The sequence below is a fragment of the Macaca mulatta genome, chromosome 14, assembly GCF_049350105.2.
Source record: "Macaca mulatta isolate MMU2019108-1 chromosome 14, T2T-MMU8v2.0, whole genome shotgun sequence".
Taxonomy (NCBI): Eukaryota; Metazoa; Chordata; class Mammalia; order Primates; family Cercopithecidae; genus Macaca; species Macaca mulatta.
The window spans coordinates 51,654,694-51,928,746 of record NC_133419.1 but is presented as its reverse complement, the minus strand read 5'-3'; the positions used below and the strand labels follow the sequence as shown (position 1 = coordinate 51,928,746).

General features: G+C 39.1%; 1 protein-coding gene, 1 long non-coding RNA gene, 1 other non-coding gene and 1 pseudogene across 6 annotated transcripts; 2 read left to right on the top strand and 2 right to left on the bottom strand.

Annotated features, from left to right (window-relative positions):
• Positions 1–113,520: 113,520 nt before the first annotated feature.
• LOC144334577 (non-histone chromosomal protein HMG-17 pseudogene) lies at positions 113,521–113,832 on the bottom strand (annotated as a pseudogene).
• Positions 113,833–117,046: 3,214 nt separating this feature from the next.
• On the top strand, positions 117,047–174,173 carry LOC144334283 (uncharacterized). The gene is made up of 3 exons (XR_013403985.1): positions 117,047–117,136; positions 134,364–134,482; positions 173,754–174,173. It is a non-coding gene; the product is annotated as an uncharacterized LOC144334283 (long non-coding RNA).
• A 1,153-nt stretch (positions 174,174–175,326) lies between these two features.
• Positions 175,327–239,415, top strand: FAR1 (fatty acyl-CoA reductase 1). Of its 4 annotated transcripts, none has more exons than XM_001093916.5 (12): positions 175,327–175,419; positions 201,461–201,656; positions 207,313–207,488; positions 215,037–215,216; positions 217,841–218,018; positions 218,908–218,952; positions 219,068–219,186; positions 220,162–220,229; positions 221,700–221,871; positions 228,909–229,038; positions 234,750–234,877; positions 236,527–239,415. In XM_001093916.5, the coding sequence occupies exons 2-12, from the start codon at positions 201,468–201,470 to the stop codon at positions 236,687–236,689; spliced, it is 1,548 nt and encodes a 515-aa protein (XP_001093916.2). In that variant the 5' UTR covers positions 175,327–175,419; positions 201,461–201,467; the 3' UTR covers positions 236,690–239,415. The 4 variants fall into 4 exon arrangements, with proteins under 4 accessions (XP_001093916.2, XP_014970301.1, XP_077819400.1 ...); XM_015114815.3 differs by having other exon boundaries at positions 219,068–219,195; XM_077963274.1 differs by lacking the exon at positions 175,327–175,419 and adding an exon at positions 194,241–196,035.
• On the bottom strand, positions 214,676–214,782 carry LOC114672461 (U6 spliceosomal RNA). Its single transcript, XR_003722877.1, has one exon. It is a non-coding gene; the product is annotated as a U6 spliceosomal RNA (small nuclear RNA).
• Positions 239,416–274,053: the final 34,638 nt, after the last annotated feature.

The window sequence follows — 274,053 nt, the reverse complement described above, 5'->3', positions numbered from 1 at the left end:
CATCTGAAATCACAGCAAAAACTCATTGCAGCATTTTCCCCCAGGAGTTAAGTCTTTATTCTCATGTTCCCTAAGGGATGATGAGAGCCTGCTCCAAAACCTAATGGGGCATGATGCTGCTACATGTCTGACTTCAAATATTGCTCCAGCAATAATTGCCTGGTCCACCTATCAAAACACGTTGAATGTCTTTGATATATCTAGGACTCCTTTAGACAGCTTTGCTTTCCCACCAAAGATCCGGTTACAGAGTGGGATCTGCTCTCTCAGCTCTGGTCCCATTCTGGCTTCATGTCATCCTTTTCCTACTAGCCATTGTCAAGGTTTGACTCTACCTTAGGTAAGAGCCGGTACAAATTTGAATAGTAACCATATGGAGTTTATAATGAGAGATATATACTAGTCCTTCCCTAGGAAATTCTCTGCTCTGGGTAAACCTCACTTAGAGTGTTGCTCCAGGCTCCATTTTAGAAGTAGTAGAGACAAATGGGAACATATATTGAGGATATCAATCAGTTTGGTGAAAATGTTGAAAACTATAACATGAGAAGTAGTTGAATGAAATTAGAAAAGTCTGAGGAAAGAAAGATGGGATGACTTTATAGCTGTGTTTAGTTATAGGGTTACCATAAGGAAGGAGTATTCTCTGTGGTTTAAGAAGGAAGGGCTGGGTTCATAGGGCTTAAACTGGACATTATAATTGTCAAAATAAGGAATCAAGTACCTTCTCAAATAATGATTTCTCCATCACTGAGAATATTCAAGTAGAAGGTAGATAAGCATTTATCAGGTGTCCTATGGAGATTCATACATAGATGAAGGTTGAACTAGATAACCAAGAGGTCTCTTTTAACTGTAAAAATCTGTTGTCTTGATCTTTTTAAAGACCTCTTCTGATGTAAACTCTACATGTGATGTTTGTGTATCATTTTTCTGTTATACTCTGTTGAGAAGAAGAATTGGAAATACAAATGGTTTTTCTTTTTTCTTTGAGATGGGGTCTTACTCTATCTCTCAGACTGGAGTGGTGCAGTGGCATGGACATGGCAGCCTCAACTTTCTGGGCTCAAGCAATCCTTCCACCTCAGCCTCCTGAGTAATTGGGGCTATAGGCACACAGCACCGCAACCAGCTAATTTTTAAATTTTTTCTAGAGGCAGGGTCTAGCTAAATTGCCCAGGCTGTCCTTGGCTCAAGCAGTCCTCCCACCTCTCACTCCCAAAGTGCTGGGATTACAGGCATGAGCCACCATACCCAACCACAAATGGATTTTTATTTTCTAACTTTTAAGTTCGGAGGTACATGTACAGGCCTGTTATATAGGTAAACTCATGTTGTGTAGGTTTGTTATACTAATTATATCATGACCCAGGTATTAAGCTTAGTGCCCATTAGTTATTTTTCCTGATCCTCCCCCTCCTTCCACTCTCCATCCTTCAGTAAGCCCCAGTGTCTGTGGTTCCCTTCTTTGTGTCCGTGCGTTCTCATCTTTTAGCTCCCAATTATGAGTGAGACCATGAGATACTTGGTTTTCTGTTCCTATGTTGGTTTGCTAAGGATAGTGGCCTCTAGCTCCATCTTGTTCTTTTTTATGGCTGCCTAGTATTCCATAGTATATGTGCACCACATACTCTTTATCCAGTCTACTACTGTTGGGCATTTAGGTTGATTGCATGTCTTTGCTATTGTGAATAGTGCTGCAGTGAACATACACATGCATATGTCTTTATTATAGAATGATTTATATTCATTTGAGTATATACCCAGTAATGGGATTGCTGGATCAAATTTTAGTTCTGTTTTTAGTCTTTGAGGAACCACCACACTGTTTTCCACAATTGTTGAACTAATTTACACACCCACTAACAGTGTATAAGTGTTCCTTTTTCTCCACAACCTCACCCACACCTGTTATTTTTTGGCTTTTTCATAACAGTGATTCTGACTGGTGTGAGATGGTATCTCATTACGGTTTTGATTTGCGTTTCTCTGATGAGCAGTGATGTTGAGCTTTTTTCCATATGCTTGTTGGCCACATGTATGTCTTCTTTTGAAAAATGTCTGTTCATGTCCTTTACCCACTTTTTAATGGGGTTGCTTGGTTCTTGTAAATTTGTTTACATTCCTTATAGATGCTGGATATTAGGCCTTTCTCAGATGCATAGTTTGCAAAAATTTTCTCTCATTCTGTAGGTTGTCTGTTTACTCTGTTGATAGTTTCTTTTGCTGTGCAGAAGCTCTTTAGTTTAAGTAGATCTCATTTGTTAATTTTTGCTTTTGTTGTCATTGCTTTTAGTGTCTTCATCATGAAACCTTTGCTCATTCCTATGTCTATAATGGTATTGCCAATGGAGTCTTGTAGGGTTTTTGTAGTTTGGGTCTTTAATCCACCTTGAGTTAATTTTTGTATATAGTGTAAGGAAGGGGTCCAGTTTCAATCTTCTGCATACACAAATGGTTTTATAAACACATTTTGCATTGTTATTATAAAGCCATGCTAAATATTCTGATTTGGAGATTTTTCCCACTTTGGGTAAGTTTGATGTAATTGACAGCCTTCTAGGAGTAATGCAATTACCACTTTCTTGTTCTTCTTCCTCTTACACTTATTTATAGAATAAATTGTCATACCAAGGCAACTACATTATTAAACCAGTTTTACAGAAAAATAAAGCAAACAGTTTAGACAGTGGTTGCTCAAAAAATGTCTATTACCTTAATTGTGGTGATGGCATCACAGGTATAACATGTATGTCCAAACTCATCAAATTCTATACATTAAATATGAACAGTTCTTTGTATATCAATCGAAACTCAATAAATCTGGTTTTTTTGTTCACTCAAAAAATGCATTGAATACTATCTGCCAGGGGCTGTATTAATCATTGGATAATTGAGACATAATCAATGCCTTGAAATTTAATGCATAATTACAGTATAATATGATAGGTATTATAATAGGGTATGAACAAAGACTTATAAAAGCACAGAAGAGGAAGTGACAATTTCCCTAAAGTTGTTGGAAGCTGTTTTACTGAAAAGCTGAACTGTCCTGAAAGGTGATTGTGTTTTCCATCAGAGAAGGTAAGAAAGGACAGAGGGAACTGCGTGTGCACAGGCATGCACTCAATGAAGACTGAATAGGCGCAGTGGCTCACACTTGTAATCTCAGCACTTTGGGAGGCTGAGGTGAGGGGATTGCTTGAGCTCAGGAGATTGAGACCAGCTTGGGCAACATAGCAAGACCTCATCTCTCCTAAAAGTTAAAAAAAAATCAGCAGGATGTGGTGGTGCACACCTGTAGTCTCAGATACTCAGGAGGTTGAGGTGGGAGGATCACTTGAACCTGGAAGAAGGAGGCTGCAGTGAACTGTGATCATGCCACTGTACTCTAGCCTGGGCAACAGAGTGAGACCCTGTCTCAAAAAAAAAAAAAAAAAAAAAAAGACTGAATATTGAGTATGTGCCTGTGGATGGAGAAGGGAAATGGGGAAATGGATGATGAATCCAAAGAAGTAAGATTTGGGTAAATTTTGGAAGGTTATTGTGTGAATGCCAAGGAATTTTGTCTTGCAGTCCTCTCTAAACTCTAAACATGTGCATTAGTTATATTGTTGTGTCCTTCAGATTTTTCAAAGGACTACTTGACCTTCTCACAAAGCAGTAATATAGCTACCAAGACTTAACATATAGTTTATCTGAACCATCAGGCTCTGGACCTGCAGATATTAGATAGAAGGAAATCACTTAGGAGGACAAGGCTAGGGGATATGTGGGCACAAGAGACTGATGACACCGTGACCGAGAAGAGCTGAGCACAGCTTTTTGCTTTGAAAAGGTCAGCCTTTCTTAGCATTCTAAAGTACTGAAGCTAGAGTCAAATAATCTAATGTATTCCTCACATTTGGGAAGGATAAAATGCCGTGTGTTGTGCCCTCTTCCCTTATGGAAGGTTTAAGTTAAGACGGATACTTTTTCCTTCTGTTTGCTCAATAGGAATTAGTATGGCTTTGGGAACTTGACATCAACAAGCTTCCAGGGCTGAAAAATCCAGCTACATCTCTCTAATTCCATGTTTTGTGAACAGATTGGATAATTTCAACCCCCCCTTTTTTTGAAAAAAAAAAAAAACAGATTTATTGAGTTTCGATTGATATACAAAGAACTGTTCATATTTAATGTATACAATTTGATGAGTTTGGACATACATGTTATACCTGTGATGCCATCACCACAATTAAGGTAATAGACAGAGGCAGCACTTCTCAAAGTTTCCTTGTTGTTTAGAACATAACATGAGACCTACCTTCTTAAATTTTGAAGTTCACAATGCAGTATTCTTAACTATAAACACTACATTGTATAGCAGATCTCTAGAACTTATTCGGAATAGTGTCTATCTTAATGGTTGAGTCACCCTTTTGCTTCAAGCCACTCTGTGCAATGAGTTACTGAGCTCATTATTATTATTATTATTATTATTATTATCATTAATTTTTTTGAGACAAGGTCTCAATCTGTCACCCAGGCTGGAGTGCAGTGGTGTGATCTCAGCTCACTGCAACCTCTGCCTCCAAGGCTCAAGGAAGTCTGAGTAGCTGGGACCACAGAAGCATGCCACCATGCCAAGCTAATTTTTGTATTTTTGGTAGAGACGGAGTTTCACCACATTGCCCAGGCTGGTCTCTACCTCCTGGGGTCAAGTGATCCATTCGCCTCGGCCTCCTAAAGTGCTGGGATTACAGATGTGAGCCACTGCACTCAGCCAACCAAGCTCCTTTTGATCTATCAGAAAAAACTTTCTTCTCTGCTTCCTTTCACCAGCCCCTAAACATGCTTGTAGTTGGAGGCAATGAATGAATGCTTAAAGTGACTTAGCACATAATAAATGATTAATATTCCAAGTATTTATGATAGTATTCTGTTCCTTATTTTTCTTTCTCTAGAATTTTTATTGATGGACGCTGTGATTTTGATTCGCTAATAGGCAGCATTTAGAAGGCCGCTGATCTTTGTATATTCATGTTATAAACTCTGGGATCCATTATATCTAAGTAGCTCCTTGAAGTTAAAATGTGCAGCCACATTCACAAATACAATATTACTTGTTGTTTTTTGTGTGCTCTATTAGTGAACATCTAACTCTGCGTGAGTTTTCAGCTTTCTACATGTTTATATGGATTGGAGGAGTGTTAAGATGATATGCAATGTTTCCACGATCAGAAAGAGGCATCTCTAGAGGAAGGGACTGAAGGAAATAGTCAGTTACTGGATGCCTGGGATAAGGTTGTCTTTCTAAATACAGTAAGGAATGTCTCTGTCTTGTCACAGAGCAAACCTAGAGTGTCACTTATGGACTTAATGGAACCTTTAGATCTTTATTTGATTGAAAAGGTTTTAGTTGCCTGTGCAAAGTTCTCTGTTTCTTAAAAAAAGAGAGCGAAAGAAGTAAACACAATTGAGTCATCACTTTTTGAATCATAAGAAAGCCATAGCAATTTAATTGAGAAGTGAAGTCTCAGATTTTCTGTGGCCCTTTCCAGTGAAGTAACCAGACGACTAATGTTATTATTATTAATTTTTCATCCAAGCTAGACTGCAGGGGCATGAGCATTAGCTCACTGTAACCTCAAACTTCTGGACTTAAGCAATCCTCCCACCTTAACCTCCTAAGTCCAAGTAGCTAGCCTCGTAGCTACTAGTAAGCCTCCTAGCTACTCCTAAGCCTCCTAGTAGCTATGCTTGTGCTATCACATCCAGCTAATTTATTTTTTCTTTTTTTGTAAATACAGGGTCTCCCCATGTCGCCTGGGCTGGTCTTGAACTCCTGGCCTCAAGTGATCCTCCTGCCTTGGCCTACTAAAGTGCTTGGATTGCAGGTGTAAGTCACTGCACCTGGCCCAACACTCTTGATTCTAAATACTCTCTTTTATTGTCCCATAAATGTAGTTATACTGTTTAGACCAAGTGTTTCAATTCAGGGTTCATATCCTATTAGTTCCTGCCAGAAAAAAAAATAATATAAAAAAAATTTTGAAGTTTAGATAATGTGGTCTCCTCAGTTAATGCGGGTCTTACTCTGGATTACATAGATAGCTTTCTGCTCTACTCTTCCTTTGTCTTTGATAGAATATCATGATGATGCAATTTATGATACAACAACAAAACAAGAAAATAAAATGTCTTTTATGTCCCTTATCCAGTGTTCAACTGGAGCAAATAGGCTATGTACTTGATTCTTCCCTTTATGTTTTTGAAATGGTGTGGGAAAGTAGCATGGTTTCCCATTAGTGAAGCTCTAAGTCAAATGATCTGGGTTCTCAGACTCCAGGAATGCCAACACTGCAATTTACATTATGGTTTTCATCTAATATGGTAAAGTTTTATTGAGCCCTTACAGTCAACCAGGCAAGGTTTCCCTGCTCATAATCTTTGTGAATTTTGTTTTTATGTGATTTTTAAAAAAAATTATGACGTCTTAACCTTTCGTAGTTTAAAATTCAACATCTCAAAATAGAATACTGCCTTCCCTCATTTGATGAGCTTTCAGATATGAACTATCATATGTGAAAATGCTTTACATATAATTGGCATTCAAAAAATGCTTGTTGAATCTAAATCTGAAAGAAAAGTGTCCCTTACCCATCCCGTCAGGTGGGTCCGTCTCACTCTGGGAGTTCCTAGTAATAAGCATAGAGAGTGCTGAGCAACTTGGCCCAATCTGGTCTCTGCCTCCCAGATTTGTGAGTCCAGCTCCCTGAAGTGCAAAGAATTCTGAGGCAGTAGGCAGTTATGATGTTCATAAAAAGCCATGTTGAGTTTGCTAATTACAGAAGGAGTTGTTGTAAAACTTAAACTAAAGCTAAGTGTATCTTTCTTCTTCTGGTAGCAATATGTACTAAGTGTGATTAGAGAGTGGACTCTTATTCAAGTTAACAAAGCAACAAGCAGCCCCAGAAGCTGTGTTCTTCTTACATCCACTTGGCAGCACTGTGCAGTGGAAACACTCAGGATGTGGATGCAGACATTGTGGGTAGCTTGTAGCTCTGATACTTATCAGCTGCACAACTCAAGATATGCCATTTTACATAGCAGAACTTCAATTCCCACAGAAAAATAGGTATAAACTACCCCCCTAGACTTTGTGAGGATCATGTAAAATAATGTATATGCAAGTACTTTGTCAACAGTATCAATGGTACTGATTAGAATCACAATAATAATAACAGTCTATGTGAATCCTGTTAAGATGATGTAATTCAAATTTGTAGCTTTCTGTGTCTCTGTTGCTGATTGCATGACATTTGACATTTCAAATAACATTTCAGAGCTGTACTAAAAGCTGATGCTAGAATGCTACTGACTTTATCTTTCAAAAATGAAAAGAATCTTCAGCATGGCCTAACTCAATACATTGTTCAGAAGAATGCTCTAATGGATGCGAAGAGAGGCATGAAGATAAGATTCTCTATTTTCTCTCCAGGGACAGTTTTCTAATGTTTAGGGCAACAATGAAGTATGTAAAAGTAGCTGTAAAATTTAATTCAAACACACTTATGCAGTTGGTTATTTTATGTAATCAATTGGAGGGAAGGTCATAGTGGAAAGAGCACTAGATTTAGAATCAGAAGACCTGAATTCAGATCCTGACATTACAAGAGTTGCTGGATTTAGCAAATAAAAGCACAAGACACCCAGTTAAATTTGAATTATTTCTAATTTCCTAAGCATATGTACACTGAGATAAAAAAAATTGCATGAGACCTACTTATACTAAAAATATTTGTTTATCTGAAATAAATTATAAGTATCTAAATTACATGCTTCTCTTTTACATTATTTTTTCCTGATGATTTGGCTCTTCTTAACAGTTCCTATTTTGCAGAATTTGCTTTCAAGATTTCTTGCAGTTGTAGTTTATGTTCCAGTTATATCATAACATAGCTTTTATAGTGGTCACATCCAACTTACTCCACTCTTTGGGGCATTGAATTATCACTAGTAAGAAAACGTGTTCAACATTATCATTATAAGTTGAGCTCCTGAACAGGTACTGGTATAAAATTAGCAACTCAGAATTGCACCTTGAAATGGATTTGTGAAAGCACATAATACCATCTTTCATGGCATTAACTGCTTTTATATTGTTCAGGATTACATTTTATCTCTTGATCAATGACTTTTAAAATTGTTATCTACTGACAATAAGGAACGTTGTCATCAATTTTGATTTTCTTCTTCAGCATGATGTGATGATTTCACTTGTTTCCATACTGGATAAGTATTTAGGAATATTCATGTAAAATAATGAGATTCTTTGAGGGATGAAATCTATTTGAAAAGATAGTCATGGCAAGTGCTATAGCAATTGTCCACATCAAGTTGGAATTACTTTCCTATCCATAAGTGATATTGTCTATTTTAAGAACAGCCTTGACACTTAAAGGCAGATGTTTTTTATTAATTCTTTCTTTAGCATACTCAACAAGTTTCTTTAGGCAAAGAAAAACTTTAAGGCCTGGCTCCGTGGCTCACACCTGTAATCCCAGAGCTTTGGGAGGCATAGGTGGGAGAATCGCTTGAAGCCAGAAGGTTGAGCAATGGAGCACTTTAATAACAGTTTACTCTTCTTTGTATTTGCATACTCTTATTGCTAAAAAGATATTGAAAACTGTGAAAAAGGAATAAGTAGGCTTCATTCAATAGAGTATTTTAAAAGTCAGTAATAATTTTGGGGATCTTTTGAGAAAGTATTATTTCAATGCATCATATATATGTATCAATGATTTCAATCCTTAGAAACTAACAATTCTCTAACTGCATTTGGCAGGGTCAACTGGTTTTTGAATGTGAGATAACTGAGCAATACTGAATGCCAACAAATCACAACAATCCTTTTATTGCTCATTTTGAATAGCATAAATATTGCAGGTTAGATACCCATCTCCCAATCAGGGTCCTGTGGCCCACTGTCCACTTAGCTGGGACTGTGGGTGGAGGCAACTTTTCTTAAAATGAGCTCTGGGCAAGGCAGGAAATTGTACACACACACACACACACACACACACACACACACACACACAGAATTTAACATGGTATCATGCATCAAGTGTTTGTTTTTAAAAAATGTTTAGGATGAGAACATAACTCTCCATGCCTTAAATGTAGGCTGTGCATAGTGGCTTCTTCCAGAGAGTGCAACATGGAAAGGGGGAAAAAAGAGTAACTTTATAGTGGAGATACTTGACAAAGCCTAATTCATCCAGGTGATCAAATCAACATCAACAGTGATAAATAGTGTTGATAGAATGCATCCTTGATACTATGTGATGAAAATGGCACTTTATCTCTGCAATTTTCCTCCCCAAGGCAAATTAGAATCTGCCATATTTTTCTCATGACTAGTCCAGGATAATCATGAGAAATATAAGTCCCTATTAGACTTATATCCCTGGTCTAATCATGAGAAAAACAAGGCAAATTCTCATTGAGGGGCATTCTACAATATCTTCAAAACTGTCAAGCTGCCAAAACCAAGGAAAGCCTGAGAAACTGTCACAGTCAAGAGGAGCCTAAGACAACAAGACAACTAAGTGTAAAATAGCACTTTGCATGGGATCCTGGAACATAAAAAGACAATGGGAAAAAACGAAGGAAATCTGCACAAACTATGGTCTTTAGTTAATAAAAACTTATCAATGTTAGTAATAGTTAATAAAATCAATAAAGTTAAATAATATTAATGAATTACCAATAAATTAATAAAGTTTGTATCAATGTTATAATAAAAAATATTCATTGGTTTATTATGACAAATGTACCATTCTAGTGTAAGATTTTTTTTTATTTTTTATTTTTTATTTTTTTGAGACAGAGTCTTGCTCTGTCACCTAGGCTGGAGTGCAGTGGCACAGTCTCAGCTCACTGCAATCTCTGCCTCCCAGGTTCAGGCAGTTCTCCTGCCTCAGCCTCCCGAGTAGCTGGGATTACAGGTGTGCACCACCACGCCCAACTAATTTTTGTATTTTCGGTAGAGATGCAGTTTCACCATGTTGGCCAGGCTGGTCTTGAACTCCTGACCTCATGTAATCCGCCCATCTCAGCCTCCCAAAGTGCTGGGATTACAGGCATGAGCCACCACACCTGGGCATTAGATGTTAATAATAGGGGAAACTATCTGTAGGGAGGTGATGGTGTGGGCATATGGGAACTCTCTGTACTATCTGCTCAGATACTCTGCAAATCTAATATCCTTCTGGAAAATAAAGTCTATTCATTTAAGAAAAGTTGTGGAGATGTAGCAGACAAAAAGAAATAAATAAGTGAAGCTCTCAGCAAAAAGAAAAAGTTTAGGAATTTAATTGAGAAGTAGAGGATTTGATACAGCAAAATTTAGAGTCAAGTAAGATTGTTTTGGTCATCTACTGGCAATTTCCACAACACTTCATATTATACTTTGTCTTACCTGGTTCTCACCAGGTATCTTTGAGGTAAATATTATTTCTATCTTATAAATATGGGGCTTAAACTTGGACTTCTGAAGTTATTGGTTCAAGTTTACTCAACTAGTAAGGGGCAAGGCCAAATTTAAATTTATGCCTCTGGACTTACATCTTTTTCTGTAATATCATACTACAAAGAGTAAAGGTCAATAGAAAGGAAGCAGAGAATTCAATCCGGGTCATATTTGCTGAGGTTTCAAGGCCCTGTTTTGAGAGGTATGGGATTATAGAGAAGGTTAGGCATAGACTGTGACCTGGAGGAATGTATGTTCTAGTGGTGTGGACAGACAAGTATGATTTATAATAATGCCAGATCCATTGGAGTGGGGAGGTGGAACAGATGTGGTACAAGCTTATGGTGGTACCATAACGATGATGCTCTCACAAGCTTTTGGCTGTCGGTGGTAAGAAGTTGCAAGGTCAGATCCCTACACCTATGTGCGATCTCTGCAGATTAGAAGATTACTTCTTTATGCCTGAGAGAGTATTGAAGGATAGGCATCTCAATTTCTTTTCAGGTGTAAGTAAGATGACACGTATGAATGATAAAGCTGACAATCTTTTATCTAGTATAAAGGTCTCTATCTATAGTTTTCAACTGTAAATGCTTTCCTTGCCACTAAGTAGTTTAGTTGACAATCTGATATTAAGTTTGGATTCAGCAAAAGACCCATATCTTTCATTAACCAAAGTACAATTATATAGTAATAGTCATACTCACAGAGCTCTTGCTATATGCTAGAAACTGTTCTAAGTGCTTTATAAATGTTATCTCTTTAATCTTTACAGCAACCCTGAGGTAGGTCTATTTTAACCCTTGTTTTACAACTGAGGAAACTGAAGCATAAATAAGTTAAACACATGTCCAGGGTTATCCAACTAGTAAGTGGTAGAGACCTGATTTGAACAGAGGCAGTGTGACTCCAGAACCCATGCTTATGATAATTATGGAATACTATCCACACATGTACCCCCATAGACACACACTGGAACAGTATATTAAAGTATGTTTACTTATACCATAACTTAGATTTGAGAAAATATAGTTTCTCTAAACTGTAAAATTTTTTATATCTTCTCAAGCTTCCCAAATGCTAGTTAGCAGCGGAATAAGAAGTTCTATATTTGGTTTAATTTAAAAAATGAGTTCAATTATACACCATTACTGTATTAGTTCATTCTTGCACTTCTAATAAAGAAATACCTGAGACTGGGTAATTTATATATAAAAAAAGAGTTAATTGGCTCACAGTTCTGCAGGCTGTACAGGAGGCACAGCAGCTTTTGCTTTTTGAGAGGCCTTGGGAATCTTCCAATCGTGGTGGCAGGCAAAGGAAAAACAAGGCAGGAGCAGTAGCAAGAGAGAGGTTGGGGGGGAATGCTACACACTTTAAAACAACCAACTGTCTTGAGGACTCATTCACTATCACAAGGACAACACCAAGGGAAGATGATGATAAACCATTCATGAAAACTCTGCCCCCATGATGTAGTCATCTCCCACCAGGCCCCACCTCCAACATTGGGGATCACAATTCAACATGAGATTTGGGTGTGGACACACATTCAAACCATATCAATCACCAAGTGGGATTTATTGCTGGAATGCAAGGAGAGTTCAACATACAAAAATCAATTACTGTAATACCCAACATTAACAGAATGAGGGGAAAAAAGTTACATTATCATCTCAATTGATGCAGAGAAAACATTTGACAAAGTTCAATGCCCTTTCATGATAAAAACACTCAAACTAGAATTAGAATAAAACTGCATCAACATAAAGACCATATATGAAAAACCTACAGCTAACATTATTTTTTAAGACAAAATTTCTTCTCTAATGTCAGGAACAAAACAAGGATACCCACTTTTCACCACTTCTATTCAACATAGTACTGGAAATCCTAACCAGATTAATTAGGCAAGAAAAAAAATTAAAGGCATCCAAGTTGAAAAAAAAATGAGATTATCTCACTTCTCAGATGACATGATCTTATAGTTTAAAAACCCTGAAGGTTCTACACACACAAAAATAGGACTAATAAACAAATTCAACAAGTTTACAGCATGCAAAATCAACACAAACAGTTGTACTTCTTTACGTCAATAATGAATACTCTGAAAAAGAAATTAAGAAAACAATCCCATTAACAAAAACATTAAAAGAAATAAATGCTATTGAACTTACAGTGATAACGACAAGCAATGAATTTACAGTGACAAATACAAAACATGACTGAAAGAAATTAAATACATCAATATGTGGAAAGATATTCTATGTGCATGAATTCAAAGACTTAATACTAATATTACAAAGTCAATACTACCCAAAGCAATCTGCAGATTAAATGCAACATCTGTCAAAATATCAATGATTTTCTTGGCAGAAATAGAAAAATTTATCCTAAAATGTATATAAAATCTCTGGGACCCTGAATATCCAATAAAATTTTTTCCTTATTTTATTTTATTTTAGGTTTGGGGCTACATGTGCAAGTTTATTACAAGGGTATATTGTGTGATGCTGAGGTTTGGGCTTCTATTGATCCCATCACCCACATGATTAACACAGTACTCAACAAGTAGTTTTTCAGCCCTTGCCTCCATCTCTCCCAGCTTTTGAAGTCCCCAATGTCTATTGTCCCCATCCTTATGTCTGTATGTACCCAATATTTAGCTTCCACTTATAAGTGAGAATAGGTAATATTTGATTTTCTGATTTCTGCATTAATTCACTTAGGATAATGGCCTGCAGTTACATCCATGTTCATGCAAAGGAAATTATTTCATTCTTTTTTATGGCTGTGTAGTATTTTATGATGTATATATGTATCACATTTTCAAAATACAATCCACCATTGATGGGCACCGAGGTTGTTTTCATTTCTTTGCTATTGTGAATAGTACTGCGATAAATATATGAGTGAAAGTGTCTTTTTGGTAGAACAATTTATTTTTCCTTTGGGTATATATCCAGTAATGGGATTGCTGGGTCATGTGGTTGTTCTGTTTTTAGCTCTTTGAGAAATCTCCAAATTGCTTTCCACAGTGGCTGAACTAATTTACATTCCCACAGTGTATAAGCATTCCCTTTTCTCCACAGCCTCACTAACATCTGTTATTTTTTAAATTTTGCTAATACCCATTCTGATTGGTGTGAGATGGTGTCTCATTATGGTTTTGATTTGCATTTCTCTAATGATTAGTGGTGTTGAGCATTTTTCATATGTTTGTTGTATATCTTCTTTTGAGAAGTGTCTGTTCATGTTCTTTGTCCACTTTTTAATGTTTTTTTTCTCTTGTTGATTTGTTTAAATTCTTTATAGATGTTGGATATTAAACTTTTGTCAGATTCATAGTTTGCAAAAACATTCTTCCACTCTATAAGTAGTCTGTTTACTCTGTTGATAATTTCTTTTGCTGTGCTGAAGCTCTTTAGTTGAATTAGGCCTCCATTGTCAATTTTTGTTTTTGTTGCATTTGCTTTTGAGGACTTAGTCATAAATTCCTCGCCTATGCTGATGTCCAGAAGAGTATTTCCTAGGTCTTCTTCCAGGATTTTTATAGTTTGAGGTCCTACATTTAAGTCTTTAATCCATCTCGAGTTAATTTTTGGAAGCTATAGGGGTTAATTTCAGTCCTCTGCATATGGTTAGCCAGTTTTCCCAGCACCATTTATTGATAGGGAATTTTTTTTGCCCGTTATTTATTTTTGTTGACTTTGTTGAAGATCAGTTGGTTGTACGTGTGCAGCTTTATTTCTAGATTATTTATTCTGTTCCAATTGTTTTTACACTAGCACCTTTCTGTTTTGTTTACTGTAAGCCTTGTAGTATAGTTTTAAGTCAGATAATATGATGCTGCAGGCTTTATTCTTTTTGCTTAGGATTGCTTTGGCTATTCAGGCTCTTTTTTATTTTCATGTGAATTTTAGAATACTTTTTTTTTTCTAATTCTGTGAAAAATTCTATTGGGAATTTAATAGGAACAGCATCAAATCTGTAGATTGCTTTGGGTAGTATGGGCATTTTAATGACATTGATTCTTCGAATCCATGAGCATGGAATGCTTTTTCCATTTGTTTGTGTCATCTGTGATTTCCTTCAGCAGTGTTTTGTAGTTCTCTTTGTAGAGATCTTTCACCTTCTTGGTTAGATATATTCCTAGGTATTTTATCCTTTTTGTGGCTATTGTAAATGAAATTGTATTATTGATTTGGCTCTCAGCTTGAGTTTCCTTGGTGTTAATTTTCGTATATTGATTTTGTACTCTGAAACTTTACTGAAGTTTTTAACAGGTCTATGTGTCTTTTGGTGACGTCTTTAGGATTTTCTGGGTATATAATTATATATTGTCAGTAAAGAGAGAAAATTTGACCTCTGCTTTTCCTATTTGGATGCCTTTTATGATTTTTCCTTGTCTGATTGCTCTTGCTAGGACCTCCAGTTCTATGTTTAATAAGAATGATGAGAGTAGGCATCTTTGTCTTATTCCAGTTCTTAGGGGGAATGCTTCCAGCTTTTGCCCATTCAGTATGATATTGGCGTGAGTTTTTCATAAATGGCTCTTATTATTTTCATGTACATTCCTTCAATGCCTAGTTTATTGAGGATTTTTATAATGAAAGAATGTTGGATTTTATTGAATGCTTTTTCTGTGTCTATTGAGATGATCATGTGGTTTTGTTTTTAATTCTGTTTATGTGTGAATCACATTTATTGATTTGTGTATGTTGAACCTATCTTGCAACCCAGGAATAAAGCCCACTTGATCATGGTAAATTAACTTTTTGATGTGCTGCTGGACTCAGTTTGCTAGTATTTTATTGAGTATTTTCACGTCTATGCTCATTGGGGATATTGGCCTACAGTTTTCTTTTTTGTTTTGTTTTCTCTGCCAGATTTTTGTATCAGGATGATGTTGGCTTAGTGGAATGAATTAGGGAAGAGTTCTTCCTCCTTGATTTTTTGGAATAGTTCCAGTAGGATTGGTATCAGTTCTTTGTATGTCTGATAGGATTCAACTATGAATCCATCTAGTCCAGGCCTTTTTTGTTGTTGGTAGATTTTTTATTACCAAAACAATCTTGAAAAAGAAGAATGAAGTTGGAATTCACAACTTACTTTGGAGCCGTAGTAAATATTAACACAGTATGGTACTGGCATAAAGAAAGACATACAGATCAATGGAATAGAATAGAGACCCCAGAAATAAACCCTTTCATATGTGGTCAAATGATTTTTGACGGTGATGCAAGACCATTCTATGGGGAAAAGATAATCTTTTCACCAGTGTTGAGAAAATAGAATAACCACATGTAAACAACAACAATAAGACAGAGCCTAGTCTCTGTTCTGAGGCTTGGGTTTCTCCCTTGGCCACTTGTCTAATACCTGCTCATTTCCAAGATCTGGCCTAAATGTAACATCTTCTGTGATGCCTGCCAAAGTATTGACCACTGGGATATTCCCAAGACACTTTATACTCATCTCTTACCAAAGCTCTGAAAGTAGCAGCCAAGAATGGAATCCAACCCAGGGCTCTTTCCATCACCCCAGTACCTCTCACATTCCCTTTTAAGTTATGGCACTAGCAGGCTGACTCACCAGTGAAACTCAAAACAGGGAACTAATGGAGGCTTGGAGATTGACTTTTCAGGAAGGCACAGAGCTATATGATAGTGGTTTTGAGTGCTGTGGCCATCTCTATACAGACTTGAAGAACTCCCTTCCATCAGCCTTTACATTATCTGAAATGCAGAAGAGGGATTGACTATTTAAGTGTTTAGGAGCTATGGGATATAAGCAGCAATGAACGATATCATGTTTCTCATAGAACCAGGTACTATGCAGATTTCTCTTGGGTCTTCCATAGCAAATTCCATTCATCTACCAATTGCTCTCTGTTCCCACCAAACTCCAAGCCATTACTTTTAGGACCAATGAAAAGCACTTCAGATCTCTTTCACATTAACCTCCTACTGTATACATACATATACATTCAGTTTTGCACTATTAAGTGTAGAAGTAATATATTAATTGAGCAGTACTGAAGAAACCTCCTCAAAAGGTTTGAGATATGAGTACAGTTTTCTTCAAAGATATCATTCTCACAATATCTCTTCTTCTGTACAACTTTATAGTATAGAAGTGGATAAGAAGGTTCAAGAGTCATGAAATGGATTTTCTCATTTCCTTTGTAAATTCTGTCCATGAAGATTTGTTTTGCACAAATTTTGATGCCTGTACTTAGCACCTTGGTGCAAACTGAGACAAGAGGAACCCTATCTAATATGATGTTATACTGTATGTTTTAGTTATCTAATGCTGCATTATAAATTACCCCAAAACTTGATGGCTTAAAACAGTAACAACTATTTATTAATTTTTATGGTTTCTCTGGTCAGGAATTCAATGGTGGCTTGAAAAGTTAGTTTTGTCTTAGGCCTCTTATGTAGTTGCAGTCAAAATGTTGGCTTGGCTATAGTCATCTGAAGTCTCAACTGGGGTTGGAGGATCCACTTCCAAAGTGATTCACTCACAAACCTGGCAAGTGGATGCCAGCTATTGATGAAGGGTGTCAGTTCCTCTCTACGTGGGTCTCTCCTCATGAGGCATGGGCTTTTTCATAATATGGTGAGCTGAGTGGTGTCCAAAGACAAGTAACCTGAAAAAGAATTGCCAAGTGAAAACCATACCATTTCTTTTTTAAAACAGCTATATTAATAGGTAATTTATAATTCATCAATTTGAAGTACACAGTGAAATGTTTCTTAGTATATTCATGGAGTTGTGCAACCACTACCACAATCTAATTTTAGAACACTTTAATTGTCTCCTAAAAAAAGTCTCCATACCTATTAGTTGTCACACCCCATACTTTCCCCACGCTCTTCCTTAAGCCCTAGGCAATCACTAATCTACTTTCTGTCTCTATGGATTTGCCTACTTTGGATATTTTAAATGGAATTATACAATATGTGGTCTTTGGTGAATGGCTTCTTTCACTTAGCATAGTATTTCCATGTTATAGGAGGTATTGATATTTAATTTCCTTTTAATGCCAACTAATATTCCATTGTATGGCTATACCACATTTTATTTATCCGTTCATCAGTTGATGAATGTTTGAATTATTTCTACTTTTTTGCTATTATGAATATGCTGATATGAACATTCATGTACAAGTTCTTGGGTGGAAATATGTTTTCAAATCTCTTTGGTATATACCTGGGGGAGTGGAATTTTGAGAAGCTCTCAAACTGTTTTCCAAAGCAGCTGTAACATTTACATTCACACCAACAATGTATGAGGGTCTAATTTTTCCACCTCTTCACCAACACTTATTATTGTCTATCTTTCTGATTACCACCATTCTAGTGGGTATGAAGTGGTTTTAATCTGTATGTCTCTGATGACTAATGACCTTGAGCCTCTTTCATATCCTTATTGCTCACTTGTATATCTTCTTTAGAAAAATTCCTATTTGAATCGTTTACCTATTTTAAAAACTTGGATTGTCTATTTCTTTATGTATTTATCTATCTATTTATTTATTTTAGATGGAGTCTCACTCTGTCACCCAGGCTGGAGTGCAGTGGTGCCATCTCGACTCACTGCAACCTCCGCTTCCTGGGTTCAAGTTATTCTCTTGCCTCGGCCTCCCGAGTAGCTTGGATTACAGGCATGCACCACCACACCCAGCTAATTTTTGTATTTTTAGTAGAGACGGGGTTTCACCATTTTGGCCAGGCTGGTCTCAAACTTCAGACTTCAGGTGATCCGTGTGACTTGGCCTCCCAAAGTGCTGGGATTACAGGTGTGAGCCACCGTGCCCGGCATTATTTTTGAATTATAAGAATTCTTAATATATTCTGGATACAGGTCCCTTATTGAGGCATAGTTTACAAAAACTGTCTTCCATTCTGTGGGTTGTTACTTTACTTTCTTGATGGTTTTGTTTGCAACACAAGTTTTAAGTTTTAATGTAATCCAATTTGTTCATTTTTTAAAAATTGCTTGTGTTTTTGATGTCTTATCAAAGAAATCATTGCCTAACCTATAAATATTTACTTTTATATTTTCTTCTAAGAGTTTTATAGTTTTAGCTCTTACAGTTAGACCTTTGACCCATGTTGAGTTAATTTTTGTGTATGGCGTTAGACAGTGAAACTGTGTCCTTTTTATGTCCTAGCTTTGAGAACCACATAGTATCATTTCCACTCTGATCCATTGGTTGAACAAGTCCCTGCCCAAGTTTAAGTGGAGGAAACATAGAGCCCGCCTCTTGTGGGGAGAATATCATTCAAGGGTAAGCAAGATGGATAAAGATACAGATGTGTCTGTCTTTGGAAAGTATAATCTGTAGCACTACTAATACAGTCATTTATGTTTCTTAATATTTAGAGATATTTTAAGTGAAATGTCCAAAGACTTTTGTTTGAGTTCTGACTCTTCTCCTCACAATTTGTCATTAACTCAAGAAATACCAAGTTAGGATAATAATGCCTATCTTTTAGAGTTGCAGTTATGACCAAATTAAGACAATATGTGAAAATCCCTAGTACGGTGTCAGTTACAGAGATAGCAATGGACAAGGTATTTTGATATGATTTGGCTGTGTCCCCACTCAAATATCATCTTGAACTGTAGTTTCCATAATCTCCACATGTCATGGGAGGGACCCAGTGGGAGGTAATTGAATCATGGGGGCAGTTACCCTTATGCTGTTCTCAGGGTAGTGAGTGAGTTCTCATGAGATCTGATGGTTTTATAAGGGTCTTTCCTCGCTTTGATCAGCAATTCTCCTTCCTGCCTCCATGTGTGAAGAAGAATGTATTTGCTTCCCCTTCCACCATGATTCTAATTTTCCTGAGGCCTCCCAACCCTTTGGAACTATGAGTCAATTAAACCTCTTTTCTTTATAAATTACCCAGTCTTGGATATGTCTTTATAGCAACCTGAGAAAAGACTGATACATATATAAACCAGCAGTTCACAGAAGATGAAAATTAAATGGCTCTTGAAGCATATGAAAAGATGCTCAACCTCACTCATAGTAAGATAAATTTAAACTAAAATTACACTGAAATACTACTTCTCACCTATTGGCAAAAATTTAAGAGGTTGACAACACAGTCTATTGGCAAGACTCTGAAAGGACAAGGTCTTTTATACATGACTGGCGGGAATTGCTGGTACACTTGCTATGGAAGGGAATAATGCAAAATTACATTTACATTTACCTTTTGACCCATCCATCCCACTTCTAAGAATATATCTTATATGGTTTGACTGTGTACCCACCCACATCTCATCCTGAATTGTAGCTCCCACAATTCTCCCATGTTGTGTGAGAGACCCTGTGGGAGGTAACTGAATCATGGAGGTGGGTCTTTCCCATGTTGTTCTTGTGATAGTTAATAAGTCTCACAAGATCTCATGGTTTTTATAAAGGGGAGTTTCCCTGCCCAAGTTTCTCTTCTCTTGTCTGCCACCATGTGAGATGTGCCTTTTGCCTTCCACCATGACTGTGAGGCCTTCCCAGCCAGGTGGAACTGTAAGTCCATTAAACTTCTCTTCTTTGTAAATTGCCCAGTTTCAGGTATGTCTTTATCAGCACCATGAAAACAGACTAATACACTCTCCAAAAGATACACTGGTAAAAACCACAAACCCACATATGTATATTATTATATGTATGTACTACTATGCAGTATTATTCATACTATTAATAGCGCAAGATTGAAAACACCCAAAATGTACATGAATGGGAGACTAGCTGAATAAACCATGACATACTATGGAACAAGGAAGATTCCCTATACATGGATCTGGAAAGAGATCCAGAATATAGTGCCAAGTGAAAAAAAAGATGCAGAACAATATATTCTAACTTTGTGTGAGGAAGTAAAAGAAATAAGAATGCACATGCATATTTAATTATATTTTCTAAAAAACATAAGGATAAAGCAGGCATTTAAAAAATAAAGGTTACACACAAAAAACTGAAACTGGACCCCTTCCTTACACCTTATACAAAAATTAACTCAAGATGGATTAAAGACTTAAATGTAAAACCCAAAACCATAAAAACCCTACAAGAAAACCTAGGCAATGCCATTCAGGACATAGGCATGGGCAAAGACTTCATGATGAAAACACCAAAAGTAATGGCAACAAAAGCCAAAGTTGACAAATGGGATCTAGTTAAACTAAAGGGCTTCTGCACAGCAAAAGAAACTATCATCAGATGAACAAGCAACCTACAGAATGGGAGAACATTTTTGCAATCTACCCCCTTGACAAAGGTCTAATATCCAGAATTTACAAGGAACTTAAACAAATTTACAGGAAAAAAACAAACAACCTATCAAAAAGTGGGCAGAGGATATGAAAAGAGACTTCTCAAAAGAAAACATTTACGTGGCCAACAAACATATGAAAAGAAGCTCAATATCACTGATCATTAAAGAAATGAAAATCAAAACTACAATGCAATACCATCTCATGCCAGTTGGTATGGCAAGTATTAAAAAGTCAAGAAATGATAGACGCTGGTGAGGTTGTGGAGAAATAAGAACACTTTTACTCGTGGGAATGTAAATTAGTTCAACCATTGTGGAAGACAGTATGGAGATTCCTCAAGGATCTAGAACCAGAAATACCATTTGATCCAGCAAGCCCATTACTGGGTTTATACCCAAAGGATTATAAATCAGGCTGCTATAAAGACACATGCACACGTATGTTTATTGCAACACTACTTACAATAGCAAAGTCATGGAATCAACCCAAATGCCCATTAATGATAGACTGAATAAAGAAAATGTGGTACATATGCACCATGGAATACCACACAGCCGCCGGGCGCGGTGGCTCAAGCCTGTAATCCCAGCACTTTGGGAGGCCGAGACGGGTGGATCACGAGGTTAGGAGATCGAGGCCATCCTGGCTAACACGGTGAAACCCCGTCTCTACTTAAAAAATACAAAAAAATTAGCCGGGCGTTCTGGCGGGCGCCTGTGGTCCCAGCTACTCGGGAGGCTGAGGCAGGAGAATCGCGTGAACCCGGGAGGCGGAGCTTGCAGTGAGCCAAGATTGCGCCACTGCACTCCAACCTGGGCGACAGAGTGAGACTCCTTCTAAAAAAAAAAAAAACACCACACAGCCATAAAAAGGAATGAGATCATGTCCTTTGCAGGGATATGGATGAAGCTGAAAGCCATCATCCTTAGCAAACTAAACAGAAACAGAAAGCCAACACTGCATGTTGTCACTCATAAGTGGGAGCTGAACTATGAGAACACATGGACACAGGGAGTAGAGCAACACACACCAGGGCCTGTTGGGGTGGGAAGTAAGGGGAGGGAACTTAGAGGATGAGTCATGAGGTGCAACAAACCACCATGGCACATATATACCTATATAACAAATCTACACATTCTGCACATGTATCCCAGAACTTACAGTAAAATAAAATAAAAATAAAGGTTGCTTACTAAGAAAAGAGAAAAAAGGGGTAGAAGGGAAAGTGATGGAAAGTGAACTCTGAATATATTTTGTTATAATGACATCATTGTTATGTAAGAAAATGTCCTTAGTTTTTGGAGATGGATAATGAAGTATAGAGGGGAAAACTGACAGGAGGTTTAGAGTTGTTATTTCCCCAGAAAAAGGGGGTGGGGTGGGATGGGCAGGATGGACTGATGCAAGTGTGGCAGAATATTGATAATTATCTGGATACTATTTATATCGAGCTCCATATACTACTCTCTCAAGTTTTACATAAGTTGAAAATTTTTAATATTTCATTTAAAAACAATCTGTGATATAATTTTAAAATGCTGAAAAACTTATTTAAAACCTTCTGACAGTTTTTACCTGCATACAGCCCAAGCCTATATCAATCTGAATGCAAAACATTCTATTGGTTCTGTTTCTCTGGAGAACCCTGCCTAATACAAGGATTACCATCTGCCCTTGAAGATGTGCTGCTATTACCCCTTTGTCATGGGGCAGTGAGTGAAGAAAACAAACTCTTTCCTTAGTTGGTGATGGGCAGAAAGGAGAATAGAGAAAATAATATATACTTGCTGCTAAATGTTGCTACTCAGCATCTTTAGACCCAGCCTCAGATCCATGCCATCAGGGTCCTAGAAGGATGCCACCTGCCTAGCTACTGCTTCACCACTTTCTGAGTGGTACCACCTTATCGCTTACAAAAGAAAACATCTTGAGCACTTCACCTGTCTTGAATTTTAAATTGCACCCCCAATGAAGCATGTTGCATGCCTATTGCTCTAGTCCTTATTTTCTCTTCCAGGATCAGCATCTTTCCAGGCTGACTGGACAAGCAAGAGAACAAATATCCACTACATTCAGGAGAAACTCCTATTGTCCGCAGGGGGGTTATCATAAAGAATGGCCCATGAAAGTACAATCTCATCAGATCAATATTTCAGCATCAGCACAATTGAGTTATTCATTCAGATCATCTGTAGACATCAACAGTTTAGTTCCAGGTAAAGTTTAGGACCTTATATTTTGGTACGTTTTTCAGATTTCTGGATCTCTTGGAGTAAAGACACACTCTCATATTTCCATAAGAACAAAAAATAAAACTGTTTAAATTCAATCAAAGAAAAGAAGAATTTTCCCTAAAGAAGCAAAAATTCTGCAGATAAGCACTCCCAAAACAAACATCAAGTTTACATAATCAGACAGAAAACTGAGGTACTTCATGCAAAACATTTACTTTCAGATTGTTTCCATTTTCTCCAAGAACAATGGATGGGTATTGGACATACATTGATATAGATACAGATGTTTATTTATAATAAAAATCTTCAAGTGGTTTTCTCAAAATCAAATAAGATCTTCCTCAAAGACAACACAAGTCTTCATATTTTATTTTAAAAAACTGCTTTAAGTTAGAAAAGTACACATATTTGACTTCTATTCATGAAAGTTTTAAAAAAAACTCTTGGGGATTAAAATATTCTTGAGTAAATGAATGGCTGAACTGAATTGATTAACTGAAGTCTTACTGAATATCAGTTATATGCAAGGCATAGAACCAGGTGATTGGTACACTAATGGAAAAAGAAAAACAAATATGCTACTTGCCTTCCTGGAACAGCAGCCTAGTGGAGAATATAGGCAACAAACAGATGAACACTTAAATGCAAATTGTGATAAACAAAATGGATGAACTGAACTTGATGGTAAGATAGAGAATGAAGATATATGGGGAGGGGATGATATCTTCTTTAAATAAGGTGTCAGGGAGGGCCTTGCTAAGGTCATGCCTTTTAAACCAAGATTGATAATTGAGATGGAGACAGATATGTTGAGCTGGGGCAGGCACGTGTGTGGAGGCCCTCCCCCTCCAGTGTGCATAAAACTGAAGGAAGGTGTTTAAAGATGAGAGGAGAGAAGCTGGATTAACTCATGTAGGACACTATAAAGGGTTTAGATTTTAAATTGAGTGCAATAGGGGAGCCAGACAGGATTTTAAATAGGGCAGAGATGAGGGTTGGAAGATATGATTAAATTTAAAATTTCAAAAAATTACTCTGCCTACTGTGTGGAGCATGGATAGGAAGGACACAATGGATAGAGTCCAGGAGACCAGTTAGGAGGTTCTCTTAGGTGAGAGATGAGGGTCAGTTCATGTGAGAAGTGAAGGTGGTTTGGCCTAGGATGGTGGTATGGAGAGTTGATCTGTAGGTGGAACTAGATGTGAAAGGTAAGAAAAAGATAAAAATCAAGGGCTGTTTGTTGCTCCTATCTTCAGGGCACTGATGTCAAGGCTTCTGTCTCTGAAGTTGTGTCCTCTTGGCCTTAGATTCAATGACATTCACATAATATGATCAAGTGCATATTTTAAAATCTGCAATTCCCCTAGAAGCTAACCAGAAAATGCACTTGCTTTCCTTAACCATTATACATCATAACATTTATCCACACTAGGCAGTAGTCTTAAATCTTGCTTGCTGGCACTAAGGTCTATTCATTTTTATAGTTTGAAACACTTGGCCTTCTATGAGAACAAGGTTGATGACCAATATGTTGAATTAAATAAGAGAAATTAAATATTCTCGAAGTCGGCAAGTCAACCCTTTGATAATGGTTTCAGAATTTGGGAATAGCCAAAAAGTCATTAAGAGCCAGATATAATAGTAATTCTACTTAAACGCATGATATGGCCATAAATTAGTAAGTGATTTTCTTTCATGGCTCATAAACTGACTGAAAAGGCAATTCCTAGAGAGGGTTACTGCCTCCTTAGACTCTTGAATCCACACATCAAGCTGAATGTGCTCATTTATTGATCACTTACAATACTTATGGTACTACCTGAGCACTGAAGATATAAAGCTGGAAAAATATGGCCCTTGAGAAGAGTAAGATGACTCCTCCTATATGATTCTTTCGTGGCAATCTATACTTTCTCTTTAAAGCATATATCTGACTTTATTATAGTTTCTTGTTGGTCTGCCTTGCATTAAACAAGACTGGTGTGTTCCGTGAAAGCAGAGACGTGTATTTCTTGTTCCTCATTGTATCCCTTGCCTCTAGCAGTGCCTGGTATGTGGTAGGTTGAGTGGACATTTGCCTTTGTCTACCCATCCTTCCTCCCACTTCTTTGCTAAAACAGCCCTCTTTCCAGTGAAGCACCCACTCAATATGATTTGATTGGCTCTGATTCAATCTTTCTTTCAAAACAATTGCTCACATCAGTGTTCTCCCTGGAACAGTATAGTCAGAGCTTTAAGGGGAGAGGTCTTTCCTTTGGGGTTACCCAAGATTCATATGAATGGGCTACTGGCAGCCATCATACCACATGGATGCTATTGGTGCCTTACCCAGAGCTCCTTCACCAAGATTAGCACAATACTCCCCCATTCCATAGCACTGAGCGCTTGACTGATAGGAAGCAGGTTCAAAAGGCAGAACCCTTTGCCTCAATGTAGGATAAACTCTGTGTATAGTTTATTCTCCAGATCTCCCCATGGGAAAAGGCTGTAAGTAGTCTCCAGATGAGACAGCATCATTGCTTAGCTTTCTTTCCCTGTCCTATCAGTTTCCATCATGCACCTTTTCCTGAAAGTGTTCCTTCAATAAATCATTGTCATAAGAATCCCTGTCTCAGGCTCTATTTCTAGGGAACTTAACCTAATCAGCCTGAGATTTCATTATGTTTTTCCTTGTGCTTTTTAGTTAGGTGAATGAGTTTGTTTAAGCTACTTGAATTTTAGTTTCTGTTATTTGCATCTTAGAGTCCCGACATTAAGCAAAATTCTATAAACATTTGTTGAGTAAGTACATTAATTTATAAATAAAGTGGAAAAATTGGTGAGATCAAAAACATGGTGAACTAGTTTGTTTAATCTATTTGGATTGGGTTTCCGTCATTTGCATCTTAAAGAGTTCTGACATTCAGCAGGCATTCTATAAATGTTTGCTGAATAAGTATATTGAATTATAAATAGAGTGAGATGAAAATATAGATGAGGATGTAATGAATTCCATCTAGTGTTTTAAGGAGAAATGATAATTTACATTTGTTTGAGCCCATACTTACTCATAAGTATAAATAGCAGATCAGCAGGAGGATGAGTAGTGGGGGCATTCTAGGCCAAAGGAATCTTTGTAAGAGCAAAGGTTTGGCAATGTTAAAGTACATGGTGTTTGATAAAAAATTGAGTTGTTCTACATCGGTAGAGTGAAGAGGTTAAAAAAAGAAGAAGAAAGAAAGAAAAAGAAAAGCTATTTTGTTGAATCAGCAAGTCTATGTGATTGTATAGAACAGAAAGTAAACCATCACTGGCATGTCTAACCAAGGTCGTGAACTAATGCTGACAGGTGGGCTCTTAAAGAAGGTACAAGATGTACAGATAACACTGATGTATTTGAGATGCAATGGCAAAGAGATTGCAGCCATTGTAATCAAGCTGTGGCTGTTAGTCATGGTCACAGGCAATCAGGGTAAAGATCTGCTGAGGCTTATTGATTCTGAAGGGTGTTGCACGTGTTCTACAACACATGGGAGCTCAGTGTACACACATCAGTCTCCTCTTTTTTTTTTTTTTTTTTTTTTTGAGATGTAGTCTGGCTCTGTCATCCAGGCTAGAGTGCAGTGGTGTGTGATCTTGGCTCACTGCAACCTCTGCTCCCGGATTCAAGTGATTCTCGTGCCTCAGCCTCCAAAGTAGCTGGAATTACAGGTGTATGCCACTGCACCCAGCTAATTTTTGTATTTTCAGTAGAGATGGGGTTTCACCGTGTTGGCCAAGCTGGTCTCAAACTCCTGACCTTAAGTGATCCACCCGTCTCAGCCTCCCAAAGTACTGGGATTACAGGTGTGTGCCATGGTGCCCGGCCTCTCATCAGTCTCCTTTATATCACTTTGTCCTGATCTGGTTCACCTGGGTGATGCAGGAGCTGGCCTATCTAGGATAAACTAAATCTGTTAACATAACCCATCACCAAAGTCATTGGTTATTTGTAGAAAGCAATATTTATCCCGTATTACTCATACTGATTTCTCATAATAATGCCTACTCCCACAATGTATAATATTAACCTATATTTATATAGCCAGATGCTTTCATGTGAATTATTGCATTTAGTTTTCACAACCATACAACAAAGATCAAAGAAGTTTAAACTTTGCCAAAGTAACCAGGCTTTGAACCATGTCTTCTCTCTTCAAGTTCATGCCTCCTTCTACTACCTGGGGAGTAGTCTTCTGGTGGTCCCTATGGCCACTCAAAAAATATTTGCTAAGATGAGCTGAAACAGCAACATTAGTTGTTGGTTCTTGTATCTCTGTGCTCCTCAAAATAATGGCCTCCTTCATCAGACACTTGCCTCACACCCAAGGAACCAAGTTTTCCTTGACAGTAAGCCCTCTTTCTCAACTGCTTCTCTTGCTGGAAGACCCTGACCTTTATCCTAAATGCCTATTGATATTGCCATTTGGATATTTTCTAGGCATTTCAAACTTAACATGTCTAAATAGAGTGCTTGATTTTTTTTTTTTACCTATATATTCTCATCTTCTCTGACTCTTCATGATTTCAGCAAATGGTGCTACTATCCAGTGAGTTATTAAAGCTGGAAACTTGAATGTAAACCAGTTAATTCACTTCCAAAGTGTATAGAGAGTCTGTTCACATCTATTTATTTATTTTTCTTTCTTTTTTCTTTTTCTTTTTAAAATGGAGATAGGGTCTCACTATGTTGCCAAGGCTGGTCTCAAACTCCTGTGTTCAAGTGATCTTCCCACTTCAGCCTCCCAGTAACTGAGACTACAGGCATGTGCCACTATGCCTGGCTTTCTCCATTTGTTTCCACTAGTGCCATTGTAGTCAAAGACACCCTTCTTTCATTTTGGCAGCTGGAGTAACCTCCTAACTAGACTTCCTGATTCTACTTTTATTTGCCCTATATGCTAAATCCATTCTGCACACATTGGCCAGAGTTTTAAAAATGTAAATAGATTACAACAGTCTTTAGTTTAAAATTATTTAAAGGTTTTCTACTGGACTTTGGGTAAATCAGCTGTTGAGTAACCCTGTGACACATTGACTGCTTACCTGTCCTTAGTATTAGCTGGTCACATTAGCTTTCTATCAGTTCCTAGGGTACACTTAGCTCTGTCTTACCTCAGGGGTTTTGCTGTTGTACATTCTCTACTTGGAATGCTCTTGATAGGGCAAATTCTCCCTTATTCTTCATGACTTGACACAATTTTAACTCTTCAAAGAGGCTTTTTGTGAAACCCCTGTCTCAAGTGGTTGTTTCTGGTCTTCTGAATTATGGCACATTTTGCTTTTCTTTATAGCAATCTGTGATTATTTTCAATAATTATTTTATTATTTAGGAAATTCCTTATGCTATGTCTCTAATAAAAGAAAGTGAACTTCACGAAGGCAGTGGCATTGTCTGGTGTTGAGTATATCATTAATTCTTCTCATGCAGTAGGCCCTTAAGAAACATTCTTTAAATGAATAAATAATTGAATGATCTACCATCTAATGGAGAATGCTGTAAGATCCAGTATTTATCCTTGCTCTCATGCCATTAAGGTGGCCACTCACCTAGCCCAAGTCAGATAGAAAGTGTAGCAGAAGGTGGAGGACTACAGAAAAGGAACCACCTGTCAGTCTTGTTGTAGTGGAAACACTACAGGACTTAGAGTTAAAAGAACTGCATTCTGATTCACCTGGGCTGCTTGGAAGAGCCTCTAACCTTTCTGAGCCTCAGTTCCCTCATGTGTGAGAACAGGGATCATGAAGGCCAGGTGTGGTGGCTCACACCTGTAATCCCAGCAGTCTGGGAGGCTGAGGCAGGTGGGTTGCTTGAGCTCTGGAATTTGAGACCAGCCTGGGCAACATAGGGAGACCCCCCCTTTCTACGACAAATAAAAAATTAGCTGGGCGTGGTGGCATGTGCCTGTAGTCCCAGCTACTTGGGAGGCTGAGATGGGAGGATCACCTGAGTGATCACCTGAGTGATGTTTCATCTTAGCATTCCTAGCTTCTGTATCTGCAATGCCTGGCACATAAGAGATACTAAAACTATGAACTAATAACATTCTAATAGTAACTTATTATTATATAACATTATTATATAACAATATTATTATTAATAACATTCTAATAGTAACTTTTTTGTGATGATTAATTGATATATGTGTATCAATTAGATATATGTATATACACATCAGTTTCAGATACATGCTAAATCTCCTTAAATGCCTACATCATAGAAGTTAAAGTCGAATAAATTTAAAGAACATTGCCCATTCAAAGCAACTCTGAAGAAGAACAAAGTTAGCGGACTCATTCTTTGTGATTTCAAAACTTATGGCAAAGCTGTAATAAGCAAGACAGTGTGATACTGCCATAAGACTACACATATAGATCAACCCGTCATCTACATTAGGTACTTCTCCTAATGCGGCCCTTCTCCTTGTCCCCCACCTGCCTGGCAGGCCCCAGTGTGTAATGTTCCCCTCCCTGTGTTCATGTGTTCTCATTTTTCAACTCCTACTTATAAGTGAGAACGTATGGTGCTTGGTTTTCTGTTCCTGTGTTAGTTTGCTGAGAATGATGGTTTCCAGCTTCATTCATTCCCTCCAAAGGACATGAACTTATTCTTTTTTATTGCTGCATAGTATTTCATGGTGTATGTGTGCCACATTTTTTTTTATCCAGTCTGTCATTGATGGACATTTGGGTTGATTCCAAGTCTTTGCTATAGTGAATAGTGCTGCAATAAACATACATGTGCGTGTGTCTCTATAGTAGACTGATTTATATTCATTTAGGTATATACCCAGTAATGGGATTGCTGGGTCAAATGGTATTTCTGGTTCTCGATCCTTGAGGAATCACCACACTGTCTTCCACAATGGTTGAACTAATTTACAGTCCTACCAACAGTGTGAAAGCGTTCCTATTTCTCCACATCCTCTCCAGCATCTGTTGTTTCCTGACTTTAATGATGGTATGAGATGGTATCTCATTGTGGATTTGATTTGCATTTCTCTAATGACGAATGATGATGAGCTTTTTTTCATATGTTTGTTGGCCACATAAATGTCCTCTTTTGAGGAGTGTCTGTTCATATCCTTCGTGCACTTTTTGATGGGGTTGTTTGTTTTGTTTGTTCCTTGTAGATTCTGGATATTAGCCCTTTGTCAGACGGATAGATTGCAAAATTTTCTCCCATTCTGTAGGTTGCCTGTTTGCTCTGATGATAGTTTCTTTTGCTGTGCAGAAGCCCTTTAGTTTAACTAGATCCCATTTGTCAATTTTGGCTTTTGTTGCAATTGCTTTTGGTGTCTTAGTCATGAAGTCTTTGCCCATGCCTATGTCCTGAATGGTATTGTCTAGGTTTTCTTCTAGGGTTTTTATGGTTTTAGGTCTTATGTTTAAGTCATTAATCCATCTTGGGTTAATTTTTGGATAAGATGTAAGGAAAGGGTCTAGCTTCAGTTTTCTGCATATGGCTAGCCAGTTTTCCCAACACTATTTATTAAATATGTAATTCTTTTCCCATTGCTTGTTTTTGTCAGGTTTGTCAAAGATCAGATGGTTGTAGATGTGTGGTGTTATTTCTGAGGCCTCTGTTCTGTTCCATTGGTCTATATATTTGTTTTGGTACTAGTACGATACTGTTTTGGTTACTGTAGCCTTATAGTATAGTTTGAAGTCAGGTAACATGATACCTCCAGCTTAGTACTTTTTGCTTAGGATTATCTTGGCTATATGGGCTCTTTTTTGGTTCCATATGAAATTTAAAGTAGTTTTTCCTAATTCTGTGAAGAGAGTCAGTGGTAGCTTGATGGGAATAGCATTGAATCTGTTAATGCTATTCCCATCTACTTTCAGCAGCATGGCCATTTTCACAATATTGATTCTTCCTATCCATGAGCATGAAAGGTTTTTCTGGTTGTTTGTGTCCTCTATTACATCCTTGTGCAGTAGTTTGTAGTTCTCCTTGAAGAGGTCCTTCACATCTTTTGTAAGTTGTATACCTAGGTATTTTATTCTGTTTGTAGCAATTGTGAATGGGAATTCACTAATGATTTGGCTCTCTGTTTGTCTACTATTAGTGCATAGGAATGCTTGTGATTTTTGCACATTGGTTTTGTATCTTGAGACTTTGCTGAAGTTGCTTATCAACTTAAGGAGTTTTTGGGCTGAGACAATGGGATTTTCTAAATATACAATCATGTCATCTGCAAACAGAGACAATTTGACTTCCTCTTTTCCTGTTTGAATACCATTTATTTCTTTCTCTTGCCTGATTGCCCTGGCCAGAACTTCCAATACTGTGTTGAATAGGAGTGGTGAGAGAGGGCATTCTTGCCTTCTGCCAGTTTTCAGATGGAATGCTTCCACCTTTTGCCTACTCAGTATGATATTGGCTGTGGGTTTGTCATAAATAGCTCTTATTATTTTGAGATATGTTCCATCAATGCCTACTTTATTGAGTGTTTTTAGCATGAAGAGTTGTTGAATTTTATCAAAGGTCTTTACTGCCTCTATTGAGATAATAATGTGGTTTTTGTCACTAGTACTGTTTATGTGATGCATTATGTTTATTGATTTGTGTATGTTGAACCAGCCTTGCATCTCAGGGATGAAGCCAACTTGATTGTAGTGGATAAACTTTTTGATGTGCTGCTGGATTCAGTTTGCCAGTATTTTATTGAGGATTTTCACATCAATGTTCATCAGGGATATTGGCCTGAAATTTTCTTTTCTTGGGTATCTCTGCCAGGTTTTGGTATCAGGATGATGCTGGCCTCATAAAATGAGTTAGGAAGGAGACCTTCTTTTTCTATTGTTTGGAGTAGTTTCAGAAGGAATTGTACCATTTCCTCTTTGTATCTCTGGTAGAATTTGGCTGTGAATCCACCAGGACCTGGGCTTTTTTTAGTTGATAGCCTATTAATTACTGCCTCAATTTCAGAACTTGTTATTGGTCTGTTCAGGGATTTGACTTTTTCCTGGTTTAGTCTTAGGAGGTTGTATGTGTCCAGGAATTTATCCATTTATTCTAGATTTTCTAGTTTATTTGCATAGAGGTATTTATAGTATTCTCTGATGGTAGTTTGTATTTGTGTGGGATCAGTGGTGATATCCCCTCTACTATTTTTTTGTGTCTATTTGAGTCTTCTCTCTTTTATTCTTTATTAGTCTAGCTAGCAGTCTATTTTGTTAATCTCTTCAAAAAATCAGCTCCTGGATTCATTGATTTTTTGGAGGGTTGTTCATGTCTCTATCTCCTTCAGTTCTGCTCTGGTCTTAGATCTTTCTTGTCTTCTGTTAGCTTTTGAAATTTTTTTCTCTTACTTCTCTAGTTATTTTAGTTGTGATGTCAGGGTATGGAAGTTAGATTTTTCCCATTTTCTTCTGGAGGCATTTAGTGCTATAAATTTCCCTCTAAACAATGCTTTAGCTGTGTCCCAGAGATTCTGGTACATTGTGTCTTTGTTCTCATTAGTTTCAAAGAACTTATTTATTTCTGCCTTAATTTCGTTATTTACTCAATAGTCATTCAGGAGCAGGTTGTTTAGTTTCTATGTAGTTGTGTGGTTTTGAGTGAGTTTCTTAATCCTGAGTTCTAATTTGATTGCACTGCGGTCTGAGAGACTGTTATGATTGCTGCTCTTTTACATTTGCTGAGGAGTGTTTTACTTCCAATTATGTGGTCAGTTTTAGAATAAGTGCTATGTGGTGCTGAAAAGAATGCATATTCTGTTGATTTTGGGGAGAGTGTTCAGCAGATGTCTATAAGGTCTGCTTGGCCCAGAGCTGAGATCAAGTCCTGAATATTCTTGTTAATTTTCTGTCTCATTGATCTGTCTAATATTGACAGTGGGGTGTTAAAGTCTCCCACTATTATTGTGTGGGAGTCTAAGTCTCTTTGTAGGTCTCTAAGAACTTGCTTTATGAACCTGGGTGTTCCTGTATTGGGTGCATATATATTTAGGATAGTTGGCTCTTCTTGTTGCATTGTTCTCTTTACCATTATGTAATGCCCTTGTCTTTTTTTATCTTTGTTGGTTTAAAGTGTGTTTTATTAGAGACCAGGATTGCAACTCCTGATTTTTTGGGGTTTCCATTTGCTTTGTAAATATTTTGATATTTACAAATATCCCTTTATTTTGAGCCTATGTGTGTCTTTGCATGTGAGATGAGTCTCCTGAATACAGCACACCGATGGGTCTTGACTCTTTATCCAATTTACCAGTCTGTGTCTTTTAATTGGGGCATTTGCATTTAAGGTTAATATTGTTATATGTTGATTTGATCCTGTCATCATGATGCTAGCTGTTTATTTTGCACATTAGTTGATGCAGTTTCTTCATAGTGTCATTTGCCTTTATATTTTGATATGTTTTTGCAGTGGCTGGTACCAGTTTTCCCTTTCCATATTTAGTGCTTCCCCAGGAGCTCTTGTAAGTCAGGTCTGATGGTGACAAAATCCCTCAATATTTGCGTGTCTGTAAAGGATTTTATTTCTCCTTCACTTATGAAAGCTTGGTTTGGCTGGATATGAAATTCTGGGTTGAAAATACTTTTCTTTAAGAATGTTGAATATTGGCCCCCACTCTCTTCTGGCTTGTAGGGTTTCTGCAGAGAGATCCACTGTTAGTCTACTGGGCTTCCCTTTGAGGGTAACCTGACCTCTCTCGCTGGCTGCCCTTAACATTTTTTCCTTTGTTTCAACCTTAGTGAATCTGATGATTATGTGTCTTGGGGTTGCTCTTCTCAAGGAGTATCTTAATGGTGTTCTCTGTATTTCCTGAATTTGAATGTTGGCCTGTCTTGCTAGGTTGGGGAAGTTCTCCTGGACAATATCCTGAAGAGTGTTTTCCAACTTGGTTCCATTCTCCCTGTCATTTTCAGATACACCAGTCATTCATAGGTTTGGTCTTTTCACATAGTCCCACATTTCTTGGAGGCTTCGTTCATTCCTTTGCATTCCTTTTTCTCTGATCTTTTCTTCATGCTTCATTTCATTAAATTGATCTTCAATCTCTTATATCCTTTCTTCTGCTTGATCAGTTTGGCTATTGATACTTGTGTATGCTTCATGAAGTTCTCATGCTGTGTTTTTCAGCTCTATCAGGTCATTTATGTTCTTCTCTAAACTGGTTATTCTAGTTAGCAGTTCCTGTAACCTTTTATCAAGGTTCTTAGCTTCCTTGCATTGTGTTAGAACATGCTCCTTTAGCTCGGAAGAGTTTGTTATTACCCACCTTCTGAAGCCTACTTATGTCAATTCGTCAAACTCATTCTCCATCCAGTTTTTTCCCTTGCTGGCGAGGAGCTGTGTTCCTTTGGAGGAGAAGAGGTATTCTGGTTTTTGGAATTTTCAGCATTTTTTGCACTGGTATTTCCTCATCTTCATGGATTTATCTTTGATGGATTACCTTTGATCTTTGATGCTGAGGACCTTTGACGGGGTTTTTGCATGGGCATCCTTTTAGTTGATGTTGATTTTGATATTATTGCTTTCTGTTTGATTGTTTTCCTTCTAACAGACAGGCCCCTCTGCTGCAGGTCTGCTGGTGTTTGCTGGAGGTCCACACCAGACCCTGTTTGCCTGGGTATCACCAGCAGAGGCTGCAGAACAGCAAAGATTGCTGCCTGCTCCTTCCTCTGGAAGCTTCGTCCCAGAGAGGCACCCACCAGATGCCAGCCAGAGTTTTCCTGTATGAGGTGTCTGTCGACCCCTGCTGGGAGGTGTCTCCCAGTCAGGAGGCATGGAGGTCAGGGACTCACTTGAGAAGGCAGTAGGTCCCTTAGCAAAGCTTGAGTGCTGTGCTGGGAGATCTGCTGCTCTTTCAGAACTGGCAGGCAGGAATGTTTAAGTCTGCTAAAGCTGTGCCCACAGCCACCCCTTCCCCCAGGTGTTCTGTCCCAGGGAGATGGAAGTTTTATCTATAAGCTCCTGACTGGTGCTGCTGCCTTTCTTTCAGAGATGCCCTTCCCAGAGAGGAGGAATATAGAGAGGCAGTCTGGCTACAGTGACTTTGCTGCGCTGTGGTGGGCTCCACCAAATGTGAACTTCTGGCAGCTTTGTTTACACTGTGAGGGTTAAACCACCTACTCAAACCTCAGTAATGGTGGATACCCCTCCCCTCACCAAGCTCTAGTGTCCAAGGTCGACTTTGGACTGCTGTGCTGGCAACGAGCATTTCAAGCCTGTTGATCTTAGCTTGTTGTGCTCCACGGGGGTGGGACACACTGAACAAGACCGCTTGGCTCCCTGACTTCAGCCCCCTTTCCAGAGGAGTGAACAGTTCTGTCTTCCTGGGGTTCGGAACTGGGATATGAAAAAAAAAGAAAACTTCTGCAGCTAGCTTGGTGTCTACTCAAAAAGCTGCCCAGTTTTGTGCTTGAAACCCAGGACCCTGGTGATGTAGGCATCCGAGGGAATCTCCTGGTCTGTGGGTTGCAAAAATTGCGGGAAAAGCATAGTATCTGGGCCAGATAGCACTGTCCCTCATGGTACAGTCCCTCACGGCTTCCCTTGGCTCAATGAGGGAGTTCCCCAACCCTTGCACTTCCTGGGTGAGTTGAGTCCCTACCCTGCTTTGGCTCTCCCTCCATGGGCTGCACCCACTGTCTAGCCAGTCCCAATGAGATGAACTGGGTACCTCAGTTGGAAATGCAGAAGTCACCCATCTTCTGTGTTGGTCTCACTGGGAGCTGCAGATTGAAGCTGTTCCTATTTGACCATCTTGCCTCTCCACCAGTAATAATAATTTTTAAAAGCCTAGAAACAACCCAAATGTTCATCAACCAGTGAATAGGTAATAGCACTACATACGTTTTCAGAACTCATTAAATTACACATAAGAGCTATTTACACAATTATAAGTAAATAATATATCATTAAAGCTGATGTGAAGAACCCCTTTCCCCCCCTAAAAAAAAACAGTCATTTAAAAGTGAAAAAATTGAGGTCTAAAGGTAGGTGATCACACAATTAGCAGAAGTTAGAAGTTCATCCAGCATTAGAACCAGTCCTTGACTCTTCATCTATGGTCTCTTGTATTATAGTTTGTAGCTGATTATCTTATAAAGGAAAACATCACATATACTTTCATTTGTTTACTCTCCCCACCCCCACCTCATATTTGCAAGCTCTTTTGGGGAACACAATAATGAAATGTTTGTCTTCTTGTGTTGTCCTCTATTGAGCTCAACCTGGGATGAAACCCGAGAATATATTATATGTTGAATTCCTCAGTTGAATGATGGTTTGTCTTTTAGTACCTGCATCTCGTAGTAGTAGAGGATTGGTAATTCCTTCTACTAGTTTAACAGGCTCAGAAAAGTTAAGAAAGTCTCAGACAGTGGTTTGACAAAAACAAATGATGTTGTTTCTAGGTTTGTGAATTCTTTTATGTTGTCTTGTTCCAAGAGAGCAAATAGTTTGGAGTATTTGGATTTCCTGTGAAGGCCACTTTGCAGACTTCATTTGGAAAATACAGGGGAGCCCCCTGGTGTAACTTCTTGTTATTGACTTGAGTTATGCCCCCATCAAGTGGAGCAAAGAGAACCTGGTAGTGGGGTGGGTGGTAGAATGGATGAAACCTGGAATAAAGGGTATTTTGACGTCTTGTTGATTCAAATGCTCCTTACACTTGTGTGATGAACTTTATATTTAAAAGTTCATCACACTTTAATTCTACAGGTGACTTTAGAATTAAAAGTTAAATGTTACAGTATGGTTTACAAAAGGCATTTATGTAAATTATTTGGTTCAATTTACTAATGGTTTTATGGAGTAAGTATTACAATTTAAATTTTACAAGTTAGGAAAGTGAAGCTTAGAGATGCAGAGAATGACTTGAAATAACTTTTTAGAAAGCACTTTAAAATTAAATAGCTTCTATTTTGTACCACAGCCTTGGCCAGGTTCCAGGGAAACAAGTTTAAGAACCTCACTGTTGGGTGTAGATGTGTACAGTAATTAGAACACACAGAAAATATAGTGGAGGAAAGCCCCAACTGTGATAGGGAGAATTGGGAAATATTTCCCAAGAGTAGTGATATGGTTTGACTGTGTCCCCACCCAAATCTCATCTTGAATTGTAGTTCCCATAATCCCCACATGTCATGGAACGGACCTGGTGGGAATAATTGAATCGTGGGGCTTGTTACCCCCATGCTGCTGTTTTCATGACAGTGAGTGAGTTCTCATGAAATCTGATGGTTTTATAAGGGGCTTTTCCCCCTTTTCTCAGCACTTCTCCTTCCTGCTGCCATGTTAAGAAGGACATGTTTTGCTTCTCCTTCCACCCATGATTGTAAGTTTCCTGAGGCCTCCCCAGCCCTGTGGAACTGTGAGTCAATTAAATACCTTTCCTTTATAAATTACCCAGTCTCGGGCAGTTCTTTATAGCAGCGTGAAAATGGACTAATACAGTAAATTCGTACTGGGTACTGGGGTACTGCTGTAAACATACCAGAAAATGTGGAAGACACTTTGGAACTTGGTAATGGGCAGAGGTTGGAACAGTTTGGAGGGCTCAGAAGAAGAAAGCGAAATGTAGGAAAGTTTGGAACTTCCTAGAAACTTGTTGAATGGCTTTGACCAATATGCCGATAGTGATTTAGACAATAAAGTCCAGGCTGAGGTGGTATCAGATGGAGATGAGGAACTTTTTGAGAACTGGAATAAAGGTGACTTTACTATGCAATAGCAAAGAGACTGGTGGCATTTTGCTCCTGCCCAAGAGATCTGTGGATTGTTGAACTTAAGAGAGATAATTTAGGGTATCTGGCAGAAGAAATTTCTAAGCAGCAAAGCATTCAAGATGTGACAGGGTGCTCTTAAAAGCATTCAGTTGGCTGGGTGTGGTGGCTCACGCCTGTAAACCCAGCACTTTGGGAGGTTGAGGCAGGTGGATCACAAGGTCAGGAGATCGAGACCATCCTGGCTAACATGGTGAAACCCCATCTCTACTAAAAATACAACAACAACAACAAAAAATTAGCCAGGAGTGGTGGCAGGTGCCTGTAGTCCCAGCTACTCAGGAGCCTGAGGCAGGAGAATGGCATGAACCCAGGAGGCAGAGCTTGCAGGGAGGCGAGATTGCATCACTACACTCCAGCCTGGGTGACAGAGCAAGACTCCGTCTCAAAAAAAAAAAAGAAAAAGAAAAAGGCATTCAGTTTTATGTATTCACAAAGGCATGGTTTGGAACTGGAACTTATGTTTAAAAGGGAAGCAGAGCATAAAAGTTTAGAAAATGTGCAGCCTGACAGTGCAATAGAAAAGGAAAAGTCATTTTCTGAGGATAAATTTAAACCAGTTGCAGAAATTTACGTAAGTAACAAGGAGCCAAATGTTAATCACCAAGACAATGGGGAAAATGTCTCCAGGACATTTCAAAGGTCTTCATGGCTGCCCCTCCCATCACAGGCCCAGAGGCCTAGGAGGAAAAAAATGGTTTCATGGGCCAGGCCCAGAGCCTTGCTGTTTTTTGAGACTTGCTGCCTTGTGTTCAGCTGTGGCTAAAAGAGGCCATCATACAGCTTAGTTCATTGTTTCAGAGGGTGCAAGCCCCAAGCCTTGGCAGCTTACATGTGGTGTTGGGCCTGTAGGTTCACAGAAGTTGAGAATTGAGGTTTTGGAACCTCCACCTAGATTTCAGAGGATGTATGGAAATGCCTTGATGTCCAGACAGAAGTTCACTGCAGGGGTGGAGCTCTTATGGAGAACCTCTGCTAGGGGAGTATGGAACAGAAATGTGGGGTCAGAGCCCCCATGGAGTCCCCACTGGAGCACTTCCTAGTGGAGCTGTAAGAAGACCACTGTCCTTCAAGCCCCAAAATGGTAGATCCATCTACAGCTTGCACTATGTGACTCAAAAAATCAGATACTCAAAGCTAGCCTATGAAAGCAGCTGAGAGCAGGGCGTGTACCCTATGGAGCCATGGGGCAGAGCTGCCCAAGGCCATGGGAACCCACCTCTTGCATCAGCATGACCTGGATGTGAGAGGTGAAGTCAAAGGAGATGATTTTGGAACTTTAAGGTTTATTTACTACTTATTGGATTTCAGACTTTCGTGGGGCCTGTAACCCTTTTGTTTTGGCCACTTTCTCCCATTTGGAACAGGTGTATTTGCCCAATGCCTGCACCCCCATTGTATCTAGGAAATGAATAACTCGCTTTTGATTTTGCAGGCTTATAGGTGGAAGGGACTTGCCTGTCTTAGATGAGACTTTGGACTTGGACTTTTGTGTTAATGCTGGAATGAGTTAAGACTTTGGAGGACTGTTGGAGGGGTGTGATTGTGTTTTGAAATGTGAGGACATAAAATTTGGAAGGGGCCAGGGTCAGAATGATATGGTTTGGCTGTGTCCCCACCCAGATCTCATCTTGAATTCCCATGTCCTATGGGAGGGACCCAGTGGGAAGTAACTGAATCATGGGAATGGGTCTTTCCTGGGCTTTTCTTATAATAGTGAATAAGTCTCATGAGATCTGATGGTTTTAAAAAGAAGAATTCCCCTGCATAAGCTCTGTCACTTTGCCTCCCACCATCCACATAAGATGTGATTTGCTCCTCCTTACCTTCCGCCGTGACTGGGAGGCTTCCTCAGCCATGTGGAACTGTAGTTCTCCATTAAACCTCTTTCCTTTGTCTTGGGTCTGTCTTTATCAGCAGCATGAAAATAGACTAATACAGTTTCCATAATTCCCATGTGTTGTGGGAGGAACCTGGCGGGAGGTAATTTAATCCTGGGTGTTGTTACCCCTATGCTGCTATTCTCGTGATAGTGAGTGAGTTCTCAAAAGATCTGATGGTTTTATAAGGGGATTTTCCCTCTTTACTCAGCACTTCTCCTTGCTGTCACCATGTGAAGAAGGATGTGTTTGCTTCCCCTTCCACCATGATTGTAAGTTTCCTGAGGCTTTCCCAACCCTGCAGAACTGTGAGTCAATTAAACTTCTTTCCTTTATAAATTACCCAGTCTTGGGTATGTCTTTATAACAATGTGAGAACAGACTAATACAAGCAGTGAGTTATATCTCAAAGGCTGTACATAATTTTGTCATGTGAAGTAGAAGGGGAAAAAACTTCCAGGCAGAGAAAACATCACAGGAAAAGATATGGGAGTACAGAAGATCCAGGCAGTGACAGAATGGTAAAAATTCCATTGACTAGGCATCAGGTACATGATGCGAAGTCATGGGAATTGAGCCTAAAAAATAAACTTTGACCAGGCTGTAAATGGCCTCTATGCCATTCTAAAGAGTTTGGATTTTTAAAATCTCTGTGTTTTCGCTGTGTAGAAAATAAGCAGAGTAATGTTTAAGATGACAAAAGCTGGTGAAAGCAATCTGGAGGTTAAAAAGACAAAAAGTAATGAGAACAATAATAATTTTCTTGACTTTCTTATAACTGGGAATTGGCCCCAGGCAATACTTGAAAAGAAAATATTGTTTGTCAAATGTCTATTTAAAGTTTTATTAGTGTCACTAATAAAAATTTTGCTCTGTATGTTGTATAGTCTAAATGACTGTTTATGTAGCAGCCACTGGACAATCACTGAGAGGATCTTATTCCTCAAGCATGAGGGAGGGAGGTAACTTGGCTCCTTATCACCTGCATGGTTCTTGGCAAGTCCTATGGCCCTTCCCTGTCTCCTGTGGAACTCTTTTACCTCACCTAGCACTAGTGCTGTCTTGCACTTTATGCCCTAGAAACATAAGATGGTTTATAACTAGGGCAGTTCAAAAAACTGTGCACTTTTCAAAAGTATTATTTCAATAGTTTTTGGGATACAGGTTGTTTTTTGTTACATGGATGTTTTTTAGTGGTGATTTCTGAGATTTTGGTGCACCCGTCACCCAAGCAGTGTACACTGTACACAATATGTTGTCTTTTGTCCCTCACCCCCTTCCCATCCTCCCTCCTGAGTCCCCAAAGTCCATTTTATCATTCCTATGCCTTTATATCTTCATAGCTTAACTGCCACTTATAAGTGAGAACGTACAATATTTGGTTTTCCATTTCTGAGTTACTTCACTTAGAATAATGGCCTCCAGCCAGACATTATTTTATTCATTTTTATGGCTGAGTAGTATTCCATGGTGTATACATACCAGATTTTCTTTATCCACTCATTAGTTTATGGACACTTAGGTTGGTTCCATATTTTTGCAATGGTGAATTGTACTGCTATAAACATGCGTGTGCATGTGTCTTTCTCATATGGCTTCTTTTCTTTTGGATAGATACTCAGTAGTGGGATTGCTGAGTTGAATCATAGTTCTACTTTTAGTTCTTTAAGGAATCTCCATACCGTTTTCCATAGTGATGATACTGGTTTACATTCCCACCAGCAGTGTAAAAATATTCCTTTTCATCACATACATGCCAACATATATGATTTTTTGGCTTTTTAATTATGGCCATCCTTGCAGTAAGATGATATCTCATTGTGGTTTTAATTTGCATTTCCCTGGTAATTAGTGATATTGAGCATTTTTTCATAGGTTTGTTGGCTGTTTGCATATCTGCTTTTGAGAATTGTCTGTGCATGTCCTTTGCCCACTTTTTGAGGGGATTATTTATTCTTTTCTTGCTGATTTGTTTGAGTTCCTTGTAGATTCTGGATATTAGTCCTTTGTCAGATGCTTAGTTTGTGAATATTTTCTCTCACACTGTGGGTTTTCTGTTTACTCTGCCGATTATTTCTTTTGCGGTGTAGAAGTTTTTTAGTTTAATTAGGTCCCATCTATTTATTTTTGTTTTTGTTGCATTTGCTTTTGGGGTTTTAGTCATGAAATCCTTGCCTAAGCCAATGTTTAGAAGAGCTTTTCCGATGTTATCTTCTAGAATTTTTATGGTTTCAGGTCTTAGATTTAAGTCTTCAATCAATCTTGAATTGATTTGTGTGTAAGATGAGAGATGAGGATCCAGTTACATTCTTCTACATGTGGCTTGTCAGTTTTCCCAGCACCGCTTTTTGAATAGGGTGCCCTTTCCCTAATTTATGTTTTTGTATGTTTTATTGAAGAACAGTTGGCTATCAGTATTTGGCTTTACTTCTGAGTTCTCTATTCTGTTCTATTGGCCTATGTGCTTATTTTTATAACAGTACCATGCTGTTTTGGAAATTGTAGCCTTGTAGTATACATTGAAGTCAAGTAATGTGATGCCTCTAGATTTGTTCTTTTTGCTTAGTCTTGCTTTGGCTATGTGGGATCTTTTTTGGTTCCATATGAATTTTAGGATTGTTTTTCTAGCTCAGTGAAGAATGGCCATGGTATTTTGATGGGAATTGCATTGAATTTATAGATCGCTTTTGGCAGTATGGTCATTTTTGCAATATTGATTCTACTGATCCATAAGCATGGGATGTGTTTTCATTTGTTTGTGTCATCTATGATTTCTTTTAGCAGTGTTTTGTAGTTTTCCTTGTAGAGATCTTTCACCTCATTTGTTAAGTATATTCCTAAGTATTTTATTTTATTTTTTGTAGCTGTTGTAAAAGGGATTGAGCTATTGATTTCATTCTCAGCTTGGTTGCTTTTGGCGTATAGCAGTGGTACTGATTTGTATACATTGATTTTTGTATCCTGTGACTTTACTGTATTTGTTTATCAGATCTAGGAACTTTTTGGATGAGTCTTTAGGGTTTTCTAGATATACAATCACATCATTGGTAAACAGCAACAGTTTGACTTCCTCTTTTCCAATTTTGATGCCCTTTCTTTCTTTCTTTTGTCTGATTGCTCTGGCCAGGACTTCCAGTACTGTGTTGAATAGAAGTGGTGAGACTGGGCATCCATGTCTTGTTCCAGTTCTCAGGGGGATTGCTTTCAACGTTTCTCCATCAGTATGATGTTGGCTGTGAGTTTGTCAAATATGGCTTTTGTTACTCCGAGGTATGTCCTTTCTATGCCTATTTTGTTGAGGGTTTTTATCATAAAATGGTGGATTTTATCAAATGCTGTATCTATATCTGTTGAGATGATCATATGATTTTTGTTTTTAATTCTCTTTATGTGATGTATCACATTTATTGACTTGCATATATTAAGCTATTCCTGATTTCCTGGTATGAAATCCACTTTGTCTTGATGTATTATCTTTTTGATATGCTATTAGCTTCAGTTAGCTAGTGTTTTGTTGAGGATTTTTGCATCTATGTTCATCAGGGATATTGGTCTGTAGTTTTCTTTTTCTTTTTCTTTTTTCTTTCTTTTTTTTTGTTATGTCCTTTCCTGGTTTTGGTATTAGGGTGATACTGGCCTCATACAATGATTTAGCAGAGATTCCATCTTTCTCTATCTTCTGGAAAAGTTTCAGTAAGATTGGTACCAATTCTTCTTTGAATGTCTGATAGAATTCAGCTGTGAATCCATCTTGTCCTGGACTGTTTTGTTGGAAATGTGTTTATTACTTGCTGCTTGTTATTGGTCTGTTCAGCATTTCTGTCTTCCTAATTTAATCTAGGAGGGTTGTATATTTTCATGAATTTATCCATCTCTTCTAGATTTCCTAGTTTGTTTGCATAAAGGTGTTCATAGTAGCCTTGAATGATCTTTTATATCTCTGTGGTAGTGGTTGTAATATCTCCAGTTTCCTTTCTAATTAAGCTTATTTGGATCTTCTCTCTTCTTGGTTAATCTTGCTACTGGTCTATCCATTTTGTTTATCTTTTCAAATAACCAGCTTTTTGTTTCATTTATCCTTTTTATTTGTTTTGTTTCAATTTCATTTAATTATTCTCTGATCTTTGTAACTGCTCCAAAATTTGGGTTTTGTTTGTTCTTTTTTCCCTAGTTCCTTGAGGTGTGACATTAGGTTGTCTATTTGTGCTCTTTCAGACTTTTTGATGTAGTCATTTAATGTTGTGAACTTTCCTCTTAGCATCGCTTTTGCTGTATCACAGAGGTTTTGATAAGTTGTGGCACTATTATCATTCATTTCAAAGAGTTTTAAGTTTCCATCTTGATTTCATTGTTAACCCAAAAATCGATCAAGAGAAGATTATTTAATTTCTGTATATTTTTATAGTTTTAAAGATTTCTTTTGGAGTTGATTTGTAGTTTTATTCCACTGTAGTCTGAGAAGATACTTGATATGATTTCAGTTTTCTTAAATTTATTGTGATTTGTTTTGTGGCTTATCATATGGTCTGTTTTGGAGAATGTAACATGTGCTGATGAGAAGAATGTGTAGTCTGCAGTTGTTGGGAAGAATGTCCTGTAAATAACTGTTAAATCCATTTGTTCTAGAGTGTAGTTTCATTGTTTCTTTGTTGACTTTCTGTTTTGATGATCTGTCTAGTGCCGTCAGTGGAGTATTGAAGTCCCCCACTATTATTGTGTTGCTGTCTATCTCATTTCTTAGGTCTAGTAGTTATTGTTTTATAAATTTGGGAACTCCAGTGTTAGTTGCATATAAATTTGGGATTGCAATATATTCCTGTTGGACTAATCCTTTTATCATTAAATAATGTTCTTCTTTGTCTTCTTTTTTTTTTTTTTTGTAACTGTTGTTGCTTTAAAGCCTGTTTTGTCTGATGTAAGAATAGCTACTCCTGGACTGGGTGTAGTGGCTCACACCTGTAAACTCAGCATTTTGGGAGGCCAAGGTGGGAGGATCGCTTTAGGTCAGGAGTTTGAGACCATCCTGGCCAAACACGGGAAAGCCCATCTTCACCAAAAAATACAAAAATTAGCTGGGTGTGGTGGCACGTGCCTGTAGCCCCAGCTACTTGGGGGGCTGAGGCAAGAGAATCACTTGAACCAGGGAGGCAGAGGTTGCAGTGAGCTGAGATCATGCCACTGCAGTCCAGCCTGAGTGACAGAGTGAGACCCTGTCTCAAAAAAAAAAAAAAAAGCAACCGTGTTCGCTTTTGATTTCCATTTGAGTGGAATATCTTTTTCCACCTCTTGACCTTAAGTTTATGTGAGTCTGTATGTGTCAGGTGAGTCTGTTAAAGGCAACGGATATTTGGTTGGTGAATTCTTATCCATTGTGCCATTTTGTATTTCTTAAGTGGAGAATTTAGGTCATTTACATTCAGTGTTATATCGAAATGTGAAGTACTGTTCTATTCATCATGTTAGTTGTTGCCTAGATACTTTATTTTTCATGGTGTTACTGTTTTATAAGCCCTGTGAGATTTATGCTTTAAGGAAGTTCTATTTTGGTGTATATCAAGGTTTGGTTTCAAGATTTAGAAACGCTTTTAGCATTTCTTGTAGGGTTGGTTTGGTAGTGGCAAGTTATCTCAGCATTTGTTTTTCTGAAAAAGGCTTTACCTCTTCTTCATTTATGAAGCTTCATTTTGCTGGATACAAAATACAAAACAATTATTTATTTATTTATTTATTTATTGAGATGGAGTCTCACTCTTTCACCCAGGCTGGAGCATAGTGGCATGATCACGGCTCACTGCAACCTCTGCCTCCTGAGTTCAAGTGATTCTCCCTGCGTCAGCCTCCCAAGTAGCTGGGATTACAGATGCCTGCCATCATGCCTGGCTAATTTTTATATTTTTAGTAGAGATGAGGTTTTGCCATATTGGCCAGGCCGGTCTCAAACTCCTGACCTCAGGTGATCCTCCCATCTCGGCCTCCCAAAGTGCTGGGATTATAGGCATGAATCACTGTGCCCAGCCATGACAATTATTTTGTTTAAGGAAGCTAAAGATAGGACCCTACGCCCCTCTGACTTGTGAAGTTTCATCTGAGAAATTTGCTGTTAATCTGATAGGTTTTCCTTTACAGGTTACCTGATACTTTTGCCTCACAGCTCTTAAGATTTTTTTCCTTTATCTTGATTTTAGATAGCCTGATGACTATATGCCTTGGTGATGATCTTTTTTGTGATGAATTTCCCAGGAGTTCTTTGAACTTTTTGTCTTTGAATGTTTTCTAGCAAGACTAGGGAAGTTTTCCACAATTATTACCTCAAATAAATTTTCCAAATGTTTAGACTTCTTTTCTCCCTCAGGAACACCAATTATTTCTGGGTTTGGCGATTTTACATGATCCCATATGGTATGTTTTGGCTGTGTCCCCACCCACAACTCATCTTGAATTGTAGCTTCCATAATTCCCCATGTATTGTGGGAGGGACCCAGTGGGAGATAATTGAATCATGGCAGTGGTTTTCCCCATACTGTTCTTGGGTAGTGAATACGTCTCATGAGAACTGATGATTTTATAAGGGGAAACCCCTTTCACTTGGTTCTCATTTTCTCTCTTGCCTGCTACCATGTAAGATGTGCCTTTTGCCTTCCACCATGATTGTGAGGCCTCCCTAGCCACATGGAACTGTGAGTCCATTAAACGTCTTTTTCTTTATATATTACCCAGTCTCAGGTATATCTGTATCTGCAGCATGAAAATGGACTAATACAGTAAATGGGTACCATGAGAGAGGGGAGCTGCTGTCAAGATACCCAAAAATGTAGGAGTGACTTTGGAACCGAGTAACAGGCAGAGGTTGGAACAGTTTGGAGGTTCAGAAAAAGACAGGGAAATGTGAGAGAGTTTGGAACTTCCTAGAGGCTTGTTGAACGGCTTTGACCAAAATGCTAATAATGATATAAACAATGAAATCCAGGCTGAGGTGTTCTCAGATGGAGGTGAAGAACTTGTTGGGAACTGGAGTAAAGGTAACTCTTGCTATATTTTAGCAAAGAGACTAGTGGCATTTTGCCCCTGCCCTAGAGATTCATGGAACTTTGAACTTGAGGGAGGTGATTTAGGGTATCTGGTGTAAGAAATCACTAAGCAGCAAAGTGTTCAAGAGATGAATTGGGTGCTGTTAAAGTCATTAAGTTTTAAAAGGGGGAAAGAGCATAAAAGTCTGGAAAATTTGCAGCCTGATGATGCAATAGAAAAGAAAAACCCATTTTCCAAGGAGAAATTTAAGCCAGCTGCAGAAATTGGCATACATAATGAGGATCCAAATGTTAACCACCAAGACGATGGGGAAAATGTATCCAGGGCTTGTAAGAGAACTCTGCGGCAACCCCTACCATCACAGGCTTGGAGGCCTAGAAGGAAAAAATATTTTCAAGGACCAGGCCCAGGGTCTCCCTGCTGTGTGCAGCCTAGGGACTGGGTGTCATGCGTCCCAGCTGCTGTAGCCATGGCTAACAGGGGCCAAGGTAAAGCTCGGACTGTGGCTTCAGAGAGTGTAAGCCCCAAGCCTTGGCAGCTTACACATGGTGTTGAGCCTGCAGGTACACAGAAGTCAAGAATTGAGGTTTGGAAACCTCCACCTAGATTTCAGAGGATGTATGGGAATGCCTGGTTGTCCAGACAGAAATTTGTTGCAGGGGTGGGGATGTCATGGAGAACCTCTGCCAGGGCAGTGTAGAAGGAAAATGTGGGGTTGAAGGTCCCACCCAGAGCCCCCACTGGGGCACTGCCTAGTGGAGCCGTGAGAAGAGGGGCCACTGTTCTCCAGATCCCAGAATGGTAGATCCACAAACAGCTTGCACTGTGTGCCTGGAAAAGCTGCAGACACTCAATGCCAGCCTGTGACAGCAGCCAGGAGGGAGGCTGTACCCTGCAAAACCACAGAGGTGGAGCTGTCCATGACCATGGGAAGCCACCTCTTGCATCAGCATGACCTGGATGTGAGATATGGAGTCAAAGGACATAATTTTGGAGCTTTAAGATTTGACTGCCCCGCTGGATTTCAGACTTCCATGGGACCTTTAGTCCCTTCATTTTGGCCAATTTCTCCCATTTGGAGTTGGTGTATTTATCTAATGCCTATACCCTCATTGTATCTAGGAAGTGACTAACTTGTTTTTGATTTTACAGGCTCATAGGCAGAATGGACTTGCCTTGTCTCAGTTGAGACTTTGGACTGTGGACTTTTGAGTTAATGATAGAATGAGTTAAGATTTTGGGGGACTGCTGGGAAGGCATGATTGGTTTTGAAATGTGAGGACATGAGATTTGGGAGGGACCAGGGGTGGAATTATATGGTTTGGCAGTGTCCCCACTCAAATCTCATCTTGAATTGTAGCTCCCACAATTCCCACAAGTTGTAGGAGGGACCCAGTGGGAGGTAATTGAATCATGGTGGCAGTTTCCCCCATACTATTTTCATTGTAAGGAATAAGTCCTACAAGAGCTGATTGTTTGATGGGGGAAGCCCCTTTCACTTGGTTTTCATTTTCTCTCTTGCCTGCCTTCATGTAAGACGTGCCTTTCACCTTCTACCATGATTGTGAAACCTCCCCAGCTACATGGAACTGTGAGTCCTTACATGTCTTTTTCTTTATAAATTATCCAGTCTCAGGTATGTCTTTATCAGCAGTGTGAAAATCGACTAATACACCATATTTCTTGGAGAGTTTGTTCATTTAAAAAAAAATTTTGTCTTTGCCTGATTCATGGGTTAATTCAAAAGCCATATCTTTTAACTCTGAAATTCTTTTTTCTACTTGTTCTAGTCTATTGTTGAAACTTTCACTGTATTTTGTATTTCCCTAAGTGTGTCTTTCATTTCCAGAAATTCTGAGTGTTTTTTCTCTATGGTTTCTTTTTCTCTGTAAGATTTTTTCATTCATATCCTGGATTTTTAAAAAAAATATTTAAGTTGGTTTTCCCCTTTCTCTGGTATCTGAAAAATACTAAGCTGCCTTGAGCAGCTTAATAATCAACCTTATGAATTCTTTATGTGGCATTTCAGAGACTTCTTTTTGGTTTGGATTTACTGCTGGGGAAGTAGTGTGATCTTTTGGGAGTGTTTATAGAGTTCTGTTTTGTCATATTACCAGAATTACTTTTCTGGTTCCTTCTCATTTGAGTAGACTATTTCTTGAAATTGCTCATGAATTTATTTTTGATTGGACTGTGGCTTTTTTATTTCTTTTTTCCCCCTCTTGAGGATCAGACTTTAATGTTTATACTTTATTTTTGCCTAATTTGATTATTGGTGCTTTTAGGGGTGAAGACTCTGTATTAGTTCCTTAGTTATGGAGTCTTCTTGCACTGTCTTTCTCAGATGCTGGTTGTAGTAGTTATATACCCATTGTGTGGGCAAGTTTACTGTCTCCTATGGGTTTGGAATGGCAGGGATCTCTTGAAGCTTATCTCATTATCTCATGGTGTACATTTTATTTATTTATGGAGTTGATGATTCAGGCTTCAGGCCAATAGGGGAGGTATCACTGAGTGGGCACTGGTTGTAGCTAAGGCAGATGGGTACATGTAATACCCAGTGGTGGGCAGAGATCCCAGCCTTGATGAAGGTGGCTGGGGGAGCTCTCAATTATATGTGCTGAGGTTTTATCAGGTTGAAGAGCGGGAGCTACCTCAGCTACTCTGCCAGGCCAGAAGGAAAGATATCCACCTCACAGCTTAGCTTCACTCCTGTCCCAGTGTTCTGGCTATTCAGTTCAGACAGGTGTCTTTTTTTCATCTGTAGGAATTTTGATGTTCCAACTAGGGTGGAACTGTGACTCTGCCTCTCACGCAGGCCTGAATATGGGAAGTACTCCTCCTGTGGTCTGTAATTACCCTGCATTGTTTCAGGAAGGCTGTCTATAGGTGCATCCATGCTGCTTTCCTGAGGGAAAAAGCTCCAGCTGTGTCTGCAGTGGTGTGCCTGAAGGAACAAGGATCCCTTCTCCAAGGCCCTTCATGATCACAGAGGTTACCTGCCTATTGGGGTAGAGTTGCAAACTTTCCTTACTGTACCCAGCACTGCAATTGTGAAAATCTCTGGGACTCAGGGCCTGCTGTTCAGAATCTTTTGTTCCATGGGGTTATCCCTTGATGTGGTGTTCTCCCCCTTCCCCTGGGAACGGGGCTTCCTGAGAGCCTGACTGCAGTGATTTTTATTGCTCCTCTGGGTCTAGCCACCCAGCAGGGCTACCAGTTTCTGGGCTGGTGCTGGAGAATGTCTGCAAAGGATCCAGTGATGTGACCTGTCTTCAAGTGTCCCAAAAGTGGATACCAGCACCTGCTCTGATGGAGGTTACAGGGGAGTGATACAGACTCTGTGAGACTACTTGGTTGTGGATAGGTTTAGTGTGCTGGCTTTCTCAAATGCTGGTTATGCTAGTAGTGAACTTGTCATGTGGACAGACTCAGGACCTCTGGTTAGCCAGGATGTTGCAGGCAGTGGTGTTAGCAGCTATTTTCCCTTTCCTGGGAGCAGTGTTAATCTGCCAATATGTGCTGTAATGACCTGAGTTGGTTGGCCTTCAGCCAGGAGGTGGCACTTGCAAGAGAGCACCAGCTATGGTAGTAGCAATGGGATTTGAGCTTGCCCTAAGTTGTACAGAGGAAGTATGCTGGTTTCTCAGGTGATGGGTGGGGCCATACAACTCCCAAAAGTTTGTCTTTTTGTTAGGCTCCCAGGGCAAGTAGAGGAATACCATCAGGTAGGCTCAGGGTTAGGAGGGTCTGAGATCAGACTCTCCTTGAGCTGGGCCAGCCACAGCCACTGTGGGGGACAAAGGGTGGTTCTCAGGCCTCTGGGATAATGCTCCAGAAGGGAGCATAACTGCCTCTGCTGTGCAGAAGAGTTCACAAGGGGAGTAGGGAATAGCTGACAGCAGAAGGCCTCACCCACCTCCCATGCAGTTGGCAAGGCCAGTCTTGCTCCTGCAATGCCCCACTAACAGCACTGGGTTTCGATCCAGGCAACCTGCACACAAAACTCAGACCTGCCCCAGGCCATAAGCTTCCCCACAGAGATAGCAAACATAGCTCTTAGTCCGTGTCCCCTCCCCATCTGCCAAGGCTGGGTGCCCAGCTTCTGTGCTCTTGTCTGCAGCACACTTCCTGCTCATCCCTGGATTGTGTTCAAGGGAGTTTGTCCCAACTTGAAATTATATCACAAAATTCAGTTGGTAGCTTCTTTCACCCTGTGACCTCTCCCTGAGTTCATTAGCTGACTTCCCAGAAGGCCTCTGTGAAATATAGTCAGGAGTGGTTTCCCTGGACTTGTGCTGGAGACTGGGAATGCCTACAAGGGACTTCCCACTGCTGCTTCCACTTTTATACTTCATGCTGCTCCCTAAATCCATTCCAGCTCTGAGAAGGGTTAAGGCTTTCTCCCATGATCTGGATTTTCAGATTCCCTGGTGGGGATGTATGTTTGGAAGTAGGCTCTCTCCCTTGCACACTCTGGAAACTTATAGTTTTTTTGCGTGCTCCATGGGATAGGCTGTAACCTGCCACTTCTTTCGAAGGATCTGTGGATTCTTTTGGTTTTCCTGGTAAGTTGTTGCAGTGGTTCTTGGAAAAAAAATTCACAGTGTTAATCCCTGGCCACTATTCTGTCCTTCCAAGTAGGAGAGACACACTAACACTGCCTCCTATCTGCCATCTAAAAAAGAAAAGAACTGTGCTCTTATGTGTTTAGTACTGGTGCTACATTCTTACCAAAAGATAAATCCAAGAAACAAAGTAAGAATTGTCATCCATGTAGCATCTGAGTTCTAGACACTTTTACCTAGATATTCTTTTCTGTATTCATCCCAAGTCAACCAACTGGGATTGAGACAGCGATGCTTTTTAGGGTCCAGATATGTTTGTTCCTCATTCTGATAACTAATTTAAGACAGGATTTCACACAAGACAGGCAGTTCTTGCAAGAGGCCTGTAGTGGTAAAAAGGATGTCAGGGTTGAGTCTAGAACACATAACACACCCCAACTTCCTCAAGAGGCAGTACAGTCAGTTGTGAAACCACAGAATGACTGACACCAGGCCGACTTGGTTTGCATCCTAGCTCTGCCATTCACTCATAGGGCCTTGAACAACTTCCTTAGCCTCTCTGTGCCTTTATGTCTTCCTTGTTAGAGAAAATAGTAGTATATACCTCATGGAGTTATAAAAATTAAATGAATTTGTCCATGCAAAGTTATCCAATGATTCTTAGCTCTCTCAGTTGTACTCATAGGATTTTAACTTATGGAAGTGATTGATGACCACAAGGAGAGGATAATGCCATTAAAGACAGATTTTAATTACTTATGTTTTCCTAGAGGACGAAGTATGCCATGCCATGCAAGGCCACCTTGGAAAGCATCAGTGTCAGTCAGGAGGCAGAAAGGAGGAAGAGGAGGCCTAGCCCAGAACCTTCCTGTATTTCCCACGAAAAAGGCAAGGCAGGGCAGAAGAAGCAAGTTAGGATTGGCTAGTTTGAATAATTCTGTTGGACTCTGGGTTATAGGGGGGTATCTAGTTGTCTAGCTGGCCCTGGGTGATTTAGGAAAGGGTAAATATTGGTGTGTGAGTTAGATAAAAGAGGGGGTTGGGAGTATGGACCTGGGATTGGTTGGTTTGCATATGAGATGCATGTGTGCAGGCCAGTTGTTTATTATCTCTAAAAATTAGTTATTCCTCTGTGGGGCAGTCTTTCACTGGGTGGCTGGGCTCCCCAACACATCAAAACATCATAAAATAGAAAATCTGTGATTAATACACTAGCCTATGGAAAGTGCTGTATAAGCGATAGCTACTTACATGCAAGAGATACTGAGCCCTGTTAGACATAAAAGACAAGGAGAGTTCAAATGGGGCTCAATGTAAAGAATTTAGTTGCTCTTGTTTTTACAGGTAATAACAGGCTTAGAAAAACTCCTGCCCAGAATTTGTGTATTGGTTTTTGTCCCCTCTGGTTCTGGAAAGCTCTATTTTAACTCCAATTTCTGAAACTGTCCTGTTGATTCAGTGTATGTGGTATTAAGAATTATACCTTTTTGTGCCTGTCCACCTGTTGGTTCACATGGAAACCAACCTAGGGATGTGCCTGACCACATTCTTGCTTTCACTATGTAACTAAAGCCTTTATGACACTAATCAACAACTTTTAAATGTGATAATCCTAAATTAGCACCACCAAGCCAGACTAACCAAATAGATAAAAGTACAGAGGTGTGTGTGAGCCAAATATACTAGTAGCATTAGGGTATCAGGGAGACATGGTGGGAACTTGCAGAAATACAATATGAGGTAGTAACTGTATTAGTTCTTCATGATATTATCTGAAAATTGCTCTCAACATTGATCAACAGCTCATTTTATCTGACACAGCTTTTAGGGCCCAACTTGCCTTCCAGGTTGGTGCATGTCTATCAGATTAGAGCTCTTACCACACTGCCCTTGGCCTCATGCACAAGAAGCTTTAAAAACAAGTGAAGGAGGGATAGAAGTGAAATAAAGATGAATAAGTTCGTTGAGAATTCTATCATAAAATATCTGCAGGAATTTATAGCAATCGAATACAGGGCTAAGCAAGGGGCAGATGCTGAAATCTAATGACCTTGGGAAATGGGTGTTACCACTAAGAAATAAATTTAAAAGGAAATTGGTTTGGAGTGTCAAGAGAGTCCACACTGGACATACTGTATTTGAGGTGAAGTGATGTCCCACTAGATATGTCCTGTAGGAAGGAAGAGGTGTGAGCCTGGGTGAGAAGATGAGGTCAGGGTGGGAATGGTTGTGAAACCTGTGAGCAAGGACTAGGGTAGCCTAGGGCATGTGCCTGGGGTGTGGTGGAGGGAGAGAAGAGAGTACTGGAGAAAACAGAGACCAGGTCAGAAGTAAAAGATTCAGGTGGCATGACCCCAGAGAAACTGTGGAGAAGCGTTCACAAAGTAAGGAGCAGGCAATTGTGTCTAATGAAGTGCAGAGGTTGCATGAGTCAAAGGAAAACTGATTGGCGACACAGGAGTCCTTGGCAAGGAACTGTCTGCATAGTGAAGTAAGGAAGCCACCTCCAACAATTAAAGAAACACTTTATCTGGGTCAGAAAGAAGTGACCAGTGTAGATAACTCAAGTTTCACAATGAAGAGATGGGCGGACATACCACAAAGGCTCAGTTTATCATTTCTACTTTAAAAGTGTTATATTTTATGGACTCACAGATATTCTCTTTTTCTTTTTGGAAAAAAATTTCTGAACTACTGTGAGACTTCTCCAGTTGAACTTTAAGATTAATGTCAAAGTGGCCAGGCACTGTGGCACATGCCTGTAATCGCAGCACTTTGAGAGGCCAAGGAGTTGGAGACCAGCCTGAGCAGCATGGGAAAACTCTGTCTCTATAAAAAATACAAAAAAATTAGCCTGGCATGGTGAGGCACACCATGCTACTTGGGAGGCTACTTGGCCTTAGCCTCCCAGTTACTTGGGAGGCTAAGGTGGGAGGATGTCTTGAGCCCAGGAGATGGAGGTTGCAGTGACTTGAGATTGCACCACTGCAGTCCAGCCTGAGCAACAGAGACACCCTGTCTCTAAAAGAAGAAAGGAGAAGAAGGAGAAGGAAAAGGAAAAGAAGAAGAAGAAAGATTAATCCTATTATTACTGTTCAGCACTGTGTTGTTAACCAAAAAAAGAAAAATCTCTCTGCCCTATGGCTAACATCCAACCTCCACCACAAAGTACTACATGGTACAACTGAAAAGAATAACAAAATATCTCATGTTGTGTTACACTTCATTGTATATTATTATGCATCATAAGGATAATGTTTTTTAAATAACGTAGATTTTTATAAACAAATAAAAATTTCTGTTATGGCTTTCAAATGTCAACCTCTAAGAGCAACTTCATAGAATTTCATAGCGCAGATTAACTATGATAATAAATATGACTCACAAGATTCATGTTCAAGTGTTATGTAATGGTCACATGTGAGATACATTCCAATTGACTTCTTTGCAGAAACTGGCAAGCTATTTCAAAAATTCATATGGAAATTCAAGGGACCCAGAATAGCCAATCAAAAACAATCTCTAAATAGAGGAATACATTTGAAGGGCTCAAGCTTTTCATGTCGAAACTTTCTACAAAGCTACCAGTAATCAAGACAGTGTGGTCTTGATGTACAGATCAATGAAGTAGAACTGTGAGTCCAGAAATAAACCCTCACATTTTATGGTCAGTATATTTCAACAAGAGCCCCAAGACAATTCACTTGGAAAAGAATAGGGTTTTCAACAAACGGTGCTGGGACAAATGGATATGCATATGGGAAAAAATGAATGTGAACTCTACCCCATATCATATACAAAAATTAACTAGAAGTGAATCAAAGACCTAAATGTATAAAATGCTTACAAGAAAAAATAGGTTATAGATCTTTATGAACCTAGATTAGTGTATTAGTCTGTTCTCACGCAGTTAATAAAGACATACCCAAGACTGTGTCATTTATACAGAAAAGAGGTTTAATTGAATCACAGTTCCACATGGCTGGGGAGGCCTCACAATCATAGTGGAAGGCAAAGGAGGAGCAAAGTCACATCTTTCATGGTGGCAGGCAAGGAGAGAGAGCATGTGCAGGGGAACTTCCCTTTATAAAACCATCAGATCTCATAAGACTTATTCACTGCTATGAGAAAGACCCACCCTCATAATTCAGTTACCTCCCACCAGATCCCTCCCATGACATGTGAGAATTATGGGAGCTACAATTCAAGATTTAGGTGGAGACACAGGCAAAGCATATCAATTAAGCAAAAGGTTTTTTACATGTGAAACTAAGAACACAACCAACTACAGAAAATATTTTAAAATTTCACTTCCTCTGAATTAAAAATGTTTATGATTCAGAAGACACCACTGAGAGGGTAAAAAAAACAACCCCCAAAGTAGGATAAAGCATTTGAAAAACATAAGTTGGTTAAGAGGCTAGAATCCAGACTATATAAAGGACACCTTCAACTCAGTCATAAAAAAGACAACTCAATGAAAATACCGGCAAAAATTTTGAATAGACGTTTCTTCTTCAGAACAGGAAAGATTCCAATAAAATACTAGACAATGAAAAGTGAATGAGAATGTATTACTGGATGAGAATCCTGGAATAAGCTCCAGGGGGCTGCCATATAACAGGAGGGAGAGGATCTGCCTGGCAACCTATAAAGGTTCTGGAGTCTGAGAGGGCAGACAGGACTGAGAGCAGGAGTGAGAACCTTGGCTGAGCAGAGGATTCAGTTAAGGTTAAAATGCATTTGTAAAGGCAGCAGGAAACGTCATACCTACCCTCCTCTGGAGAACCCTGCGGTGGAGGATAGGGGATGGGAAAATTCTTCTCTAAAAAGTTAAACATCTTCCATTAACTTTTCTGATAGTTTTTGAAGTATGTGCTTTTTATGCCCAGGCCACATGCCCTCAACCCAGTGTGGATTTTAGTAGCAGCTCTAGTGGGTACTTCCCATGCACAAATTCTCCCACCTGTCAATCTCCCTGTGCTTTGTTCAGCCTTAAAGCTTCTCCTGAGGAAAGGGGACATCAGTCATTCCCATTTAGGAGAGTCAAGAATCATTGCTGGGGGCAAACCTCAGAGGGAGATGGACATCCATGAAGAAATGCCCCAGACTCTCATCCTTCAGAGGGACAATGCTAAGGCTCATTTTGTATGGTTCTTTAGAGGCTCCCAGGAGAGACTGAACCTCACTCTCCCATGTAGTGACTAGCTGAAAAACACATCCCTTCTCAGCAATTTCCCTTTACCTGCTCATCCTCTTTATTTCTGGATCCTGGGATTCACTTCTGCCTACAAGTCTTTATTTCAGATTCTCCTTTGTGGAAAAGTGTATAGATCTCTCTCTCTTTCCCTCTCCCAACTGTGTGTATGTGGCTGTGTACGTCTATGAGCTACACACACACACACACACACACACACATACACACACACACACCTGTCCTAGAAAGTACAAGAGACAACTTTCACTACTCAGTAAACCAAATTAACTTTCACACATGTGATTGTGATTTGAGTACACACTTTGGTATTACTAGGGTATTAGAGCAGGGTAAGGAAGATGACTTTGTCTTCAAGCACTGATATGAAGATTCACCCAGGTTCCTTCCAGGGAGCTGGCCCCTTTATGCCTTTCCATTATCACAGCAGGTATCAGTAATACAGTATTCTTTTTGTTTTTTGTGTGTCAAGTTAAATATTACACCAATGGCAGTGATAAGCCTGATATCAGTCATTCTTCAGGACTCCCTTCTCTTTCTTTGGGCCTTAACAGGATTCTGGAGCTTCTTCAAGTTCTGCATGAATAAGGGAGAGTTCTCTGGCATTCAGTCTGTTGAGATCATTGCTGAAGATATGTTCAAGGCCCAACATCATTTAGTCCAGGAGTTTTGCCACAGTACAATGGCTCATGAGACCTCATTACACAGAAGGCAGATGGCTCAGTTGTGGCCACTCATCTCCAAGGACCTTTGCCACAGATCCCCAAACCTTGGCACTGAGGGTACTGCCCTGTTTCAAGGCAAGCACCTTTATCTTCTCAGTGCACTGCATTTGAGTGGTTCTGATTTCTACCACTTAAAGAAACCCACTTCCCTACTTCCCCACTGGCCAGCTCCCACTTTTTCCTAATCCACCTGTACAGGGATCTGGCTTTTCCTTCCTCCAACATGAGATAAACACTGTGGCTCCCTTTTCCTACTACTTCACCTCTTTCATAATGGACTTATTAGTTTGTTAAGATGCTCTAGATAAAACAATGAAGACCCTAACTTAACATCCTAAAAAAGTATATTCTGGGGATAACATTCTCCAGACTTTAAAAATTAATAGCCAGTATCCCAAACTAAGGAGAATGCTGCTTCTAAGTGGCAGAATGCAAATAATACTGTGGAGTATTTAGAGCCACATCTGTTTCTGTTTAATTCTCAATAACTCATCATCTTAACTTCTCTTGTTTGAAATTAGTTCTGGATCAGAGAAAAATGGCATGAAGACATAAGGTGCAAATTATGTAAGCATATTTGCAAACGATGCTCCTAGATACTTGAGAATTGAGAGACTCCTGGGCTGAGACCAGCTCTGTTGTGGAGACCGTAACCCAGTGGCGCTAGAGGATTTAAAGACACAGACGCACACACAGAGAAATATAGAGTGCAGACTGGGAATCAGGGGGCTGACAGCCTTCAGAGCTGAAAGCCACGAACAGAGTTTTACCCACATATTTATTGACAGCAAGCCAGTGATAAGCACTGTTTTTATAGATTATAGATTAACTAAAATGGGAAACAAAGGGATGGGCTGTGGCTAGTTATCTGCAGCAGGAACATGTCCTTAAGGCACAGATTGCTCATGCTATTGTTTGTGGTTCAGGAACGCCTTAAGCGGTTTTCCGCCCTGGGTGAGCCAGGTGTTCCTTGCCCTCATTCCGGTAAACCAACAACCTTCAGCGTGGGCGTCACAGCCATCATGAGCATGTCACAGTGCTGCAGAGATTTTGTTTACTGTCAGTTTTGGAGCCTGTCTATGGCCAGATTCCCAACACTCCTGGTGAAATAATCCAAGGAAAATTCTCTCATCCATATGACATTAAGTTGTTTTGGCAAGAGAAAATGGCTCATGTTGAGTAGAGTAGATGCTAAGGAAAGCCATGTGAGCCTGGCCCATGCCCTCAGCTCACATAGGAAGTCTAGTACAAGGAAAGGCTAAGCACAGCACAACATGGGCATATGGATAATGCTGGGCTGGCCTCTCCAGTCAAGCCTCAGCAGCAAATGTTAGGGTAAAACTACAGTTTTGCAGATGCTGGAGAGGATGTGGAGAAATAGGAATGCTTTTACACTGTTGGTGGGAGTGTAAATTAGTTCAACCATGGTGGAAGACAGTGTGGCGATTCCTCAAGGATCTAGAACTAGAGTTACCATTTGATCCAGCAATCCCATTACTGGTTGTATACCCAAAGGATTATAAATCATGCTACTATAAAGACACATGCACACATATGCTTATTGTGGCACTATTCACAATAGCAAAGACTTGGAACTAACCCAAATGTCCATCAATGATAGACTGGATGAAGAAAATGTGGCACATATACACCATGGAATACTATGCAGCCATAAAAAGGATGAGTTCATGTCCTTTGCAGGGACATGGATGAAGCTGGAAACCATCATTCTCAGCAAAGTATCACAAGGACAGAAAACCAAACACTGCATGTTCTCACTCATAGGTAGGAACTAAACAATGAGAACACTTGGACACAGGAAGGGGAACATTACACACTGGGGCCTGTCGGGGGGTGGGGGACTGGGGCAGGGATAGCATTAGGAGAAATACCTAAAGTAAATTATGAGTTGACGGGACCAGCAAACCAATATGTCACACGTATACCTATGTATCAAACCTGCACGTTGTGCATGTGTACCCTAGAACATAGAGTATAATTTTTAAAAAAGAAAAGTTAAAACTGGAAGAGAACAGTAAAAAAAAACCCAAAAAACAAAAAACTACGGTTTTGCTACAAGACCATATTCCATGACATAGTCCCTCTTAACACAGAGAGAGAGCTGGGATGTGAATGTCTTTGGGGTTAGCCTTAGGAGCTTCATTTCTTGAGAAGAGATGGTATCTTCCTTCTTTCCTCTCCTCTGCTACTAGCAGGTGAGAAGAAAGTGAGGATTAAACATGTCATTGGGATGCATCAACTTGATATAGCAGAAGAGCCAGGGAGAATGAAAAGATGGCTAAGGAGAAATGAGAGAACTGCAGTATGTGGGGGTGGCAGTGCTGGTGCTCACATGGGAGACTGTGACTGACACTGGGAGAGACACAGTTGTATCAACTTTGGCATCACAGAAGCAAAAGAGTGGGCAGTTTACTCAGGTGTTCAGTCATGGTGTAGCTGTGTAGAATTACCCCCAGGCATACTTGAACAGTGCAGATGTGAAGCTTTCAAGATGAGAACCACCCAGAAAAAGTCAGGTGAATTCAAATGGAAGCTGCTGAGCATTGATGCAGCTCTGTGTTGATAGTTCGTTTTGGAGAAAGTGGAGAGGACGATCTTCTTACCTTGTCCCCTGGGGCACACTCCTGAAAGAAACATGATGAGAGAAGATTTTCTCAAAGTCAGAACTTTCAGGAATAACCCTCCTATATCTTTGACCTCATCCTACAGAATGAGTTCCTTGCTACTGTTAATGTTATTGGTGTTTGTTTGTTTGTTTGTTTGTTCGAAGACAGGTCCTTGCTATGTTGCCCAGGCTGCAGTGCAATGGCGTAATCTCAGCTTACTGTAACCTCCTGGGTTCAAGTGATTCTCATCCCTGTCTCCCAAGTAGCGGGATTACAGATGTGAGCCACCATGAACAGCTAATTTTTGTATTTTTTGTAGAGATGGGGTTTTGCCATGTTGCCTAGGTTTGTCTTGAACTCCTGGCCTCAAATCTGCCCACCTCAGCCTCCCAGTGTTCTGGCCACCATGCACACCATGCACACCAGTGCATGGCACATCATTACGAGTATGAGCCACCATGCCCAGCCAATGTTATTGTAATTAACAATTTTACTTTTCTTACGTTTCACATTCATTGTCAAAAAAGAAGAAAATTATAGAAACACCTGCAATAGCTCCTTGAAGTCAACCACTGTTGGTTATATAGGGCCCACGGAGTTTTTGTATACAGACACAGACATGTTTTTCTGGGTAAGGTGGGGAAGAAACATGGGCTGAAACAGTCTGTGCTTTTGTGACTTGCTTTTCTGAACAATTGTTGAACAAAATGGTTTATTGTGTTTACCACAAAGACTCTGCAGTTATTTGAAATATGTCAGTGACCAACCTGGACTAGATTCCTCAAAGATGCCAAAGAATTGAGTTGGTCTGGAGCTTTGTAAGATGGGCTGTGAGACTGATATAGGAGGAAGGCAGGCCTCTCCTCTCTCTTCCCTGTAGCCCCCCAACCCCTAGATTTTGAGAGCTAAGTAATGAAGCTCAGAGCATTACTCCAGAATGACTGTGCCTCCCTCAAAGTTCCAGACCACAAGGCCAAGAATGATGGAGAAAGGCCTATTCTACCCTTTGGTTTTACCAAGATTTTATAGGGAAAACCTTCCTATCTTACATAACACTGCTCCTTTTTAGCCTATTTTGGTTTTTGTCATGTAACACTCTGATTCTATTGTTCCCTGCTATCTATTATTTTATTTTATTTTATTTTTCTGAGAGAGAGAGACTCACTTGGTCACCCAGGCTGGAGTGGAGTGGTGTGATCTCAACTCACTGCAACCTCCGCCTCCCAGGCTCTTGGGATCCTCCTGCCCCAGATACCCAAATAGCTGGGACAGGCACACATCATCACACCCAGCTAATTTTTTTGGAGATAGGGCTTCACTATGTTGCCAAGGCTTGTCTTGAACTCCTGGGCTCAAGCAGTCCACCTGCATTGGCCTCCCAAAGTGCTACGATTACAGGTGTGAGCCACTGCTCACAGCCTATCTCTTTAAATTTTTGTACAGTCCAAGACTACTCTCTTTGAGATTCTTTTTGAGGGATAATGGGAAGACTCCAAGGACTGCTACCAAGGAAAAGCTACATCATGCTTTAGGATTCCCAGGGTAGGCCCTAGATATAGTTTGGCAGGAAGCCATATGGTAGGGTGAGTAAGAGCATGACTCTGTGGCCAAGACTGCCTGAGCCTCCATCCTGGCTCTGCTGTTTACTAGCTTGTGACACAACTTGGGCAAGAAACTTTACCTCTCTTCATCTCAGTTTCTTCATTTGAAAAACAGGATTGCTTACCTTAGAACTTATGTCATTAGGTTGTTTGTGGAGTTTCAATGAATTTTTACACATGAAGTACTGAGAGGTGAACACTCAATTATAACTGTGAGCTATTAATATGACCTTAGGTGCCTTCAGCCTCCTATTTTCCCTCACTTACTGAGGGCCTGTCCCTCCAACATCCAATCTCCTCCTCCTCTCTTCTTCTGTCTCATTCACAGCTTTCCTTGGAAAGAGATGATGCATGTTTGTGCCCCATTGTAAAAGCTGAAGGGCATTTGAGATCTCATAGGCCTTAATCTGAAGTGATGAATCTGAAGTTGCAGGTGCTGCTGAAATTGGGAACATGCCTCCTGCAAAATCATTCTCAAAGCTAGCTGTCCCTGGACAGTAGAAAGATGGACCTTCATGGTTATAAATGCAATCTGATGGCTCTACAGTATTAAAATAATAAAATCACTAAAGATATTCCCTGAGGATCATGTTCCACTGCAGCCCAGTCAAGTGAAGGCAGCTTCTTCTCTCACAACCCTGTGTATTTCTCTGCATCAGGGACCAGAGGTTGGATCAGAATCCCTTCCCCTCTCTGTTCCTTAATGCTGGATTTTCACCATTCCTCTCCCAATGCCCATAGAAGCCTCTGCTTTGACACAGTTGGTGCCATTTGGCACATTACCTTCTATTCTTCCTTGTGTCTGTCATCTGTTGACATTCTGGGTGCCAACTCTCGTTTATCAAAGACTCAGCCACTCAGCTGGTCAATCTTTCTCTCTACTATTATCTGTCCATCAACACTGGCAGCCTTAGTATCTAGACAGGACTAATTATACAATACCCTGGCTTTTAGTTTTTTGATTATTTTATTTTCAGTGGCCTTCTCCACCCTTCTCACCTATCCACATACTCCCAAATTTACATCCTAGATCTTGTCTACACCTAGAACAATTCTGCCTACAAAATCACTAAATCAGACAACCCCTTCTCTACCACCATGTCCCATCATTTCTGCTGATTTTGTTTTCTGCCCCCATACACTTGTTTTTCAGGCTAACTTCTGAAGAAGTGGTACACATACTTTCTTAGAACCCTCTTGCCTCTTCTTGTCCTCATTTGCTTTCCATCCAGTTTTGAACCAGTCATTTCTGTCATTCCATGGACAGTAATCTCTGTTCCTTTTCCTTTTGTCCTACTGGCTTATTTTGGGGGAAATAACCTGTATCCTAAATATGTGAGTTCCTACATGAAAACTTGAGTCCCATCTGCCTTTGCCATATTTGCCTGTGGTCTTGTGAACATAACTGGATAAAATTCACTTAACCAGACTTATGGCTATTATTATAAATTTATGATCACCAAGCTCAGCTGAGTCTCCAGCCCTTCTGAAGAATCCTACTGGGAAAAGTCTCTTAAGTTGTGTTGTTCTTTTACTCTTTAGAGTGACTGTATTAAACTTCCCCCTCTGCCTGCAACTTCCCCTCTTCCCACCCCTACTTATCTTTCATTTATATGATCAACAGTTCCCTTTCCTCTAGGGCGTTCTCATCAGCCTTTAAGTATTCTCTAGTCTCTCACTTCTGAAAGATCCCTTCTTGCTGTGTGCAGTGCTACACATCTATAATTCCAGTTACTTGGATGGTTGAGGCAAGAGTATCACTTATATCCATGAGTTCAAGACCAGCCCGGGCAACATAGTGAAACACCATCTATAAATAAAATAAACAGATAAGAGATCTCTTCTTTTATCTCAAATGAATGTAGTAAAAGTATACTTTTTTGTTTTGAAAATGTTTACAATCTCTTATCTATGAAAGTATAATTTTTAATAGATGGAATTGAGACATCTGGTAGCTACCTAGAAAATGATAATGCTGTATCCATACTCAGATTATATTTTTAGAGGTCTGGGGTAAGGTCTGATAGTCTACATTTCCAATAGGCTCCAAGTAGATGCCAATGCTTCTGGTGCAAGGGCCACACTTTCAGTAGCCAGGGACTAGAGGCTCCAGTTCCCTAGCAGGTGGGAAATCCCTGACGTTCATGAATAAATAATGTTTCTTTTGGCTGAGTGTGGTCGAAGAGGGGGAACGGTTCATTCAATTTTTACAATGAGTATTTGAGCATATCCCTGAGATTAAGCACAGGTAGACTGAGCAACGGTAGTTTTTCCTTTAGGAATCCTGGATTTGGCATCCAGTGATGTAATTTCAAATCCTAGCATCACCACTTATAATCCTTTGTAGCCTTTGACAAATTACTAAAACTCTTCAATCCTCTCATAGGGTAGCATAAAGATGAAATCAGGTAATATAAATGCATTTGGCCCAGCTCCTGACTTATAGGTAGCATTTATTGTTGCTTAAATAAGAACTCTTTGGCAATTCTTGCTAACTCAATTCATCAAGTAACCATAAAGAACATAGAAGTCCAGATCTGAGTTTAAGCCCTTACTCTACCACTTTAGCTACACTAAGTAGCTGTACAATCATTAGACACTTGGGAGTCTGGTGTCTCTCATATGTCTAATAAGGGGATTGGGTTGGATGATGTCTAACAATCCTCACAGCCCTAAGGGTCCTCATATCCCTAATGGTCCATGTCATTCTTGAGCACCTTTTCTCTGTGAGGCAAAGGTAGGCAAACATTAAAAGAAACTGTCTAGAGTCAGAATGAGCTGAATTGGCATAGCAAACTGGAAGTTAGGGAAGAAAGAAAAAAAGAGAAAAACAAGAATCTGGCACATTCCTGCTCAGTTTTAGACCTGAAGATCTACTCTTTTCCCTGATCAAACTGTCTTGCTTAGTATTCTCTGCCAGGGACCTATCTCAGTCATCACTTAGGACTCCTTGGACTGAGAGGTGGAGAAACCAAGCACACAAAGCATTATACCTGAAGGACAAGCTCAGCCATAATCCAAGTGTTAGGATTTTAAAAGGAAGACTTTTGAGGGCCCCATCAGTCAAGCTACAGCCACCAGACAGGGAATAGATACCAAGTCTCCGGGAAGAGGGCATTAGCAAGAGTAAGGCTGTGTAGCCGGAGTTCAGGCTGAGAGGAGGGAACACCACAGCTCAGGGGCATCAAAATGGATCACTGGAATGTATTGTCTTTGGAGATTTGAGAGCAACCCAGAGACTCACTAAACTATATTAGGATTCCTGGATTGGGAACATAAATGTTACCAAATCCCTTCAGATATGTATATTTGATATGATTTCCTAATTCTTTGATCGTATAAAGTTTGGGAATGAAGGCAGAACAGATCTTGGGCCAGACCATATGCAGGAGACATCAGCAGAAGAACTGGGGAGGACAAAGGCAGGAGAAGCAACACCACTGTGCTACCTGCTGGGAAACAGAAGTCAAACGACATACCTTTTTTTTTTTTTTTAAATTTATTTATTATTATTATACTTTAAGTTGTAGGGTACATGTGCATAACGTGCAGGTTTGTTACATATGTATACTTGTGCCATGTTGCTGTGCTGCACCCATCAACTCGTCATTTACATCAGGTATAACTCCCAATGCAATCCCTCCCCCCTCTCCCCTCCCCATGATAGGCCCCGGTGTGTGATGTTCCCCTTCCTGAGTCCGAGTGATCTCATTGTTCAGTTCCCACCTATGAGTGAGAACATGCGGTGTTTGGTTTTCTGTTCTTGTGATAGTTTGCTAAGAATGATGGATTCCAGCTGCATCCAAGTCCCTACAAAGGACTCAAACTCATCCTTTTTTATGGCTGCATAGTATTCCATGGTGTATATGTGCCACATTTTCTTAATCCAATCTGTCACTGATGGACATTTGGGTTGATTCCAAGTCTTTGCTATTGTGAATAGTGCTGCAATAAACATATGTGTGCATGTGTCTTTATAGCAGCATGATTTATAATCCTTTGGGTATATACCCAGTAATGGGATGGCTGGGTCATATGGTACATCTAGTTCTAGATCCTTGAGGAATCGCCATACTGTTTTCCATAGTGGTTGAACTAGTTTACAATCCCACCAACAGTGTAAAAGTGTTCCTGTTTCTCCGCATCCTCTCCGGCACCTGTTGTTTCCTGACTTTTTAATGATTGCCATTCTAACTGGTGTGAGATGGTATCTCATTGTGGTTTTGATTTGCATTTCTCTGATGGCCAGTGATGATGAGCATTTTTTCATGTGTCTGTTGGCTGTATGAATGTCTTCTTTTGAGAAATGTCTGTTCATATCCTTTGCCCACTTTTTGATGGGGTTGTTTGTTTTTTTCTTGTAAATTTGTTTGAGTTCTTTGTAGGTTCTGGATATTAGCCCTTTGTCAGATGAGTAGATTGCAAAAATTTTCTCCCATTCTGTAGGTTGCCTGTTCACTCTGATGGTAGTTTCTTTTGCTGTGCAGAAGCTCTTTAGTTTAATGAGATCCCATTTGTCAATTTTGGCTTTTGCTGCCGTTGCTTTTGGTGTTTTAGACATGAAGTCTTTGCCCATGCCTATGTCCTGAATGGTACTACCTAGGTTTTCCTCTAGGATTTTTATGGTATTAGGTCTAACATTTAAGTCTCTAATCCATCTTGAATTAATTTTCGTATAAGGAGTAAGGAAAGGATCCAGTTTCAGCTTTCTACTTATGACTAGCCAATTTTCCCAGCACCATTTATTAAATAGGGAATCCTTTCCCCATTTCTTGTTTCTCTCAGGTTTGTCAAAGATCAAATGGCTGTAGATGTGTGGTCAAACGACATACCTTTTAGACTATAGAAGGCCCTAGACTTTCAGTCAGTTCCAGAAGAGTAGGAAACTCTACCAAGAGATCTTGAACCTTCTATTAATCTAGAGGATGCAGATAGCTATTTACTGGAAAAAAAACAAAAAACAAAAAACAGGCCGTCATTATATTTTTATGCTAATTTTTGGGGCAGTTTATACTGTACACATAATGGAATGCTGCAAAACAGAATTTTTTATTTTTATTTTTATTTTTTTTTGAGACAGAGTCTTGCTCTGTCCCCAGGCTGGAGTGCAGTGGCACGATCTCGGCTCACTGCAACCTCCGCCTCCTGGGTTCAAGCAATTCTCCTACCTCAGCCTGCTGAGTAGGTGGGACTACAGGTGCACACCACTACGCCTGGCTAATTTTTGTATTTTTAGTAGAGACAGGGTTTCACCATGTTGGCGGGGATGGTCTCGATCTCCCGACCTTGTGATCTGCCTACCTTGGCCTCCCAAAGTGGTAGGATTACAGGCGTGAGCCACCGCACCTGGCACAAAACAAATTTTTAAAATAAGGATACAGACATACATTTATACGTTTACTTTGTGGAAAGATCTCTACAACATACTGTTGAGGGGGAAAAAGCAAGTTATAAAGCAGCATATATAAAGCAGCATGATCCCATTTATATATAATGAGTCACAAGATCACTAATAAATATGTCCTCTTCATTAGGCTGCGTATAACATGAATTCAAATTTCCTTTACTGTTCAAATTGTAACACTACTTCTGTTCTACTCAGCTCAGCAGAAAATCTAGTTTTCCTTAATAGCATTTCTTTATGTCAATTTTGTTTCATTCTCTTTTCGTGAAACCAACTTTTGGTTTCTTTCTTTCTTTCTTTCTTTCTTTCTTTCTTTCTTTCTTTCTTTCTTTCTTTTTCTTTCTTTCTTTTCTTGAGACAGGTCTCACTCTGTCTCAAGGCTGGATTACAGTAGCATGACCATAGTTCACTGCAACCTTGATCTCTTGGGCCCAAGTGATACTTCCACCTCAGCCTCCCAAGTAGCTGGGACTGCAGGTGTATGCCACCATGCCCAGCTTATTTTTTCTTTTTAGTAGAGACAAGGTCTTGCTATGTTGCCCAGGCTGGTCTTGAACTCCCTGAGCTCAAGTGATCCTCCCAACTGGGCCTTTCAAAGTGCTCGGATTACAAGTGTGAGCCACCTCACCCAGCCTAATCTTTATTATTTTCTTCCTTCTGCTAGCTTTGGGTTTAGTTTGCTGGAAGGTGCAAAGTTAGATTATTCCTCGAATAACAGAACTCTTTTTTTTTTTTTTTTTGAGATGGAGTCACGCTCCAAATGACAGAACTCTTAAATGAGTTGTCTAAGTCAGAAGTCAGCGTGCTTTGTCATTGCTAGGAGAACTTGAGGGTTCAAATGTACCACTACTTTCCAAAGTAGGCCTTGATTTCCCAAATTATAGCACTTTAGGGGCGGATTCTTCCATTGTTCACATACACAACACTCACTAAATCGCAAGCTTTCCCTCATAAAAACTGAAATGGTGCAGAGGTTGATGTCCACTGCCCATAGATTCTAAATCTTCCTAACCCTAACTGCAGTGCAGAAGCCAGACCACCTGTTTTGCACCTAACCCTAACTGCAGTGCAGAAGCCAAAACCCACTCTGTTTTGAAGGTCATAACCACTGTTGTCTGAAAGACCAGTTGACTGCCACCCTAAATAAACGAACATCAAAGAAGGATATGAAACTCATCCCTCTTGTAGGCACCAATGGAGCTTACTGTAATTTTCCCCCGTGCTATAAATTTCAGATTTTGCACATCTCACATGTATGTAGAAATATGACTAGAAGGATTTTCACTAAAATGCTAACAATAGTCATGGAATAATTTTGAGGATTTATTTTTTTTTAAATTTGTTATATTGTTGTATTTTTAGAACAATTAAGATATATAATTTTTATAATCAGAAGGGTAATAAACAGCTAGCACTTATTAATCACTTATTATCCACAAACATTTTACATTTGATCCTTTATAGGACCTCTATAAGGTACATACTATTGCTATCCTCATTTACCAATAAAGAAACTGAGACAGAAACAGATCAAGTAATTTGCCTGAGTCACACAGTTGAGAAGTGGCAGAGCCAGGGTACAAACCTAGATAGTCTGTTTTCATTTTTTTTTTCCTTTTAGAGACAGAGTCTTATTCTATCACCCAGGCTGGAGTGTGGTGGTGCAATCACAGCTCGCTGCAGCCTCATCCTCCTGGGCTCAAGCGATCTTCCCATCTCAGTCTCCTGAGTAGCTGGAACTACAGGTGCGCACCACCATGCCCAGCTAATCTTTAAATTTTTTATAGAGATAGGGTCTCACTATGTTGCCCAGACTGGTCTCGAATCCCTGGGTTCAAGCGATCCTCCCATCTCAGTCTCCCAAAGTGCTGGGATTACAGGCATGAGCCACCATGCCTGGCCTGGTTTTACCTACTCTGTATGTTGTATAAAGATTTTTTATTTGAGGTAAGGAGAAGTAAACTAGTAAGAACACAAAGATGAATGTATAAAGTATATGCTCAATACATTAATGTTACATTTTGAGGGGGTTACATTCTGGTTGTGCCAAAGGGTGTATTTCAGGATCTTGCCACATTACCATCACTGATAAAAATCTACCAAGTATTTAAGTGCTACTGCAGCCCATTCTGAATCATGATCAAATGCATGAAGAAATGTTCTTTGCTATCCAAATTTATTTTGCTTGGGGCAAACCTAAAAATGATTATTAAGCAGACACTGCTAAATAATAGATCTACAAATAACATTCTAGCACAAAGCAAGTTGCAGCTTTGTTGAGATGCACCAGCTAGCCAGGCTAGTTTTAGAAATGATTAAGAAAACAGGTATGATTATATAGTCAGACATATTTTAAAGCAAATGTAGATGAGCAGGAAGGTGAGGTGAATAAGGGGCCAGCACAGTCCAGTGACTGAATGAGTAACACTAAGAGGTGGATCACTAACAGATGGTAATGGGTTTAGGTGGCCGGGGTACTTAACAGTATTGTTAGGCACAGAGAGTAAGCACCTCTGAACCAGAGCGAGTTGACTTCTCTACCTTCAAGCTCCAAACCTTCTGCTCATCGTACAGTAACATACTGTGTTTCATAGACTAGCAATGCCAACTGTTGTAGAAAAATATTGATGAAAGTAATTGAAAATTCTAACAAAACCAAATTCCAAATTCCATGTTATAGCTAAATTAATACATTAGCATAGTCTCCTCCTTGGTGTAGTGATTTCTCAAGAATATATTCCATTAAAGCCCTAGTATACTTATGCCACATTCTCTATGTCACTAATTCTCTGCTAGGTCTCTTTCAGCTTCCAGAAAAGCTGTTATGCACAGAAAACTTGGATGCACACAATTTCCAATCTGAGTTATATTAACATAATGGCATTAAGCAAACTCACATCCATTAGGATGGCTACTCTCAGGAAAAGAAAAAAACAAAAAACAAAGATAAAAAGTGTTGGCAAGGATGTGGTGAAATCAGAACTCTATGCCCTGTTGGTGGGATTGTAAAATGATACAACTGCTGTGGAAAACAGTGTGGCGGTTCCTGAAAAAATTAAAAATAGAACTACAATATGATCCAAGAGTCTTGAAAAGATATTTGTACACCCATGGTCATAAGCAACACAATTCACAATAGACAAGAGGTGGAAGCAACCCAAATGTCTCTCAACAGATGAATGCATAAATACAATGTGGTATATACATACAATGCAATATTATTTAGCCTTAAAGAGGTTGGAAATCCTGTCACATGCTATAACATGGATGAACCTGAAGGATATTATTTTAAGTGAGACAAGCCAGTCACAAGAACATAAATACCATATAATTCTACTTACATGAGATATCTGCATTATTCAAATTCATTGAGACAGAAAGTAGAATGGTGGTTACCAGGAGCTGGAGAGATGGGGAAGAGGTGGGTTGTTGTTTAATGAGTATATGGTTGCAGATTTGCAAGATAAAAAAGTTTTTGAAATCTGATTCACAACAGTGTGAGTATACTTAACACCACAGAACTTTACATTGAAAAATGGTTAAGATGGTAAATGTTACATTTTTTACCATAATGTTTTAAAAACTTCACACAAAAAATGTTAAACATAGAAGAAAATGGATTAATTAGACTTGATAAAATTAAAAATACATTGGTCCATACCAAGATGGCCACATAGGAACAGCTCCGGTCTGCAGCTCCCAGCATGATCAATGCAGAAGACGGGTGGTTTCTGTATTTCCAACTGAGGTACCCAGTTCATCTCACTGGGACTGATTGGACAGTGGGTGCAGCCCAGAGAGGGTGAGCTGAAGAAAGGTGGGGCATTGCCTCACCTGGGAAGTGCAAGGGGTCAGGGGATTTCTCTTTCTTAGCCAAGGGAAGCCATGATAGGGTGTACCTGGAAAAACAGAACACTCCCACCCAAATACTGCACTTTTCCCATGGTCTTAGCAACCGACAGACCAGGAGATTCTCTCCCATGCCTGGCTCAGCAGGTCCCACGCCTATGGAGCCTTGCTCACTGCAAGTGCAGCAGCCTGAGATCAACCTGCGAGGCTGCAGCCTGGTTTTGGGGAGGAGCGTCCACCATTGCTGAGGCTTGAGAGGGCAAACAAAGCTGCTGGAAAGCACAAACTGGGCAGAGCCCACCCACCGCAGCTCAGCAAGGCCTACTGCCTCTGTAGACTCTACCTCTGTGGGCAGGGCATAGCTGAACAAAAGGCAGCAGAAACATCTGCAGACTTAAACATCTCTGTCTGAGAACTCTGAAGAGAGCAATTGTTCTCCCAGCATGGCATTTGAGCTCCAAGAATGGATAGACTGCCTCATCAAGTGGGTCCCTTACCCCCATGTAGCCTGCCTGGGAGACACCTCCCAGTAGTGGCTGACAGACACCTCATACAGGTGGATGCCCCTCTGGGATGAAGTTTCCAGAGGAAGGACCAGGCAGCAATATTTGCTCTTCTGCAATATCTGCTGTTCTGCAGCCTCTGCCGGTGATACCCAGGCAAACAGGGTTTGGAGTGGAACTCCAGCAAACTCCAACAGAATTGCAGCTGAGGGATGTTACTGTTAGAAGGAACTAACAAACAGAAAGAAATAGTGTCAACATCAACAAAAAGGACATCCACACCAAAACCCCATCTATAGGTCACCAACATCAAAGACCAAAGGTAAATAAAACCACAAAGATGAGGAGAAACCAGAACAAAAAAGCTGAAAATTCTAAGAACCAGAGTGCCTTTTCTCCTTCAAAGTATTGTAGCTCCTTGCCAGCAACAGAACAAAGTTGGATGGAGAATGACTTTGACGAGTTGACAGAAGTAGGCTTCAGAAGGTCAATAATAACAAACTTCTCCAAGCTAAATGACCATATTCTAACCCATCGCAAGTAAGCTAATAACCTTGAAAAAATGATAGATGAATGGCTAACTGGAATAACCAGTGTAGAGAAGACCTTAAATGACCTGATGGAACTGAAAACCATGGCATGAGAAATTCGTGATGCATGCACAAGCTTCAATAGCGGATTCGATCAAGTGGAAGAAAGGGTATCAGTGATTGAAGATCAAATTAATGAAATAAAGCAAGAAGACAAGATTAGAGAAAAAAGAGTGAAAAGAAACAAACAAAGCCTCCAAAAAATATGGGACTATGTTCTACATTTGATTGGTGTACCTGAAAGTGACGGGGAGAATGGAACCAAGTTGGAAAACACTCTTCAGGATATTGTCCAGGAGAACTTCCCCATCCTAGCAAGGCAGGCCAACATTCAAATTCAGGAAATACAGAGAACACCATAAAGATACTACTAGAGAAGAGCAACCCCAAGACACATAATTGTCAGATTCACCAAGGTTGAAATGAAGGAAAAAATATTAAGGGCAGGCAGAGAAAGATTGGGCTACCCACAAAGGGAAGCCCATCAGACTAACAGCGGATCTTTCAGCAGAAACCCTACAAGCCAGAAGAGAGTGGGGGCTAATGTTTGACATTCTTAAAGAAAAGAATTTTCAACCCAGAATTTCATATCCAGCCAAACTAAGCTTCATAAGTGAAGGAGAAGAAAAATCCTTTACAGACAAGCAAATGCTGAGAGATTTTGTCACCACTGGGCTTGCCTTACAAGAACTCCCAAAGAAAGCACTAAACATGGAAAGGAACAACTGGTACCAGCCTCTGCAAAAACATGCCAAATTGTAAAGACCATCAATGCTGTGAAGAAACCGCATCAATTAATGGGTAAAATAACCAGCTAACATCATAATGACAGGATCAAATTCACACATAACAATATTAACTTTAAATGTAAATGGGCTAAATGCTCCAATTAAAAGACACAGACTGGCAAATTGGATAAAGACTCAAGACCCATCAGTGTGCTGTATTCAGGAGACCCATCTCACGTGCAGAGACACATACAGGCTCAAAATAAAGAGATGGAGGAAGATCTACCAAGCAAATGGAAAGCAAAAAAAAAGCAGGGGTTGCAATCCTAGTCTCTGATAAAACAGCTTAAACCAATAAAGATCAAAAGAGACAGAGAGGCCATTATATAATGGTAAAGGGATCAATTCAAAAAGGAGAGCTAACTATCCTAAATACATATGCACCCAATACAGTAGCACCCAGATTCATAAAGCAAGTCCTTAGAGATCCACAGAGACTCAGACTCCCACACAATGATAATGGGTGACTTTAACACCCCAGTGTCAATATTAGACAGATCAATGAGGCAGAAGGTTAACAAGGATATCCAGGACTTGAACTGAGCTCTGCACCAAGTGGACCTAATAGACATCTACAGAACTCTCCACCCCAAATCAACAGAATATACATTCTTTTCAGCACCACATCACACTTATTCTAAAATTGACCACATAATTGGAAGTAAAGCAGTCCTCAGCAAATGTAAAAGAACAGAAATCACAACAAACTGTCTCTCAGACCACAATGCAATCAAATTAGAACTCAGTATTAAGAAACTCACTCAAAACCACACAACTACATAGAAACTGTACCACCTGCTCCTGAATGACTACTGGGTAAATAAAGAAATGAAGGCAGAAATAAAGATGTTCTTTGAAACCAATGAGAACAAAGACACAATGTACCCAAATCTCTGGACATATTTAAAGCAGTGTGTAGAGGGAAATTTATAGTACTAAATGCCCACAAGAGAAAGCAGGAAAGATCTAAAATTGACACCCAAAAGAACTAGAGAAGCAAGAGCAAACAAATTCAAAAACTAGCAAAAGGCAAGAAATAGCTAAGATCAGAGCAGAACTGAAGGAGATAGAGACACAAAAAACCCTTCAAAAAATCAATGTATTCAGGAGCCAGTTTTTTGAAAAGATCAACAAAATTGATAGACCACTAGCAAGACTAATAAATAACAAAAGAGAGAAGAATCAAATAGATGCAATAAAAAACGGTAAAGGGGATATCCCCACTGATCCCACAGAAATACAAACTACTATCAGAGAATACTATAAACATCTCTACACAAATAAACTAGAAAATCTAGAAGAAATGGATGAATTCCTAGACACACACACCCTCCCAAGACTAAACCAGGAAGAAGTTGAATCTCTGAATACACCAATAACAAGCTCTGAAATTGAGGCAATAACTAATAGCCTACCAACCAAGAAAATCTGGGAGCAGGCGAATTCACAGCTGAATTCTACCAGAGGTACAAGGAGGAGCTGGTACCATTCCTTCTGAAACTATTCCAATCAATAAGAAAAGAAGGAATCCTTCCTAACTCATTTTCTGAAGCCAGCATCATCCTGATACCAAAGCCTGGCAGAGACACAACAAAAAAAAAGAAAATTTTAGACCATTTATCCCTGATGAACATCGATGTGAAAATCTTCGATAAAATACTGGCAAACCGAATCCACCAGCACATTAAAAAGCTTATCCACTATGATCAAGTCGGCTTCATCTCTGGGATGCAAGCCTGGTTCAACTTACACAAATCAATAAATGCAATCCATAACATAAACAGAACCAACAACAAAAAGCACATGATTATGTCAATAGATGCAGAAAAGGCCTTTGACAAAATTCAACAGCCCTTCATGCTAAAAACTCTCAATAAACTAGGTATTGATGGAAAGTATCTCAAAATTATAAGAGCTATTTATGACAAACCCACAGCCAATATCATACTGAATGGGCAAAAACTGGAAGCATTCCCTTTGGAAACCAGCACAGGACAAGGATGTCCTCTCTCACCACTTCTATTCAACATAGTATTGGAAGTTCTGACCAGGGCAATCAGTCAAGAGGAAGAAATAAAGGTATTCGATTAGGAAAAGAGGAAGTCAAATTGTCCCTGTTTGCAGATGACATGATTGTGTATTTAGAAAACCCCATTGTCTCAGCCCAAAATCTCCTTAAGCTGATAAGCAACTTCAGCAAAGTCTCAGGATACAAAATCAATGTGCAAAAATCACAAGCATTCCTATAAACCAAGAACAGACAAAACAGAGAGCCAAATCATGAGTGAATTGCCATTCATAATTGCTACAAAGAGAATAAAATACCTAGAAATCCAACTTACAAGGGATGTGAAGGACCTCTTAAAGAACTACAAATCACTGCTCAACAAAATAAAAGAGGACACAAGCAAATGGAAGAACATTCCATGCTCATAGATAGGAAGAATCAATATCGTGAAAATGGCCATACTGCCCAAGGTAATTTATAGATTCAATGCCATCCCCATTAAGCTACCAATGACTTTCTTCACAGAATTGGAAAAAACTACTTTAAAGTTCATATGGAACCAAAAAAGAGCCTGCATTGCCAACAGAATCCTAAGCCAAAAGAACAAAGCTGGAGGCATCACTCTACCTGACTTCAAACTGTACTACAAGTCTACAGTAACCAAAACAGCATGGTACTGGTACCAAAACAGATACACAGACCAATGGAGCAAAACAGAGCCCTCAGAAATAACACCACACATCTACAACCATCTAGTCTTTGACAAACCTGACAAAAACAAGAAATGGGGAAAGGATTCCCTATTTAATAAATGGTTCTGGGAAAACTGGCTAGCCATATGTAAAAAACTGAAACTGGATCCGTTCCTTACACCTTATACAAAAATTAATTCAAGATGGATTAAAGACTTAAATGTTAGACCTAAAACCATAAAAACCCTAGAAGAAAACCTAGGCAATACCATTGAAGACATAGGCATGGGCAAGGACTTCATGACTAAAACACCAAAAGCAATGGCAACAAAAGCCAAAATAGACAAATGAGATCTAATTAAACTAAAGAGCTTCTGCATGGCAAAAGAAACTACCGTCAGAGTCAACAGGCAACCTACAGAATGGGAAACAATTTTCGCAATCTACCCATTTGACAAAGGGCTAATATCCAGAACATACAAAGAACTTAAATTTACAATAAAAAAACAACCCATCAAAAAGTGGGCAAAGGATATGAACAGACACATCTCAAAAGAAGACATTTATGCAGCCAACAGACACATGCAAAAATGCTCATGATCACTGGTCATCAGAGAAATGCAAATTAAAACCATAATGAGATACCATCTCACATCAGTTAGAATGGCGATCACTAAAAAGTCAGGAAACAACACATGCTGGAGAGGATGTGGAGAAATAGGAACGAATGCTTTTACACTGTTGGTGGGAGTGGAAATTAGTTCAACCATGGTGGAAGACAGTGTGGAGATTCCTCAAGGATCTAGAACTAGAATTACCATTTGACCCAGCAATCCCATTACTGCCTATATGCCCAAAGGATTATAGGTCATGCTACTATAAAGACACATGCACACATATGTTTATTGTGGCACTATTTACAATAGCAAAGTCTTGGAACCATCCCAAATGTCCATCAATGATGGACTGGATAAAGAAAATATGGCACATATACACCATGGAATACTAAGAAGCCATAAAAAAGAATGAGTTCATGTCCTTTGTAGGGACATGGATGATGCTGGAAACCATCATACTCAGCAAAGTGTCACAAGGACAGAAAACCAAACACTGCATGTTCTCACTCATAGGTGGAAACTGAACAATGAGAACGCTTGCTTGGACAAAGGGTGAGGAACATCACACTCTGGGGCTTGTAGGGGGGTGGGGGGCTAGAGGAGGCATAGCATTAGGAGGAATACCTAATGTAAATGACGAGTTGATGGGTGCAGCAAACCAACATGGCACATATATACCTATGTAACAAATCTGCACGTTGTGCATATGTACCCTACAACTTAAAGTATAATTAAAAAAATAAAAATGATACTACAGATTCTAAGTACAATGTGAAGAAAAATAAAAGTAATTTACTTAAAAAACAATATGACTTTAAGTGTAATATTAACAACGTGATTTCTAACAACAATAAAAAAATTTAAAATATCCATTCATCAAGAGTTTGGAAAGAAAATGAAAAGGCAAATCACATAGTGGATGAAAATATTCACAATACATACATTTGTGGAGGTTGTGGTACTCTTTCCAGATTTCCCTTCCACATCTGCCAGAAGTTTTTTCTGAGAGAAGCTCAACAGCTGAGACTGCCTCTACATATTGCTCTTGGCCAGAGGGAGCCGCCAGGGAATGAATGCCTCAGTCCTGAAGGTTTTGAACATATAAACGTGAAGATAGGTGTTATCAATGGAATCTGTAGCTCTGTGTGAAATGTCTTAGATTTGGGCAAGGAGAGTTTTATAGCAGAGTGTTGGAGAAATTCAGTAGTTAATGTTTGGGTAAAGGAGGGAGACGATGAGAAGGTAATGGAGAAGAGAAAAAGAAAAGATAAGGGAATCCAGGGAGATGGGAGAGAAGCTAGAATTGTGTGGAAACATGGAAGTCACGGGAAGAGGATGCATGAGAAAGGAAGCAGCTTGTCAAATGTTGCAGAGATACTAGGCAACAGAAGGACTGAACAATCAATATTCATCACATTTAGAAATAAGGAAGTCACTGGGGACCTGACATGACAGAAATTTGGTTACGTAATGGGGCAGAAACCACATTGTAATGTGCTAACGAGGAGGTAAGATATTAGTAAGTGAAACAACGGAAAAATGTTGAATGTGAAGGGATAGAGAAAACTACATGAATATCTGAAACTGCTTCCTGGACTAGACAGCAAAATGCCTAAAAGTTTAATTTAATAATTTTTGAATAAGTAATATTAATACATTCATTTGGTTCAAAGGTCTAAAAGATTATACACTGAGAAGTCTTAACACTCACATATGTCCATCCAGCTCCTTATCCTCCATATCCCTCATGTATCCACTGTATGCAACCACTATTTACTAGTTTTATGGAATCCTCTCACTACTTTGTTAGGCAGCTATGAGCAAATACTAATATAAATACATATTCCTCCCCTCTTTCTTACACAAAGGCAGCATTATAACTTTGCTTTTTTCCCCGTAACAATAAATTTTTTATATCTGTCAAGATTAGCCCTGAGAGAGCAACTTAGGTTGTCTCTAACCACTTGCTACTATAAACAATGCTGCATTGAATAATCTTGTACAGATGAAAATTCATACATGCATAGGTGAATTTTCAGGCTACAAGTCCAGAAGTGTGGACTTTCTACATCAAAAGATAATTAATTTTAAATTTTGATGGGCATTGCCAAATTGCTATCTATAGGGTTTGTATAATTTTGTTCTCCCAGGAGGAATGTGGTGGTGCTTATTTCTCTAAGCCTCAGCAACAGAGAATGCTATCACACCTAAAAATTTTTTGTTATCTGATGAGTGACATTGGTGTTTAACATACTTTTATTTTTCCTTTATATTATCGTAACAAAGGTTGAAAATGGCTTTATCTGTTTAAGGGCAATGCATTTCTTTTATAGTGAACCTCGTTGCACAGAGTTTTACTGTCTTTGTCTATTTTCCCTTTGGGTTTCTGGCTATTCTCTTCTCAGTTTCTAGAAGCCCTTTGTATATTAGTGGCATTGGGTTATTTACTTGTGATATAAGTTGCAAATATTTTTATCCTAGTTATTTTGCTTATTGATTTTACTCATGTTGTTTTTTTGTTTTGTTATTTTATGTTTTTCCATGTAGAAGTTCTTTTTCTTTTAGTTTAGTTTACTGTATTAATATTTCTTTATGTGGCTTCTGTATATTGAATTCTGATTGGAAAGACCTTTCATACTCTAAAGATATAAAGGAATTTTCAATATATTCTTCTAGCAGTGTTATATTTTCCTTTCTTAATGGAAATCTTTAATCTACTACATCCTTATGAAGTGGGTATGATGATTTTTATGACAGAGAGTAGCAGAAACACAACTTTATTGTCTTCTACTTTCACAGTAAAGTAAGAGTCAGTTTCGTGTGCTAAGACTTGATGAGGAACGGAGGTAGGAAGAGAGGAAGTTGGAGGTGGAGAATAAAGCTTGATTCAATCACTATAAAGAAAAGAAGAACCATCCAACTTGAGAGACTTCTTGATAAGAGTGTTAGAAAGTACTGGAGGCTCAGTTGAGCTGGGTGATAATACATTTATTATAATAGCAATAAGTCTGGTTATGTGATTTTTGTCTAGTTATGCTCAGAAGAAGCCCACTGCAAGCATGGCAAATGCAGATAGGATTCAAGTTTTTAATCCAGAAAGTCACATATCCAGATTGCAGGCATTTCCCAAAAAATGAGCCAAAAGGACAACAAGGAAAAGGAATGTAGATTGCTTTCAAGAGAATGACAGAAATTATTGGTTCAAAATTGGATTGAGAGTGGGTGGAGCAAGATATCTGAATAGAAGCCTCCACTGATGATCACCCCCAGGCAAGAACACCAAATTTAACAACTATGTACACAAGAAAAGCATAAGAACCAAAAATCAGGTGAGCAATCACAGTATCTGTTTATAACTTCATATCACTGAAAGAGGAACTGAAGAGGGTAGAAAAGACAGTCTCGAATTGCTGACATAGCCCCTGCCCTATCCCCTGGCAGCAACCATGTGTCGCAGAGAGAGAATCTGTGCACTTGGGAGAGGGAGAGTGCAGGGATTGTGGGAAATCAGTACTGCAAACAGTGGCAGAACTCACCCAGTGCCCACAGAGGGAGCATTTAGACTAGCCCTATCCAGAAGGGAATTGCCTATTCCAGTGGTCAGAACTTGAGTTTCTCCTCAAGCCTCACCATCACTGGCTCAAGTGCTGTGGGGTTCTACATAAACTTGAAAGGCAGTCTAGCCCACAAGCTCTGCAACTCCTAGGCAAGTCTTATTGCTGTACTAGGCTTGGAGCCAGTGGACTTGGAGGGCATGTGATCTAGTGAGACACAAGCTAGGGTGGCCAAGGGAGTGCTTGTACCACCCCTCCCCCAGCTCCAGGGAGTGCAGTGTACAACAACAAAATTGATACATACCTTATGCTTCGGTTAAGGAGAGGGAAGAGTACAGAGGACTTTGTCTTGCAACTTGGATACCAACACAACCACAGTAGGATAGGGTGCTGGGCAGAGTTATGAGACCTATGTTCCAGGCCCTCGCTCTCAGATGACATTTCTAGACACACTGTGGGCCAGGAGGGAACCTGCTGCCTTAAAGGTAGGGACCTAGTCCTGAGAAGATTCATCACCTGCTGACTAAAGAGCCCCTAGGCCCTGAATAACCAGCAGCAATGCCCAGCTAGTATGCCATGAGCCTTCAGTGAGGCTCTGAGATGTGCTAGCTTCAGGTGAAACCCACCATATTTCCAGCCATGGTGGTTATGGTGAGTCTCCTTCTGCTTGAGGAAAGCAGGTGGAAAAGTAAAGGGGACTTTGTATTGCATTTTAGGTACCAGCTCAGCCACAGGGAGGCAGAGCACCAAGCAAACTCTTGGGGTCCCCAATTCCAGGTCTTGGCTCTTGGATGGCACTTCTGTACCTGTGCTGGGACAGAGGAGAGCCCATTGCCCTGAAGGTGATTCCCAGGCCTGACAGCATTCACCACAAGCTGACGGAAGAGTGGCTGGGCTTTAAGGGAACATTGGTGGTAGTCTGGCAGTGCTATCCATGGGGCCGTGCTGGTGGTGGCCATGAGGTGAGGCTTCTCTGCCTTGCAAAGGGGAGAGAAGAGTAGGAACAACTGCATCTCGTGGTTTGAGTGCCAGCTCAGCTGCACTGGTACAATATAACACCAGGTAGACTTCTAAGGTTTTTGACTCTAGTACCTGGATCCTGGACAGCACCTCTGGACCCACTCAGGACCTAGGGGAACTCACCACTCTAAAAGGAAGAACACAGGCATGGTCAGCTTTACCAACTGCTGATTGTAGAGCCCCAGGTTCTTGAGTGAACCTAGACTATAACCAGGGAGTGGTTACAGCAGGCCTTAGGTGTGACCCAGTGCTATGCTGGCTTCAGGTATGACCCGGCACAGTCCTAATGGTGGTGGACACTAGGGTGCTTGTGTCACTCCACTCCCAGCTCCAGGTGACTCTGAACAGACAGAGCGACTTCTTTCATTTGGGAGAAAGTAAGGAAAGAAAAGAATCTCTGCCTGCTAGTTCAGAGATTTCTTCTGTATCTTGTCCAAGACCGTTAAGGTGGTACCTCTATGAATCTGCAAGAACCACAGTATTACTTGGCTTAGGGTGTCCCCCTAAAGCAGATACAGCTTAGATCTCAACACTCAACTCCTTTGGAATATCTGGAAAACTTTCTAAAGAAGGATGAGTACAAAGAAGCCTGGATTGAGAAGACTACAATAAATACCTAACTCTTTAATGCCCAGACACAGAAGAGGATCTAGAAGTATCAAGACCATCCAGGAAAACATGACCTTATCACATGAACTAAATAAGGCACCAGGGATCAATCCTGGAGAAACAGAGATGTATGACCTTTCACACAGATATAATAATTCAAAGTAGCTGTTTTGAGGAAACTCAAAGAAATTCAAGATATCACAGAGAAGGAATTCAGAATTCCATCAGATAAATGTAACAAAGAGATTGAAATAATTAAGAAGAACCAAGCAGAAATTCTGGACCTGAAAAATGCAATTGGCATACTGAATAATACATCTGAGTCTTTTGATAGCAGAACTGATGAAGCAGGAGAAAGAATTAGTGAACTTGAAGACAGGCTATTTGAAAATAGATACTCAGAAGAGAAAAATGGAAAAAAAAATGAAGCACACCTACAGGATCTGGAAAATAGTCTCAAAAGTGAAAATCTAGGAGTTATTGGTCCTAAAAAGGAGATAGAGAAAGAGATAAGTTTATTCAAAGGGATAATAACAGAGAACTTCCAAAACCTAAAGAGACATTAATTTCCAAGAACAGGAAGTTTATAAACACCAAGCCACCAAGCAGATTTAACTCAAAGAAGACTGCCTCCAGGCATTTAATAATCAAACTCCTAAAGGTCAAAGATAAAGGATCCCAAAAGCAACAAGAGAAAAGAAACAACATACCATGAAGCTCCAATACATCTGGCCGTAGACTTTTCAGTGTAAACTTTATAGGCTAGGGGAGAGTGTCATGAATTATTGAGAGTGCTGAAGGCAAAAACCTTTACCCTAGAATCATATATCTGGTGAAAATATCCCTCAAACATGGAGAAACAAAGACTTTCCCAGACAAACAAAAGCTGAGGGATTTCATCAACTCAGACCTGTCCTGCAAGAAATGCTAAAAAGAATTCTTCAATCTGAAAGAGAAAGATGTTAATGAGCAATAAGAAAGCACTTGAAGGTTCAAAACTCACTGGTAATAGTAAGTACACAGAAAAACACAGAATATTATGATACTATAATTGTGGTATGCAAACTACTCTTATCTTAAGTAAAAGACTAAAAAAATGAACTAATCAAAAATAACAACTGCAACAACTTTTCAAGACATAGATAGTACAATAAGATATAAATAGACACAAGAAAAATTTAAAAAGTGGGGGAATGAAGTAAATGTATAAATTTCTTTTGTGTGCTTTGTGCTTGTTTGTTTATGCAATCAATGTTAAGTTGTCATCAGTTTAAAATAATGGGTTATAAGATAATATTTCTAAGCCTCTTGGAAACCTCAAATCAAAATACATATAGTGGCTACACAAAAAATAAAAAGCAAGAAATTAAAACATATTACCAGAGAAAATCACCTTCACTAAAAGGAAGACAGGAAGGAAGGAAAGAAAAAATACAAGACCACAAAACAACCAGAAAACAAGTAACAAAGTGGCAGACGTAGATCTTTACTTACCAATAATAACATGGAATGTAAATAGACTAAACTCTCCAACCAAAAAACATAGAGTGGAGTCTCAAGATGGCTGACTAGAAGCAATGACAGTAAGAAGCTCCCACCAAGAAAAACCAAAACAGTGTACTAATCCTGCACTGGCAACCAAGGTATCCAGGTTCTATCATCAGGACTGAGTAGGCAGTTGGTGTGACCCCTGGAGAGCAAGGAAAAGCAGGGTGGTGCATTAGCCCACCTGAGAGCCACATGGGGCAAGGAAAGACCATGCCCCCAGCCAAGGGAGGCGGTGAGTGAGCATGCTACCCAGCCTGGGAAACCATGCTTTTTCCACTGATCTGTGCAACCCACAGATTAGAAGATCTCACTCATGAGCTCACAACACCAGGGCTTTAGGTCCCAACTACGGAGCCGTGCAGAGTCTCCACAGCCACTCAGCTGGAATCTGCTTAAGACTACTGAGTTCCCCAGGGAAGGGGTGGCCATCATCACTGAGGTTGCCTGCTGTCTAAGCCGCCTGAGCTCCCTGAAGGAGGGGTGGCAGCCATCACTGTGGCTGCTGGCTGCCTAAGAAAACTGAGCTCCCTGGGGGAGGGACCACAGCCATCATTGTAGCCACTAGCTGCCTAAGACACTGAACTCCCAGGAGGGAAGTACAGCAGCCATCACTATAGCTCCAGGCCACACTTTTCTCCTGCTGGGAGACTGGACAGCCTGGGAGACTGGACAGCTTTGTCCCAAGAGGTATTCCCCACAGTGCAGCACACCAGCTGTGGCAGACCATGGCCAGACTGCCCCTTTAGGCTGTACCCTGACCCATCCCTCCTCACTGGATGGGGACTCCCTGCAGGAACTCCTGCCAGCCAGGGGCTTAGGGCCAGAGCTCTGATTGATCTTCCTGGGCCTGAGCCCCTGCGGGGAGGGTGGTCATCTTCTCTGCAGACCAACAAACTTAGTCTTTCTCGCTGTTACCTCTGAGGAATCCAGGCAGCCCAGATGAGTGGGTTTCCCCCTAGTGCAGCACATGCCCTCCACCAAGGGACAGCCAAAGTACACCATTAAATGGGTCCTGGTTCCTGTGCCTTCCAACTGGGTGACACCCCCAACAGGGGTCTCCAGACATCCTATACTAGAGCATTCCTGGTGGCATCAGGTCAGTGCTCCTTTAGGTCAGAGATCCCAGAGGAAGGAGCAGGCACTATCTTTGCTGTTCTCCGGCCTTCTCATTTGACATCTCCAGGTGCGGGAGGGACCCAGATGAATAGGGCTTGAAGCGAACCCCCAGCAAACAACAGCAGCCCTACAGAAGACAGACCTATTACAAACAAACAAACAGAAAGCAACAACAACAGCATCAACAAAGAAATCCCCACAAAAACCTCATCCAAAGGTCAGCAGCCTCAAAGACTGACACTAAACAAACTCCTGAAGATGAGAAAGAATCAATGAAAAAACACTGAAGACTTAAAAGGCCAGAGTTCCTCTTCTCCAAATGATCACAACATCTCTCCAGCAAGGGTGCAGAACTAGACAGAGGATGAGATGGACGAAATGACAGAAGTAGGCTTCAGAAGGTGGGTAATAACAAACTTCGCTCAGATAGAGGAGCATATTCTAACCCAAAGCAAAGAAGGTAAGAACCATGATAAAAGGTTACAGAAGTTCCTAACTAGAATAACCAGTTTAGAGAGGAACATAAATGACCTGATGGAGCTGAAAAACACAGCACAAGAACTTCATGATACAAACACAAGTATCAATAGCCAAATCAAACAAGTGGAAGAAAGAATATCAGAGCTTGAAGACTATCTTGCTGAAATAAGGCAGGCAGAAAAGATCAGAGAAAAAAATAATGAAAAGGTACAAACAACAAAACCTCTGAGAACTATGGGACTGTGTAAAAAGATCGAACCTAGGACTGACTGAAGTACCTGAAAGAGATAGGGAGAATGGAACCAAGTCGGAAAATGCACTTCAGGATATCATCCAGGAGAACTTGCCCAACCTGGAAAGGCAGGCCAACATTCAAGTTCAAGAAATACAGAAAACCCCAGCAAGATACTCCACGAGAAGATCAATCCCAAGACACATAATCTTCAGATACTTTAAGGTCAAAATGAAGGAAAAAATGTTAAGGGCAGCCAGAGAGAAAGGCCATGTTACCTACAAAGGGGAACCCATCAGACCTCCCAGTGGAAACCCTACAAGCCAGAAAAGAGTGGGTGTCAATATTCGACATTCTTAAAGAAAAGAATTTTCAACCCAGAATTTCATATCCAACCAAACTAAGTTTTGTAAGTGAAGGAGAAATAAAATCCTTATCAGACAAGCAAATCCTGAGTGAATTACTCACCACCAGGCCAGCCTTGCAAGAGCTCCTGAAGGAAGTACTAAATATGGAAAGGAAAAACCAATACCAGCCTCTGCAAAAACACACTGAAAAACAAAGACCAATGATGCCATGAAAAACTGCATCAACTAGTATGCAAAATAACCAGCTAGCATAATGACGACAGGATCAAATTCACATATAACAATATTAACCTTAAATGTACATGGGCTAAATGCCCCAATTAAAAGACACAGATGGGCAAATTGGATAAAGAGTCAAAACCCATTGGTGTACTGTATTCAAGAGACCCATCTCATGTGCAAAGACACATATAGGCTCAAAAAAAAGGGATGGAGGAAAATTTACCAAGCAAATGGAAAGCTGAAAGAAGCAGGGGTTGCAATACAAGTTTCTGACAAAACAGAACTTTGAACCAACAAAGATCAAAAAAGACAATTAAAGGCATTACAAAATGGTAAAAGGATCAATTCAACAAGAAGAGTTAACAATTCTAAATATATTTTCACCCAATACAGGAGCACCCAGATTCATAAAACAAATTCTTAGAGACCTTCAAAGAGACTTAGACTCCCACCCAGTAAGAGTGGGAGGCTTTAACACACCACTGTCAATATTAGACAGGTCATTGAGACAGAAAATTAACAAGGATATTTGGGACCCAAACTCAGGTCAGGATCAAGTGGGCCTGACAGATAGCTGCAGAACTCTCCACCCCAAATCAACAGGATATACATTCTTCTCAGCGCCATGTGGCACTTGCTCTAAAATCGATCCCATAATTAGAAGTAAAACACTCCTCAGCAAATGCAAAAGAACTGAAATCATAACAGTCTCTCAGACAACTGTGCAATCAAATTGGAACTCGAGATTAAGAAACACTCAAAACCCACACAACTACATGAAAATTGAACAATCTGCTCCTGAATGACTCCTGGGTAAATAATGAAATTAAGGCAGAAATCAGGAAGTTTTTTGAAACCAGTGAGAACAAAGAGACAACATACCAAAATCTCTAGGATGCAGCTAAAGCAGTGTTAAGAGGGAAATTTATAACACTAAATGCCCACATCAGAATGCTAGAAAGATCTCAAATCGACACCTTAACATCAGAACTAAAAGAACTAAAGAAGCAAGAGCAAACAAATCCAAAAACTATCAGAAGACAAGACATAACTAAGATCAGAACAGAACTGAAGGAGTTAGAGACATGAAAAATCCTTCAAAAAATCAATGAATCCAGGAGGTGGTTTTTTTCAAAAAATTAATAAAATACATAGACTTCTAGGTACACAAAGAAGAAAAGACAGAATAATCAAATAGACATAATAAAAAATGATAAATGTCATATCACCATGGTGCCACAGAAATACAAACAACCATCAGAGAATACTATTAACACCTCTATGCAAATAAAGTAGAAAATCTAGAAGAAATGGATAAATTCCTGGACACATAGACTCTCCCAAGACTAAACCAGGAAGAAGTTGAATCTGTGAATGGACCAATAACAGGTTCTGAAATTAAGGCATTAATAAATAGCCTACCAACCAAAACAAAGCCCAGGACCAGAGAGATTTACAGCCAAATTCTACCAGAGGTACAAAGAGGAGCTGGTATCATTTCTTCTGAAACTATTCCAAATGATTGAAAAGGAGGGACTTATCCCTAACTCATTTTATGAGGCCAGCATCATCCTGATACCAAAACCTGGCAGAGACACAACAAAACAACATGAACTTCAGGCTAATATCCCTGATGAACATCAGTGCAAAAATGCTCAATAAAATACTGGCAAACTGAATCCAGCAGCACATCAAAAATCTTATCCACCACCATCAAGTCAGCTTTATCCCTGGGATGCAAGGCTGCTTTAACATATGCAAATCAATAAATGTAATTCGTCACATAAATGACAAAAGCCACATGATTATCTCAATAGATGTAGAAAAGACCTTTGATAAAATTCAGTACCGCTTCAGGCTAAAACTCTCAGTAAACTAGGTATTGAGGAAACATATCTCAAAATAATAAGAGCTATTTATGACAAACCCATAACCAATATCATATTGAATGGGCAAAAGCTGGAAGCATTCCCTTTGGAAACCAGCACAAGACAAGGATGCCCTCTCTCACCACTCCTATTCAACATAGTATTGGAAGTTCTGGCCAGGGAAGTTGTACTCAAATAGGAAGAGAGAAGGTCAAATTGTCTCCGCTTGCAGACAAAATGATCCAATATCTAGAAAACCCCATTGTCTCAGTCCAAAAGCTCCTTATGTTCAGCAAAGTCTCAGGATGCAAAATCAATGTACAAAAATCACAAGCATTTCTATACACCAACAATAGACAAACAGAGAGCCAAATCATGAATGAACTCTCATTCACAATTGCCACAAAGAGAATAAAATACCTAGGAATACAGCTAACAAGGGATGTGAAGGATGTCTTCGAGGAGAACTACAAACCACTGCTCAAGGAAATGAGAGAGGACACAAACAGATGGAAAAAAATTCCATCCTCATGGATAGGAAGAATCAATATCATGAAAATGGCCATGCTGCCCAAAGTAATTTATAGATTCAATTCAGTGCTATTCCCATCAAACTACCGTTGACATTCTTCACAGTATTAGAAAAAAACTACTTTGAATTTTATGTGGAACCAAAACAGAGCCCATATAGCCAAGACAATTCTAATCACAAAGAACAAAGCTAGAGGCATCACACTACCTGACTTCAAACTATACTACAAGGCTACAGTAACCAAAACAGCATGGTACTGGTGCCCAAACAAACACATAAGCCAATGGAACAGAATAGAGATCTCAGAAATAAGACCACACATCCACAACCATCTGATCTTCAACAAACCCAACAAAAACAAGCAATGAGGAAAGGATTCCCTACTTAATAAACGATGCTGGGAAAACTGGTTAGCCATATGCAGAAAACTGAAACTGGACCCTTTGTTACACCTTATACACAAATTAACTCAACATGGATTAAAGACTTAAATATAAAACCAGCAACCATAAAAACCCTAGAAGAAAACCTAGGCGATATCATTCAGGGCATAGGCACGGGCAAAGATTTTATGATGAAATTACCAAAAGCAATCACAACAAAAGCCAAAATTGACAAATGAGATCTAACTAAACTAAAGAGCTTCTGCACAGCAAAAGAAACTATCATTGGAGTGAACAGGCAACCTACAGATTGGGAGAAAATTTTTGCAATCTACCCATGTGACAAAGGTCTAATATCCAGAATTTACGAGGAAATTAAACAAATGTAAAAGAAAAAAAAAATCCCAGCAAAAAATGGGCAAAGGATATGAACAGATAGTTTTCAAAAGAAGACATTTATGTGGCCAACAAACATATGAAAAAAAGCTCAACATCACTGATCATTAGAGAAATACAAATCAAAACTACAATGAGATACCATCTCACACCAGTCAGAATGGCGATTATTAAAAAGTCATGAAACAACGAATGCTGGCAAGGCTGTGGAGAAATAGGAACAAATGTTGGTGGGAATGTAAATTAGTTCAACCATTGTGGAAGACAATGTGGTGATTCCTCAAGGATCTAGAACCAGAAATACCATTTGATCCAGCAATCCCATTATTGATTATATAACCAAAGGAATATAAATTATTCTTTTATAAAGATACATGCACACCTATGTTTTTTTGCCATATAATAGACATGGAATCAACCCAAATGCCCATCAATCATAGACTGGATAAAGAAAATCTGGTACATATACACCATGGAATACTATGCAGCCATAATAAGGAATTAGGTCATGTCCTTTGCAGGGACATGGGTGAAGCTAGAAGCCATCATTCTCAGCGTACTAACACAGGAACAGAAAACCAAACACCACATATTCTCATTCACAAGTGGGAGCTGAACAATGAGATCACATGGACACAGGGAGGGGAACAACACACATAAGGGCTTGTTGGGAGGGTGTGGGGAAAGAGAGCCTCAGGATAAATAGCTAATGCATGCAGGGCTTAATCCCTAAATGATGGGCTGATAGATGCAGCAAACCACCATGGTACATGTGTGTAAAAAACCTGCACATTGTGCACATGTACCCCAGAACTTAAAATAAACTTTTTAAAGCCTGTAGAAATCTGCACAGAGAAATTTATTTTATGTTTAAATCAGAAATTCAAGTGTAGTAGAGTATCTTTTTAAATAGACTATTCTTGAAACAACTGAATTTGAAATACTTGCATTGTTTTTGAATATTTATGTGGCTCCTATTTGTATATGTTAAATCATTCTTAAGTTATAAAAAATGGTAAAAGTCCATGAATATACTTAAACCTCAGATAACAAATTTACTTCTGAAAGTTCTCTTTTCATTAACAAAAGCTGCAATAACTTTACTACTATCAAAGGAATATAACACCTATTTTATCATTTATACTTGGAATGCTACACTTGAATGATAAAAATAAAACTTAAAATATTTAAAAAAGACATAGAGTGGCTGAACAGAATTTTTTAAAAGAGACTGAATAATATATTGCTTGCAAGAAACACACTTCACCCATAATACACACATAGACTGATGGAAAAAAAGATATTCCATGCCATTTGAAACCAAAAAAGAGCAGAAATAGCTACAGTTGTATCAGAAAAAAATAGATTTCAAGACAAATCTATAAGAAGAGACAAAGAAGGTGGTTGTATAATGATAAAGGGGTCAATTTATAATGATAAAGGAGTCAATTCAGCAAGAGGATATAGCAAATGTAAATCTATGTATGCACTCAACACTGGAATGCAAATACACTTTGAGCTAAAGAGAGAGACAGACCCCAGTAAAATAATAGCTGGAGACTTTCACACCTCACTGTGAGCATTGGACAGATCTTCTAGGAAGAAAATCAACAATGAATGCATTCTTTTCCTCAGCACATGGATCATTCTTACAGATGGACCATATGTTAGGTCACGCACAAGTCTTAAAACACTGGAAAAAAATTGAAATAATATCAAGCATCTTTTCTGACCACAGTGGAATAAAACTAGAAATCAATAACAAGAGGAATTTTGGGAAACATACAAGTACATGAAAATTAAACAATATGCTCCTGAATGACAAGTGGATCAATAAGGAAATTAAAAGGGAAATTGAAAAATTTATTGAAACAAATGATAATGGAAATGCAGCATACCAATACCTATGAGATACAGTGAAAGCAGTACTAAGAGGGAAGTTTATAGCTATAACTACCTACATTTTTTAAGAGATAGAAAAACCTCAAATAGACAACCTAATGAAGCATCTTAAAGAACTAAAAAAGCAAGAGCAGGGTGGTGCCAAGATGGCCAAATAGGAACAGCTCCAGCCTCCAGCTCCCAGCATGAGTGACACAGAAGATGGGTGATTTCTGCATTTCCAACTGAGGTACCGGGTTCATCTCACTGGGGTGTGTCGGACAGTGGGTGCAGGACATTGGGTGCAGCCCAACAAGTGAGAGCTGAAACAGGGCGAGGCATCGCCTCACCCGGGAAGTGCAAGGGGGAAAGGAATTCCCTTTCCTAGCCAAGGGAAAGCATGACACAAAACACCTGGAAAATCAGGTCACTCCCACCCTAATAGTGCACTTTACCAAGGGTCTTATCAAATGGCACACCAGGAGATTATATCCCACACCTGGCTCAGAGGGTCCCACCCCCATGGAGCCTCCCTCGTTGCTAGCACAGCAGTCTGAGATTTAACTGGAAGGCAGCAGTGAGGCTGGGGGAGGGGTGCCTGCCACTGCTGAGGCTTAAGTGGGTAAACGAAGCTGCCAGGAAGCTCAAACTGGGTGGAGCCCACCGCAGCTCAAGGAGGCCTGCCTGCCTCTGTAGACTCCACCTCTGGGGACAGGGCATAGCTAAACAAAAAGCAGTGAAAACCTCTGCAGATGTAAATGTCCCTGTATGACAGCTTTCAAGAGAGTAGTGATTCTCCCAGCATGGAGTTTGAGATCTGAGAATGGATAGATTGTCTGCTCAAGTGGGTCCCTGACCCCCGAGTAGCCTACCTGGGAGACATCCCCTACCTGGGACCCACTAGGGGCAGACTGACACCTCACACCTCACATGGCCAGGTACACCTCTGAGACGAAGCTTCCAGAGGAACGATCAGACAGCAACATTTGCTGTTCAGCAATATTCACTCTTCTGCAGCCTCCGCTGCTGATACCCAAGCAAACAGGGTCTGGAGTGGACCTCAAGCAAACTCCAAAAGACTTGCAGCTGAGGGTCCTGACTGTTAGGAGGAAAACTAACAGACAAAAGGACATCCACACCAAAACCCCATCTGTATGTCACCATCATCAAAGACAAAAAGTAGATAAAACCACAAAGATGGGGAAAAAGCAGTGCAGAAAAGCTGAAAATTCTAAAAACCAGAGCACCTCTCCCCCTCCAAAGGAATGCAGCTCCTCGCCAGAAATGGAACAAAGCTGGATGGAGAATGACATTGACAAGTTGAGAGAAGAAGGCTTCAGACAATCAAACTTCTCAGAGCTAAAGGAGGAACTATGAACCCAGTGCAAAGAAACTAAAACCCTTGAAAAAAGATTTGACGAATGGATAACTAGAATAAGCAATGCAGAGAAGTCCATAAACGACCTGAGAGAGATGAAAACCATGACACGAGAACTATGTGACAAATGCATAAGTTTCATTAACTGACTCAATCAACTGGAAGAAAGAGTGTCAGTGATTGAAGATCAAATGAATGAAATTAAGCAAGAAGAGAAGTTTAGAGGAAAAAGAGTAAAAAGAAATGAACAAAGCCTCCAAGAAATATGGGATTATGTGAAAAGACCAAATCTACGTCTGATTGGTGTACCTGAAAGTGATGGGGAGAATGGAACCAGGTCGGAAAATACTCTGCAGGATATTATCCAGGAGAATTTCCCCAACCTAGTAGGGCAGGCCAACATTCAAATTCAGGAAATACAGAGAACGCCACAAAGATGCTCCTTGAGAAGAGCAACTCCAAGACACATAATTGTCAGATTCACCAAAGTTGAAATGAAGGAAAAAATGTTAAGGGCAGCTAAAGAGAAAGGTCAAGTTGCCCACAAAGGGAAGCCCATCAGGCTAACAGTGGATCTCTCGACAGAAACTCTACAAGCCAGGAGAGAGTGGGGGCCAATATTCAACACTCTTAAAGAAAGAATTTTCAACCCAGAATTGCATATCCAGCCAAACTAAGTTTCATAAGTGAAGGAGAAATAAAATCTTTACAGACAAACAAATGCTGAGAGATTTTGTCACCACCAGGCCTGCCCTACAAGAGCTCCTGAAGGAAGTACTAAACATAGAAAGGAACAACCGGTACCAGCCACTGCAAAAACATGACAAAATGTAAAGTCTATCGATGCTAGGAAGAAACTGCATCAACTAACGAGCAAAATAACCAGCTAACATCATAATGATAGGATCAAGTTCACACATAACAATATTAACCTTAAATGTAAATGGGCTAAATGGTCCAATTAAAAGACACAGACTGGCAAATTGGATAGAGTCAAGACCCATCAGTTTGCTGTATTCAGGAGACCCATATCACGTGCTGAGACACACATAGGCTCAAAATAAAGGGATGAAGGAAGATCTACCAAGCAAATGGAAAACAAAAAAAGGCAGGGGTTGCAATCCTAGTATCTGATAAAACAGACTTGAAACTATCAAAGATCAAAAGAGACAAAGAAGGCCATTACATAATGGTAAAGGGATCAATTAAACAAGAAGAGCTAAGTATCCTAAATATATATGCAGCCAATACAGTAGCACCCAGATTCATAAAGCAAGTCCTTAGAGACTTACAAAGAGACTTAGACTCCCACACAATAATAATGGGAGACTTTAACACCCCACTGTCAACATTAGACAGATCAGTGAGACAGAAAGTTAACAAAGATATCCAGGACTTGAACTCAACTCTGCACCAAGTGGACCTAATAAGCATCTACAGAACCCTCCACCCCAAATCAACAGAATATACATTCCCCTCAGCACCGCATCACACTTATTCCAAAATTGACCACATAGTTGGAAGTAAAGCACTCCTCAGCAAATGTACAAGAACAGAAATTATAACAGTCTCTCAGACCACAGTGCAATGAAACTAGAACTCAGGACTAAGAAGCTCAATCAAAACCACTCAACTACATGGAAACTGAACAACCTGTTCCTGAATGACTACTGAGTACATAACGAAATGAAGGCAGAAATAAAGATGTTCCTTGAAACCAGTGAGAACAAAGATACAACATACCAGAATCTCTGGGACACATTTAAAGCAGTGCATAGAGGGAAATTTACAGGACTATATACCCACAAGAGAAAGCAGGAAAGTTCTAAAATTGACACCCTAACATCACAATGAAAAGAACTAGAGAAGCAAGAGCAAACACATGCAAAAGCTAGCAGAAGGCAAGAAATAACTAAGATCAGAGCAGAACTGAAGGAGATAGAGAGACAAAAACCCTTCAAAAAATCAGTGAATCCAGGTGCTGGTTTTTTGAAAAGATCAATAAAATTGATAGACTGCTAGCAAGACTAATAAAGAAGAAAAGAGAGAAGAGTCAAATAGATGCAATAAAAAATGATAAAAGGGGATATCACCACCAACCCCACATAAATACAGACTATCATCAGAGAATGGCAACAAAAGCCAAAATTGACAAATGGGATCTAATTAAACTAAAGAGCTTCTTCTGCACAGCAAAAGAAACTACCATCAGAGTGAACAGGCAACCTACAGCTAGGCTACTCCCAGTTAGGCTCTCCCAGTTAGGCTACTCGGCAGTCAGGGACCCACTTGAGCAGGCAGTCTGTCCATTCTCAGATCCCAGCCTCCATGCTGGTAGAATCACTACTCTCTTCAAGGCTGTCAGACAGGGACATTTACATCTGCAGAGGTTTTCACTGCTTTTTGTTTAGCTATGCCCTGTCCCCAGAGGTGGAGTCTACAGAGGCAGGCAGGCCTCCTTGAGCTGCGGTGGGCTCCACCCAGTTTGAGCTTCCTGGCAGCTTTGTTTACCTACTTAAGCCTCAGCAATGGCAGGCACTGCTCTCCTAGCCTCACTGCTGCCTTCCAGTTAAATCTCAGACTGCTGTGCTAGCAACAAGGGAGGCTCCATGGGGGTGGGACCCTCGGAGCCAGGTGCAGAATAAAATCTCCTGGTGTGCCATTTGCCAAGACCCTTGGTAAAGCACAGTATTAGGGTGGGAGTGACCCGATTTTCCAGGTGTTGTGTGTCACGGTTTCCCTTGGCTAGGAAAGGGAATTCCCTTCCCCCTTGTACTTCCCGGGTGAGGCGATGCCTCGCCCTGCTTCAACTCTCGCTCGTTGGGCTGCACCCACTGTCCTGCACCCACTGTCTGACACACCCCAGTGAGATGAACCTGGTACCTCAGTTGGAAATGCAGAAATCACCCATCCTCTGTGTTGCTTACGTCTTCTGTGTTGCTCATGCTAGGAGCTAGAGGCTGTAGCTGTTCCTATTCGGCCATCTTGGCTCCCCCTCCTCAGTGGCATTTATATATGCCAACAGTGAACGAGTTGAAAAAGAAATCAAGAAAGTAATCCCATTTACAATAGACATAAATAAAATAAAATACCTAGAAATTTACTTAACCAAAGAAGTGAAATATCTCTACAGTGAAAACTATAAACATTGATTCAAGAAATTGAAGACACAACAAATAGAAAGATAATTCATGTTTATGGATTGGAAGAATCGATACTTTGTGTGTCCATACTACTCAAAGCAGTCTACAGATTCAATGCAATCCCTATCAAAATATCAATGACATTCTTCACAGAAAAAGAAAAAATCAATCCTAAGTTTTATATAAAACCACAAAATACCCAGAATTGCCAAAGCTATCCTAGGCAAAAAGAACAAAACTGAAGGAATCACATCACCAGACTTCAAGTTATACTACAGAGCAGTAGAAACCAAAGCAGCATGGTACTGATATAAAAACAGACACATAGAGCAATGGAACAGAATAGAGAATCCAGAAACAAATCCACACACCTACTCATTTTCAACAAAGGTGCCAAGAACATACATTGGGGAAAAGACTGTCTCTTCAATAAATGGTGCTGGGAAAACTGGATATCTATATGCATAAGAATAAAACTAGACCCCTATCTTTTGCCATATACAAAAGTCAAATCAAAATTGATTAAAGACTGAAATCTAAGACCTCAAATATGAAACTACCACCAAAAAAATAATTGGAGAAACTCTACAGGACATTGGAGTGGGCAAATACTTCTCTTGAGAAATACCTCACAAGCACAGGCAACTAAAGCAAAAATGGAAAAATGAGATCACATCAAGTTAAAAAGCTTCTGCACAGCAAACAGTCAATGAACTGAAGAGACAATCCACAGAATGAGAGAAAATATTTGCAAACTGCCTATCTGACAAGTGATTAATAATCAGAATATAGAAGGAGTTCAAATAACTCTATTGGGAAAATGTAATAATCCAATTAAATATGAGCAAGAGATCTGAATAGACATTTCTCAAAAGATATACAAATGGCAAACAAGGATATGAAAAAGTACTCAACATCATTAATCATCAGAGAAATGCAAATCAAACTCCAATGAGATATCATCTCACTCCAGTTAAAATGGCTTTTTTTCCAAAAGTTAGGCAATAATAAATGCTAATGAGGATATGGAGAAAAGGGAACCATTGTACACTGTGGGTAGGAATGCACATTAGTACAACCATTAGAGACAACAGTATGGCACTTCCTCAAAATACTAAAAATTGAGCTAGCATATGATCTGGCAATCCCACTACTAGGTACATGCCCAACAGAAAGGAAATCAGCACATCACAGAGATATTTGCACTCCCACATTTATTGCAGCACTATTCACAATAGCCAGGATTTGGAAGCAAGCTACGTGTCCCTCAACAGATGAATGGAGAAAGAAAATGTGGTTGGTACATATACACAATGGAGTACTATTCACCATACGAAAGAATGAGATTGTGTCATTTGCAACATGGATGAAACTAGAGATCATTAAGTGAAATAAGCAAGGCACAGAAAGAGAAACTTTGCATAGTCTCACTTGTTTGTGGGAGCCAAAAAGTAAAAGAATTGAATTCATGGAGATAGAGAGTAGATGGATGTTTACCAATGGTTGGGAAGGGTAGTGCGGGGAGGAGGTGGGAGAAAAGTGGGGCTGATTAAGGGGTACAATATAAGACAGAATAAGACATAGTATTTGATAGCACAACAGGGTGACTATAGTTAATAATAACTTAATTGTAGATTTAAAAATAACTAAAAGACTATAATTGAATTGTTTGTATCACAAAGAATAAATGCTTGAGGGGATGGATACCCCATTTGCCCTGATGTGATTATTGTGCATTACTTGCCTGTATCAAAATATCTCATGTGCTCTATGAATATATATACCTATATGTACTCCCAAAAATTAAAAATAACAACATTTAAAAAATTAGATTAAAAGTAAATAAGGACAAGAGGAGGCAAGAGGGTTCTAAGAAACTATGTGTTTAACTAGACCAGACATTAGTCTGAAAAACAAGTATATGGAGGGCAGAAAAGAAAATAAGCAGAAATTATGCTACATGGTGGTGGAGAATGGGCTGTCTGGTGATTTAGTGATTTTATAGGCAGAATTGTTCTAGGTGAAGGCAGGATCCAGGGTGTAACTTTGGGAGTATGTGGATAAGGTGAGAAGGGTGGAGAAGTCCACTGAAAATAAAATAATCAAAAACCTAAAAGCCAGGGTTTTGGATAATTAGTGCTGTCTAGATACTAAAGTTACCAACGTTAATGGGCAGATTAAGAGTAGAGAGAAGGATTGACCAGCTGAGTGACTGAGTCTTTGATGAATGAGAGCTGGCACCCAGGATGTCAACAGATGACAGACACAGGAAGAAGAGAAGGTAATGTGCCAAATGGCAGCAACTGTGTCAAAGCAGAGGCTTTCATAAGCATTAAAAGAGAAATGGTGAAAATCCAGCATTAAGAAACTGTGAGGAGAGAGGCTTCTGACCCCACCTCTGGTCCCTGATGCAGATAAGTACACAGGGTTGTGAAAGAAAATTCCGCCTTCATGTGACTGGGCTGCAGTGGACTCTGATCCTCAGGGAATATCTTTTAGGGACTTTATTATTTTAATACTGTAGAGACATCAGATTGATGACCATTATAACCATGAAGAATCCTCTTCCCAGCCAGCTTTGAGAATGATCTTGTAGGAGGCATGTTCCAAATGTCAGCAGCACCTGTAACTCCAGATTCATAATTTCAGGTTAAGGCCTATGAGATCTCAAATGCCCTTCAGCTTTTACATTGGGGCACAAACATGCATGCTCTCTTTCCAAGGAGAGGTGAGAATGGGACAGAGGAGGAGAGGAGAAGGAGATTAAACGTTTGAGGGAGAGATCCTCAGTGAATGAGGAGAAATGGGAGGCTGAGGACTCCTGAGGTCATATTAATAGCTCACAGTTATAACTGAGTGTTCACCTCTCAGTACTTTATGTCTAACAATTCACTGAAACTCCACAAACAACCTAGTGTTGTAAGTTCTAATATAAAACACTCTTGTTTTTCAAATGGGAAACTAAGATGCAGAGAGGTAAAGTTTCTTGCCCAAACTGAGTCATACACTGGTAAGCAGAAGAACCAGGATGGAGGCTCAGGCAATCTTGGCCCCATAGACCATGCTTTTACCCACCCTATCTTATGGCTTCCTGCCAAACTACATCCAGGGCCTGCCCTGGGAATCCTGAAGTATGACATAGATTTTCTTGGTTGTATTCCTTGAAGCTTTCCCATTATCCTTCAAATGGAATATCAAAGACAGTAGTCTTGGACTGTGCCAAAAATTAAAAGGAGATATAGCAGGGAACAATAGAATCAGAGTGTTACATGACAAAAAGCAAAAAAGGCTAAAATAGAGTAGAGCTCGCTCAGTAAGGTAGGAAGGTTTTCCCTGTAAAACCTAGGTAAAACCAAAGGCAGAATTGGCTTTTCTGTTGGTTCCTCCATTATCTCTCATTCTTTTGGCCTTGTGGTCTGGGACTTTGAGGGAGGCACAGTCATTTTGGAGTAATGCTCTGAGTTTCATTACTCAGCTCTTAAAATCTAGGGATTGGGGGGACTTCAGGGAAGAGAGAGGAGAGCCTCCCTTCCTCCTATATTAGTCTCAGTCCATCTTACAAAGCTCCAGACCAACTCAATTCTTTGGCATCTTTGAGGAATCCAGGCCAGGAGGGTCACTGACATATTTCAAATAATTGCAGAGTCCTTGTAATAACCACAATAAAACTTTTTTTTCACTAGTTGTTCAGAAAAGCAAGTCACAAAAGTATATACTGTTTCAGCCCATGTTTCTTGACCACCCTCCCAGAAAAACATGTCTGTATTGGTTTACAAAAATGCCATGTGGCCTATATAACCAACAGTGGTTGACTTCAAGGAGCTATTACAGGTGTTTCTATAATTTTCTTCTTCTTTTTTTTTATAATGAATGTGGAACTTAAGAAAAATAAAATAAAATAATTACAATAACATTGACTGGTCACAGTGGCTCACATTTGAAATCCTAGCACTTTGGGAGGCTGAGGTGGGTGGATCACCTGAGGCCAGGAGTTTGAGACCAGCTGGGGGACATGGCAAAACCTCAACTCTACAAAAATACAAAACTTAGCTGGGCATGTAAAGAATCGCTTGAACCTGGGAGGTTGAGGTTACAGTGAACCAAGATTGTGCCAGTGCTCTCCTGCCTGGGAGACACAGCAAGAGTCTGTCTTCAAACAAACGAAACAATAACATTAAGAGTAGGTAAGGAATTCATTCTGCAGGATGAGGTCAAAGACATGAAGGGTTATTCCTGAAAGTTCTGCCTTTGAGAATATCATCTTTCATCATGTTTCTTTCAGGAGTGTGCCCCAGAGGACAAGGTAAGAAGATCACCCTCTCTACTTTCTCCAAAGTGACCAATCAACACAGGGCCACATCAGTGCTCAGCACCTTCCATTTGACTTCACCTGACCCTCACTGGTTAGTTCCCATCTTGAAAGCTTCACATCTGCATTGTCAGCTATGCCTGGGTGTAATTCTGCACACCTACACCATGGCTGAACACCTGAGTAGACCATCCCATTTTTTGATGCTGTGATGCCAGAGCTGATACAACTGTGTATCTCCCAGTGTCAGTCGCAGTCTCCCATGTGAGCACCAACACTGCCACCCCCACATACTGCAGTTCTCTCATTTCTCCTCAGCCATCTTTTCATTCTCCCTGGCTTTTCTGCTATATCAAGTTGATGCATCCCAATGACATGTTTAATCCTCACTTTCCTCTTACCTGCTAGTAGCAGAGGAGAGGAAAGAAGGAAGATACCATCTCTTCTCAAAAAATGCAGCTCCTAAGGCTTACTCCAAAGACATTCATATCCCAGCTCTCTCTCTGTTAAGAGGGACTATGTCATGGAGTATGGTCCTGTGGCAAAACTGTAGTTTTACCCTAACATTTGCTGCTGAGGCCTGACTGGAGAGGCCAGCCCAGCATTATCTATATGCCTATGTTGTGCTGTGCTTAGCCCTTCCTTGTACTAGACTTCCTATGTGAGCTGAGGACATGGGCCAGGCTCACGCTTTCCTTAGCATCTACTCTACTCGACATGAGCCATTTTCTCTTGCCAAAACAACTTAATGTCATATGGATGAGAGAATTTTCCTTGGATTATTTCACTAGGAGTCTCTCAATTCTCAAGTATCTAGGAGCACCATTTGCAAATATGCTCATGTAATTTGCACATTATGTATTCATGCCATTTTTCTCTGATGCAGACCTAATTAGCCTCTAGATTAACCAGGAAACACTAAGAAGGCCATTTTAGCCAAGACAAGTGTAATATGATGAGTTACTTAGCATTAAGCAGAACCAGATGTTTACGTAAATACTCCACAGTATTATTTGCATTCGGCCACTTAGAAGCAGCATGCTGCTTAGTTAGGAATACCAGCTTTTAATTTTCTAAAGACTGGAAAGTGTTATCTCCAGAATATACTCTTGAGGATGTTAAGTTAGGGTACTCATTGTTTTATCTAGAGCATCTTCACAACCTAGTAAGTCCATTATGAAAGAGAGAAAATAGTGGGAAAAGAGAGCCAGGGTGTTTGTCTCATGTTGGAGGAGGGAAAAACCAGATCCCTGCAAAGTCAGATTAGGAAAAAGTGGGAGACAGCCAGTGAAGAAGTAGGGAAGTGGGTTTCTTTAAGTGACAGAAATCAGAACTACTCAAATGCAGTGCACTGAGAAGATAAAGGTACCTGCCTTGAAACAGGGCAGCACCCTCAGTGCCAGGGTTTGGGGATCTGTGGCAGAGGTCCTTGGAGTTGAGTGGGCACAACTAAGCCATCTGCCTTCTGTGTAATGAGGTCTCATGAGCTGTCGTCCTGTGGCAAAACTCCTGGACTAAATGATGTTGGGCCTTGAACATATCTTCAGCAATGATCTCGACAGACTGAATGCCAGAGAACTCTCCCTTATTCATCCAGAACCCGAAGAAGCTCCAGAATCCTGGTAAGGCCCAAAGAAAGAGAAGGGAGAGGCCAGGCGTGGTGGCTCGTGCCTGTAATCCTAGCACTTTGGGAGGCCAAGATGAGTGAATTGCCTGAGCTCGGGAGTTTGAGACCAACCTGTGCAACACAGTGAAACCCTGTCTCTACTAAGTACAAAAAATTAGCCGGGTGTGGCAGCGTGTGCCTGTAGTCCCAGCTACTCGGGTGTGGCAGCGTGTGCCTGTAGTCCCAGCTACTCGGGTGTGGCAGCGTGTGCCTGTAGTCCCAGCTACTCAGGAGGCTGAGGCAGGAGAATTGCTTGAACCCTGGAGGCAGAGGTTGCAGTGAGCCGAGATCGTGCCACTGCACTCCAACCTGGGTGATAGAGGGAGACTCCATCTCCAAAAAAAAAAAGAAAGAAAGGGAGTCCTGAAACATGACTGATATCAGGCTTATCACTGCTCTTGGCATAAGATTTAACTTGATACAAAAAAGAAAAAGAAATTAATGATACCTGCTCTGGTAATGGGAAGGCCTGGAGGGGCCAGTTCCCTGGAAGGAACCTGGGTGAATCTTTATATCAGTGTTTGAAGACAGAGTCAGCTTCCTTACCCCACTCTAATACCAAGGTCCCCAAAGCCTTTACATCATATCACAATCACATGTGTGAAAGTTAATTTGGTTTACTGAGTAGTGAAAGTTGTCTCTTGTACTTTCTAGGACAGATGTATATATTTGTGTGTGTGTGTGTGTGTGTGTGTGTGTGTGTGTGTGTGTGTGTGTACACACACACGGGGGTGGGGGAAGGAGAGAGAGGGACAGAAAGAGAGAGAGACAGAGAGAGAGAGAGAGAGAGATCTATACACTTTTAAACAAACATTTACATTTCCCACAAGGAAAGTCTGAAACAGACTTGGGTGCAGGAGCTCATCCCAGGAAGGAGGATTCTGGAAATAAAGACCATGAGCAGATAAATGGAAATTGCTGAGAAGAGATGTGTTTTTCAGCTAGTCACTACATGGAAAAGTGAGATTCAGTCTCTCCTGGGAGCCTCTGAAGAACCATATAAAATGAGCCTTAGCATTGTCCCTCTGCAGGATGAGTGTCTGGGGCATTTTTTTTCGTGGATTCCCATCTCCCACTGAGGTTTGCTCTCAGGAATATTTCCTGGCTACCCTGTGAGGGAATGACTGATGTCCCCTTGCCTCAGGAGAAGCTTTAAGGCTGAACAAAGCACAGTGAGACTGAGAGGTGGGAGAACTTGTGCATGGGAAGTACCCACTAGAGCTGCTACTAAAATCCTTGCTGGGCTGAGGGCACGTGGCTTGGACACAAAAGGCACATGCTTCAAAAACCCACATCAGGAAAGTTAATGGAAAATGTTTAACTTTTTAGAGAAGAATCTTCCTATCCCCCATCTTCCACCGCAGGGTTCTCCAGAGGAGGGTAGGTATGACATTTCCTGCTGCCTTTGCACATGCATTTTAACCTTAACTGAATTCTCTACTCAGTCAATTTCTCACTCCTGCTCTCAGTCCTGTCTGCCCTCTCAGACTTCAGAGCCTTTATAGGTTGCCAGGCAGATCTCTCCCTCCTAGTTATATGGCAGCCCCTTGGAGCTTATTCCAGGATTCTCATCCAGTAATACATTCTTATTCACTTTTCATCGTTTAGAATTTTATTGAAATCTTTCCTGTTCTGAAGAAGAAATGTCTATTCAAAGTTTTTGCTCATGTTTTCATTGAATTGTCTTTTTATGATTGAGTTGAAAGTCTCCTTTATACATTCTGGATTCTAGTCTCTTAGTAAACTTATGATTTTCATGTTTTATCCCCTTGTGGGGGTCGTTTTTTTACTCTCAGTGGTGACCTTTGAATCACAAACATTTTTAATTCAGAGGAAGAGAAATTTTAAAATATTTTCTGTAGTAGGTTGTGTTCTTAGTTTCATATATAAAAAATTTTTGCCTAATCTAAGGTCATGAAGATCTACAACCTATTTTTTCTTATAAGCATCTTATAAACTTATACATTTAGGTCTTTGATTCATTTCTAGTAAATTTTTGTGTAAGATATGAGGTAGAGGTCCACATGCATTCTTTCGCATTGGGATATTCATTTGTCCCAACACCATTTATTGAAAAGATTAGTCTTTTCCAAGTGAATTGTCTTGAGGCTCTTATTGAAATATACTGACCATAGAATGTGAGAGTTTATTTCTGGACTCATAGTTCTACTTCATTGATCTATACATCCAGATCACACTGTCTTGTTTGATGTAGCTTTGTCAAAAGTTTTGATATTAGGAAGCTTCAGCCCTCCAAATGTATTCCTCTGTTTAGAGATTGTTTTTGATTAGCTATTCTGAGTTCCTTGAATTTCCATACAAATTTTTGAATTAGCCTGTCAGTTTCTGCAAAGAAGTCAATTGGAGCATGTCTCACATATGACCATAACATTTGAACATGAATCTTGGGAGTTATAATTGTATTCATTATCATTGTTAATCTGCACTATGAAATTCTATGAAGTTACTCTTAGAAGGTGGCATTTGAAAGCCTAACAGAAACTTCTGTTTGTTTATGAAAATCTACTCTTTTTTAAAAAAATTATCTTTATAATGCACAATAATATACACAGAAGAGTAGCACAACATGAGATGTGTTGTTATTCTTTTCAGATGTACCATGTAATAATTTTGTTGTGGAGGATGGATATTACCATAGGGCAGACAGATTTTTCTTCTTTTTGTTAACACAGTGCTGAATAGTAACAATAGAATTAAACTTTCTTTTCCTTCCTCCTCCTCCTCCTCTTCCCACTTTTCTTCTTCTTCTTCTTCCTCTTCATTTTCTTCTTTCCTCTTTTTGACACAGTCTTGCTTTGTTGCTCAGGCTGGACTGCAGTAGCACAACCTTGAGTCACTGCAACCTCTGCCTCCTAGGCTCAAGTGATCCTCCCATCCCAGCTTCCTGAGTAGCTGGGACTATAGGTGTGCACTACCATGACAGGCTAATTTTTTTGTGGTAGAGACAGGGTTTTACCATGCTACCTAGGCTGATCTCGAACTCCTTGGCCTCCCAAAGTGTTGGAATTATAGGCATGAGCCACAGTGCTTGACCACTTTGGCATTAATCTTAAAGTTCAATTTTCAGTTGGAGAACTCTCACATTCTTTCCAAAAAGGAAAAAAGAATACCTGTGAGTCCATCAAATATAACACTGTTAAAGTAGAAATGATAAACTGAGCCCCTGTGGTATGTATGTCTACCCATCTCTTCTTTGTGAAACTTAAGTTATCTACGCTGGTCACTTCTTTCTAACCCAGATAAAGTGTTTCTTTAATTGTTGGAGGTGGCTTCCTTACCTCACTATACAGACAGTTCTTGCCAAGGACTCCTGTGTTGCCACATCCAATGATCAGTTTTCCTTTGACCCATGTAACCTCTGCACTTCATTAGACACAATTGCCTGCTCCTTACTTTGTGAACTCACCTCCACAGCTTCTCTGGGATCATGCCACCTGGATCTTCTACTTCTGACCACCTGGTCTCTGTTTTCTCCAGTACTCTCTTCTCTCCCTCCACCACACCCCAGGCACATGCCCTAGGCTACCCTAGTCCTTGCTCACAGGTTTCACAACCATTCCTACCCTGACCCCATCTTCTCACCCAGGCTCACACCTCCTCCTTCCTACAGGACAAATCTATTTGGACATCACTTCACCTCAAATACAGTATGTCCAGTATGGACTCTCTTGACACTCCAAACCAATTTTCTTTTAACTTCATTTCTCAGTGGTAACACCCATTTCCCAAGATCATTAGATTTCAGCATCTGCCCCCTGCTTATGCCCTGTATTCCAATCAATTGCCATAAAGTCCTGGTCAGTTGCAGTGGCTCATGCCTATAATGCCAGCACTTTGGGAGACCAAGGTCAGGAGTTCAAGACCAGCCTGGCCAACATAGTGAAACCTCGTCTCTATTAAAAATACAAAAAGTAGTAAGGCATGGTGGCACACACTTATAATCCCAGCTACTCAGGAAGCTGAGGCAGGAGGATCACCTGAGCCCAGGAGGTGGAGGTTGCAGTGAGCTGCCTTTGCGCCACTGCACTCCAGCCTGGGTGGGAGACAGAGGAAGACTCTGTCTCTAAATAAATAAATAAAGTCCCACAGATATTTTCTGACAGAACTCTCAAACCAATTTATTCATCTTCATTTCACTTCTACCACTTCTTCACTTGTTTATGAAACTTCTTGTGCGTGAGGTCAAGGGTAGCCTTGTAAGAGCTCTAATCTGACAGACATGTACCAACCTAGAAGGCAAGTTGGGCCCTAAAAACTAGGTCAGATAAAATAAGCTGTTGATCAATGTTGAGGGTCATTTTCAGATGATATCAGGAAGAACTGATGCAGCTGTTACCTCACGATTGTATTTCTACAAGTCCCCAACATGTCCCCATGATACTCTATGTTACTACCATGTTTGGCTCACACACACTTCTGTACTTTTATTTATTTGGTTAGTCTAGTTTAGTGGTACTAGTTTAGGATTATCACATTTAAAAGTGCTAATTAATGTAAAGGCTTTGGTGCCATGGTCAAAGGAAGAATGTGGTCAAGCCCATCCCTAAGTTGGCTTCCATGTGAACCAGCAGGTAGACAGGCACAAAAAGATATAATTTTTAAGACCACAGAGTCACCAAGATTGTTTCAGAAACTGGAGTTGACATGGAGTTTTCCAGAACCAGAGGGGACTAAAACCAACAGACAAATTTTGACAGGAGTTTTTCTAAACTTTCTGGCACCTGTAAAACAAGAGCAACTCAATTCTTTACACTGGTCAGTCCCATGTGAAATTTCCTTGTCTTTGATGTCTAACAGGACTCAGTATCCCCTGCATATGAGTAGCTATCACTTATACAGCAATTTCCATGGGTTAGTGTATTCATCACAGATTTCCCATTTTATGACATTTTGACTTTTTTGGGGGAGGCTAGCTTGGCAGAAAGAGACTGCCCCTCCCAGGGTCAGCTAACTTTTATACATGATAAACAACTGGCCTGCACATATATATCTCATTTGCAGGCCACCGATCCCAAGTCCATATCCCCAACCTCCTCTTTCATCTAATTCATATACCAAGCCAATACTTCCTGCCCCAAATCACCCAGGGCCAGGTACTAGACAGCTAGAGATCATCCTACAACCCACAGCCCACAAACATTATTCAAAGTAGCCTATTCTAACTTGTATCCTCTGCCTTGCCTTGTTTTCCCATTGAAAACCCAAGAAAGGCTCTGGGCCAGGCTTTCCCCTTGCTCTTTTCTGCCTCCTCACTGACACTGATGCTTCCCCATGTGGCCCTGCATGGTAGGGCATGCCCCCTCCTCTAGGAAGTAACTAAAATCCTCCTTCAATGAGATTATCTTTTGCTTGTGTTTACTCAATCACTTCCATAACTTAACATCCTGTAAGTATAACTGAGACAGCTAGGAACCATTCTAAATACCTTGGATAGATAAACTCGTTTAATTTTCAGAACAACTCTCTGAGGCATGTACTACTATATCCTTATTCTAACAAGGAGGACATGAACGTACAGAGAGGTTCAGGAAGTTGTTCAAGGCCCTATGAGTGAACGGAAGAGCTAGGATGCAAACCCATTTAGCCTGTTGTCAGCCAGTCTGTGATTTCACAACTGACTATACTGTCTCTTGAGGAAGCTGAGGTGTGTTATGAGCTCAAGATGCAAATCCCTAGCATTCTCCTCACCACTGCAGATCTCTTGCAAGAATCGCCCTTTTTGTTTGAAATTCTGCTTTAAATTAGTCATCAGAATGAGGAACAGACATATCTGAGGCTAAAAAGAATGATTGTTCCTATTCCAATTGGTTGGCTTGGGTTGAACAAAGAAAATAACATCTACATACAATTGCCTAGAAGACTATTGTCTTCTAGACAATCTTACTCTGTCCCTTGGATTTATCTTTTGATAAGAATGTAGTGCCAGTAATGAACACATAAGAGCACAGTTCTTTGAGCTGCCCTAGAAGTGAACCAAATACCATGTGTAAGCCAACTACAAGCCATCCAGTATTTCTAGGGCATAAAGTGCCAGAGAGCCCTGGTGCTAGATGAGGCCAGAGAGATCCACAGGACCCAGGCCAAGGATGGGCCACAGGACTTGCCAAGAGCCTCATACGGAATAGGGAGCCAAGTTCTCTCCCTTCCTCATGCTTGAGGAATGGGAGTCTCTTAGTTATTGCCCAGTGGCTACTACATAAACAGTCATTTGGATTACCCAACATATAGGGAAAAGTTTTTTATGATACTAATAAAACTTAATATCCGCATTTGACAGGCATTACTATTTTATTTTCAATTACTGCCTTGGGCCAATTCCCAGAATATGATTGAGTCAAAGAAAATTATTATTGATTGTACTCATTACTTTTAATCTTTTTAACTTCCAAATTGCTTTCACCAAGCCCATCATTGTACATAATATACAGAGACCTGCCAGCATTGTTATGCCATGTATATTTATGCTGTTACCCTACGTTCTCTGAAAATCATGTTCACCCTTCTCCATTTTCAAATCCTCAACATCCCCTTCCCTTTTCTTACTCTCAACTGATCATCTTGTAACTGCCCATCACAAATTTACCAAACCTCTAGCATTTACATTCATTTACTCCATTGTCCCTTGGATTACAATGAATGGGATTGCCATTCTTTTATCTATGGACAAATCCTTACTTGTGCATCCATCTCTTCTCCTCTGCTCAGAATTCTGCTCTCCTCTCTTTTCTGAATGTCCCACGACTTTAGTGAGCTTACAGGTCTCCTCTGAGCTTAAAGCTTGTCAAACAGGCATTTCAAATGTAGCATTTCCAGAGTAAGACTCTGTTTCCTCCATCTCCCAAATCTGCTTCTCCTCCAGACTTCCTCATCTCAGATAATGCCACAGTCATTTATTCAATTGTTCAGACCCCAGACTTGAAGTTATCCTTGATCCTTTCTTTTTAAAAATTTTTAAATTATTTTTTAAAATTTTTGTGGGTACATAGTAGATATATATATTTATGAGGTACATGAGATGTTTTGATACAGGCATGCAATGTGAAATAAACATGTCATGGAGAATGCGGTATCCATCCCCTCAAGTACTTATCTTTTAAATTATAAATAATCCAATTATATTCTTTAAGTTAGTTAAAAATATGCAATTAAGTTATTATTGACTATACTCACCCTATTGTGCTATCAAATAGTAGGCATTTTTTTGTACGCATTAACCATTCCCACCTTTCCCTCAACTATCCACGACCCTTCCCAGCCTCTGGTAACCATCCTTCTACTCTCTATCTCCGTGAGTTCAATTGATTTGATTTTTTATTACACAAATAAGTGAGAACATGCTGTTTGTGGTTTTGTGCCTGGCTTATTTCACTTAACATAATGATCTCCAGTTCTATCCATGTTGTTGCAAATGACTGGATCTCACTCTTTTATGGCTGAATAGTACTCCATTGTGTATATGTACCATATTTTCTTCATCCATTCATCTGTTGAGGGACACTTAGGTTGCTTCCAAATCTTAGCTGTTATAAACAGTGCTGCAACAAATATAGGAGTGCAGATATCTCTTTGATATACTGATTTCCTTTCCTTTGGGTATATACCCAGCAGTGGGAATGCTGGATCATATGGTAGCTCAATTTTTAGTTTTTCTGAGGAAACTCTGAACTGTTCTCCATAGTGGTTGTACTAATTAACATTCTCACCAAAAGTGTATGAGGGCTCCCTTTTCTCCATATCCTTGCCAGCATTTATAATTACCTATCTTTTGGATAAAAACTGTTTTAAAGTGGAGTAAGATGATATCTCATTGTAGTTTTGATTTGCACTTCTCTGATGATCAATAATGTTGACCACCTTTTCATATGCCTGTTTGTCATCTGTATGTTTTCTTTTGAGAAATGTCTATTCAAATATTTTGCCCATTTTTGATGAGATTATTAGATCAATTAGATTATCAGATTATTCCTGTAGAGTTATTTGAGCTCCTTATATATTCTGGCTATTAATCCCTTGTCAGAGGAATAGTTTGCAAATATGTTCTCCCATTCTGTCACTTGTGTCTTCACTTTGTTGATTGTGTCCTTTGCTGTGCAGAAGCTTTTTTTTTTTTTTTTTTTTTAATTATACTTTAAGTTCTAGGGTACATGTGCATAACGTGCAGCTTTGTTACATATGTATACTTGTGCCATGTTGGTGTGCTGCACCCATCAACTCGTCAGCACCCATCAACTCGTCATTTACATCAGGTATAACTCCCAATGCAATCCCTCCCCCCTCCCCCCTCCCCCCTCCCCATGATAGGCCCCGGTGTGTGATGTTCCCTTTCCCGAGTCCAAGTGATCTCATTGTTCAGTTCCCACCTATGAGTGAGAACATGTGATCCCGTTTGTTTGTTTGCTTTGGTTACCTATGCTTATGGGATGTTGCTCAAGAAGTCTTTGCCCAGAACAATGTCCTGGAGATTAGATTTCCCCCAAAGGTTCATAATTTGAGATTTTAGATTTAAACGTTTAATTCATTTTGATTTGACTTTTGTATATGGCAAAAGGTAGGGGTCTAGTTTTATTATTCTGCATATGGATATTCAGTTCTCCCAGCACCATTTGTTGATGAGACGGTTTTTTCCCCAATGTATGTTCTTGGCACATTTGTTGAAAATGAGTAGGTGTGTGGATTTGTTTCTGGATTCTCTATTCTGTTCCATCACTCTATGTGTCTGTTTTTATGCCAGTAGCATGCTGTTTTGGTTACTATAGCTCTGTAGTATAATTTGAAGTCAGGTATTGTGATTCCTCCAGTTTTGTTCTTTTGCTTAGGATAGCTTTGGCTATTCTGGGTCTTTTGTTGTTCCATATAAATTGTAGGATTGTTTTTTTCTCTGTTTCTATGAAGAAGTCATTTTTTAAAAAATTCTTTTATGCTCTCATGTCCTACATCTAATCTATGTGCAATTTCTGCTACCTGTAACATCAGAATATATTCCAAATCCAGGCATTCCTCACCTTCTCCCGCACTGTCTTCTCAGCCCTAGCCACCCTCATTCCACATCTGGCTGTTGCAATAACCACCTACCTAGTCTTTCTGCTTTCACCCTTACCTTCTATATAGTGGCCAAAGTATTTCATAATATAAATCAGATTATATCACTGCCCTTATCTTAGAGCTCAAATGACTTGCCATCTCCCTACATTATCTGCCCTCTGATTGCCTCTCCAGCCTTGCCTCCTCCTTCTCTTTCTCTGCTTACTCCATTCCAGCCACAGCATTCCTGCTGGTCTTCAATACATCAAGCTTGTTCCCATCTCACGGTATTTGTGCCTTTTGGGTTTCCTCTCCCAGAAATGCTTCCAGTTGGGTCACATGACCTGCTATCTCACTTCAGCAGAGTCTTCATTTATCACCTCCTTAGAATGACCTTCCCCGTCCATCTTACCTGACTAGCCTCTTGCCCCTCTCCGCTCTGCAATCGCTCACTCAGCAATATCTGTGTTTTTGCTTATTCATTTAGTTTCTGCACCCTTACCCCCACCTTCCAGACCCTAGAACATAAGTGCAATGAGAAAAGGGATTTAATTTGTTCACTTCTATAGCCAGTGCCAGGAACATAATATTTGTTGAGTTATGGGTAAATAATTTAATAAAAGGAATCAACAAGGTAGTTTGCATTTTTAAGAAATATAATAGGATGTATTGATAGAAATGCAATCTTGGAGAGTTCAGATTCTGTTCATGAGTGGCATTACCCTTCAGCCCATTTGCAAAAGGGGTGTGGCCAGATGAATTAGGATCGTTATCTTCCCACATATGTCTAGTTGTATCTGCAATTTAACAGAGGCATAAAGATATTGAAAGATGTCTGATGGACCAGAGTAGGCCTGACCAAAGTCTAAATAAAAGATAGGGGGACAATGCCTGTAAAAATATACTCCCCATGAGAATCAAATTTGTATGGATCAGTGGGTCAGCTTTCACATTCAGGCCAGAGGGGAGCACTCCTTACGGAGACTGTTTCTGCCTTCCCACACTGAAGCTGTGGGTTGTTAGGTGAAAAATTGTTTTTATGTGTGAATTGAAAGAGCTGTACCACTCAAGAAATGTACTATGTGGAACTCAGACTGTTTCTGTCACGGGAGATTGTGTCAGAGATTATTTGTCCCCAATAGCTCTTCTTTCTGTTTTTTTTAAAAAGCAAATCCAGCAAACTTTTTCTGTGAAGGGCCAGATAGTAATTATTTTTGGCTTTGAGGGTCATGTAATACATACACAATTGGGCAGGCTCTGTTCCAATAACTTCATTTACAAAAATAGGTGCTTGTGGAAGTTGGTCTCTAGCCACAGTATGGCAACCCTTGTTATATATAACAGTAAAATTTTTAGCTGAGTATATGGCTGCCTAGCTAAAGGCTATGTTTTATAGTCTGCCTTGTAGCTATCTGTAGCGAAGTGACTGCATTTAGCATGTATTTGAATCAGAGTTTCCTTTTTCTTTCTTTCTTTTCTTTTCTTTTCTTTTTTTTTTTTTTTTTTTTTTTTGAGAAAGAGTCTCACTCTGTCGCCCAGGCTAGAGTGCAGTGGTGCAATCTCACTGCAGCCTCAACTTCCTGGGCTCAAGTGATTCTCCCACCTCGGCCTCCCGAGTAGCTGGGACTACAGTCACATGCCAGTATCCATAACTAATTTTTATACTTTTTTTGTAGAGACAGGGTTTTGCCATGTTGCCCAGTCTGGTCTTGAACTCCTGAGATCAAGTGATTTGCCCACCTTAACCTCCCAAAGTGCTAGAATTATAGGCATGAGCCACTGAGCCTGGCCTAGACAGGATTTCTTAATTTTCAATACTATTGACATTTTAGGCCATATAATTCTTACTTATTTTTATTGATATATATTTATACTGTAAAAAATACACTGTTTTAAAGTCTACAATTCAGTGGCTTTTTAGTATGTTCACAAGTTTGTGTTCAAGAATCACTATTATCTATTTCAGTACATTTTTTTTTACCCCAAAAAGAAACCCTGTAACTATTAGCAGCCATTCCTCATTCCTATTCCCACCCACAAGCCCCTGGCAGCCACTTACTTACTCTCTGTCTCTATGGATTTGCCTATTCTGGACATTTCATATAAATGGAATCATAATATATGCCCTTTTGTGTCTGGCTTCTTTTACTTAGTGTAATGTTTTCAATGTTCATCCGTGTTGTAGCATGTATCAACAGTCCATTCTTTTTCCATGGATGAATAAATAATATACCATTGTATAAATATATTATATTTTGTTTACCCATGCATCAGCTGATGAACATTTGAGTTTTTTCCGCTTTTTGGCTGCTATGAAAAATACTTTCGTGAACATCATATACTATCTGGCCATATGGTAACTCTATGTTTAACCTTTGAAAAATTGCCACACTGTTTTCCAAAGCAGCTGCACCACTTTACATGCTCTCTAGCAATGCATGAGGGTTCCAGTTTCTTTACATCCTCACCAACACTTGTTTACATTTGCTTTTTGATTATAGCCATGCTAGTGGATATGAAATGGTATCTCATTGTAACTTCGATCTGGAAATACTGCAATTTATTTATCCATTCTACTACAATAGCTTTTGGGTGATAGTTGGTTTGAGCTATAATGAATACTGTTCTGTGAACATTCTGTTACATGTCTTCGGATATGCATATTCATTCATTTCCTATATCAAGGACTGAAATTAGTTGCATCATTATGCATTTCCACTAGCAGTGTTTTGAGAGATACCGTTGCTTCACAATTTCCCAGTAATGGCATTTTCACTGTTTTTTAGTTTTCGTTGTTCTGGTGAGTGCAAAGTAGTATTGCAGTGTGATTTTACTTTGTATTTCTCTAATAACTGTGCACCTTTTCAAATGTGTATTGGCCACTTGATATCCTCTTGTGAAGTGCCTGATCAACTCTCTTGCCCATTTCTAAAATTGAGTTTTCAATTTTTTCTTCTTGATGTATAGGCGTTCTTTATGGATTCCAGATACAAAGCTTTGATTAGATATAGTAATTTATGCATAGAAAGACACATATAATAATATCTTCTCAAAGCTTTTACTCTCTCTTTTTTTCTCAAGCCAAACTGTATCCAGCTTTATTAAAGATACTTTCTATAAACAATCAGGCAGGATATGGGCAGAAATTGTTAATAGTATACCACAACTTTCAAACTCCCTTCTTCAATGGATTATCAAAAATTAGAAAGCCACTGTGAAACAGAATAAAGTCTTCATCTGATGCTCTGAACGGGGGAAGTTTAGAGTGAGGGTTGACATTTCATATTCAGCATGTTGTTTAACAACTTTTCATGACCGACCCTGACTCTCAGGAACTGGAAAAACAATGGCAGAATTTATCTGAAGATCCACAGTCTAGAAACAGAACCACTGCTCTTTTGAAGGGCACCATCTCAGTGGCATCACTGGAAAGTCCAGATTGCCTGACACACTGGTAACCAATGACTGGGGGTCAGGTCCCAACAGGCGTCTGGATTTAAGGAAGTTAAGTCTATGTTGAAAGGTGGAAAGGGAGAAGATGACATAAAAAATGGATCTCTTTTTTCATACCACAAAATATTTGTGCCAAGGTGGCCATGTGTCTCAAAGTCATGGAATCCCTCCTCCTGGGAGCCAAAAGGAAATCTGTCAAATCTAGAATGGAAAGGTGTTTTCCCCACATCAATCCAACTTTGGAGACATTCTATAAGTGACATATGTCCCTTTCCTCAAAAACAAGTGTTCTGTGTGCTAACAGCATAACTTAAAAAAAAAGTAAAACAGAATTCTGCATTTTTGTAAAACATGATAAAAATAATATTTCAAACTGTACAGTCACCAGGAGTGCACAGTTATAAAAAATGCACATACTTCACTTGGCATCTCCAGTGCCTTCAGCTTTCTGTGCCTGGTCTGTTTTGGCCTCTCCATTTTCTGCACGGTTATTCCCCTCCTTGCCAGCATCACTTTTTTCCTTTTTCCCTTTGAGTACCTTCTCTCCATTCTTTGCAGGGCCCTTTTTAGGCTTGGACACTGGCTTTGGAGGAGCAGGTTTAGCAGTCAACCTCACAGATCTTCTCTGTGGTTTGTCTTTCACCTTGGCTTTAACTCCTTTAGCATCCCCTTTAGCCTTTCTTCTTGGGCATGGTGTCAGAGATGGTGGTGGGTGGTAGGCGCTGGGCATGGGTTGCAGTGGCCACAGGATGCAGTGGCTGTGGTTGGTCCGGGAGTCATTCTCACCTCTTCTTCACTCTAAAGCTTTTTCTCCTAATGGTGTCTTTTCATGAACTATATTTCTTAATTTTAACCTAATTCAATTTATCAAATAATTTTGTATATTCTAAAATCATGATAATATTCTCTGTAATACTGTAGAGGATTTATAGGTTACTAGCTTCCACGTTATACCTACAATTTACTTGGAATTTTTTTTGTGCTCTCTGTATGGTAGAGATCAAGGTATATCTACATATTATTTGTTGGCATTTAATTAACTTAGCACCATTTATTGATCTTCAGTAAAACCTTCATCATAAATCAAGTATCTAAATTCCTTGGGTCTATCTGGATCTTCTATTCTGTTCTTTGGTCTATTCATCTACTCTTTTGACAATTCCACAGTGTCTAAATTATTGTAACCTTATAAGAAGTTTTGCTGTTTTATAGAGTAAGAACTTTGTTCTTTTATAAGAGTATGATGCTACTCTTAGCTCTTTGTTTTTTCATATAAATTTTTAAGTTAGTTTGTCAGTTTCCACATATACAAAAGCACCTACTGGCATATTGATTAAAACGGCACTAAATCTAGGAATAATTTGGGGAAGAACTGATATTTTTTAATATTCAGTTTTATAATTTATGTGTAATTGTGTCTTTTTAACTTCTTTCAGTAGTGTTTTGTGATTTTCTTTTCTATTTCTTTTTTTTTTTTTTTTTTTTTTTGAGATGGAGTCTCCCTTTGTTGTCCAGGCTTGGCTCACTGCAACCTCCACCTCCTGGGTTCAAGCAATTCTCCTGCCTCAGCCTCCCTAAGTAGCTGGGACTACAGGCATGTACCACCACACCCAGCTAATTTTTTGTGTGTGTGTTTTTAGTATAGACAAGTTTTCACCATGTTGGCCAAGCTGGTCTAGAACTCTTGGCCTCAGGTGATATGCTCACCTCGGCCTCCCAAAGTGCTGGAATTATAGGTGTGAACCACAGCACCTAGACATGTTTTGTGATTTTCTATGTAGAAGTCTTGTGCATCTTTTTCTAGATTTATTCTTAAGTATTTACGGGTTTAAAATGTTTTTTAATTCTGAGAGAAACTATCCCATCTGAGGAGTTGTCCTATACTACTACTACTAGTAGTAATATCATAATAACTGACATTTATTGAGTGCTTACCATGTGCCAGGCACTGTGGTAGATGCTTTACACATACTAACTCACAACAAGCTTATGATATGGGCACATTTATTATCTCTATTTTACAGGTGAATATATGGAAGTTCAAAGGGAATACCATAGACACATGGTAGTAGCAGGACAAAATTTCAGCCTTTGCAGTCTGATTCCACAACCTATAATTTTAACCGAATGTGTCCGTGTTCTCTCTCTCTCTCTCTCTCTCTCTTTCTCTCTCTCTGTCTTTGAATCTGAACCCTAGTCATGGGTAGCCCCAATCCACAGACTGACTATAACCTATGACATTGTTTCCTGTGATGCTGTGAAAATATGAGCTTGGATAATCAGATTTCCACTCTCACATCTTTGAATCAACAAATAGTAAGAAATAGAAGCATATTATTAGTGGGAGCTAAAGGAGAAAGTTTTCGATATGGAGAGAATCTGTCAAAGCCATGCTAGGCCATGTGTAAAGTAAAGACAGAGAGATTAAAAAACTATGAATAAGCCAAAGTCATGAGGAACACAAAGAACACAATGAGAGTAGAAGAGGAGGAAGTCATCAGTAAAGAAATGGGCGTATGAAGAAAATAGCTGACTCATATTGATGACAGAGTATCAAAGTGAGGATCAATAAACTCCTGTGCTGAGGTCTGAAGGACCGCCTTGGTTCCAGTTTCTGCTCCTGGGAAGCTTGGCTATGCTACAGATCCTGCTTTTCTCATAGTCTGATTGACTCATCCTGGGTTCCCAAAGCACATGGAGGGTTAGTATAAATGTGCTTTGTCAATCATGATCCAGCTAATTAATTAAATGGGTTATGGAAGCACTGAGAAGTCAAATAGGGTATGATAAGTAAAATCAGAGATTAACAATAGCAGGGATCTACTACCATGTCTAGGGCCAGAGGACAAAGGAAAGAAGTGGAATTACAAGAGCCCAAAAATGTTGCCCAGAGGGAGCTGGGACCATAGAGAGAGGAGCTATCTATCAGGAATTGGAACCAGAGACATTGCTGGAGATAGAGCAAGACATGGAGAAAAATCTAAGTTTCCTCCCTCACCTTCTGAATTCCAATTTCTCCAAAGGCCTCCCATTGGCTGAACCTACCTGGAAGCCAGTTGTCAAAGAAACTTGAGACACAGAGCTCCCTACAATGCAAAGTAAGGAATAGATTGCAGTGTAAACAGCAAAAAAACAGTATACCCTCTATTATTTGAGGTAAACCAAGGCTCTTTCTTATCCCCAAGGAGTATAATTCACAAAATTTTATTATCCTAGTGATCTCTCTTCATAGATGAGGAATGTCTTGTTAGCTATTGTGTGCATTTTCTGGAGGCGTAAGATAAGCCCCACACCTTGGAAACCATAAACTGCTCTGTAGTGACTTTGCAATGGATAGACCAGGAATATAAGCATCAGGAGCTCCTATGAGACTAGGTCTGGAGAGGAAATCCAGATATCATTTAATAATTATATTATTATTATTCATTCTACATCCCTTCTTACCCACACCTTGGAGAATTATTATCATAAATTGTTTAAAACTGCTAGGAGTGCTGCATAGACTGAAGGACCCAAATATGTATATTGGGAAAGTCATCTTCTATTGGTGGTCTCCTAGAGTTGGATATAATTTTTTTTCTAACCTGAGGGCCTGGTTTTGTGAAAACATGAGCCTCTCTGAGTTGGTCTGCTAAATTGGGAATATGTGGGAGTTGGCACTGGGTCATTTTATCACCACATTAAGGACTGACAGTCTTAGAAGAACTGTTGCTTACAATGTTTCATTTTTCTAAAGAGGACAGTACTCTTTGTGGGAATAATTAAGAAACTAAAAAATGCCTACATACATTTATGTCTATAATGTCCCAGAGGAAATGAACCTCTGGCTGTAAGTAGGAATGTTTTATTTTATTTATTTACACATTAACCAATGTTTTGTAAACATCTACTACACGCTAGCCACTGAGAAGACTGGAGTGGTCAAGACTGTCTTCAGGGGGGCGGAGCAAGATGGCCGAATAGGAGCAGCTCCAGTCTCCAACTCCCAGCGTGAGCGACACAGAAGACCGGTGATTTCTGCATTTTCAACTGAGGTACTGGGTTCATCTCACTGGGGAGTGCCGGACGATCAGTGCTGGTCAGCTGCTGCAGCCCGACCAGCGAGAGCTGAAGCAGGGCGAGGCATTGCCTCACCTGGGAAGCGCAAGGGGGAAGGGAGTCCCTTTTCCTAGCCAGGGGAACTGAGACACACAACACCTGGAAAATCGGGTAACTCCCACCCCAATACTGCGCTTTAAGCAAACAGGCACACCAGGAGATCATATCCCACACCTGGCCGGGAGGGTCCCACACCCACGGAGCCTCCCTCATTGCTAGCGCAGCAGTCTGTGATCTACCGGCAAGGCAGCAGCGAGGCTGGGGGAGGGGCGCCCGCCATTGCTGAGGCTTAAGTAGGTAAACAAAGCTGCTGGGAAGCTCGAACTGGGTGGAGCTCACAGCAGCTCAAGGAAACCTGCCTGTCTCTGTAGACTCCACCTCTGGGGACAGGGCACAGTAAACTAAACAAACGCAGCAGACACCTCTGCAGACGCAAAGGACTCTGTCTGACAGCTTTGAAGAGAGCAGTGGATCTCCCAACACGGAGGTTGAGATCTGAGAAGGGACAGACTCCCTGCTCAAGTGGGTCCCTGACCCCTGAGTAGCCTAACTGGGAGACATCCCCCACTAGGGGCAGTCTGACACCCCACACCTCACAGGGAGGAGTACACCCCTGAGAGGAAGCTTCCAAAGCAAGAATCAGACAGGTACACTCGCTGTTCAGAAATATTCTATCTTCTGCAGCCTCTGCTGCTGATACCCAGGCAAACAGGGGCTGGAGTGGACCTCAAGCAATCTCCAACAGACCTACAGCTGAGGGTCCTGACTGTTAGAAGGAAAACTATCAAACAGGAAGGACACCTACACCAAAACCCCATCAGTACATCACCATCATCAAAGACCAGAGGCAGATAAAACCACAAAGATGGGGAAAAAGCAGGGCAGAAAAGCTGGAAATTCAAAAAATAAGAGCGCATCTCCCCCGGCAAAGGAGCACAGCTCATTGCCAGCAACGGATCAAAGCTGGACGGAGAATGACTTTGATGAGATGAGAGAAGAAGGCTTCAGTCCATCAAATTTCTCAGAGCTAAAGGAGGAATTACGTACCCAGTGCAAAGAAACTAAAAATCTTGAAAAAAAAGTGGAAGAATTGATGGCTAGAGTAATTAATGCAGAGAAGGTCCTAAACGAAATGAAAGAGATGAAAACCATGACACGAGAAATACGTGACAAATGCACAAGCTTCAGTAACTGACTCGATCAACTGGAAGAAAGAGTATCAGCGATTGAGGATCAAATGAATGAAATGAAGCGAGAAGAGAAACCAAAAGAAAAAAGAAGAAAAAGAAGTTAACAAAGCCTGCAAGAAGTATGGGATTATGTAAAAAGACCAAATCTACGTCTGATTGGGGTGCCTGAAAGTGAGGGGGAAAATGGAACCAAGTTGGAAAACACTCTTCAGGATATCATCCAGGAGAACTTCCCCAACCTAGTAGGGCAGGCCAACATTCAAATCCAGGAAATACAGAGAACGCCACAAAGATACTCCTCGAGAAGAGCAACTCCAAGACACATAATTGCCAGATTCACCAAAGTTGAAATGAAGGAAAAAATCTTAAGGGCAGCCAGAGAGAAAGGTCGGGTTACCCACAAAGGGAAGCCCATCAGACTAACAGCAGATTTCTCAGCAGAAACTCTACAAGCCAGAAGAGAGTGGGGGCCAATATTCAACGTTCTTAAAGAAAAGAATTTTAAACCCAGAATTTCATATCCAGCCAAACTAAGTTTCATAAGTGAAGGAGAAATAAAATCCTTTACAGATAAGCAAATGCTTAGAGATTTTGTCACCACTAGGCCTGCCTTACAAGAGACCCTGAAGGAAGCACTAAACATGGAAAGGAACAACCGGTACCAGCCATTGCAAAAACATGCCAAAATGTAAAGACCATCGAGGCTAGGAAGAAACTGCATCAACTAACGAGCAAAATAACCAGTTAATATCATAATGGCAGGATCAAGTTCACACATAACAATATTAACCTTAAATGTAAATGGACTAAATGCTCCAATTAAAAGACACAGACTGGCAAACTGGATAAAGAGTCAAGACCCATCAGTCTGCTGTATTCAGGAGACCCATCTCACACGCAGAGACATACATAGGCTCAAAATAAAGGGATGGAGGAAGATTTACCAAGCAAATGGAGAACAAAAAAAAGCAGGGGTTGCAATACTAGTCTCTGATAAAACAGACTTTAAACCATCAAAGATCAAAAGAGACAAAGAAGGCCATTACATAATGGTAAAGGGATCAATTCAACAGGAAGAGCTAACTGTCCTAAATATATATGCACCCAATACAAGAGCACCCAGATTCATAAAGCAAGTCCTTAGAGACTTACAAAGAGACTTAGACTCCCATACAATAATAATGGGAGACTTCAACACTCCACTGTCAACATTAGACAGATCAATGAGACAGAAAGTTAACAAGGATATCTAGGAATTGAACTCATCTCTGCAGCAAGCAGACCTAATAGACATCTACAGAACTCTCCACCCCAAATCAACAGAATATACATTCTTCTCAGCACCACATCATACTTACTCCAAAATTGACCACATAATTGGAAGTAAAGCACTCCTCAGCAAATGTACAAGAACAGAAATTATAACAAACTGTCTCTCAGACCACAGTGCAATCAAACTAGAACTCAGGACTAAGAAACTCAATCAAAACTACTCAACTACATGGAAACTGAACAACCTGCTCCTGAATGACTACTGGGTACATAACGAAATGAAGGCAGAAATAAAGATGTTCTTTGAAACCAATGAGAAGAAAGATACAACATACCAGAATCTCTGGGACACATTTAAAGCAGTGTGTAGAGGGAAATTTATAGCACTAAATGCCTACAAGAGAAAGCAGGAAAGATCTAAAATTGACACTCTAACATCGCAATTAAAAGAACTAGAGAAGCAAGAGCAAACACATTCGAAAGCTAGCAGAAGGCAAGAAATAACTAAGATCAGAGCAGAACTGAAGGAGATAGAGACACAAAAAACCCTCCAAAAAATCAATGAATCCAGGAGTTGGTTTTTTGAAAAGATCAACAAAATTGACAGCCCACTAGCCAGACTAATAAAGAAGAAAAGAGAGAAGAATCAAATAGATGCAATTAAAAATGATAAAGGGGATATCACCACCGACCCCACAGAAATACAAACTACCATCAGAGAATACTATAAACACCTCTACGCAAATAAACTGGAAAATCTAGAAGAAATGGATAATTTCCTGGACACTTACACTCTTCCAAGACTAAACCAGGAAGAAGTTGAATCCCTGAATAGACCAATAGCAGGCTCTGAAATTGAGGCAACAATTAATAGCCTACCAACCAAAAAAAGTCCAGGACCAGATGGATTCACAGCTGAATTCTACCAGAGGTACAAGGAGGAGTTGGTACCATTCCTTCTGAAACTATTCCAATCAATAGAAAAAGAGGGAATCCTCCCTAACTCATTTTATGAGGCCAACATCATCCTGATACCAAAGCCTGGCAGAGACACAACAAAAAAAGAGAATTTTAGACCAATATCCCTGATGAACATCGATGCAAAAATCCTCAATAAAATACTGGCAAACCGGATTCAGCAACACATCAAAAAGCTTATCCACCATGATCAAGTGGGCTTCATCCCTGGGATGCAAGGCTGGTTCAACATTTGCAAATCAATAAACATAATCCAGCATATAAACAGAACCAAAGACAAGAACCACATGATTATCTCAATTGATGCAGAAAAGGCTTTTGACAAAATTCAACAGCCCTTCATGCTAAAAACGCTCAATAAATTCGGTATTGATGGAATGTACCTCAAAATAATAAGAGCTATTTATGACAAACCCACAGCCAATATCATACTGAATGGGCAAAAACTGGAAAAATTCCCTTTGAAAACTGGCACAAGACAGGGATGCCCTCTCTCAGCACTCCTATTCAACATAGTGTTGGAAGTTCTGGCTAGGGCAATCAGGCAAGAGAAAGAAATAAAGGGTATTCAGTTAGGAAAAGAAGAAGTCAAATTGTCCCTGTTTGCAGATGACATGATTGTATATTTAGAAAACCCCATTGTCTCAGCCCAAAATCTCCTTAAGCTGATAAGCAACTTCAGCAAAGTCTCAGGATACAAAATTAATGTGCCAAAATCACAAGCATTCTTATACGCCAGTAACAGACAAACAGAGAGCCAAATCATGAATGAACTTCCATTCACAATTGCTACAAAGAGAATAAAATACCTAGGAATCCAACTTACAAGGGATGTAAAAGACCTCTTCAAGGAGAACTACAAACCACTGCTCAGTGAAATAAAAGAGGACACAAACAAATGGAAGAACATACCATGCTCATGGATAGGAAGAATCAATATCGTGAAAATGGCCATACTGCCCAAGGTAATTTATAGATTCAATGCCATCCCCATCAAGCTACCAATGACTTTCTTCACAGAATTGGAAAAAACTGCTTTAAAGTTCATATGGAACCAAAAAAGAGCCCGCATCTCCAAGACAATCCTAAGTCAAAAGAACAAAGCTGGAGGCATCACGCTACCTGACTTCAAACTATACTACAAGGCTACAGTAACCAAAACAGCATGGTACTGGTACCAAAACAGAGATATAGACCAATGGAACAGAACAGAGTCCTCAGAAATAATACCACAAATCTACAGCCATCTGATCTTTGACAAACCTGAGAGAAACAAGAAATGGGGAAAGGATTCCCTATTTAATAAATGGTGCTGGGAAAATTGGCTAGCCATAAGTAGAAAGCTGAAACTGGATCCTTTCCTTACTCCTTATACGAAAATTAATTCAAGATGGATTAGAGACTTAAATGTTAGACCTAATACCATAAAAATCCTAGAGGAAAACCTAGGTAGTACCATTCAGGACATAGGCATGGGCAAAGACTTCATGTCTAAAACACCAAAAGCAATGGCAGCAAAAGCCAAAATTGACAAATGGGATCTCATTAAACTAAAGAGCTTCTGCACAGCAAAAGAAACTACCATCAGAGTGAACAGGCAACCTACAGAATGGGAGAAAATTTTTGCAATCTACTCATCTGACAAAGGGCTAATATCCAGAACCTACAAAGAACTCAAACAAATTTACAAGAAAAAAACAAACAACCCCATCAAAAAGTGGGCAAAGGATATGAACAGACATTTCTCAAAAGAAGACATTCATACAGCCAACAGACACATGAAAAAATGCTCATCATCACTGGCCATCAGAGAAATGCAAATCAAAACCACAATGAGATACCATCTCACACCAGTTAGAATGGCAATCATTAAAAAGTCAGGAAACAACAGGTGCTGGAGAGGATGTGGAGAAACAGGAACACTTTTACACTGTTGGTGGGATTGTAAACTAGTTCAACCATTATGGAAAACAGTATGGCGATTCCTCAAGGATCTAGAACTAGATGTACCATATGACCCAGCCATCCCATTACTGGGTATATACCCAAAGGATTATAAATTATGCTGCTATAAAGACACATGCACACGTATGTTTATTGCGGCACTATTCACAATAGCAAAGACTTGGAATCAACCCAAATGTCCATCAGTGACAGACTGGATTAAGAAAATGTGGCACATATACACCATGGAATACTATGCAGCCATAAAAAAGGATGAGTTTGAGTCCTTTGTAGGGACTTGGATGCAGCTGGAATCCATCATTCTTAGCAAACTATCACAAGAACAGAAAACCAAACACCGCATGTTCTCATTCATAGGTGGGAACTGAACAATGAGATCACTCGGACTCAGGAAGGGGAACATCACACACCGGGGCCTATCATGGGGAGGGGGGAGGGGGGAGGGATTGCATTGGGAGTTATACCTGATGTAAATGACGAGTTGATGGGTGCAGCACAGCAACATGGCACAAGTATACATATGTAACAAACCTGCACGTTATGCACATGTACCCTACAACTTAAAGTATAATAATAATAAATTAATTAAAAAAAAAAAAGACTGTCATCATCCATTTCATTTTGCTATACACAATACCACAGCCTGAGTAATTTGTAAAGAAAAGATACTTATTTGGCCCACAGTTCTGGAGGTTGGGAAGTCCAAGAGCATCTGACAAGGACCTTCTTGCTGCTTCAGAACATGGCAGAAGGCATCACATGGTGAGAGGGCAAGAGCAAGAGAGCCAGAGAGAGCTCACTTTTATTATAAAACCATTCCTGTGATGATGAACCCACTCTGGTGATAGTGCCATTAATCCATTCATGAGAGAAGAACTCTCATTATTCATGAGAGCAGAGGGATTAGCTTTCCAACACATAACCTTGTAAGGGACACACTTAAACCATAACGAAGACCAATACAGTTTTTTCCTTCATGCTGTATATAGGAATTCAGGTCCTAATAATACAGCTATAATTGCAGTGGAAGAGACTTTTCCACATCCACCTCTGAGGACATGAAGCTCAGTATCAGTTTTAGGGTTTTTACCAAATACAACCAAGGACAAACAGGAAACATGTTCAGTGAATGAGGATAAGTTGCCTGGAATATATAGTCCATAAAAAGTTCTATTTGGACTGTCTCATAGTATCTGTCGCTCTTCAACATGTTTCACAGATCTGTTTGCAGGAAATACAGACAGGTGCCAAGTAATTTTTGAGGATGATCTTCATTGGTAAATTGTGTGATAAATTATATGATTTTTTAGGTTTTATGTTTTCAGAGATAACTTAATTTGTACCTTGGTTGATTCTTTGTGAATAATGCATTTACATGGACAACTGAACAAATGATGACATTATAGCCCATAATTTTTTTCTTTCCAACTTTTATTTTAGATTCAGGGAGTACATGTGCAGGTTTGTTACATGGGTAAATTGCATGTTACAGGGGTTTGGTATACAGATTATTTCATCACCCAGTTAATGAATGTAGTACCTGAGAGTTAGTTTTTTATTTTCACTCTCCTCCTACCCTCCAACCTCAAGTAGGCCCTGGTGTCTATTGTTTCTTTCTTTGCATCTGTATGTACTCAATGTTTAGCTCCCACTTATAAGTGAGAACATGCAAAGTTTGATTTTCTGTTCCTGCATTAATTTGCTTAGGATAATGGCCTGCAGCTACATCTATGTTCCTGCAAAGGACATAATTTCATTCTTTTTTTATGACTGTGTAGTATCCCATTGTGTGTATATATATATATCACATTTTATAAACACAATCCACCATTGATGGGCACCTAGGTTGTTTCCATGTTTTGCTATTGTGAATAGCACTGCAATAAACATATGAGTGAAGGTGTCTTTTTGGTAGAACAATTTATTTTCCTTTGGGTATATATCTAGTAATGGGATTGCTGGGACATGTGGTTGTTCTATTTTTAGTTCTTTGAGAAATATCCAAACTACTTTCCACAATGGCTGAACTAATTTACATTCCCAGCAGCAGTGTATAAAAATTCCCTTTTCTCTGTACCCTTACCAACACCTGGTTTTTTTTTTGTTTGTTTGTTTTGCTTTTTGTTTGTTGGTTGTTTTTTTTTTTTTTGACTTTTTAGTAATAACCATTCTGACTAATGTGAGATGGTATCTCATTGTGGTTTTGATTTGCATTTCTCTGATGGTTAGTGATGTAGAACATTTTTTATAAGCTTGTTTTATAAGCTTGTTGGCTGTGCATATGTCTTCTTTTGAGAAGTGTCTATTCATGTCCTTTGCCCATTTTTTAATGGGGTTGCTAGTTTTTTGCTTATTAATTTGTTTAAGTTCCTTATAGATTCTAGATATTAGACCTTTGTGAGGTGCATAGTTGGCAAATATTTTATCTGATTCTATAGGTTGTCTATTTACTCTATTGATAGTTTCTTTTGCTGTGCAGAAGCTCTTTATTTAATTAAGTCCCATTTGACAACTTTTGTTTTTGTTGCAATTGCTTTTGGAGTCTTCATCATGAAATCTTTGCCAAGTCTTATGTCCAAAATGATCTTTCCTAGGTTTTCTTCCTGGGTTTTTATAGTTTTAGGTTTTACGTTTAAGTCTTTAACCAATCCTCAGTTAATTTTTGTATATGGTGAAAGGAAGGAGTCCAGTTTCAATCTTCTGCGTATGCCTAGTCAGTTATCCCAGGACCATTTATTGAATAGACAATCCTTTCTCTATTACTTGTTTTTATTGACTTTGTCAGAGATCAGATGGTTGTAGGTGTGCAGCTTTATTTCTGGGTTTTCTAATTTGTTTCATTGTTCTATGTGTCTATTTTTGTACCAATACCATCTTGTTTTGGTTACTGTAGCCTTGTAGTATAAGTCTGGTCAGGTAGTGTTATGCTTCCAGCTTTGCTCTTTTTGCTCAGGATTGCTTTGGCTATTCAAGCTCTTGTTTTGGTTCTATATGAATTTTAGAATAGGTTTTTCCTAATTCTACAAAAAATGTCTGGCAGTTTGATAGAAATAGCACTGAATTTGTACATTGCCTTGAGCAATATGGCCATTTTAACAATATTGATTCTTCGAATTCATGAGCCTGGAATGTTTTTCCATTTATTTGTGTAGTCTGTGATTTCTTTCTGCAGTGTTTTGTAATTCTCTTTGCAGAGATATTTCACCTCCCTAGTTAACTGTATTCCTAGCTCTTTTATTTTGGTATGTGTGGCTATTGTGAATGGGGTTGCATTCCTGATTTGGCTCTGACCTTGGAAGTTATTCATGTATAGAAGTTTTATATTAATATTTGTAATTGATTTTGTATTCTGAAATTTTGCTGAAGTTGTTTACCAGCTCTAGGAGACTTTGGGCAGAGACTATGGAGCTTTCTAGGTACAAGATCATATTGTTTATGAAGAGAGATAGTTTGACTTCCTTTCTTCCTATTTGGATGGCTTTTATCTCTTTCTCTTGCCTAATTGCTCTGGCTAGGATTTCCAGTGTTATGTTGAATGGAAGTGGTGAGAATGGACATCCTTATCTTGTTCAAGTTCTCAAGGGGAATGCTTCCAGCTTACACATGTTCAGTATGATGTTGGCTGTGAGTTTGTCATAAATGGCGCTTATTATTTTGTGATATGTTCCTTCAATGCCTAGTTTGTTGAGGGGCTTTAACATGAAGGGATATTAAATTTTATTGTAAGTCTTTTCTGCATCTATTGAGATGATCACGTAATTTTTGTTTTTAGTTCTGTTTAAACAATGAATCACATTTCTTAATTGGCATAGGCTAAACCAACTTTGCATCCCAGCAGTAAAGCCTACTTGATCATGTGGATTAACTTTTTGGTGTGCTGCTGAAATCGATTTGCTTGCATTTTGTTGAGCAGTTTTACGTCTGTGTTCATCAGGGATATTGACCTGAGTTTTCTTTTTTCATTATATCTCTGCCAGGTTTTGATATCACAGTGATGCTGGTCTTATAGAATGAGTTAAGAAGAAGTCTCTCCTCCTCAATTTTTTGCAACAGTTTCAGTAGGATTAGTACCAGCTCTTCTTTGTGTGTGTAGTAGAATTTGACTGTGAATCAATCTGGTCAGGACTTTTTCTGGTTGGTAGATTTTTTTTATTATTTAATCAATTTTGAACCTTGTTATTGGTTTACTCAGGATTTCAGTTTCTTCCTGATTCAATTTTGGGAGACAATATATTTCCAGGAATTTTTTTTTTTTTTTTTTTTTTTTTTTTTTTTGAGACGGAGTCTCGCTCTGTCGCCCAGGCTGGAGTGCAGTGGCGCGATCTCGGCTCACTGCAAGCTCCGCCTCCCGCGTTCACGCCATTCTCCTGCCTCAGCCTCCCGAGTAGCTGGGACTACAGGCGCCCACAACCGCGCCCGGCTAATTTTTTGTATTTTTAGTAGAGACGGGGTTTCACCGTGGTCTCGATCTCCTGACCTTGTGATCCGCCCGCCTCGGCCTCCCAAAGTGCTGGGATTACAGGCGTGAGCCACCGCGCCCGGCCTATTTCCAGGAATTTGTCCACTTTTCTAGTTTGTGTGTATAGAGGTGTTTAAAGTAGCCTCTGAGGGTTTTATGGATTTCTACGGGGTTTGTGGTAATGTCCCCTTTGTCATTTCCAATTGGGTTTATTTGGATTCTCTTTTTCTCTTTATTAGTCTAGGTATGGATCTATCAATCTTATTTATTCCTTCAAACAACCAAATATTTTTTTCATTGGTCTTTTTTATGGTTTTTCATGTCTCAGTTTCATTCAGTTCAGCTCTGATTTTGGTTATTTATTTTCTTGTGCTAGTTTTGGGGTTAGTTTGCTCTTGATTTTCTAGTTCCTCTAGTTGTGATGTTAGGTTGTTAATTTAATATCTTTCCAACTTTTTGATCTGGGTATTTAGGGCTACAAAATTTCCTCTTAACACTATGTTAGCTGTGCCCCAGAGATTCTGGCATGTTATATCTTTGTTTTCATTACTTTCAAGGAATTTATTCATTTCTGCCTTAATTTCATTGTTTACCCAAAAGTCATTCAGAAGCATGTTGTTTAATTTCCATGTAATTGTATGGTTTTGCAAGATCTTAGTATTGATTTCTATTTTTATTGTGCTGTGTGGTCTGAGAATGTGGTTGGTATGATTTGGGGTTTTTTGAATTTGTTGAGAATTGCTTTACAGCTGAGTATGTGGTGGATTTTAGAGTATCTTCCATTTGCAAATGAAAAGAATGTATATCTGTTATTGTTGGGTGGAGTGTTCAATAGATATCTGTTAGGTCCATTTGATCAAGTGTTGAATTAGGTCCTGAATATTGTTTGTTTGTTTTCTGCCCCAGTGATCTGTCTAATACTGCCAGTGGGGGTGTTAAAGTCTATCATTTTTATTGTGTGTTTATCTAAGTCTCTTCTCAGGTCTCTAAGAACTTGTTTTATGAATCTAGGTGCTCCAGTGTTGAGTGCATATATATTTAGGATAGTTAAGTCTTCTCATTGAATTGAACCCCTTATCATTATGTAGTATCCTTCTTTGTTCTTTTTGATCATTGTTGGTTTAAAGTCTATTGTCCACTCTACAGACATACCACCCTGAATGCTCCCTATCTTGTCTGATCTTGGAAGCTAAGCAGGATTAGGCCTGTTACTACTTGGATGGGACAAACTCTATTTTGTCTGAAATTAGAACAGTAACTCTTGGCCTTTTTTTGTTTTCCCTTTGCTTGGTAGATTTTTCTCCATCCCTTTACTTTCAGCCTATGGGTGTCATTGCACGTGAAATGGGTCTCTTTAAGATACCATACAGTTGAGTCTTGCTTCTTTATCCAATTTGCCACTCTGGAACTTTTAAGTGGAGCATTTAGCCCATTTACATTCAAGGTTAATATCAACATCTGTAATTTCATCCTGTCATTGTGTTGTTAGCTGGTTGTTATGTAGACTTGATTGTATAGGTGTTTTATAGCGTCAATGGTCTGTGTACCTAAGTGTGTTTTTGTGGTGGCTGGTAACAGGTTTTCCTTTCCATATTTAGCACTTCCTTAAAAACCTCTTATAAGGCATGTCTGATGGTAATAAATTCCTTTAGCATTTGCTTGCCTGAAATGGATTTTATTTCTCCTTTGCTTGTGAACTTAGTTTGTCTAGATATGAAATTCTCAGTTGGACTTTCTTTTCTTTAAGAATGTTGAATATAGGCCTCCAATCTCTTCTAGCTTGTAGAATTTCTCCTGAAAGGTCCACTGTTAGTCTGATGGGGTTCCCTTTGTAGGTGACCTGCCCCTTCTCTCTGGTTGCCTTTAATATGCTCTCCTTCACATTGACTTTAGAGAATCTGGTGAGTAGGTCTCTTGGTGATAGTCATCTTGCATAGTGTGTCACTGGGGTTCTCTGAATTTCCTGAATTTGAATGTGACCTCACTAGCAAGGTTGGGGAAATTTTTGTGGACAGTATCTCCAAATATGTTTTCCAAGTTGCTTCCTCTCCCTGTCTTTCAGGGACACCAATGAGTTGTAAATTTGGTCTTTTTATCTAATCCCATATCTCTCAGAGGTGTCATCCATTCTTTTTCATTCTTTTTAAATTATTTTTGTCTGACTGAGTTGATTCAAAGAACTAGTCTTTGTGTTCTGTGATTCTTTCCTCAATTTGGTCTTTTCTCCTGTTAATACTTTTAATTATATTATGAAATTCCTGTAATGAGTTTTCTAGCTGTATCAAATCAGTTGGCAGTTTGGTTCTTTCTTAAAATGGCTATTTCATCTTTCATCACTTGTATCGTTTTATTGCATTCCTTAGATTCCTTGAATTGGAAAGTTTCAGTTTTCTCCCGAATCTTGATAATCTTCATTTCTATCCAGATTCTGAATTCTAAGTCTGTCATTTCGGCCTGATTAAGAACCATTGCTGGCTGGGCACGGTGGTTCATGCCTGTAATTCCAGCACTTTGGGAGGCCAAGGTGGGCGGATCACGAGGTCAGGAGTTCGAGACCAGCCTGACCAACATGGTGAAACCTCATCTTTACTAAAAATACAAAAATTAGCCAGGTGTGGTGGTGTGCACCTGTAATCCCAGCTACTCAGGAGGCTGGGGCAGGAGAATCACTTGGACCTGGGAGCTGGAGGTTGCAGTGAGCTGAGAATGTGCCATTGCACTCCAGCCTGGGCAGCAGAGCAAGACTCCATCCCCCCCAAAAAAAAACAAACAAAAACAAAAAAACAAAAAAACAAACAAAAAAAACACAAACCATTGCCGGGGAGCTAGGGCAATCGTTTGGAGATTTGGAGGTAGGAATACACTCTTGCTTTTGGAGTGCCAGTTCTCACACTGTTTCTTCTCATCTGTGTGGGCTGATGTTCCTTTAATCTTTGAAGTTGCTGCCTTCAACTGAGGGGCTCAGATCAGACTGGCCCCAACCCATGGACAAGATAGCCCTGTTCTGACCAGGTCTGACAGTCAACAAAAGCCAAATCTTTGAAGTTGCTGAATTTCCTTTGGGGAGGGGTTTTTACTTCAATATTCTTTGATGCCCTCGAGGGTTTGACTATGGTGTAATTTGGGTTCAGTTGACTGGCTTCATTTCTGAAGGACTTCAGGGTACCCAACCTCATCTCAGCACTCCCAGGCTATGTGCTCTAATCCCAGGGGCCTGGGACCAGGCCCACAGCTTTGTTCTCTGGCCCCCAAGGTTAAGCACCTGCTGTGCTAGAGAGGTCAAGATGCTTCCAGTCTGCTGGCAGCAACACTCTGATGGTGGGTGCCAGCTAAAGTGCTTCATCAGGACGCTGGCAACAAGATCTATGTTCATGTGCTGGCAGCAGCTTGGCAGTGGCATGGCAGGCTCTGCATGCACATGTGCCAATGGTGGCTGTGCAGCAGGGTCCATGTGCACCAGTAGCAACAGGGTGGCAACACAGTGAGGTCCACACACACGTCAGCAGCAGCAGGGCAGTGAGGTCCCTACACATAACACATACACACACATGGAAACCAATAGGGGTAGGCTGTGGCCAGGTACATGCAGGCAAAGTGGTAGGGGGAAGCTGCTGGTGGGTTCATATTGGTAGGGACCCGTCTGCTGAAGCTCTCCAATGTTATACAGGGTTTGCTGGTGAAGAAGCTATGGTGGCAGCCACCAGGAAGTGCCCTGGTTGGGCCTCCAAGGCTGAGCTGCAAGCCGGCATGGCTAAGGAGGGACCCCAGGAGAGACTGGTAGACAGGGGGATGCTCAGATCAGACTGGTCCCATCCCATGGACAAGATAGCCCTGTTCTGACCAGGCCTGACAGTCAACAAAGGCCAAAGCCATCTAAATAAGCACAGTGAACCGTGGGGAATGGGTGTCCCTGGCCATCCTCCACTTCAGCTGTTTCCATACCAAACCCTCTGGGCCCCACACAGGCTGGAGTCCCGTCCCTGCCACTTCTCCAAGCAGCTCTCCCTTCCAGCTCAAATGTCCCTGGGGAGTCACGGGGTCTCCTGCAGTTAGGATTCTGGAGGTTTGTGGTAATGGTGGGCCACTCTTTGCCTATTTAACTGACACTGTTTTCAGGAGCCATTAGGGGCCAGGAACAAGTCCTGGTACTTGGCAGCTCCATACAGTGTTCCCAGCTTCCTACCCCTTCAGCCTAGGGTCTGCATCCACTCTCAATGCCTTCCTTCTGAAGATCTGTTCAGAGTGTGCCAGTATTCTTCATGGTCTGGTCTCTCAGTTGGAGATACTCTTCCTGGCTCTATCTAGTCAACCATCTTGGCTCAACTTGCCCATAATTTTAAAATAATTAAATGTATGTCTTAGATTTAAGTAAGTGGGATTTTTTTTCCTCTTCTCACTCTTGCCTCTGGAATCAGAAAATGCAAACTCTTCTTTAATGGTGTTAATTTTAAATGTAATGATATTTTAACCTTGAAGAAGAAAGGGGCCTTAAAAAGGGAGAAAACAATCTCATGGTCTTTTGCTTATTAACATACAGTGCAGTGATATATATATATGTGTGTATATATATATATTTCTCACATTTAGTTTCTATGTGAGATATATAACATAGTAGTGTCTTTAAGAAAATATACTAATGTATTATATATTTTAATACATTAAAATAAAGACACTAACGTATGAATAAAGAGCTAACATTTATTGAGGGCTTAATATGTGCTAGATGCTGTTCTAAGAAATATTTATTTCCTTCTTTCACTGCCTAACAGTTTTACATATTGGGCACTTTTCTTAAGCCATTTTACTGAGGCAAGGAGAAATTAAGTAATTTTTCCAAGCCTCCATATTTGTTAAGGTGTGGAACTCACCTTTGAATCAAGGCAATCTCACCCAAGAATCCCCATCTTATTTACACTCTGCTACTGCATCACTTGAACACATAATTCTCAAAAACATCTGTTTTGGGTGTATGAGAGAGACTGATATATTTTAGTTATGTCAGTGAACCTGTGAGATAGGCATGGCTGTAGTGATATAAATGATTCAGCTGGTGATCGTAGAGCAGTTTTTCTGCAATGATCTGCAAAACATGGGCATAATCCTTGGCGATTACACTAATAGGCAAAATATAAAGAATAAAGCTGTACTGGCTTAAAATTAGTTTCTCTGGAACAAATCTGTCCCAAGTCTTTTGGCAGCTCTTCTCCTGAGGATTTTATGTTACTGAGTGGATCTCTTTCACACCTTTCTCTTTTGAATTCTTTTGATCTTGTTACTACTTTTCAGTTTATAATGCTTTTCTCAGCAATCCAGTGAGTTATGCAAGGCAAGTATCCTTATTCTCATTTTACATGTCAGTTAAGTGTTTTGCCTAGGTCACACAACTAGAAAGTGGCGGAGTCAAACTTAGCCTATGTTATTGACTCCAGATCCTGTGCTTTTCTCATTGTGTCATAATTAGCATTCTAAAACACTGCTGCCACCTCTCTTTTTTGCAATTACCCTTTTTTTTTTTTTTGCTTTTTAATTTGTTCCCCTCACCCCCTACCCATAGTTTATTGTACTAAATAATTATATGCAGCAACAACAGCCCTTCCATACATAGCATCTGTGTCTATATTATTAGGAAACCTTGATGACACAATTCAAGGATTTTTTTTTTTTTTTTTTTTTTTGAGATGGAATTTTGCTCTTATTGCCCAGGTTGGTGTGCAATGGTGTGATCTCGGCTCACTGCAACCTCTGCTACCCAGGTTCAAGTGATTGTCCTGCCTCAGCCTCCCTAGTAGCTGGGATTATAGGCGCCTGCCACCATGCCCAGCTAATTTTTATATTTTTAGTAGAGACAGGGTTTTACCACGTTGGCCAGGCCTGTCTCAAACTCCTGACCTCAGGTGATCTACCAGCCTCTGCCTCCCAAAGTGCTGGGATTATAGGCATAAGCCATTGCACCGGGCCCAATTCAAGGATTTTTGCAAGAGTATTCCTCCCTGATAATTTTTCAGGTTTTGGATGTTTGGAAAAACTTTTCTAATGAATTTTCAGTATAACTGAATAATTAATTCAAGTTTTTTTTTCTTTTTCTTTTTCTTTTCTTTTCTTTTTTTTTTTTTTTTTTTTTTTTGAGGCAGTCTCACTGTCACCCAGGCTGGAGTACAATGACATGATCTCAGCTCACTGCAACCTCTGCCTCCTGGATTCAAGCCATTCTGACGCCTCAGCCTCCCAAGTAGCTGGGACCACAGGTGCATGCCACCATAACCAGCTAATTTTTGTATTTTTTGGTAGAGATGGGGTTTCACCATCTTGGCCAGGCTGGTCTCAATCTCCTGACCTCAAGTGATCTGCCTGCTTCAGCCTCCCAAAGTGTTGGGATTATGGGCATGAGCCAGTGGGCCCAGCCATATGTTCACCACTTAAATCTTGGCTTTTGAATCTAATTTTTCTTTATTATTATCATCATCCCTTCATGTAAAATATATTTTAGATAAAGCTAAAATTCTCTTTGATTACCATCAATAATCTGGATCCTTCCCCTTTCACCATGAATAACTACTGACATTACTTAAATTTTTGACCTTCTAGACTTCTTTCTCTGCTTTTATATACATTCATCCATATATTTCCATGGGGAATAAATAATTTTGTAAGTTAGTTTAAATGTTATATAAATGAAGAATGTTCTGAAACATGCTTTTTCTCATTCAATATTATATGTTAGAGATATTTCCATATTAACATTATTTATTTTAAGATTATGTAGTATTTTATGGTGCGGCTTTACCACAATTTATTTCCCCATACTCTTTAGTCTACTTCTTATTTTTGCATACACAAACAATGCTGCAACGAACATCTTTGCATGTGCATCCTTGTGCACTTACATTGATATTTCTTTTGAGCAAATATGGGGAAGTAGAATTGCTGAATCACAGGGTGTGTATGTTTTAAACTTTTATTAGTTTACTGCAAAATTGTGGCAATTGGCAGCATATGAGATCGTCTTTTTCCCACCCTTAGCTACCCTTGATATTTTTAAACTCTTTCAGTTTTGCAGATCTACTACTATCTCATTGATAATTTGCATGTTCCTGTTTTCTGGTGAGATTCAGTCTCTTTTTGTATCTTTCTAGACTACTTCTATTTCTCTTATGAGTTGTCTTTATGTCACCTACCCTTTTTCTAGATGGGCCATCTTTTTCACATTGTTAGTGTCTTGTTACTGAAAAAAAAAATTTACAGGTTGATGAAGCAATTTATGACTTTTGATTTTTTTTTTTTTTTTTTTTTTTTTTTAAGACAGGGTCCTTCTCTCTCTCCCAGGCTGGAATGCAGGGGCATGATCTTGGCTCACTGCAGCCTCGACCTCCTGGGCTCAAGTAATCCTGCCTCAGCCTCCCCAGGAGCTGGGACTACAGGTGAGTCACCATGCCTTGCTAATTTTTGTATTTGTTTTAGAAACGGGGTTTTGCCATATTGCCCAAGCTGTTCTCAAGCTCCTGGGCTCAAACCATCCACCCACCTTGACCTCCCAAAGTGCTAGAATTATAGGCATGCACCACCACACTAAGCCAATTTTTAAAAATTGAGGTAAAATTTACATTAACAATTTTACCTTTGGAACCATTTAAAAAATATACAATTCAGTGATTGTAATATGTTCACAATGTTGTACAACCATCATCACTAATTCCAGAACATTCTCATCACCCAAATAAGAAAGCTCCTAGCCATTAGGGTTTCATTCCACATTCCACTCCAACCCTCGTCCTCAACCTCTGACAACCAGTAACCAGCTTGTGTCTCTATGGATTTTCCTGTGCTGGACATATCACACAAATGGAGTCAAACAATATGTGGCCTTTTGTGTCTGGCTTCTTTCACTTAGCATAATGTTTTCAAGGCTCATCCATATTGTAGTATGTATCAGTACTTCATTTCTTTTTATTGCTGAATAATATTTTATTATATGGATATACCACATTTTGTTTAATTCATTCATCAGTCATGAGCATTAAATTGTTTCTACCTCTTGGCTATTATGAATAATGCTGCTATGAATATTCCTATACAAATTTTTGTCTGAACAATTTGTTTGCAATTCTCTTGTGTATATACTTAGAAGTGGAATTGTTGGGTCTTATGGTAGTAAGTTTTGAAGTCTGGAATTATGAATCCTCCAACTTTTTAATTTTTTTCAAGATCATTTTGGCTATTGGGGGTCCCTGGCTCTTCTACATGAATTTTAGGAGCAGCTTGTCCATTTCCACAAAACAGGAAGTTGGAATTTTGATAAGGATTGCATTAAATCTGTAGATAAATTTGGGGAAGATTGCCATCTTAATAATAGTAAGTCTTCCACATGAATAGAGGAAGGTTCACTTATTCACAAGGTCTTCTATAAAGACAGTATTACAAACAACAGTTTGTAGTCTTTAGTGTACCAATTTTGCATGCCCTGAGTTAAATTTATTACTATTTTATTATTTTTGATGATATTATAAACAGAATTGCTTTCTGCCACAGCCTCTCAAGTAGCTGGGACTACAGGCATGTGTCACCATGCCCAGCTAATTTTTGTGTTTTTGGTAGAGACGGGGTTTCACCATGTTGGCCAGGCTGGTCTCAAACTCCTGACCTCAGGTGATTCACCCACCTCACCTTCTGAAAGTGCTGGGATAATAGATGTGAGCCCCCTCGCCCAGCCTTATTGTGATTTTTTTTTTGGTCTGACTTTGGTATTGGGTGATACCAGACTCATAGAATGAGTTATGAAGTTCTCATTTTCTCTTCTACTTTTTGGAACGGTTTGAGAAGAACTGGTGATAATTCTTTAAATGTTTGACAAAATTCTTAGTGAGCCATCTGATCCTGGGCTTTTCTTTTTTCAAAGTTTTAACATTGTCGCAGGAAGTCAGGGACCCCGATCGGAGGGACTGACTGAAGCCACGGTAGAAGAACATAAATTGTGATGATTTCATGGACATTTATTAGTTCCCCAAATTAATACTTTTATAATTTCTTACTCCTGTCTTTACTGCAGTCTCTGAACATAAATTGTGAAGATTTCATGGACACTTATCACTTCCCCAGTCAATACCTTTGCGATTTCCTATGCCTGTCTTTAATCTCTTAATCCTGTCATCTTCTTTGTAAGCTGAGGAAGATAAATGTCACCTCAGGACCCTGTGATGATTGCATTAACTGCACAGATTGTTTGTAGAGCATGTCTGTTTGAACAATATGAAATCTGGGCATCTTGAAAAAAGAACAGGATAACAGCATGTTCAGGGAACAAGAGAGATAAAACTTCTGGCTGCCAGTGAGCCGGACGGAACAGAGCCATATTTCTCTTCTTTCGAAAGCAAATAGGAGAAATACCGCTGAATTCTTTTTCTCAGCAAGGAACATCCCTGAGAAAGAGAAAGCGCCCTGAGGGTAGGTCTATAGACGGCCCCCTTGAGGCAGCCGCCTTTTACGGTCGAAGTTGAAGGGATGAAATAAGCCCCGGTCTCCTGTAGTGCTCCCAGGCTTATTAGGACAAGGAAATTTCCGCCTAATAAATTTTGGTCAGACAGGTTGTCTGCTCTCAAACCCTGTTTCCTGATAAGATGTTATCAATGACAATGCATGCCCAAAACTTCATTAGCAATTTTAATTTCACCCCATCCTGTGGTCCTGTGATCTCACCCTGCCTCCACTTGCTTTGTGATCTTCTATTACCTTGTGAAGTATGTGATCTCTGTAACCCACACCCTATTTGTGCACTCCCTCCCCTTTTGAAAATCGCTAATAAAAACTTGCTGGTTTTATGGCTCAGGGAGCATCATGGAACCTGCCAACATGTGATGTCTCCCCTGGACACCCAGCTTTAAAATTTCTCTCTCTTGTACTCTTTCCCTTTATTTCTCAAACCAGCTGAGATGCCTAGGAAATAGAAAAGAACCCATGATAAATATCAGGGGTGGGGTTTTCCCCCAATAAATATAACTGATTCAATCTCTTGACTTGTTATAATTATATTCAGATTTTTTATTTCTTCTTCCATCAGTTTTGGCAGCTTGTGTATATCTAGAAATTTATTCATTTCATTGAAGTTATCTAATTTGTTGGTGTATAACTGTTCATACTATTCTCTTATAAATCTTTTTTATTTATATAAGATCTGTAGTGAGATGATCTAGGGAGGGAAGATATATAGAGAAGGGAGCTGGGCATTGAGCCCTGGTGGACTCCAACACATGTTGAGGAGGAATCAACAATGGAGCCTCTGAAGGAGCAGATTATGAGGTAGAAGGAAAAAATCAAAAGCATGTAATGTCATGGAAGCCAAGTGAAGAAATATTTCAATGAACAGTAAGCGGTCAACTGTGTCAAACACAGCTGAAAGATTAATAAAATGAAACTGAGGAATAACCATTGGATTTGGAACATGCCACCCAAAATAGGCCCTTTTGGCAAATTCATTACTTTGAGCTGCAGATGTTTGTGAAACAGCAGATGCAGGAAGGGCTATCTGACTTCCCTTTTTCTACCTACAAGCAGATCATAAACTTTTCCATGAAAACAATGCCCTCCATGGACCAGGAAGATAACATTTTTATCATCAGAGAATGGAAGTCAATGCTGCAATGGATCTATACAAATAAACCTACCAAAATAACCTTTATCTTCCTTTAGCTTCTCTATATTTCCTAATCACTTTCTAGAAATTCCTTCACAATTTGCCACTCCTAGAAGTGGTAAATATCCTATTAATAGTAGAAATCCTATTCTGTCTTGCCACTTCTCTGCAAATTTATTGTTCTTTATTTTTAAACAAGTATATAAGCTCTCAGTCCTAACTGCTTCTTCAGGTCTTCATTTTTCCTGTGAAGGCTCCTATTAAATAAAATGCACACATTTTACTCCTGGTAATCTATTTTATACCAGTTTAATTCTCAGGTCCAGCCACAGAACCTAAGAGGGTAGAAGAAAGGTTTTCCTTCCCTAAGGCATCATGAGTGTGTTGAGGAGAATAACTGAAAGTTTGAGTGTACAGAAACAGTGAGCTAGAGAAAAGATAAAAGGTGAAGAAATTGATTGGTGATAGAGACACAGATTTGGAGAGCAGCAGTTAGGCAAAGAGTAGCTGACCATGGTCACACTGGAGCAATGGTTCTGAATTTCTCCTGCTGAGAACCGAGGGCTGCTTTGGATTCTGCATGACCATCCAGTCTCACTGGACCCAGTCCTACCAGAGTTCCTGCCATTCATGAATGAATCTTTTTGTGGCAAACCACAGAAAATGGCTCTAACTTAGGCAGAAGGGGATTTATGTAGAGGAATTAGGAATAGAACCAAATTGACAAGAGCCAGGAGAATCAGGCTCAGGAACTGGTGAGAACCAAGACAGCTCTGGAGACAATAGCCGTCTCATGGCAGGAATGGTTTAGTCAGGGTGCTGCTATGCAGACCGAGGGGAACCTTTAGTCTCTTTATCCCTGTGCCAGAGATTCACATTCCAGTGAGGACTTATACAGTTGCCCTAGCTTGGGTCACAGACCTGCTCCCAAACAATAACAAATCAAGTCCCAAACAATAACAAGTCAAGTCCCAAACAATAACTCTACTAATTAAAGTGGACAAGGCAATGGAAAAAAATGGAAATTGGGGTGCTGAGAAGGGGAAAAAGAGAAAAAGATGAATATTGGAAAGCCAAAGCTAGAACTGTCCACTGCCAAGCAACATGGCTTATTGTCCTTTCCTGATTTCCCACAGGCCTTCTCACATGATTGACATTTCTGTCTTTGTTCCTATAAGTATCTTACACCAGCTATCCCATAACTGTTATTTGATGATTCTCAATGTCTTGCAACAAAACAACTGAGTCAGACCACTGAGGAAAACGGTGCTGCTCTGTTTTTCTGTGTATATTTTCGACAGCAATGATTACAGCCTCTCAAAAAAGACTCCAACTTTCTTCTAGGAGTATTTGGTTCTGCTGGATTCTATCAACTTGTCTTTTCTATCAGCTTTCTCTTGGGGCATTTTCCATGTGGGAAAGGAAGGGGTCATAATATTATAGTTATTTCCTTTCTCAGTTAATGCTTTAGGCTAGTATGTCTCAGAAGACCAGCGCAAACAAGGGCAATACCAGGACTCTCACACTCCCTCATTCTTTTTTTTTTTTTAACTGAGATATAATTCACATGCCATAAAATTTACCCTTTTAAGGAATACATTTCAGTAGTTGTTAGTATATTCATAAACTTGTGCAAACATCACCACTGTATAATTCCAGAATGTTTCCATCAGTTACTCCCCATTCTCCCCTCACCCTAACTCTTGGCAACTACTAATCTAGTTTCTGTCTCCACGAATTTACTTATTCTGAACATTTCACATAAATTGAATCATATAATATGCAGCTCTTTGTGCCTGTCTTCTTCTACTTAGCATAATGTTTTTAAGGCTTATCCATGTTATAATGTGTGTCAGCACTTTATTTCTTTTAATGGCTAAATAATATTGTGTTGTATCATTATACCACAATATATTTATCCATTCATTGATATTTGGGTTATTCCCACTTTTGGCTACTGTGAACAATGATGCTACGAACATCATGTACAAGTTTTTGTGTAGACATGTTTTCAATTATTTTGGGTATATACCTAGGAGTGGAATTATGGTAATTCTATGTTGAACGTTTTGAGGAATTGCCAAACTGTTTTCTGTAGTGGCTGTACCATTTTACATTCTCGAAAGCAATGCACTGGGGGTTCCACTCCACATCATCAACACTTGTCTGTCTAAATTTTATACATACTTGTCTGAATGTTAACCATCCTAGGGGGTGTGAAATTGTATCTCATTGTGTTTTGATTTCCATTTCCCTAATGGCTAGTGATGTTGAGCATTTTTCTCATGTGCTTATTGGTCATTTGTGTAACTTCTCTGCAGAAATATCTATTCAAATTCTTTGCTCATATTTTAATTGGATTGTCTTTTCATGGTTTAGTTGAAAGGATGAAAGTATCTTTTATGTGTTCTGAATACTAGTCTTATCTGACAAATGATTTGCAAATATTTTCTTCTATTCTATGGTTTGTTAATTTTTTATTTCATTTTTGAGACAGAGTCTCTCTGTGTTGCCCAACTGGGAGGGCAATCATGGCTCACTGCAGCCTTGACCTCCTGGGCTGAAGCAATCTTCTCACCTCAGCCTCCTAAGCAGCTAGAACTACAGTCACATGCCACCACACTTAGCCCTCTATTCTCTGGTTTGTTATCTTACTTTTCTGACATGAAAGTACAAATATTTTTAATTTTAATGTTGTTCAATCTATTTTTTCTTTGGTTACTTGTGCTTTTGGTGGCATATCTAAGAAACCATTGCCTGATCCAAGATAACAAAAACCCACACCTGTTTTCTTCTGAAAGTTTTATAGTTTTAGTGCTTATATTTAGGTCTTTTCTTCATTTTATTTTATGTTGTGTGTGGTGTGAGGTAGGGGATCCAAATTCGCTCTTTCACATCTAGATATTCCATTGTCTCAGCATCATTTGTTGAAAAGATTTTTCTTTTTCCCATGAATTAATTGTCTGGCACCCTTGTTTAAAATCAAATGACTATAAATGTAAGCATTTATTTCTGGACTCTCAATTCAATTCTATTAATTCATATTTCTATCCTTATACTAGCACCATGCTGTCTTGGTTACTGGGCTTTGTAACTTGTTTTAAAATAAAAATGTTTATGTCCTCAGCCTTGAATCTTTTTCAAGATTATTTTTGCTATTCTGAGTCTCTTGCTGCTCCATGTGAATTTTAGGATTAGCTTGTTCAACTTCTGCAAAAGCAAAGCAGCTGGGATTTTGATAAGGATTACACTGAATATGTGGATTAATTTGGGGAGTACTACCATCTTAATAATATGTCTTCCAATCCATGAGCATAAGATGTCTTTGCATTTACTTAGATCTTCTTTAATTTCTTTCAAAATTGTAAATAAGTTTTGTTAAATTTCTTTCTAAGTGTTTAACTTTTGTTATGCCATTATAAATTGAATTTCCTTAATTTTATTTTCTGGCTGTTTATTGCTGCTGTATAGGAATACAATGCTTGTATATTGATCTAGTATCCTGCAAAACCTTGGCAAATTAATTCATTTGTTAATTTTAGTGGGTTTTAATGGATTCCCTAGGATATTCTATGTACAAGATTATGGCATTTGCAAGTAGAAGTAGTTTTACTTCTTCTTTTCTAATACAGATGCTTGTTAAATGTCTATTTTTTGCCTAATTGCCCTGACTATACTGTCCAGTACAATGTGAAATAGAAGTGGAGTGGCAGAATCAAACATCCTTGTCTTATTCCTGATCTTATGGAGACAGCTTTAAGTCTTTCATCATTAAGTATGATATTAGCTGTGACTTTTCGTATGTGCCCTTTATAAGATTGAGGAAGTTTCCTTCAATTCCTAGTTTGTTGAATGTTTTTATCAGAAATACTGAGATGATTATATAGCTTTTTACACATTTTATTCTATGAATATGGTTGATATTAAATCAACCTTGCATTCTTGGGATAAATCTCACTTGGTCATAATACATTCCTTTGTATATTCAGCTGAATTTGGTTTGCATATGCAAAACTATGCTCTTGTATTTTGCTGAGGATTTTTGTGACTATCTTGATAAGGAATATTGGTCTGTAGTTTCTTTTTCTTTATTTGTGACATCTTTGTCTGGTTTTGGTATCAGAGTAATACTGACCTCATAGAGTGAGTCAAAATGTGTTCCCTCCTTTTATTTTTCAAAGAGTCTGAGAAGACCTGTAGTTTCAACAACCAAAGGTCAAGAAAATGATAGATTCTGCTTTGTCTACTCTTCTGGGTTAAAAGAATACAAAAGTATTACAAAGATACTCTTGTGAACAAGGTACTAAACATGTAAAAGACAAAAATCTAATCATGTTGTATTCCAGAAAAAGTTTACCCCCTCCTAAATATTTCTAAAGATAATGTATTTAAACTATATCATAAATGTATTTTTATAATGATTGTATCTATGAAGATAGAAATATAGCATATTCTTGGATAAGCATTCAATCAACATAACGACATATTAATGAGAACATAAAAAAATCAAAGTCCTACTACCTAGTAATAATCATCAAAGGTATTTGGTAAATACCATTTCCAATGATGCTTTGTATCACAGCTGTTTAATTCTATATTAAATGTATTCGTTATTTACCACCAATCTTTTTTCTTAGTTTGTCTACACTCAAATCACATGGATATATGGATTTTATTGAAAGCAGTTTTGTTCTAGAATTTCTGGGTACTGTAGTTTCCGAGTTCTTGGATGCTTAGGAATGTAAATATTCTTTTATATGCAAACGACTAGGCTATGAAATATTCTCGTATCACGTTTTAACCTTCCAGATTTTGCTCTGTTATCTTCTGGCATTGATTGAATATTGCTAAGGAGGAGTAGAGGATAATTTGATTTTCCCCTCTTATTTTTCTGTACGGATGCCTGAAGAACATTCTTTAATCCTCAAAATTTAACTTAATTTGATGTGTCATCTCAGCTCAATCACTTTCTTTTCTGGAACAAGACGGCCCCTTTAATTTTCAGATTTTATTTTATTTTATTTTTTTTTTAACACATTTTTGTTCTGCTGCATGTTTTAGGCTTGCTCTTTCGGGGACAGTTATTAGTCTCATGCTCTATGTTTGTATTTTACATTGACTAACTTATCTCCAATTGATTTAACCTTGATTTGCTTTTCCTCCACCATTGTAGTGAGTAAGCAGGCTTGCTTTTGGGTTAGAAATCTCATTTCAGTTATGTCCATTCCATGTCATGTTAATTAATTAACTGACAGTTGTTGTTACTTTGATCCTTGAATTGTTTTCTTAACTCTGCTATTCCCTTTTCCATCTTCTGTTGTTGTTTTATCTGATATTTGAGTTCTTGCTTTATTAAATGGCTATTCTTATTAAATTTTCCTAGTGTAAAGCACTCATTTACATTTTCTCCTGTTTCTTAGTACTGAATATACACAGTATTTTAAGTTGTGTTTGTTTCTTTTTATTTTCTTTCTTTGTTTACTGTAATCCCATGACAGATTAACACTTTTTTTTCAAAGACAGAATTTTAATACTTTGCCCAGGATCGCCTGTAACTCCTAGGCTCAAGAGATTGTCCACCTCAGCCTCCTGAGTAGCAAGGACTACAGCTATAGGCATTCGCCACCACACCCAGCTTTGTTTCTTTTTAAATACCCCACATCTCTCTACACTTGTACGATTTAGGTATTTTTCAGAGAGTGGCAGAATTCTTAATATGGATCCCTAATCCTATTATGTTTTAACCCTATCTTTTAGGATGCTTTGGGCTGCAAATAACAGAATCTCTAACAGTTTAAACAATAAAGACACTCTCATATACCTAATATCTAAAGGTAGTCAGTTGCAAGGTTGATTCAGTAATCTAACTATGTCATTAAGGATCTGAGCTGTTCTTACCTTTCTGATCTGCCATACCTCAGAATCAGAAGATAGTGGCTACGCTTTATGAATTCAGTCCATCAGCGTCCAAGGCAGCAAGAAAGAAGAAGAGACTAAAAGGACTTTGTCTTTAATTTTTTTTCAGAAAGGAGCATCTTCCTCAGAATTCTTTTCCTTCCTCCCCCAGCCCCTGAACAGATTTTCTCTTTCATCTTGCCAGAACTGGATCATATGCCCTTCCCTATATAAGTGCCTTATGAAAGGTCAGGGGGGAACCAGTGAGATTCCCCACTTATTATTATTATTATTTTTTTTTGCCCTTGTGCCTCCTATGATGAAAGGACACAGCAACAAGGCACCTTCTAAGAGGGCATCTCTTAGAGGCAGAGAGCCCTCAGCAGACACCAAATCTACTGACAACTTGATCTGGAACTTCTCAGCCTCCAGAAATGTAAGAAATAAATTTCTATTATTTATAAATTACCCACTCTTAGATATTTTGCTATAGCAAAGCAAATGAACAAAAATAAGCACTAAGAGTTTTCACCATTTTTCATAGTGAGATAGGAACTAGACATTTCTGTGGGAATTCACTGTGTTTTTGTTACAGTTTGATGTATGCATTAGCCAGAGTTCCCTAGAGATCTCTAAACAGAACCAATAGGAGATTGTGTGTGTGTGTACATGTAGTTGTCCCTTGGTATACACAGTGGGTTGGTTCGAGGACTCCCCTCATTTACCAAAAGCCTCATGAGTTTTGGGGAATTGTTTCTAAATACAATTTTACTGTAAAAAGACACAGGAGATAGCCTGTAAGAATTCTCAATGGCCAAAGCTGGAACAATTTGAGCAACAGAATATTGATGGTATTCTGTTATAAACCAAAGAATAAAAAATACATACATGAGCCCATATTGCTATAAATAAATGATAAATATATAGGTAAGTGCAGGAAAAGCAGAAATTTTTCTGTACAGAAGAATTTTAAACTGTTTTTGTAGATATTTGTTTCTCCAGGAGGTAGGGCTTAATTTCCCCCACCTTAAGTGTGGACTGAACTGAGTGACTTTCTTCTAAAGAACAGAATATGGGAGAAAAAAACTGGCAGATATTTCATGAACCAAGTAGATAAGGTTAGCATCATCAGTGATAATTCATGTTGATAGCATGTCCTCCCTGATATGCTATGATGTAATGAAAAAGGCACTTCACCTTTGTGGTAATTTTCCCCAAAACTCATAACTTTAATATAATCATGAGAAAAACAGAAAAACCCAGACTGAAAGATATTCTACAAAGTATCTGACCAGAACTCCTCAAAACTGTCAAAGCCATGAAAAACAAGGAGAGATTGAGAAAACATCAAAGATTAGAAGGGATTAAAGAAACATATTGATTAAATGCATTGTAGGATTTTGAATTGGATCCTCAAACCGAAAAAGGACATTAGTGAAACAACTGACAAAATCTGAATGAAGTCCATAGTTACTTGTATTACAGCAATGTTAATTTCTTAGTTTTAACAACTACATCATGATTGTATAAGATGTAGACATTAGGGGAAGCTGGGTTAAGGGTATATGGAAACTTTATAGACTATCTTTACAACTTTTTAGTAAATCTAAAATTATTTAGAAAGTAATATTAAAATGTTTAAGCAAGTTCAGAAAAGCAAATTCCGGCAGTGTCTAGTATAAGTAAAGTATTATTTTGTAGGTCAGGAATATTTCCTCAGTCCTCTGCATGAGTTGTCTGAAAAATGCCTCAAGTCTAGATCTCTCCTTTGGCTAGAATTCCTTGTTTAACCAGCAAATTTTGGAATACAGCAAAATGGGACTGTGGTCCTGAGAAAAGGAATGCATCAAAGAGGGCACATGAGCATCCTGTCACTAGGAAGATATATCCTGTATTAGTCAGGGTTCTCTAGAGGGACAGAATAATAGGGTAGATACATATAAAAGGGAGTTTATTAAGTGTTAACTCACAGGATCGCACAATAGGTAGTCTGCTAGCTGAGAAGTAAGGAAAGCCAGCCTGAGTCCCAAAACTGAAGAACTTGGAGTCTGATGTTCAAGGGCAGGAAGCATCCAGAATAAGACAAAGATATAGGCTGCGAGGCAAGGCCAGTCTCTCTTTTCACATTTTTCTGCCTGCTTTATATTCTAGCTTCACTGGCAGCTGATTAGATGGTGCCCACTCAGATTAAGGGTGGGTCTGCCTTTCCCAGCCCACTGACTCAAATGTGAATCTCCTTTGGCAACATCCTCACAGACACACCCAGGATCAATACTTTGTATCCTTCAATCCAATCAAGCTGACACTCAGTATTAACCACCACATATCCTCAAATTGTAAATCAATTAACTAGCATTCAGGACAACTGCATCAGCCTCAGAAAATTTAGTTACTGAGTTTCTCTCATCCTAGGATCTAAAGTCTGCTTTCTGGACCACCAAGGCTCAAAATGAGGCCCTACAAACTGTTGGGCTACATTAGTCCGATCTCACATTGCTATAAAGAACTACCTGAGACTGGGTAATTTATAAAGAAAAAAGGTTTAATTGGCTCACAGTTTCACAGGCTGTACAGGAATCATGGTTGTGGAGGGCTCGGGAAACTTACAATCATGGTGGAAGGCAAAAAGGAAGGAGGCAGGTCTTTCATGGCTGGAGCAGAAAGAAGAGGGCAAAGGAGGAGGTGCTACACACTTTTAAACAACCAGATCTCATGCGAACTCACCATCATGAGAACAGCAACGGGGTCATCTGCCCTCATGATCCAATCACCTCCCACCAGGCCCCTCCTCCAACACTGGGGATTACAATTTGACATGAGATTTGGACGGGGACACAAATCCAAATCTTATCATGGGCTTCCCCTACACACACCCCTAGTCACCTCCCCGCTCTCTTACCCCTTCACTCTTTTGTCCTTATTGCTGTTCTAGCCCATTTGTCCTGGTAGCCAGCTCTTTCAGGAATAGCCCCAGCAACACCAAAGCTGCTACATACAATCAAGCCTATTTCTTATACTTTGACATTTCTTTTACTTTCTTAAATAATAAGAACACTAGTTTCTCCCATTTTCAAAAGTGTCATCCCTCTCTCCCTTGACATTTTTATTAATTAAAAGCTTTGGTCGTATTGTGGAAAATATAGAATAATAATCAATGGCCCTAGAATCCAGTCTCAACCAGGTTTTTACTGTGTTAAAAGAAAAAAACTTGATTCACTCCCTCTTGTGTAATGAATCTTTCTTTAATCTCTGTGTACTTTCCTTGTGCTTTTAATCATTATGTGTTCGAAGGCCCATGTAACCTGAATTGCCACTTTTCTTTTCAGAGATAAAGAGAAAAGTACACATTTCGTTTGTATGTCAAATGTTAGGTCCTTCCTCTTTCTCACTTTTTATGGCTTCTAAGACTTTGCCTTTAACTTCAAGTTCTTCTGACCAACATGACTGTAACCTGGTTGTCAATAATTTTTAATACTTACGGTAACTGAGGGCTTTTCTTCCCCACCCAAAGATCACCAAATGCTACGCTGTTTTGTCAACTAGAATGTGTCAGTGAGTCAAGCATAAGGCATGCAGGGTATCTTCTTAGGTAAGCCAGAATGAAAACCAAAGTTACTGAATATTTGTTTCCTCTTCATTGTTCAAACTTTATTTCACATAACTTATTTTGATGATTCCTCATTCCACAGTTGACAGGCCTATGCAAACCTACCCCTAAAAATTCAAGGAAGCAGAGAAGCTGAAGAAAAAGGCTGACATATTCAGTTTCTCAGAAAGAAACATTTAATAGAGACTTTCGAACAGAAACCATGTCTATGTCTCAGGTAGAGGTGAGGCAAGGTGGTGGCTCCATCAGTCCCCAGACCCAGGGCTTATATACCACAGGAAAGGAATATGTGGGACAACTATAGGGAAAGGCAAGAATGCTATAGGAATAGCATAAGGGCAGGATGTATGGTCAAGGTTGTTCTGATCTGAGAACAGGATCTAAAGTAAGTATGTGTTCTTACACAAGGAACAGTATGTAAAATAGAAATCTTAGAGCTATTCCTGGAACTAGGGTTAATCCAAAATCAAAATGGCAGATTAGTATTTAAGATGGAGTTGCTTTGGCCTCCACACTCCACCTCGCTAACCTGGCTTTTATAATCTCATGCACCTTCCTCTTCTGTGATGGTCCCTGAGCTTTTAGAGAGAGTGGTTAATATGGTACAGCTTTAGTAGCAGTGCACCGGCAATGGAAAACAGATCAGGCCCAGTGGGATTCCAAATAAGGGAGAATAACAGGCTCTATTGAATCATCTCTTGTCTTTGAAATACCATGGCTTCAGTTTTCTTTGAAAAAGTAAAACAATGAGATACAAAACATTAATAATTGGAATAGTAAAAATATGATGCACACAATGATTACGTCAAAAGAGAATTTGTGTGTCAGAACAATAACAAAAAGAACCTACTCTGTTAGAGAGCCACCACAGGAAGAAAGTTAAAACCCTATTCTCCTTTAGAGACTTCTTGTAGCCAGGAAGTAATTTGGGTATGAAATAATTTCAATATAGTATAATTTCAAGCTATAAATAGCTTAAGAGAAAAAGGTTTTCTTTTTTTTTTCTTTTTTTTTTTTTTGAGATGGAGTATTGCTCTCGTCGCCCAGGCTGGAGTGTAATGGCGTGATCTCCGCTCACTGCAACCTCTGCCTCCTGAGTTGAAGTGATTCTCCTGCCTCAGCCTCCAGAGTAGTTGGGATTACATGCATCTGCCACCATGCTTGGCTAATTTTTGTATTTTTAGTAAAGACGGAGTTTCACCATGTTGGCCAGGCTTGTCTCAAACTCCTGACCTCAGGTGATCTGCCCACCTCAGCCTCCCAATGTGCTGGGATTACAGGCGTAAGCCACCTTGCCTGGCCAAAAAAGGTTTTCTTGACTCTTCTTCAATCAGAGTAGCAGACTTCCAAACAAGATGTTGTTTTTTCACTTTACAGCTGCCATCCACAAACCACGCAGCTCTTTGTCAGTCCGGTAAGAGCTGTTTATCAGTCTCCCTAGAATCCAGCAGCTCCTCACACAGTTGCAGAGTTAGTCCCAGGGGAAAAAGAGGTTCCCTGCTCATGCATATCTCTGCATGCCTTAGGTAGCAAAACTCTATATAAACCATTTCAACTTTATCATGGAACTCTTTTGGGCACTGCTATCCCCATGAAAGTGATTCCCTGACATCACCCCGTGAGTCCAATAAATGTTCCACTAAGGGCCATTGGGTGGAGAATTTGTCCTTACCAGCACTCCAGCTTCTACTCTACACTGTGTGGGCTTGGGCAACCTCACTGGTTCCCATTTAGCATGCCCAATTAATACTGCTCAAAGAGCAGAATTACATGCTTCTTTTTTGAAGTACTAGGTAGGGAAAACATTCCCCAGTTAAACATAAGATTTACTTTCATAAAACATTTAGGTAAAAGATACACAACTACTCTACATGAAGCTTTTTTAAACTTTTCAACTTTCATAATGCTGTCAACCTTTACATTTTCTGTTCTGGTCCCAGAAACTTCATATTTCCACCTTCATGACATTTTACACTCTCTTGCGAAAAAGGATATGGGTTCCCAGCACAGGGTGGAGCCTTTTGGTCCATATTTGCTTCAAGTAACTCGCCTCAACATTGCCCCCGGCAATTGGTCAGCATTCTCATTGTAACCTTTGCCTTCCGATATTTTTTTTCGATCTGGAGTAAATATAGAAAACTCATTTGGGGCTCCCTTTGGTTCACTCAACTTTTGATAGTGTTGTATTAAAATCTTTGCTCTAACCTCATCAATTTCTATTTTACTCATTTCATTTCTTAATAACCATCTACAGATTTCTATCCTGTTGGAATGAGTCCCATGACTTTTTTTTCTTGTAGTTTCACCCCAATGTTTTCTTTCCTTTTTTTTCTTTTTTCTTTCTTTCTTTCTTTTTTTTTTTTTTTTTTTTTGGTGAGACAGAGTCTCGCTCTGTTGCTCAGACTGGAGTGCAGTGGCAGGATCTCGGCTAACTACAACCACTGCCTCCCAGGTTCAAGCGAACTCTTGGGCTCAAGTGATCCTCCTGACTTGGCCTCCCAGAGTGCTGGTATTACAGGTGTGGGCCATTGCATCCAATCCAATGTTTTCTTTATTCACCTTATTGCTTAGTAACTTTTCAAAAATTCTCACCTTCATGAGATGATTCTTTTGACTCTTCCCTCTACTCTTCACCATTTTCTTGTTAGTTAATTGAATGTTTTTATTACCATCTGTAAGACCCATGAGAGAAAGCCGTGATGGCACATTTGATAAGGTTCCTGGAACCAAACCATTATTGGATTTACAGAAGTAATGGCATCACATGGGATGCCCATGTAAAAGGAGTCTCCCAAGCCACAGTATTTATCATGACCTGGGTAATGGGCATTTTGAATGGCCCTGTGGTCATGAAGCCAGTCCCACATGGTTTGCATATGAAACGTATGAGCTGCTTCATCTGGTGATATGGTTTCAATTTGTGTCCCCACCCAAATCTCATATAGAATTGTAATTCCCGGTGTTGGAGGAGGGGCCTGGTGAGGCGATTGGGTCATGCGGGCAGACTTCCCCCCTTGCTGTTTTCGTGATAGTGAGTGAGTTCTCACGAGATCTGGTTGTTTAAAAGTGTGTAGCACCTCTCTCTTCACCCTCTTCCTCCTGCTCTGGACATGTAAGATATGCCTGTTTCCCCTGCGCCTTCTGCCATGATTGAATGTTTCCTGAAGCCTCCTTAACAGTACTTTCTGTACAGCCTGTGGAACCATAAGCCAATTAAACCTCTTTTCTTTATATATCACCCAGTCTCAAGTAGTTCTTTATAGCAATGCAAGAACAAATTAATACAGCTGGGGTAGTTCACTGGGCATTTATAGGGGCTGTTGGGCAGGCCCCCGTCTCCGGGTAAACATATCTTACAGTGGCTTTTATCTAGTCCACCAGACTGGCTGTTCCTTCAGGTATAACCCACAGCATATCTGGATCATGTATAGTCATCTGCTATACATTGTTCAATACTGAGCTGTGGGTCCTGCATCAACCCAAACATGCTCTTTCACTCTGCAGCATTTAAAACCAAGATACTGCCCCTAAATTAGTTATTCTCACAATCCACTTTAGTAAAGGCTACTCAGGGAGCTGATGATACCTGTCTATAAAATGGAACACTTTATGCACACTGTATCCTCTGGTTTCAATAATTAACTTGGTTTTTCCTTTCCCCCACATTGACTATCTTCTTGGTGACCACAGGTCTTAAAGGTACTTTCTGTTGCCCTGGCATAATTTTGCCCCTCATGGGTAGTTTTGAGGCTGGTGACCTGAGCTCAGACAGACCACATCTGAGCTTGGTCCAGCCTCAAGACCTGATCCAGCATTCTCTTTTACTTTCATTTTAGCTATCATAGATAACAATAACCAAGGGATTGAATATATTGCTTTTTCCTTATTAGTTTGCATTTCCTTATGCAGCCAGTGAACATTCCTGCAAGAGTGGAATCCATCTCTGAATTCCACTGGTAACTTTTACCTTTAGTAACTGAGTGCAGCACAGCTGCAGCTCTATACCACGAATGGTGACCACATGGCCACCTGGGAATGAAAAGTTCCTCATCCCCACCCTTTTATCCTTTCTCTCTGTCTTTCTCTCTCTTTATATAAACACACACACACACACGTATATATGTGTATATACATATGTGTATATAAGTATACAAGTGTGTATATATGTATACATGTGTATATATGTATGTATGTGTAATATGTATATGTGTGTAATATGTATTTGAATGTATATGTATTCATAAATGAACGTATATATTCATAATGTGTTCATTATATATACTATATACTCATATATACATTAACTCAAGACAGGGTCTCACTCTGCCACCCAAGCTGGAGTGCAGTGGCATGATCACAGCTCACTGTACCCTTGACCTACTGGGATCAAGTGATCCTCCCACCTCAGCCTCCTGCCTCAGCAACATGAGTGGCTGAGACTGCAGGGCTGGTCTCAGATTCCTGGTTTCAAATGACTCTTCTGCCTTGGCTTCCCAATGTTTTGGGATTATAGATATTTGCCACCACACCTGGCCTATCCTTTTTTTTCTGTTAAATTTTATCTATACCATCCTTCTCCTCCTCCTTGTCCTCCTCTTTCTCCTTCTCCTTCTTCTTGGTCTTCCCCTGAGCCCATGCTGGAGTGCAGTGGAGCCATCATATCTCCCTGCAACCTCAAACTCCTGGGCTCAAGCAATGCTCCCATCTCAGGCTCCTGAGTAGCAAGGAATACAGACATGTGTCACCTTGCCTGACTGATTTTGCTTATTTGTTTGTTTTGATAGAGATGGGGTCTTGCTTTGTTACCTAGACTAGTCTCAAACTCTGGGTCTCAAGTAATCCTCCTGCCTTGACCTCCCCAAAAGCTGAGATTACAGATGTGAGCCACCACACCCAGCCTTTTCCTGCATTTTGAAACAACCTTTAACTAACATCTAAACTAGACAAAAAACACTTCTTCTTTAGCAAAAACCACATCTTTATGTCATTTTTATAAACTTCCTTACCAAAAACACATCTTTCTTTGCATACTCTCCATATAGATTGTTTCTGTTATATATAGTAGTTTTAATTACACATACTAACTACTGTTTAAACTCTTAGTAACCCTAATTTCCAGTGAAAAATCTAGGATTACTTAATTTAACATAACATGACTTTAAAATTTTAAATTACTGAAGAAAATGTTGAAACAAGTTTTATTTGTCAAAGACCACTAAAGTCATGTGAACTAAAAGGCATTTGAGTCGGTTTTTATTTTTCTATAAGTGTGTGCTTTTTCTTTCTTTCTTTTTTTTTTTAATTATACCTTAAGCTCTAGGGTACATGTGCATAACGTGCAGGTTTGTTACATATGTATACATGTGCCATGTTGGTGTGCTGCACCCATCAACTCGTCAGCACCCATCAACTCATCATTTACATGAGGTATAACTCCCAGTGCAATCCCTCCCCCCTCCCCCCTCCCCGTGATAGGCCCCGGTGTGTGATGTTCCCCTTCCCGAGTCCAAGTGATCTCATTGTTCAGTTCCCACCTATGAATGAGAACATGTGGTGTTTGGTTTTCTGTTCTTGCGATAGTTTGCTGAGAATGATGGTTTCCAGCTACATCCATGTCCCTACAAAGGACACAAACTCATCCTTTTTTATGGCTGCATAGTATTCCATGGTGTATATGTGCCACATTTTCTTAATCCAGTCTGTCACTGATGGACATTTGGGTTGGTTCCAAGTCTTTGCTATTGTGAATAGTGCCGCAATAAACATACGTGTGCATGTGTCTTTATAGCAGCATGGTTTATAATCCTTTGGGTATATACCCAGTAATGGGATGGCTGGGTCATATGGTACTTCTAGTTCTAGATCCTTGAGGAATCGCCATACTGTTTTCCGTAGTGGTTGAACTAGTTTACAATCCCACCAACAGTGTACAAGTGTTCCTGTTTCTCCACATCCTCTCCAGCACCTGTTGTTTCCTGACTTTTTAATGATTGCCATTCTAACTGGTGTGAGATGGTATCTCATTGTGGTTTTGATTTGCATTTCTCTGATGGCCAGTGATGATGAGCATTTTTTGATGTGTCTGTTGGCTGTATGAATGTCCTCTTTTGAGAAATATCTATTCATATCCTTTGCCCACTTTTTGATGGGGTTGTTTGTTTTTTTCTTGTAAATTTGTTTGAGTTCTTTGTAGGTTCTGGATATTAGCCCTTTGTCTGATGAGTAGATTGCAAAAATTTTCTCCCTTTCTGTAGGTTGCCTGTTCACTCTGATGGTAGTTTCTTTTGCTGTGCGGAAGCTCTTTAGTTTAATTAGATCCCATTTGTCAATTTTGGTTTTTGTTGCCGTTGCTTTTGGTGTTTTAGACATGAAGTCCTTGCCCATGCCTATGTCCTGAATGGTATTACCTAGGTTTTCTTCTAGGGTTTTTATGGTATTAGGTCTAACATTTAAGTCTCTAATCCATCTTGAATTAATTTTCGTATAAGGAGTAAGGAAAGGATCCAGTTTCAGCTTTCTACTTATGGCTAGCCCATTATCCCAGCACCATTTATTAAATAGGGAATCCTTTCCCCATTTCTTGTTTTTCTCAGGTTTATCAAAGATCAGATGGCTGTAGATGTGTGGTATTATTTCTGAGGACTCTGTTCTGTTCCATTGGTCTATATCTCTGTTTTGGTACCAGTACCATGCTGTTTTGGTTACTGTAGCCTTGTAGTATAGTTTGAAGTCAGGTAGCGTGATGCCTCCAGCTTTGTTCTTTTGACTTAGGATTGTCTTGGAGATGCGGGCTCTTTTTTGGTTCCATATGAACTTTAAAGCAGTTTTTTTCCAATTCTGTGAAGAAACTCATTGGTAGCTTGATGGGGATGGCATTGAATCTATAAATAACCTTGGGCAGTATGGCCATTTTCACGATATTGATTCTTCCTATCCATGAGCATGGTATGTTCTTCCATTTGTTTATGTCCTCTTTTATTTCACTGAGCAGTGGTTTGTAGTTCTCCTTGAAGAGGTCCTTTACATCCCTTGTAAGTTGGATTCCTAGGTATTTTATTCTCTTTGTAGCAATTGTGAATGGAAGTTCATTCATGATTTGGCTCTCTGTTTGTCTGTTACTGGCGTATAAGAATGCTTGTGATATTTGCACATTAATTTTGTATCCTGAGACTTTGCTGAAGTTGCTTATCAGCTTAAGGAGATTTTGGGCTGAGACAATGGGGTTTTCTAAATATACAATCATGTCATCTGCAAACAGGGACAATTTGACTTCTTCTTTTCCTAACTGAATACCCTTGATTTCTTTCTCTTGCCTGATTGCCCTAGCCAGAACTTCCAACACTATGTTGAATAGGAGTGGTGAGAGAGGGCATCCCTGTCTTGTGCCAGTTTTCAAAGGGAATTTTTCCAGTTTTTGCCCATTCAGTATGATATTGGCTGTGGGTGTGTCATAAATAGCTCTTATTATTTTGAGATACGTTCCATCAATACCGAATTTATTGAGCGTTTTTAGCATGAAGGGCTGTTGAATTTTGTCAAAGGCCTTTTCTGCATCTATTGAGATAATCATGTTGTTTTTGTCTTTGGTTCTGTTTAAATGCTGGATTACGTATATTGATTTGCATATGTTGAACCAGCCTTGCATCCCAGGGATGAAGTCAACTTGATCTTGGTGGATAAGCTTTTTGATGTGCTGCTGGATTCAGTTTGCCAGTATTTTATTGAGGATTTTTGCATCGATGTTCATCAGGGATATTGGTCTAAAATTCTCTTTTTTTGTTGTGTCTCTGCCAGGCTTTGGTATCAGGATGATGTTGGCCTCATAAAATGAGTTAGGGAGGATTCCCTCTTTTTCTATTGATTGGAATAGTTTCAGAAGGAATGGTACCAGCTCCTCCTTGTACCTCTGGTAGAATTCAGCTGTGAATCCATCTGGTCCTGGACTTTTTTTGGTTGATAGGCTATTAATTATTGCCTCAATTTCAGAGCCTGCTATTGGTCTATTCAGGGATTCAGCTTCTTCCTGGTTTAGTCTTGGGATAGTGTAAGTGTCCAGGAAATTATCCATTTCTTCTAGAATTTCTAGTTTATTTGCATAGAGGTGTTTATAGTATTCTCTGATGGTAGTTTGTATTTCTGTGGGGTCAGTGGTGATATCCCCTTTATCATTTTTTATTGCATCTATTTGATTCTTCTCTCTTTTCTTCTTTATTAGTCTTGCTAGTGGTCTATCAATTTTGTGGATCTTTTCAAAAAACCAACTCCTGGATTCATTGATTTATTGGAGGGTTTTTTGTGTCTCTATCTCCTTCAGTTCTGCTCTGATCTTAGTTATTTCTTGCCTTCTGCTAGCTTTTGAATGTGTTTGCTCTTGCTTCTCTGGTTCTTTTAATTGTGATGTTAGAGTGTCAATTTTAGATCTTTCCTGCTTTCTCTTGTGGGCATTTAGTGCTAGAAATTTCCCTCTACACACTGCTTTAAATGTGTCCCAGAGATTCTGGTATGTTGTATCTTTGTTCTCATTGGTTTCAAGGAACATCTTTATTTCTGCCTTCATTTCATTGTGTACCCAGCAGTCATTCAGGAGCAGGTTATTCGGTTTCCATGTAGTTGAGCGGTTTTGATTGAGTTTCTTAGTCCTGAGTTCTAGTTTGATTGCACTGTGGTCTGAGAGACAGTTTGTTATAATTTCTGTTCTTGTACATTTGCTGAGGAGTGCTTTACTTCCAATTATGTGGTCAATTTTGGAATAAGTGTGATGTGGTGCTGAGAAGAATGTATATTCTGTTGATTTGGGGTGGAGAGTTCTGTAGATGTCTATTAGGTCTGCTTGCTGCAGAGATGAGTTCAATTCCTGGATATTCTTGTTAACTTTCTGTCTCGTTGATCTGTCTAATGTTGACAGTGGGGTGTTGAAGTCTCCCATTATTATTGTGTGGGAGTCTAAGTCTCTTTGTAAGTCTCTAAGGACTTGCTTTATGAATCTGGGTGCTCCTGTATTGGGTGCATATATATTTAAGATAGTTAGCTCTTCCTGTTGAATTGATCCCTTTACCATTATGTAATGGCCTTCTTTGTCTCTTTTGATCTTTGATGGTTTAAAGTCTGTTTTATCAGATACTAGTATTGCAACCCCTGCTTTTTTTTGTTCTCCATTTGCTTGGTAGATCTTCCTCCATCCCTTTATTTTGAGCCTATGTATGTCTCTGCATGTAAGATGGGTCTCCTGAATACAGCAGATGGATGGGTCTTGACTCTTTATCCAGTTTGCCAGTCTGTGTCTTTTAATTGGAGCATTTAGTCCATTTACATTTACGGTTAATAATGTTATGTGTGAACTTGATCCTGCCATTATGATATTAACTGGTTATTTTGCTCGTTAGTTGATGCAGTTTCTTCCTAGCCTCGATGGTCTTTACATTTTGGCATATTTTTGCAATGGCTGGTACCGGTTGTTCCTTTCCATGTTTAGTGCTTCCTTCAGGGTCTCTTGTAAGGCAGGCCTGGTGATGACAAAATCTCTAAGCATTTGCTTATCTGTAAAGGATTTTATTTCTCCTTCACTTATGAAACTTAGTTTGGCTGGATATGAAATTCTGGGTTTAAAATTCTTTTATTTAAGAATGTTGAATATTGGCCCCCACTCTCTTCTGGCTTGTAGAGTTTCTGCCGAGAGATCTGCTGTTAGTCTGATGGGCTTCCCTTTGTGGGTAACCCGACCTTTCTCTCTGGCTGCCCTTAAGATTTTTTCCTTCATTTCAACTTTGGTGAATCTGGCAATTATGTGTCTTGGAGTTGCTCTTCTCGAGGAGTATCTTTGTGGCGTTCTCTGTATTTCCTGGATTTGAATGTTGGCCTGCCCTACTAGGTTGGGGAAGTTCTCCTGGATGATATCCTGAAGAGTGTTTTCCAACTTGGTTCCATTTTCTCCCTCACTTTCAGGCACCCCAATCAGACATAGATTTGGTCTTTTTACATAATCCCATACTTCTTGCAGGCTTTGTTCATTTCTTTTTCTTCTTTTTTCTTTAGATTTCTCTTCTGGCTTCATTTCATTCGTTTGATCCTCAATCGCTGATACTCTGTCTTCCAGTTGATCGAGTCAGTTACTGAAGCTTGTGCATTTGTCACTTATTTCTCGTGTCATGGTTTTCATCTTTGTCCGTTCGTTTATGGCCTTCTCTGTGTTAATTATTCTGGTTATCAATTCTTCCACTCTTTTTCCAAGCTTCTTAGTTTCTTTGCGCTGGGTACGTAATTCCTCCTTTAGCTCTGAGAAGTTTGATGGACTGAAGCCTTCTTCTCTCATCTCGTCAAAGTCATTCTCCATCCAGCTTTGATCCGTTGCTGGCGATGAGCTGCGTTCCTCAGTTGATAATGCAGAAATCACCTGTCCTCTGTGTTGCTCGCGTTGGGAGCTGGAGACTGGAGCTGTTCCTATTCGGACATCTTGTTCTGCCCCAGGCGTGCTTTTTCTTTAAGCCAATCAATTAGAGTTCTCTCATATAAGTTGGTAGTAAATATCAAATACATGTGACACATATAAGACATACAGAGACACAGACAGAAGCTGATCTTATAGATTTATAACATTCTTCATTTGCCAGTTTTCAAATAGTTTCTTTACCCCTGTTGGAGACTATCAGTCATTTCCAGAGACATGACTTTTAGGTAAAAAAAAAATAGAAAAGTTTCATTTCAGGTTGCTTCCAAGATGCCTGAATAGGAACAGCTCCAGTCTACAGCTCCCAGCGAGATCGATGCACAAGACAGGTGTTTTCTGTATTTCCAACTGAGTTACCTGGTTCATCTCATTGGGACTGGTTGGACAGTGGGTGCAGCCCAGGAGGGTGAGCCGAAGCAGGGCAGGGTGTCGTCTCACCTGGGAAGTGCAAGGGGTTGGGGGATTTCCCTTTCTTAGCCAAGGGAAGCTGAGAGTGAATGTACCTGGAGGAATGGTACACTTCTGCCCAAATACTGTGGTTTTTCCCATGGTATTTGTGACTGGCAGACCAGGAGATTCCCTCCCATGCCTGGCTCGGCAAGTCCCACACCCATGGAGGCTTTCTCGCTACTAGCATGGCAGTCTGAGATTGACCTGGGATGGTAGGGCTTGGCTGGGGGAGTGGGGTCTGCCATTGCTGAGGCTTGAGTAAGTGGTTCTATGCTGACAGTGTAAACAAAGCAGCAGGGAACCTCAAACTGGGTGGAGCTCACCACAGCTCAGCAAGGCCTACTGCTGCTCTAGATTCTACCTCTGGGGGCAGGGCATATGTAAACGAAAGGCAGCAGACAACTTCTGGAGACTTAAAAGTCCCTGCCTGACAGCTCTGAAGAGAGCAGTGGTTCTCCCAGCACGGAGTTCAAGCTCTGATAATGGACAGACTGCCTACTTGAGTGGGTCCCTGACTCCTGTGTAGCCTGACTGGGAGACACCTCCCAGTAGAGACCAACAGACACTTCATACAGGTGGGTGCTCCTCTGGGATGAAGCTTCCAGAGGAAGGGTCAGACAGCAATATTTGCTGTTCTGCATCCTCCACTGGTGATACCCAGGCAAACAGGGTCTGGAGTGGACCTCTAGCAAACTGCAACAGAACTGCACCTGAGAGGCCTGTTAGAAGGAAAACTAACAAACAGAAAGGAATGGCATCAATATCAACAAAAAGGACATCCACACCAAAACCCCATCGGTAGGTCACCAACATCAAAGACCAAAGGTAGATAAAACCGGAAAGATGGGGAGAAACCAGAGCAGAAAGACTGAAAATTCCAAAAAGCAGAATTCCTCTTCTCCTCCAGAGGAACACAATGCCTCGCCAGCAAGGGAACAAAACTGGATGGAGAATGAGTTTGACGAGCTAACTTCTATTACCTTGTAATAGAAACCTTCTGAAGAAGGCTTCAGAAGGTCAGTAATCCCAAACTTCTCTGAGCTAAAAGAGTATGTTCTAACCCATTGCAAGGAAGCTAAAAACCTTGAAAAAAGGTTAGGTGAATGGCTACCTAGAATAATCAGTGTAGAGAAGACCTTAAATGACCTGATGGAGTTGAAAACCAGAGTACAAGAACTTCGTGAAGCATGCACAAGTTTCAATAGCCAATTTGATCAAGCAAAAGAAAGGATACCAGTGATTGAAGATCAAATTAATGAAATAAAGCAAGAAGACAAGATTAGAGAAAAAAGAGTGAAAAGAAACAAACAAAGCCTCCAAGAAATATGGGACTATTTGAAAAGACCAAATCTACATTGCATTGGTGTACTTGAAAGTGATGGAAAGAATGGAACCGAATTAGAAAACACTCTTCAGGATATTATCCAGGAGAACTTCCCCAACCTAGCAAGGCAGGCCAACATTCAAATTCAGGAAATACAGAGAACACCACAAAGATAATCCTCGAGAAGAGCAACCCCAAGACACATGATTGTCAGATTCACCAAGGTTGAAATGAAGGAAAAAATGTTAAGGACAGGCTGAGAGAAAGGTTGCGTTATCCACAAAGGGAAGCCCATCAGACTAACAGCAGATCTCTCAGCAGAAACCCTACAAGCCAGAAGAGAGTGCAGACAAATATTCAACATTCTTAAAGACCTTTCAACTTAGAATTTCATATCCAGCCAAATTAAGCTTCATAAGTGAAAAAATAAAATCCTTTACATACAAGCAGATGCCAAGAGTTTTGTTAACACCAGGCCTGTTTTACAAGAGCTCCTGAAGGAAGCAGTAAACATGGAAAGGAACAACCAGTACCAGCCACTGCAAAAACATGCCAAAGTGTAAAGACCATCGATGCTGTGAAGACACTGCATCAATTAACAAGCAAAATAACCAGGTAACATAATGCCGACAGGATCCAATTCACACATAACAATATTAACCTTAAATGTAAATGGGCTACATGCCCCCAATTAAATGACACAGACAGGCAAATTGGATAAAGAGTCAAGACCCATCAGTTTGCAGTTTTCAGGAGACCCATCTCACTTGCAGAGACACACATAGGTTCAAAATAAGGGGATGGAGGAAGATCTACCAAGCAAATGGAAAGCAAAAAAGGAGCAGTGATTATAATCCTGGTCTCTGATAAAACAGACTTTAAACCAACAAAGATCAAAAGAGGCAAAGAAGGCCATTACATAATAGTAAAGGGATCAATTAAACAAGAAGAGCTAACTATCCTAAATATATAGGCATCCAATACAGGAGCACCCAGATTCATAAAGCAAGTTCCTAGAGACAACCAAGGGACTTAGACTCCTGCACAAAAATAATGGGAGAATTTAACACCCCACTGTCAATATTATCAACAAAACAGGAAGATCAACAAGACAAAAAACTTAACAAGGATATCAAGGACTTGAACTCAGCACTGGACCAAGCAGACCTAATAGACATCTACAGAACTCTCCACCCCAAATCAACAGAATATACATTCTTCTCAGCACCACATCACACTTACTCTAAAACTGACCACATAATTGGCAGTAAAACACTCCTCAGCAAATGCAAAAGAAGAAAAATCACAACAAACAGTCTCTCAGACCACAGTGCAATCAAATTAGAACTCTGGATTAACAAACTCACTCAAAACCACCCAACTACATGGAAACTGAACAACCTGCTCCTGAATGACTACTGCATAACTAACGAAATGAAGGCAGAGATAAAAATGTTATTTGAAACCAATGAGAACAAAGACTCAATGCACCAGAATCTCTGGGACACATTTAAAACAGTATGTAGAGGGAAATTTATGGCACTAAATTCCCACAAGAGAAAGCAGGAGAGGTCTAAAATCGACATCCTAACATCACAATTAAAAGAACTAGAGAAGCAAGAGTGAACAAATTCAAAAGCTAGCAGAAGACAAGGAATGACTAAGATCAGAGCAGAACTGTAGGAGATAGAGACACAAAAAAACCCTTCAAAAAATCAATGAATCCAGGAGCTGGTTTTTTGAAAAGATCCACAAAATTGATAGACCGCTAGCAAGACTAACAAAGAAGAAAAGAGAGAAGAATCAAATAGACGCAATAAAAAATGAAAAGGGGATATCACCACTGATCCCACAGAAATACAAACTACCATCAGAGAATACTATAAACACTTCTACGCAAATAAACCAGAAAATCTAGAAGAAATGGATAAATTCCTGGACACATACACCCTTCCAAGACTAAACCAGGAAGAAGCTGAATCTCTGAATAGACCAATAACAGGTTCTGAAATTGAGGCAATAATTAATAGCCTATCAACCAAAAAATGTCCAGGACCAGATGGATTCACAGCTGAATTCTACCAGAGGTACAAAAAGAAGCTGGTACCATTCCTTCTGAAACTATTCCAATCAATCAAAAAAGAGGGAATCCTCCCTAACTCTTTTTATGCAGCATCATCCTGATACCAAAGCCTGGCAGAGACAAAACAGAAAAAGAGGATTTTAGGCCAATATCCCTGATGAACATCAGTGCAAAAATCCTCAATAAAATACTGGCAAACTGAATCCAGCAGCACATCGAAAAGCTGATCCACCACGATCAAGTTGACTTCATCCCTGGGATGCAAGGCTGGTTCAACATATGCAAATCAATAAATGTAATCCATAACATAAACAGAACCAACAACAAAAACCACATGATTATCTCAATAGATGCAGAAAAGGCCTTCGACAAAATTCAACAGCCTTTTATGCTAAAAACTCTCGATAAACTAGGTATTGATGCAACATATCTCAAAATAGTAAGAGCTATTTATGACAAACCCACAGCCAATATCATACTGAATGGGCGAAAACTGGAAGCATTCCCTTTGAAAACCAGCACAAGACAAGGATGCCCTCTCTCACCACTCCTATTCAATATAGTATTGGAAGTTCTGGCCAAGGCAATCAGGAAAGAGAAATAAATAAAGGGTATTCAGTTAGGAAAAGAGGAAGTCAAATTGTCTTTGTTTGCAGATGGCATGATTGTATATTTAGCAAATCCCATCGTCTCAGCCCCAAATCTCCTTAAGCTGATAAGAAACTTCAGCAAAGTCTCAAGATACAAAAATCAATGTGCAAAAATCACAAGCATTCCTATATACCAAGAACAGACAAACAGAGAGCCAAATCATGAGTGAACTCTCATTCACAATTGCTACAAAGAGAATAAAATACCTAGGAATCCAACGTACAAGGGATGTGAAGGACCTCTTCAAGGAGAACTACAAACCATTGCTCAATGAAATAAAAGAGGACACAAACAAATGAAGGGAAATTCCATGCTCATGGATAGGAAGAGTCAATATCATGAAAATGGCCATACTGCCCAAGGTAATTTATAGATTCAATGCCATCCCCATCAAGCTACCACTGACTTTCTTCACATAATTGGAAAAAACTACTTTATTTCATGTGGAATCAAAAAGGAGCCCACATAACCAAGACAATCCTAAGCAAAAAGAACAAAGCTGGAGGCATTACACTACTTGACTTCAAACTATACTACAAGTCTACAGTAACCAAAATGCATGGTACTGGTGCCAAAACAAACACATAAACCAATGAAACATAACAGAAGCCTCAGAAATAACACCACACATCTACAACCATCTAATCTTTGAGAAACCTGACAAAAACAAGAAATGGGGAAAGGGTTCCCTATTTAATAAATGGTGCTGGGAAAACTGGCTAGCCATATGTAGGAAGCTGAAACTAGATCACTTCCTTATACAAAAATTAACTCAAGATGGATTAAAGACTTAAATTTAAGACCTAAAACCATAAAAACTCTAGAAGAAAACCTAAGCAATACCATTCAGGACATAGGCATGGGCAAAGACTTCATGAGTGAAACACCAAAAGCAATGGCAACAAAAGCCAAAATAGACAAATGAGATCAAATTGAACTAAAGAGCTTCTGCACAGCAAAAGAGACTATCATCAGAATGAACAGGCAACATACAGAATGGGGGAAAATTTTTGTAATTTACCCATCTGACAAAGGGCTAATATCCAGAATCTAGAAAGAACTTAAACAAATTTGTAAGAGAAAAACAGACAGACCCATCAAAAAGTAGACAAAGCATATGAACAGACACTTCTCAAAGAAGACATTTATGCAGACAACAGACATATGAAAAAATGCTCATGATCACTGGTTATCAGAGAAATGCAAATCAAAACCACAGTGAGATACCATCTCAACAACAGATACTGAAGAGGATTTGGAGAAATAAGAATGCTTTCACACTGTTGGTGGGAGTGTAAATTAGTTCAAACATTGTGGAAGACAGTGTGGTGATTCCTCAAGGATCTAAAACTAGAAATACCATTTGACCCAGTAATCTCATTACTGGGTATATACCCAAAGGATTAGAAATCATGCTACTATAAAGACACATGCACATGCATGTTTATTGTGGCACTATTCACAGTAGAAAGATGTGGAACCAACCCAAATGTCTATCAATAATAGACTGGATAAAGAAAATGTGGCACATATGCTCCATGGAATATTATGCAGCCATAAAAATGGATGAGTTCATGTCCTTTGCAGGGACATGGATGAAGCTGGAAACCATCATTCTCAGCAAAATATCACAAGGGCAGAAAACCAAACACCACATATTCTCACTCATAAGTGGGAACTGAACAATGAGAGCACATGGACACAGGGAGAGGAACATCACAAACTGGGGGCTGTTGGGGAGTGGTGGGCTGGGGGAGGGATAGTATTAGGAGAAATACATAATGTAAATGATGAGTTGATGGGTGCAGTAAACCAACATGGCACATGTATACCTACGTAACAAACATGCATATTGTGCACATGTACCCTAGAACTTAAAGTATTAAAAAAAAAAAAAAAAGGAAAAGTTTAATTTCAAAGGCACAGAACTTAGACCTAAACATCATTATCTGAAGATAAGATTGACAGAAAGTATCTTCTTTTTAACTTAGCTTCTTAATTAGATTACCAGCTTCAGGGTGAAGCCCTTTGTATTAACCTGTTTTCATGCTGCTAATAAAGATACACCCAGGACTGGGTAATTTATACAGGAAAAGGGTTTAATGGACTTACAGTTCCATGTGGCTGGGGAGGCATCACATCATAGGGGAAGGCAAGGAGTATGGTGGGAGGCAAAGAGAGATTTGTGCAGGGAAACCCGTTTTTAAAACCATCAAATCTCGAGACTTATTCACTATCACGAGAACAGAACAGGAAAGACCCACGCTCATGATTCAGTTATCTCTCACTGGATCCTTCCCACAACACATGGGAATTATGGGAGCTACAAGACGAGATTTGTAGCTCAAATCTCGTGGGGACACAGAGCCAAACTATATGACCCTTCAATGAACAGAGGAAAGAAAGCATGCAGTTTTTAGGGCCTAATGTTTACTGAAAGGCAGAAGACTTAGATCCCACGAAATCAAGGATTCCATTTTATGCTGAATCCTGGGTCCTTAAAAAGAAAAACCATGACCTGGTTAATGCAATGCTACCACAGTGCACCTCCTGCAAGACCATTTCCCTGAGGCTGGTGGGCAACCCCACACCAATCAGCCAATTCAGTGATCAGCCCATCCCCCATGGAGTTTTATCTCTCAGTATCAAGAGTTTCTGTATCCTCTAGATACATAAACCAAAGAAACACAGGTAGTTCCTTGTGGAAATAACCATTTAGTGTAAGCAACTGTCATCAGTCACCTCTAACACTGTAGCTCTTGCCCATGACTTCCAGCCATTATACACACTGATGTCAAGTCCTCTCATAGTACAAAGTAACCTCTTATGTCCCCGCATACCTAAAATATACAAAAGATAAAACAATACAAAAGAGAGCAGTTTTAAACTTGAGTGGAATCTATCCATTTACAACTTTTAGGGTTCCATGAGGAAAAACAGAGATTCCTTCCCAAAAAAGGAGTCTTTGTCAGCTTTCCCTGTTTTTCCCAGAGATCTCAGGTGACATGGTTTGGATCTGTGTCGCTGCCCAAATGTCATGTTGAAATTTAATTCCCAGTGCTGGAGGTAGGGCCTGGTGGGAGGTGACTGGATCATGGGGGTGGTTTCTCATGAATGGTTTACTACCATCCACCTAGTGCTGTTCTCGTGATAGAGTTCTCACAAGATCTGATTATTTAAAAATGTGTGGCACTTCCCTCTATCTCTCTCCTTCTACTCCAACCATGGGAAGTGCTGGCTCCTCCTTCACCTTCTGCCATGATTGTAAGTTTCCTGAGACCTCCCTAGAAGCAGAAGCCACTGTACAGTCTTCCTGTACAGCCTGCAAAATCATGAACCAATTCAACCTTTTTTCTTATAAATTACCCAGTCTCAAGTATTACATTATAGAAGTGCAAGAATGAACTAATACAGAAAATTGGTACTGAGGAGTGATGCAGTGCTACAAAGAAATGTGGAAGTAGTTTTGGAAATGTGGAAGTACCTGGAAATGTGGAAGTAGTTTTGGAACCAAGTAATAGGCAGAGGTTGGAAGAGTTTGGAGGGCTCAGAAGAAGACAGAAAGATGAGGAAAAGTTAGGAGCTTCCTAGGGACTTGTTGAATGGTTGTGACCACAATGCAGATTGTGATATGGACAGTGAAGTCCAGGCTGATGAGGTCTCAGATGGAGATAAGGAACTTATTGGGAACTGGAGCATAGGTCACTTTTGTTACCTCTTGGCAAAGAAGCTGTCTGCACTATTGCCTGTGGCCCTGTGGATCGGCGAAAGAACTTTAGAGTGATAACATAGGGTATCTGATGGAAGAAATTTCTAAGCAGCCAAGTGTTCAAGATGTGGCCTGGCTGCTTCTAACAACCTATGCTCATATATGTGAACAAAGAAATTATGTAAAAATCAAACTTATATTTAAAAGGGAAGCAGAGTATAAAAGTTTGGAAAACTTGCAGCCTGACTATGTGTTAGAAAAGAAAAGCCCATTTTCTGGGGAGGAATTCAAACAGCTGCAGAAATTTGCATAACTAAAAGGAAGGCAAGTACTGATAGTCAAGACAATGGGGAAAATGCTTCGAAGGCACTTCAGAGACCCTCTGTGGCAGCCCTTCCCATCACAGGCCCAGAGCCCTAGGAAAACAATAGTTTTGTGAACCATACCCAGGGCCCTGCAGCACTGTGCAGCCTCAAGACAACTGATGCCTACATACCAGTCACTCCAGCTCCAGCCGTGCCTGAAAGGAACCCAGGTACAGCTTGGGACACCGCTTCAGAGGGTGCAAGCCATAAACCTTGGTGGCCTCTACATGGTGTTAAGGCTATGGGTGTGCAGAATGCAAGATTTGAGGTTTGAGAGCCTCTGCCTAGATTTCAGAGAATGAATGGAACAGCCTGGATGTCCAGGCAGAAACCTGCTGCAGGGGCAGAGCCCTCACGGAGAATTTCTATAAGGGCAGTGTGGAAGGGAAATGTGGGGTTGGAGCCCCCATACAGAATCACCACTGTGGCACTGCCTAGTGGATTTGTGGGAAGAGGGCCACTTTCCTCCAGACCCTAGAATGGTAGAGCCACAAACAGCTTACAACATGCACTTGGAAAGCCATAAGCACCCAATATCAGCCCATGAGAGCAGCCATGGGGGCAGAGTTGCCTGAGGCCTTGGGAGCCCACCCCTTGCACCAGGTGCATCCTGATTGTAAGACATGAAGCCAAAGAAGATTATTTTGGAGCTTTAAGATTTAATGGCTGCCCTGCTGTGTTTCAGTCTTGCTTGGTGGCTGTAGCACCTTTCTTTTGGCTGATGTCTCTTTTGGAACAGGAGTACTTACCCACTGCTTATACCCTCATTGTATCTTAGAAGTAAATAACTTGCTTTTTATTTTACAGGATCATAGGCATAAGGAATTTGCCTTGTCTCAGATGACACTTTGGACTTCTGAGTTAATGCTGAAATGAGTTAAGATTTGTGGGGACTGTTGGGAAAGCATGATTTTATGTTGCAATGTGAGAAGGACATGAGATTTGGGAGGGATGAGGAGCAGAATGATATAATTTGGATCCGTGTCCCCACCCAATTTCATGTTGAATTGTAATCCCCAATGCTGGAGGTGGGGCCTGGTGGGAGGTGATTGGATCATGGGGGTAGTTTCTCATGAATGGTTTAGCACCTTCCCCCTAGTGCTGTTCTCGAGATAGCGTTCTCATGAGATCTGGTTGTTTAAAAATGTGCGGCACTTCCCTGCCCCACTTATGCTCCAGCCATTGCAAAATGCTGGCTCCTGCTTTGTCTCCTGCAATGATTATAAATTTCCTGAGGCCTCACTAGAGGCAGAAGCGGATATGCTTCTAGTACAGCCTGCAGAACCTGAGCCAATTCAACCTATTTTCTTATAAATTACCCAGTCCCAGGTATTTTTTTATGGCAGTGTTAGAATGGACTAACACACCAAGCTATTTCAAATTCCCTTTTTCAGGTCCCTCATGTGATATCAAGGGCGTCAAGAGAAAGGAGGGACAGACAGATAGAAAAACAGAATTCAGTCAACTGAGAAGTTTTACAGATAGAACAGAGGTCTTAAAACAGTATACATGTACTTTTGACTATAGAGCTCTTTAAAAAACACTTTTTAAAAGTGTTTCCTCAAGCCATCTTACTTTGCTTCTGCTGTTAGCTGGGCTTCCACTGTCAAATGGACTACCCACAGAAGCAGCCAACTGACTGCATCAGCTACTCACTACTCTTCCTTACAGCAGTGTGATGTGTGACAGATGGCTCACAGTTAATGATCGCTCTAAATCCATCAGCATTTTCAGGGTGTTTCTGGATTTGCTTGGTGGCCTACCAATGTCTAACAGGTAAGCCACACCACTCCACATTGAAGTGGCTGGCCACCTTGGGATTTCCCCCATGGATGCTTTATTTCCTTTGCCCATTTCTTGGTCTCTCAGCTCCTGCCTGGCTTGCCACATATCTGTGGTGGGCAGGTCTACGCAAATCTACCCACAGAGGTCCAAGGGAGCTGAGAGGTTGAAGAAAGAGGCTGAAAAACTAAGTTTCTCAAAAACAAAACAAAAAAACATTTAATAGGGACTTATAAGTGGAAGCCATGTCTGTGTTTTGGGCAGCAGCAAGACAAGAAGATGGACCCCTATAACATTACCTCCTAGACCCAGGGCTTATATACCATAGGGAGGGAATGTGTAGGGCAACTGTAGGAAAAGCCAAAAATGTTATGTGAATATGCCTAGGGCCTGATTTATGGTCAAGGTTATTTAGACCTAAGGACAGGATTTAAGGTAAGTACATGCTCTTACACAAGGAACAGTACATAAAATAGAAATTTTTTTTTTTTTTTTTTTTTGAGACAGAGTCTCTCTCTGTTGCCCAGGCTGGAGTGCAATGGCATGATGTCAGCTCACTGTAACCTCTGTCTCCTGGGTTCTAGCCATTCTTCTGCCACAGCTTCCCAAATAATTGGGATTACAGGCACGTGCCACCATGCCCGGCTAATTTTTTTTTTTTTTTTTTTTTTTTTTTTTTTTTTTTTGGTAGAGATGGGGTTTCACCATATTGGCCAGGCTGGTCTTGAACTCCTGACCTCAAGTGGTCACCTCAGCCTCCCAAAGTGCTAGGATTACAGGCACCGTGGCTCATGCCTGATCTCTAGTAAATGTTTTAAACTGAATCACACAACGTTATGACATTGTCACTGGCAGCCCATTAAGCACCAATACCCTACTACCTGGCACCCGTATGGGCCTTCAGCATATCTGTTGAATGAACAGAAGGAAATTGTCACTCCAGCCTATGACCTAGTGGGAACACTTTCGGCCATCTCTCTTAATTCCTCTCTTTCCTTTATTTCTCCTACATGAGTTACCAGTTTTCGTCAATTCTACTTCTGAGATACTTTTTGTGGCCCTATCCTCTGCATTCCCACTACCATTGCCCAAAATTATAGTCATTTAAACTTCCTACCTTTGTTTCCTATTCTCCCACCCCAAGTCTTTTCTTCTCTTTAGTTCAACTTCCATGTGGCCACTGGAGTTACCTTTCTAAAGCTCAAAAAACATCAATCCTTTTTATTAAAAATATCAATAGTGCATGGCTTTCATGACTTTTCACATCTTGCTTTAATCTATTTTCCCAACTTCATTTCTTACTACTTTTCAGCGAGCACCCTGCCCTCTATGCCAGACTTGAGAAACAGCAAGCTATTTTTAACGTTTCAACTTGCTAGTCACTCTTTCATGTTAATGTAACATTCTACATGCTCATCTTCTGCCTGGGAAATACGTATCAATACCCTTACTCACCCATTGGGATTCAAGTCATATATTACCTCCTCTGTGATGCCTTCCTAGAATCTCCTACACAGTTGTTCCTCTGTGTGCCCACAATACTTTCTATTGACTTTTCCTGTAGCAGTTACATTTTATTGTGTTTATCATTTTTTGCCTTTTTTTTTTTTTTTTGAGACTGAATCTTGCTCTATCGCCCAGGCTGGGGTGTACCAGCACGATCTTGGCTCACTGCAACCTCCGTCTCCCGGGTTCAGGTGACTCTTGTGCCTCAGCCTCCTGAGTAGCTGGGATTACAGGTGTCTGCCACCACACCCGGCTAATTTTTGTATTTTTAGTAGAGACAAGGTTTCACTATGTTGGCCAGGCTGGTCTTGAACTCTTGACCTCAAGTGATCCACCCACCTTGGTCTCCCAAAGTGCTGGGATTACAGGAGTGAGCCACCACCCTCGGCCTTTTTTGCCATCTTGATCAATGCTGTCCAACAGGAAGATAATACAAGTCACAAATAATTTATTTTTATTGTTTTTTAGAAAGAGTCTTGCTCTGTTCCCCAGGTTGTAATGCAGTGGTATGATCATAGCTCACTGTAACCTCAAACTCCTGGGCTCAAGTGATCCTCCTGACTCAGCCTTCCGAGTAGCTAGGATTATAGGCATATGTTACCATTCCTGGCTAACAGCCACATATAATTTTAACTTTTCTAGTAGGCACATAAAAAATGTAAAAAACCAGATGAAAATAATTTTAATTTTATATATATATATAAATAACTGGCTGCTCTAAGAAATACCATAATAGAATGATTGAATGGCTTTGTTTATGGAGAAACTGTAATCTGTGCACTGTTCTCTATTTTGGATAACTGGAGATTAGCAAATGAGTCAAATGTTTTATTTCCTTAGAGTCATGCCTTTGTAGACACTGACAAGGTTTTTTACACATAGGTGTGGTTGGCTGTGTGAAGTTCTCCCAGTCTAGGGCCTTTCTTTGCAAATCTACCCAGGAGGAGGCCTTACCTTAGAAGCCCAAGGGTGTGCTGATAGAGACTTTAGAGACTTTAGGTGCTATTCTCAAGAAGCACCCCGCAAAGAACAGGGCAAGTCAGAGTCTGGGGCTTACACCTTGGACATGCTATGACCTTAGATAAAATATGTCAAATTAGTCATTCTCATTTCTGGGCATCTGTGGCAGCTCTGTTCTGACTCATGTGCAAAGGGAGTAAATCCCTAAGAAAGAAAGAAAAAGAAAAGAAGACAGGAAAAAGAAGAATAATTTCCAGAGTTCTGTACAGTTACTATTGCTCCCAAATGAACTCCAAACCATGGCAATGCTACCCACAAAAGACAGGCAGAACAATGACCATCTAATGAGATGTGGAAATAAATTGGCCAACAAGCTACTTTCTTTTCACAATGATGCTTGGGAAATTGACAACAGATGGTATCTAAAACGTGTTACAAATACTGTGCCTCTTCTTTCCAAGACCTGGGAGCTCAGTAATACCAGGGCACTTTTAACAATAAACGTCTAGAGGAGATAGTTGAGAACCAGAAAGTCAATAGTCAAGACACAAAGAATAATTTAGAAGATCGAAGGACATAGCAGCTCCATTTTTGTTCCACTTAGATTAAACTTGTAGAATATCTGAGGGTCAGAGCACTCCCTTTTAGATGAAAACCAAACTTATTTCACACATCTCTGAAACACCCAGAACAGATACTGAGGAAATGAAGCCACAGGAACCTGTGTGTACTTGCCTAGACAGGCAATCGATGTACTGGTGGAAATGTTAAAACCTTAATAGACCTTAACAGGATTTTTTGTTTTTGTTTTTACTAACAGGCTTTAAAAATATTTTTAAAGTGGACCTATTCTGGAAGCATCTTTGGGTGCAGGGCAAGGCATATATCATAAAATGAACTATAGAGAATACTGCTCTCATTAAAATTTAGTTCACTTGGGAAAAGTTGCCTGTAACTCTGTCTATGCTGAGAGTGAACATCTCTGGTGCATTCTAGACAGCTATGATGGGTTTTCTACAGCAACTACAAAGAAAGTTGTATTCTCATTAGTTTTATCAAAACAAATATTTTTAATGTACTATAGTTACTTTTAAATAGTTTATATTTTCTATTGTCATGCAATCTGTAAAGTAAAGCATGGTGAAAAGAAGGATTAATTTGGTGAATTCCGTGAGGGGTGTGTATATAAGATTCTGGGCCAGGCGTGGTGGCTCACGCCTGTAATCCCAGCACTTTGGGAGGCCAAGGTGGGTGAATCACGAGGTCAGAAGTTCGAGACCAGCTTGGCCAACAAGGCAAAACCCTATTTCTACCAAAAATACAAAAATTAGCCGGGCGTGGTGGCGGGTGCCTCTAATTCCAGCTACTTGGGAGGCTGAAGCAGGAGAATCGCTTGAACCCAGGAAGGTAGAGGTTACAGTGAGCCGAGATTGCATCACTGCATTCCAGCCTGAGAGACAGAACAAGAACAAGACTCCGTCTCAAAAAAAAAAAAAGGCTGAAGGCTGGGCACGGTGGCTCACATCTGTAATCCCAGCACTTTGGGAGGCCAAGGCGGGCAGATCACAAGGTCAAGAGAGTGGTGGTGAGTGCCTGTAGTCCCAGCTACTTGGCAGGCTGAGACAGGAGAATGGCATGAACCCAAGAGGCAGAGCTTGCAGTGAGCCGAGATTGCACCACTGCACTCCAGCCTGGTGACAGAGTGAGACTCCGTCTCAAAAAAAAAAAGATTGTGTATTACTCATTGTGAGGAATACAAAGATGTATAATGACAAGACATAATGACTTGGTCTGGTTTTGGAAGAGGCAAATGTAGCATGAGTAGAAAGATAATGGGGCTTGCCATCAAATCGATCTAGATTTTAATCCCACTTCTGCCACCTAACAGCTATATGTCTTTAGACAAGTTACTTGTCTCACTGAGCCTCAAGCTTGTCTTCTATAGAATTTAGATGAATAGATGAATACTTGCATAGGGTTGCTGTGAGGATAAAGTGAAGACTTCATCATAACTATACTGAATAAGACATTCCCACAAAAAAATATGTGTTAGAAAATGATACATGCCAGAAGAAAAGTGTTTCCTCAGAGCAGTATTTGCATAAAAATGCTTGAACTTGTTTTTTGTTTCTAAAAAGTTATGAAATTCTGAGAGTCATAATAGCCACGTTATGGCCAATATGCTAACCACGTTAAGGGTAGCATATTGGTTTTGGTTTTTATTCCTATATATTTTCTCAATGATATATAGTATCTCAGTGATATATAGTGTCTCCCTTTAGGCTAGAAATTATAATAGTACATTTTTGGCTTGATGTAATTTACCTTCATTTACAAGATATTGTTTTTATAGCATGGATCAAAAGCATGAAGAGTTGTTTCATGTTTGGATAAAATTATAATGCAGTTGATACCAATCAATATTTGGCAGCCCAATTTTCAGGGATCTTGTTGAATAAAGATGGGAAAGGCAGATGAATGAATGATTGATGTCATTACATTTTTCTAGTTTAAACTCTGGTGCAAAATCTTTCACTGCCTTTTATTTAATTACTCACTTTTTGTAGATTTGTTAATTCTCTGAATTCATTTAAGAATGATGGTATATTATGGAAGATTCAAGTCATACAACATGTCCTACCCATGAAATTGTACCATCTTGGAGAGTGATCTATTTTTTTAAAAATCTTCCTCCAGAAAGCACTCTGTCCATTTGTGTGGGTCTGCTGGAGGTACACATTTCATACACATTGACTTGAATCAAATGAGATCCCTTTATGCTCTCAAGTGTACAGCTATTTTTGAGAATCATTTATTAAGTGATTACTTACTATTTATATCATGTTTTCCTCAGAACTAAGTACTACTTTGCTTTTGTACTTATATCAATTGTTAAAATTAAGACGTATGCACAAACAACGAAAAATTTATGAAGTATTTTCTGGAAATAGTGCCTATTTTCTATAGTGATATTACCCTATCAGTACTGATAAACCTCATCAGTGGTTAACTTAACTACACGTGTTCTAAGATGCTCCCGAATCCCCCATGCTGAGTTACATCTTCTTTCTAGGTATTCCCTCATCCTGTATTACACTGGCATTGTTTACGTCTGTCTCTCCATTAAACCCTATGTTCTGTGGAATACTGTCCTATTCAAGTTTATATGCTTAGTGTAGTGACAAGCACTTTAAATAAAGGCATTTACCTGATTTAAACAATTTTTAATGACTAAATTAATAAATATGAATACTGTAATCTTTGTTTTGTTGCTTGTGTTCTTTTACAGGTTAGAATTTGGTCCAAAGTTCTTACGTTTGTTTTGGGAGACTATTTTGACCCACTTCTAAGAAGTGTTTCACCTGATCCTGGCTATTTATGAATTTGGCTATTGGACTGGATGGGTTCCAGGCATACAATGTCTTGCCTCAAGTAGGAGAATGTGACATCCCTGAGGGTAAGAAAGTGTGTTAGCTTTGTGTTCTGTGCCCTCCTCCAGAAATGACAGTACTTGGTGCAAGACTGTGAGCTCATCGAGGCAGAAGCCATGGCATTCAAATTAGTTTCCTGAGCCAGAACTTAACATCTGCCACAAAGTAGGCAGCTCAGTGAGCTTTTGTAGTTTCCAACTGGATGCAGCACTATAACTGCTTTTAGCTACTAACAGGGCCAGGCACTGAAACAAGCTGTAAATCCCCACCGAAAAATCACTCTGAGCCATCCTGGCCCATCCCTAAATACCAACCTGTGCATGCTATTCACCTTGCCAAGAGTGTTCACTCATTTTTGCTTCTCACAAATCCTTTATTTTCTTCCTATGGCTTGCCTGTTTTGAATGACAGCTAAATCCTAATGCCGACTGTTTATACAATGGAGTCCCACGGAGCCCAAAGGTTGTGGTAATATTATTACAGAATTCTTATGATCCTTTTATTATTTTTTAAAATGAACTGTATGAGTCTGGTAATACTATTAAGTGTCCGGCTCGATGAATTTTTCCATGTGTACACAGCCCGGAACGACCACCAGGATCAACACGCAATGTTTCCAGCTTTCTATAGGTTCCCTCGTGCCCCCACCCCTCAGAAGTAAACGTTATTCTAACTCCTGTCACTACCGGTAAGTTTTGTAGGGTATTATTTTGGAGGAAGTGGAAGATGGAATGAATGGGCCCACAGTGCCTTGCGGCTGGATGAGACCCGTGGAGGCTCCAGGGGTCCACAGAGCTCTCCGCTCTCACCGACCCGGGCCACACCTGCCAAGCTGGTAGTTCTCCGAACGGATCCCTCACGCCCAGCATTGGCTGCAGGGCCCCCAGGCCCCACCATAATAGCGCTAAGCACGCCACAACTGCAGCCCCGCTGTCTCCCGCGCGGGCCTCGCCGCCTGCTCCCAACTTTAGGGGTTGGCGCCCCTCCCGCGCGACGGACAGCCGGGCGTGGCCCTGGGCGCGACCCGACTGGACGCCAGCAGCCGGCGGGGGCGCTCCAGGACTCGGGATGTGGGGCGCGGGCCCATTGGCTGAGCATTCCCCCGCGAGCTGGCCGGCCGTAGGGCCCACCTCCCGGCCCTCCCTCCGCACCCCCATTGGCCGTTCGCGTTCCGCTGGCGTCCGCTCCTGCCCCGCTCCCGCCCGGAGGGAAACCGGGTTGGGGGTGGGAAGCTAAAGCAGGGAGGAGGATGAGTGGTCCTCCTGCTAAGGGTGTGCGCGAGAGCCAATCAGAAGCGGATGTGGAAAAGAGGCGCCGCGCCAGCCACTCACATCGCGAGGTGCGGTCGGGGCCGGCTGACGCGAGTGAGGGCCTCAGCCAATGGACGTGCCACTGCCCGTCCGCTCTTCAGCAGCCGGTCGGGGGCGGTGGAAAAGCGAGTGAAGAGAGCGCGACGGCGGCGGCGGCGGCGCAGCTATCGCTGGACAGCCAGTGGGAGAGCGAGGTCTGAGCCTCTGCGTCTAGGTGAGAGGCGGGTGCGCCAACGGGAGCGGCCGGGCTGCGGGCTCCTCCTCGCCTGGCTGGGGCAGCGGCTGCGGGAGCCGGGGCTGCAGGCCGGGCCGAGGTGGGGGCGACGACCAGCCGTCCCGCCCCCGCCCCCGCCCGGGTACGCCCAGAAGTGAGGGCGCCTGCCTCTGCGCGGGTGGTCTCTGCGCCGTTTGGCCCCGCCACCGCCCTTCACGGGGCCGGGACCGCGAGGGGGACGTACGGTGGGGCCTGGTTTGTAGCCGCGGAGCCCGGGGGGCCGCCTGGGGTAGGAGGCCGCGTAGAGGTGGCGAAGGTGGGGCGGGGTAGTTAACCGAGCAGCGGGCTCGCGTGCTTGCTGGAGGGTGGCGGCAAAGGGAGGCCTGTGATTGCAGGATTTCGGGTCTGGGGAGGAGGAAAGTGGTGGGAAATAAGGTGATGCTCTGAAAAGGGTGCTCAGAGAGAAGGCACGGGGCCCGGGAGTCTGGTTGGCCTCTTAGAAGTAAGCATTGATAGGGCTTGGGGGGAGATCAGCTGGGAGTGAAGGGAGGACGGGCTTGGGGTTTGAAGGTGAAGGTTTCTGAAGAACTGGGGACACGTGGATCTGGAGTAAGAGGCACCTACTGAAACCGGAAGGTGGCCGCGAGAAGGTTTTATGTGAGGTGTGGACGGGAGGCTGTTGGACTAGAAGGCATTAGTTGGTCTGTTAGGACAAAGTATACTAGCAGCAAACGCGGTAGATTTATGTGTGGTAGGTGAAGGTTGTGAATCTTTTATGAGTAGTTGAGCAAGAACAGTTGTCTGATTCTGCAGTGTGGGAGAGTAGAGGTCTCAGGTAGTGTCTTGGTTAGGTTTGAAGGTTAATTTACTGCTAGTCGAGGGCCAAACACTGAAAAGTTTTTAATTCTCACTACCGGGGCTGATCCTCCTCCTGCACTCCACCCCTCCTGCCATCCCTGTGACAGTCCATCTCTTTGTTTTGCCTCAGCAGCACAAAAACTCACTCCCTCCGAAGTAATGGCATACATATTGTTTGCTTTTGGCTGCATGGCAGTCAGGAATCCCTTAATTCTTTATATTTAAAAAAAAGTGCTGGTTTAAAGACAACATCAGAAGATACTCTCAGAAAAACTGCCCTCCAGGGGAGTTTCTCAACTGTCATGTTGGGCATGTGTAATATAACATAAAAATGATGCAAGATCTCTCACAGTAACACAAGTGAGAATTAACGTATAAGTACAATCCTGATGTCTTTTTTTCAAATTAATTAAAAAAGTAAACAGAAACAGGGTTTGCTGTCTCCCAGGCTGGAGTGCATTAGCGAGATCATAGCTCGTTCCAGCCTCAAACTTCTGGGCCCAAGAGATCTTCCCAGCGTGGCCTCTCAAAGTCTTGGGATTACGGGGGTGAGCCACTCTGCCCAGGCCCCGTTATTCCATACATTTTCCATAAAATTATAAATTTATTTATTTATTTATTTAATAAATTTTTTTTTGTGTGTGAGACAAAGTCTCGTTTTGTCGTCCAGGCTGAAGTGCAGTGACGTGATCTTGGCTCACTGCAACCTCGGCCTCCCGGGTTCAAGTGATCAGCTCCTGCCTCAGCCTCTCGAGTAGTTGGGACTGCAGGCACATGCCACCACACCGGCTAATTTTTGTATTTTTGGTAGAGACGGGGTTTCACCATATTGGCCAGGCTGGTCTCGAACTCCTGACTTCAAGTCATCTATCCGCCTTGGCCTCCCAAAGTGCTGGGATTACAGGCGTAAGCCACGGCGCCGGCCAAAATTATTCCATAAATTTATCCATAAAAATTCCATATAAATTTTCTGGAGTTCGATTGTGTATTAGGCTTGTTGGGAAATTTATCACCCTTGTGAAGAATTTTGTAGTTAAGTAAATTCAGTTTTGTTTTTTTTTTCACTCAGGAAAGACATAGTATGTATGCATCTCTGCTATTCTATATGAAGCTTTTGGAATTTTTATTTATGGGGTGTGGATAGAGGCTGGAGGCAGAGACTGAGGTCAGAGAAGAAGTAGTAGAAAAGAAGGTGGCCCACTACCATATTTCCAGTGTATTTAAATGGGAGATAGAGTTTCTGTTTGAGGATGGGACAAAAGGTTTGTGAAGAGTTAGAGAGTCAAGGACAGAAGCCAAAGAGAGCATTTGTTGTGTAACATGTTTCCTTGTTAACGAGATCAGCAAAGCATTTTAACTAATGGACCATTATTTATGATCTAGAAACAATTTTGTGAAAGTGATTTCTTAGTGATGCTATTTCCTGTGATCACATTTGCCCTTAGTATAACAATACCTAAGTGCTGAGGCGACTTGGAGTAGAATAGTAATCTGAGTGGTGTGGAGTGAATCAGGGAAGGTTTCCTGAAAGAGGTGAGTTTTGAGCCATCACTAGAAGTTGTGAACCAGAAGTTGGGATGTGGGTTATTAGAAGACATGAGGATGACATTCCGGGAGTTTGTACTTGGTATAAGCAACTATGGACAAGAGTGACAAATTAAAAATGGTAATTGAAGATTTGAATGAAGATTTAAGGGTTTGGAAATCAAGTAAGTCTATGTTGCAGCTTAGCTGATAAATAATTTTTTTATGTTGGTTAGGAGAGAAAATTAACAGTTAATGGATTGGAGATAGGTAATACAGGAAAGAGCATAAAAATATTATTTGATAGTTATAGGAGAATGAAGTGAAAGTAAGGTTATTGAGAGATAGGTTTAACGGTCAAACATATATCATAATCGAAAACATTTTTGAGTCCTGTGCTAGAGTGTATTGATAATAGCAAAATTTATTGGGTGCTACTTTGTGGCCGACACTGTTTTGAACCTTCCAAATATTTATTATATCATCTTCTGATTATCTGTATTTTATAGATGAGGGAGATAAGGCTCAGAGAGATATAACTTGACCAAGCTCACACAGCTAGGAAGGGACAGGTCAGGATTGGCAGAATCAGTCAGTAAACGTTAATTGAGCATCTGCTTGATGCCAGGCACTGTACTAAGTGCTGGGTATTCAACGTTGACAAGAAAATTCAAGTCAGACCTTATCTATTTTCTAGAGATTGTCAGTTTATGTAAGAAGAGCCAGTGAAGAAAGAAAAAGATTAGTTGGAGAGATTTCTATAGATACTGAGGAATACACTAGAGAAACCTGGGATAGAGTTTTAAAGAGGAGGTGGTTAGCAACAAAATATATAGCTGAGAGATTCAGAACAATTGAGAAGAAACCATTGAGTTAAGTAAGAAAAAAAGTTATGTGAATTTAGTCACAAGAAAGCTGGAATAAAGATATTAATGGTTGGGTTGGTAGTTAATTGTGTTTAGTGGCAGGTACTGTATACAAACTTAAATGTTTTCACAGTTATGGTCAGATTCATAGGAAAGATAATGGTATGGCCCTTTGTAATGTTTTAATCTTTGACTGGAAAGATCATGGATGCTTTAAAATGCTTGTACTTTTTAGTATTTTTTCAAATTTTAAAAAATGAGTGAGGCTGAGGCAGGTAGACCGCTTGAGCTAAAGAGGTCAAGAGCAGCCTGGGCAACATGGCAAAACTCCTCTCTACCAAAAAAAAAAAAAAAAAAATTAGTTGGGCAAGGTGGTGTGCGCACCTGTAATCCCAACTACTTGGGGGGCTGAGGTGGGAGCCTGGGAGGTTGAGGCTGCAGTGAGCCTTGATCATGCCACTGTATTCCAGCCTAAGTGACAAAGTGAGATCCTGTCTAAAAAAAAAATAAAATAAAATAAAGAGTGAGCATTATTTTTATAATTAGTGGGGACAAGCATTCAACTGAAATGAGTGAATAGTCAGGAAAATGTGGGTTGGCTAGTCTGAACTTGGGGTAGGAGAGAAGATAGTCTTATTTCAGTCCCTACTCCGTAAGAGCCACCTTGGTAGGTGTGTTCCCATCTTGGAAATGACTGGATTGTCACTGATGGAAACTGAAACTGTATGTACTGAAAGATGGTATTTGCTTAATCTGAAGGATCCAGTTACTAACTAACACACCCGAATGGTGGAGATACAGTCTTGGCTTTCCTGAACATTTGTTTTCTTAAGAGTTTAATACATGAATTTAAAGTTTAAAAAAACCCAACAAACCACTGATAGAATTGTGTCATTTTAACTGTTTCTTTTGGCTTTATATCCTTCTTCTTCCTACACATTAGTTCTATAGTTCCTCTCATCAGTGGGTTTGTAATAGGCTTAGAGTTTCAGTTCAGTAAGACAAAATGAAAGTGCTGGATTTAGATAGAGCTGATCAACTTAAACACTTATAACTTCACCATTGTTTTGGTTCTCAATTGAAGGGTGGAAACAGACTTCAAGAAAATAAGCTTTTCGTATTCAAAGAATGATACCCAAACTAGTAGGATTTGCCCTAGGATCAATACAGACTTATGATAGTCTCCTAAACAGAGAGGAAAGAGTTGCGTAAATTAATCTAGCTTTTAGTTTAATTTCACTTAGCCCATAGGGATTCTGAGAAGAAATGATATTAATGTGATTCCTATTTCATCTAGGCACTGTACCATAATCCTTCAATAAATTATCACATTTGATTCTCATATAATTTCTCTAAAATGTGAATACCATATTACAGATGAGGAGAATGAGACTCAGAGAAGTTAGTAACTTTCCAAAGTTGGAGAGTTAAAGGGACATGGCTAGGATTCAAACCTTTCTTTGTCTAACTCCAAAACTCATGCTTGTGAAACTAGTAGCAAAGAGGACTGATTTATACCTTCAATTGAAAAAAAAATGCCACAAGCCTTAGGTGTTTAGTAACTATTTGTTACCTTAGAAGGTGAGACTCTTGCTCTCAGCGTTTGTGCTCTTTGACACTGCCTGTAAATAAATGACAGTGATTTTTTGGTGTCTCATAGGATATCTTATATTTTCTTGCTTTAGAGATGGATGTTTTCCATCTCTAAATTCATATTTTAGAATTTTTTGAAGATGTCTTGTCTGTATTTACTTCAAAATATTTGTGAAATGGATACTATGTCTTAAATGTATCTCAAAATTGATGAAGCCTGGCATATACATATAGTTTTCACACATAAGTATCTTACCAATTTGTTGTGCACTTTTTCTTCCTAGGCTTCCCCATCTTATCCTATTATTTAAAAAAAATGATTTAATAAATAATTGAAATGTATACTACCAATAAAATAACTAATTATCTTTTGTTAGTTAACATTATAGTGTAGAGAAAAGCGTTATGATGGAGAAAATTCAAATTGGGTCGGGCGCAGTGGCTCACGCCTGTAATTCCAGCACTTTGGGAGACCGAGGTGGGCGGATCATAAGGTCAGGAGTTCGAGACCAGCCTGGCCAATATGGTGAAAACTCCATCTCTAGTAAAAATATAAAAATTAGCCAGGCGTGGTGGCACCCACCTATAGTCCCAGCTACTCGGGAGGCTAAGGCAGAATTGCCTGAACCTGGGAGGCAGAGGTTGCAGTGAACCAAGATTGCGCCACTGCACTCCATCCTGGATGACAGAACGAGACTCTGTCTCAAAAAAAAAGAAAGAAAAAGAAAGAAAGAAAATTCAAATTGAACTGTGAATCGGTAGATCTGAGCTTTAATTTTTGTTTTGTTAGCTACTTGAAGTGTAACTTTAGGCAAGTCACTTCCCCTCTATGGGCTTTAGTTTCTTCATCTGTAAAATGGAGGGGAGAAGAAATTTTAAACCCGTCTGCCTTGAATGGGTTGTATGCCTTCTTTCTAATTAAAAACATAGATGCCTTAGATGTCTTTCTTAAAAACCGTATTACTGCATTTTACAGTATTTTCTTTTCTCTTCATCTTCCTTCTTTCCCTTCTTAATTTATTAGAGAGGATAAATTATTTTTGGTATCCTACATTTACCAGGACAGCATATCTTAGGAAGTAGGGACCCAGAAAATAATGAATGAATATATGTTTTATTTGAGCTAATGAAAAATTATTTAAATAAAGTACCGTCAAAAAGATGTTGAAGTTTCATTGAAAAGTAGTTCTACCTAAAGAATGAAATGTGTTTTAGTAAAGTTCAATTTGTCTACTCTGTATTGGATAGATGTACAAAGAAGAAAACCCTTGAACTTGTGTTTAAGAAGCCCTCTAGTAAGAGAAGCAAACTTCTGTAAACTTTGTATTATGGAAAATCGACAGCGATAATACACACATCACCAACTTTTAAGAGTTACCAACTTGTGGTCAGTCTTGCTTCATCCATACCTCCACCCACTTCCCTCTTTATTTTGAAGCAAATCCCTAGACTTTTTTTTTTTTAACCAGTTATTACCATGCAGTGTGATAAGTATAATAATAGACATGTTAATCCAAGTGAGGTGCAAATTTGTTCATATAAATGTATTTTGGACGAGCGTTATACTGTTCTGGGCACGAGAAATTAGATATAGTAAGCTACTGTAGGGCAGGGATAATATAATTGAAGAGACTATGTACATATGTGAAACAGAATGTAGCAACACTGAATCATGTGCCAAAATTGGTGGTGGAGACTCTTAAGTGGGAACTGACATTATTTTAGAATGAAAGTAGAACTTAAACAAGTGGCAATAGAGAGAAAGAACATTTAGGAGTAAGGTGAGGGTAATCACGTGGATAAAGCATGCACTTAGAAAATCTAACTTTGGCTTCATAGAATAAGTTATATCTAACTCTGTATCTCTCTCTCTTTATCTTGTAGACCACTACAACATGTAATTGGCATAGTGTAGATGTTACATCAGAACTTGAACTAAGCCAATTGCTGTAGTAGAAATTAGGACACACTCCTTTGTGAATATATCTCTGTTTGTGGTTAATTTTTTGGCACATTCTGTTAAAAAGCCTTCTAAATATCTTAATACCACATGTATTAATGGATCCATTCTTGTTAGAATGTTTGTGGGTTTGTGCCATCAGCTTTGGTGTGCAGTTGTGTGTGTGTGTGTGTGTGTGTGTGTGTGTGTGTGTTTAATTTAAATGTTAACTATTTGACAATTTTAAGATTTTTTGAAATACCTAGTTTAGATCATTCTTGTCTTACATGAAATTTTTTCCAGAAAAGTTGGCATGACATTTCATGAGAAATCCTTGAATTTAGGGAATTGTTATCATTATAGCTTATTATTTTGAAGTATTCTGAGAATAAAATCTTAAAGTATATTCCCTAATGCAGAAATTGCTTGTCAAAGGTCATGAACTTCTCTGAGCATCTCCTCAAAGTGTTGTGCCGTCTCATCAGAAAAATGTACATTCAGATATCCTTGGAGTCTGTGGATTCTGGCTTAATAATTTATTCTTTAATATGTAGGCAGAAAGCATACTGCTAAAATTCAACTCAGTTATCTTTCTGTGTGTTCTGCTTGCCTTTTACAAACAAGTGTTTTTAATTATTAGGAGTGATAAAATGATAAAGCTTATTATTGCAAATGCCTAATTAAAAAATTAGACTAATTCTTAATTGAATTCTTGGGGAAAAACAAGCTGTAGCCAGTTTAATAAATAGGAATTATTTCACTGAAGATTTTGGAATAAGCGTGTGGTACTTTATTTAATGGCTCCTGTCCATCCTGTATTAGCAGGAAGTAGAATATATGACATATGAATGAATAAATGCATAAATACCTTTTTCCCCCCCCGAAGTAAAAACTTTGACTTACTGTGTCCTTAGGCAGTTAAGATCTGTGGAGGAAAAGATCTGCTAAAGTATTTTGAGGTTCACATCTGTGTTGGAACAACCGGAAGTAATGCAGGAGCTTAGAAACCGTACTTTATTTAATGGCTCCTGTCCATCCTGTATTAACAGGAAGTAGAATATATGACGTACGAATGAATAAATGCATAAATACTTTTTTTTTTTTCCCCTAGAAGTAAAAACTTTGACTTACTGTGTCCTTAGGCAGTTAAGATCTGTGGAGGGAAGGATCTGCTAAAGTATTTTGAGGTTCACATCTGTGTTGAAACAACCGGAAGTAATGCAGGAGCTTAGAAACTGTTTTTGGCTGACAAAAGATTGATTCTCACTGGAGCCCTGAGATACAAGTGCTCATCGTTCACTTAGTTTGAGGAGTGGCCCTAAATGAGTTTCTTAGAAATACATGGCTTTAAAAACTTGTGGATTATAATTAAAATGTAATTATGATAATGATTGTTAGCATAAGCAGAATTCTCAGGAGATAGGAACAGGTGAATTAGCTGGTAATGGGACATTTGACCCCACAGAGCTGTGCACACACTGTTCCAAGTTCAGTGAATATTAGGTGAATTGCTTTAAAGTGATACCCTTGTGACCTGTTGGAGTTAATAATTTTTCAAGTACCTAATCTACTAGTAGGAAACAACTTATTCCAATACATAGTAGTAGAAATACAGACTGTGTGAGCCAGAAGAGATTTTAGCAATCAGTGATCTGGCCTCTCCTTCAGTGAATTTAAAGAGTGACCAGAGAGGTTGACTTGCCTAAGGTCTGTTGGTTATGGCAATCCCAACAGCATTGTTTCTCATTACCTGATTTTTGGTAAGTCTATTGTGCTTATTTATTTTGGCTGTCTTTTCATTCTGGATCTCAGTATTTGGAGAAGGAAGTATATTAACACTAGGATTTTTAGCATGGTAACTAAGTTATTGATAAATTGGCTAAGAATTTCCTGAACTGTTATACCATAATGTTTTTACTTTGCCGTCATATATTCCTTCCATCTTTAACATAATCATAGTTACAAGATTTATTGGGGTAGGTGTTTTAGGAGCTTAATTCCATTCCATAGTTGGAAACAGATATTAAGAATCCACAATTCTTAAAACATTTTCATCATGCTTTTTTATACCTTTCTGGGGTGATCTTTGCCCAACAGCATTTAGTTGCAAGCTGTGTCTATGAACTTGGCATAGTTTTAAAAATAAACTAGGAAAAGATTTTTGAGAAGAGAATTTGTTATGGGATTTAGTCATTTAAATTCATTCTTAAAAGCTGTTTTTTCCCCACTCAAAACTAGACACTGGAAGGATCATTGACATCCAGGTTCAAAGAAGTTACTACTTACATGACTGATTCCGATTCTGAGTTCTTTTGCCACATTTGGTTCATGTGGAAAGGTTGGCTGGGGCTAAGACTTGCCCCGTACATTAGCGACGTCATAGCCAGAGTGAGGACCCTTAGAACAGTGCCTGTCGAGCTTTTTTAATCCTAGCCTTTTAGCTGAGTCATTCTTTAGCTCAATAATTTCTACTTTCTAATGGAATAATTAGAAATAAAAATGTTTTATTCTAATGGAATAATAACAATTGTAAAGGTATAAGCATTTTTTGGGAAGAGCGATATGGATGGTTCTTAATTGAGTCACAAAAAATATACTTGTCATAAAGTCTAGACTAATTAGAAAACTGCAGGCCTCAAATCTTGGTGATGGAACTGTATCAGTATATTCTCTACAGTTATAATAAAATAACTAAAAACTAAATTGATAATGATGAGCCAAACCTAATGGTAATTTTTAATTAAAAGGTAAGAATAATGACAATTGAAAATGAAGACCAACTAAAGACAACACAGTTTCATTGATGGCAAGTGCCCCTCTTGAAAGTTACAGACTTCTACGTTTTGAGTGTGCATACGTGGTAGGAGCTTCCAGCATTGCCAGTTGCAGCAACTGGACATACTAGTGGAATACAAATTGAAGTTTTACATTGTAGTAAAGTCCTCATTTTTGCAACTCTTAATAACTAGCTTAGTAGTTTATTCGTAAGTAGCTTTATGGATTAAAGGAAGGTCATGTTTTCTTTTTCTTTTTTTTGAGACTGAATCTTGCTCTGTCGCCCAGGCTGGAGTGCAGTGGCGCAATCTCGGCTCACTGCGAGCTCCGCCTCTCGGGTTCATGCCATTCTCCTGCCTCAGCCTCCCTAATAGCTGGGACTACAGGTGCCCGCCACCATGCCTGGCTAATTTTTTGTGTTTTTAGTAGAGACGGGGTTTTACTGTGTTAGCCAGGGTGGTCTCGATCTCCTGACCTTGTGATCCACCCGCTTTGGCCTCCCAAAGTACTGGGGTTACAGGCATGAGTCACTGCACCCGACCAGGAAGGTCATGCTTTCTAAATCATTTATAGTCCATCAGGAGTCTTGGCCCTTTCTTGGAAAATCATCAGTTTTGAAGGCTGGTTTAGTAATCCTTGAGCTTCTCATGAGCATTGTTTTCCTAGCCGTGTTGGGAAATTTATGAAGGGCGGGGCTTAGATAGAATTTAGTGAGTTTTTGTTTTGTTTGTTTTTAACCTCAGGACATTTGTAGTCTTTGATATGCTAATACACATCTTTAATCTCTTTGGGATAAGGCATACACTTCCCATTTACCTTTACAAATGCTGCCTTAAAGAACTGAGTCCTGTTTTTAGGTTCAGCCTTGAGAACAGATTCAGAAGGCAGCAATAAGAAAGTGACACAAGAAACAGAGAGAGAAAATACAGCATATATATGAAGCATACATAATTTACCTGTGTTAATTTCGGGTGAAGCTGTGTGTAGTGTATATGTAGTGTTCAGGGTAAACATAGTACATTTTCCTATAACATCAGTTTTACTCAGTAATTTGAAATATTTTATATAAATCTTTAGGTATATCGTGAAGTCAAATTTTATAAATTTTTAAGCAAAAAAGATATTGCAATTCTGTTATAAAAGTTTGAAAAGCTCTGTCTTTGGTAGTACACTTAAAATATTAGTATATCTTTGTATATTGGAATACTATGTTTCACTTCTCTGAGTCTGAAAGTATTAGGATTACAATTTCATGTCTTAATATGAAAACTTTTTATTAAGGTAAAAAGTATTATTAAGGTAATAAAAGTATTATAATTATATAATATATAATATAAAAGTATATTATTAAGGTAATAAAAGTATTATTAAGGTAAAAAGTATTATTAGGTAAACAATAGTTTACCTAAAAAAAGAGTCATATATGACTTACGGGAATTCTTTTATTTAAAAAACTGTTTTCTTCCCCTAAAAGAAAATTGAATACATGTTTTTGCAAGCAGCAGACTGTTTTTTTTTTTCCCTCCAATTTCACTAACTTTACTAATTGTTAGAACTGTTTACTTCTTTGTTATTTTGGGTGCTTCCTCCTGTTTGTTATTCAGTGTTACCAAGCCGTGTGTTAACAAGAACACAGCCCACCTTCTGTAGGCTTTATAGTAGAGAAGTTACCCTACTGGTTCTAGCCTTAAGGACAGAAACAGAAACAAAGGAAAATGTATATTATTGAAAAATTTGTTTTCTGATCAGCAGATAATTTTAATGCTACAAAACTGACATTTCCTCTCTGATAGAGTAGAGTTTGACTTTTTAAAGGTGTCTTTATGTTTGATTTTTACATCACTCAGAGGAATTCTGAATCTTATTTTTCTCAGTGTGTAACATTTCCTAGGATAGTAAGATCCTAGAAGCATTTTAACTCTTGTCAAAGTGCCATGCTTAGGGAACAGCATCACTATATGAAACAGTTGTATAGTGGCCTAAGAACTCATGAACGTCTTTAGATTCCTTAGTACCAAGAAGTGCCTTAGGGGGGAAGTATTGGGGAAAATAGGATATAGACAGTTAAATATTGGTAAATCAGTGCTTGTGTAGGCAAACAGAGTGGCCATTATATCTACTTCAATGGGTACTTACCACAGGGTTGGACACTAGCATCTTTTATTGAAAAAAGAAATGTTAACCGGGATGCTACAGCTAATCTTTATTTGTGGAAAATGCTCAATAAGCCTTAATTTTTGAAAAAGGAGAAAGGAACCCACTGTTATTATGAGCTTGACTACACTAAATGGTACAGTTTGGGTATGCATTTTGGCTCTTTTTTTGTTGCTTATAGATTTCTTTCAGGTGAGGTTTTCTTTTTTGAGATAGGTTCTCGCCCTGTTGCACAGGCTGATCTCAAACCCTTCACCTCATGCGATTCTTCTGCCTCAGCCTCCCAAGTAGCTGGGCACACAGTTGTGTGCCACTGTTCCTGGCTCAGATGATGTTTTCTTTGATGTTGAGTCTGTCTTAGTCCATTTGTAGTGATATAAAGGAATACCTGAGGCTGGGTAATTTATAAAGAAAAGAGGTTTATTTGGCTCACAGTTCTCCAGGCTGTACAAGAAGCATGGCATCAGAATCTGTTTCTGGTGAGGGCCTCAGGAGGCTTCCACTCCTGGTGTAAGGTGAAGGAGAGCAGGCATCACACAGTGAGAGAGGAAACAACAGAGAAAGAGGAGGAGCTGCCAGGCCTTTTTCAGCAGCCAGTTCTTGTGGCTGAGAACTGAGCCAGTTCTCACTTAAGAGTGAGAATGCTTAGTGGCACCAAGCCATTCATGAGGAATCTGTCCCCATGACCCAAACACCTCCCACCAGGCCCCACCTCCAACATTGGGAATCAGATTTCAACATGAGACTTGGTGGGACCAAACAAACCATGTCTAAACCATAGCAGTCTTAATCAAAACATTAAGTGATGACTACAGTTACCAAAATATAGTAGAAAAAACACTGGATCATTGGTTTTCAATATGTTTCAGATGGGAATCAGAAAATCTTAATGGATATACTTAGCTCGAGGCTTCTTCGTAGTCTAACTTCTGTAAAACAAGTTGTCTTGCTTTTGACTAGAGTTGTGTCAACTCCAGATGGTAATGCTGCAGAACTTTGCTCCTTAGTTCAGCTAAAACCGGGTTCAGGAGTTCATAGTTAATTGAACGTGGGAAAGTTAATTGAACATGGGAATGTGAAATTACTGTTCAGTAGATGAGGTTATTGGGTAGACAGAATATTTCAAAGTGTGAGGTCCATGAGTCCATATTTTTAAAATGGGTTTTGAGTGGCTAAAAAAATATGCAGTAAGAAACAACTCTTTGTTGTACCATAGACCTGTGAAATAGGTCCAACATGGGTTGGTGGTTGACAGTCTCAAGAGTAACAGGCAGTTACTTTACTTGATGCTCTTTGTGACAGACTGTATTTTCTAAGGATGGTTGCAACAGTATTTCCCATTGCACATGTGTGAGCTTGTACATACCCTAACTGTTCTCTCATTCTGAGATGCGATTTAAGTCCCTTGAATTTGTTCAGTCTTGTGAATCACTTGTAGCCAATAGAATGTGGCAAAAAATTACACTGTATGACTTCCAAGGCGAGGTCAGAAAAGGTGAGAGAGCTTTTGCCTAGCTCACAAGAGTACTGGTCTTTAAGTCATTAGCAGCTTTGTAAGCATCTGACTAGTCTGAGGTCCCCATGCTATAAGGAAGCCCAGACTATCTCATTGGGAAAATCAAAGAGGCTAAAGTCCGGAGCTAGAACCACTCAGCCAGAATTGCTTAGCTGAGCCCTTTCCAAATTGCTAACTCATAAAAATTGTGAAAGAAAATAAAAAATGGTGGTTGTTTGAAAACACTGTTTTAGAGTGATTTTGTTACCTAGTGATAGGTAGCCAGAATACTACTGTCCATTCAACACTACTATCCCATCCATACTTTTAAATTCTCTGCTTTTTTTTTTCTTTATTATTGTTGTATGAAGTTTTTGAACAAAGTAGTGGGCAAGAGTTTCTCTGAGTTTGTGACAGGATTATATTCTGTGCTCTTGTTCACTTGTAGTCTTTTCTGCAAAATAATGCAGCCCAAGCCTCATCCCTGCATATCTTAATGGACTTTCCTTTTAGAAATACAGATTTTAAAAAGTATATACCTAGAAAAAGGCTATAGGTAATGTCATCCTTTTGCATTCAGCCTCTGGCATATCTATATTTCTGAAGCCTGGCATTAATTTGTTGTTTTGTTTATGAAGATATTATTGTATCAAACAAGCATTTATTGCCCGTTTTACAGTGTTGTGCCAGTAACAATAGTAGTAGTGAAATCATAGACAACGAATATTTAGACTGTACTGCTTTCCCATTGATGTCTTTCTCATTTATACTTCATTTTTCTGAATGTTTGTGGAATATTGGAAATCACTGTTTAAAACAGAGGTTGGCAAACTATGGCCTGCAAACTGTCTTCCTGTTTTTTTAAAGTATTATTGGAACACAGCCACACCCATTCATTTATTTATCATCCATGGCTGCTTTTGTGGTACAGTGGCAGAGCCGAGAAGTTGTTGCTGAGATTGTATGGCTCACAAAGTAGAATACTTGTTAGTTGGCCCTTTACAGAAACCTTTGCCAGCTCCTGGTTTAGACTATTTCTCAGTTGATTATCCTTTTTACTTTTTTAGTTTTTTACTTTTGAGGCAGGGTCTTACTCTGTCACCCAGGCTGGAGTGCAGTGGCGCTATTAAGGCTAACTGTAGTCTCGACCTCCTGGGCTCAAGTGATCCTTCCACCTCAGCCTCCCAAGTAGCTAGAATCACAGGTGTGCACCACTACTCCTAGCTTATTTTTGTATTTTTTTTCAAGATGGGGTTTCGCCTTGTTGCCAAGGCTGGTCTCAAACTCATGGGCTCAAGCAATCTGCCCACCTTGGCCTCCCACAGTGCTGGGATTGTAGGCATGAGCCACTGCACCTGGCCAGTTCCCCCTTTTAAAGGACATTTGAAGTTATTTTTTCTTTTACTTTTAAAGTCATGCAATCTAATGAATATTAAAAGATTATTTAACTTAACTTTCTATCTGCTGCTAGAATTTCTTTCAGTACTCCTACCATGTGGTCTTCCAGCCGAAAGGGATAAGATAATGAGATAAGCAGAATTAGTTAAATAATTAATGACAACCAGAGCGGAGGCTCACGCCTGTAATCCCAGCACTTTGCAGCACTTTGGGAGGCTGGGGCAGGTGGATTTTTTGAGGTCAGGAGTTAGAGACCAGCCTGGCCAAGATGGTGAAACCCCGTCTCTACTAAAAATACAAAAATTAGCCAGGCGTGGTGGTGGGTGCCTGTAATCCCAGCTATTTGGGAGGTTGAGGCAGGAGAATTGCTTGAACCTGGGAGGCGGAGGTTGCAGTGAGCCGAGATCACGCCACTGCACTCCAGCCTGGACGACAGAACAAGACTGTGTCCCCCAAAAAAAAAAAAAAAAAAAGAGTTAATGACAAAGCAGCCTTGGATATGGCTGTGTTAAACACAGGAATTGCACCTGATTGGGAGTAAAAAAGAAAAAAAAAACAGGTGAAATATTAATATTTTGTTCTTTGTCCATTTGCTCACCCCACTGTCTCTCCTTTGGTAAGTTTTTTGTTTTTTTAAACAATTTTTCATAGAGATGGGGTCTAGCGATGTTGCCTAGGCTGGTCTCGAAATTAAACAATTTTTCATAGAGATGGGGTCTCGCGATGTTGCCCATGCTGGTCTCAAACTCCTGGCCTCAAGCAATCCTCCTGCCTGGGCTCCCAAAGTGCTGGGATTACAGGCGCGAACAGCTGTGCCCAGCTTCATTGGTAGGTTTTGATTTAGAAGAGCCAATTTTAATAGAAAAAAACAGGTAAATGGGCCAGACTTCCAGGTATAGCTATAGGTGGTAAAATTTTTAGGCAACTGGATTTAATGGTTAGATATTCAATTTGAGACTTTCCGTTGCAGTACTTAGTTTCCCTAAATAAATGTGTAGCAGCTAAAACATGGAACTAAGAGGCCTTACAAACATACCTGTTGTTAGTTACTGGGTTTGTACAATAAATGATGATACAGAAAGATGCATACGAGCAGAGCCAGTCTAGACTTGACTGCAGTACTATATTGAGTATTGTACTATATTTGTATATTCTATGTAGTTTATTGCTTTGTGAACATAGTGAACATTGTGAACGAGGTGAATCTCACAGGAGATAGAAGAAGGTACATCGAATCCCAAGATCAACATTATCTCAAGAGGGAGAATAATTTTTCACACTCCATTCAAGAAATCCATCCTGTTAGCATCCTGTGAATTATTTGTTTCATACATAAGTAACCATGTAATGTTTTTAGTACATTTTCCATCTAATAAAGAAGTGAAATGAATTTAAATAATAAAGATTAGTAAAAGAAGGAAAATATAGGTTGAGCATAACATTAAAAATTTTTAGACTATTTCTGAAATCTTACAGATCAGACTGACAGCTGAAGGACCATACTGAATCATTATCATAGAAGTAAAGGGAAGATGCATGAGGAAATGTAATTGTCTACCCAGTGTTTTGTGTTTAACTTCACAAAAATGCTATGAGGTGGAGTTGGGTGGACTGGGTGTTTTATCTGTATTTTAAAGATAAAGAAACTGCGGACCCAAACAGGTAAGCAAGCTCAATAGCAAGGTAAACAGGTAAGTTTAGATTCTAACCTAAACCTGCTAGACTCGGTGCCCCAAGGATTTCTGCTGTGTCTTGGCACCGGGTTATCTGAAAGGCTTATTTCTATGAAGGGCCTACGTTATCTAGGAAGGAGCAGTTTATAAGCTGGGCCTCATTTCATTCAGTATTGAAAATGTTTTCACTAAATATTTAGTTTCCTAATAGCTCACTAGTCTGTGTACTTTATTGCCTTGTGAACATGGTGACCATTTAAGTTTAAGGCATTTAAGTTCCAATGCATATTTTCAAACTGAAGTGATACATAGGATTACCTTGGTATAGGTATTTGTAGAAACATGTTTGAATTTATTATTAGTCTTAAGCGAGACTCCAAAACTTCTTACCTTCTACCTTACCTTATTACCTCTACTGCCCTGGGGGTTTTTTGTTTCTAGTATTTCAATAAAAGATTCTCTCTAGGTAAGATTCTCTCTGTGGGTCAGGTAGGGTGGGGTTGGAAATAAATCTTTGATATGTGCATCTTACCTGAAAATGTTGTCTTTTTATTCAAATTGATAGTGTCAATTAAATCTACCTAGAACATGGTCTTCTGAGTAGTGTTCTAAGGTTGACAGTAGACCACTTATCTTTTCTCTCTCTTATTGGCTGCCTCTGGAAATGGCCCTCAGGGAAATCCTGGTAAAGTCTAATTGCCTTTAGATTTTAACTACCTGATTTTTAATTTTTTTTTGAAATGCAAATGCAAGGTCTCACATATTTGTTATTGAACCCAGCCAACTGGTACCTTCATAGCACATACAGAGAGAAAAAAATATATTCCCAATAAGACATGTCCAACTGTCCAGATAGTGGTGACATTTTCAGCTTGATATGGTAACATGGTCATGACCTTGACACAGCATAAGTATGTGTGCCATCTCATGTGCAATTCTTTATAGACCCAGTCTGGTTCTTCTCCAGTGTCTCCTTTCGGAGTTGTACCTGATTTTATTACCAGTTTTCATCTAAATCCACTGGGAATGGGACCATTTTTTGCTTTTGTTTCTTGGCCAGGAAACGCTTAATCTGGAAACTCTTGTGAGAAGACTTGGTGAGAAGCCAAGTCGAGCACACACAATGATGGTGGAGAAAGGAAGAGAGAGCCTGAATTTTTTTACAGTAAAATTTCTATACTGAGTTGCTTGTTTGGCCCATCAACTTTTAATTAAAGCAATGATGTGGAATTTTTAAGGATTCTCAGCAAAGTTTGTCTTATTTCATATGTTAAAGTTTTCTGTGGAGCCGATTCTTGTCTATTGTATTCAGTTAGTAAAAGCTGAAGCCTTGTAGTGGAGACTGCTGTTGTTTCCTCCTGTGGTGAGTCATACAACTTTAGAACTGGGTAGGACCTTCCGGATCATCTGTTCTAACCCCTTCACTTTCTCTGAACTTCTGGTGCTGTGCACCCAATTCTCATTCATGTTGTGATGCCTCACCTCGCTGAAGGACAAGTAGAAACTTTATGTGCCTTCTCTAAAAGTGGGATTTAGTTAGAAGATTTGGTTCCAATTTCACCCTACCCATATACATGAGCTGAGGGACCTTAGGCAAGAAAAGTTATTAAGGAGACTTGGAAAATAGTATCTGAAGGCATGAGAGAGAGACAGTTTGTGCTAAATAAATTTTTCTTTCCCTTTCTTCTCTTCACTATATATTTTTCTCATCACTGGTGAGTCTTCTTTCAAACTCCATTCTTATTCTACCTGGCTGGCCCATGGAATTTCCTCTCATTTCCTTTCCCCATCCCCCACTTCTTATATATTTGTTCATATTTGTCTTACTGCTTAGCAAGTATCTGAAATAATCAGCTAACATTATGGTAAAAGTTTTAATTAATTTGAGCTGTTTTAAATTCTAATACAGAAAAAGTAATTCTCATTTCTTGGCGCCAAAAAGCAGCCTTTTAAAAAAAAATGTTAATTTTTTCTGCTTTTTAAAACATGACTAGTCAAGTGCAGTAGTGAGAAGGGAAAGAGTAGAACAAAGAGTTCTATCTATAACTGTGAACAATCAATTGTGATAACTCACGATCTTTGGACCAGGTTTATACTTTTCTGATTATTAGAATACTCCAATCTCTCATTTTAATTGCTTTATCTATTTAAAAAACTCTTAAAAAGTTGAAAATGAGAGGAGCTTGTCTTTAATTACCCAAAATTTCTAAAACTAATGAAACAACATGATTAACCTTCCATTAATATTAGGGCATTTATTAAGAGAATACAATCATGTTACAAAAGTGCAGGTTTATATTGAGTGGGGTGTTACCTTGGAAGTTCTCTGTGATTCTCCATTTGTGATCATTTCAGACTCTTTTGGTCCATGAGACCCGCGTGTTCTTTTGCCTATGAGGAAACAGGTTCAGAGTAGTAGCTTTATCTTAGGATCTCATAGCTGCTAAATGGCAGAGTTTGGACTTGAACTCCTAGCAAGTAAATATATCTTAAGTAGCTTTGTAATGTGTTTCTCTTAAGGCACTTACAAATGCAAATAAGTGATTTTTTTTTTTTTTTTTTTTTTTACAGCCACTAGGAAAACCCACTTTGTAAGTAAGCCTAAGTGAATTCCTTGAAAATAATGGTGATACATGGTACTCAGCATTTTGCTGATCTTCAGAAAGATTTCTGCTTCTTTAATTTGAGTCAAAAGATAAGGTGTGTTTTGAACAAAATAGCTAGCTACAACTGCTAGGTGGTATTTCCTAAAGCAGCCCAAGAACAGTGAAAATAAATGTGAATCACCTTCCACAGTCCTGTTTTCGCCTTCACCAAATGTGTGTGAATGCTAATGTTGCAGCTTTTCTCCTATTGCAGTGGTGCAGCTACTTCTCAACAGATGATAGGCACTTGTAGATATCTTGCTGTGTAGTAGGAATCTGAACAGCATGCTCTGGAAGGATTGTCAGCATTCCTTTCATGGCTTTTGCTTTTCTAGTTGCTTCTGGCCACTCTGGCAGAACTGTGGAAGATAGGACAAGTCCGAACTTCCCTTAAAAGAACTCTCATTTTTATTGGCTTTGCCAGTAAGTTTGTAGGGTAAAGTGTATTGTTTGGATGGGGAAGCCAAGAGTACATTTCTTTTCAAATTAATGCGGCTTTCCTTTGAGCCAGAGGCAGAGTTTAAAAATATTTAGTGCTTGTAAAGTTTTTGGTGGCATTGTGCTAAGTTGTGGGAATTGTTGTTTTTTTTTTTTTTTTTCCCTAGGAGGAAAACCGTAAGTCATTATAGTAGTATAAAATCATTTGTTAATAGCTTTGAAAGAAGCCACTTCATTCTACAACTCTCTTTATTGAATAAAGCAATCTTTATTCTGTTAGGCTTGAGGAGAATTAAGTTTGGTAAAAATTTTCTGCTATTTGGTGGTGAGAGATGAGCTGTTTAGGCTTTGGTAGGGCAGATGTCTTGATAACTGAAGGAAGTACATCATTTTGGTTTTTTTTTAGGGTTGAACTAATCACATATTCAGGCTCTAAATTCTCAATTGTTAGAGGGAAAACTGCTTAATATCTTTCCCTGTCTTAGATGCATATGTACACCTATGGAAAACTTTCTGGTGCCTGGTACCTAGTAGGTCCTTAAAAAATATTTGTTGAATAAATTTTTACGTAAGAAAAACAAAAAGCTCAAACAATTAGCTGTCCTAGGTATGTTCTAAGTATACTATTTAATATATATTGAGTATGTAATTGTCATTAATATCTACTTGTTAGGAACTATATTGATGCAGAATTATTCTTCATATCTCCCATATGAGATTATTGACATCAAACCATTTTATTTATTTATTTTTAAAGAAATGGGGGTCTTTTGTGTTGCCCAGGCTGACCTTGAACTCCTGGGCTCAAGTGATCCCTCTGCCTCAGCCTTCAGAATAGCTGGGACTGTTCAGCTATTCTCTATAGTTTTAATTAGGCTTTTTGTCATTGAAATCTTGAAATAGTCTCAAACCTGAAGTAGATTATAATGAAGGTAACCATATAGTTTATTATGCAAACTGAGACATTTTTGATAAATTAATTAATCAAAATTAAGTAGGAGCAGCATGTATAAACCAGGCTTGTTCCAGGCAAACTAGGACATGTGGTCACCCTGTTTGTTTTTATTTTTCAAAGTAAATGTTTTATCGAAATATAATAAATTCAGAAAGTCCATATTTTCTAAGTGGACAGCTTGATGAATTTTTAAAAAATGAGCCTCCCAGATCAAGAAATAGAACATCACCAGTATCCCAGAAGTCTCCTTCATGTTACCTTCTAGTCACTCCATCTTCTTCCCTGCAAGACCTTTGGCCATAGGTAAGTTTTGCCTAGTTTGAACTTTATACAAATGGCATATAGTAGTACACACTTTTTTACCTGGCCTTACTGGCTCAATGCTCCCTTTGTGAGATCCCTTCACGTTGTGTTTTAGCGATCGTACCTTCATTTTTATTGTTCTTAAATATTTCATCATATGCATATACCACACTGTGTATGTTATACTGTTGATGAACACTTTGGTTTTATTTTGGGCCAACGGAAATGATGCTGTTATAACCATACTTGCTTGTTCTTTTGATGAACATATGTACTCATTTCTATTGGGTGTATAATTAAGAGTGGAATTGCTAGGTCATATGATATATGAATGTTCAGCTTTAGCAGGTAGTACCACCTTTCCTAAGTATTATATCAACCAGTACTTCCTCCAGCAGTAAGATGAGAGTTCCAGTTATTCTGCACTCTTATTCTGAGGGTCAGTGAAATGGGATCACATAGGGGTTTTAACTTAATAACTAATAAGTTGAGCCCCTTTTCATGTGCTAATTGGTCATTTCAATCCTTTTTTTTTTTTTTTTTTTTTTTTTTTTTTTTGGAGACAGAGTCTTGCTTTGTCGGCCAGGCAGGAGTGCAGTGGCACGATCTTGGCTCACTGCAACCTCTGTCTCCCGGGCTCAAGCAATTCTCCTGCCTCAGCCTCCCAAGTAGCTGGGATTAAAGGCGTGTGCCACCACGCCCAGCTAATTTTTGTATTTTTAGTAGAGACGGAGTTTCACCATGTTGGCCAGGCTGGTCTCTGAACTCCTGACCAGCGACCTCCCAAAGTGCTGGGATTACGGGTGTGAGCCACCGCTCCTGGCCCGATCCTCTTTTGTAATGCCCATTTGTATACTCTTCCTTGTTTGTTCAAACCTTGCCCATTTTTCTATTGGTTTATCTCTTATTGATTTGGAATTTACATATTTATGTATTCTGGATATTAATGTTTTCATTATATATAGATTACAACTATCTTTTACTTTGGTTTGCCTTTTCTCTTTATTGTTAATGTCTTGGGATAAATGTAATTTTAGTTTTGTCCAGTTTAGCAATATTTTCCTTTTTATATTCTATTTAAGAAATGACTACATGAAAGTCATGGAAATGGTCCTCCTCTGTAATCTTGTAGAAACATAATTGTTTTACCTTTCACATTTAGATCTCCAGTTTATCTGAATTTCTGTGTATAGTGTGAGATAGAGGTCAAAATTTCATTCTTTCTCTATGGATAATTGACTCTGCACCATTCTCTTCTTGTCCCAATACTACATTTCTGTAACTTTATAATACATCTCAATATGTGGTAATGTAAGTTCTCCATCTTTGTTCTTTATGTTTGTCTTGGCTAATCTTGGCTCTTTGTATTTCCATAAACATTTTAAAATCTCAGTTTTTATATTAAAAAAACAACATAGATTTTGATTGGGATTATATTGACTCTAAGGATGGTAAATTGACATCTTCAGTCTTCCAATCTAGGAATATAGTATATGTCTCCACTTACTTAGGTATTGTTTAATTTCTGTCAGTATTTAGTAGGTTTTAGAATAGAGGTCTTATATATCTTTTCTATCCCTTTCCAATTCTTGATGGTTTTTTAAAAAATAATTTATTGAGATGAGATTCATATAATATAAAATAACCATTTGTCTCCATCTGTTTTGTGCTGCTATAACAAAATATCTTAGACTGGGTAATCTATAAAGAACAGAAATTTATTTCTCACCATTCTGGTGGCTGGGAAGTTCAAGATCAAAATGTACCAATTGTTTTGGTTATCTGGTGAGAGCTGCTGCCTGCTTCTAAGATGGCACGTTGTTGTTGAACCCTCCAGGGGGAAGGAACGTTGTGTCCTCACCTGGCAGAAGGCAAAAGAAAAGCAAGAGAGCAAACTAGCCCAATGTTGAGTGAAGCCACTTTTATGAGGCCCTTAATCCCATTGATGAGGAAGGAGCCCTCCTGCCCTTATCACCTCTTAACCCTCCTCTTAATAGTATCACATTGGCAAAAACTGATTTTTGGAGGGGACACATTCAAATCATAGCACCATTAAAGTGAGCAATTCTGTCGCATTTAGTACATTCAGTGTTGTGCAACTGCCACCTCTATCTAATTCCAAAATGTTTCATCATTTGAAAGTAAAACTCCTTTAGCAGTTTCTCTATACTCTCTATTCCCATATGCCACAGGCACAGGCAACTACCAATTTGCATTCTGTCTCTGTAGATTTATCTGTTTGGGATATTTCATATGAAAGGAATCATACAATATGTGACCTTTGGTGTCCTCCGACTTCTTTCACTTGATATGTTTTTGAGGTTCATCCATACTGTAGTAAGTATCAGAACTTTGTTCTTTTTTAGGGCTCAGTAATATTCTGTTGTATGTGTATACCACAACTTGTTTATTCATTTGCTGATTGACATGTGAGTTATTTGTGCCATTTGGCTATTGTGAGCAGTGCTGCTATAGATTGAGTGTCCCTAATCAAAAAATATGAAATTCAGAATGCTCCAAAATTCAAAACTTTTGGCTGGGTGCAGTGGCTCATGCCAGTAATCCTAGCACTTTGGGAGGCCAAAGTGGGTGGATCACTTGAGGTCAGGAGTTCAAGATCAGCCTGGCCAACATGGAGAAACCCCATCTCTACTAAAAATACAAAAATTATCTTGGCATGGTGGCGGGCACCTGTAGTCAGAGCTACTCAGAGGCTGAGGCGGGAGAGTGGAGGTTGCAGTGAGCCGAGATCGCGTCACTATACTCTAGCCTGGGTGACAAAGTGAGACTCTTTATCCAAAAAGAAAAACTTTTAAGCACCAACGTGATGCTCAAAGGAAATGCTTCCAGATTTCAGATGTTCAGATGTTCAGATACTGGGGATGTTCAACCAGTAAGCATAATGCAAATATTCCAAATTTGAAAAAAATCTGAACTATGAAATACTTCTGGTCCAAAGCATTTCGGATAGGGGATAATTAACCTTACAAACCTGTGTCAACTTGTTTGAGTACTGTTTTCAATTTTTTGGTGTGTTTACCTAGGAGTGGAATTGCTGGATCATACTATAATTCCGTTTAACTTTTTAAGGAACTGCCAAACGTTTTTCCACAGGAGCTGAGCCATTTTACAGGCCCACCAACAGTGTATGATTGTTCTAATCTTTGTACGTCTTCACCAACACTTACTTTTTTCTGTAATTTTGGTGTTTTGTGGTGTTTTAAGTGGTGTAATTTTGAGTTTAAAATTTTTCACTATTTGTTGTTGGTATATAGAAATACATTTTTTCTCCTTATAAACCTTGTAATCTGGTGACCTTCTTAAATTCACTTGGGGGCTATTAATTTTAATAGTCTATTTATTTATTGGATTTTGTACTTACACCTGAATTTCCAATTTCTAAGTGCTTTCATATTATTTGTTTCCTTTTTTAGTAATTATGGATACAGCAGTCTTGTGAACAACTTGGAGAATATAGGAATTTAAGTTTTCTTAACATTTTTCCTTACCTTAGTTTCCTTTGTAGTTCTATTGCTTTTCATTTTGGTCTTTCTTTATTTTGTAGGTATTTTTCTTTAAAATATCTGGTGATCTGTGGTTATCTATTCGTATTTATAATGGAATAGGGTGGTTGGTTTTGGTAGCTGATACTGGCTTCCTTTAGTTTTTTGAGGTCTATTTCCTCAAAAGAGCTTTTTCACAGATGGTATGGTTGAGAGCTCTGCATGAGTTTCCTTTTAGGTGGGGGTATCCAAGCTTTTGGCTTCCCTGGGCCGCATTGGAAGAAGAAGAATTGTCTTGGGCCACACATAAACTACACTGACACTCATGACAGCTGATGAGCTAAAACAAACAAACGGAAAATCACAAAAAAAACTAATGATGTTTTAAGAAAGTTTATGAATTTATGTTGGGCTGCATTCAAAGCCATCCTGGGCCACGGGTTGGACAAGCTTGCATTAAGGCCAGAAGCAGAGGCTGAGGACCTAAAATGTATTCTGAGTGCTGTAAATGCTTTTTTCTTTTGGTAGTTTTTGTTAGCTCTCTCCTGATCCACTGCCTTCCCCACCTTCAATTGTGGAGGTTTGAAGCAACCATCAGGATCAGTTCCACTTCTGTTTTGTCCCTGGTACCCATGCTGGATGCTCTTCTCAATCAGATCTAGATACTAAGCCTGGGAGCCAAAGTTTATGCAGAAAGTAAGACTGTCATGAGTAGCTCTGCTGTTCTATGAACAGTCTTTTAATTACCTTGATTTCCTTATGCTTTAGTCCAGCTTCTGGATCCTGACCTTGGTGTTTTCTCCCAGGTTCCATTTAGGGGACTGGTAAAAAGAGCTCTTGCCTCGTTATAGTCCTTTCCTGTGCTTGTTTTGCTTGGGTTGCTGTTTCTTTTGGTATGGCTCTTCTACCAATTCAGTCTTATCTATTTCTTCTAGAAATTCTTCTATTTCTTTTCTTTCTTCCTTTTTGTTTGGCTTGGTTTAATGGAGCTATTTTTTCCAGGTTGTTAATGGGAATATATATATTTTTTAATTATGAAAAATTTGGACATAAATCACATGTATCTACTCCCCAGCTTAAATAAAACATAAATACAATTCAAACTCCTTATTCTGTCTCTGGTTGTATTGCACTCCCTCTCATGCATCTATTAATATTTTTCCATCTGTATGCATTTCTAAACAATACAGAGCATTGTTTTGAATGTGTTAGAGCTTTTTGTAGTGATATAATGCATGAATTCTTCACCTTGTTTTTATTTTTCCTTTCATTATGGTTTGTTTTCTTAATATATCTTTTCTGCTGTTTCAGTGGAATTTGGGTAGGGAAGATAAGTCAGCTCATGTATTTCTTACTCTAACTTTTTAAAAAGGGAGATTTAAGCACTTTTTGCATATACTGTCACTAAGAGACACGTAGTAGAAAGGGCTTGGTGTTACCTCTTCTTGTTTCAGTTGGTGTTGATAGGCGAATATGACACCTCCAGTGTTACACAAGCTAGATAATTGAGTCTTGCTGCTGACCTGTATTTGGTGTTATAAATCCCTTTGGAGTCAGAGAAACACCATTCATTTGTGTTTAGGGTGTAACTGAGATTGAATGAAGATTTGGGTTCTTACTGCTGGAAGGAATTTTTACACATCCTTTAGTACAAATTGTACCAAAGAAACTCAGGTCCAGAGAAGGTGAGTGACTTGTCTGAGGTGATACAAGGGTAAAACACAGGGTTAAAATAAGCTATAGTTCTCATTCTTCTTTCCACTTTACTACATTGAACTAGAGGTTAGAGTCCTCTCTTGTTAATGTTCTATTTTGACTTTTGCCTGCTTTTGAAAATACTTATTTGAATACCAAGAGATTTTTAGTATGTAAGAATGATGGTGAATCCTTAAACTAATGCTTATTTGCCATGTTTTTCTTAGGATCAAAATGGTTTCAATCCCAGAATACTATGAAGGCAAGAATGTCCTCCTCACGGGAGCTACCGGTTTTCTAGGGAAGGTGCTTCTGGAAAAGTTGCTGAGGTCTTGTCCTAAGGTGAATTCAGTATATGTTTTGGTGAGGCAGAAAGCTGGACAGACACCACAAGAGCGAGTGGAAGAAGTCCTTAGTGGCAAGGTAAGTATGGAAAATGAGCACTCGGAACGGAGAAAAAAGTGTGTGCTTGTGTGTGTAATTATTGTAACCGTCAGTAGCTTAGTATATTTCTTCCGTATTCTGAAAAAATTGGTAAAAAAAATTTAGTAAGTTCCTACAGGATGGCAAGAAACTGGATATGACTTGTGAATCACAAGGAGAAAAAGTTTTCCTCTGTGACTGGCAAAATTGTACAACAAGCTCTAAATTACCTTTATGGTAGGTATTTAAAGTATGTTTTTTTTTTTTTGAGACGGAGTCTTGCTCTGTAGCCCGGGCTGGAGTGCAGTGGCCGGATCTCAGCTCACTGCAAGCTCCGCCTCCCAGGTTTAGGCCATTCTCCTGCCTCAGCCTCCGGAGTAGCTGGGACTACAGGCGCCCGCCACCTTGCCCGGCTAGTTTTTTGTATTTTTAGTAGAGACGGGGTTTCACGGTGTTAGCCAGGATGGTCTCGATCTCCTGACCTCGTGATCCGCCCGTCTCGGCCTCCCAAAGTGCTGGGATTACAGGCTTGAGCCACCGCGCCCGGCCTAAAGTATGTTTTTAGAACATTTGAGGGAGGTTGTTTGTAACTACTAAATAATTTAAATAGTCTTTTGATAATAATTAGGTGGTGAGACTACCTACTATTCTGTGAGACACTGTGCTTAGATAAAATTTATAAACACCACTTACTCCCCCACAACAGTATTAGGAGGTAGAGAAGTCACATATTCCCATTTGATAGATGACAGAGGGGCCATATAGAATATAAGACTATGTCAAACATTTTGAGCCTTGGGAAAAATATTGTAAGAAAAAATGGAAGTGAGCTGGAGTAAAATTATTTCACTATCATAAGTTTGTGAATTCTCTCAAAGTGAATGAATTTATCTGGCATTTACTAATAAATAATAAGTTGAATCGGAAAGCTATAAGCTCAATTTTGGTACACATAAGGAATCTGACTGCAGGCATATCTCAAAAAGGAATTTCAAGTAGAACATTTCTTTTATAATTAGAATAACACTCATTTGAATATCTACATTCTTATAGGCCTCTTAAAAAATCCTGAAACTGTAGCAACCCTCTTCATAGCAACCAACTAGAGTTTGACTTTGAATGAACTTCATATACCTTTATGATAGTTCTTTGGAATTAATTGTCATATCCCATTAGCATTTGTTTGACACCATGCAACAGATATTCCTCATTATGTTGGTTTTATTTTTTAATGATGGGATGTAAGATTCTTTCTTAGAAGTTTAAAATTTATTATTATACTTTGAAATTATTCAAATTAGTCGACATTAGTCTCCCTTAATCATTTTTTCTCTCTGATTCTTTGCTGAACCCTTCTGGAATCCTTTGCTTCCCTTAAAACCTATAAGGAAGGAGTCATCAATGGGGCTATAAAACCACAAGACTTGTTCTAAGTAAAATGTCTACATGTGTGTTTTGTTGCTGTCTCTGCCCTTTGCCCTTTGTTTACTCATCTTGGCATTTTTATTATGAACCTCTTGTAATTGGTATGTTTTAATTTTTCTCCTAATATTCCTCTCCCCGCTGTGAGGGGTTATTTGTTCTGACTCACTTTTTATTTTTTAGATGATATTTATTGTGCCTGTTTAGTCCTGGGGGTTTGACTTGTTGCAGGGGGTTGAATTCAGGGATAAGTAAGATACATTCCTGGCCTTTTAGACAGTTTTTAAGAGGGAAGAGGGAAGGAAGAGGAAGTGATAGTCTTGTCAGGAGGAGATAGGAACAGATATTTAAGTTGATGTGCTGGCCAGAATTGAGGGTCTGAGTAAAACATGAAGAAGACTTGGGCATCTTCTTCAGGGTCTTTAGAGCAGTGCTTCTAAAATTTCTTCCACACCAAGCCTAAGAAAATGAGTATTTTCTACTTAGAGCCTGAGGTTTCATTGAACTTCAGTGGTTTAGCCTGAACATACAGCTGTTATTTTCAATATAAAAAAAGTTTTTTCCCCAAATATTTGACTAAACCTGATACTTTATGAAATTATGTAATTTTATCTTATGCCTTCAGTTACCTCCTGGCATATCCTACCACTTAATCCTAAAGCCATGTATTCTCCATTATGTATAGCATTGCTGGTGAGTCCATAAAAATGAGCCCTTTTTATGTCAGATAGCAGTGCGTGTGCACTTAAAGTTAGTAGGAAATTTTAGGTATGGTCTACCTGATTTGAAATAGGAATAAAGAACATAATTCCAAGAGCACGTACCACCATATGGGACATTGACTTATAGTAGGGTTTCTCAGCTTCAGTACCATTGACATTTTGGGCTGGCTAGTTCTTTGTTCTGGAGGCCTATTCTATGCATTACAGGGTTATCAGCAGCATTCCTGGCCTCACTCCCTCTTGTGACAACCAAAATGTTTTTAGACATCTCCAAATGTCTGTTGGGGACCAAAATCACCCCTGGTTGAGAACAACTGACTTATGGGAATGTCTCAGGTAACAGAAACTCCATTGGGTGATGAAGATTGAATTAAAATAATTGATCATGGCTGGTCACAGTGGCTCATGCCTATAATCCCAGCACTTCGAGAGGCCAAGGCTGGTGGATCACTTGAGGCCAGGAGTTCGAGACCAGCCTGGCCAATATGGAGAAACCCTATCTCTACTGAAAAATGCAAAAATTAGCTGGGCAAGGTGGTACATGCCTGTGGTCCCAGCTACTCGGGAGGCTAAGGTGGGAGGATCGCTGGAACCTGGGAGGCGGAGGTTGCAGTGATCTGAGATTGTGCCACTGCACTCCAGCATGGGTGATGAGTGAGACCCTGTCTCAAAAAAATAAAAACTAAAATGAAGTACTTGATCATGAAGTAAATTCAGGAAAGAGAATCAAGGATATTAAAAAGGCATTCGTAAACTTAGTAAAGTAGGAACTAATTGGGTACTAGTGGGTTGAAAGCACCAGAAAAGATGGTATTGAGTAAAGAGATGTTGGCTAAAGAAGGGAAGAATATCACATTTAAGATCTAGCAAATTTAAGAGCAGCATGATCATGTCCTCGTGGTAGTGGTATAGGTAGCTGATATTAAAGGGAATTAAAGGTCATGAGCAATCAGGAGAATGAAGAAATATGACTTTAGGGTGTTAAAAAGTACTTTTTTAGTCATTCCTTAGGTTACTTTTCCTCTGCTTGCCCTATAAGGATTGATATTCTTCAAGTTTCAGGCTTAGGCCTTGATATCTTACTAGGTCCAGTGAGATGGTTACTCAGCCTCCCTCTGTTTTATGTGAGATGAATGGATGTCCTTTAAATTAGATTTGGATTTAGTTTCATATAGTTAGGATCTTGGGTAGTTATTATTGCTGCTACCTGGATAAACTCTTTCCTATTCTCCGGGCTTCAGTTACGACCTATATGTGGTTAATAAAATCTATATTGATAGTCTAGCTCTCTCCCTGAACTTAGACCCACAAAGCCAGTCACCTCTACTAGACCTGTCTTCTGGGGTGTCATGTAGGCACTTTACACTCGACAGTTACAAGACTGAATTTGTATCTCCAAAACAGTACTTCTTTCTCTCCCTGTGTTCCTCAGTCTACTGAATTTATTCACTTAACAAATGTTTAAAGTATTTATCTTGCCAGGCAAGATCTGCTCTCTTGGACTTGTATGCTGAGCAAAATAGATATGGACCCTACCCTAATGAAGTTTGCATTCCTTATCTCTCAAATCCAGTCATTGGCCAAAATCCTGAATGTTCCATCCTGAATCTTTCATTGCCATTATTTTGATTCAGACCAGTAAATATCTTGATATGAGTTAACCACAAGAGTGTCCTAAAACTCATTACTGCCAAAGGATTTTTTAAAAATTATGAACATGCTTGTATCACCTCTCTGCTTAAAATCTATCAATAGCGGCCAGACGTGGTGGCTCACGCCTGTAATCCCAGCACTTTGGGAGGCCGAGGTTGGGGGCATCACGAGGTCAGGAGATCGATACCATCCTGGCTAACATGGTGAAACCCAGTCTCTACTAAAAATAAAGAAAAATTAGCTGGGTGTGGTGACAAGTGCCTGTAGTCCCAGCTCCTCAGGAGGCTGAGGCAGGAGAATGGTGTGAACCTGGAAGGTGGAGCTTGCAGTGAGCCAAGATCGCACCACTGCACTCCAGCCTGGGCAACAGAGCGAGACTCCCATCTCAAAAAAAAAAAAAAAAATCTATCAGTAGCTCACCATTACTCCCAAATAAAATTCATCTTTTTAACGTGGCTTAAAAGACACAGTTATCTGGCCTTTCTTATCTCCATACAACTCTGGCCGCTTTTTCCTGCATACTCTATGTTCTAGGCTGACTGAATTATTTTTAATTTCCCAAGCATGTTAATGCCTTCTGATTTCTAAGGGTTATACATACTACTTCCTCTGCCTAGAAACACTATTATTCTACTTTGCAATTTCAGGGCCTTCCTCCCTCACTTTTGTCCCTAACTCACACACATACCACACACAAACACACACATTCTGTTAAGTGTCATTTTCTCTGAGAAGCCAGCTTGTGTGTTTTCCTTCAAAGCTGGGTTAGTTGTTTCTCCTATGCAGACCCATAACACTTATCTGTTATTACTTAGAACACTATATTTTAATTGTACATTTACTTGGACCAACGGCCATTTCGTTGTGTCTTTAGAATCTAGAAGGTTCCTGCCTGGCTCATATGAAATAGTAAGTTTTTATTAATATAAGAATACATTAATATTCAAGTCATGTGCTAGCAGTGGAAGTAGCAGTAGAAGCTATCAGTAGGAGCGAGAAGACTGTTATATACTAAAGTCATCCAGGAAGGTAAAAGTGAGCACTGATATGTTATTTGTCTTTCTCCTTAAGTTAAGACTCCCATTAAACCTCAAGTATGAACTTCAAATGTGTTAGTGCAGTGACCTGGAGGTAGCATCAGTGTTCCTCTGTCAAATCTGGGATAAAAAGTTTAACTTGACTCACAATTGAATATGCCTTTAAACTGTAATCATTTTGTGATCTGATTGTCTAGCAAAATTTATTCCTTTGGGTACACTTAAAGAATGTTGAATTTGCAGCTTAAATCCTGTATATGTAATACTTCCAAAGTTTGTTCAGTTTCTAGTTTGCATTTGCTTACCAACTTTTTCCTTTAACATGTTGACTTTGTTTTCCTTTTTAAAAATTTGTTCTAAAATTTTAGGTAGAATGTAAATCATGTTTTTCTCTAATCTACCAAAAGGGAATAAAATAAAAATGAAGTGAAGTGAAAAATTAAGATCTAGATTTTAGAAATCTGAATGATCATTTTAAACATTGTCCTGATGTCTATTGCTGAAGTCTATTCTGAGGGGTGATACAATCTAATCAGCCAAGGCATGGACAGTTCAAATTCAACTCTGAACTACCAGCTTTATGTACTTAGCAAACTCCTTAACCTCTCTGAGTCTCAGATTCCTTATCTGCAAAATGGGGATGATAGTGTAGGACTCATAGGGTGTTTTCTATATAGAATAATAGCAATTAAGAATAGCAACTTTAGGAATTGCATAGTTTAAGTTTCTAAAAAAATAGTCATCCTTGGTGGGAAAAAATGGTGATAATGAGTGTTAGAAAGTGGAAAAATACTGCCCTAAAATATTTTTCCCCTTTGATAGCTCTTTGACAGATTGAGAGATGAAAATCCAGATTTTAGAGAGAAAATTATAGCAATCAACAGCGAACTCACCCAACCTAAACTGGCTCTTAGTGAAGAAGATAAAGAGGTGATCATAGATTCTACAAATATTATATTCCACTGTGCAGCTACAGTAAGGTTTAATGAAAATTTAAGGTAAGTACAGGTAATTATATAATATTTGGACTTCAGTATAGTTATTTAAAAATCTCATTTTAATTCTACTTTTTAGTCAAGTTGTTTTGACTGTGATTTGAAACTATTTGCCATATGTTAACTGTGGCTTTCAGTGTCCTACCAAGTGTTAAAAGAATTTTCTTCTTCTTCTTCTCAGTTTAAAAACCTTGGATAACTAATACATGTTTATTGGAAGAAGTTGCCATGAATTTAAACATGCAACAGGGAAGAGGCAAAAAATGGAGTAGAAGAAAACTTAGTCTTAACAACTAATAGTGTTTATCTTCTCTTTCTTCAGAAGCCTAAACCCCAGCAGCTTTATTCTTCTAATTCACATCCTATCCTTATGAAAATAAACAAAATTAGGCTCAGGTTTTACAGGATAAGGTAAAATTGCTTATAAATTTAAATCACACACTTATAAATTAAAATAATAAAGTTTTTTTATTTTCAAACTTTTGTGGTAGTGCTAGGGGCAAGGTATGTTGGACATTAATTTAAAAAATAATTTAGACATCTTTCACGATGCCTGTTGCAAGAAAAAGACTCTAAATGTCCACTATTCCTAAAAAATGTAATGAGTATGCATTTCAAATAATGGTTCTGAATTCAGAGCATTCTTTTTGACAGTGTGGCTAAAAACACAGTTTTTATAATGTCAATCTAATTGTATAGTCTCATGCCAATTAAAATGGTATGGACTTGGTATAGGTTTCAAAGCTATTTGAAATGTAAAACGTTCTCTTTAAAATGTTTTAAAGATAAATAACTAAAAGGAGGATATTGAATGCTCTAACAAAGAAATGGTAAGTGTTTGAGATGATAGATGTGCCAGTCACCCTGATCTAATTACTATACATTGTATGCATCAAAACACCGCTATGTATCTTATAAATATGTACAGTTATGCCAATTTTAAAAATAAAATACATTTTTAGAAGTTTAAAAATTGAGTTCTGAGGCTGAGGTGGGAGGATCGCTTGAAGCCAGCCTTGGCAACATAATGAGACCCTGTCTCTACAAACAAAATAATTAGGAATAAAAAAAATTAAAAATTAAGTTCTAATTACAAAAGGTTTGATATTATTCCCCATATTGTCTTTATCTAATACGGAAGTATAAACATCAGTCAACATTATATAAGGTGACAGTTCAGTGCCAAAGCATTACAGTATGTTTTGCCTGTATTCCAGGTGAGGGCACTGTAATAGTCCCTTAGATCTAGTCCTTTGTGGGTTTTCAAGGTATTTTCTCATTAATTATTTTATTCCATGGTCTCCTTACCTACTATAATATTATAGGCAAATTCATTGTACGCTTGAGGAAGCTGAGGCAGCATTGTAATGGAAGGGCCATGAGCTTTGGAATTACATACACTAGTTCTAATCTTGACCATATCATTTATTTACTGGTGAGTTTGTGTAAGTTATTAACCTCCTTAAGCCTCAGCTTCCTGATTTATAAAATTGAAGTAACATTTCTCAAAAGATTATTTTTTTTTTCCTTCAGGAAGTTTAAGTGATGTCTGTTTGCCTGTCCATGACAGGAAATCTGCATGTGTAGCAGTTACTTTATTTATTTTTTAGCTCTTTCTGTGCAGCCGACAGGTAAAATATTGTGCAGCCATTATGTGTTAATGATTCAAAGGTGACAAAAGAATGTTATTAGGACTATAATATCTTATTTTCATAAAATATATGTGTAGATGTATTTATGTACATGTCTTTCTATATTTGCTGATAATACATTTATCTTTGAATGTTGCAGTTACAGGTACATTTTTAGTCTTACCTGCATATTATTTTTTCTACTATGAACATGTATTAATCTTCAAATAAAGCTGTATACAAATGACTTTTAAAAATTATTTTTAAAAGTAACACCTATAAGAAATCTTAAAGGGACTGATACCCTCATAAACTAACAAAACTCCTTATTTTTTACATTTAAAATTTTCGTTGTGTGTATATATTTTTGTATATAGGTCTGTTTGTTTTTAACTAGCATTTCCAAGATTGAGAATGTGATCTCTAATTTTTGGTGCTTTATCTTTTCCTAAAATTCATTAGTGTGAAGTGGTCAGTATAATAGATTTTTTGCCCCCATAGTTCTGGCTTTTATTATTTCCTTCATAGACAAAAGAAAGAGTTCACACAGCTTTATGAAGCTTAGCATGTTTTCATGAAAAGCATATGTAGATATTGGCTAATGGTGGTATAGTCCTCATTGACTTAACGGGGGAAGTTATATGCTTTGAAAGGTGAACAGGAAACATTGATTAGGGTAAAACTCATAAAGGGAAGCTTTACAAGCAGGATCAAAGTACAGCACTTTCAGGGAACTTACTTTCTGTCCCCCTAGGGTAAGCAAGGCTACCATTAATGAAAAGGACACCTTCTCATTATTATTTCCTTATTTTACTAGAGATGCCATAGCAGAAGGCATCTTACATATTACATTGTTCTTCTCTTCCTTTTTCAAGGCATGTATGTTCATTGATCTAGCCCTTGTCATTACATTGAAATTATTTCTGGGAAGCAATTTTAATGTATGTTGACATCCAAGTGGTGATAGGATGTTAGGTTTGGGTCAGACACTCTTTAATACTCCTGGTAGGCATATAACAACTTCGTATGAAAGAATTACTGTTTGTTTTTGTTTTTGTTTGAGATAGGGTCTCACCTTTATTGCCCAGGCTGAGAGTGCAATAACAAGATCACGGCTCACTGCAGCCTCGACCTCCTGGGCTCAAGTGATCCTCCCACCTCAGCCTCCCTAGTAACTGGTACTACAGGAATATGCCAACATGCCTGGCTAATTTTTGTATTTTTTGTAGAGACAGGGTTTCACTAACAGTTACTCTTCATAACTACTTGTTAAGTTAACCCACAAATAAAAAATGGCATGAAGCTTTTACTGTTGGGAGGAAGTTTTCAGATGTTACTACAACGTTAAGCCCAATACCTTGGGAGAGAAACCAACATAAATTGCACACAGATCTTATTTGCAAAGTGCATGTGATCTAGAGGAGATAGGATATGCAAAACAACCATAATATAGGATAGAAAATAAGGATTTATTAAGGAACATATGTGAAATGCTATTAGAGTTGAGAGAAGGTAGATAGAGCTCACTTATTTTCAGATGTGGTGGTTCCTAAATCTTGAGACAGGTGAAAAATAGATATCAGGCTTAGGATTCATAAGGAAATACTGACAAAAAGTGTGGGGAGGGTCAGGCCTGGTGGCTCACGCCTGTAATCCTAGCACTTTGGGAGGCTGATGCAGGTGGATCACCTGAAGTCAGGAGTTCAAGACCGGCCTGGCCAACATGGTGAAACCTCGTCTCTACTAATAATACAAAAATGAGCCGGGCATGGTGGTGCACACCTGTAATCTCAGCTACTTGGGAGGCTGAGGCAGAACAATCACTTGAACCTGGGATGTGGAGGTTGCAGTGAGCCGAGATGACACCATTGCCAGCCTGGGCCACAAGAGCGAAACTCCATCTCAAAAAAAAAAAAAAAAAAAAGCGAGGGGAGAAGTGAAGGTAATAAAAGGAGTGACTTAAGTAGTTCATCATGGGATCTGGTATAAGGGAAGGTACTAGTAAAGGAAGTGCAAGTAAGACAGGGTCAATAGAGTTGACAGTAATGGAGAGGCAAGAAACTGGAGAATGTGAGGACAAAAACCAGGCTGAAGGGAGAGATAGATGGACAGATGGTGTGGTTTGGGGAAAATTCATAGTACAAAATTTTAGAAATAGAAGAATTCTGGGTGATAAGACCCAAGGTATGAATATGGAAGATTTTCAGAAAGGAATGGAAGTTAAGATTGATGCTTAGAAAAGATCAAGAAACTATTGAGTTTGTTGGTCATTGATTATCAAACTTTAGAAAGTATTAAGAATCTTAAGAATTACTGGAAAGTGTGTTAAAAATGCATATTCCTAGACTTGCCAAAGTTTGACTTTTTAATTTTGGAATCATACTCCAGAGTTCTTGTTTTTAGCAAGAGTCTTAGGTGTGATTTAGTCACTGTTGGACCTTGTTTTGTCCCTTTAGGACCATTGCTGTCAGAATCAGCTTTGGAGACATGTTTTAAATTACAGATGACTGAGCCCCTTACTCTAAGATTGACTCATTGTTCCCTAAATGTCTGTGTCTGTATTTTCATTAAGATTTTTAAAAAATGGTGGCAGTAGTGATGAGATCTCATCTAGACAATATTTTCTCAGAGGCAGGAGGGTGGAAAAGAGATTTGTGTCAAAATGGCCTGGAGAACTTATTTAAAATAGTTTTCCAGACCTCATTTCATGTGTTAAAAGTATCTGATGATGAGGTCCAAGAGTCTGCATTTTTAATACACTGCCAGGTATATGTTATGCCAAGTATGAGAACCCTGATTTAAGGTCGTTAGAAATATTATCAACATAGATTTCTTTGAAGAACCTAAGATGCCTGTAGAAGAAAGACGAACAAGAAAATGTATTGGCATTTCAGGTCATTGAGCTTTTTTTCTTCTTAAATTTTTCTTTGAAGTGATTTCCATGTCTTCATTTAGTGAAGGATTCTAATTACAAAGAGTTTCTCATTTTGTACCCCTCTCCCAAAAGCCTGTCTTATTGAAGATACATTTATGACTCCGTATGACCAAAACACCGAAAATATTATTTTTGTTTAGTACTAAATGACTTCTGATATCACATGTCAGAGTCTCATTCTGAAGGTCAATGGAGTAGAAATTGGATTGAGGTAAAACAGAGTTAGGTTGACTAGCCTGGCAGAGAGATACTAGACATTACTCATGTGGGCGCAGAATGGCTTCAAGTTTGGGCTCTCAGGTACAGATGCAAAGGGAAAAAGGCAAGGCACAGAAGTGTTCCTCTCAAGTTATCCCTTATTTTCGGTGACCTAGAAACTCTGTCACCATCCTCAGGGACATGTAACAGAATATCCTTTGTGTACTTTTCCCAAAACATTGCTCTTCCTGCCCCTATTGTTTTGCAAATGCAAAAGAAAATAGTGCATTCCCTTATAGTCTAGTGGACAGTATCTTCTGTGTGAAATGTCTTTCTTGTTGGATTTTCACTTAAACAGATTTTCTCCCTCAGTTGAGACAAGGAAGAAAAATAAAAAGATGCATCCATGATTTTAAGAGCTCAACCCAATTATTTCATTAAAAAAAATTATTTCTAGTATGTTTTCATAGGGTCTCGGATACTATTAAATTAAAAGAAAAAATATGGCACAGGACTTTTTTTCTCTCCTGGAGTTATTCCTTGTTCCTGGTGACCCAGAACTTGTTGTCCTGTCCTCAGGAACCTGTAACAGAATATTCTCTGTATTCCTCTCCCAAACAGTACCCTCCCTATCCCCATTGTTTTGCAAATGTGATAGACATCAAAGCACTGCTTTACAGTGAAGTGGACTGGATTCTATCTATGAAATATCCTGGCCTTTTAAAACAATAGTTGGATTTTTTTCTTAAATACTGAAAATAAAAGAATTTTAGAAAGTACTGAAAACTATTTTTGTTTTTTAAAAAAATTTCCTTTGTGTTTGAACAGTATTTTTCTTTGTTATAAATATAGACTTTCTAATTTTACTTTTAAAACTTAATATAGAAACAATTTCTGTATTTCTAAGTTTTTCTGTAGTTATAATTTTAGTGATTTGATGATATTCCATCATGTTGACATACCACAGTTTATGTATTATTCACTTAGAATAAACTTTAAGGAATTTTAGTTCCTTTTTATTTGAAAAATGAAGATTAGAACAAGTTTTTCCTCTGAGTTAATTTCAACAAGTTAACTAGATTAATAAATATACCTTTTCTGTAATTCCTGGTACTTGAACATGTCCTAGGTTCCTTCAAATCATTTGTGTCAGTTTGTAGTATCAACAACAGTGTATTACTTTGCCATTTTTCTCACTGGTATTGAGTATTTAAGTCTTTTGTTTGTTTTTATTTTTTTAGTTAACCAAAGGTTTTGTGTACGACATGTTTTGAAATATGTATACATTGTAATGGTCAAATGAGCTAATTAGCATATTCATTATCTCATACTTTGTGTGGTGAGAATGCCTAAAATCCACTCTCTTCATAATTTTTAAAAATAACAATACGTTGATATTAACTATAGTCTTTATGTTGTACAATAGATCTCTTGGTCAGTTTTTAAAAAGCTGTAAACAGAAGATTAATACAAAGCAAATCTATCCACCATCTCATTACCTTAAGAAATATTTGTTGACTGCCTGTTTGGTGACTATGTTAGAAATACTGCTAAATGCTTGCAAGCTATTTGTTTAATTTTATACCAGTCTTAGTAGGTAGGTTTCATTACTGTTCCCATTTCCAGGTAAGAAAACTGAGGCCTGAGTGCTTCAGTAACTTTATGTCCTGATAGGTAGGCCAAGTCAGGATTTGAACACAGTCCTGATTCCAGAGCCTTGTTTTTAATCCTGCTTCACATCATATTTATGTATTTTTTTGGTATTATTCATACAAATTTTTCATGTTTTTATAGACTTCACATAATTATTTTAGTGACTTATATTCTTTCATTGTGATAAAATACCTACTTTATTGAGTCATTCCATATTCCATAGTGAATATTTGGGCTCTCTAGGTTTTTATTATTACATGATGCTTCATTGATAACTTTTCTGCTTATATGCTTTTGCTTTTGTGGAATTATTTACTTCAAGTAAATTCCAAGAAGGGAATATATAGATTATTTTGGGGTTTTGCATATGCCTTGTAACAAATGTACCAGTTTTATTATAATGTCCCTTTGAATTTTATAAGGTAGCCTTAGAAAAGTGTTTGGATTGATTGCTACAAAGAGGGAAATACACATATTCTTTCTTGATTGTATGTTAATATAATTTACTGTTTCTGAGTTTTCTCTGGCTGTATCACCCTTATTAGTGACTGTACCTTAACATTTTAAAATTACTTAGCCATTGTTTTTTTCTCCCTGTGGCACATCCATATTATGCAAGATTATACTTTTTAAAAATAAGTCCAGCATGACTTCAAAATGTGTGCATAGAAGCTAAAGACTGAAATTATCTGTTTGTTCCTGGACAATTACATAATTTTTAAATTTCTACTTTAATTGTTATTATTATTATTTTTTTTTTTTAATTTTTTTTTTTAAATATGGAACGCTTCACGAATTTGCGTGTCATCCTTGCGCAGGGGCCATGCTAATCTTCTCTGTATTGTTTCAATTTTAGTATATATGCTGCCAAAGCGAGCACTCTACTTTAATTATTAAGTGCTGCAATGCAGTTTATTTTATAATCAAAAATTGTTTTTAACACAGCTGATAGAGTGAACATATTTAATATGGAAATAAAATACACACAATCACAGCTAAAGGCTAAGTTGTAAAGAAACAAAAATTTCTGTCTCTGTTTCTCTACCTTTCTAATGAAAATAAGATTTTTTTAAACAGGTAAAATAAATAACATAGTTTCCTAATTTTCTATTGTTACTTTTTCTTTTTAAACAGAGATGCTGTTCAGTTAAATGTGATTGCAACGCGACAGCTTATTCTCCTTGCACAACAAATGAAGAATCTGGAAGTGTTCATGCATGTATCAACAGCATATGCCTACTGTAATCGAAAGCATATTGATGAAGTCGTCTATCCACCACCTGTGGATCCCAAGAAGCTGATTGATTCTTTAGAGTATGTTTGTTTGAAATTTATATACGTTTACTTTGATCCCAAAAGAGGCCAAGGCGGGCGGATCATGAGGTCAGGAGTTCAAGAGCAGCCTGGCTAACATAGCGAAACCCCATCTCACTGAAAATACAAAAAAATTAGCCAGGCGTGGTGGCGGGCGCCTGTAGTCCCAGCTACTTAGGAGGCTGAGGCAGGAGAGTTGCTTGAATCTGGGAGGCAGAGGTTGCAGTGAGTCGAGATCGCGCCGCTGCACTCCAGCCTGGGCAACACAGCGAGACTCTGTCTCAGAAAAAAAATAAAAATAAAAACAACCTTTGGATTCAAACTCTTCTCCCTCTACTCGTCACCACACCCCATATACACATGCACAAACACACACATACATATATCTCTTTTCTTAAAAAATTTTTTGCATATCCCCTATATTCTCTTTATTGTATAGATTAATATCTAAATAAATGTTAGTGAAGTCAATGTGTAGTTTTCACTTTTGACCAAGTATAATGGTAACATTTGGAGGAAGGCCCCTGAACATCTTATTAGTGATATTAGGTGCTCTCTTTTTCAGGGAATCAGTCTTAGCAACCAAGAAGTACCTGTGGAGACCCATGACTGCCTGTTTAATAGCAGGCCTCTAATTTATTAAAGGATTGCATTCACCACCCCCCGCCCATGGAGTATATCTATAGAGGGGCCTTTAATTATTAGAGAATCAGAGGAATCATAGTCTTTTAATTCATACCCTTTGTCTTACTGTTTATCATCTTTCTGAGGATTGAGATCTTGTCAGCAATTATTACATGAAAATTATTTGTGAGTATTGATAGATAGGGATTAAATGAGGTAGTGTATACCATGACTTTGTTCTCATTTGCTGCAGCTTAGGCTTTCTCATCAAACAGACAAGGTTCAGCCAAGAAAAAGAGAGATCTTTTTTACTTCTATAGACTGCAATTATATAAACATTCCAGTATCCACCATATTTTCGCATTTGTTAATCCTTACATAATATCTTTGAATTTTTTCGTCCTTTCTTTTTCCCTGTCTCTTTTAGTGTCCTTTCTTTCCAGAGATTCTATCCACTTTAACTACTTAGTTAACATCTGCTGCTTTCTCTTAAAATAAGCACAGTCTTTTCTTTAAGGCTTTCCTGCTAATATGAAGAAACAGATTGTAAAAAAAAATAAGTATGAGAAATTACCAAGACATTTTCATTGTAATTCCCTAATTTCTATTTTCTCACTCGTTTTCTTAGATGGTCCCAAATATCTACTTCATTTTCTTCATAGGTCAATAGACAGAAGTGTTTAATATCTGTGGGAAAAGTTGAGTGTGGAAGTTAATGAAGCATTTTACTTTTTCTCTTACTAACAATATATACAAACATCTGAGAAACTGAAAAAGAACTTGTAAGCTAATGCTGTATCTCCTTTCCTTGCTGCAAAGAAATCTAGGTAACATAATTTTAAGATAACTCATGGGTTTGTTCTGTAAACTCGTTCTAGTAATAAGGCTTACTGGCTAAAGTTTCTCCTGAGTTTAGGCAGGGTTTTTTTCCCCCACGTGTCAACTATCCCTTTCATTTTTCAAATCTCATCTCCATGGTGGAATTTTTCCTAAGTTGGGTAGCAATTTCCCTTCAATTTAATTAATGTTCTTTTCCTTTCATATACAAAAAGTACTTCCATATACAGAAGAAAATTTTATCTTGATCTCCATTTTATGCCTTTTTGTCAATTAGTATGGGTATCATTAGAGTATGACAATATACTGAGTCTACTTGCATACATAACATTATCGACAAGAAGGAAAACAAGTACATAATGTATTAGAACTGAAAACAAGTACATAACATATTAGAACTGAAAACAAGTACATAACGTATTAGAATTAGAAGTTTAGGAAAAACCATGGACACCACCTAGTATACCACCCTCCTTTTACAGATGAACAGAGTAGACCATTTCCTCAAAGAGAATTGGAGGAATTTTTTGACTTCATAGTAGGTTGCTAATTGAATTTTTATAGCATGGTTCAATTTATTTTTATTGTTCATCATACTAGGCCTTTTATGCCTTTTATGTTCATTATAAGTGTATGTTAATTGTAACTGTATATAATTTAACATGTTACTTCATTAGGTGGTTATATACAGATCTATATTTCCTAATCTGCAACCTTCTAAAAGGTTTCAGATATATTTTGGAATTTATTTGGACTTTAGAGAGGGAATATAACTTATGTACTATGTAATAAGAAAAAACTTTAACTTGATCTGGGTTAGTATCCCTCATCAAATACATATAAAATATATGAACGTTTAAACTAAGTTGTATCAAAAAGAAGACCGTAAGTCAGGGTAGATCAGATTTTGCTATCCACCGTATGATTTATAAAAGAACTCTTAGTTTTCGGATCTTTTTGGATATAGAAATTGCTGATAAGGGATTGTGGACCTGTAGTTGATGTTTAAGAAAAATAAGACTGAGTTCCATTTTTCAGTAAAAATTGTCAAATGATTTGAGTCAGAACAACAGGTATGTTTGAATGTGCAAAGTTCAATTAAGTAGCTTTTCATTTTATAGTAAAATATCTGGAAATATATTTGTATGCAATTTCTTTACCAGGTGGATGGATGATGGCCTAGTAAATGATATCACGCCAAAATTGATAGGAGACAGACCTAATACATACATATACACAAAAGCATTGGCAGAATATGTTGTACAACAAGAAGGAGCAAAACTAAATGTGGCAATTGTAAGGCCATCGATTGTTGGTGCCAGTTGGAAAGAACCTTTTCCAGTAAGTTGTTAGAAACCTTTGTAAATAATTGGAGTTGAGAATTTTAAGTTGTATAAAAAGAGCTGGCAGTTCTTTAAGAACAGGTATTATTTACTAAAGGTGAATTACCATGGCAAAGCTGTTTTGTGTTCATAGAGTTAATTTTATTGGTACTTTCATTTCTATAATGTGATGCTGGGTGTATAGAAATGTAGATCAACATTTTAAAAATCCTAATTGAAAATTAAATCAGAAGCTGTGACATTTTCTTAAGTCAGAGGAGATTTGGTTTGTTTCTTAGTACCAAAAAGAAGCAGATCTTCCAAGAGGTAGACCCCTTCCTCTGTAGATCACAAAGCTAAAAAAGGTACAGGGTGTTAAGGTATTTGTGAATTCCTGGAATGAGAGAAAGCAGAAATATAAACCAGTTGGGTAAATTGATTTAGGCAAAACCTAGGTCTATGTAATGGTAGTAAGTGACAGCATCTCTTGTTGCTTTGACAATTATTCTATTTTTCTGTTTTATTCATAATTTTGAGGAGGATTTACCATTTTCCCTAGTCTCAGGATACTGAATTAGTAAATAGCATAAAATCAAACTTGAACAAGCTTAATTTTACCAAAGTATTTAACAATATAAACCCTCTTTTATAAATTTCTCTTTGCAGAGAGTTAATGGAAGAGTAGTAGGTAACCCTTTGAAAATGATTTTACTCAATCATTTTTGATCCCAGAGGAAGACTGCTTCTGTTTGGAACTGGTAGAAATAGTCTGGCCTGAATCTAGTATGTTTTTTAGTTTTTAGAAGACAGCTACCAAGTATATATTTGGGGTTGTAGAGTTCAAATAATAAGTCTCTAGCTTCATAATGTTTCTAAGCTTCTCCCCCTTTTAAAATTTTTGGTATTAGGGATGGATTGATAACTTTAATGGACCAAGTGGTCTCTTTATTGCGGTAAGTAAACCTTTTGATTTATTTAATATTCTATACATTTTTCTGCTTTTTGTATATCTTTAAATATACACTATGGCTTATATATCTTAAGGTGTTGTTTTTAATTTCAACAAAGGCAGGGAAAGGAATTCTTCGAACAATACGTGCCTCCAACAATGCCCTTGCAGATCTTGTTCCTGTAGATGTAGTTGTCAACATGAGTCTTGCGGCAGCCTGGTATTCCGGAGTTAATAGGTATATGAGGTGACAATGTCGCTTATTAAATATGTAGTAACTGAAAAGGGAAGACATACCTATTGAGTAATGTTAATTAATCCCTCCATCCAGATATTGCCATACCAATATTTAGGCAGTAGCACTGCCAACTCCAAAAGTTGGTATTATCACAGACAATAGCAAGTGCTCCCATCAGTAGTAATGAAAAATTAATGTTAATGCTCATGTATTACTTACAAGATAGACAAGTTCACTAGAGGTTAAAAATGGAAAAAACAACAACAACAACAACAAAAAAATCTCCCTAAGGATGATTTTTTAATCCAAACTAAAACTTGGTATATATAAAAAGCTGAAATTCACAGAACATGGTTTACATATATTAAACATGGTATTAAACATGGTGTTACATATATTAAACATGATTGATTAAACCAGAGCAGCTTTAATCAACCCATGAGCATCTTTCCTTTAAAAGGTAATAGTAGCATTCACAGGTAACACTTAAACTTTAAACTTCCCAATAACTTCTTTTTTCTAGGTAGTAAACTACCCTTATTTTTGATAATCAGTATTTTCTGTCCTAAAAAAAGAAAGATAGGATTATGTGAATATGTTGTTTCTGGCATAAGGAAACTTAGTCCATAATTTTTTTTCAACTAGATCCTCTGAAAAAGACAAGAAGAGCTGAGGTCGTTTGATGTTTTCCTCATGTTTAAAAACAGATATTCCTAATAATATAAGGAGGAAAAATGTGAAAGAAAAAATGTATTTTTTTAAAATAAGTAATTCTTTTTGGTAGGGGAAGAAGAAAGGGTAATTGTAAATAGTCATTAACATAAAAACTAATCTTTTAAGGATAATTAAAAAAATAATAATTAGTATAGAAAAGATGCCCATCATCCTCATGTCTTCTCGAATACTATGTAGGACTTAGATTGGATATGTTTGGCCTCTTATTATGATTAATTGGTTTCATCTTTGTCTTTGCAGACCAAGAAACATCATGGTGTATAATTGTACAACAGGCAGCACTAATCCCTTCCACTGGGGCGAAGTTGGTATGATTTTACCTGTGTTTTTGAATGTTAGAATAAATCTTAAAGAACCAAGCTCCCTGAAGTTTTAATGTTAGAATACTTATGAGACATTAAGGCCACTGAGTTACCAATTTGTTCTTAATTGTCATCTTAGAAGTAATATCTACCAATACTACCTTGTGGTCCTTAATAATGTTTCACAAATTTAAAAGTATCCTGCTGTCTATTCTTACCCACCCACCCTACCCTTGTCTAAGCCTTGCTGTTTTTCTGCTGCCATCTGCAGTAGCCCTCATAGATACCTATAGCATGGGAACAGTGCTTTTTTTCTCCCTTGTGAGCACCCTTGGTCTTGATATTGCCTATCCATAGACAGTATCACTTCTTACAAGAGGTGGTATATCAAGTGGTACTCAGAGTAATAAATAAAGGAGTTAGGAAGTAGGATACAGTTTGCCAGAATATTTTCTATTAACCTTTATTAATCTATTTAAATTCACAGATTCACAGCAGATATACGTGTTCCTAGTTCTATAGGAATAGTATAACTTAAATAGAAATGGTTAAAACCCATTGAAATTGAATCATTTTTAAATAGTTGGTTGATGAGTTCAAATTTAAAGTAAAATTTTTTTTGGCATTGATTTAGTGATAGATCTTATTTAACCTCTAATTGAATAATTACCCCTGCAGAACAATTTTGATTTCAATGTAAATTTTGTATGACATTTGTCCTAGAATTTTTCTATGGCATTTTTATTTCAGTGTAAAATTGACCATTAGAGCATATAAGAAAAAGATAAAATCTAAGGTGATTTTAACTTTAATTATTTTCAGTATTCTTTCAAGAATAAACATTTTTAATGAGTTAGGTTTTTTGGTAATCTTTTATTGTGTCATAAAGTTTAGTAAAAGCTGAAATTGAGCATTATATTTTAGTGACTATCTCAGTATACATTTCCAGTAAAGTATTAATATAGATGATACTAGGTTTGATTGTGTTGACATTACATAGCCTATGTAAATTACAACAGAAATTAATTTTGGGTTGTTTTAAGCCTGTTGATGTATGTTAATTTAAGCATCTTAAGCAAAGGATGATTATTTTCCTTTTCTTTTTTAAGTAAGTACAGTAATAAGAGTCTGGAAAGAGGAACAGAAAGAAAGAAGCTATCGAGAGAGGTGAAATATAGAAAGTGACACTGTAAACTGACATAGGTAAAACATTAAAAGGATTTTAAGAGTGAATTTTAGAAAAAATTCATTCATCTAATTAAAATTCATGAATAGCAGCAGTTATAAAACCACTTGAGTTTAGCAGTCTAATAACCATATTCTCTTAGCTACTAGAGAGTAGAAAAGTTTGTTTTTTAAATGAACGAACTCTGACATCTTTGGTAAAATATTTTGCATTGTAAAAACGTGATTTTTTTTTTCAAAACTTCATTACATGGTTATTATCAAAGCTGTTACACAACTTTTCTTCTTCAGAGTACCATGTAATTTCCACTTTCAAGAGGAATCCTCTCGAACAGGCCTTCAGACGGCCCAATGTAAATCTAACCTCCAATCATCTTTTATATCATTACTGGATTGCTGTAAGCCATAAGGCCCCAGCATTCCTGTATGATATCTACCTCAGGATGACTGGAAGAAGCCCAAGGTAATGGTGACTAGCTCTGTCTTATCTGTTCCTCTGACTGTTAAACAACCCATGCTTACACTAAAATGCATATTAACTCTGTATTTGTTTATGCTTATGATAAGGCTTAATAGCCTTTTGTGAATGAGAAGACTCTTGAATTTAAGACTTTGTCAGAAAAGCAAAGGTAGTGTTGTAAGTCACTCTAATTTGTTTAAAGTTTGGATAAGTTATCGTCATGTATTGAATTCTAGGTCTTACTTTAGGTTTCTTTCTAAATAACAATATTTAAAATGCTTTGACGCTTATTTTTCCTACAGGATATTATGTAAGTCATTCCTTCAAGATGAATCCTTTAAACCAAGTATTCAGGTGCCCCAGTTTTAAGTTTAATTCCAACAGCCTATCGCACCATTATCGGAAGGGTGTCAGCCATAGAGTATCTGCATTATTGCTCGATTGCACTCATGTTGACAGGTCAGAAACCGCGGTAAGAAGAATAGCAGTAAATACACTATGTATTGGTAAGGTGGTGGAAGCTTGCTGGAGAGATGGAAAATCACTAGCATGAGTTTTACCTTTAGATTTACTCACCTGATTAATCACAATCAGAATGCTAGGACATTTCTTAGAATTTGGAGGTCTTTGGGGACACTAACTATGGACCACATCGTATTGGGTCATTGATCCTCCAAAATTCCATAATATAGGAAATGTCCTACATTATGGTTATCATAGTTATTATAAGCTGAAATTGAGCCCTTCTCTCCCTCTTAAAAACCTAGGGATGAGTTATTATAGGGGATTAAGGGCAAAAGTTTTGCTTTGAACGGATGGTGCAGTTTTATGTGAAAAATATAGGATGCTTCTAGAAAATTACTTGAAATATCTCAACTGCCCATTCAGCTTATAATATGGTTATTTCAGTTTTTGACTAATTTTCCAGGTTTGGAATGGCATAGTTATGAAAAAAAAAGTTAATAACAAATGGAAAACTTTGTTTTCTTATAGTTGCTATAGCCTTACTTTCTTTCTTTTTTGTTTTTGTTGAAATCCCACAAACTTAAAGATCTCCTACTGTCTTTACCACACAATTACAGTGGGATATACTATAAAAATACTTATTTTTTTAAAACTACAATGGCATTACAGTAGAGTCTTTGATTGGAGAGTTCAGGATTTGAGTATTTTTGTATAAAGAAGATGCTGATCCCAGAACTTCCATCAACTACTCAAAAAATAAAAGTGAAGTATCTGCCAATTACAGTGTATCAGGATCTGAGTTCCTTGTAGGTATTGTCTGTGGATTCGCTTTTCCATGATGTTTCTAACCCTATATGTTAGCTAATTGAAATATGTGAGAGGTGTTGAACAACTTTAGCACAGATAAAGAAATATTTTCAGACTTTTCTAGAATGATCTGCAAAATGCAGTACTTGCCATTGGAAGCATTCTTTCATGGCTAAAAAGCAGGTGTAAATTCATGAATGATGGCAGTGCATGCTTTGTTTGTATTAAGATTGTTATAATTTAGGGCAGAAAAGTAAAAACTGGGTCAAAAAATAAAACAAGTTAAATATATCACATTGCCTTACACAAAGAAAGGGGGCTTAGTAAACTTTTAAAAAAATAAGTGAGCAGCTAGTTTACTAAACAATTCAGAGGAGATGTTGCTGCACAACAAATCATCTCAAAGTAAGAGGCTAAAAACAGCAACAGTCATTTTATTACTTCTTTCAGTTATTTCTGTCAGGATCAGGAATTTGAGAAAGAATCCGCTGGGCAGTTTTGGCTTGGAGTCTTTCGTGTGTTTGTGATCAGATGAAAGAGGCAGGTGGGCAGAGAGGCAATGGAATAGCAAGGGGACCGATGTTACTCTTTGTCATGTCATAAGGATCTCTCCATGTAGTTCTTTGCAAGGATTAATGATAGCCTTAGGGGAATTAGACTTCCTACATGGCAGCTGATGGCTTCAAGGGGAAGTCTTTTAGCAAGTAAGGTGGAGGCTGTGTTGCCTTTTGAGCTACCCGTAGAAGTCATGCAGCATCACTTTTGCCTCATTCTTCTAGTCACAAGTGAGTCACAAATCTTCTTAAATTTTTTTTCATATGTTCATAATTTTATTTTGGTGCCTGACATAGCACATTTTTTTAATACTTTAAGTTCTAGGGTACATGTGCATAACGTGCAGGTTTGTTACATATGTATACTTGTGCCATTTTGGTGTGCTGCACCCATTAACTTGTCATTTACATTAGGTATTTCTCCTAATGTTATCCCTCCCCCCTTCCCCCACCCCACAACAGGCCAAGGTGTGTGATATTCCCCGCCCTGTGTCCAAGTAAGGGGATTTAGAAAGTAGTCAAGATGAAGGATATTGTTGCCATCGTTTTTGGAAAGTACAATCTGCTATAGTCAACCTTCTGGCCAAAACAGTTCATATTTCTTCTACATGGAAAGGACAGTTGCTGCTTCCCTCCTCATCCTGCCTTCCCCTTCATGCGTCCCCACCCCCCGACCGCCCTAGATCCCTGTGACATCAGCTGGAAGCCAGGGTTCTGTCTTCTAAATCTGGTCAATTGAGATTGACAAGATGAGGCTTTTTAGGAGTGATTTTGTCAGTATAGCTCCTCAAGTATAGTTCCTCAAGAATTGATCTGTGAACTAAAGCAACGAGTTACATACACCCATTATAAATGATGGTAAGCATAGGAAATGGCTTTAGACAGTTTTATTCAAAAAGAGAGAAATAGGGAGACACCCAGCAAACACTGGTCTATAACATTTCTGAATTCCAGTCAGATATATGTTGATGATTTCTTGATTAGGAGCTAAGTCTTATTCTCTGGGAGTTCTCTGAGGTTCTTGCCTCTGCCCTCTGAGTCATCCTTCTTTATGCATAAAAACTGGCCTGTGGGCTCTGTGTGCAGCCGAGTAGCCTTCTTATCCTGCTTCCTGCCCATGAAAGGTTAGGGGATCAGGGCAGGAACTGGCAAGCTTTCCTTGTAAATTAGGGCCATATAGTAAATATTTTAGGTTTAGCAGGACATGGTTTTTGTTGAAGCTACTTATCTTTGCTGTTAAAAATGAAAGCAGCTGTAGACAATAGGTAAATGAATGAACATGACTGTGTCCCAGTAAAACTTTATTTACAAAAACAGTTGGTGGACTGGATTTGGTATATAGGCCCTGGTTTGCTGACCGTTAATATAGCAGTTTCTTCATTGTTTTGTTTTTTTTGTCTATCCCTTTACATTTAATCTGACATGATTGCTTAAAAATTGTGTGGGTTTCCGGTGTATCTGTTTTCAAGGAATCTAATCCATTAGACTAAAGCCATACCCATAAATCTCTTTGACACAAGCCCTTCTCTATCTTGGGTCCTCTAAAAGTGGGACAACACTTTTAGATCTTAGATCCTTGCCTCTTAGATCCTGCCTTTTGAACAGTAAGAGTTTCTGTTACACATTTAAGATTTAGAGAGTGCCTTTTGTCTGTCTGAAAGTTCTAAAAGGTACTACCTAGGTCCTTCTAAAGTCTTAGCAAAGGATTCATCTTCCCCTACCCTGCTATGCTCAGACACCATTTCTTAAAGAATTCCTGGCTGACATTTTACATTTCTTCCAAATTTCCACTCAAATAATTCATTTTTTAAAGATCATCTTTGTCCTCTTTTGCCCTCTTTCAGCAAATTTCGGCTAGATCATTGAGTTTATTAGGTACACTTTCTATATTCCATATAACCAGAAGTGACAGTTTGTTGTCCTTACTTCAAGCCCTCACCAACAGCTTTCTTAAAACCCTTTAAGGCTTCCATTAATAATGTTTTCCTTGTCCTTTCACATTTCACTACTGCTCACCTAACAGGCCTTACAGATTTTGTTTACCACTTGACCCTGAAGCTAATACCACATGTTTTAGGTTTTTATTGTAGCAGACCCTCTTAGTATTGAGATCTGTGTTGAGATTTGTTAATCTGTTTTACATAACAAGTCACCTCAAACTTAGTGTCTTAAAGCAATCATTTTATTTGTGTGTCACAATTTCTGTGGGTCAAGAATTCTAGAAGGGTTAGCTTGATGGTAATGGCTCAGGATCTTTCAAATGATTGTAGTCAGACAGGGACTGGAGTAGCTTTGCTGTGGAGGGAGTGGTAAAGGGGGGAAGGGGACAGTAGCTGGGGTGGCTGGGCATCTCTCTCTCTCCAGTAGTGTCAGACCCTCTCCATGTGGCCTCTCCCTGTGGACTAGTTTGAGCTTCCTCGCAGCATGGCAGCCTCAGGGAGAGTTGGACAGCATACAAGGTGACTGAAGGCTTCAAGGGTGAGTATTCAGTGAGCAAGACAGAAAGCTCTACACCTTTTCTGACCTAGCCTCGGAAGTCACATCGTGTCACCTCCACCTCATTCTGTTGGTTCTAAGTTATTTTCAACTTTCATTGAGAAGACAGTCAAGGTGACATTGTATTGTAGGTGGGCATGTAGGATGGGAGATCATATCATAGGCACCTTTGGAAATTCATCTTTCCTAAATAGGAAATATTAAGTAAACAATCTTCTTACCTGAGGTTTGTGCTGTGTGAGGCTTTCTAAGTATCAAAGCAGGACAGATCCTTGACTTCTGGGAGCTTATAGTCTGAAGGCAACAAGGAATATAAAGGTTTTTTTACTTAGACAATTTTATAAATGTTAAATACAAAGTCTTATAATTTATATTATTTCATTTGTTCAGAAATTTATTGAGCACAGTAATAGACTTTATACCTTATATGGGGGCCTTACTATAATGCCTAATTCTACATTAAACTGATGTCAGTCATGTCATTCATTTCATCCAGTTTACTCGTTTACGTAATTCTGAATGTGAGCTAGGTAAGCATCTGACCTGACATTTTTTAAAAAATGGCTCCATGATCTTATGTTTTGGTTAACTAGCATAACTTTATCTAGCTTAACTTCTCTAAACCAGATATCTATTTTTAATCTGTATACTTCTCAACTGGAGACATTTGATAATGCTCACAGGTATTTTTAGTTATCACAACTGGGGAAGGGCTGCTGTCAGCACCTAGAGGCCAGGGATGGTGACAAGCATCTTAGAGCATGCAAGATAGCCCTCCACAAGAAAGAATGATCAGACCCACAATATTTATAGTGCCAAGGTTGAGAAACCCTGGACTAGAGAATCATTAAGATCTTGCCTTAGTCTAAAGGATTGTGATTATTTTTAAGTTGCCGTAATAAAGAATAAATACATATTCAGAACATACCTGGCAATGTAGTCATCAACATCTGTTCTATGGTATGTTTAACCAAGGAGTGATGATGCAAAGTTTTACATTTCTTCTTATTCCTCAACTGTTTTCAATCCAGTATTTTTGTTGCATAATAAATAATAAATTTCACACACAAATATATGGCCTTCCAAATATCTTCCCCCTCCCCAATTTTTATTGCAATTATTTTTTGAATGACTGAATTACTGATTGATGTTAGGGTTGACTGTGTCACTTGAATGAATCTGAAGATAAGATTAGGTGAGAGAATTATCAGTGAAAAAAAGTTAAGAAGAAAAAACTTTTAATAAGATATATATAGGAAAACCACGTTAACTGTGTGTGAGAGAGAGATTTAAGTATGCTAAACTGGCATGAGAGTATGGGTTGATTTAGTGACAGATTTGTTGTATCTTTTTGTTTTTTAGAAAAAAATAATCACCTAACCTTTTCTAAGAGCAGCATGTGTTTTTCCCCCTCAGATGCTTTTTATCTACAGAACTATCCCTGTTCAAAAACTACCTTTGATGCTTGATAATTCATTTTGTGTTTAATTGAGATTTTATTTTGAAATTACTTTATTGAATGAAATATAGTTTTTCTTTACCTAATTTATATTGCTTCATTTTCTTCCACTATTCTGGATTCATAGTTTATTTCTAAATGTATTGAATGTGTTATCAGAATTGCTTAGCTAATGATACTTTCTTGTTTTTTTTCTCCTCATTTCTAATGTAATTTTCCTCCATGCCCCTCCTATTTCTAAAGCCCCTAATTTTGAGACTGTCTAAACTATTCGATACATATAATGCTAATTGTTATTATAATATAAATGAAATCTCTAAAAAGTACTTCTCCACAAATTATTTTTCTATTCACAGAAGTTGGGATTTTTTTGGTGTTTGTTTTGTTTCAAAAAGTTCTTTCTTCCCTTTCCCTACTTATCATAAATATTATTGTATAGATGTTACTGCTTAAGTTAGTGTTATGATATCAATGACTTACAGTGAGCCATGATATATAAAATGGCAGATTTGAAGATTAAAGCTCCTTGTACTTTCAAAAACAATCACACTCTTTCTTTAAAGACACACTTTTAAAAGGGTGTCACACTCCTTTATTTCTATAAGGATGCGTATTGGTGGGGTATGCGGAGGTGAGTGGGTATCTGTTTCAGATAGTTTTCAGCATGAGTCATTGATTTCACAGCACATCCAGATGATCAAGAGTGGTGCCAATCATTGTTAAAGAAAAGTTGTTTTGTTTTTTTAAATGAATAGAGTTGACTATGTGGCAAACGAACATTTCTGTATTCTTTGCTTCAGCAGTGCTGAAGAGTTGGAATTATAAATATAACACAGTATGTTATGAATTCACAGGAAATCTTAGGAAATGCAGCTGTGAATTAAAATGTAGTTTAAGGAATAGAAAGCAACGAAATATTAATTGAATCCATTCATTTGCTTAGTATTTTGTGTAGAAAATTTAAGAGTATTGTGTCTCCTTTGAGAATTAATTTTATGTATCAGCAGAACTCTGTTTAGGTAGTATTAAATGCATTTGCTGCTGCTTTCAAAAAGCATTTAGTTTCCTTTTGGATTTATAAGTTGTTCATTCAAGATGCAGAAATATTCTTATTCCCTGCTGATTTGGTACACTTAATGATTAAATGTTATAATTTTAATATTAATGTCTATATTGGGGGAAACTTACACCCTGGGTGGTAATAGGATTTTTCCTAATCTATACAAAATATAAATCTGTCAATTTTTCTTACAATACAGGATGATGAAAACAATAACTCGTCTTCACAAAGCTATGGTGTTTCTTGAATATTTCACAAGTAATTCTTGGGTTTGGAATACTGACAATGTCAATATGTTAATGAATCAACTAAACCCTGAAGATAAAAAGGCAAGCAAGTATTTTCTGTTTTATATTAGAAAATAAGTAGGATACTAATTACAGAACCATTAGCAAGCTGAGAAATATTTTCCACAGCTATTATGCAACAAGAAAGCCATTATTTATAGTCTCTCATAAAGCTTTAGTCATAATTGTTAGTGGTGAAATAAAATTGCTGTATCTTAACATTTCTAATACAAATATTTTAGAGTGGCAAAGGTATTTTCAAAGCATGATTGAAATGTTGATTCTTTTTTTCCCTTAATGTTGCTTTCAGAGAGAATTTTATCTTTATGTGTTTTTCTTTCAAACACTTTGTTTTCTTTGAGTTTTGAGAAAACGCTTCTCGAATAAATTGTTTTTTATAAACTCTTTTACTTTTTGTTATTCCATATTTTGCCCTTTGTTAGTTTGGAACTTAAATTCTTTGTGTATGTTTTTTTTGAGCTTACTCTAGATGTTTTAACATGTATATCTAACACAGACTAAATTAAGCAATATTTATAGCTTCCTCCTTAATATTATTTAGAACCTTAAAATGTTTTAGTTGTGATTACCACTCCCACTCACTTAAAATGGTTGTATTAATACATTACTTCAGTTCTCTAAATTTATTTTTTTTATTATTTTTTTTTTTGAGATGGAGTTTCACTCTGTGCCTAGGCTGGAGTGCAATGGCACAATCTCGGCTCACTGCAACCTCTGCCTCCCAGGTTCAAGTGATTCTCCCGCCTCAGCCTCCCTAGTAGCTGGGATTACAGGCACACGCCACCACACCCGGCTAATTTTTGTATTTTTAGTAGAGACAGGGTTTCACCATGTTAGCCAGGCTGGTCTACAGGTGATCTACCCTCCTCAGCCTCCCCAAGTGCTGGAATTATAGGCGTGAGCTACCACACCCAGCCCAGTTCTCTGTTTAAACCCCATGATGAGATATTATTTTGTTCATTTAGTTTTTATTTAGATTTCTCTCTCTTTCTCTCTCTCTCTCTATATATATATGTGTGTGTGTGTGTAATATGTATATATGTATACCAATGTCTGTGCTCTCAGATTTTCTCCTTATGATCTTTTTTCTGTCTGAAATATATTCAGCATACCAAGAATATGTTTTAGTAGGGAGTCTGTTTTATAGTGAATTATCAGTTTTTGATTGTCTGATATGTGTGTTGTTTCACCCTTGGTTTTGGAACATGATTTCAGCACGTTAAAGAACTTTTTTACTGGGCATAGTAGCTCATGCCTGTAATCACAATACTTTGGAGGCTGAGGTGGAAGGATGTCTTGAGGCCAGGAGTTCGAGACCAGCCTGGGCAACATAGCGAGACCCATCTCCACAAAAATAAAAAAATGAGACAGGCGTGGTGACTTGTGCCTGTAGTCCCAGCTACACAGGAGTCTGAGGTGGGAGAATCAGTTGAGCCTAGGAGGTCAAGGCTGCATTGAGATGTGATCACGTCATTGCACTCTAGCTTGAACGATAGAGTGAGAGTCTCAAAAAAAAAAAAAAAAAAAAAAAAAACCTGTTTATTTATATTCTGTCTTACGTTGTTGCTATTGAAAAGTCAGTAGTTGACTCTTCCTTTATAGGTGATCTTTTATTCTTGTCTCCTCTTCCATTTTCTCTTTATGTTTGCCGCTTGGCAGTATCACAATGAAAGTGGGTGTAATTTTGAAAAATTTACCTTGATTGGATTGGGCTTTCTGAATCTGAGGTTTGGTGTCTTTCAGCAATTCAGAGAAATACTTAGCCAGTGTTTCTTCAAATATTGCCTCTTCACTATTCTTATATCTTCTTCCAAAATTCCTAGTGTATGTTAGATTATTCTGTCCTCCAAATCTTTTAACCTTAATTTCCTATTTTGTATCTCTGTGTTTCTGGGCTAAACTCTAGATAATTTAAGATTCTGTGGCAGTCTGCCAGCTGTGTCTAAACTATCCAATTGAATGTAGAGTTTTAGTTGTCTTATTTGCAGTTTTAGAAAGTATAATTTATTTTTCAGATCTTATAAATGTTTCTTAAACAGTCTCTAGAATTTTTTCTTGAAACATATTAAATATGATTGTTTTGCATTCTGCTTCTGATAATTTAAACTTCCAGATGATTTGCAGCATCTGATTCTGCCATCTATTGATTGAGCTGGGTGTCACCCATGGCACCTAATTTTTTAAAAAAAAATTTGTTTGACTATAAATTTATATTCTTTGAGGATTTCTGCGAGAATTTTTTTGAGGCCAGGATTGAAATTACAGTTTTCTGATAAGGATTTGCCTTTGCTTCTACCAGTAGCCTAGTTAATTAGCTAACTGGCATTTATAAGCCAGGGCCCCTTTAAAGTATCTGATTAGGTTTTTAGCACAACTCAGATTAATGTAGGTCTTATATAGACAGTAGGGGCCAGGCGTGGTGGCTCACACCTGTAATCCCAGCACTTTGGGAGGCCAGTGGATAACTTGAGCTCAGGAGTTAAGACCAGCCTGGGCAACAAAGTGAGACCCTCTCTCTACAAAAAATACAAAAATTAGCCAGGCGTGGTGGCGCATGCCTGTAGTCCCAGCTACTTGGGAGGCTGAGGTGGGAGGATGGCTTGAGCCTAGGAGGCAGAGGTTGCAGTGAGCCAAGATTGTGCCACTGCACTACAGCCTGGGTGACAGAGTGAGACCCTGTCTCCAAGAAAGAAAAAAGACTGTAGATTTGGTTCATTACAGTTTCTCAAGAGTTTCTTTTTTCATACAGTACTAACTTCCTTTCTCTTCCCATTTATTTTTTTAATTTTAATAATGTTTTATTTAACTCAATATATAATCAAAAATATTGTTTGAACATATCAAAAATCTAAAAGTTATTTAAAGGATATTTTACTTTCTGTTTTTTCATACTGAGCCTTCAAAACCCAGGGTGCATTTTATACTCCATAGCATGTTTCAGTTTGGACTGGCCATATTAAAAGTGCCCAAGAGGCACAGGTGGGTACAGAAACAGAAGTCTGTACAACCTGCAGAACCATGAGCCAGTTAAACCTTTTTATCTTTACAAATTACCCATTCTCAGGTAGTTCTTTGTAGGGATGTGAGAATGGACTAATGCACCTAATCACTACCTCCTTTGTCTTCTTCCCAAAGGGAACAGCTCTTGAATTCTAGCACGAAATATTAGTTTTACCTATTTTTGGCTTCACATAAATAGTATTATACAGTATTTTTTCATTCTTCTGTTGATAGACATTTGAGTTATTTCCAGTTTCTGGCTATTAGGAATAATTATCATACGATCATTCTTTACGTTTATATGTACACATTTGTGTAGGGTATATACCTAGAAATAGGATAGCATAGGGCATTCATACGTTCAGTTTAGCAGGTAATGGCAGTTTTCCAAAGTGGTTGTATCAGTTTACATTCCAAAGGACAGTGTATGAGAGTTCCTGTTAATCCACATCCTCCATAACACTTGGCCTTTTAATTTTGATTTTTATTTTTAGTCACTTAGGTGATATATAGTGGTATAACAAAATGATATATTCCCTAGTACATACAATGCTTATATAAAAATTGTAAAAAAAAAAAAAAAAAAGAAAAAGAAGTAATTAATCCTATCAGAAAATAGATTAGAGAGATGAATAGTTTACAGAAAATGATTCACAAGTTTGAAAACATACTCAGCTTTACTCAGTGTAAATGCAGACTAAAGTTAGACTGGGATATTATTTACTATTTATCAAATTTGCAAAAATTAAAACTTGGACAGTGTACTCTGGTGAGTCCCTGGACAAATCAGCATCCTTATACATTGCTGGTAGAACTATATGGTGTATGTTTCTCCATTCTTTTATTTTCAGTCATTTTGTGTCTTATCGTTTGGATATGTCTTTTGTAAGCAGCATATAGTTAGTTGTAAGCAGCATATAGTTCTTAGTTTTTGTTTTCAGTCTCACAATTTTTGGCCTTTAATTGGAGAACTTAACTCCTATGTAATTCCTATCATTTTAGATTTAGCCTGACTTGTGCTTTATATTTGTCATGCTGGTTTTAAGTTCTTTTTTCTTTTCTTTTCTTTTTTTTTGCTGCCCTTTAGATTATATTTTGAATAATTTTATTTTTTCCCATCTTATGTGTGTTGCATAGAATTATGTTCCTTTTTGGTTTAGTGGGTTACTCTAGAGATTATAGTATCCTTTAATTTAGCAAGGTCTAATATAAATTGATACTTTTACCCTTCTCTGATAGTGAAGGATCAGCATGTATCTGTTGTTGTTGTTATTAGGTTGGTGCAAAAGTAATTTCGGTTTTGGCCATAATGCATGTTTTAATTCTGTATATATATATTAAGCCACACAAGCCGGTATATTGTGGTTTATGCAGTAAATATTCATACAAATTTACCAGGGTTAATTGTCCTTTTATTGCTCTTTATTTCTTCCTCTATCCCCAGACTTAAATCTAGAATCATTCTCCTTCTGCCTAAAGAATATCCTTGAGTTTACTTTCTCTAGCATGGGTTTTCTGCTGATGTCAGATTGTCTCAGGTTTTATTCTCTAGAAATATCTTTATTTCACCTTTATTTTTGAAGGATATTTACAGTGGCATAGAGTTTTACCTTAGCACTTATTTTCATTGAGTACTTGGAAAACATCTCTCAGTCTTTTGGCTTTCATTGCTTCTACTGAGAAGTCAACTTACAGTCTAATAGTTATTCTTTTGGAAGTAATCTATAGGACCTTTTTCTGATTCTCATATGCCTAGATGTGTATTGGGGCAGGGATGGGGGAGTGGGAGTTGTATTTGTGTTTTAAATTCGTGACTTGGTTTCTTACCATTTTTGGAAAATTTCCAGGCATTGTCTTCTCAGATACTGCTTCTCTTCCATTTTTTTAAAAAACTGTTCTTATGGGATTCCCAATAACATACACATATACCTTCTCAAAATGTCTCCTAAGTCTTCATTTTAATGCAGAGTTACTGCATTTTTATATTTTACTAATTTTTTATAGTAGCTTTTCCCTTCCTAGAATTGGCTATTTTTAAATAAGTGATGGTATATACTAAATAATATCTTTGTAACTCCAAAAAATTATCTGATTATATGCTAAGGGGCACTGAGCAGTGCATAGCCCTCTTACTTTGCCGTAACATTTCTGAAGGCTTTCTTTTCTGGATTTACCTATCATTTTCATCAAATAGTCGAATTACTGTTATCCAAACTCCTTTGCCAGCTTTCATCAAGATATGATGTCAGATGTTGTTTTTATAACGTCTGTTGATGTCAGAAATATTCTCCAGGAACATTGGTCTGTTCAGTAGGCTTGATGTACAGGAAGAGAGAAGAGACTGCAGATAGAAAGGAACTGGAAATGTATCAGTACATGCATAAAGTAGTGAGGAATACATAGATCTATTTGGACAATAGAATTTTGTCTTTTTTTTCTTTGTTTAGCAAAATGGTACAGGCTTTTTTCTTCCTACATTTAACCTACTTCTTTTTAAATGCTGACATTAGTTTCCAGATTATCTTCTCAAATGTTTCCATGTTTAATGGATGGTATGAACTAGGAATAAGAACTTTTCTGTGACTAGCAGTAAGATTTCAGAAGTTAATTCTGTATTTAAGAATTTTGTAATTATGTCACTTGGAACTGGCCTTCAGAAAAAGTATGAACTTCTGACTGGTTGTGAGAAAAATTAGTCAAGAAAATAATCAGTAATTTTTTTGTTAACGTAGACCTTCAATATTGATGTACGGCAGTTACATTGGGCAGAATATATAGAGAACTACTGCTTGGGAACTAAGAAGTACGTATTGAATGAAGAAATGTCTGGCCTCCCTGCAGCCAGAAAACATCTGAACAAGTGAGTTTGATGCATGGATTTGATTGCTTCTTGTCTTCCTTATGAAATATTCCACAATTTTTTTGGTAAACTGGTATATTGAATAAAAGATATTGCTAATCTATTATATTAAGGAAAATTACTTACCTTTGGACTGGAACTATGGTAGTATTACTTTAGCCTAAGATTGTTGAAACTTACTGTCTTCAGTTTATATCTTTCTTAGTGTGAAGTTCAGGTGGAATTGAGTTTCAGAAATTACTATTATCTTTCTTTATATTGCTACTTAAAAAGTAAAGATATTAGAAGAAAGAAAATGTAGATAATCTATTTTAAAGGTTTTTTTTTTATTTTAATCCTCAATAATCTTTGGAGGAAGAGAAGAGAATACATTATTCAACATAGAATATTTTTTCTTACATAAAATAGAGCTGTATCTTTATCTCTTTATACAAGTAACACATACTGTTTTTTTTTTTTAATACTCAGAAAATAGAAGAGGAAAAATCACTGGTAATCTATCGTTCAAAGATGCAGATAATTTTTAATGGTAATCTCTTATATTTGTAGTGCTTTTTAATATGATTTTTATGACACTTTTAAAGACTTTCACATTTTTATGCCTCTCATGCCTCATAACTCTGTGAGACTTTGCAGGGCAGTCAGTTCAATAGATGAGGAAATCGAGGCTTAGGAAAGTTGTATTTGCCTAGGCCATATTGTATTGAGTGGCAAAGCAAACTAGAATATTGATCTTTGACTCCTTATTCGAAGCTTTTTTCTCTACATCATTTTTCTTTTTTTTTTTTTTTTTTTTTTGAGACGGAGTCTCGCTCTGTCACCCAGGCTGGAGTGCAGTGGCCGGATCTCAGCTCACTGCAAGCTCTGCCTCCCGGGTTCACGCCATTCTCCTGCCTCAGCCTCCCGAGTAGCTGGGACTACAGGCGCCCGCCACCTCGCCCGGCTAAGTTTTTGTATTTTTAGTAGAGACGGGGTTTCACTGTGTTACCCAGGATGGTCTCGATCTCCTGACCTCGTGATCCGCCCGTCTCGGCCTCCCAAAGTGCTGGGATTACAGGCTTGAGCCACCGCGCCCGGCCTACATCATTTTTCTTACATTGCAGTCCTATCTTGCACTGCCTGCTGAAGTGAGTATAATTTATGTAGCATTATTACATATCTAAAGGTTTGTATTTCTTTGAAACACCATCAGAAACATCAAAATTTGTTGAAACATGAGCTGAGTAATATGTTGTTACTCTTTGAGAAAAGGGAAGATCCTCCTTTATCGAGTTAATGCCATGTTTTATACTTGGATGAGGGCTTGTCCGGTTGGCCTGTGATCTTATGACTGTCAGCTCTAACTGAAGGAGTAAGTTACTTGTCTGACAACTTGTAAGCAACTAAAGATGTAAAAAAAAAAAAAACTTTGCTCTATTTTGTCTGTACTGTGATGTATGTAACGAATGAACCTTTTTAGATTAGATGGGAAGCTCTAGAAATTCAAGGAACGTATCTGTTTTATTTACAGTATACTTAATGTCTAGCATAAGTTTCAAATTAATACGGATTCGAGCTTTGATTTAGAAACTCAGTATTAATTAGCTGCCATCTAACAATACTTTATTCTAGAAAATACTGTCTAACATATCTCTTGATTTGCTTTCCAGGTTGCGGAATATACGTTATGGTTTTAATACTATCCTTGTGATCCTCATCTGGCGCATTTTTATTGCAAGATCACAAATGGCAAGAAACATCTGGTACTTTGTGGTTAGTCTGTGTTACAAGTTTCTGTCATACTTCCGAGCATCCAGCACCATGAGATACTGAAGACCAAGAATTCAGCATTAGAACCATCTATACATGTGGTGATCTAAATGCACAAAATGTAAAATGTACTTAAGTCATCTCACCTTTTGTCAAGACATTAAACCATCTTAGATCAGAGTGCGAAGTAAATTATGATACATTTTATGTAACATTTTAATGTTTATGCTCATAAAACTTAGTGAACACACTGTGTTATGCCAGCTCAAATCTACAATAGCCACCAAAACCATGACTTAATATTTTGAGCCCTAGAAGAAAGGGATGGGCTGAGGGCAAGAGTGGGGAAATAGGAACACTGACCAGTATAACTGTGCAATTCTGGAACATATTAATTAAAATATGCCTTAACATATAGTGAATTTCTAATTCTAATGTTCAGTGCAATGGAAGACATTTATTTGGACAGTAATACTAGCTAAGTTGGTAGATATTTGATTCTTCATTGTTTGATTTTTTTCATTAGTTGAAGTGGGTTTTAGTTTTGTTAAAATTATAACCAACCTATTTTCACATCATTCTGTAAGTTAAATGATATCAAACATGAAAGACATGTCTTCATTTTTCTTTTTCTGATTAAATGTCTGATGCATATCGTTTTTCAATTAGCAATCAGTTGCTTTTAAAATCAGAAGGCTATATTATTCTAATGACCCTATTGCATCTAAATGGGTTTGAGAATCCATATCAACAACATATGCTACGTGTTTTTTGACAGAAAGTGAAAACAAATTCAGTAAAACTGTTAGTATCAAAAAGAATGGGAATACAGTTTTCTTGTCCACATTATGATCAAATAAAAATCCTGTGAGAGTGCGTGTATGTTTTGAAGCAGGAGGATTTCTTGAAACTTTGTTGGAAGTGGGAGTTGGGAGGGATTCACCATACTTGTGTTCTCCTCCCTTTATAAATTTTATTCTTAGGACTTTTAAAAGGCTTGTGCTATCTTTCCAATGAAAACTGAAAGTGCATTATTATGGAAGAATGTATTTGCAGGTAGTAATAACGTTAAGAAAATGTCCTCGTGTGTAAACACATACTAATTTTGACCTTGAAAGTTGAATTCCTTCACAAAAAATAAAATAATGCTTCAGATAATGTGTATGAAATTAAATAAAGGACTTTATTTACATGCCACAACAGTAGCAAACTGTTGAATGAGTTTGAAGGTATCATTTATTTTTTATGCATGTGGTTTTAGCTTTAGAAAGAAATGCATTATAGAAACAAGTAATAGCAAGAAAATTGATGTATATTTTAATGATACATTAAAATTCCCTTTTAATCATAATAGTTAACTCTACTTACTGTTTTAACATACATTTGATTTAACAAATTGTTCAGCATAACACTTCTAATTAAGTTGATCAAGTTGTACTATATTAAATAATCAACAGTGTATCTGGAGTATGTTTAAAGACAACAGTTCACAATACAAAAAGTTACATGGAGCTTTACATCTTAACTTTCTTTGTCAATTTAAATGCAATGTATAAGAAGTTTATTTTGCTATTATGAAAAACTAAATGTAAAGGAAATCACCTACTTTAATGCAGGTGTATAATCTTGAAAAGGAAAAATGCTTCCATGTTGAAGCCAGATTTTGTGTAGTAAAACTTTTAAATATTATTTTAAAAGAAATATGTATATAAATATCTCTATATTCTTTGGAATGATACTAAAGTCTCTGGTCTAGGACCATACCTTATATAAAGGTATAAGAGACCATGACAATGTCTGAAAATGGAATAAATAATGATGCCTTTTATTTAAAGTGGTCCACATAATATACATTGAGTACTCCATCTCTCCAAATGTATTTCCATAATGTGTCGAAAACATGCTGACGTTTGTATGATTTTTATACTTTTGCCGAATAGACTTAGAATCAGATGAATTGTCTTTGTGTCTTGCAAAAGAGTTGGGGACAACTTGGGCAGGCCTGTGAAGTGCATAGGGAGTGTATGTCTTCTGAACTGTTTTATTGTTCTTGTAATCTAGCTTAAAGAAATGTTAACTGGGAGGGTGCTGAGGCCGCTGCATTAATTTTGTGTGTTTAGAATTCTGTGGTCAAAAGAAAACTAATGAATAAATTGGTTTGTCATTCTAGAATTTAAAGTTCTAAGATTAGTATAAAGAGTATATAGATTGTTAATCCCCACCAACTAGACTTTGAACTTAAGTCGGACTTAAAGATTTGAGAAGTCATTTGTGTCATTTACTAGATGTGATTTTTAGTTGTTTGATTATGTTTCCTACACAAACTTGTTATTTAACAGGATAGCCTACTAAATTAAATGTTTCTTATTTCATTTAACTCATTTGATTAAACTGTATTATGAAACATTTGGGGTTTTTCCCCCTATTCAGTTTTAATCCTGGAATACGCATTTGTAAATTGTGATGTCATTGAGACTGTATTTAAATTTGACTTGACAACATTAACATGTCCTAAGATTCAGTGCAGAGAAGCATGGGCAGTATGTTCTTTGACTTAAGGATGGCATAAAATAATCATTTTGAACCTGTGTAATAAAGCTTGAAAGCAGGGAAAAGAATTTCCTTTTCCCCCTTTTTTTGTGTTGTCTGTAGGAATTAACTTGGGATTTTTTGTTTTGTGGGGTTTTTTTTAATGTAAATTGATAATCTTTTATAAGAAGGAAATAGAAGCATTATTGTGTGCCTTTGTTTGTAAACCAAAAAGTAATAAATGAATCCCTATATTTCCATTATAGTATTTATTGTATTTTTATGTTCTGAAAATTATCCATGAAACAATATGGTTAGGATTACAGGAAGCAGTCCTTACTTACACTTCTTGTCTGTTTTAGGTGTACTTGTTAATTCTTATATCCTAATTTTATTTAATTCTGAGTTGCTCACACGGCATTTTAGGGGAAGCGTACAGGCAGGATGAACACTTTGTGTTAAAGTGTTATTTTTATGTATTACTTGGAAGGAGGCAGGTTTTTTTCTATTTTCTAAAAAGAGTAACCAAGAGACCTCCAAGGTGTCATTAGGTTCCAGCTGCTCTCCTCCACACTGAATAATATCCTGTTAATTTATAGGTACATTTGTAGTAATGTATATGTCTATTAAGTATAAGAGATAATTCATTAGTAATAGAAATTAATTGAACCCTTTTGGATGGGGAGAGCATCAGGCTGGGGTCAGGTAAGTGTAAATGGCCTTCTGAGCATGCTCTTCTAGGCTGACTCCCAGCCCTGACTTGAAACCATTAGTGGTGACTTGCTCTGTTTTGAGAAAAATTTTCCAACCTTTTGCATGAGAAACTAGAAAAAGGAATGTATGCCACGTAACTGGATTACAGAAATGAGTTAATTTAATAGTCTCTGTGATTAAAAAAAAAAATGAAATATTTTCTTATTGAATTAATATTTTTGTCTTGAAGCGTTTTCTAGTGATAGGATGTATTTGTCTTTTTCCTGGTGATACCCTCTTAGCTTATATCTTTGCTGTCCTTAAGATCCTAAACAAATCATCTTTGTCAGTTAAGTATAGTTGTGCAAAAATTGTTAAATAATTCCTTTGTCTTTATTAAAGAAAAATTTGAGTAACAGTAAGTTTGATGTGCTCCTTTGCAAGTTGATGTCTCTAAAGTTCATTTATTTAGAAAAACATGAAATGGTAAGTAAAAGTTTAATGTCTTTACCGTGGGCCTGAACTCAGAGAAATAAGGACATAATTGTTTTTTGGCCAGAGATCACAGATGATAGCTATAATACCTATAATTTTATACAAGGGACAAGAGAGACAATCAAGATTTTTCTGAATTCATTTATTTAAAACAAAGTTAACATTCCTAGTTATTGTCTTCAAAATACTTTTCTCTTCTAGACATTTAATTTTCATTTTTAAAGTTCCATGAAGTTGAATTAGGTGTCTTCCAAAGATGCTTTGGAGGCAGAATTCCTTTATTTTCTGCTGTTGTACAGTAAACCTAATTCTTTCTCTCTCATATAAATCTAGAGAGCGTCCCTTCACTTGTCTTGAGCAAGGTGTAACTGGAAAGTGTTAGGTTGAGCCATATAAAAATGCTAATATATCTTTGACCTAGAAGAAATTTCATATGGCTCAGTCTAGTATTATAGCTGCCTTTTGTTCTTTTGTTTCCTAACAAACAGCTGAACCTAAACAGATGGGTGTAGTTTTATTAGTCATCCAGATTGTTTATCAGTATTTAGTTGTTTGACATTTAATACCTAACTTTCTGCTTTATGTCACATCTTTAACAGGTTCTTGTCATTTCCCCTAACTTCTCCCAAGTTGGTTGTTGGTTTCTTGAGAGCGAAACCAGCATTGCATGTTGTATGTTATAAAAACAACACTAATGACATTTGTTAAGTTCTTACAATGTGCCAAGCACTACTCTAAGCATTTTACATGTAATAATCCACTTACGCCCTCTGTGTTTGTAAGTGTGATAACTAAGGTATATGATGTTAATAAAGTACCCCAGGTTACACCGGTAGTAGCAGAGCCGAGACTTGAACTCAAGACTAGTTCCAAAGCCCACGGTCCAGTCCATTATACTGTACTGCCTTTCACCATAGGAATATAGATATTTCTGGACTATTCAGAGGTTCCCTGACTTGTACTAAATGTCTTTGTTGACTTCATTTCAAAAACTCAACATTCATTCAACACATTTTGAGTGCCTGGTATGATTTAGGCACTGTGTCTTATATTGCAATTATCTGTATCACATAAATTAAGCTGCTCAGTGGCCCAGACCTGAATATGGCACACTGCCTTCCCTTAGGATTTTATGATTTGGTATAGATAAATAAGCAGATAATTTTAATATGTAATGACAGGTAAGAACAAAATACTAAAAGCACAGAGGAGCGATTTCTTGCTTATTTCAAGAAAGCCCATGCAAACAGGACTTTTGAATTGTGGTTTTATGTCGTATTGGTGGAATGCTGGGGTAGGGAAGCATCCAGGTTTCAGGAAGAGCATTTGCAAAGGCTGGGAGGTGTAAGGAACCGAGAGGAAATGTTTTGGTGCTAAAGGAGAGGATGGCTAAAGAGAGATGAGGCTGTAGAGATTGTTGGGCCATCTGAGGGTCTTCATACACTCAGAATGCACTATAGGCTGTTCAATGGCTGTTAGAAAAACACTAAGAAGGTTTTGCTAGCTAAAGCACATCTGTTACTGGAAAAGGGGTCCCGATCCAGACCCCAAGAGAGGGTTCTTGGATCTCATGCAAGAAAGAATTCTCAATCCATAAAGTGAAAGCAAGTTTATTAAGTAAGTAAAGGAATGAAGAATGGCTACTCCATAGGTAGAGCAGCCCCGAGGGCTGGTGGTTGTCCATTTTTATGGTTATTTATTGATTGTATGCTAAACAAGGAATGGATTATCCATGCCTCCCTTTTTTAGACCGTTTATGGTAACTTCCTGATGTTGCCATGGCATTTGTAAACTGTCGTGTCGTTGGTGGGAGCGTAGCAGTGAGGATGACCAGAGGTCACTCGCATCGCCATCTTGGTTTTGGTGGGTTTTAGCTTACTACTTTACTGCAACCAGTTTTATCAGCAAGGTCTTTATGGCCTGTGTCTTGTTCCGACCTCCTATCTCATCCTGTGACTTAGAATGCCTAATTTGGGAATGCAGCCCAGCAGGTCTCAGCCTTAATTTTACCTAGCCCCTCTTCAAGACGGAGTTGCTCTGTTCAGATGCCTCTGACATACCCAATTTCTATTAAATATGAGTAGATTTTGTACTTTAAGTGAACAGACTTTTAAATATATTTTCTAAATGAAAATTTAAGAGAAAAAAGTACTGGTGTGGTGTCGCTTGTTTTTTGAGAATACAGACCATACCAGTGTTTAAACAACCAGTCTCTGTTTTTCAGTTTTCTGTGATTCTCAAAGTGCAATCCGAGACCAGAGGAGTCAGCATGGGCATCACATGGGAACTCACTGGAAATGCAAATTTCAGACCCCACCCCAGACCTATTGAGTCAGAAACTCTGGGGTGGGGCTCAGCAATCTATTTTAACAAGTCCTCCGGGTATTTCTGATGCACACTAAGATTGGAGAAACACTGGTCTAAGTCAGTCTTCATGCCATACCAACATGATCTAAGTAGAGTGCTTTTCTGGGATTTTGGGACTGGGTCAAGTAAGCACCATTTAAAAATCAATGATTAATGCCAAATGCGGTGGCTCAAGCCTGTAATCCCAGCACTTTGGGAGGCCAAGGTGGGCGGATCATGAGATCAGGAGTTTGAGACCAGCCTGACCAACATGTTGAAACCCCATCTCTACTAAAAATACAAAAAGCCAGGTGTGGTGCACACCTGTAATCCCAGCTACTTAGGAGGCTGAGGCAGACTTGCTTGAATCTGTCAGGCAGAAGTTGCAGTGAGCTAAGATGGCACAACTGCACTTTAGCCTGGGTGACAGCAAGACTCCATCTCAAAAAAAAATAAAAATGTATAAAACATGATACAAAACGTGTACATAGAAAAAGGTCAACTGGTAAGAGTAAGGCCAAAATATTAAAGAAGTTAGCGCTATGTGGTGGTTATGGGCCCCTTGTTCTTTTATATTAGTTTTCTGCAGTGACCCTGAATGAGTTTTTAACCAAAGCAAAGTTTTTATTTTAAAGTAATGTAAGGATGAGGATGATTGGATCTAGAAAAATAAAAGTGTAAAAAATGTCTTATCTCCAATAAAGGGTGAGGGTTCATTCATTCTGAATTTTTAGCTTGAGACAATTTTTCTTGTGAGTAGGGAACAACAATTTATTAGGCTGCTATGGCCCGTCAAATTGTCCAGGTTTTTGTTGTTGTTGTTGTGTGTTTGGTGGACTTGGTAAATACTACCAGCCTTACCAGTTTCTAACTTGATCTTTCTCTGATGACCTTGCCAACTCCCGAGTATACATCTTGTCCGTGTAATAAGTAATCACTCCTTCAGCTAACTTGGTTTTCCTTTGTGATTCCCATTATAATGCTATGTTGGCATTCTCATTTATAAATCAAGTAACTGAATTTATAGAGAATCAGCTCCCACAGAGACTGCTCAACTCATAGTAGACTGAGAAGGTATTTCTGGTCCTTAAAGCTGAGTTCTAGAGCCTGTGCCATGGGAACGTCTAACTACCATAGCATGGCACCAACAGTTGAAAGTATTGCTCATTTTCAAATGTCTTATTAGAAGAAATCTGAAATAATCAAGATTCTTTTGCCTTAACCTCTATGAAAACAGGGCCTAACCTACCCCATTACATTAAAAATGCCTATTTACATTGTTTTCTCTATTTGATGTATGAGCATTCTTACAGGGCAGGGCCTATTTTTTAAGGTACCTGGCACATAGAAGTTACTCAATGAATATTTCATCTTAACTTTAGAATGAAGTTTGTCCTTCCTTCCATCAGTCACAGGATTCTTAAGCTTCCTGCTTATATATAAGATTTTGCAATCAAGAAGACTTTGCCAAGAAGGGTATAACAGTTAACACCACTAACTTTTTTGTTGTTGGTCACCTAGAGATGTTAACGCAACATGTAATGCAAATATCCCATGTTAGAAACTCCACAGTTGACAGACTTTACTGTCTTTTAATCAATAAGCATTGATTAGCTGTTTGTGGTCCACTAATGTAAAATCATGCTAAGTGCTCTTTTCTAAATTGTTAACAGATCACAATCAAAGTACTAACGGATGCCTTTATACCTCCAGGGTTTTTCGTTGAAGACATTTTTCCAAATATATCTAATTGTCTAGATTGAGGGGCAACTTGATTTCTGGTTTATGGGTAGGTTTGATGACTCTGCTGAGCTCAGTAGTGCTGAAGTGGTTAGGAGGGTGGGCTGTACATGTGACACCTGACAGAGCACAGTAGATGGAACACTGCCATGCCTATATCATCTGCCTTCTGCAGTATGCCAGAATGCATCTTATAGACCTGCATTATAGTTTTTATTTTTCCCCCATCTGGTACAAGAGACAGTTCTCAGTGCACTGTAAGAACTGCCTACCTTGCTCTGAGATCCACCAGACTTCAAGCCTTAGTTCCCTCAGTGTTCAATATTGTTCTCATACCACATTATAAATACCCTTCTACCTCTCATGTATTGTCAGATATACTTTACCTACAAGCACATTTTGTATATCCATACTCTGTTAGTTTTACTAGACCACTAGATTCTGAGTCATCACAGAGGAAATGGATAGTTCTTAAATAAATGTCAGTACTTGGGTCCTGGAGTACTCAGAAATCCTCCTTGGCACTAGGTAGACATATCAAAAACACATACAAAAACTATCCTGTAGGAGGAAAATGGAAGAGCCCCTTAGAGCAGAAAGGAAACATTTTTTTCACTTAGCGGAGAAAAATGCAAGGGGAAAATGTTGACTTTGAGGCATTCTAAAACTCCAGTTCACAGGCTTTTTTACAAAGCCTGAGTATATTGTATAAACCTAGCTTCATCTCTTTGAAAGCCACTTATGCTTGTTTGCCTACCCTGGTCTCATTTGCTATTCTTCTTTTTGTCACATAGTTGCTTGACAGATCCTGTCTGCTTCTGCCTTCCCCATCTCCCATTTGAAAGCTCCCTTGCCAGCTGTAATGAGCCTTCTAGGGTCAGTTGGCATTCTTCTTCCAGGGGACTGGGCTCCTGTAGGGTCCACATACAAGAAGGATGACACTTTTGGAAATAACCAAGCAGATAAAGATCAGTGTTGAAAGGGATTCTTAAAGAGCATTGAATATTGCTAACTTACTAAACTGACTCCAATTTTACCATTGACCCTTGAGGGGTCAGTGGTGTATATATATATTTTATATATGTTTAATATATATATTATATATGTTTTTTATATATTATATATGTTTTATATATAAAATATATATATAATGTTAATCTATATATCCTAATCTTTTTATGTCACATAACTCAGCAAATAAAAGATGCTGTCAGAGAAAGAATATTGGTTTGTCGGGGGAGACCTTTTTTGAAACATAATAGTTTTTAAAAAGCAGAAAAGGTTTGTCAAACATTATGCTTATTTAATTCTTCTTTAATTCAGATGATTTCCCTGAGCCCACTCTCTTCACATTATTGCTAGGGTTCTTGAAGAATCAGATCATAAGTTTATAAAGCCCCAAGCTGAAAATGCCATCTCCTTGGATGATGCCAATCACTTTTCTATCCACAAAAAACCACAAGCTCAGAGTTCATTCTAGCTAACCCCCAAACCCGGATCTCATATCTAGCCAGTTCAAAATTACTGGCTAATTTTTTAAACATAAAGGTTCCATGGACTGACCCCTGGAGTTTTTTTTTTTTTTTAAACAGAGTCTCACTCCATCGCTCAGGCTGGAGGGCAGTGGCGCGATCTCAGCTCACTGCAACCTCTGCCTCCTGGGTTCAAGCAATTCTCCTGCCTCCGCCTCCCAAGTAGCTGAGACTACAGGCCAGCGCCACTGCACCTAGCTAATTATATTTTTTCTAGAGACAGGGTTTCACCACGTTGACCATGTTGGTCTCGAACGCCTGACCTCAAGTGATCCACCCACCTTGGCATCCCAAAGTGCTGGGATTACAGGTGTGAGCCACCATGACTGGCCTGATCCCTAGAGTTTCTGATTAGAGAAAAGCCCAGGGATCTGAATTTTAAAATTATCTCCCAGTGACTCTGATGATCCAGATTTGATTGTCCCTGCCCTAAGCCAGTGGTATGCAGCAGGATCATCTGAAGAGCTCCATATACATAGAGGTATCTAGGCCCTACCTAGGAGCCATGTATCCCAGACAACTGGGACGGGGACAAGACATTTATTATAATCCTTGTGGGTGATTTGACATACTTAGGGTATTTACGAGTCACCCAAACCTTTTCAAGAAATGTTTTGGCACTCTTAGGAAAAAAATACCAGCATTTTTTCCAAATAAGACAAAAGTAGATGACAACAATGTTTACAATTTCAGTTCTTTAGCATTGTTCAGCAAATTCCACTGCCATTTTAGTATAAACATTCTGCTGTTTTTGTAAATAAATGTACCACATCTGCATCTCTAACATACTATTCCATGTTAACTCCAGAGCAGAAGTACCTAGTCACTTCTCAAATTAAAAAAAATAATATAATACCAGCCTGGGCAATATAGTGAGACCCTGTCTCTACCAAAAAATAAAGAATTAGCCTGGTGTAGTGGTATGTGCCTGTTGTCCCAGTTACTAGAGGCGGAGGTGGGTAGGGTTGGGGACTGAACACAGGAAATCGAGGCGTGATCGCACCACTGCACTCTGGCCTGGACAACAGAGAGCAACCCTGTCTAAAAAAATTAAAAAACTATGGTGACAAAACTCTTCCGTAAGGATAGAGAAGCAGAACTGTATTGTGGAAAGAGAGAGACTGACTAGGTATAAATTCACTGCCACTTACCAGCTGTGTGGTCATGAATGAGTCATTTAGCCTCTCAGCTGCAGTTTCCACATCTGTAAAATACCTACCTGGGAAGGTGGTTGTAAGGATTTAAATGGTACAGTGAATATAAAGTGTGTAGTACATAGTAAGTATCTAGTAACTCTTCCCTCAGAATCACCAAAAAAAAGTCCCAAACTATAAAAGGAATTATATTAATGCAACCTAATTTATATTCTCCACTTTTACACTATGGTTTACCAATTTCTAACATTTTATTTCTATCACATTTTCTTTTTTTAAACTATTTTTAAGGATTACAGATTCTGAAAATTTTGAGTAAAAATATAAAACATTAATTCCCTTTTCTCTTTGTGGTGTTAATAATAATATCTCTTTCCTTGAGCATCTCCCCCACTGTGGCTTTTCTGCAGCCAGCAGTTCTTGGCCATGGAGATAGAGAAGATCCTTCTAATCTTTCCCACCCAATGACAAAATTCCTACTTACTTCTCCCAAAGGCAGAAGAATTCCTCAGTTTGCAGCTTCCAAATTATCATCCCATGGTTTTTTGCTGTTGTCATTGTTAGCCAGACCTCGAGACAACTCACCCTCTTTCCCACCTCCAGTGGTCTGTAGGCAGCCAATTTTCAAGCAAACAAGGATTTGTCTTCCCTTGTGGGGTTGAGAAGTTTATACCATGTAACTTGGGCCCTATTTGTTTCCCAAGAACATTTTGGGAGTTTCCCTCCTTTTGCGTGTATTTAAAAGAGATAAACCTGAAACACAAAATAATTTGATTTTGCTAATTGTGAAACTTGGCTCCCAAGAACATTTCACATTTCACTAGCCTTGTAGTCCTCCATGCTGAAAAATTATAGGCACAGGATGAGCAGTGGCTTATAATTCATGAAAACTTTAAACTGTCCAGAAACAAGCTCCCAGTTAACTGAAACAGGAAGGAAATCATCCACTTAGCCACATATGCATTTAAAATCTTACAATCAAACTAGGTTCCTTCCTCAGAACCAAACATCTATGCCAGAATAGTTTCACTTACAACTAGAAATTGCAAAACACATGTGTTTAGAAATTGTTAAATCACAGGTTCTTAGCTCTAGTTTTGGGTCTTTTTTTTCTTTGAGACAGAGTCTTGATTTGTTGCCCAGGCTGGAGTGCAATGGCATGATCTTGGCTCACTGCAACCTCGGCCTCCTGGGTTCAAACAATTCTCATGCTTCAGTTTCCTGAGTAGCTGGGACTGTAGGTATCTGCCACCACACCCAGCTAACTTTTGTATTTTTAGTAGAGATGGGGTTTCGCCATGTTGCTCAGGCTGGTCTTGAACTCCTGACCTGAAGTGATCCACCTTCCTTGGTCTCCCAAAGTGCTGGGATTACAGGCATGAGCCACCACGCCTGGCGTGGTCATGATTTGGGTCTTGTTGCTCCAGGCATTCCATCAGCTTTCTCAGCCATTCTCATTTTCAAAGGAGTGTGTACGATGTTTCCACAGTCAGTTGCCAGTGTTTTCTTCTAGGCTTATTCTTTTTTTCCATTACAGTTTAAATGAATATATTCACAAAATAAATCTGGTTAACTTTTATCTTTTTTCCTTGGCTAGAACTTCCTAGTTATTTCAACTGAGGTAAGTTTCTATTCTGATTCAATCCCCACCCTAACCTCCTTCCCCTAAGAGGAGGGTTCCTATGCTCAGTGTTACCCCTTCACTCCTGCAGAGCCCTCTTCTCTCTTTTCCACACTGCTCTTTGCCACAGCAAGCTGACATTTGTGGATGACACATTTGGGTTCCCTTGCCCTCTGGCTTCTGGTGGGGTTCAGCCAATGAGGGGTACTGGCAGGAGTAGAGGACCGGAGAGAGGACTGAGGGGTTATTCCTCAGTCACTCCCTATGGGCTCTGGCTTGGCAGTGGTTGCCTTCCTCTACCAAATGCCAGTGCTTCCATAGGGTGGCCCTGCTCTTAAGGCTATATATTTCTCAGAGTTTCAATAACTGCCACCTCCCTTTGCCCTGACATTCTCCTCACTGTGTTTCACCATCTCTTGTTGGGTGCCATGGCCCTCCTTACACATTTGTAAATAGTCCTTTCCTTAAAATCTGTTACTTTTCTGAGGATGCTGCTTCCTGCTGGACGTGGGTACAGCTCCTCATTTACATTTTGGTAGTGCTGTGACACCAAATATGATGGAATAAAGCCTGTTGACCAGTCTTGACAAAAATTGTCACTGCCTTTTTCTATTTTTCAAATTGGTGAGTACTTTCCCTGTCAGTGCCTGATGTACCATGGGGATACATAATTACATGGGAATCATGAATCATGTGTGCTGTTTCACATGTCACTATATGGCAGAGTGCTGAGACCACGGATTTGGTTAGTCCACCAACGTCCAGAAACCAAATTCTTTACCTTCACAAACTTCCTTTCTACCCAGTCTGAAAGTCATAGCACTTCAGTAGAGTGCCCTTCATCCATTCCCTGAGATCCACTCCACTCTGGAAGAGGAAGAGACTGCTCAAGGTTCCCCAACATGGAATCATCTTTTTTTTTTTTTTTTTTTTTTTTTTTTTTTGAGATGGAGTCTCGCTCTGTCTCCCAGGCTAGAGTGCAGTGGCGCGATCTCGGCTTATTGCACCTCTGCCTCCCGGGTTCAAGCGATTCTCCTGACTCAGTCTCCCAAGTAGCTGGGACTACAGGCACCCGCCACCGCGCCCAGCTAATTTTTGTATTTTTAGTAGAGATGGGGTTTCACCATGTTGGTCAGGCCGGTCTCGAACTACTGACCTCAAATAATCTGCCTGCTTTGGCCTCCCAAAGTGCTGGGATTACAGGTGTGAGCCACCGTGCCCAGCAGGGAATCACTCTTATATCTTCTCTCTCCTTATACTAAATATTGCATAAGTCACCCCATGTTTTCCACCCTAGTCCCTTAACTTTCTTACATCTTCACCACTACTACTGTGATCCAGAAGACCAACACTTCTCTTACATGGATTATAACATCTTTGTAACTGGTCTTCGTGTCTCTAGCCTGGTTGCTTTCCAAAGAATGAGCCTGGTTGCTTTCCAAAGAATGCTCTTTTCAGCAGCCAGAATAATCTTTCTAAATCACAAATCTGATCATCCCTTTTGTATACTGGCCCCAGGATCAAGTCCATACTTCATAACACAATTTCTAAGCTCATTACGGCCTGGACAATAGCTTCTCATGTCTCACATTTTTCCTACTTCTCACACCCCAAACACTTTTTGTTCCACCAAAATTCTAGTCTCTTTCTTGCCTTCATCATTATGTCCTTCTACCTGCAAAGTTCTGTCTACTTTCACCTGTCTTTCAAGTTTCAATGTGGGCATCATGTCTGTATCAGGAATGCTTTCAACTGCAAATATCTAGAAGCCCAGGCTGCAGTTAATTGTTTTTTATGTAAGAAGTCTGGAAAGCAGCAGTGGCTAGCATTGACTCACTGTATTTTTATTTTTATCACTATTACTTTTAATAGAAATTATTATTTTTTTGTAACAGTAAGATTAGTCTTTTAAATTATTGTTCCCATGGTTCTGATAAAACTCTATTCCACATTCTCATTCTCCTGGTCTAAACCAGATATCGCAAAGAACCAGGTTTTATCTGACGTTTTTGCAAATCAGCTAGCTGATATCTGTGTTAAGAAAAATGTTAAGGGCCAAGAGGGGCTCAGCAGAAGAGAATGCCATGCATGACCATTTAGTCACGTCTGTCATGGGTGCAGAAAACAAAAACATGACAATGTGTACTATGTATCTGCCATCTTTTGTCAAACTTATGTATCTGTAAGCGGCCTGGTGTTAATACAGTTTTCCAGTTACCTTGTCAGGATGGAAAAGGACAGTTCTAGAACAGGAAAAACATGATGATGATTTGCCTTTAATCTGTGGGGCTGGTGAATTATTCCACTTTAAATGATTAAAACCTCACATTTCTAGGATTAAACTCAGTCATGGTATACTAGCTTTTGTATAGACCACTAAATTTATTTTGCTAATATTTTAACTTATCATAGTATACTTTGAATTAATGTTACACCACCTAACATATTCTACACCACCTAACATATTCTAACCACCTAACAATATTCTCTTGCTTTACAATAGAATATTGTAACATATAGAATGTATGTAACACCTATAACATATAGAAACCTTACAATAGAATATTTCCATTTATCTCCTCCCCATTCTGTGCTCTGCTGTGGTCAAACTTATTTTTTTTTTTTTTTTTTACTTTTCCAAATGGTATACAACATTGCAATACATAGTTAATATTTTTTATTTAAATAATCAGCTGTTTTTCTTGTAATAACTTAAAAAATCATAAAAACATTTCTGAAGTTTTGTATTCCAAAACTCCATGTTCGATTTATATTTCCAATTGCTGACATTTCCCTTCAGCCTGAAAACATTAACATTTCTTGTAGTATATAGCTCTGTGGTGATGAATTTCATCAGCTTTTTTTCTTTATCTGGAGATGTCTTTTTTAATCTATATTTTTATTTATCCCTGGAAAAAATTATAAGTTGATAATTTTTTTTCCTTATTACTTTAAATATTAATACATCATTCTATTTTCTTTTTATCTCTGTCGCTTCCCATAAAAAATTGGTGATCATTCTTAGGATTGGTCTCCTGTATGTACTTTTTCTCTAGCTGCTTTATTTTGCTTTTGGCAATTTAACTATAATGGATGTGTTGAGGTTTTTTTTCTTTTAATATTTATACTGCTTAGGTTTTATTGAGCTTCTTTGGGGTCTAGGGGTTTATAGTTTTTATTAAATTTAGAAAAATTTGGCCATTAAAAAAATTTTTTTCTGTGCCAATCTTACTCTCTTTTATGCTGAGACTTCGTGTATACATATATTACACTGTTTAGTGTTACCTCATAGGTTACTCAGTCTATGTTTAATTTTTCATTTCTTCTTCTTTGTGCTTTGGTTTGGATAGTTTCTATTGACCTGTCTTCAAGTTTACTGATTTTTTTTTGTAGTGTCTTATTTACCATTAAGCCCATCCAGTAAAATCTCACTTCAAATATTATATATTTTAGTTTTAGAATTTTCATGTAATTATCTTTTTATACTTTCCATTTCTCTATTCCAATAGATTCCCTATGTCATCTATTCCTTTGAATTTTGAATATATTTATAATAGCTGCTTTAAAGTCCTTGACTGCTGATTTTAACATATATGTTGGGGCTGGGTTTGGTGGCTTATACCTGTCTATAATCCTAGCACTTTGGGAGGCCAAGGCAGGAAGATCACTTTAGGCCAGGAGTTCAAGATCAGCCTGGGCAACATAGTGAGAACCCAACTCTACAAAAAATTTTTAAAAATTAGCCAAGTGTGCTGGTATGTACCTGTAGTCCTAGCTATCTGAAAGACTGAAGTGGGAGTATCGTTTGAGCCTAGGAGTTTGAGGTTGCAGTGAACTATGATTGTGCCCGGGTGACAGAGTGAGACCCTGTTTCTAAAACAAAACAAAACATGAATGTCTTCTCTGGGTCTGTTTCTTTGGACTTTTTTGTTTGTTGTTGTTGTTGCTGTTGCTGTTCCTAATTATGGGTCCCATTTTCCTGCTCCTTCTCATGTCTAGTAATTATTATTGCTTGATGAACGTTGTGGTTCTTGAACTCCTGGCCTCAAGTGATCCTCCTGCCTTAGCCTCCCCTTATTCTAGGACTGGAGCAGACCTACTCCAAAGGTATGGTCATTCCAAGCTTTCAAGTGAATGCCTGGGGTACTCAGTGAAGTCTCTTTATTCTGGCTAGATGGAAGACCAGTATCTCCAGCAGTGTGCAAGCTTCAGAATTCTCATTTAGCTGATAGGGACCCCATTAGCTGTTTCTTGACAGGCCTGTGGTCTATTGCTCTGTGCATCTCCTGCTTAGCACTTGGCCAAAGACTCAAGGGGGCCCATATGCAGATTTCAGGACCTCCTTCCCTGTGTAACTCCCTCCATCTGGCACCCTGACCCTCAATTTCCAACCATTTCAGCAGCTCCAGCCTCTGATCTCTGTTTCCTCCATGCAGGTGGACCATTGCTCTTCATTAGTCTCCACTTTTCTCCTTACGTACACAATCAGGTCCATTTAGATTTCATTTTAAGGGATCTGGGGAGTCATTCAGTTCCCAGCCTGGCCTCACTGGCTGGGCCCAGAGAACTTCCTGTTGGCTTCCTGCCAGACAGAGAATGGTCCAAAGGAACCAGGAAACCACCCTGCCATGTGAGACTTTGCTTTGCTGTTTGTCCCCTGCCGACATCTTCCTGTCTAGCCTGACTCACACTTCCCCTGGATTCTAAGCAGCCTGGCCCAAGCTGACCGTTGTGTCACTAGGTAGAGAACTTTTCCTTCCTCATCTTTTGAACCTCAATCCAATCTTGGTAGTGTTTCTGGCTGTCTGAGTAAGGAAGTGCCTAATGTCTAGAAAGAAACCTGAGGCTTTCTTTGGTTCACTAGGCAAGGGCAACAAGCTCCCTGTTGCCGATGTACCCTTTTCTAAGTTCACCTGCACCCTTAGGACTTTCAAACCAGAGAGCCCCACCAGAGGTCAGTATTAGTGAAAAGGGGAGACTGGAGGGAGTTTTAGCCTCTTTGTAATCTCCACTAACATCCCCAAGCCTTCCCTTGTTATTCTTTGATAGGGATAATTTTTCTATCATAAGAAGCTTGCGTATAAGCATTTTAGAAAATATTGCTATTTATATTGATCTGTAAGTTAAATAATGTGGAGTTTGGGTTCTTCAGGATGGACTCTGGGTTGGGTTGAAATTTGGGCTCAAGATCTGTATGAGGGATCAATAGCTGTGAAAAGAAGGGAGTGAAAGCTGGATTGGGCAAAGAAAGAAATCAAACTGTGTTGCAGGCCTGATAAAGTCTCAGCCCCACAGCGGGGAGTGCAGGAGTCAGTACTGCCCGTTAAAGTGTGGTGCATCAAGCTGCAATAGCTAAGCCTTGATACCCCACCTCTCCCAGGCACCAGATAAAGACTGATGACTTCGGGCTTGGCAACTCTGTAGGTGAGGTAGACCTGTAGGGAGCTGACATTGAAGGCTGTCTGCTGGCTACATCCCCTGCAGTTGTGCAGCAAGTCCTTCTTCAAAGAGGAGTGTGGTGGTTCATCTCTATTTCTACCACACAAAAAAATGGTGCTTGCAATGGAAATGCAAATTTAAGACAGATCTCGCTGACCTTTCCAACCTGCTTACTACTCCTAAGAGCCTCCTATTTAGAAATTCTGGAGCCAACTGAACTCATCTTTTGAAACACCAGGAGGCAGTAAGGACTAGACTTATCACGGACCCTCACTGGGAGGCAGTCAGGGAAGGGGTCACATGGCAGGCTCCAGCAGTGGTCAGTGCATGCATCTGCAGATCTACCCATCTGTCTATCTGTCCACGTGTCCACAAATGGACCCTGTGTCAGGCTCTTGGTCAGGGGCTGATGAGATAACTGTGGCTCCAACACCTTCTCTGTCTTCAAGGAACTCATAGTGAGGTTGACATCGCTCAGAGCACAGCAACCCTCAGGTGACTGCACCCTCAGCAAGAGGGCTTCAGCTAGTCAGATATTCACATTGCCTCCGGGCCCAGAAACCAGTGTCAGGCATTGAGAAGTCACCCCATGGGAGAAAGTACTAGTCATGAGGCCACGGGCAAGGCTGGGCAGGCAATAACTGCCAAAGTAAGAGTCCAGGCCTGGTCTCAGGAGGCATGGGTGGGGCACAGAAGAGCTAGGCCTCGGGCTCCATGGGAATCTTGCTGGTCCCAAAGCCTGAGGTGTCTGGGCACAGGATGCAGCTGAGCTTTCAGGAACTAGGGAAGCTGCAGTAAATCGAGAAATGAGGGGTGATGATGATGTAGGGAAGATGTATGAGAGGGGTGAGGTCAGCGGCACCAGCAGTGGGTGTCTGTGACAGGTGGGAGGGCCACAGACTCAGAAAGCTTAAGCTTTCACAAGACACTTTTCTTTTGGAGAAAAGTGAAAGGAAAAAGGAGATCAGCATGAACTTTTAGGTTGTTTTCTGCTGGGGCGAATTCTCTTGCACACAGGCAGTAGGGAAAGAAAACCAAAACCAAAGCACAGCCTGTCTGAGCAACCCTGGTGGGCCGCTTTGCCCACTCCCCACGGTGGCCATTTTGTGCCTTCTCCACTCTCCACAAGTTCATAATCAGTCTAGATTCTTTCTCTCAAATAACAGAGAACATCAGTCATGAAACCCCTCTAACTTACAGACTCTGAGTACTGCCACCCTCCTGGGTCTCAGCCACATCCCTTCTCCTTCAAAGCCAGGCCCCGACCTGTGCTCATGTGCCCTTTTCCCCTTGGCCATTCCAGGGCATCTATCTATGAATTATTCCTTCTAGCCTTTTGCTGTCCACTTCCTCCCCTTTACCCTGGCAGCCTGCTCAGACATACTCCATGGAAAGACAAGCACTCCTCCTTACCTGAATGCCTTGTTTTGCTCTCCTTCCACTTCTAAACTTCAAAGAGTTGTCTATCCTTTCTCAACTCCCTCCCTTGCCACCCACACTTCAGCACATTGCAATCTGGCTAGGCACATCTGATGCAGCACCATTTGGTACTGTCGACCAATTCATTTTCCTTGAGTTTCTCCCTTCCTGTACCTATCACAATGATATCCTGGTTTTCCCAATCTACTTGGTCGACTTTTTTTTTTTTCTTTTTGGCCGCTCTTTACTTATCAATGTCCTGCAAAGCTCTGCCCTCAGCACTCCTCTGTCTTTTAGATGCTCTCCGGCAATAACCCATCCACAAAAGAAAGCTCCCCTCTGATCATCCCAAATCTATATCCTCAGTTCAGACACCTCTCCTGAGCTTCAGATGCATGCTTCCACAGGTCTACCTGTCAACTCCCGAAAGGTATCATAGACATCGTCAAAAAAGAGCTTCCTACCTTCTAATTCTCCCTTCTGTGTTATCTTAGTCAGTGGTTTCAATACATGTGGTTATTTAGCCATAAACCTGACAGCTATCCTTCTCCTCTCTATTTATGAACCTGCCCCAATCCTCCTCCTTCTCCTCCTCCTGCTTCTCCTCTTCCTCATCTTCCTTTTCTTCCTTCTGCTCTCCTTAACCACTGCTCAGCCCTGTTCCTTATAACCTCTTATCCCAATCTTTCCAACAGCCTCCCTGGTAGTTCCATTCCTCCTCTTTGACACTGTTCAAATTTATTCTAGGTGACCAGAACAATCTTTCTAAAGCACACAGCTAATCATCCTCTCCTCTGCTAAACACCTTCAATGGCCTCCCCACTGCCTGACAGTACAATCTCCTCAATGTTATCTATAAAACCATCTTTCATTTGGCTTCTGTTGACTCCTCCAACTTCCCTTCTCCTTCCCTGCCCTGCATTTTATACACCAGCAACACCAAGCTGATGCATCTGCAACTTTGCTTATGCTGTTCCCCCTGTCAGGAATGTCATCCCTAAGTCATCCCTTCAACTTTTCCTCTCATCCAAGATATACTTGTCTGGTTTACATGCCCTTTTCCTGTCTTACAACTACATAGCTTTTGTCACTGCTACATTGTAGTTACATATGCACAAGAGTGTTCTAGTTGAGCCCAAACTGGGAGTCAGAACTGGTGGACCAGGCACCCTCTTGTACTCTATTTACATGAGCTGATGTGCATGAAGGTATGTACTGTTAGTCCCCATGGATAATATATAGTACTATAATTGCTTAAACAGTAAGTGTGGGATGGAAGACTGAGAGAAGAGGGAGATAAAAGGACAATTTTTGGGGGGTGTATATTTTCTGCCAAGCCCCTTGAAATGTTTGTGAGTCCTGATGGAGAGGTGAGTTACAGATGTTGTGAGACTCTGGGCTCAAGCAGAAAGGGAACAGCCATTTCTGGGTGTGTGGAGGCTCCCTTATTCAGATGTGACAACAGAGGACGTTGACAAGGGAGAACCAGGGCAAGCTGGAGGGTGAGGCCAAATGTTGGTTTAAATTGATGGATTGGTTCATGATTCTATGCCAAATATTCAAGAAGTATTTGAGACATGGGAACTTCAAGAAGTATTTGAGACATGGCAGACTGGAGGCAGGACTGGATTGCAGCTCTGACTTGGACGGACAGAGCAGTGTGAGGAGGCTTGCATCATGAAATTTTGCTCCAGAATGACTGCAGGAATAAATCAGGAAATCTGAGAGGACCCACAGACCCCCTAAAGGAAGCAGGTTGCTCCTGCAGGACCTGGGAGACACCTCAAATACTGTGCTGGTATCCACAGCTGAGAGACCCACAGGCGGTTCATATCACAGGACTCTGTGCAGACAACCCCCAGTAACTTCCAGGAGCCTGGTAGACTTGCTGGGTGGTTAGATCCAGAAGATAGATAACAATCACTACACCTCAGCTCCCAGGAAGCCACATCCATAAGAAAAGAGGGGAGAATACTACATCAAGGGAACACCCTATGGGACAAAAGAATCTGAACAACAGCCTTCAGCCCTAGATCTTCCCATCTGGCCTACCCAAATGAGAAGGAACCAGAATATGACAAAATCAGGTTATTTAACACACCCCCAAAATCACACTAGCTCACCAGCAATGGACCCAAACCAAGAAGAAATCTCAGATTTACCTGAAAAAGAATTCAGGGGGTTAGTTATTAAGCTCATCAGGGATGCACCAGAGAAAGGTGAAGCTCAATGTAAGGAAATCCAAAAAAATCATACAAGAAGTGAAGGTAGAAATATTCAAGGAAATAGATAACATAAATAATTAACAGTCAAAACTTCAGGAAATGATGGACACACTTAAGAAATGCAAAACCCTCTGGAAAGTCACAACAATATAATTGAAAAAGCAGAAGAAAGAAATTCAGAGCTGGGAGACAAGGTCTTCAAATTAACCCAATCCAACAAAGACAAAGGAAAAGGAATAAGAAAATATGAACAAAGCCTATAAGAAGTCTGGGATTATGTTAAACAACCAAACTTAATAATCAGTATTCCTGAGGAAGAAGAGGAAGAAGAGAAATCTAAAAGTTTGGAAAACATTTGGGGGAATAATTGAGGAAAACTTCCCTGGCCTTGCTAGAGACCTAGACATCCAAACACAAGAAGCACAAAGAACATCTGGAAAATTCGTAGCAAAAACAGCATCACCTAGGCACATTGTCATCAGGTGATCTGAAGTTAAGATGAAGGAAATAATCTTTTTTTTTTTTTAGACAAAGTCTCACTCTGTTGCCCAAGCTGGAGTGCAGTGGCATGATCTCAGCTCACTGCAATCTTCACCTTCCAGGTTCAAGTGATTCTCCTGCCTCAGCCTCCTGAGTAGCTGGAACTACAGGCATGCACCACCATGCCCAGCTAATTTTTATAGTTTTAGTAGAGACGGGGTTTCACCATGTTGGCCAGGCTAGTCTCGAACTCCTGACCTCTTAATCCACCCACCTCAGCCTCCCAAAGTGCTGAGATTACAGGAGTGAGCCACCATGCCCGGCCTGAAGGAAAGAATCTTAAGAGCTGTGAGACAAAAGCAACAGGTAACCTATAAAGGAAAACCTATCAGATTAACAGCAGATTTCTTAGCACAAACCCTACAGGCTAGATGGAATTAGGGCCCTATCTTAAGCCTCCTCGAACAAAATAGCTATCAGCCAAGAATTTTATATCCAGTGAAACTAAGCTTCATCTATGAAGGAAAGAGGCAGTCTTTTTCAGACAAACACTGAGAGAATTTGCCGCTACCAAGCCACTACTACAACTCCTAAAAGGAGCTCTAAATCTTGAAAGAAATCCTGAAAACACATCAAAGCAGAACCTCTTTAAAGCATAAATCTCACAGGACCTATAAAACAAAAATACAATTTTAAAAAACAGAAACAAAAAACAAAAAAAAAAAAACAATGCTGTAATCCCAGCACTTTGGGAGGCCGAGACGGGCGGATCACTAGGTCAGGAGATCGAGACCATCCTGGCTAACACGGTGAAACCCCGTCTCTACTAAAAAATACAAAAAACTAGCCGGGCAAGGTGGCGGGCGCCTGTAGTCCCAGCTACTCAGGAGGCTGAGACAGGAGAATGGCGTAAACCCGGGAGGCGGAGCTTGCAGTGAGCTGAGATCCAGCCACTGCACTCCAGCCTGGGCGACAGAGCGAGACTCCGTCTCAAAAAAAAAAAAAAAAAACAATGTATATAGGCAACAAATAGCATGATGAACGGAGTGATACCTCACATCTCAATACTAATATTGAATGTAAATGGCCTAAATGCTCCACTTAAAAGATACAGAATTGCAGAATGTATACAAATTCACCAACCAACTATCTGCTGCCTCCAAGAGACCCACCAAATGTATAAGGACTCATACAAACCCAAGGTAAAGGGTATAAAAAGACATTTCATGCAACACCAAAAGCAAGCAGGAGTAGCTATTCTTATATCAGACAAAACAAACTTTAAAGCAGCAGCAGTTAAAAGGTAAAGAGGGACATTATATAATGAAAAAAGGCTTTGTCTAACAGGACAATATCACAATCCTAAACATATATGCACCTAACACTGGAGCTCCCAAATTTATAAAACAATTACTAATAGATCTAATAAATGAGATAGACAGCAACACAATAATAGTAGGGGGCTTCAATACTCCACTGACAGCACTAGATAGGTCATCAAAGCAGAACATCAACAAAGGAAAAATGGATTTAAACTATATGCTGGAACAAATGAACTTAACAGACATATACAGAATATCCCATCCAACAACTGCAGAATATACATTCTATTTAACAGCACATGGAAATTCTCCAAGATAGACGACATGATAGGCCACAAAATTAGCCTCAATAAATTTAAGAAAATAGAAATTATATCAAGCACTCTCTCAGACCACAGTGGAATAAAACTGGAAGTCAACTCCAGAAGCAACCTCCAAAAGCATGCAAATAAATGGAAATTAAACAACCTGCTCCTGAATGAGCATTGGGTCAAAAATGAAATCAAGGTGAAAATTTTAAAATTCTTTGAAATGAACAACAATAGTGACACAACCTATCAAAACCTCTAATACACAGCAAAGGCAGTGCTAAGAGAAAAGTTCATAGCCCTAAACACCTACATCAAAGTCTATAAGAGCATAAACAGACAATCTAAGGTCACACCTCAAAGAACTAGAGAAACAAGAATGAACCAAACCCAAACCCAGCAGAAGAAGGGAAATAACCAAGATCAGAGCAGAACTAAATGAAATTGAAACAAAACACATACAAAAGATAAATAAAACAAAAAGCTGGTTCTTTGAAAAGATAAGTAAAATTGATAAACCATTAGCAAGAATAACCAAGAAAAGAAGAGAGAAAATCCAAATAAACTCAATAAAAAATGAGAAAGGAGACATTACAACTGACACCACAGAAATACAAAAGATCATTCAAGGCTACCACGAACACCTTTATGCTCATAAACCAGAAAACCTAGAAGATGTGGATAAATTCTTGGAAAGATATTTCCAGGACTCTAACCCATCATAGCTTAAATCAGGAAGAATTAGATACTCTGAACTGACCAATAACAAGCAGTGATACTAAAACGGTAATTTTAAAATTACCAACAAAAAAAGCCCAGGACCATACAGATTCACAGCAGAATTCTACCAGACATTCAAAGAAGAATTAGTGCCAATCCTATTGACACTATTTCACAAGATACAGAAAGAATGAACCCTCCCTAAATCATTCTATGAAGCCAGGGTCACCCTAATACCAAAACCAGGAAAAGACATAACCACAAAAGAAACTACAGATCAATATCCCTGATGAACATAGGCTAAAATCCTTAATAAAATACTAGCTAACTGAATCCAACAACATACCAAAAAGGTAATTCACCATGATCAAATGGGTTTCATACCAGGGATGCAGGGATGGTTTAACATACACAAGGCAATAAATGTGATATACCACATAAACAGAATTAAAAACAAAAATCACGTGACATCTCAATAGAGACAGAAAAAGCATTCAACAAAACACAGCATCACTTTGTGATTAAAACTATCAGCAGAACTGGCATACAAGGGACATATCTCAATATAATAAAAGCCATCTATGACAAACCCACAGCCAACATAATACTGAAAGGGGAAATGTTGAAAGCATTCCCTCTGAGACTTGGACCAAGACAAGGATGTCCACTCTCACCACTCCTCTTCAACATAGTACTGGAAATTCTAGCCAGAGCAACCAGATAAGAGAAATAAAGGGCACCCAGATTGATAAAGAGGAAGTCAAACTGCTGCTGTTTGCTGATGATATGGTCGTTCACCTAGAAAACCCTAAAGACTCCTTCAGGAAGCTCCTAGAACTGATAAAATAATTCAGTAAAGTTTCCAGAAAATATATTATCTGGAAAAATACAACTTAATAATACAAATGGTGTACAAACTAATCTACGCAAACCAGTAGCTCTTCTACAGATCAACAGTGACCAAGCTGAGAAACAAATCAAGAACCCAACCCCCTTACAATCACTGAAAAAAATAAAATAAAATAAAATACTAAGGAATACACCTAACCAATGAGGTGAAAGACCTCTACAAGGAAAACTACAAAACATTGCTGAAAGAAATCATAGATGACACAAACAAATGGAAACACATCCCCTGCTCAGGAATGGGTAGAATCAATATTGTGAAAATGACCATACTGCCAAAAGCAATCTACAAATTCAACATAATTCCTATCAAAATACCACCATCATTCTTCACAGAATTAGAAAAAAACAATCCTAAAATTCATATGGAACCAAAGAAGAGCCCACATAGCCAAAGCAAGACTAAGCAAAAAGCACAAATCTGGAGGCATCACATTACTGATTTCAAACTATAAGGCCATAGTCACCAAAACAACATGGTACTGGTATAAAAACAAGCACATAGACCAATGGAACAGAATAGAGAACCCAGAAATAAACCCAGATACTTACAGCCAACTGATCCTAGACAAGGCAAACAAAAACATAAAGTGGGGGAAGGACACCCTTTTCAACAAATGGTGCTGGGATAATTGGCTAGCCACATATAGGAGAATGAAACAGGATCCTCATCTCTCACTTTATACAAAAATCAACGCAAGATGGATTAAGGACTTAAATCTAAGACCCGAAACTATAAAAATTCTAGAAAATATCATTGGAAAAACTCTTCTAGACATTGGCTTAGGCAAGGATTTCATGACCAAGAACCCCAAAAGCAAATGTAATAAAAACAAAGTTAAATTGCTAGGACTTAATAAAACAAAAGAGCTTTTTCACAGCAAAAGGAACAGTCAGCAGAGTAAACAGATGACCCAAAGAGTGGGAGAAAATCTTCACAATCTATACATCTGACAAAGGACTAATATCCAGAATCTACAATGAACTCAAATCAGTAAGAATAAAACAATTCCATCAAAAAGTGGGCTAAGGACGTGAATAGACAATTCTCGAAAGAAGATATACAAATGGCCAACAAACATATGAAAAAATGCTCAGCATCACCAATGATCAGGGAAATGCAAATCAAAACCACAATGTGATACCCCACTTTACTCCTGCAAGAATGACCATAATAAAAAATAAAAATTAAAAAATGGCAGATGTTGGCATGGATGCAGTGAACAGGGAACACTTCTACTACACTGCTGGTGGGAATGTAAACTAGTTCAGCTGCTGTGGAAAACACTGTGGAGAGTCCTTAAAGAACTAGAAGTAGAACTATCATTTGTCCAGCAATCCCACTACCTGGTTATCTACCCAGAGGAAAAGAAGTCATTTTACGAAAAAGATACTTGGACATGCATGTTTATAGCAACACAATTCACAATTGAAAAAACGTGGAACCAGCCCATCGATCAACCAGCAGATAAAGAAACTGTGGTGTATATATACCATGGAATACTACTGAGTCATAAAAAGGAATTAATTAATGGCATTTGCAGTGACCTGGATGAGATTGGAGACTATTATTCTAAGTGAAGTAAATCAGGAATGGAAAATCAAACATTGTATGTTCTCACTCATAAGTGGGAGCTAAGCTATGAGGATGCAAAGGCATACAAATGACACAATAGACTTTGGGGACTCAGGGGGAAAGGATAGGAAGGGGGTGAGGGATAAAAGACTACAAATAGGATGCAGTGTATACTGCTTGGGTGACGGGTGCACCAAAATCTCACAAATCACCACTAAAGAACTTACTCATGTAACCAAACACCACCTGCTCCCCAATAACCTATGGAAATAAAAAATGTTTTAAAAAATAAGTATTTGAGAGAGACATTGTTGGGAATTAAATGGTTCTGAAGGAGTTATTTGAATTAATGGACTCCTGTTTATATTCGTAGGCTGATGAGGACTGGGGACATTGAGTTTGTTATTTTCAGTCTTTCCACAACTGCACCGCAAGCTTTGAGGACTAGATCTATTCTTATACTTTTGTTGCTATTGTTGCTACCTGCAGCAGTGTCTGCACCTTGCAGATTTTGGATGGATGGAAATATGATTATGTATGTAAAGTACCCAGGACAGTACCTGACTCAAACTAGCTGCTTAATAAATGCTAGCTCCTATAACCAGGCAAGCCTGGCAGAGCAAGTTCTTTGGCCCCCTCCTGGGATGAAGACCTTTATACAGACTCGGAACAAAGATTCAGACAATCCATTGGTGCCACCTTTACTCAATCTAAACACACACGAGCCACACAGAACAGGGTTTGCTTTCACTGAACTGGGGGCCTAGGTCTTGGAAGTGAATTCAATTTGGCAAATGTTATGGGCCTGTTTGCATCCACACTTAGTCTGGAGTTTCAAAGACATGAAGGCAGCATTCTGGGGCCAGGGACAGAATGACTAAGAATCCAAGGAAGAACCCTGGGGAGAGGGGCAAGCCCTGGGAAGCAGAGCTGGGTATCATATGAATGCATCCACCACCACCTAAGTCTCCCTCCAGAGCTCTGCAGGGACACCTGCTGGGTTTTAGAAATGGGAGCCATTTCTCCGCCGTTGGGGAGGAATTTCACCTGCAAGAGGGACCAAGGTCCATAGTGAGGCTGTGAGATCCTCCTCAAATTGGTGCCAGTTCATCTTTCCACTTACATCTCACACTGAAGTGTCCCCTTCCTCATCCAGATTATGTTTCTCAGTAGAGCTGCTACTTCCATGTCAGGCAAGACACCCCTTCATTGTACAGGACTGTCCTGCTCATTTCTGGACATTTGGCTTCACTGGCCTCCACCCAATAAATGCCTGGAACACCCACCCCCTCATCATGTCCAAATGCCCATAAATTTTTCCAAATGGGCCATGTGTATTTTGCACTTGCTTATTCCTCTCCCTGTAACCTCCTCTACTCTTCTCAACCAAGTGAAGATGTCCTTCATAAAACTCCAGCTCAAATGTCACATCTCAGGGAGCTCCTCCTGTTCCCACAGCCTCCCAAGGGCTCCCACAGTGGCCGTCCTCCCTCTGATCTAGCTGGGATCTCCTCTACTGGATGGGTTGTTTGGGGGTCAATTTCCTTTGTTACACTTCTCAAAAGACAACATTACAACAAATGTATAGATCTAATTGGCTTTCATTCATGATTGAATGAAAGTGGGGGCAGCCTCTATTCAACAAGATAGAATAAGAGTTCCCACTAGGCAATGGCAGAAGAGGTGGGGATGAAGAAACAGAATCAGAGGGGGAAACAAGGCTGATTAGTTTACGTCAGGTTACTTCAGGCTACCTTTTTGTAAGGGTTAAAGCAGAGGGGACTTTCCTATTTTGCTTATTTGGGTAGACTGGAATCTCCTGTTTTCAGGGAAAAAAAAAAAAGTCTGTTTTGGGATCTGTTGCTTCCCTTAAAGTTTCAGTTTGATTATGTGGCATTTACTACGAGTGACTCCATTTTGGTTTGGTCTGGTCTGTTGGGCCTAGCGCAGGAGCTCAGTCCAAAACAACAGCCTGGATCATTTTTGTTTAACACACTGCAGCTCCTGAAGAGCTGGACTGTGCCTTACAAAGTTTTTTTGTATTCCTCACAGTGCCTAGCAGCAAAAGGTGCTTCATTCAGCCGGGAGTCCTCAGGGAACTAACTTGTCTTCCTGAACAGGGTGGGACTGCACTTCAGGGGACCTGGCAGGACCGCAGCGTGGCTTTCACTGCCACCTGGCGGCAGACCCATTGTGCAGGTTTTCATGCAAATGAAAAAGCTTCTGGGCCCCAGGCCAGACGGCCAGAGCAGCTGAGCTAAGGCCCAGTTACCGCATTGCTCCTGCCAGGAGCCAGGATGTTACAGTGGCCGCCATGATTATTAGTACTAGGACAACTGCTGTCTATGCAGCTATTCACACTTTAAAGAGCTTTTATTTCCCTCAAACCACCCTCAATCTTGTGAAGTCAGTGGAACAGCAATTATTATTCTTATTTTACAGATGGGTAAGCAGAGGTGAATAATACCAGTAACAACATCATCTACTACCACAAAAATAACAACAACCTCTCCTCCTCTTCTTCCACCTCCAGTCTCTCCCTTATCCTAGTGATTGCATGCTTATTGTGTGCCAGGCAGCGGGTTAAGGGATTTACAAATGTCATATAACAGACTCCTGAGTTTTGGTCCAGGCTTTAAAGCCAAGTGCCCATAAATTTTAAGGCAGCGCCTATAGAAATATAAGGTAAGCCATGTATGCAGTTTAAAATTTTCTAGTAGCCACACCTTTTCTTTAAAAAAAGATGAAATCAATTTTGTTATTCCAATATGTGAAAATATTATTTCAACAACTAATGAATATAAAAAATATTAATAAGATATTTTACATTATTTTATTTATACAAAGTCTTTGAAAGCTGCTGTGTCTTTTACACTTAGTACAATCCCAGTTTGGATCAGCCATACTTCAAATGCTCAGTAGCCATATTTATGTAGCTAGTGGCTGCCATATGGGATGGTATAGTTCTAAAGAAAGGAATTTGGCCATCTAGGCAGGCCTTGCCAACTGGAAGTCTCCAACATGATTATGAGCCTTATCCCAACATTCTGACCATTTGTGAGAGGAAGTAGGGGCTGGAGAAAGAGAGTTGGGGAATGAGGATTTCTTTGAGAAGAGTTGTTGGAGTGCTGTGTGATTTCCTTCCCCTGCCCATAGAGGAGAGGAGGATGGTGCCCTTTCTCCAATTTCAGACAAGTAAAGGAGGCTTCATGAGTTTATACAGTACAGAAGCTGATGCCTGACTCATGCCTGGAGAAGCCAAGAGGTGAGCCTGGCTGGAGATGACTCTGATGTCAGAACAAGGAAAGAGGACTACAGAGTGAATGAGGTGGATTGTGCTGACAGCTGGGCAAGGGCCATGCCCTCCATGGGACATTAATCAGCTTGAGGGATCCAACCCAGGGACCTCATGCCACTACAGAGAAGCTTCCTGGAATGTATCAAAGGATCAGGGGCTTGAGCATGGGAGCAATTGCATCACCCACAGCTGTGGATGGTATAGTAAGGAAGCCCCAGGTAGGGGGTCTCTGAGAAACCATGAAAGTATTCCATGAAAGAAAGAGCTAGTACTTTGGCATCTGCTACCTACAGGGATCTAAAGCTGGATTACAATACTATGTATGGAAGGCCTTGCTCTTTTCTTCAAATCTTCTGTTTCTCCCTGTATGTGACCCAAGAGAAGGCCTAACATCACAGCGTGAGCAAGGGGAAAGCAGTGGAGCAAGGAAGGGACAACGCTGACCATGGCCCTCCTTCCCTTCTGTGGCTTCTCCAGTAGTGCAGATGTTATATGATGGCTGGGGCAGGAAAGCACTGAAATTCCTAGAAAAGGATCTGCGATTATGTGACCTCGGCTGGGCCTTACCCTGTTGTTTGACAAGGCTTTCATTTACTTTGGTGACAGTCATTTAGCTCGTGAACATTTACTGAGCACTCAGCAATAGTAGCTGCTGTCGTTACTATTCTAACCTTTATTTGGGTTAAAATGTATTTTAATAAATTTTGATGGCACTATGAGGTTAATATTGGAAGATGTATAATACAGGTAGATTAATTAGACATCTCTGCTGTGAACAAAAGAAATCTAACTCAAGCTAACAAAAGTGAAAAAGTTAATAGAGTGGCTCATATAACTGAGAAATTTAGAGGGGATTAACATCAGTAACAGTTTTATCCAGGAACTCAGACAATATTATCAGAATTATTTTTCTTCAATAGATATTTTTTTCCTTACTTCTCCTTGTGTGAGGATCATGAACTCTCTTACCATAAATGGCTTCTCCTGCTGAGCTGGGGAAGATGGCGTCCATTGCTCCAGACTTGTTTCAGTACTGTAACCCAAGGGCAAGATAATACCTTTCTGGCTACTGGCTGCAGGAATGTTGGCCTGACTCATTCCGGGGTCCATCCTTTGGAGTTGGGGATTAGGAGAAGATGCGGTATGGCAATTGACCGCATCTGAAACACAAGGACTGGGGGTAAGTTCCCTGGAAAATATGAAGGTGCTATTGCCAGAAGTGAGATGGAGGTGCAGGTTGAAGTAAAGAAACTCCACTGTCTACCACTGCAGGGAATGAATGCAATGTGCCATTAGAGCACAGATGAGGCTGTGACCAATAGTGCTTTCTTATTTAGCACCTTTTAGTTATAGTACAATGATAAAAACAATAACAAATCTTATTTTTGGTTTCTATAAGTGGGTACTTTCTATAAACAGCTTTATATCACATCAATGACATGTGCTTTGTTCAACCAGATATGCGTATCTAGCATAAATTTCTTCACTTTTTCCTCAAGGAATTCCTGGCATTCCTTGTCAAATACCTCACTTGTGTCCAGATACATTTAGAATATTTGATTTCCATAGTAGTCTTCAACTGGAAATCTTCTATTGGCCCCTGCAGACCTGCTCTCCACCCTGTCCACCCTGTTCTGTGCCCCAGGAGCTGACTGCATGGATTACATCAATGACTTTTTGGCCCTCTAGTTGGATTTTCAGTTGGGTTTGGTCAATGGAGACAAAGGACATTGGAAGGAAAGAGAAGGATGAGTTGGGAATTTGGGGTATCTCCAAATTCCCTTAATGCAGGGTCACTTCTGGCTGGGCAAGTGTCTCTGCATTTAGTCCCTCTGTTTGCACGCTGCTAGTTCCAGGGTTCAGGCTGCCCCCACACCTTCATGCTCAGAAGAAGCAACATCCCCACTGTTACTAGCCCAGGATTCTGTACTACTCCCTGTGATTTTTGTACATCGTGTTCATCTTTGTATATAGTCCCTTTATACAACTTTCTTTTAATGTCATCCTAACTTGAGTACACCATCTGTTACCTGCCAAGACCCTGTAGTAAAACCTGTCTGGAAAGCAAATGAAAATTCGTTGGCTGTGATTGTCCTTGGTGAACTGCACTGATTACTTATGATTGTTGCTTTCTTTTCTACAGGCCCACAAACCTTTCTTTTTACCTATTCCATCTAGACTCTTGTAGAGAGCAAAAGTCAACCTTGGCAGCCTGTAGTTTCTGGAACACCCTTAAAAAAAATACCTGTGTTTGCTGGTCTCAGTTCTTCAAGATCCTCTATTTTCTAAAGTGCCCTAGAGGTTTGTCCATTTCACCCTGTTAGTGTTTCTCAGTCAGAATAACCCAGGTTATGCTGTGATAGCAAACAATCTCCGACACTCAATGGCTTAAAACAAAAACAGGTTTCTTTCTCATTCCTGCTATGTATCTATCATGCATTAGGAGGGAGCTCTGCTCACAGCAAACACCCAGGGACCCAAAATGATAGCACTGACACAATTCAAATGTTGCTGATTGCTGTGCCAGAGGTAAAGAGAGCTCTGGAAGGTCTTGAATAGACAATTAAATGCTTGGCCTGAAAGTGACACCAAATGTGTCATATGGCTTCATTCCCTAACAGGGGGCTATGAAGGTAGTCTACTGAGTGCCTGTCTCTTTGCGGGGAATGTAGTTATTTCAGGAATATCTCTCATCTTTCCAACCAGGATATAAGCTCTTTGGGGGGCAAGGATTTTTTTGGTACTGCTTCCTCTTAGCTTATGTCTACATGCAGATCATGGGATTACCACTTGAGGGGCAGCTTGTCCAACTATGATTTTTCAAAGTGAATGACATATGAAAGCAGGAAAGCGTGCTATATGTTATGCTGTTTAGCCAGCAGTTCCTAAGGTTTTGTTGTGTGTGTGTGTTTTATGTCATAGTAAATACCAGTTTTTCTTATAGTAAAATCTCATACAAGAGGTAAAAAGCATAATACAAAAACAAAAATGTATTTTGTAGATGTACCAGTTGTACTATCACGTTTATTTTGAAATAAATATACATTTTTTTTTGGAATCAACACAATGCCTAGCACATATTAGGCTAAATATTTGTTGAATGGATGAATAAATATCATTATCTCTGCTTATTCTCTTAACCTCATATATCAGCTTTTTCTTATGTTACCAGGCAACAGAGAATATATGTTCACTTTATGGTTAGTATAATATGGAGGAGCTGAGCTATGTGCAAGATGATGCCAATAAGGTGAAGTAAAGAGGGTTCTTACTGAAATACAAAACAGTGGACTCTGGACCAGAAGGACCTTTTATTATAAAGGGGGTTAAGTAGGAAGCGGAAAGCCGCGTAAGCCACACTTACTATTTGTTGGCCTTTGCTAGCCTTACCTGTGTTACCTCAAGTCCCCTGGCTTCCTCAGCCTGAGAGTATAAAATATGATTAACTTAACATTGAATCTCACATCATGAGAGTTATGAGTCCCATCTGCTCACAGAGGAGTTTCAGGTGCTCTCATAGTGACCCCCAGGAATTTCTGCCTGCCTCACACTCAGGTGTGAGTCCATTCAGGCTTCTCCACTCCTGCCTGCAGGCTGCTGCTGGAAGCCATCCTGTCCCTGCTGATGGTGCCCTTGCTTTACTGTACTGCTCTGTCAGGTGCAGCTGTCTGTCCTCTGTTGGTGGCCCCCTAAGCCATCCATGGGGGTCTGGTGTGGTGTGAACACCCTCTCTTCAACTCTGAGTCACATTGGGTCACCTGGCTCCTGAAGCAGCAGCACAGATGCCTTCATGAACAGAGTATCCTCAGCCTCTGACTCCATGTCCTGACCTTCGCCATCCTCTGACCCACTCCCCAACCAAGCTAACTCTATTCCCCTTCACCTCTGGCACACCCCTACCCCCACTCTCCACCCCTGGCCCTGGTTGGGGATGGCCCAAAATCAGTCCTTCAAACTAGGCCAGGGATCTATCAGCCTTTTCTTCTCCCCACCGTGGTTCTCATCGTCCCCTTTGCCCCACCAAGGGCCTCTCTACCCCATCCACACTCTCACTAACTCTCAGGAGTCTTAACTCCAGCCAGTGGATCCTTGGGCAGTGTTAGCTAATTTTACTTGCTAAGGAGCAGTCACAGACCCAGCCAAGAATCCTGTGCACTTTCAGTATTCCATTTAGCCCTGCAAATTAGGCAGTTGTTATACCAAGAGGTCACTAGCATTGCTCGTGGTCAAACAAGTAGTGGGTGGTAGAGGATTTAAACCCCTGCCTGCCTTTGCCTTTTCCCCTAACAGCACATGCTGCTACTGCAGAGCCACTCCTGACCCTATTAAGGTAAAAATCAAATAGAGCAATTTGCTAATTCAAGTCAAGACTCTTTAGAAACCCCCCTTCCCAAATCCAGTCCTCTCCGTGTATCCCTTATCTCAGTAAATGGCACCACCACCCACCCAGCTTACTCATGCTGGAAATCTAGGAATTATTCTCAATCCTGCTTTTCCCTCACCCCTCAGCAAGTCCTATCAGTGTTACTTACAAAATGCAGCTCAGATTCATCCAGCCACCACATTGCCACTGCCCCCATCCAAGTCTTAACCACTGTTCTCCCTCTCTGATCTCCTGTTAATGATCTCCTTACTGGTCTCCTTGCCTTCATGATGGGCCCCTTCCACTTAGTTCCCTGTAAACTACACCCCCTCCATTAGGTCTCAAACACCATGCCAGCCTCCCTTGTGTTTGTTGATCACATTTCCAAATGTTCTTGAGTGTGTTTTCCCCACCCCACCCACCCTGTGCTCTGTAACTTCCTTTATACTGGATCAGGAAGGCGTCTTCCCTCCGGGTGGGAGCAGCTAGACAGACATCCCCCACTGTGGAAGTAGAAGAAAATCTGCAGATATTCAACTGGAAGCAAGCAAGCAAGAAAATGTTGCTAGTCTAAGCACAAGACTGAATATTCCAGTGCAAACTTGCAGAGTGAGTGTTTGTTTTTTTTTTTTTTTTCTTTCTCTTCAAGAGATTAGTTAAAAAGAGGCCAAGTCCTGCCCTGGGGAGAAGACAAGGCAGAGACAGATGGAAAACTCATCAGCCCCTGTGGACATGCCCCCTTTCTGTTGCCCCGCATGCTCGGTTACCCCTCAGAACGTGACATGGTGGCAGGGGGCTTGATACCTTGACAGGTGCAGGGTGCAAGAAGGGAAATTACTTCCCATTCAACAGCGGCCTGAGTAGAACACATTTATAATTTCCCTTGAGCTGGAAAAGGAGTGAAACAGCTCTATCACATTTGTGAGACTAATGTCTGTCTCCCCAGCTAGACACTGTGCTCCTGAGGACAGGACTGGGGTCTGATTTTTGCTGTTTGTGTGATTCAACAGTGTCAGATACATGGTAGACACTTGATACATATCTCTTGCATGAATAAATTGTAAATATATATACACGCCCATAGGTGTGTGTATATAAACATACATGTAACATATGTGTATGTGTTTATATGTATGTGTGTATATGTTGAGTTGTAAAAGATGGAGGCTTCAGATTGGTTAATGTCCACTCTGAAAGAAAAAATGCAATGATTCTTGTTAAAGCATGGTAGGGAAGATTTTATTCAGGAGACAGGTACAGGAATTGCTGTGTGAGGAAGAGAGATTGGGCTCAACTCCAATTACAGCATGGAGTGGGAATTTACAGCCAAGGAGCAGGTTGGGGGTCAGTGGATGGAAAATTACTAAGAGAGGAAACATCGGGGCTAAGGAGTAATTGGCTAAACAGATCTAACAAGATTCTTGCTAAAGACAGGCCAGAGTAATCAGACGTCACCTGGGAGATAGTGGCAGATGAGGAATCCGATCAGATATCCAAGGTGTTAGATATGATTCGGGGATGTTCTTGCTAAATGACTTAGCGGGGCACTTTGCTAAAACGAGATTTTACAACGAAGTACACAGATAGGCCTAGGAGAAGGTTCAGAAGCCTGACTAAAGTTTGGCCAAGCAAAGAATCTTTGTCACCACTTTGCTTTTCAAATTTAACATTCCTCAGCAAAATTTAATAAAGGGCAGAAAGGAATAAAAAAGGTAGTGAATTCTACAAACCTTTATGTGCTACTATATGAAGTCCTTGTTTTTTTATTTTTATTTTTTTAATCCTGGATAAGCAATAATTGTCTATGGGGCTGAGCTGTGTCCCCATCTATTGAGGTTTCATCAGAATCTTTTTGGGGAGTGGGTGTGATGTAAAAATATCATTGCTTTAATTTTCAGCCAAAATAGTTTGACTATTTCAAATTACCTTAAAAGGCTGGGTGCAGTGGTTCTTGCCTGTAATCCCAGCACTTTAGAAGGCCAAGGCGAGCAGATCACTTGAGGCCAGGAGTTCGAGACCAGCCTGGCCAACACGGAGAAACTGTCTCTACTAAAATATAAAAACTAGCCTGGTGTGGTGGTGGGCGCATGTAGTCTCAGCTATTGGGGAGGCTAAGGCATGAGAATTGCTTGATCTCTGGGAGTGGGGTTAGCAAGTCCAGGTGGAGCCATGGATGTCAGACATGAAAAAACATGAAAATATCTCTGAAAAGGCCAATCTACAATAGTGATGTTATCCACAGGACATATCTTGTGACCAGTCTGCACTTCAGCAGTATTTGGGTTCCTCTCCTTTCCCTAGCCTGATGGCCTTTCATTAGCTTTACAAGAGCAGTTGGGTTTTGGGGCCTATTATCATTTAAACTATAAACTAAATGTCTCCCAAAGTTAGCCTAGCCTAAGCCCAGGAATGACTAAGAGAAAGGCAAGTTGTGTTGTGGGTGGGTTGGGGGTTATATCAGATCTTTTTTAACTGTTGTAATTTTCTCACCATTATAATTTTTGCAAACGTGGCTTCATTTGGAGTCTCTAGTAGGTGCTCAGCATCCATGTCCTCTCTTGGTCCTCAGTTGTAGTATTCCAATTCCCCCCATCTCAGGGAAGACACACGTGACTGGCCAATTAGAGTACTGTATCTTATGACTTTAGTGGTTGGCTTAGTAATTGACATATACTCTACTGAAAGCAATTAGGTTTTCAGGGGTGGAGTCTGAGACAGCTGCTGGGGGCCATTACATGGCTCCTGACAATGAAACCAACAGAGGGAAACACGATGTTGAAAGATGGATAGAATTCGTTTTCATGGTATCTTTTTGGATCACTGGATCAACCCATACCTGAAGGTTAGTTACTCTTGGACTTTCCAGTAAAGTAAACCAAAAAATTACCCAACTCCTTTTGTCTTTCTTCTTCCTTAAGCCTGTTTGGCTGTGTTTTCTGTCACATGCAATACAAAGAATCCTAACAGATAATGAGTCCTGTCCCACTGGAGGACTTTGTGTTAGGCAAAGGTCATGGACATTGATGAATCCAGCATCTCTCCTCTATTGTTCAAGTCTCAAAGAATGTAATTCTTTTCTGAGTGTTTTCCCTCTTTGTCAGCTCTTGGAATACTTTCCACTCGGGAACAATCCAGCTCTATAGGTTCTATGTGACTAGGCCTTTGAAAACAAAAGCCTGTTAATTCTCCCATAAGGCAAAGGTCACTTAGGTCTCTAAGACACAAATGTTTTACTGTTCTTCCAATAATGGGGGAGGGAAA

What these genes read in the sequence shown, in the direction of transcription:
- FAR1 (XM_015114815.3), top strand. Translation starts at nt 201,468, where the DNA reads ATGGTTTCAATCCCAGAATACTATGAAGGCAAGAATGTCCTCCTCACG. An exon ending in GGAGTTAATAGGTATATGAG is followed by an intron (nt 219,196 to 220,161) that starts GTGACAATGTCG and finishes TTGTCTTTGCAG; the next exon opens with ACCAAGAAACATCATGGTGT. An exon ending in GCCAGAAAACATCTGAACAA is followed by an intron (nt 234,878 to 236,526) that starts GTGAGTTTGATG and finishes TTTGCTTTCCAG; the next exon opens with GTTGCGGAATATACGTTATG.